We start from the raw sequence: 288,358 nt of genomic DNA, 5'->3' as shown, positions 1-288,358 counted from the left end.
TGCACACTCCAACCAAGGCAGGTGGTCCAGACTGCTGGTGGTAATAATCCCCAAAGGAGTGGTTGGCTCTAAGAAGGGGTCAGGAGGCAGGAGATATACATACAACTTGAGAAAATGCATAACATTTCTGTCTAATAGAGTTTCTGACTCTAAACTCCCCCCTCGAAGTTTACAGAGAGGGAAGGGGAACAGAAAGCTTCCACATAGAAGTTGCTTCAATCATGAACAAGCTGCTGTAAGTCATCATAGATATTTTTTAATTTAGATAAGTGACACATAATATTATATGTTTTCATTGTACAACATAATGATTTGATGTATGTATATACTGTGAAATAATCACTGCAGTAAGTCAATATCTATTACCACACATAATGACAAAAGTATTATTTTTGTCATGATAACTTTGAAGACCTCTCTTAGTAGCTTTTAAATATCCAGTTTATTAACCATAGGCACCATTTTCACATATATTTGACCTGGACAAAAGCATTGAGCGATAAAATGGTATTGATGAATCTACTTGCAGGGCAGGAATAGAGATGCAGATGTAGAGAACAGACTTGTGGACACAGGGCGGGGGGAGGAAAGGGTGGGACAAATTGGGAGAGTACTGTTGACATATATACACTTCAGTTCAGTTCAGTTCAGTTCAGTCGCTCAGTCGTGTCTGACTCTGTGACCCCATGAATCGCAGCACGCCAGGCCTCCATGTCCATCACTAACTCCTGGAATTTACTCAAACTCATGCCCATCGAGTCGGTGATGCCATCCAGCCATCTCATCCTCTGTCGTCCCCTTCTCTTATTGCCCCCAATCCCTCCCAGCATCAGGGTCTTTTCCAGTGAGTCAACTCTTCACATGAGGTGGCCAAAGTACTGCAGTTTCAGCTTCAGCATCAGTCCTTCCAATGAACACCCAGGACTGATCTCCTTTAGGATGGACTGGTTGGATCTTCTTGCAGTCCAAGGGACACTCAAGAGTCTTCTCTAACACCACAGTTCAAAAGCATCAATTTTTCGGCGCTCAGCTTTCCTCACAGTCCAACTCTAACATCCATACATACACTGGAAAAACCATAGCCTTGACCAGACGGACCTTTGTTGGCAAAGTAATGTCTCTGCTTTTTAATATGCTGTCTAGGTTGGTCATGACTTTCCTTCCAAGGAGTAAGCGTCTTTTAATTTCATGGCTGCAGTCACCATCTGCAGTGATTTGGAGCCCCCCAAAATGAAGTCTGACACTGTTTCCACTGTCTCCCCATCTATTTCCCATGAGGTGATACTACCATGTGTAAAATAGGTAGCTAGCAGAAAGCTGGCATATAGCACAGGGAACTCAGTTCTGTGCTCTGTGATGACTTTGCGGGTGGGATGGGGAGTGGGAAGGAGACCTGAGAGGCAGGGGATATGGGTAGACATAAGGTGGATTCATGTTGTACATCAGAAACAAACACAACCTTGTAAAGCAATCATGCTGCAATGAAAATAAATAAAGAGAAAGTGTCCTCACAATTTAAAAAAATCCTGATATTAGACCTGGAGAAGTCTGGGCTATCCTTTGGTGAGAGATGACTCTGTGAAACCCCTCTGTGACTCTTAATTTTCTGGTCTGCTTTCCCTTTTCTAATGTGTTTTAAGAGAATCCAGGTACCTTGTTACAGGCTTCTCCTATGACAAACACAGGAAACTGGAAAAGTTAGGGAAGCTAACTAAAGTTAGGGAACTACAGTTTTTACATGGAGGAACATTTTTTTCTGAGAACTTCTGACTCTGCTACTTACCTGAATTTGGAGCATTCTTTTCAGAGATATGTATGTCCTGACCTCAGCTGCATATCAGATACTCTGTTTTTCTCTGGTTGGAGAACAGAGTCCAGAGGATGTTTTGTTTTCATTGACTGTGTTTGGAATAACCACACTGTGCATAACTCTCCACATGGCCACATGCAGTCCACTGGTTCCTATGGTGCTTTCAGGAGCAAATGCTCAAAGCTTTGGCTAGAATCACCCGTCCAGCTTAGTTCTCTAATCTTGAACTTTGGACACTGACCCTAGGTGTGGCCAAGCCGAGTCAGGAGTTGGCATGGAATGCTTCTGCTGAGGTTATACTGGATGAACTTAGTATCATTTTGAGATTCTTTACACAATGCCCAGGTATCCTTTACCTCTTAAGTTGATTCATTCAATCCCTAACATGGCTTCCCTGTTGGCTCAGAGGTAAAGAATCTGCCTGCCAATGCAGGAGACGTGAGTTCAATTCCTGGGTCAGGAAGATCCCCTGGAGAAGGGAATGGCAACTCCCTCCAGTACTTTTGCCTGGAGAACCCTATGGGCAGAGGAGCCTGGCAGGCTGCAGACCATGGGGTTGTAAAGAGTCAGACAGGACTTGGTGACTAAACAACAACAATAACATTACGATAAGCCTCTTCCAACAGCTTACTATCTTTGGGTTTCCTCTCTGAATTGTACTTCTGTTCTTTGGCAGAAGTGGTATGTAGACTTCAGTCTACCACGAGGCTGGGGGCCCTTCTGTCTGCTGGGTGACTTACTCCCCTCACTGGCTCCCTTTATTAGTTCCTGCTATTGCTGCCTTTCAGCAACTGCCTTTTGAAACGTCCCACCTGAAATTCCAGGAGATCATTTGTGAACCAGAGCAATTGTTTGGAGTTGGTTGATGGACATCCTTTGGCATTCCAGACTACTTAGAAATAGCCAATAAACGAGAGTTCTTTTTACCTCCCTGCTTTATAAAAGCCTTCTCCAGTAAAGTGACAGAAATTAGTGAAACCTACTGCTAGAAATTCACATTTCACCCAACAATGAAGAGGCAAATATTAATAAATAAAAGTCCATTCAATTCTGCAAGTGCTTTGCAAGCTCTGTCTTGAAAGAAAAATAAAGATAGGATGGCTTTGATAATTTAAAGTTCATTAGGATGTTTCAGTACAGGTTAGTTCATGCTTTTATTATGGAGATTTCAGTTTTCTCTCTAGTGAATAGCTGACATTTTCTCATACCCTTAGCTTTTGTAAAAGACTAAGTGGTTTCACTTTATTGGACATTCCCCTAATATTAGTCTACCTTTTGGCAAATTCTTTGCAAAATACTGTGAGGGAAATGAAAATTTGCTATTTGCCTTATAGGAGTAATATTCCAGTGTGGGAGAGAAAAATGTGTATGATATAAAAATGACTTGTGCCATTATTTGATCAGGTTAGTTTGCCTTTTTAGGTTTCACATATAAGTGATATTATACAGTATTTGTATTTTTGGTCTCACTTTTTCACTTCACTAATGCCCTCAAGTTTCATCTATGCTGTTTCATCCATGTTGTTGCAAATAAGAAGATACCCTTTTTTACAATGGCTGAACAATATTTGTCTATCTATCTCTCTATCTATTGACCAATCTCACATCTTTATTCCTTCATCGTCTGGGCACCTGCCTTCTTTCTGGATCCTGACTATTGTGAACAATACTGCAATAAACTTGGGAGTGTAGATACCTATTTGAGATACCATTTTCAGTTCTTTTCGATATACAGGCAGAAATGGGATTGTTAGAACATGTATTGCCCTAAGTTTAGATATAAAAAGATTCTCCACTGATTGTCACTCACCTGGCTAATGTTATAGAGTAAAAGAGTAAAACAATTTCTTGATTGGAAGCTGAATACTTTCAGAACTATTTCATAAGATAGTCATGACTTGAAAAGTAGAAGTTATGATGAGTGAATGAATGGCAGTATGTAATTCGTAGTTTTCTATTGAAACTGAGTTCGAAAGCTTGTCTAGGTTCTTGGATGTTGTATGCCCCTTTTGAGTTCAGTTCCTTTTCCTAGTCTTGCAAAATGCACTCATGCCTTCACAAGCCAACTTCACTGTGTAGTTTCGTTATTCAGTTTTACTAGCTTTGTTTATCTCTATGACAAATAAACTGTTAGGGGGGATTATTCAGGATCTGCTTTCAGCACACAGTACTCAAGGCATAGTTTGGCTTTCATTGGGTGGTTTCCAGTTCACACTTATTGCATTTACTTTGTTTCTATTCTTGGCTCTATTGTCAGTTCCCCATATCTGTATTTCTTGCTTCATTTTTGGTTCTTGGATCCATGGTAGAGTGCCTTCTGTTCATCTCTAGGATTAATACAAAAACACATCTTGAGGTTTTCTCCTCCTACCCAAAGACTCTTTGCTACTGGATACTACAATGAAATTCATAAAGGGTAAAAATAACTAATTAAGTGAAAGCTTAAATCTTCCTAGAGATACAGAACCTGTAGCAGCACCTTGAGCTGGTTCAGGAGCAGGCAGTGCCCAGCAGGGAGCTGGTTAAATCCACTGACAACTCTACATACTATGAAGCCAGGCTCCCAAATGGGAGTCAGAACTGATTGGTATTTCCAGAAATCACATGAAATTATAGATTGAAAAGGAAATCAGAAAACAGTTTACAAATTTCTAGTGGGTAACACTGTTGCTGGCATTCACTGTATATATATGCTTAGGGGCCAGGTGAACTGATCAGATATTTTTTGTGTGAAAATAATTATTGGGCTGTTAACACATGTTTTGACTTTTGATGGTGGTGCCTCCGAGTGGCTAGGGTTATGGATAGCTTTTGTTTTCTTCTTATTAATCTGCATATTCTGTGATGAAAATGCATTGTTTTTATGACAAGGGAAAGTAACATTTTAAATGACAAAATAAAAGCAATTGGAAAGTTTAATTGAAAATATTATTTTGGGGGTACTTCCCTGGTGGCTCAGGGGGGAAGAATCCACCTGCCAGTGCAGAAGATGCGGGTTTGATCCCCGGTCTGGAAAGATCCCACGTGCTGCTGGGCAACTAAGCCTGTGTGCCACCACTCTTATGCCGGTGGTCTCGAGCCTGGGAGCATCAACTACTGAAGCTAGTGCACCCTAAAGACCCAGCTCCACACCAAGGGAAGTCACCGAAATGAGAAGCCCACACATTGCAATGAAGAGTAACACTCAAGCGCTGCAACCAGAAAAAAGCACGCACAGCAACAAAGACCCAACACAATCAAAAATAGGTAAATAAAAACTTAAGAAACTATGTGATAGATTTTTCAGTCAGTTATGCCTCTTATTTTCTACAAATTTTGTATTATTTTTTAGATTGCGTAAATTGGAGAAAAATTTCTTTTCCTAAAACATTTGTTTATGCTAATACAATTTGTCTTTTCACATGGCTTATTATAATGCTTAACAGTTAAGGTGTTTCTAACACAAGCTTCACAGAAAAGGAATAAAAAATGATTGGAGTAGGAAATAAGGTTCTACAAATGGCATGAAGCATTAGAGAACGTCCCTGTGAGGTCCTAAAAATGTACCTATGTATGTAAAATAAGTTGTTAGGGAATATTAATTTGCTACAAAGCCGTCATTTTGAACTATTCGCTTGACCTATTTAATATTGTCCAACTCTTTTTTTTTAAACGAAATTAAATGCCACAAATAGAGCTTGTGCTAATTTTTGTTGACTTCAGGTACTAGCAAGTCATCTTTAAATTTTTTATTAAAGGAAAAGCCAAGCTCTATTAACTGCTGGGAACCTCTTTTAATCAAGGGTCTGGTGGTTTTTGCAGCATCATTTTTCTGGTTACTTTATAAGGAAGTAATCTCTTTTCCAAGTTTTACTTTCTACTTTCTTCCTCCTCTTCCTCCCCTGCCATCTCCTCCCCTCCCGTTTTCTTTCCCCCCTCCAGGCTCTATGGCTCTATTTCCACCTTTTTCCTCTTCCTCCTTCCCTTCCCCTCATATCCTCTTTATTAAAAAAAAAAAACACACATTTATTTATTTATTCAAACAATTAATTTTGTTTTACTTTTTAGTTCCATTCTACAGCATGCAGGAATCTGTTTCCTGACCAGAGATCGAAAGTTTATTGGGAGCATGGAGCCTTAATCACTGGATCACCAAGAAAGCCCCTCATCTCTTCTCTTTACTTCTTGCTTCTCCTTTCCACCCTTCCTTTCTCTGCCCTCCTCCATTCTCTTAATCTTTATTCTCTTCTCCTTTCATTAAAAAAGATTAAAAACAAAACAAATGAAAAGAAAGAGATACTAATTAGAGATTTTTCCCTGTTCCCCACGAATTAGTGGAAAGATGGATTCAGTGACATCTTAGGGGATATTCTTAACCATTTAACTCTATCCTAAATTTCATCCCTGTGACAGAGACTGATGAGGAATAGGCTCATTGTTGTGTTTCCTCTTATTTAACCAGGTTAATTGAACCAGGTTTAATTGAACAATTATGTTAAGAAGTCAATACATGGCTCTAACTGCATTTAATCATGTGTTAAGGATGAATGAGCTTTGGTGTCCTGTAAGTTAAAAACTTCATGGCTTTATAGTTTACATAAAATAGTGAGATAAATGCCAGGGTGATAAGGTTAATACAGGTTAATTATTATAGGTCAGTCCAGCTCTGATTTATTTATTTAACCCAGAAACAATTGAATTTGCACTGTAATTCTTATTTTTTGGTATTATCAGATTTATTTAAGAGAGATAAAAGCCTTGCAAATACAGTTAAAGTCTCCTTTGTAACTTTCACAATCCTATCCCCTTGCTACCCCCAGATTGATTGTGCTAAAGATCTCTCTCATTTCTTTCTCTGATCAAAGACTACCTTCAATCATTCTAGGTTAACATGGGCCAGGGCCCGGGAACTAAGCACCCCGTAAGGGCTTAGGTAGAGGGGAAAATGGGGGAGACGATTCTGCTTCTGTTGATTTTCCCAGAACTACATGGAATGTATACAAACTACTAAGGAGAAAAATGTTCTTGTGTCTCACCCATTATGCCTCATAACCCCAAGCATTCTGTCACCACTGTAGGTTTACACCTATATCATCTGTCAGGGCCAGAATTCTTTCCCTTAACTGCTCTGCACACCCCTTGACCTGGTCCTGTCTCATGCCCCTCTCCCATTCCCAAACTCTCCCACTGTGATCTCTTGCACAGCCTCTTTCTGAAATGTTTCCTTCATCCTTTTTCTCCTGACTGGATGCTGGCTCTCCTCCAAGGATCCCCTCTGAAGAGAAGGCTGTATTTGCTCTGAGCATCCCAGGCACCTCCGGACCTGGTGGAGGGATCACTGTCTTCGCTTCCCATTGTGTGAAACACACAAATATTTTGACCCACCTGTATGTTTCTGTCTAGCTTTCAGAAGTTGGCTCATCAGAAAATGCCAGTGTTAATGAGGCAAATATTTCAAAGATTGGAAACATGTAAGCAAAGTCTAAAATATAAAAATCTTCCATAAAGTTTTTTTTTTTAACTAAGCATGGTACAATATGAGTGTGTCATGCTGAACATAAACGATGCTTTGGACTCATTTTTCAATATACCTAGGGAAATTATCTTTACAGCAGAATGCATAGTTTGGGATGATTTGGCATAAAAATGGAATGATGACATATGAATGGAATCTAACAAGCATCACCTCTGCTCTTTTTCTATACTTGGGTCATTAGAAAGCAGTGTAGTATTAATAATGCAAAACTCAATGGAAATGTAGATGACATTTTAGAATTTCATCAAATCTCATTACTGTGAATCTAATGTCTCAAAACATATCTACTATCACTTGATTTTTTTTTCTTTTTTTAAATTTCTGGGAAATCATGCCAAATGTCAAGTGAAAAAGATGAAGACACGGAATAAGTATCCTGAGTTGTGAATCTTAGTTCTGGATCTCTCATATGCTAGTTGGATTTGTCATTCACTTCCGCTGGAATACATGTTCTAAGGAATATTCTAGTCCTTATAATTCATGAAATGACACAACCAGATTTACTGAACCCCCGCGGGTGAGCCAACTGAATGTTTTATTCGATCAGGCTGTGCTTAGTGTATTCACTGCCAAGAATGTTGGTTGTCTTGATGTCTTTTGGTCATGAGAGGTTTGCCTTCAGATTATCAAACCCCTATGTGGACCCACAACTCATATTTCAGAAAATGTCAACCTTATTTTGGCCTTTGTATCTAAAACACCTTCAATATTTTCCCACCGCCCCCGAGGCTGTGCTGGGAAATTTTGTGAAAGTTATTGGTGGGGGGGGGGGGGCGTGGAGTCCTTGCGGCCCCGTCAATGGCAGTAGGTGTTTGTAGGATCAGAATGGTCCCAGAGAAAAGAGGACAAGCTTGGAGTCCCCAGGCATGTATTTCAACCCCAATTTCGGTCTTTTGGGCTTCCCTGGTAGCTCAGCTGGTAAGGAATCTGCCTGCAATGCAGGAGACCTGGGTTCGATCCCTGAGTTTGGAAGATCCCCTGGAGAAGGGAACAGCTACCCATTCCAGTATTCTGGCCTGGAGAATTCCATGGACTGTATAGTCCATAGGGTTGCAAAGAGTTGGACACGACTGAACGATTTTCACTTCACTTTCAATCTTTTGCCTGTGCCACAGGAGGTTCCTTGTAGCTATTAAGTGAGGGATCTTTAAAGATATTAGATAAAGAATTCCAAAGAAAATTTCCAGATGGAGAGGAAAGTGTTTAAATGTCTTGCATGGGTCTTTCTTGCAGAAGGAAATGGCAACCCACTCTGGTACTCTTGCCTGGGAAATCCCATGGTCAAAGGAGCCTGGCAGGCTACAGTCCGTGGGGTTGCAAAGAGTTGGAAATGACTGAGAGACTGAGCACATGGGAGTTTCCTGTGAGCCAAATGTGAAAGGACTGACCTGGAGTCATTTTATGTTTTTCCTGAGAAGACCTCCTTGAAGGGTGATGGGAATTCAGTGGAAGAAGTATTTCTACAGAGCAAATCAGCAGAAACCAACCTGGAGAGTCAAAAGACACCCAGAGGAAAACTGTATCTCCTGAGGCTTAGGTGTTGTCAGAGAGTCCACGAAGGTACCCACTAGAGATAGAGTCAGCTTTCTCACATACAGGGAATCAGCATAGACTGGATCGGCAGCTAGGGAGTCTCTGTGCCCTTCCTCCTTCTCCCTCCCTTTGTCTGATGGAGACAAAACCTAGAGGTGGACATGGTGGGGCTGGACAGGGCAGGGAGAAGGTGAAACAGTAACCAGGAAAGAAGACTGAGGTTTCCTTCTGCATTTCCTGCTTGGGGAAGTCATCAGATAAACTGAAAATATCATACTATGAAATGCATTTAATATATACACCGAATCTACCCAACACTAACTTAGCCCAGTCTCCTGGAAATGTGCTCAGAACACTTATATTAGTCTATGGTTGGGCAATATCACCTAACACGAAGCCAATTTTATATATATATATATATAGACAGATATATAAACATTTAAATGTTATATGTTTAAATATATGTTATATATATTTAAATGTTTTTAATTGTCATAAAATCATATAATATAGAGCACACTATTTTAACCATATTTAACTGTACAGTTCAGTGACACTAAGTACATTCACAATGTCTAGGGACTCTCACCATCATCCATCTCCTGAATTTTTCACCTTCCTAAACTGAGATCTGGGTGTGATCCCTGGGTTGGGAAGATCCCTTGGAGAAGGAATTGGCAACCCACTCCAGTATCCTCACCTGGGAAATCTCATGGACAGGGGAGCCTGGTGGGCTATGGTCCATGGGGTCACAAAAGAGTCAGACACAGCTTTGTGAGTACACAACAAAAACTCAAACTCCATCCCCATGAACCACTAACCCCCCATCTCCCCCACGCCCCATGATGCTGACATCTACCAATGTACTTCCTCACTATAAATTTGACTATTCTATGTATCTCATGCAGATGGAATTGAACAGCATTTGTCTACATCTAATATAAAGCTTATTTTAGAATAAAATGTTGAATATCTCATATAATTGATCAAATACTGTGTGTATAGGATGGTTATAAGTGTATCGGTTGCTTACCATTGTGATCACAGGCTGACTGGGAGCTGAAGCTTGCTGCAGCCACCCAGCACCATGAGACTGTCCTACTACACATTGCTAGTCTGAGAAAAGACCAGAATTCAAAATCTGAGGTACAGTTTCTACTGAATGTGTATGGCTTTCAAACCATGATGCAGTTAAGAATCTAAGTCAACCATCTTGAAGGCAAGGACCATTCTGTAAAGTTGCGTTTTGAATAGATCAAAGGTGAGATGGTTCCATGTCCCCATTACTCTTAGATAGCACCACGGAAAGCAATTCAGTCAGCCACCTGGTCCTATGTCCTTATCTGTAAGTTAGAGATAAAGGCAATGTCTTTGAGCAGGTTAAGAGTGATGATGACAAAGTGTTTTATTCTTGGTAGGAGCTTGAACAATGCCGTCTTCTTTTGAAACTTCCTACTTAATTTCAAACTACTTCATAAAATAATAGCCTTGATTAGATTACAGCCTTCTAGGAAGAGGAAGAAATTTAGAATAAAAAGCACATTGAGATGTTTCACTTTCATTCTGTTGAAATGGTTTCTTCCCCCATCTTCACAGCCGCCTTGCCTTTCAGTCTCCAACAATGGCAGGCAGCTTGTATACCTGTTTTTCCTTTTGTTCTGACAGCCAGCCAGGAGTGGGGGCTGCGGGGTTTTCAACTCTCTTGAAAAGAATGGGGGTGTGGAACACAGCTCATCTCCTATGAGAGCACTTGACAAAACAACGCCTATTTTTAAAATCCATGGATGCTGTACATTTGCTCATAGAATTCTTAAGAGCAAGGGAAAAAGAAACTCTGCTCTGGCAGAGTCTCAGAAGCTGTCACCTTCGCTTCCACTAGCTGTGGGGTGACAGAAAACAGTGATAGGAAACAGATGACTCAAGAGTAGACCTTCAACAAAAGCTAAGATTAGGTGCCAGAGACTCAAGTACCCATTCGTATACCTCCTGTCCAAACTTTCACGTGGTTCAGACCACGGTGGCTAGAATGAATAAAAGTGTTCCTTTGGAGCCTTGTTCATGTTGTTTTCATTCTTTTCATTCTTGCTGAGAGAAAGGGGTAGGTGTGTAGCTCTCTTTTGAGACTGCATCTGTGCTGGGTGCAGACATATGAGAAGTCCCTACATCAGGATTTTCAGAGGTTACGGAACCGTTGTTCATTCTCTTGGGCAGAGAGGACCTCCATGAGCCCTCAGTGGTTATGGAAGGGAATTCTGCACAAGGTGATTGAGGAAAAATTCAGCTGGTGTTTCTGCTATTGTCATGCTGTGTTGGGTAGAATCCTGTCACCTTGGGTCAAAATAAAGATGACAGGCAGGCCCATCTGTATCAGTCTCTGGAATAATAGGTGAATAAACAGAAAAGTCACCAATCAACTTGACTCACTCAGGTCCATTGAACTTCAAATAGGACTTTTAGTATCTCGGTATTACTTATAAACAGACAGCTCAGGACACCAAACAAGTGAGAAAATATGGCAACATTTCCAGTGGCAAGAAAACCTCTGCTTTACTTCCCAGCCGGCACTAATTTCAGCAGCACAGACGGTCAGGAACTAGGGCAGAGAAATCTGGTTAGCAAATGTCAATGGTTTCTGGATGGTTTCAGTCCAGTCCTGAAAACTTACTGGCATCAGAAATTTGGTAGAATTGTTAAAAAGCACAATTTGGGTGATAACACACTTGGCAAATTTGTCTGTCATTCTTGGCCTTTTTAATTTAAAAACTTTGTTGATGTAATATGGGTATAACGATGGATAAGTCAAGCAGTACTAGAGGAGATTTCATGACAAACAGCTGCCCTCTGTTCTACTCTTTCTCACCCCTGAGTTCCACTCCAGAGACTAAATTATCTGTAAGTCAATCCTGCTTTATTTCCCCTGATAACTTTTTATTTCATTGGAGTATAATTGCTTTACAATGTTGTATTAATTTCTACCGTATAATGAAGTAAATAAGCTATGAAGTGAAATGAAGTCGCTCAGCCATGTCTGACTCTTTGCGGTCACATGGACTGCAGCCTACCACACTCCTCCGTCCATGGGATTTTCCAGCCAAGAGTACAGAGTGGGCTGCCATTTCCTTCTCCAGAGGACCTTCCCGAACCAGGGATGAAACCCGGGTCTCCCGCACTGTAGGCAGACGCTCTACCGTCTGAGCCACCAGGAAGGTCAATACGCTATATGTATACTTCTTTCCCCTCTCTCTCAGACCCCCCTCCCACCTCCCCCAGTCTCACCCATCTAGGTCATCACAAAGCACTGAGCTGAGCTTCCTGTGCTATATAGCAGTTTCCCACTAGCTATTCTTTTTTTTTTACACAAGATCAATCATATCCCACAATTTGTCCTTCCTTCCCCTTCCCCACTGTGTCCACATGTCCATTCTCTATGTTTGTGTCTCTGCTCCTGTTTTGCAAACAGGTTCATTTGTACCATATTTCTAGGTTCTACATATATGCCTTAACATACGATATTTGTTTTTCTCTTTCTGACTTACTTCACTCTGTATGACAGACTCTAAGTTCACTCACATCTCGACAAATGAACCAGTTGTGCTCATTTTTATGGCTGAGTAATATTCCATTGTTCATGGGGTTCTTTGGCCACTTGACACAAATAGCCGACTCACTGGAAAAAATCCTGATGCTGGGAAAGATTGAAGGTGAAAGGAGAAGAGGGTGGCAGAGAATGAGGTGGTTGGATAGCATCACCAGTTCAATGGACATGAACTTGGGCATGCTCCAGGAGGTAGTGAGGAACAGGAGGCCTGGCATTCTGCAGTCCATGGGGTCGCAAAGAGTCAGACATGGCTTAGTGACTGAACAACAACAAAGATATTCCATTGTATATAGATACCATGACTTTTTTATCCATTCATCTGTTGATGGGCATCTAGGTTGTTTTCAAGTCCTGGCTATTGCAAATAGTGCTGCAGTGAACACATCAGCGTATATGTGTCTTTTTGAGTTATGGTTTTCTCAGGGTATATGCCCAGTTTATGTGTTTCTAAAGAAAGTATATATGCTTTCTGTTCTCTTGTTTATCCACTTTAGACAGCGTCTGCCATCTTCCTATCATAGAAGATAGAAATTTTGGATATCCTTTTTTTTTTTTTTTTGAGACTTTTCAGTGGACAGTCCTCAGCCGGCCACCATGTCTGGGAGCCAAGAAGGCAAAGGGCCCAGAGACCTCACTTTCTGCTACTCCCTTAACTTGTGCTTCAGTAAGGCTCTTCTTTCTCACTGTTTTCTCTTGATCTGAAGCCCATTCTGATTCAGTATCTTCGCATAATAATTTTGCATCTTCTGTCAGGCAGAGGGAAGGCAGTAATGGTGGGAGGGTGTGCTGAGAAGGTGGTGGGCAGTATTGAGTTCTCCTGACATAGACTCTCCACTAATTCATGTACTCTGAGCCTCTCGTTTTACCCTCACCCTCTATGTAGCTGATACCTCCAATGCCTGAGCCTGTCCTAGGTTCTGAGGCTCAAACTGATTTTCTTATCATTGGCTTCTTCCTCTGCAGTCTCTTAGAAATCAGCTTTTACACATCTACCAGGCCCAACATCACTTTGAGTCCCAAAATATGTTGACCTCTTTCTCTGTCTTTTCTCCTTTCATTTCTATTTATCTGTGTAGATTTTAAACCTTCTTTTTGTAATTTTTCTTTTTAATGTTAGGGGCTTGGGAAAGCAACAGTGATAAAAGGCATTTTTAATTGCCCACGTTTTGCCTCCTTCTTATCTAAGATTGCTTTTACCATGGAATCATGCTGGGATGAGATTCAGTTCTGCTCTGTAACTTTCTATCTGTTCTATCACTTCACATTTCCATCTTTCATATAGAGACAATAATGCCTGCTTCGTTGAATTTATGGAAGCCCCACTTGAAATCATATCTGGAACAATGCTTATCTGGAACATGATAGTACAGATAGGAAGAAGTTCTTTTGATTAGTTCTTCACTGTTTGTTCCTACCTGGAAGGCTCTCTCACAACCAGTTGAGGCCCAGGGACCACAACGACAGTCCCACCATATGGCTTTTGGCAAACAACTTTTACCCTGATTCAGACACTGTCCTTGCACTGGGATTTTAGAGGCGAACAAAAAAAAGCCCCTTGCTTCCACAGTTTATATTCTAAGAAAGGATGAAGATAAATGAATATGCAGGAAAACATGTCAGATGCTAACAAATGCTATGGACAAAAGTAAATTAAGGCCAGTGTGTAGAAGGAAGCTGTTATTTTAGAAAGGATGGCCAGGTAGGATCCCATTGAGAAGGTGACCTTGAAGCAGAAACTTGGATTGAAGGTGTAGGAAGTAAGCAGGCCATGCAGACCTCTGTGAGAACCTTCTAAGCAGAGCAAACAAGACATACAAAACTTAAGGTGGGAGCATGATTGGCAAGTTTAAAGACTAGCAAAGTGGCAATGTGGCCCAAGTTGAAGATGATGAGTTCATACCTGTGGGACCTTAAATGCCTTTGATAAGACTTTAGCTTTTGCCTGAGTAGACTCATGAGCCATTGGAGGGCTTTGAGCAGAGGAGTACCCTTATCCCTTATGGATGGAAGGACCTAATTTCACTGTAATGTGTTACCTCTGATAAGTAAATGATGGCATGATGTTGGCAGCGTCATATCTATTGGGTGTCCAGCTGCTCATGTCTGCATTAGCTGTGCCTCAGTTTTTCAAGTCCAGGCTTTGTACGCTGTTGATTTTTACAGCCTCGACTAGGACCAGCTTCTCGTTTTCTCTATGCCCAAGACTTCAGACATCATTAACAAATCCTACTTGATCAGTTTCAAGTCATCTTCCAATGTTTGCCTAAACTTCTAGCTCATGATTTGTTTGAGGGTATTAAGATGTTCCAGTCTAATTCTTCTCCTGTCTCTTGTTGGTTGTAACGTTTCTGCCCACAGATTCTCAAACTTAATGAAACCTCTTATTCGATCATGTTTTGTCTGGCAAGTCACATTAAACAAAGCACTAAGATGAGGTTGTGTATTGGAATGCAACCGAGTGATCTTGGCTCAAGCAGTCTCTCAAAACAGTGTGCTGTTACCTGAAATGGTTCTATTAATACAAAGACCATATGGGCCCTTGGAAACACCACTTGGCTGCTTACCATAGAAAAGCAGATGTGTTTGGTGAGATGCTGCCTATTCTATCTTGTGTTACACATCGTTAATCTTCTCAGTGTTAAAATCAGTATGGGCCACCAGGCATTTCTTGCAGCCAAAGCTTTTATAAACAGAGGAACTCCATGGAGGGGTAGAATGGCAGAGGTATTGTGACAATTTCCCGTTGGAAAAGCAATGTCATGCTTTACACAGGCACCATTCATGGGAGTGGGCTCTTGTTTACAGTTTGCAAACCATTCCATTTTCTTGGGTTCCTTATTGGTCATTCCTCTACTCCAAGTTTAATATTATGAATAATAATGTAATTTAATTATCCTTACTTTTTTTGCTGAAGTCAGTGCTCCTGATGGAGGAATTCGGGATCAGTCAGGATAGATATTTCAAGGTACAGGCAGGTAGTCATTTTTTACCCCCTAGTCTTAATCATAACCACAAAATCCTTGAAAAAGATTCATACACATTACCTATAGGGTAATAATTTAAGGTGTAGATAATCACTGGAATCTGGACTTTAGACACATGTTACAGTGTCTCCTTTGTGATTACACTAATATCTGGACACATAATGCTGAACAAGATATGGTACTCCTTCTCAGGAAGCTTTCACCCTGGAGGTAGGACCGAGCAGTAAACAGGTGGGAGGTGAGCCAAGGTCTTTATCAGAGACCTGTGTCCTCTCACATGGCTTCTTGGCTGGATGCTTCATTGCCCAGTGTACCTTGCATGGACCATATTGCTTGTTCTCATCAATGGAAGGTGATTGGATGGGGTGTTTGTTGCTTCTTGGCCCATGTGTTTTCTCTACTGTCTCTCCTCCATTGTTTCCTGTCTATTTCATAGTTCTAGAGTACCTCTGGAAACTGCATATTTACAATGGCAAAGTCTTCCTTTGTCTGAATCATAAAGGACTCTTTGGAGCATAGATCTCCCATTTCTCACTTAACAGGACACCAACACTGATATTTTAAAGTTTTCTTCTAATGGCAGGTAGAGTTATGCTAAACATTTCCATTGGCAATTTGGGACCACAGACATGACCAGGACATGACACCACAAGGGATGGACCTAGGCTTGGAAGACTTGGAAAGACTTCTAAGATGGCAATGATGTTGAGTGGTGTTGAGTCAGCAGTCTGATTTGAGGGTCTGGAACTGAGAATTACTCTAGGACAGAGGTGAAGGCTGGCGCGGGGGGGGGGGGGGGGTCTTCAGGGCCTTCAGCTTCTTGATTCCCGAGAGTGAAATTAGGGTTTTTCAGCAATATGCATATCATTTCATTGGTAGATATTTTGTTGCTAAATCGTGAGTCCTTGGAATTTAAGAGTCACTTGGCAGTTTAAAATTAAGCACAGTTAAAATTCTTTAGGGTGAAACATCAGATGCAATAAATTGTAGTTAATGTTCATTGTAATGAAAGTTTTAAGCCTATGTAGCTGACAGAATTTTTATTGCTTTAAATGCCATTTATATGCTGATGACTTGTACATTTATATTTCCAGCCCTGACCTCTCCATTGAATTCAGACTCCTCCATCCAGTTGTCTGCCTCTCTATCATTTCCATTTGAATGCCTATTAGGCATTTTGAATGTACAATGACCAGACAGAAGATTTTGCCACCCACCGAAATATTTATTCCCCATCTCAGGAAAATCACATGAACATCTATCTGGTTGCTCAATCACAAATCGTGGTCATTCTTTAATCCCTCTCCTTATTTTTCCTTACATTCAATCTCTCAACAAGAACTCTAGGCTGGATTTCCCAAGTAAATCCCGCTTCTGTCCATTACTTTCCTTTCCATTGTATGACCTTGCTCAGGCTACCATTGTCACTTTCCTGGACCATCACCAACTCTTACCAGCCTCTCTCTGAATCCTTTGTTCTCTCCAGCCCTTCATTTTCGCACTGCAGCAGCACAACCTTTTACAGATTAAGGTAGGTCACTTCACTTTGCCTTTGAATACCCTGGCCTACCCGTGTCTCTTATGTCTCCTGCATTGTGCTCTCTTTGTGACCCCATGGACTGTAGTCTGTCAGGCTCCTCTGTCCATGGGGATTCTCCAGGCAAGAATACTGGAGTGGCTTGCCATTTTCTACTCCAGAGGATCTTCCCAATCCAGAGATCCAACCATCTCCTGTTTATCCTACATTGGTAAGTGGATTTTCTACTACGGTGCCACCTGGCAAGCCCTGGTCTACAAGGCCCTGCATCTTTGGGCTCCATCACTTGCTTGTGTGTGCTAAATTGTTTCAGTTGTGTGTGACTCTTTGTGACCTCATGGACTGTAGCCTGCCAGGTTCCTCGGTGCATAGGATTCTCTAGGTAAGAATACTGGAGTGAGTTGCTATGCCCTCCTCCAGTGTCGAACCTGTGTTTCTTATGTCTCCTGCATTGCTTTCCCAGTGGTGCTAGTGGTAAAGAAACTGCCTGCCAGTGCAAGAGATGAAAGAAATGTGGGTTCAATCCTTGGGTTGGAAAGATCCCCTGGAGGAGGGCCTGCAACCTACTCCAGTATTCTTGTCTGGAGAATCCCATGGACAGAGGAGACTAGCGGGCTACAGTCCAAAGGGTCGCACAGAGTTGGACATGGCTGAAGCAACTTAGCATACCACCTGGGAAGCCATTTGCTCACTAGTATCCAGTTACACGTACCTGCTCAGTTTCTTAGTACACTAAGGCCCTCACCACCTTTTGCCTTTGTACTTCTCTCTGAAATGCTTCCTCTCCAGATCTTTCCACACTTGCTTCTCTGTTCAGATCTCAGCTCAGATGTCCTCTCTGCCACATTGGTGACACCTTCATTACCACCTGTTTAGAGGAGCCCTTCCATTTCAGACACCATCTGTGATCTGATACCTTGACAGCTTTTATGTCTATTTGAATGATCTTGTTTTGTTCTTTGATTTCCTTACTTGAGTTTGATTTGTCTCACTCAGGGCTTCTAAATCTCAGCAGTATTAACACGGTGGGGCAGATGATTCTTTGCTGGGGAGGGGCCTTCTCCTGTGCATTATAGGATGTTTAGTGGCATTCACCCCTTAGATGCCATTAGCAATCCTCCCATTCCCCACTCCAGTATGACAACCAAAAATAAAGTCTCCAATCATTGTCAAATATACTCTGGGAAAATTCCACTCTCCTTCTCTGTTGAAAACTTGTCCAACTGATGTTAAAACTAGCTTTACAGTGAAGCTGCTTTTTCTTGAGGCCCTGGGAGGGGTCCTACAGAGTGTCCACTTGTTATGTGTGTGACATTTCCAAAAGTAAGACACTGTCAGTTCAGTTCAGTTCAGTTCAGCCACTCAGTTGTGTCTGACTCTTTGAGATCCCATTAACTGCAGCACTCCAGGCCTCCCTGTCCATCACCAACTCCTGGAGTCCCTCCAAACCCATGTCCATCGAGTCGATCATGCCATCCAACTATCTCATCCTCTGTCTTCCCCCTCTCCTCCTGCCCTCAGTCTTTCCCATCATCAGGGTCTTTTCAGATGAGTCAACTCTTCACTTCAGGTGGCCAAAGTATTGGAGTTTCAGCTGTTAACATTGGTCCTTCCAATGAACACCCAGGACTGATCTCCTTTAGGATGGACTGATTGGATCTCCTTGAAGTCCAAGGGACTCTCAAGAGTCTTCTCTAACACCACAGTCCAAAAGCATCAATTCTTTGGCGCTCAGCTTTCTTTATAGTCCAACTCTCACATTAATACATGACTACTGGAAAAGCCATAGCCTTGACTAGACGGACCTTTGCTGGCAAAGTAATGTCTCTGCTTTTTACTATGCTGTCTAGGTTGGTCACAACTTTCTTTCCAAGGAGTAAGACACTTTAGCTGTCATTGGTTAAGACCAAAGTTCTCTTTGCACTGCTGTGTGTGTGCAGTCACTCATCTGCCTGTGGAATTTTTCAGGCAACAATACTGGAGTGGGTTGCCATTTCCTACTCCAGGGGATCTTCCTGGCCCAGGGATCAAACCTGCATTGCTTGCATGCCTCATGCTTTGGCAGGTTGTTTCTTTACCATTAATGCCACCAAACTTTTCTTCATTTCCCCACTGTGTGGGTTGTGTTAAAGTGACCATAGGTATGTTTGAGATTTAGGCAAACTGGTTTAGTTGAACTTAGAGGGATGTTTGAATGTGGTTCACAGCTACTTTCTTGAATAGCAAAGTTATTTCTAGTTGTCCTAGTAAGCAGAGGTTCTTTAACTGTAGTGGTTCCCCAGCCCTTTGCTCTGGTTCACCTGACACATGAAAGCCAAGGCCAGATGTCATGTCCCAATATGAACATGTTCTGTGGCACCTAGTATGTGGACTGACATGTGTGAAGAGAGAGGTCTGTGGAAAATTCTACTAGTTATTAAAAATAAAAAAATAACAAAGGAAGAGTTGCTTATGCTTTAAAATGAGAATTATCTCCTGTCAGGAAGAGGGCTAGTGCCATACCATATATTTTCTTCTTCCTTTTGATGGAAGTCACACAACATAGAAAATTTCAGACTTTTTTGCTATTCATAGGGCACACTCTGCAGCAGAATTATCTCTAGCAGCTCAAATATGAAAGAAATTCAATAAAGGTTTCCCCAAATTGACAAAAATACTAAAGATGTCACTCTCAATAACAAATACTGAAGCTGAACTAAACTTTGGTTAAAATATCAATAACAAAAACAATTTGCATCAACCACACTTGAGGAAAGACTAGATTATCTTCCTATTTTGTCTGGAAAGAAAGATATTCAAGAATCTTCATGTGAGAAGTGATCAAAGACCATGCAGTCAAAAAATGGAGGGAAAAATAGTATGGTTAATTATTAGGCAGGTAGCTAATTAAAACGTTACACTATTTTTCAAAACTTTTTATGTATTTTTGTATACTTGTGTTATTTGTGTGTGTGTGCTCGGTCGTGTCCAACTTTTTGCGACCCCATGGACTGTAGCCCACCAGGATCCTCTGCCCAGGGATTACCCAGGCAAGAACACTGGAGTGGGTTGCCATTTCCTCTTCCAGGAGATCTTCCCAACCCAAGCATTGAAATTGCGTCTCTTGTGTCTCTTTGTGTTATTTGCCAGGATTTAAAAGTTATTTGTTCATTTTTTTTTTTTTTTGCTTTAAATTGGTATTCACCTTTGTACCTAATTTTATTTTAATAATTTTTGATATCCTTATTTAATGAGGTCACCCCAAAATTGCATATGCTAGAGGCCCATGCAAACTGGAAGCCTCCAGGAAGCAGATTACTTGGGTATAGGTCATGTACATTACTTGGTCTTGTTTACTTAGATCTTCCTAGTGCTTGCTATATATACTGCTCACAGCACACTCTCAGAACACAGATGCATGATTGCTGTTAGACCTTTTGTGCTGGAAGCATTGAGCCTCTCCCAGAAACCTGGAAGTTTCCTGGAGGGCATGCAGACTAGATTGCCTACAACTTCAGTTGAAAGGGTGAAGGCCGGCAACTTTCAGGAGGTTGGTCATGTTGATGTAAATAATCAATAAAATGATCAATAATAGGACTGAAAAAGAGCTTTATTTGAGCCTAACTGAGTACTATAGCTTCAGAGATGCAGATTCAAGAAGCACCTGAATTGTGTTCCACTGGACTACAAAATGCGTGCATGCTCAGTTGTGTCCAATTCTTTGTGATCCCATGGATTGTAGCCCACCAGTCTCCTCTGTCCATGGGGTTTTCCAAGGAAGAATACTGGAGTGGGTTTCCTTTCTCTACTAAAGGGAGTCTTTCTGACTCAGGGATCGAACCCATGTCTCCTGTGTCTCCTGCATTGGCAGGAGGATTCTTTACCACTTTGTCAGCTAGGAAGCCCAGACTACAAGATGAGGGAGGCTAAAATAGGCAAAACCTGCCAGGTTGCATAAGTTGTTTGCAAGGATTAGGATTGAAGTTGACAAGAGATAAGGGTGCTTGTTAAGTAGGGTTGTTCGGGGTGCAAAACGGTTGCATGATTACAAGGGGAGACACCTTGAGACCATAAAGTTATAGCCAGCAGCTCCATAACAGATGTTGTTTTGAAAATGACTGGTGATGCCCTTGAGTTTGATACAGTTCGGAAAATTCAAGTTCTCAGTGATACAGGAAAAGGGCCTGAAACCACATCCACAAAACCCACCTGGCTCCATTTTAAATACCTGAACCGCAGTTACTCCATTTTGATTTTTAGATGCATTCTTTTCTTTAGTGAATGGCTAAAACAGATGTACAATGCATGCTTGACATAAGATAAACTGTTCAAGCTAGCATAACATTCAAGCCAAATCATATATAAGACAAAATGACTTTTCCATATCTCACTATGTGAAAATTTCTTTCATTTGTCAAAAGTATATCCTGGGAACCCCAGTTCTGCATTTGTCCTCCTCCTCATTTTCCTCCTCTTCATTCCCCCCCACTCAAATACAAAGCTTTCAAAACATAAGATTTGCCCATTTATATTTTTGTGAGCTTGTCAACTGTCTTATCATATTCAACTGAAATCTCACTCCCTCTGAAACAAACAAAAACCAACCTTGGGTGAGTTATACAGTACCCAGCCCCTCTAAGCCATGGTTTCCTCATTGGTAAAATATGGACTTAAAAGTATCTATCATATGGGATTCCTTGTGCTGGGTATTTCTTGTGGCAGACCGGTTTCTCCAGTGTGGCACGCTGGCTTAGTTGTCCCATGATATGTGGGATCTTAGTTCCCCAACCAGGTATTGAACCCATGTCCCCTGCATTGGAAGGTGGATTCTTAACCACTGGACCACCAGGGAAATCCCTGTATGGGATTCTTGAGGGAATTAAAAGGGATAAAGTATGTGAAATTCCTAGTACAGTGGCTGGTATATAGTAAGTGATAATGAAATCTTAGCTACTATTATTCTGACCTTATTCATGGAGCATTTGTGTCTGTAAAGTCATAGTTATTGACAGTATTGATGCAAAGTGGGTTTTTTACATTTTCACAGGCTCATCAAAGGCCTAATATAGAGTTAGTTATGGTGGTTAGGGGTTCGTGTCCAAGTTCCATAGACATGGAGGAACACAACCACATGTATCCATTGGAAGTCCTCAAGCTAGAAGAAGAGCCTTTCAGCATGATGTGTCTTCCGAAGCAGGCATCCTGACAGAAGAGTCTTCAGTATCTTCAAAAGTAATGCTTAAAACTCTGAAGTAGCCAGAATTTCATGGTATATATATTGAAATAAATTGTAGTGCTTGAAAATAGATTTAACATACTGTCTAGATTTCTTTTCACTTGGACTCCATTTCTGTAGAATATATTGCACTGGGCAACAACAGATGCAGAGACAATGAGATTCTTTCAAAAACAATTGCTTATTTAGTCCAAAACCACAGGGCACAATCCTCCTAAAATTCCTATAAGATAGAATGACAGAACCTATATGAGGATAGAAGCATTAAAATCAAACTTTGGTGTTTCCTGGTATTGAAAGCAAACTCTCCCCCAGTTTCCTTTCTGGTTGAAAGGCTTGAGAATTGACCTTTAAAATTACAGCCTACAATTTAAATTAGATCAACATGGCCATGGAGACAAAGTAATGGAAACTCAGTGATTTGTTAGAAATTAGGGAGCTAAATCTTTGAAGTTACAACTTTGATTTTTTTTTTTTTGAGCAAAGTATTGAACATCAAACAATGTATCATTCTAGAATGTCAGGTTTTTACCTTTTTCTTGGGGGAAATTTGAGTCTTCTGACTCTAACATGGAAAGATTATGTGGCAGAAAATGACCTTTCTGAATTTTGCTTTTGAGTTAAATTAAATAGAATTTCATCTTGCACTGCTGCTGAGGCCCTGAAGCAAGGAGATATTTTGCAATTTAATATGAAATTTATTGAATAACCCCACAAGCATTTATTGTACACCTAGCTAATGCCTGATATTGTGACAAGTAGTAGGCATTGAATTTTAAAAACCTGCTCATCCTTTAAGGAGCTTACAGTCTAGAAGAGACTGGAGTGCACGGGCCGGTGTCCGTGGTGCTGTAAGTTGGAACGACAGTATCACTGGGAATAAATGATGGAGTGGCTAGAAATGACATGGAAGGGAGATATTTAAGAAGATGCTTGGGACTTGCCTGTCAGTCCAGTGGTTAAGACTCCACGCTTTCAATGCAAAGGCATGGGTTTGATCCCTGCTTGAGTAACCAAGAACCTACATGCCACCTGATGCCATAAAAAAAGAACAAGCTGTTTGATAGAGGATTTGGTGTTTTTCAGGTGTCTGGGAATGAGATGGAGAAAGGGAGGGTCTCAGTGAAGCAAGAGTTAAGAGTTGAAGCAAGATTTTTGCAGTGCCTGTCTGTTATCCAGCCTAGTTCCATAAACAGAGAAGACCCTGGTAGGTTTTTCAAGTTCCAGAGACACACAATGATATTTGTAATAAAGAAACATATTGTGGCTGAGGGGTGAAAGCAAGAAAGTGTAGTAAACACAAACCAAGTTAGAATGTCTCAGCTTCAGCTATCTCATAGACTCAGTACTTGTCCAAACATTTATCATCTGAGAACAAGAATACACAAGCCAGGGGTGAAAAATAAACTTTTCCAAATTAAAACTGAGTGATTATTTATGTTTTAAAGGCACCACTCCCTTGATTTATTTAATTCAGGAATTACTTTCCAGTAGCTAAAAGAGAATGGATAGCTTCATGGACATTAAGACTTTTTATAGTTTTTATGTCAATTTTATTTTATTTTTAAAATTAATTTTATTGGAGTATAGTTGATGTACAATTGGTTTCTGCTGTATAGCAAAGTGAACAGTAACGCACACTCATATGTGTGTGTGTGTGTATATATATGTGTATATATACACATACACTTTTTTAAAGAGTCTATTTGCATACAGGTTATTATAAAGTATTGAGTAGAGTCCCCTGTGCTCTATGGTAGGTTCTTATTACTTACCTGTTTTACACATGGTTGTGTGTATATATCAATCCCAATCTTCCAATTAATCTCTCCCCCCTTTCTCCCTTGGGCTTCCCAGGTGGGTCTAGTGGTAAGAGTATCTGCCTGCCAATGCAGGAAATGCAAGAGAATGTGGGTTTGATCTCTGTTTGGGAAGATCCCCTGGAGTAGGAAATAGCAACCTGCCCTTGTATTCCTTCCCTGGAACATTCCATGGACAGTGGAGCCTGGTGGGCTATAGTCCATGGGGTCGCAAAAAGTGGACACCACTGAGCATGCACACACGTACACACATAATTTCCCCTTGGTAACTACAAGCTTGTTTTCTGTATCTGTGACCCTATTTCTGTTTTGTAAATAGGTTCATTTGTACCACTTTTTCAATTCCACACATAAGCTCTATCATATGACATTTGTCTATCATTCCCATTTAAAAAATACATTTCTGTTTTTCCCTCTCTCTTTCTAAAAGTTAGATACATCTAGGTTAATAAAGACTAATTTTGGGAGGAACCCTGAGAAATGACCTAGGAAGAGATCTATGGAATGACTACATTTAAATTATCAGTTATTCTACTTTAAGTAAATCATCCTTCAGGGAAATTGTTTACCTTATTAAGCAGTTAGAGACCTCAGAGACCTCCTCCTTTAGTTACATACTGCACTTTCCTTGGGTTTTTCTCAGGTTTTTCATTTCTTTTGTCTCTTGATCTCACTGACATAATCTCAATACAGTAAGTCTCCTAGATGTGAACCTTCAAGTTGAGAACTTTCAAAGATGCAAACATGCATTTGCTTGTTCAATCATGTAAGCTAATTCACATGTCTGGCATCCATTGTCATGGGCGTACATCCTCTAGAAATGGTTTTCTGTATTTTACTGTACAGATAACTGTGTCCTGGGTCTCCTGCATTGCAGGCGGATTCTTTACCATCTGAGCCACCAGAGAATCCCCACAGGTACTGATTACAGTTCTCTAATAAGTATCTTTTTAAATTAAATTTTTTAGTTTGTATTGATGTATAGGTGATTAATAATTTGTGATAGCTTCAGGTGAACAATGAAGGGATTCACTCATACATATACATGTAGCCATTCTCCCCCAAACTCCCCTCCCACCCAGGCGTCCACATAACATTGATCAGAGTTCCCTGTGCTGTAGGGTAGGCCCCTGTTGGTTATCCATTTTAAATATAGCAGTGTGTACATGTTCATCCTTAACTCCCTGACTATCCCTTCCCCCTATCCTTCCCCTGGCAACCATAAATTCATTCTCTAAGTCTATGAGTCCACTTCTGTTTTGTACGTAAGTTCATTTGTATCATGTCTTTTTAGATTCTGCGTATTAGGGATGTCATACAAATGCTTCTGATACTCTGTCTGACTTACTTCGTTCAGTACGACAATCTCTAGGTTCAGAATCTTTATTTCAGGCCCCGGGTGTCTGGAAGTAAGCACAAAAGCAGATAACACAGTAGAGCCAATTGTGTTAACTGGGTTGTTATTGTTCTGTCCCTCAGTCGTGTCTGACTCTTTGTGACCACGTGGACTGCAGCACCCCAGGCTTCCCTGTCCTTCACTATCTCCTGGAGTTTGCTCAAACTCATGTCCATTGAATCGGTGATGCCACCCAACCACCTTCTCTTCACCCCCTTCTCCTGCCTTCAATCTTTCCCAGCATCAGGATCTTTTCCCATGAATCAACTCTTCACAGCAGGTAGCCAAAGTATTGGAGCTTCAACTTTAGCATTAGTCCTTCCAGTGAATATTCATGGTTGATTTCCTTTAGGACTGACTGGTTTGATCCTGCATTCTAAGGGACTCTCAAGAGTCTTCTCCAGCACCACAGTTTGAAGTCATCACTTCTTTGGTGCTCAGCCTTTTTTGGGCTTTCCTGATGGTTCAGACAGTAAAGAAACCACCTGCAATGTGGGATACCTGGGTTCAATCCCTGGGTTGGGAAGATCCTCTGGAGAAGGGGAAGGCTACCCACTATTACTAATAATAGTACTATTACCAACATCCAGTATTCTTGCCTGGATAATTACATGTACAAAGGAGCCTGGCAGGCCACAGCCCATGGAGTCACAAAGAGTTGGACACCACTGAGTGACTTTCACTTCACTTCAGCAATTCTTATGGCCCAGGTCTCACATCCATACATGACTACTGGAAAAACGATGGCTTTGACTAGATGGACTTTTGTTGGTAAAGTAATGTCTCTGGTTTTAATATGTTGTCTAGGTTTGTCACAGCTTTTCTTCCAAGGAGCAAGTGTCTTTTAATTTCATGGATGCAGTCACCATCTGCAGTGATTTTGGAGCCCAAGAAAATAAAATCTGTCACTGTTTCCATTGTTTCCTCATCTATTTGCCCATGATGGGACCAGATGCCATGATCTTAGTTTTAGAATGTTGAATTTTCAGCCAGCTTTTACACTTTCCTCTCTCACCTTCATCAAGAGGCTGTTTAGTTCCTCTTCGCTTTCTGCCATAAGGTTGGTGTCATCTACACAACCTTATCAATTGGCAAGGTTATTGATATTCCTCCCAGCAATCTTGATTCCAGTTTGTGCTTCATCCAGCCTGGCATTTCACATGATGTACTCAGCAAATAGGTTAAATAAGCAGGGTGACATTATACAACTTTGATGCTCTCCTTTTCCTATTTGGAACCAGTCTGTTGTTCCATGTCCAGTTCTAACTGTTGCTTCCTGACCAGCATACAGGTTTCTCAGGAGGCAGATAAGGTGCTCTGGCATTCCCATCTGTTTAAGAATTTTCCACAGTTGGTTGTTAGTTGGGTACCTAGGCTAATTTGGCAGGACTTACAAACAAATTGGACTTAGGATTGCACTCTAGGAATGTAACTTGTTCATATGTAGGGGGGTTACTGCAAGGCAAAGACAAGAGGCAGGGAATTTGAAAGCCCCCAGAATGTTATCATTCGTCGGCATCAGGGATGTTTTCTCCCGCTGGTCCATGTCTCCTGGGACAGGAGACAGAGAAAGCTATCCAGGCTTATCGGAAGTACATAACAAGAGAAACACATGAATGAGGGACAAACATGAATGAAAAGCAAAGTGAACGACAAGAGAAACAAATCTACTCTCTGAGCAGTAAGTCCACCGCCTGGAGGGACCCATCCATCGAAAAAGAGTTTGTTAGAGAGGTGACGGCCACTAGGCATTCTCTGGGGGATGGTACTGGGAGTCTGGGGAGAAAGGCTTGGGGTGAAAGAGAAGTCAGAAGTACTGGGCTCGAGACTGAATTGACAAAGATGCTCCCTTCCGAGGCCGTGGCTCCCTGCCTGCTGCTCCTGGTAGCATCTGCACAGCCCGTTATTACATTCTATGATATAGACTTACCTGCTATGGTAATAATATAATGGCCACACATTCTCAGGCTGTCAGTGTTATTTTGTGCAACATGCTCTCCTTTGAGATCTCCATGGGCTGCTATCAGGAGAGGGAAGCAGGCAGGATTCACCCCTCTGTTTCCCTTTTCTTCTCTTGGATCTTCCAAGTTCACTCTCTCAGCACTGGGCTATCACTGTCTGCCTAAAGACCTGGCGTGTCCCTTTCTTGCCATGGGCATGCCTCTCTCTCCTCCTACCCCTGTGTCTTAAGTTAGGGTTCCTAGAGGCAGAGCAGGGATTTGGAGGCATGCAATGTCCTGGGGGAGGGTCTGGTGAGAAGGGCAGGGGGGTGAGGAAGCAGGTGGGGAAGGGAACCCGCTGATGGATAGGGTCTTGGCTTGGATGCTATGGAACATGACTTGACCACAGGGTCTCTTCACCTTGATATATAGGAGCCACCATTTCCACCACATTTTAGTGAGTGCTTGGCTGCCCCAGGTAGGGGGTGAAGGCTGCCTAGGCTCCCAGGCAAGGCTGCTTCCATTAGACTGAGGATGACCGTCTCCAGAAGGTGCATTGGCGAGCCATTAGCAGCCTACACTCGAAGTGCTGGAGAGTAGGTTAACCTGGAGGATAGATTAACCTGGGTGACTATCTTCAAGGGGCTTTGTGGGTGGCACTAGTGGTAAAGATCCACCTGCCAATGCAGGAGATAAAACAGACTCGGATTTAGTCCCTAGATTGGGAAGATCCCCCAAAGAAGGCAATCACAAATCACTCCAATATACTTTTTGGCCAGCTTATTTATTTTTTTAATTGAAGGATAGTTGCTTTACAGAATTTTGTGGCTTCCTATCAACCATCTTGTGGTTTCTTATCAAACATCAACAAAATTCTGTAAAACAACTATCCTTCAATTTGTCTGAAGAATTCCATGGTCAGAAGAGCCTGGCGGGCTAGGGGCTTTTTGCGGTCCATAGGGCTGCAAAGAGTGGGACACGACTGAAGCGACTGAGCACGCACGCATTGTTTGCAAAGGGGTCAGGGCGAGGAAGCAAATGCAGTTACTACACGTGCTGTTTGTTTTATGCCACAATTTCACACTAATCTTTAAGAAACGATAAATGTCTACCTTGTTTCCGGTTGCAGGGGTGTTTGCAATATATTCGAGACTGGAGGAAAGACCAGGATGGTGGAGCTACAGGCACTGTGCCAGACAGCTGTGGGGAATGCTTTTAGGCAGTGATTGGGACCATCCTGGCATCTCATTTGTCATAGTCACACAATATAACTGAAGTCCCGGCAGCAGGTCTGGTGGCTTGGTCAACTACAAATAGTTCTTGGTAAACATCAGCGCGGTTTCTTCAGGTGGCTCAGTGGTAAACAATCCACCTGCCAAGCAGGAGACTTGGGTTCAGTCCCTGGGTCTGAGCCAGGGAAGATCCCCTGGAGAAGGAAATGGCAAACCACTCCACTATTCTTTCTTGGAGAATCCCATGAACAGAGGAGCCTGGTGGGCTACAGTCCATGGGGTCACAAAGAGTCAGACATGACTTAGCAACTAAACAACAAGACATCAGGGCTGTGTGATCTGATTTGTGCTTTATATACAACTTTTAATTGGAAGGACTGATGCTGAAGCTGAAGCTCCAATACTTTGGCTACCCGGTGCGAAGAGCTGGCTCATTAGAAAAGACCCTGAGGCTGGGAAAGATTGAAGACAGGAGGAGAAGAGGATGACAGAGGATGAGATGGTTGGATGGCATCACCAATTCAATGGACATGAGTTTGAGCAAGCTCCAGGAGATAGTGAAGAACAGGGAAGCCTGGCGTGCTGCAGTCCGTGGGATCACAAAGAGTTGGACATGACTGAGTGACTAAACAACAACAACAACAATATATCTCGAGAGCTGCTTCTCCAACCCTTCACTATGCACATGTCCATTCCAGACACAAAACATGAGCCCCCTGCAGCTAGTCTCTAGGATCCTATAGTAGAGGTGGATCCAGATTTATGCAATTCCTTCCATAGTTCCTGGACATGCAGGTATGATTTTGTATTTTCATAATTGGAGCTAACAGTACCAAAGTGGCAGAACTTAAAAGTGAAGTCTTATACTGAGTTTTTGTTAAGCTCAAAAGTGTTGATGTGATGCAACTTGATATATGATCAAGACGTGGTCAGTTTTGTTAACGATGCTATAAAACAGCTCTGGTACTGCAAGGTAGCTCAATAAAATACAAAGGAGAGTGTTAATAACCTCTGATCTAAATGCTCCAGGAACAGGTGATTCATTTGTCTAGACATGATGCTTCAAGTTGAACATCTGTTATTCCATTATGGGTTTAGAACATTTGCAATTTCACTTCAAATCTTTAAGTGATTACACCATATGATGTAATTCCCATTTGCTGTGTCTCCATGAGGAGGTACTAAATGGAGTCTTAGAATGCTGATGTTACCTTTCCCCCAACACAGACAAGGATTCTTCATCATTTGGATTGACTTGGTTGACCTGGCTTGTTTACCAAGATAAAAGGGAAACATTTTAGTTACACATTTGAGAAAGTACATCAGAGCTTCATATTATCACTAAAACAATTACTATCCCCACCGTGCCTTCTGAAATCCAGTTAGTGGGGAGGAAATGGGCCTCTTGAATTAAAATCCATTCCAAACTCCCCGCTGAAGGTAACTGTTAGAGATGATACACAGATAGGAAATGGTGCTAACAACATTCAGCAAAGTCAGGGTCAAGTCAAATGTGTCAGGAAAGCAATTAATGATATTCTCCTTTCTTCAGGCAGTGGAATCAAGGTCAAGAGGAAAGCTCGATTCTTTCAAAATTCTTCCATCATTTCTGTACCTCAGACTTTGGACATTGGATGTTCACTTGCAGAGTTTTCTCCTTCAACAGCATAAAGGGACTAGATATTATGAAGTAATAGTACTTTAGGAAAGCAGAAACTAAAAATTATTTATCTTTTTTGGTTGGTTCAAAAATAGTAAAAGAAGTGTGTGCTTTCTTGTTGAAAATAATTCAAGCAACACAGAGATAATATGGTCAAAGTTAAATTTCTCTTTCATTCTCTAAATACCCTGTCATTTGCAAGGAGAATCACTAATAGCAGCGCAGTATATATCCTTCTAGGTATAGAATAGATAATGTACTATATGTATAAAGTATATAATATTTTCCATATAGTACCTTTATGATATCTAATTGTTTAGTGATGATGGCCTTAGCCTATCTATAGCCAGTGTTGTGGCTGGACCAGCCCTTGGGGTTCTTATTATAATCGCAGGACAGCCTTAGAAATAACTAGCAGGGAACTTTGAAAATAGAACAAGGTTTTATTACTCATAGATCTTGGAGGATACATAGATCTTAGGGCCACACAGCAAGGGAGAAATAGAGAGAAAGCGAGAGAGAGAGAGAGAGAGAGAGAGCGGATTCTTCACCAGCTGAGCTACTAGGGTAAGCCCTAAATGAACGTGCACCATACAGTCCGTGGCATTCTCCAGGCCAGAACACTGGAGTGGGTGGCCTTTCCTTTCTCCAGGGCATCTTCCAAAACCAGGGATCAAACCCAGGTCTCCTGCATTGCAGGTGGATTCTTTACTAGCTAAACCACAACGGAGGCCCAAGAATACCAGAGTGGGTAGCCTATCTCTTCTCCAGCGGATCTTCGTGACCCACAGTTGAACTGGTGTCTCCTGCATTGTAGGCAGATTCTTTACCAACCGAGCTCTCAGGGAAACCCAAGAGAGAGATAGAGAGAGAGAGAAAAAAAATTTGGGAAACCTAGGTTTCTGTCTTTATTAGGGTCAAAGGTGGGGGCATAGGGTTTGCTAAGCTGACTTTTTATTGGTGAATTTAAAATACAGGAGTAGAAGTTTAAAGTGTGGTAAGAGAAAGACAAGCAGCCCAAACGGTCAGTTATGGAAATCAACCAAGATCTTATAAGACAAAGGAGATTATGAGTATCTCGGGGTGGTGGGGGGTGAAGACACTCTGGTTCGTGACCTAGTGTGTAGCTGGCTTTCTGCCTACTGCATAGAGTCATCTTTGAAGTGCATGGCTTGGCAATCAAAGCTTAAGTAAAGCACTCACATTACAAAAACAAATAGAAACCCAGCCAACTGTCAGCACTTACACTACAATAAGGTGTGGTGTATAATGCACTATTTGTTGTGATTTTTAATCCCTGAGTTGTGTCCAACTTTTTATGACTCCATAGACTGTAACCTGCCAGGCTCCCCTGTTCATGGGATTTCACAGGCAGGAATACTGGAGGGAGGTTGCCATTTCTTCTCAGGGATCTTCCTGACACTGAGATCAAATTTACAACTCCTTCTTGACAGGTACATTCTTTACCACTGTGTCACCTGGAAAGCCCAGAATATATTATACACAATATATAAATAGAAAAACTATACAGCAGTAAAGAATCCACCTGCCAGTGAAGGAGAGGCAAGAGGCTTGGGTTCAATCTCTGGGTCCAGAAGATCTACTGGAGGAGGAAATGGCAACCCACTCTGGTATTCTTGCCTGGAGAATTCCATGGATAGAAGAGCCTGGCAAGCTATAGAATGTGGGGCTGCAAAGCATCAGACATGACTGAGTGACTGAGCAGAGACATAGTACTAAGCATGCAATTAATAAGAGAGCACTGATTCTCTGTGAATATCACCTTCCAGACAAAACTCAGAACTGTACCATTTGAACCAGATTCAAATTCAAAATTCATATCTATATGCATAAATTTTAAAAAGTAAAATAATATTATATTTTATGTACTATTGTACTATTTTCCTTTTAAGAATACCTTGAGCAAATGACAAGTGTGAAAAAAATGTTTAGGGTTTAGTCACAGGAAATGTGTTAATAGCCCTAATATATATTACCCTTCTGGAATTTGGGAAGAAGATGTACAACCACCATTTAGAAAAATGAGCAGGAAATTAAACAGACATTCTATAGGAAAAGAAATACAAATGTCCTCTAAACAGGAAAGTGAGCTCAATCTCACTTATTATAAATTGTATAGATACATAAGCCTGCCCTGGGACACTGTTTCTCACTTATCAGAAGACCAAATCCTACAAGTTTGATGCATCATCTGTTGGCAAGTCAAGACAGGTATGTTCACTCATTGCTGCTGGGAATAAGACAATAGACAATCTTATGAGAGCAATTTGATAAGCTCTAGTAAAAGTACACATGCATTTACCTTTTGATCCAGCAATTTCATATCCATGAAAAATTTTACCTCTGTCTTTGACCAAAAACAGGAAAATGCAAATTTACATCTGAACAAAGGTGTTTATTACAATAGTTTTCAAGAGCAAAAGACTGAAGACAACTCAGTTCTCTATCAACAAAGGGCTGCTGGAATAAACACACATTTCAACTGTAAAAACATGAGTGAAATCTTGTTGTATTGGTATGTTTGGCCTACAGGGTACATAGTGAAGTCGCTAAGTCATGTCCATCTTTTTGTGACCCCATGGACTGTAGCCTACCAGGCTCCTCAGCCCATGGGATTTTCTATGCAAGAGTACTGGAGTGAGTTGCTATTTCCTTCTCCAGGGGATCTTCCTGACCCAGGGATTGAACCCAGGTCTCCCGCATTGTAGGCAGATACTTTACCATCTAGCTACCAGAGTACATAGGTCACTGTAAAAATTATGGACATACCAAAGTGTACAGGATATATTGTTTATTTCAGGAAAAGTGATATACACACATAGACCAAAATCCATACCAATGGTGGCCACTTTGCCTTAGATTTTATTTTTTTTAATTGGAGTATAATTGTTTTACAGTATTGTATTAGTTTCTGCCCTGCAATAAAATGTATCAGCTGATACATTTTATATGCATATGTATATGTATTCTGTATCTGTATACATATGTCCCCTCCCTCATGGACCTCCCTCCCACCTCCCCCCATCCTCTCCAGGTCATCACAAAGCATGGAGTTGAGCCCTGCGCTATACAGCAGTTTCTCACTATATTATTTTACACATGCTAGTGTATATATGGGGCTTCCTTGGTGGCTCAGTGGTAAAGAATATGTCTGCAATGCAAGACATGTGGGTTTGACCCCCAGGTCAGGAAGATCCCCTGGAGTAGGGCATGGAAACCCACTCCAGTATTCTTGCCTGGAGAATCCAGTGGACAGAAGAGCCTGGTGGGCTGCACTCCATGGGGTTGCACAGAGTTGGACACGACTGAAGTGACTGAGCACATAGTTATATAGGTCGATCCTAAGCTTCTGATTCATCCCAGCCTCCCCTTTACACTACTGTGTCAACATGTCCATTCTCTGTGTCTCTGTCTCTATTCCTGCTCTGCAAATAGGTTCATCTGTACCAGTTTTTCAGATTACACATATATGCAATAATATATTTGTTTTTTCTTTCTGACTTACTTTAGACTTACTTCAGTCTGTCATGCACCAAATATATTTGTCCCCCCAAAATTCGTATGCTGAAATCTTAACCTGCCATGTGATGGTACTAGAAAGTGGAATTTTGGAGGTTGCTTAGGACATGAGGGTGAGGCCTTCTTGAGTGGAATTAGTGCCTTTATAATAGAGAGCTTCCCTATCCCTTTGCTCACATAGGGGGCACAGTGAGAAGATGGCCACCTATGAGCCAGGAAAAGAGCTTTCCCCAGACACCATTTCTGGTAGATCCATGATCTTGGACTTCCCAGCTTCCAGAAGTGTGAGAAGCAAATGTTTTTTGTTTAAGTCACCCAGTGTATGGTTCTTCCATTCTAACAGCCTGAATTTAAGGAGAAAAGAATAAAGAGGAGGGATGGAAGCTAGACTTTTCTGAAAGTAATTGTTAAAAGTAGTTTTGACTTTGGGAGCACAAAATGTTTCACATAACTGTAAACAAAAACTAAGAATTCAGAAGGCCATCCCTAAAATAAATAAGTGAATAAATAAAATTTTGTTCTTTTGAAATAAATAACAACAAAGCAAATATATCATTGTATTAGTGTCCTTGAAAAAGTGAAAGTGTCAGTCATTCAGTCTTGTCTGACTCTTTGTGACTCCATGGACTGTAGCCCGCCAGGCTCCTGTGTCCATGGGGATTCTCCAGGCAAGAATACTGGAGTGGGTTGCCATACCCTCCTCCAGGGGATCTTCCCAACCCAGGGATGGAACCTAGGTCTCCCACATTTCAGGCAGATGCTTTACTACTGAGCCACCAGAGAAGCCATGTCTTAGCAACCCAAAATTTCATCCTAAAAGTGTTGCAATCATAGAATTAAAAATATCATTATGAACTCATGGTTTATTTTTCTCCATCCATGAGTGTGTTTCCAGAGAAAAGTGACAGAAGTTGTGAACAAGCCAGTAGCAATGAGCATCCTCAGCACCTAAACTCCCTTTCTAAAAACCTCACCACACTAAGTTAACCGGAATCCTTGGGGTGGAAATGTATAACTGATGGTCTGGGGACAGGAGACGCACAAGGCATGTCCAGAAGATTTTTGACTTTACCTGCCATACTAGAGGGGAATAGAAGCCACGAGAGCTGCCTCCCACCCCCTTTATCTCTCCTGCCTGCATTTCCACTCAGACCCTAGGGGACAGAGCTCTGTGCGGCACTCTCCTCATTCGACAGGAAGCAGGAACCAGCAGGCTGTGTTCCTCACCCTGGGCGTGGTGGACCCTGCAGGATGGAGCCCAGGGGACTCTCTTAATCCTATACTAGCGACCCCCTCACTCCAGGCCACACAATCTGCTCAGTTCTGCTCAATCTCAATTAGATATTTAGTTTTATCCACGTGAAACATGAAAATGGCTCTAAAAGCAAGTGTAAGGCGAGTGCAGAGAAAAAGAGGGTGAGCTGGGCAGTCAGGCACGAAAAGGAAATTTATTAGAGAGAAAAGAGAAGGCAACGGGCTCTTAAGGAGAACCAGCATTCTCCCTTTCTGACGGAGTCCTTCTTATACCCCCTCTGAAGGAGTCTTTGGGCCTAGAAAAGAAAATGACAGTCTCAAAGGCCCTTGCTGAATCATCTAACTTCGGAGAAAACAAAACTGAACTTTAGGTCCTGCCCAGATGCCCCCGGCTGGTTGCATCTACCTGGGACTTATCACCCCCTGCCCAGAAACCTTCCACCCCCTACATCTGCCTGGGACTTATCACCCTCTGCCAAGAGGACTTATCACCCCCTTCCCAAAACCTCCCACTCCCTGTTCAACTACAAATGCCATCTCAACTAAAGAATATCCAAAACATCCCACCTGACTAATGTTTCCCTTAGTGCTTCCACAAACCTCCCTTTAAATATGAAGCCTTCTTGATCCCTCTCACGTTCAGCCTGGTCATTAGGCCGACTGTCGCCCCTCCTTGGCTGAATAAAGGTAACCTACCTCCATTGAGGTTGTCTCTCCTTCTTTTCTGCCTCGGCCTGAACTATATCTTACACCATCAATGAAAAATTCTCTGAAGGCATGGTCACGTCGTCGGAGGTCTGGAATCTGGTGGTCTCACAGCTTTGAGAAGATAGGCTCCAGTGAGATAACAGGATGCCATTTGGGCAATTTGGTATCACAGATCACTGTGATTTATTCTTTGTTTGCGAGGTCAACATAATGAACCATCTTATCAATGAGACCCAGTGTGGGCCCTATCAGTAAGAGGTACACGAAACTGTACCCTCAGAGAATGTGGCTCCATTCTTTCACCCTGTTTCCATTATCCCATTTTTTTCATATCTAGTATTTTGATCACCCTTTAGATAACTTTGCTGTAAGCAGTTTCCCACACATCTAATGGCCATTAGGCAGTTTTGTCATAAAAGAACAAAACTGGCTGTCAGTTTGGTTTGACAGTTTGGTTTCAACTGGTTGATAGTTTGGTTTAATTTCTCCATTGAGGCAATACTTTCTTTTTTGTATAAATCTTAGGCCTCATCATGGTCTGTACAGTGAAGAGAAAGCGTGATGGTCTTAAAATAGTGGATGCTAACAACTATGTATATCAACTTGATAGAAAATGCAGCGATAAGAAAACTTACTAGAAGTGTGAAATAAGAGAGTATAAAGGCAGATTGCATACTTTACTAGAAAATGGTAACATATTAGCTTTTGCAAATCCTTTTTGAGCAGTCATCTCTCCCAGTCATCAAAACCAAAAGTTTAGGGAGCTATGTCAAATGCAAAAGGTGGCTTGTCATTCACAGTTCTTGGAAATCATTCAAGATCGATCCTTTAACTAATTTGAATATAGCAGCCTATTCTGTCAAGGCATCTTTACCAAATTTATCACACAATGTTAGAAGTTGGAGGCAAAAGAAGAATCAAGCTCCTCTTATACCTCCCAAAGAAATGGTTTTGTGATTCCTGTTGAGTGTAAGTTTCTTGAAAATGGTCAGTATTTCTTGCTCTTAAATAGCAGAGAACATGAATGTAGACAGGTTTTTGGTATTTGGCACAGAATCTGGCTTACATGATGTGGTGAAATATAAGGACTGGACATGTGATGAAACATTTAAATGTAGTCTAGATATGTACTCTCAGTTATATATGTTGCATATATCAATATGAAATAACAGCATCCCTCATCAGTTCTTCTTACTTCCAGGGAAATTTGAAGAGATTTACAGAATTATTTTTAGTATTGCAAAGAGCTTACGTCCACTGTTAGATCCCAAATACTTACTAATTGACTTCGAGAGAGGAAATATCCTCCCGTTCTCGAAGACACAGTGATCCTCCATACCTCCAGATTCTGCGTCTGCAGAGTCAACCCATCATGGATGCAGGGCCTGCAAATATGGGACTGAATTAGGCTGTTTTATGTCGGACACTTGAGCACCCATGGATTTCAGTATCTGCAGGAGTATTCTGGAAACAATGCCCTGGGAACACAGACGAACAATTGTATTCCCAAATTCAAGTGTAACAATGAATCTAAGCACATTTTAAAAGTATTCAAGTATCTTTTTGTATTTTTAATTTTTACAATAAAATAAAAAAAAAATTTTTGTTATTAACATTTCATGTGTAATTTTGCCTTTGTTAATGTCCCTCTTTTATTTTCTTTTCAGTATTTTAGCTTTTATGGCAAAATTGTCTCATAGTCAACTACTTGTGTGATGAAACTGCTTACAGGGCAGAGCCATTTTTCTACCCTGTTTTCATCCACTCACCAATCACTTTAGTTTCTGGTTTATTCTTCCACTAATGAGCAGATACCTGCATATTTTCTTGTTTTTCCTTTGTTGTCTTATGTTTTCTGAAGTCTTTTCTGAATAAAATAGAAGCACACTAATCCATTGGGATTGGTACTAAGCAGCTGGTTAGACAACAAAACAAACAAACAAACAGAAAACCAAGTAAATAACAGATATGGTTTTTGATTGAATACATGTGAATTTTATTCTAACAATACACACACACACAGGAAATTACAATGTTGTAAGGAAAGGCCTTTCTTTGAGAACACATCAACTATTTTCTGTTCCAAATTACCTATTTGTTTTTATAAAATCATCATCCAGGGTTCGATCCCTGGGTTGGGAAGATCCCCTGGAGGAGGGCATGGCAATCCCCTCCAGTATTCTTGCCTGGAAAATCCCATGGACAGAGGAGCCTGGCGGGCTGCAGCCCATGGGGTCGCAAAGAGTGGGACACGACTGAGTGACCAAGCACACAGCATATGATTTATAAGATAAATGGAGAGAGCTGTGATTAATCCACTGTGTCAGGTAAGTGAAGGTCAGATAAGAGGTCTATTTTGGAAGTATTCATAAGCGCAAGTTCTTGTTCAATTTACCAAGCTCATGTTTCCCCTCTTTTCATTAATTCCTTTTCTCATTTTATTAATTCTTTGCTTATATTTTATCTTGGTCCAGTGTTGGGGGAGTACTTTTTCTAGGTTCCTGAATTGAAGGCTTATGTCTTAGGTTGGGCTGCCCAGAAGCAGACCCTGAGATGTGATTCTGGTGAAAGAGGTTTGTTATGGAGGTGCTCATGTGAACCTGTAAGGAGTGAGGTAGCAGAGAGGGAATGGGGCGGTCTCAGCTCAACCTGGTCCTGTGGGGAGCTCTGTAGCAGACTGAACCATAGCTTGTCCTAACTCAAGGCAAGGATGCGGGACGTCTGCATCCCAGCTTTAAGTCAGTGGTTGGCTCCAGCCATTGGAGGAGTGGGAGCCAGAACATAACTGGGCATTTTCAGGGCGGCAATCATCCAAGTGCAATCGCTGCAGAAGTGAGCAGGAGCAGGACCCCAGCAGGAGCACACTCCACAGGTAAGAGCTGATCCCTGGGGACCTGGGCTGGGAACCCACAGTTTCTATGGCAATTTAGTTTAAGCATTTTAGTCTCTTCTCTTAAGTAATAAGGCACTTAAAATTATGACTTTTTCCTGTTTATTTTTAGCTGCTTTCTTTAGGTTCTGATATCTGATATCCTTATTTTTGTTAGGTTCTGAATACTTGAGCACTTCTTTGAGCCAGACAGTCTGCTAAGCACCTTAAAGCCATTGTCACCTGTAATCACGTGTAATTCTCACATTAGTTCTCAAGGAAAATACAATTCTCATTCTCACACTTCAGTTGAGGACTATGAGGCAGCAGGCGGTGATGGCACCTGGACCACCTTGAACTCAGGTGCTCTGAATTCAGAGTCTTCCCCCCATTCTCTGCTCTGACCATGGGGATTATTCTCAGGTTCTCTTTGGACATGTCCTCTATCTTAGTTCAACCGTATGCCTGCATTTTGAATTCTCTGTGTTGAGTATTATTATTCGTTTAACTTCATCAGCTTTATATTTTTCATAAATATTTCTTTGTTTTGGCTTGATAAAGCCCTTCTCTGAAAGCGTTAGTTGCTCAGTTGGGTCTGGCTCTGTGACCCCATGGACTGTAGCCCACCAGGCTCCTCTTTCCATGGAATTCTCCAGGTAAGAATATTGGACTGAGTTGCCATTTCTTTGTCCAGGAGATCTTTCTGACCCAGGGATCAAACCCAGGTCTCCCGCATTGGCAGGCAGGTTCTTTACCATCTCAGCCAGCAGGGAAGCCCGAAGTCCTCTGGCTCACTTACAACTTACCTGCTGCTGTATTTTACTTCAGCTGCATCACTGGGATCCTGGTTTCAAAGAGAGGCAAAAGTATGTGGTCTATTTGGTCTCTTGAATTGAAAGTTTTCTTATCCCCCCCCCCACCAATCAAAAAATATTTGAGTAAATACTCCCATTAGTTTCTAGTGCTACCAGACACTGTGCAGAAGACTCTCTCATTGTGTGTTGCTCTGATGCCTACTTTCACCAAAATTTTTATTAGGTTCCATAAAAGCCTACATTTAATTTCTAATTTATTATTATCAGTTACAGATCCCCAAAGGTGGAAATGGTTGGTAATCTAGAAAACACTTTTTGCATGATAGAACTTGATAGAACTTTTTCTATGATAGAACACATCATAGAAAGCAGTAGCAAATCCTTTTGCATTGTCAAGAATAAACCCTTAAGTAAACTGTTTCATAGATCAATTGATAAGCTGGTATTACCCTTGTTTTTATTGTTTTAATTTTTTAAACAAGATACATCAGTTCCCTGGTGACTCAGATGGTAAAGAATCTGCCTGCAATGTGGGAGACCCGGGTTTGATCTCTGGGTCAGGAAGATTCCCTGGAGAAGAGCATGGTAACCCACTCCAGTCTTCTTGCCTGGAGAATTCCATGGACAGAGGAGCCTGGTGGGCTACAGTCCATGTGGTTGCAAGAGTCAAGCATAGCTGAGCAATTAACACATCACAACATGTTAGTTTGGTATTAAGAGAGTGATTCTTATGCACAAGATACAAGCCATATATAACTCAGAAAAGAACATCCTTCTTGTCTACATCTGTACTTATCTACTTAGTCAAGATTTCTACTGTTCAGATTTACTTGATCACTAACCACTTGCCCACTTTTTAAAATAATCTCCAACACTGTTAAGAATTTTTCATCACCATGCTTCCTCAAAAATATTGTTGCAAGTTTATATCCTTTTCCATAGGGCAGCTTCCATGTAAAAGAAGACAGCCTTGTTTCATTCTTTCTTCTTTGTAGAGGCAATACTCGAGTTTGTGAAATGCTCTATTACTTTAAGATAAGGAAATAAAAATATTTTGGTAAATTAAGAGAATTTCTCTTGAATGTATAAGCTCTTGAATGATTTAGAGATTTTTTTTGCTTCCATCTCCACCAAAAAATAAATTTATTCTTGCTGTAAAAACCTGGTGAATATGATCTAAACCAAGACTAATATTTAACCAAGACACTATCAGAGTATGGGTATATCACTATGGCTAGAGAATACTTAACTTTTTAATATTCTGACTTTAGTGTGTTTGACTGCAAATTTCTTCTCCTGTATGCTTCCCTTCTGCAATATTAATAGCTACAACAGATTGCAGTCTTCCCACTGCAGGGAGTTTGGCACCAAAACAGCTAGGATGGCAGATGTACTCTTACCTCTCCCACATGTAGTCATTCCACTTTTTTCATGAAAAAAGTTCTAGGATTCAAAATTAAAGAAGTAATGGGTTTTGAAGAAAAAAACCTCATACCAGATGCTTAGTAGCAACTTACCACTGTTGATAACACTAATGCAAAAGGATGAATGATCCAAGTACTATAGTGACTAATAAATAACCATGTTGCTTTCTTTTTGGATGGCATGTTTTAGAGAATGTTAACATGGGAAGAATGCCATTCCCATGGCATTCTTTGGTACTGGAGTCCTCTATAAAATTGTTGTCATCGGTACTTTTAAACCCTGTATATCCAATGGAATTGTCAACTAAGAAGAAAACTTAATGAGAAATTGTAGATTTGTGGCAAAGTAAAGAAAACCCAAAGAGGATATTGGGGGCACCTGGGGGCTAGCAGAGCAGGGAATGTGAAGGGAAAAGGGAAGAAAGGATGTTCCTGAAGCTCCATGGACTAGAGCCATGGAGAAGCCTCGGTGTTAAAAGGATGCAGCCGCCATCAGGACCATGACATCTAAGCAAGGACTGAGTGTACAGGAGACACGCACCAGCTCTTCTGTCCTCTGACTTCTCATCTAGCTGGCGTCTCTTCCTGGCAAAGAAGCAGACAGCAAAGGAGCGAGGGCCTTTCAGTCTTTCAGGATCAAACTTCGAGGACATAACGTAGGCAGCAAAGGGTAGAGAATGAATGGGGGCAGGGGAGAGGGAGGCAGGCAGAGAATAAGCAGCACAGAGGGTAACATGTGAAATGTTTTAAGTAAGTTCCCTGTGCCATCTATCCCCACAACAACTGGCAGGTTCTGTTGCCATTCATAAATGGAGAAAGGAGAGATCGGATACCTTAAATGTGTCCAAGAGCACACAGGTTAGCAAGTGTGGAGCTGGAATGCACACTTGGATCTGTATGTCCTCAGACATGGTGTCTTTATCCTCTCTATAACACTAAACTTAAGATATTTTAGCACAAGAATGTGCTATTTTTCTACTGCAAATTATTCCATAATTCTCTACTGACTTTGAGATAAAATCATAATCCTTACCTTGGCAAAAGGGCCTCTCAGTATCTGGCCCCTTTCTTCTTTCCCAAACTTATCTTTTCCCTCACCCCCACACATACCTCTAGTTCCTAATATCTGACTTCATAATTGCAGAATAAAGCTCAACTTTCAGAAAACGAAGATCATGGCATCCAGTTCCATCACTTCATGGCAAATAGATGGGGAAACAATGGAAACAATGACAGAGTTTATTTTGGGGGGCTCCAAAATCACTGCTGATGGTGACTGTAGCCATGAAATTAAAAACTGTTGCTCCCTGGAAGAAAAGCCATGACCAACCTAGATAGCATATTAAAAAGCAGAGACATTACTTTGTGAACAAAGGTCCGTCTGATCAAGGCTATGGTTTTTCCAGTGGTTATGTATGGATGTGAGAGTTGGACTATAAAGAAAGTTGAGCACTGAAGAATTGATGCTTTTGAACTGTGGTGTTGGAGAAGACTCATGAGAGTCCTTTGGACTGCAAGGAGATCCAACCAGTCCATCCTAAAGGAAATCAGTCCTGAATATTCATTGGAAGGACTGATGTTGAAGCTGAAATTCCAATCCTTTGGCCACCTGATGCAAAGAGCAGACTCATCTGAAAAGACCCTGATGCTGGGAAAGATTGAATGCAGGAGAAGGGGACAACAGAGGATTAGATGGTTGGATGGCATCACCGACTCAATGGACATGAATTTGAGTAAACGCCAAGAGTTCATGATGGACAGGGAGGCCTGGCATGCTGCAGTCCATGAGGTCGCAAAGAGTCAGACATCACTGAGTGACTGAACTGAACTGTAAATGTCACATTTTTTCCAGGCACATCCTCTTGCAATTCCATTTTCATGTCTGGTTGCTTCATTCTGATCTTTCAAAACTCACCCTAGACTGGGTGTCCCTTCCACCTAAAAATCTTGCAGGACTCCATCCAATCTCGGTGAAGTACCTTCCTTCCAACTGCCATGAGATGATATGATGGTCACAATCATGACACTGGTCACATGGTGCTATGTGCATCCCTCACTTGACTGTGATTAAGGACAGGAGCTACATTTTATTTATCTTTACATCCCCCATGCCTAGCTTTACAACTGGCATATCGAAGGGTGTATACAGAACTGTCTTTGTTGAACAATGAATGGATGTTTTGAATTATTAAGCCTTCATCATCTTTGCCAAGTGTCTCAGTGGGGAAAGAATCTGCCTGCAATGCAGGAAACAAAGGAGGATATGTCAGTCCCTGGGTGGGGAAGATCCCCTGGAAGAGTGCATAGCAACCCACTCCAGTATCCTTGCCTGTAGAATACCATAGACAGTGGGCTATAGTCCATAGGGTCACAAATAGTCAGACACGATGGAAGCAAATGAGCACAATTGTCTTTGCATACATAACCATTTTTTTTTTTGGAAGGGGATAAAGGATGTGAATCATTCAGTCTGCCCAAGTACCTATGTGACATTATTTTAGGGGAGATGCTGCAAGGTCAAAAGATTTCACTTATCATTCAACTTCCCAAGACAAAAATTACTCCTTTAATTTAGGACAAAAGCAAAAGAAAAGGATTAAAATGCATCTTACCTGGAAGTTGACAGATGGCTAGCCATCATCTGAAGCACACCTGGTTTACCAGAGCAGGTAAATCTGCTAGACAAGTGAAAGGTGACCCTTGGGTGATAGGAAGAGTTGTAAGTTCAGTAGAAAGAGAATAAGAGGGAAAAAAAAGCGAGACAAACCTGATATTTGTACAAAAAAGTCATGAAACTTCAGACAATAGCCCAAGGACACAACATTTTACTTTCTCTCCTTTAGTTCTTGCTTCTTTTGGGGGCAGCTTTGTTTCACAAGAGAGAACATGAGAGAGGAATTGAGTGAAAAGGTGGAAGATAAAATAGGGCAGTGGGTCAGGAAGATAGAAATGGACAAATGAGAAAATCAAAGCTGAGTGCCCCAAAGAGGAGAGATTGTCATCAAAGGTATTCAAAATGGCAGAAAGGCGTGGTCGAAGCCATGCTATTTTGGAAGATGGAATGGCAGAAAGAGGAAGGATTTTGAAGACTTTCCCTATTTCTGTATCTTCCCTTATTTAGCTTGGCCATGATTACTTTAGAGTTTTATTTGAGCATTAGAGGCTAAATGGATTGGAATATAAGCTATCGACTGTTATACAGATGATGCCAGCAGGCTAAAGGCCCAATGAGAAGGCAAAACATTTCTTGGAATACAAGTTGATGAAGCGATAAAACAAAAGGCTGAATGAAAATTGTCAATTTGGGTTATGATTAAAAAGCCTAATGGCACTTATGAAACTTTGCTACTTAAATCTGCTTTTGGTTTCCCTCTTTCCACAAGGAATTTAAAAATTAATTTTAGGAGCTTCAGGGTAAAAATTAATTTAAAAAATATGATAATTTGCAAGTGTGTTCAAGTGTTGGGAACATTTTGTTATTTAGAATTAGTGAAGAACTGTACTTGACTATAATGTGAGAACAGTAACTGTGTATTTAGCATATGTGGGTTTAAAAATATTATTCAAAGGTAGCATATGTCATGAGGGCCTTTGGAATATGAGATAAACAGATTTTTAAAAATTGTGGCAGAATTTGGAGGAATTAAGAATTTCATTTAAACATGTAAACACCCCCATTCTTTTCCCTAGTTAAATCATAAGGAGATTTTGTGTAATTATAGTCTGATGCTGCTGTGAAAAAAAGAAAACATTAACAGGCCACTTTTTTCCTATAAAGTGAAGGAAACATTCTAGGAAGCTTCTGAGCTACTTTATGTGCCAGACAGTAATAAGATGTGTAACTTTAAATAAAGTATTGAAAGCAACTTTTGCCCTCTGGTGATAGAGGATTTTGCCATGCATTTCAATAAGGTATTTAACTTTTCATTTGGCAGTGAATAGAAAATCTCTCTTTTCCAATGTGTATGAAGTGTTGACAATTGTTCTTCAGAAGCTGCATTGTAGATTAGGAATTAGAGTCTAGGGAGTCTGCGGAGTCCATATGCCAAGAACTTAAGCCCCCCAAACCAGGTTTTTGAATATGTTACCAGTAGATGTGGAGTTGGCACTTAAACTTGAAGAGTGGTAAAAAATTGCATCATAGGCCACCTGGAGTTTCCCAGGTGGCACTAGTGGTAAAGAACTTGGCTGCCAATGCATGAGACACAAGAGATGCTGGTTTGATCCCTGGGTTGGGAAGATCCCCTGGAGGAGGGCACGTCAACCCACTCCACTATACTTGTCTGGAGGATCTCTTGGACAGAGAGATCGGTCCATAGGGTTGCAAAGAGTCGGATACGGCTGAAGCAACTTAGCACACACCACCCTAGTCATGCCCTTATCTGTTAAAATAGATACTAGAAGATTGTCTCTGTTTTTTTCCTACTATGTGAAAAGAGAAAAAATAAGTGGCTTCAAAAGCTATATTCTTTTATTAATTGCATGATATTATGTTTTCCTACTTAATAAAATTCACCTGGGCTTCCCTGATGGCTCAGCTAGTAAAGAATCCTGCAGTGTGAGAGACCTGGGTATGATCCCTGGTTAGGTAGACCCCCTGGAGAAGGACATGGCTACCCACTCCAGTATTCTGGCCTGGAGAATTCCATGGACTGTATAGTCGGAGACGTTTGAGCAAATTTCATACTCACACACACCTCTATCCCAGGCAAATAATATGGAGAAGGAAGTGGAAACCCACTCCAGTATTCTTGCCTGGAATATCCCATGGACAGAGGAGCCCGGTGAGTACAGTTCATGGTGTTGCAGAGTCAGACATGACTTATGGACCAAACAACAACAACAAAAGGCTATTTATATTTTAATTATGGCACTTTGAAAAGACAGAAGAAAATGCTACCATAAACATATACATGTGAAATGCTACCATAAAAAAATACAAATGTGATATGTGTTCTGCATTTAGAAACAGTAAGTATGTAAATTTGTACTTATTCATTACTAGAATCAGTTCCTGCAGTTAGTAGCACATGCGGTTGCAGCAACTGCAGAAAACATAGAGAATTATTCTGTATCTTGGATGGAAAGACTAAATATAATAATGATCTCAATTTTAAAAAAATTAAAAAAACAATGATATGGAAATAAAGGCTAAAGAAATTTGTCTGGAATCTGGAAACAAAATTTAAAATTGCCAACAGTAGCCGAGAAAGTGTCAAAATTTTGGAAAAAATCCTGTGGTAGAGGGGAGGATTCCCTAATGGATTACAGTTAAATTTTAAAGGTAGATTTTCTTTTGGAAGGCAATGGATAGTCACATGGATCAATGAAACAAAACAAAGCACCAAAATGTGTGTGTGTGTGTGTATGTGTGTGTGTGTGTGTGTGTGTGTGTGTGTTTGAGTTCTTGTGTGTGTTTGGACTTTGAATAAGGGAATTTTGTATATGATAAAACTGATATTTCAAATTCAGCCAAGAAAATTCAGATTATTTACTAAGTGGCATTAGATAGCCATAAAGAAGGCTGAGCACCAAAGAATTGATGCTTTTGATCTGTGGTGCTGGAGAAGACTCTTGAGAGTCCCTTGGACTGCAAAGAGATCAAACCAGTCAATCCTAAATGAAATCAGTTCTGGGTATTCATTGGAAGGACTGATGTTGAAGCTGAAGCTACAATACTTGGGCCACCTGATGAGAAGAGCTGACTCATTAGAAAAGACCCTGATGCTGGGAAAGATTGAAGGCAGGAGGAGAAGCGGATGACTGAGGGTGACAAGGTTGGATGCATCACAGACTCAATGGACATGAGTTTGAGTGAGCTCTGGGAGATGGTGAAGGACAGGGCAGCATGGTGTGCTGCAGTCCATGGGGTCACAAAGAGGTGGATATGACTGACTGACTGAACAACAAAGTTAGATAGCTGGGCATTTAATAAGAAAAAAACCTATATCATGGTACTTTGCAACATTAATTGCATATGATTAAATGTATAAATGTAAACATTAAAACTATAAATATTCTAAAAGAAAATATCAGTTCAGTTCAGTTCAGTCGCTCAGTCGTGTCCGGCTCTTTGCAATCCCATGAATTGCAGCACATCAGGCCTCCCTGTCCATCACCAACTCCCAGAGTTTACACAAACTCATGCCCATCAAGTCGGTGATGCCATCCAGCCATCTCATCCTCTGTCGTCCCCTTCTCCTCCTGCCCCCAATCCCTCCCAGCATCAGGGTCTTTTCCAAAGAGTCAACTCTTTGCATGAGGTAGCCAAAGTACTGGAGTTTCGGCTTCAGTATCAGTCCTTCCAATGAACACCCAGGACTGATCTCCTTTAGGATGGACTGGTTGGATCTCCTTGCAGTTCAAGGGACTCTCAAGAGTCTTCTCCAACTCCATGGTTCAAAAGCATCAATTTTTTGCCCCTCAGCTTTATTCACAGTCCAACTCTCACATCCATACATGATCACTGGAAAACCCATAGCTTTGACCAGATGGACCTTTGTTGGCAAAGTAATGTCTCTGCTTTTTAATATGCTATCTAGTTTGGTCATAACTTTCCTTCCAAGGAGTAAGCGTCTTTTAATTTCAAGGCTGCAGTCACCATCCGCAGAGATTTTGGAGCCCCCCAAAATAAAGTCTGACACTGTTTCCACTGTCTCCCCATCTATTTCCCACGAGGTGGTGGGACCAGATGCCATGATCTTAGAAAATATAGAAAGACAAAATTTTTTTTTTTCATTTTATTTTATTTTATTTATTTTATTTTTTTAAACTATTTTTATTTTATTTATTTTTTCCATTTATTTTTATTAGTTGGAGGCTAATTACTTTACATCATTACAGTATTTTTTGTCATACATTGAAAGACAAATTTATAATCTTAGGATGTGGAAGTCCTTCCTAAACATGACTGTACACCGAAAAGATAAAATTAAAAGTGCTGATTAATTAATCATACAAAATTAAAAACTTGTTTATAGAAAAAGACAGTGTAAACAAAGTTAAAAGATTAAAAATAGAATGAAATAATATATATGTGATATATATCATGGATAAAGACTGGTATTCTTAATAAAAATAAAATGTTTCTATATATAGAAAAATAAGGATAGAAAGCAAACAATACACAGTAAAAGAATTACAAATGGCTAGAAAATAAATGAAAAGAATATTCAACTTAATCAGATATTAATAATTACAAATTAGATCTTCCCAGGTGGCTCAGTGGTAAAGAATCCATCTTGCAAGCAGGAGATTCAGGTTTGATCCTGAGGTTGAGAAAATCCCCTGAAGTAGGAAACGGCAACCCACTCCAGTATTCTTGTCTGGAAAATCCCATGGACAGGAGTCTGGTGGGCTACAGTCCATAGCATCCCAAAGAGTTGGACACAACTTAGCAACTGAGCACACACACACACACAAATTAATGCAATTAAATTCTGTCTTTATTTCCCTTTTTGGCTTATCAGTATGTAAAAGATCTAAAAAATCACTTATAGTTGACAAGGATGTGTATAAATGGGACATTATACTCCCTGTTGATGTTTATAAATCTTTTAGAAATATTTTTCACATAAACACTTACCATCTCACAGTTCTCTTGTGGAGTGTTGGAATCAACAATCTGCCCACGTCTGGTGAGGTATCTAGATGCCACGCATGTGCCCACAGAGCATGAAAACCTCATTTCTCATATGATAGCCTTTCTGGGGCCACCGGGCAGGGTTCCAGGCAAGTGTTAGATGAACTGAGAGAGCAAAGCAAACTGAATTTGAGTTTTTATTGTGGTTACTGGGTGAGACCAGGAAGAGGGTTTTTGAGGGTGAGTCAGGGGTTGCATGGTTTGACTTTCTCACTGGCCCCCAGGAAGGGAAAGCATGGGTTTTCCATCAGCTTCCCTACATGGGGACAAGAGAAGAGGCTGGCATAAGGCTTGAAAGCTGTGAGCAGTCATTCATCAAAAACTAAAGACAGGAGGGGGTGGGATGTATGGAGAGAGTAACATTACCATAGGTAAAATAAATAGCCAATGGGAATTTGCAGTATGACCTAGGGAACTCAAACCAGGGCTTTGTAACAACCTAGAGAGGAGGGATGGGGAGGGAGGTGGGATGGAGGTTCAGGAGGGAGGGGACAAATGTATACCCATGGAAGATTTATGTTGATGTTTGGCAGAAATCAACAGAATTTGGTAAAGCAATTTTCATTCAATTAAAAAAGAAATAAATTTAAAATTAGAAAAAAATGTAAAGACACACTCTTTAATATGGAAAAAATATGTATTTATATTTTCATTTTGCTGTACATCTGAAAATAACACAATATTGTAAACCAAATATACTTCAATAAAAAATAAAGTGGAACTTGTCATTCAGTTGCTAAGTTGTGTCCAACTCTTTGTGACCGCATGAACTGCAGCACACCAGGCTTCCCTGTCCTTCACTAGCTCCTGGAGCTTGCTCAAACTCATGTCCATTGTGTCCACTATGCTATCCAACTATCTCATCTTCTGTCATCCCTTTCTCCTCTTGCCCTCAATCTTTCCCAGCATCAGGGTCTTTTCCGATGAGTTGACTCTTCAAAGCAAAGTATTAGAGCTTCAGCTTCAGCATCAGTCCTTCCAATGACTATTCAAGATAAATTTCCTTTAGGATTGACTGATTTGATCTCCTTGCTATTCAGGGGACTCTCAGGAGTTTTCTCCAGCACCACATTATATTTATGTATAAACTCAGATACACATTCACTGGGACACATATTACGCTATTGTTTATACTAAGAGAAACACTACAATAATATAAACAAATCCTGGTCCACTCACAGTATGGACTGCTATGGCATAAAGAAAGGTATATAATGGGGTGAGTCTATGATTCTGATGTAGGAAGATATCTGTGATATGTTTTAAACGAATAAATAGATAGTATGATTCTTTTTATCCAAAATTACAAAAGCACCTTTTAAATGTGATTTTTCATTTGCTACTTATGTAAAATTAGGATTATCTGGAGGCCTGCTTAGGGTTGGTGTCATTTTAAGAAACAAAAAAATCCATCGTACAAAATAAATATATTCACCATTGCGGTTGGAAGAAGAAAGAGAAAGCACAAGAGTAAGTGGAGATGAGGTAATGGAGGATGCATTCATAGAATTTGTTAGGTAATAGAGCAGAATTTTGGAAATTTCTGTGATTCTTTACCTACCCAGTTCTCTCCTGACATTGCAGTAACTTTCTAATTGAGACTCCTCACTCCTTCTACTCCTCCAGGCTTCCCTCCAGCGCAATGTAATTAGCTGGAAAAAGTCATTTTTCTTTTTGGGACCTTCTCCTGTTCCTTCCTCCCATCAGAAGCGCACTTCTCTTTCCTGTCTGATGTCTCTGACATTGTCCTCTCTCTCCCTCACCCTGGACCCCCACCACCCAGACATGACTGCCATGGATTTTAATTTTTTTTAACAAGATATTTTTAAACAAGTTTATAAACACATAGAATATATACATATTTGTGAGTTTGAAATCTGTTTTACATTTTGTTTTCTGATTTAACATTATATTCCTTGTCTATATTATTAAATAGTTTGCTATACAGGAAAATATACTTTATGAGTATATTATTGTAACTTTATTGCAACTATCATCAGATGAAAAGCTTTAATCAATCAGAGCTTAAGAAACTTGCACAAAGTCAGGAGTTAGTGTGGAAGAGATATAACTGATCCCATGCAATCTGCCTTTAGGGCACGGTTAGAACCCCAGTGCTCTACCCCTCCCTGGGGGGAAGCTAATATTGAGAAAGCTCTCCTCCATGGCTTGGGAATTACTTTGGAGATGTTTAGAGGGAGCTAGGAGATGTTTCCAGGGCTTCCCTCATAGCTCAGTTGGTGAAGAATCTGCCTGCAATGCAGGAGGCCCTGGTTCAATTCCTGGGTCAGGAAGACCCTCTGGAGAAGGGAAAGGCTACCCACTCCAGTATTCTGGCCTGGAGAATTCCATGGACTGTACAGTCCATGGAGCCGCAAACAGCTGGACATGACTGAGCGACTTTCACTCACTCGCTCACTCAGGAGATGTTTCCAAGTTACTTGTAGTACTCCTCAGTTATGATTGCAACTTTCCTCTAGGTGCTGCTTGGGTGTGACCTGTAGCCAACCTCCTTTGGCTACTATAGTCTAACATAGTGGGGCACTGTCTAGCGTACTATGTGCAAGACTCTGAAATCAGTGTGAAAATTTCTTCTCAGGCTATAAACAAGAAATATAAATTTAGGTTGCCATTGATAAGTATAAGTACTAATCCCAGGTACGAATCTTTCTAAGGGAGATTTGTCTTAGTTGTTCTTATTATTTTGTTTTCATGTTTACATATAATGAACTGTCTTACAATTGTCTTATCCAACTCAACAGGCCATTATTTGGGAAACAACAATGCTTGCATTACTCTCTCCATTTCTCTTCTTTGGTATGTATTTAATGAATAATACTCATTGCCTAGTATTTACTTTTGCATTATATATGGCCATATGGGTGAACCAAAGAAGCTCTTTGTAAAGACTGATAGTTTGCACATATAGACATGCTTTTTGTTTCCCAAATTGACTGAAAAAATGCACACATAATTCTCATAATTGTTATATAGGATAACACATTCATTGCTAGCAACTTTAAACTCTCCATTATAGCATTGTTTTCCTAAGGGAATAACAGTTGTCAAATTTCCTTCCAAGAGTGAAATATAACATCATGTAAACTATTGTGCCCAGGAGTAAGTTTTGGGGAAAAAAAAACTCAGCTTGACCCTTTTTTTTAAGCTCAGTGGGGGAAAATAAATATGGAGGACTCTCTTTTTTTTTTTAACGGCTATTCCTTTGCAATGTTAAAGAATGGCTTTGCTCCATTGTTTGATTTATACATCCAGGTAGAGAACAAAAACAAGTTCTTTCTTAACAAATAACTTTGTCTTTTCTGAAATAAAATACTATGGAAGAAACTCACCCATAGTTGATAGCTAAAATCTTTTATTTGAATGCATCTAGAGACCACTGATTTCATTCTAGGATTAAACAATTACAGCAAGACATAGAGAATTCAAGGAAGAACTAATATTTATTTATTGAAGTGAAGTGTCAGTCACTTAGTCATGTCCTACTCTTTGTGACCCCATGGATGGAAGCCCACCAGGCTCCTTTGTCCATGGAATTCTCCAGGTGACAGTACTAGAGTGGGTAGCCGTTCTCTTCTCTTCCTGACCCAGGGATTGAACTTGGGTGTATGGCATTGCAAGCAGATTCTTTACCATCTGAGCCACTAGGGAACTTATTACCTGCCACTAATTATCATGTTAAACATTCACTGGAAGACTTCTGATATCTAGGACTGAATGTGGCTAAGAAAATAACAATTCATATCCAATACACTTTAGTTTATGCTAATTCACCAATTTGTTTTTATACTGTTAACTCCTGGCAGAAATTGCTTTAGTCAAACGGGCTCAAAGCTCCACTCTTTTCTCAAGGTTGACATAAATATCATTTAGGGACTGCTTAATGCCTTATGGGTTTCATTTAATTCTGTCCATCAAATACTACCCTTAAGCTGAATTAACCCAAAAATTCTTTGAAGACTAGAACTCATAAGCAGAAAATCTAAGCTATGAATATTCACTTCCTTCGCTTAATCAACCTCATGAAGCAGTAGCTGCTAAACGCAGTTGGTTCAGTATGAATGTGGTGAGATTTCCTTCTTATTTTATGCCATAAGAGCAAAGAAATATTATTGAAGAAACAAGGTAAGGAAAGAAGAAAGTGTCTTTTCCAGTCTAAACACTCTAAATTAAAAATTTCCGATTTATTTATCATTTACATCAGTGTACCACTTTGACCTAAGAGTCAGAACTCATGGGGAACAAAGAGAGGCAGGCTGAGAGGGGTAGGGTATTGAGGGGCAAGGGGACACATCTCCGCTTCTGGGGTGAGAGGTCTCCGTTAAAAGGCAATTGTACAATTTCCCTGCTTTGTGAATCAAAACCCGCAGAAGAAGGAGGTGAAAAAGATATGCAAATGGTAAAGCGGCAGGGACTCAAGGCAAACACAGGATCCTTCAGCCTTCCTTCACCCCACCCTCTTTCTCTTCCCTCCCTTTCTTGCTTTCTTTCATCCTTTTTTTCCCCAGAAGTAGTCCATATTTTACTGTTGGAAAAAGCTGGGGACATCTTTCAGACATTTATTGATAGAAGTGGAGGAGATCTGATTTTGCCCTGGGGTTCATTTTTATTATTTGTATCTCTGCTTAGGGGTTTCCCTGGTGAAGAATTTGCCTACCAATCCAGTAGACTCAAGAGTCGTGGGCTTGATCCCTGGGTCAGGAAGGTCCTCTGGAGAAGGAAATGGCGGCACACTTCAGTATCCTTGCCTGGGAAATCCCAAGGACAGAGGAGCCTGGTGGGAGTCCATGGTGTCACAAAAGAGTCAGAAGCTACTTAGTGACTAAGCAGCAACAACAACAATCTTCGCTTAGGCCTAAAAATAGTAAAATCCTATGAAGAGAGGAACCTGGTGGGCTACAGCCCATGGGGTCTCAAGGAGTCAGACATGACTGAGTGACTAAGCATAGCAAAAAATAGTGAGCTGATTTCTTAAGGCTTCTCTCTGTCTCTGAAGGTGCATTATATTAGTAGTAATTGTGATATTAAATGATATTTCTGTGTCTTCTAAAACTTCATTTTTTTTTTTTTGGAGAGGCATTAGTTTGAGAAGAGAGGAATATCTTTTAACAGTGTCTGTTGTTATTTATTTGTCTTTCACTCGGTCATTAATTCATTTATGAAGCAAACACTGAGGGCTTACTATTTATCAGTCATCACTGCTGTGGGTCCTGGAGAATCAGCAATTATACTGCATAAATAACAAGCTTATTGTCTCCTTGTTTCCAAGTGGAAAAGAGGGGCCTGCTTCTGTTGGGCGCATTTTGTGTCAAAGAATAGTCTTAGTCATTCCTGCTCAGTGAACTGGGGAGGACCAAGCTGTGCTTATGATGAGGACCCATTTGGCAGTAAGGGAATCTGGAATATTTCAGCTTCCAAGTATGGGAACTTTGAAAGTGAAAGTGTCAGTTGCTCAGTTGTGTCTGACTCTTTGCGACCCCATAGACTGTAGCTCACCAGGCTCCTCTGTCCATGGGATTCTCCATGGAACCTTGTGTGCCTGAGCCTGGTAGAGGCTGGAACTGCATCTGAGATTGTTGCAAGGGATTTGAACAGCCAGACGGATTGATCTCCATACATATGTTAATTATATCTCTACCACTAGATTATGATAGTGTGAGAATCATGTTCCTGGCACAAAATAGCATGAATGAATCATAGAATCAATGGCTGAACACAAAGAAGACTGACTCAGGTTTGTATCCCCAGAGATCTGGGAGCACCTGGAGGTAGAGACAGACAATTGAGTAGAAGATAAAGGGCTGAAGTCATCTCTTCTCATCCTCAGTTTCCCCAGAGTGCCCATAACATTTCTCACATTTCTTCTATGCTGTTTAAAAGTACCTCTCATGGCACAGATGCCAAAAATGGTTAGTCACTTCTAAGTCAGATTTCCTAAGAATGACTATAAAACCTAATATAGTCATTGTACTTACTCAAATGCCCTCCTAGAGACATGAAAAAATCCTTGTTTCACCTTGTCTGTTCTATAAAAATATTATCTATGAATATGCTTTTGCATAAGATCATTTCAATATACGTGGGAACAGTATCCTCTTGCTAAGCTGTGCTCAGTCAAGTAATAAAGCTAATGATTATTTTAAGTAAAAATTTTGTGGAAAATTTATATCTCATATAAATCCATTTTATTAGGTATTAAATGCCTAGTATATGCTGAGACCTGTGCTGGCAATTTGAAAAGCTGGTTGTCTTTTCTTGTTGAAAACAATTTAATCAAACAATTATGATATTGTTTAGGAGAATCTAGAATTAAAAATTGAAATGAGTATATACATAATATGTGGATTAAGTCACAGGGAAAAAAATCAATATAGATAGAAGTTATTACAGAAAAATTTAAAGACTGAAGCTTGGCTGTTCTTTAAAAGAAAGGAGAGAATAGAACAGGATGGGGTAACCCTCTTGAGGTCTAGGAAGGTCAGGTAAACCTACTCTGGGTTGAGCTCAGGATCTTCTTTGAAATATATATTCCTAATTCCAGCACCCTATTCCTAAAATGGCCTAAGGGACTCACTGTTTCATTTTACCTGGCTTATCAGATTGTCTAAATTCACAACTCTATTTTAATTTCCTTTTTGTTTTCTCCTCAGATACTAATAAAACCTTTGACACCCCAGTCTTATCTCAGCTAGAATCAAGGAAAGTGGGGGTTATGTCCACTTAGAATGATATAAAATAGGAAGAACACCACTTATAAGCTCAATACAATGATACAGCTGATTTGTGAGGTTCCCAAGGGGAATAAGATTCTTAACTTCCATCTAGGGATTCTCTGGCTGTGCTTCTTCATCTGGAGTGATGTGTTAAATTCCCAGTGGAGAAGTCAGTGATGTCTTATATACTCTGCCTAAAATCGGTTCTGCTTCTTTGCTTCCTCTTCTGGATATTTAATTCAACCAGTGTTCTTTTGTCTTTTTTCTTATTATATTAATATATTGTATTTCATATCATATTTCCATTTGGTTTCTACTTTCTTTCTATATGGCTTTTGGGTCACAACTCCATGTCTCTTCTGATTGGAGATATCAAGACCTGGTATTCTGTTCCAGGAAAGTTGGCTAACTGGTCCACCTGCTTATCTGTTGCCTTTGACTTTGAGGTCATGTAGATGGTGGAGAAGCTAGTCTCCACTGGGATAAACTTGGTGATGCTCTACTGAAAACTGGTTAGTAGGCCACCCATTTATAGGGAGAAGGTTGATATTTGTGAGATGGTTGCTTAAATCGGGTACCCAGTATTTTACTTGGTAGTTAATTGTATTTTTGTTTTATTGCCATTTGATATTACTTATATATTCCATAATTTGATGATATTCTGTGATACATCAGCTAAATTAATTTAACTTTGCTTAAAAAACTTGTGGCAACGGAGTATGTAAGAGGAATGTGTATAATTGGGCGTGTGTGTCTGTATGCACAACAAATATGCACATGTATAACTTTACCCATTCTTTGGATAAAATCCCAAGTATTTTGATACTATGATAATTAGTAAAAGAGTAACTTATATGATTTTACAAGAGCTTACTATTCTTGAATTCTTTAACAGCTAAATATTTTCTGATGTTTTCGTCCATAGACTTTGAAAATGATCTGGTTCCCTCGAACTTTCCCTGAACTAATTGGTTATCAGTTTGACATTAAGAAGATGGATTTCATTATAAATAAGTTGAAAAACTGTATGAACAATGGTAAGATGCAAGAAAGCACCACAATTCATTTTTGTTTCTCTTCAAGATGGAATTAAATCAATAAATTTTATGCTATTGATTTAACTGGAATGTTATTTTAAAGTTCCATGTGTATATGATGTGTGTAACCATGTATATGCATTTGCCATCAGATTATTGAACAACCAGAGTCACAGTTTAATGTTTATGCTCAAAAGACAGGAAGGTATTAAATATTGCTCTAATTCATGAAGAATAAAAGAAACTAATGCTTTTTTACTAAGTCAGTAAGGGAACATAGGGGCTTCCCAAGTGGTGCAGTAATAAAGAATCCACTTGTCAATGCAGGAGATGCAGGAGATGCGAGTTTGATCCCTGGGTCAGAAGATCCCCTGGAGTAGGAAATGACAACCCACTCCAGTATTCTTGCCTGGAAAATTCCATGGACAGAGGAGCCTGATGGGTTATGAAAAGTCACAAAAAGTTGGGGTCACAAAGGATAAGACATGATTGAGTGACAGAGCAAGAAAACATATACTATAATAAAGTACTTCTTTAAATGACTTAGAATATCTAGTTGACTAGTTAATCAAATCAATTTTTAAGACATAGTTTGTCTTCACATAATAATACACCAAATATTTGATTATTTGCAAGTTGATTATTGTTTTAACTAAATAGCTTCTTACACATCCTTTAATGATCAGTTTGAGTCAACCATTTGGTGGCTATTTTGCCAAGATAATGACCAAAGTACATGTCCAGAAAATGTTTAATCTATTGACAACAAGACTTAGTTTCATATGAAATTCCAGTTTCTTTTTGAGTATGCCCCTTCTTCATAAATCTTGGTGGCCTTCCTTACTGGAAAACCCTTTTTCCTTTGTAAATCACCTAGAGCCTGGTGTGTAAAATTATATTTGGTTTTCTCTGCAACATGGCAGAGCAAATATGTAGAGAAAACACATCCATCAAATTGCTGACTTAATACCTCAAAGACTAATATGAATGTTTTTGCTGAATTCTATTCATGACTCCAAATTTAGCAAAACCCATTTATTTCTGGACAAAGGCTAAATCTAAATTTACTCTGTCATTTGAGATTTTCTTTTTTGGCAGGTTTAGGCTCATTGGCTAAAACAAAATTCATGCAAGATGTTAACACAAGATTGGAGGCTTCTATTTGCCTTTGCCACTGCCAATAGGCAAAGACATTCTTTTATTTTATATTTTGCTATATTTCAAAGGCAACCAGACATGTTTTTGAAAATGCACTTTTTAAAAAAGCATGTGGAAAGAGGGTTTCCCTGATGGCTCCGTGGTAAAAAGTCTGCCTGCCAATGCAGGAGACATTGGTTTGATCCCTGGGCTGGGAAGATACATGCTGAAGAGCAGCTAAGCACGCCCACCGTAACTATTGAGTCTAAATACTGAGCCTGGGCTCCAGAGTCTGGGAACTGCAACTTCTGAGCCCACAAGTCACAACCACTGAAGTCCACACCCTGGAGCCAGTGCCCTGCCAGAAGAGAAACCACCTCAGTGAGCACGGCAGCTCGAGAGCCGCCCCTGCTCTCCACAGCTAGAGAAATCCATGGAGCAACAAAGACCCAGCACAGCCCCAAATAAGCAAATAAATAAAATCATAAAAACTATGTGGAAATGGAAATTTTATGAGCAGATTTTCATTGAGGAGCACTTTCCTATTAAAGCCATTGAATGATATAGTTGATTATTGACACAGATTACATTAAATTTTTATGAAATACTTTTTAGATGGAAGTGCTGAGATTTCATTAATGCTAATAGACAAAGCAGTCTTGGCACAAATCTGGCTTGAACCAACTCTTGTTTCCTGAGCTCTTTCCTTTTTTGGGCACATGGTCTGATAAGAACCAACACAACATGAGAGAGGAATGACACACCATCATTTTATTTTATTTTATTTATTTTTTAAAATACCCCTCCAGGAGCCCCACTGTGCTTCCCCAAACCCAGGGATAGCTTGAGGGTTTTACATCAGGATTTGTGTTGGTTTTTACTGATATAAGTCAATTCAAACCCAGAACAATTTTTTTCTTTTTTTCTTTGATCATTTTAATGACAAACATTGAACTGATCATCATATGCATTTTGTTTAAACTTTTCCATCAACATTTTGGAATTAGTTTTCAAAAACGTTGGCTCTCTGCCTCAGAATAAGCTTCTTTGTTACTTTCCTCCCCATCCCAGTTTAGTTCAGTTCAGTTCAGTTGCTCAGTCATGTCTGACTCTTTGTGACCCCATGGGCTGCAGCACACCAGGCCTCCCTGTCCATCACCAACTCCTGAAGTTTACTCAAATTCATCTCCATTGAGTCAGTGATGCCATCCAACCATTTCATCCTCTGTCATCCCCTTCTCCTCGTGCCTTCAATCTTTCCTAGCATCAGGGTCTTTTCAAATGAGTCAGTTCTTTGCATCAGATGGCCAAAGTATTGGAGTTTCAGCTTCAACATCAGTCCTTCCATTGAATATTCAAGACTGATTTCCTTTAGGACGGACTAGTTGGATCTCCTTGCAGTCTAAGGGACTCTCAAGAGTCTTCTCCAACACCACAGTTTAAAAGCATCAATTCTTTGGTGCTCAGCTTTCTTTATAGTCTAACTCTCACATCCATACATGACCACTGGAGAAACCATAGCCTTGACTAGGTGGATCTTTGTTGACAAAGTAATGTCCCTGCTTTTTAATACACTGTCTAGGTTGGTCATAACTTTTCTTCCAAGGAGTAAGTGTCTTTTAATTTAATGGCTGCAGCCACCATCTGCAGTGATTTTGGAGCCCCCCCAAATAAAGTCTGACACTGTTTCCATTGTTTCCCATCAATTTGCCATGAAGTGATGGGACCAGATGCCATGATTCCCATCCCCGGCTTTGGTAAAAAAGCTTATCCTTGGTGACAAGCAGTTTTCAGAGACTTGATTCAGTAGCTTAGATGGTTCTATTATTACATTGTCTCCATTCAGGTAACCTAGCACCTCTCCTGTTTCTATGAGCACATCCCCTGACATCTTATACACCCGTATTCATGAAAGTCTGCTTCAGAAATGTTCCATGACTGAGGCCCTACATCTACTTATCAGTATATAGCTCTTTATGTAGTCAGTGCCTAGACTGCTCACCACAGTGCTCTTGCAGTCAAGCATCATCTACTACTATTTTCTAGGACTTTCCTGACTTGTACTGCTTGCCCAAGGATCCCTTTACATTCTCAACAGTCTCTGCTAGGTTATACTGCATCAGCAAGTTGATTTCAACATCTTACTTGGCAATACATACATATTTTCCCTCACCTAAGCTACGTCAGTGAAATTTGTGGGTGGTGATCAGAGACTCAGACTCACAGAAGCACTGTTACTTTATGACACTGGCATCTCACAATGTAGATTACTCCAGCAGGGGCAAGAATGTGGAAAACCCATATACAATCTGTTGTTGTTCACTCACTAAGTTGTGTCTGACTTTATGTGATCCCAGGTGTGTGCAACACACCAGGCTTCCCTGTCCATTACCATCTCCAGAGTTTGCTCAAACTCATATCCATTGAATTGGTGATGCCATCCACCCATCTCATCCTCTGTCATCCCCTTCTCTTCTTGCCCTCAATCTTTCCCAGCATCAGTGTCTTTTCCAATGAATCAGCTGTTCATATCAGGTGACCTAAGTGTTGGAGCTTCAGCTTCAGCATCAGTCCTTCCAAAGAATATTCAGGGTTGATTTTTTTAGGATTGACTGGTTTGATCTCCTTGCTGTCTAAGAGACTCTCAAGAGTTTTCTCCAGCACCACAGTTTAAAAGATTGATACCCAGTCTTACACGCTTCAAACCAGCAGGGACACACTTCTTTCCTATACACACAGTGCATTGTCCAGAAGAGTCACACAGCTCCTGCCATCTGCAAGGGTCTGGGCACATCAGGAAGCATACTGGTGACCAGTACATGTCCCTGGAGACCACGCCTTATACGGTGGTTGACCTCACTCCATCAGTAGACTACCCACAGCAGCTGTTTCTACTGTAAAGTGTCAATTTTGCTTTAGGATGCAGGTCAACCTGGTTAGGTTAGGCCTGTGCTCTGTTCTATATATGTTTGTGTTAGTGTTTGTTTTATAAATACCAATTTCCATACACAGTTTAGATGTATGGATTTTATGCTTTGTGTCGGTATCCAATGTACAGATCCTGGTAACCCTAAAAACCATAATTAATTTTTTTTAAATAATTTTTTTTCTATTTTTATTTTTTTATTAGGATTTAACTGCCTTACAGTGTTGTGCTAGTTTTTGTTGTACAACACTGGGAACCAGCCATATGTATACTTACATCCCCTCTCTCTTGAATCTCCCTCCCTTCCTTATCTCACTCCTCTAAGTCACCTCAGAGCTCTGAGCTGAGCTCCCTATGCAGTACAGTGGCTTCCTTCTAGCTATATAATTAAAACATTTTTATGATTTTTTGTACAATTTTTAAAGATTGCTTTCCATTTGCAGTTATTAGAAAATATTGGCTATAATTCCCCACGTTGCACAATACCTCCTTTAGCCTATGTCACATCCAATAGTAAAAACTACAGTTTTAATAATCACCTCCACTTCCCTGCTGGCTCAGACAGTAAAGAATCTGCCTGCAATGCAGGAGACCTGGGTTTGATTTCTGGGTAGGAAAACCCCCTGGAAAAGGGAATGGCTACCTACTTCAGTATTCTTGCCTGGAGAATTCTATGGACAGAGCCTGGTGGGCTACAGTCCATGGGGTCACAAAGAGTTGGACACGACTGAGCAACTAATACTTTCCAGTTGTTAAAAGTATGGAAAAGCCAACATTTAATGCCTCATCCTCAGGGTTCTCATTGGTGAGGCAGATGTATTAGCTGACCTTGCAGCTTTAGCTAAGCAAGTTTTCATTATTACAAACTACAAGCTGGCAGTTCTTTACTGCATGCAGAGTTGAAGGGTAAATAGTTTCTAATGGGAGGTGCCAAGTCTTGATGTTTGTCAGTCTGGCATTGATGGATTCAAGACCTAGGAGACTCATTAAAATCGAGCTTTGCTCCTCAATCAGCTGTCAGTTCTCCAGCATGCTTGGCAAAACCCAAAATGTCTTCTGGGCTTGGCTGGGTTTCTGATGGATTGTGTTGCCCCAAAGTGGATCCAAGGTACATGGTTTTCACATGGCACCAGAAGCCATCGATCAATCCAAATGAATACTGTATAGAATAATCAACAACATTTGGGGTAGAACCATCCTAGGAAAGCTATGGCCAATGATGCTCATTGAGGGACATGATCTAATAATGACTGCAGTGACCACGAGGTTGAACGTTTTTGTTGTTATAGCCACAGATATTTTGAAATGAATGCCAAATTCATTGCACTTCAGATTAAATAATAAGCGCATTCAAGCATGCAGTAGTAGCAGCATTTATTAGATCTAAATTTTAAATACAGTTCATTCCATAAATGGAAAGCAATTGCCTAAATTTTCCCAAAGACTATTCGACTATTATTGTTATAGCAGCTGTTCTAGGAACATCTGTGTATCATCCATCTGCTTGGTATCTAAATCTCTTTTCTGTTTGTGTTATTTTATTTTATCTTTGCTTTAGCGCCTGAAGTTGTACCTATAATATTTGGTTTAAAGCACCCTGTCTCTTACTCTGGAGTTGTTAATGAAAGAAAGATAATATGTTTACACCATTTGATATGCAATTTTATTTTCTCCTATTTCTGTTTATTTCATTGTTTATTTTCCAGTTGCATATGCCAAGAGGAAAGATTACTAGGACGTATATATAGCTTTAATGCACAGATTTCAAAGTTGGTAGCTTACAGAAAATATAAAGCAAAATGTTTCCAATATTTATTGAGGACATTATTTCCTAAGGAAAAAAGAGAGAATGACACAAAATAGCAGTGAAGACATCAAATGAAATAATGTCTTCAGAAGGACTCTATGTTTCTATTAAATCTCAAGGTTAGCAATAGATTTATTTGTTTGCTATAGGTTATTAGGGAAAGACATATTCAGTTAACCAAAGTCTAAATTCTAACCTTTGCCCTGGCTCCCTTGTTTTATCTATATAAGTCAGTAAACTTAAACAATATAAAACATATTAAGTGGAAATTTATACATTTTATTTTACAATTCATGCCACAGTGATTCAACATGGCTAGAGAAAAAAATCTGTTTAAAATATTTTAAAAAGCAAAAGATTAATTTGTGAATGCTCATTGATATATGCTAAATATAATTGTTTTTATAATTGTTTATAATAATTTTGTTGTCCAAGTGCTCTTTAAGGTTCTTGAAATTTAGAGCTTAAATATAATTCAATATAATTTTAATGTCTAAATAAACTGTGTGTGTGTTTCCTTTATATATGAGGTGACCATTATTATTAATAGTAGTAGTATTGTTGAATTAACCATCTCACAAAACAAAAAATATTTAATATACAGCATACAGTGCAGTCATTTACTTTATATTTAAGTTTGTTCAGTGAGTTCATGAATCTCTCGGTGTTCCATTCAATGACATTTTATTCTTTGTCCTTGAGTGTGAAGACATAAGGGTAGGGAAGAGAATATTATTTCTCTGTATCAAAGAAATGTGTGAGATTTGTAATACTATATGTGAGAGAACACCCTTTTAATGAAATGGCCATGATCTGTTGTTATTTAGTATAATTTTTTACCTTTTAAGTGGAAAAAAATATCAGTGCACATTTCTCCCTCTTTGGAAGTGCATTAGTTACTATGGCAACTGTTTCAGTGGCAGACACAGAGATTTCAGAGTCACGCATATAATAAAAACTTAAGCGTTGGATTGCAATTTATACATTTGTAGTTAGAAATAAAGACAATCATGTAAACTTGTGTCCTTACGTGGAACTGGGCGAATGGCTAGTGTGACCTTTACAATTTATGAATTCATGCTTTCAGAGCAAAAACTTTTTAAATTATTACATCAAATTTAAATTTCTTGGGCCCACTCTATTGTTTTTAGCATTCAGACTTCAATATTTTATTTTGATCTTAAAAAATGTGACCAGTTTTAATTCTTTGCACATTTTGTTTTCTCCAGAACCAGTCTGGAAATACAATTTTCTTCCACTGGCAAACTTTCCTTAGTGAGTTAGAATCAGGTCCCACTACTCTTCAGGGCTAGATTAGACATTCTACATTGCCAGGAGTGGATAGTCATTCATTAGGGAACCAAGCAGTCATGGCTTCTGGACTCAGCTTGTGACACAAGAGCAGGCATGGAAAGAAAGAAAGAGGATTTTTAAGTGGCTTTGTTTTACAGACTCAGTTTATAACTGAAATATACCAGAAACATTCCAGACAAGAGGAGGTTTCAGTGAGCTGTTATGGTCTCTCAGAAGCTTCAGTAAAGATAATCTCTTCTTTCTCCTCCCTCACAAGTTGCCGATGGAGGGTAAAATGATTGATACCACCCAAGGTGAAGAATGTGGCTGAGTGAGACTCAAATGGATCAGAACCCCAGGATGGGTTACAATTACTTGCCCACTTGCAGAAGATGCTTGATGTCAGCTGTGCTCCGACCATGGAACAGCCGCAAAGAAGGTGATTTTCTAATGGGGTGCCAGCACCTAGAGGGAGGGGATAGAAGCTGATCTAAACATTTTCCATTTTTTCTTCCCAATTCAGCAATCAGGAAAGTGACACCACCTCTGGTTGGGAGAGGAGTGAATACATATGCAGGGAGACCACCTGGACAAAAACATTGGGAGTTGAGCAAAAGCTTCCTCTTAATAGGCTTCCCTGATGGCTCAAATGGTAAAGAATCTACCCAAAATGCAGGAGACTCAGGTTTGATCCTTGGGTCTGGAAGATTCCCGGGAGGAGGGCCTGGCAACCCACTCTCAGTATTCTTGCCTGGAGAATCCCCATGGACCGAGGAGCCTGGCAGGCTACAGTCCAAAGTGTCACAAAGAGTCAGGCATGACTTAAGTGACTTAGCATGTAGGCATGGGTTCCTCTTAAGAGCAGCTACAAATTCAGCTTTTTGGTCTTTGTCATTGTTCGATGACTCTCAGCTTGTTTTGCCTGTCTGTGTTCCACCAACATAAGGAGCCTTGACGCCTTCCTTCAGGACTCCTTTTTCCGGTTCTCATCTGTTACCTTTTCAGCATCCTTATGAACTTCACTTTTCCTTCTATCTCACGACTTCTTATTGTCTGCTTGCATGACCAGTGGACAGCACTTAAAGACCACCTGTCTGCACCCTGGCCTCTCTCCTCACCCTGACCTACATCCACAAGTACTTTGCCAAGTGCCTGTGCAGGGTAATGCTCTATCTGCTTTCTCTGTACTTTTTCTTTTTTTAATTGGAGTATAGTTGATTTAAAGTAATTGTGTTAGTTTGAGATATAGAGCAAAGTGATTCAGTTACATATATACATATATTTTCAGATTATTTTCAATTATAGACTACTAAAAGATATAAACTATAGTTCCCTGTGCTATACAGTAAATCCTGTTGCTTATTTCTTGAATTGGCAAGAACATCGGGAGAACATCACAATCCAGTGCCAGTTAGTTAACTTTGAAAAAAATGACATTAATAATGGAATGAGTGGTGGGAAAAAAGAGTTTGGTTTAACTTGAAACCTAAATTTAATCTCAAGATGGCAGAGTCAAAGGACGTGTGTTCATATTCTCCTGCGAGAACTCCAAAATTGCAAATCACTGCTGAACAACCACCCCAAGAATGTGGGATCCCACTGAAAAAAGATACCTATCATCCAAGGGCAAGGGAGAAGCCCCAACAAGACAGTCAGAGGAGTGAAATTGCATTTAAAATCAAACCCCATACCCACAAGAGATGCTTGGAGGGCTCAAACAAAACCCTGGGTGCACCAGAACCCAGAGACCCCGCAAAAAACTGAATGAGACCTGCCTTTGAGTGTCCAAGAGTCCCCGTGGAAGCACAGGTCAGCAGTGGCCTGCCGTGGGGACAGGGGCTCTGGCTGTAGCAGACATGGGCGGCATGGCGTGTGGCATAAATCCTCTTGGAGGAGTTCGCCATTAGCCCCACTGTAGAGCCACCAAGCAGATGACCCTCAAACTGGAGAACAATTATATCAAAGAAGTTCTCACACTGTTGCAAAAGTCCGAGGGCCCACAAAAATTCCCCAACCTGGGGGAATCTGACAAAAGCACCTGGGACCCCTAGGAAATTTGACTTTGAAGACCAGTGGGATTTGATTACAGAACTTATGCAGGACTAGGGAAACAGACACTTGCAAGGCACAAACAAAACCGTGTGTGCACCAGGACCCAGGAAAAAGGAACAGTGACCCCACAAGAGGCTGCCCCAGATTTGCCCAGGAGGGTCCAGGAATCTCCAGCAGAGGTGAGGTGTGAGTCGACAGTGGCCTGCTGGAGGTCAGGGGCACTGAATACAACAGTCTTGGAGCCTTGGGGTTTGCTGGAATAAGTCATTTTGAAGGAGCTTCCATAACTGCCATTACCCCTACCATTACCTGATGTTGAAGCTGAAATGCCAATACTTTGGTAACCTGATGAGAAGAGCTGACTCATTTGAAAAAACCGTGATGCTGGGAAAGATTGAAGGTGGGAGAAGAAGGGGACGACAGAGGATGAGATGGTTGGATGGCATCACTGACTCGATGGACATGAGTAAGCTCTGGGAGTTGGTGATGGACGAGAGGCCTGGCTGCAGTCTGTGAGGTCACAAAGAGTTGGACATGACTGAGCAACTGAACTGAACCCCTACCATAGTTTGGCCTCAGGCCAAACTACAGGGAGGGAACACAGCCCCACCCCACAACAGAAAATTGGATTAAAAATTTACTGAGAATGGCTCCACTCATCAGAGCAAGGCCCAAATTTCCCTACAGCCAGTCCCTCCCATCAGGAAGCTTCCACAAGCCTCTTATCCTTCTCCATCAGAGGGCAGACAGAATGAAAACCACAATCACAGAAGACTAACCAAACTTATCACATGGATCACAGCCTTGACTAACTCAATGAAACTATGAGCCATGCCCTTTAGTTTCACAAAAGAGGGACAAGTCATGGTGGAGAGTTCTGACAAAACGTGGTCCACTGGAGAAGGGAACAGTAAACCACTTCAGTATTCTTGCCTTGAGAACCCCATGAACAATATGAAAAGGCAAAAACACGTGACACTGAAAGATGAACTCCCCAGGTCGGTAGGCGCCCAATATACTACTGGAGAAGAGTAGAGAAATAGCTTCAGGAAGAATGAAGAGATGGAGCCAAAGTAAAAACAACACCCAGTTGTGGATGTGACTGGTGATGGAAGTAAAGTCCAATGCTGTAAAGAACAATATTGCACGCGAACCTGGAAGGTTAGGTCCAAGAATCATGGTAAATTAGAAGTGGTCAAACAGGAGATGGCTACAGTGAACATCATCAACATTTTAGGAATCAGTAAACTAAAATGGACTGGAATGGGTGAATTTAAATCAGATGACAATTATATCTACTACTGTGGGCAATGATCCCTTGGAAGAAATGGAGTATCCCACATAGTCAACAAAAGAGTTTGAAATGCAGTACTTGGATGCAATCTCAAAAATGACAGAAAGATCACTGTTTGTTTCCAAGGCAAAACATTCAATATCACAGCAATCCACGTCTATGCCCGAACCACTAATGCCAAAGAAGTTGAAGTAGTATGGTTCTATGAAGATCTACAAAGCCTTCTAGAACTAACATCAGAAAACGGATGCCGTTTTCATCACAGGGTACTGGAATGCAAAAGTAGGAAGTCAAGGGATACCTGGAGGAACAGGCAAGTATGGCCTTGGAGTACAAAATAAAGCAGGGCAAAGGCTAACAGAGCTTTGCCAAGAGAATGCACTGGTCACAGCAAAAACCCGTTTCCAACAACACAAGAGAAGACCCTACACAGGGACATCACCAGATGGTCAATACCGAAATCAGATTGATTATATTCTTTGCACTCGAAGATGGAGAAACTATATACAGTCAGCAAAAAACAAGACTGGGAGCTGACTGTGACTCAGATCATGAACTTCTTATTGCCAAATTCACACTTAAGTTGAACAAAGAAGGGAAAACAACTAGACAATTCAGTTCAGTTCAGTTCAGTCACTCAGTTGTGTCCGACTCTTTGTGACCTCATGGACTGCCACACGCAAGGCTTCCCTGTCCACCACCAACTCCTGGAGCTTACTCAAACTCATGTCCATTGAGTCGGTGATGCCATCCAACCATCTCATTCTCTGTCTTCCCCTTATCCTCCTGCATTCAGTCTTTCCCAGCATCAGGGTCTTTTCCAGTGAGTTAGTTCTTCACATCAGGTGGCCAAAGTTTTGACGTTTCCGCTTCAGTATCAGTCCTTCCGATGAATATTCAGGACTGATTTCCTTTAGGATTGACTGGTTTGATCTCCCTGCAGGCCAAGGGACCTTCAAGAGTCTTCTCCAACACCACAGTTCAAAAGCATCAATTCTTCAACACTCAGCTTTCTTAATAGTCAAACTCTCCCATCCATACGTGACTACTGGAAAAACCATAGCTTTGACTAGATGTACCTCTGTGGGCAAAGTAATGTCTCTGCTTTTTAATATGCTGTCTAGGTTAGTCATAGCTTTTCTTCCAAGGAGCAAGCATCTTTTAATTTCATGGCTGCAGTCACCATCTACAGTAATTTTGAAGTCCCTGAAAATGAAGTCTCACTGTTTCCATTTTTTCCCCATCTATTTGCCATGAAGTGATGTGACTGAATGCCATGATCTTAGTTTTCTGAATGTTGAGTTTTAAGCCAACTTTTTCACTCTCGTCTTTCACTTTCATTAAGAAGCTCTCTAGTTCTTCTTTGCTTTCTGCCATAAGTGTGTTGTCATCTGCGTATCTGAGGTTACTGATATTTCTCCCATTGAAGTATGACCTAAGTCAAATCCCCTATGATTATATAGTGGAAGTGGCAAATAGATTCAAGGGATTAGATCTGGTAAACAAAATGCCTGAAGAACTATGGACGGAGGTTCATAGAATTGTACAGGAGGCAGTGATCAAAACCATTTCCAAGAAATGCAAAAAGGCAGAATTGTCTGAGGAGGCCTTAAAAACAGGCAAGAAAAGAAGAGAAGCAAAAGGCAAAGGAGAAAAGGAAAGAGATTCCCGTTTGAATACAGAGTTCCAAAGAATAACAAGGAGAGATAAGAAAGCCTTCCTCAGTGATCAGTGCAGAGAGATAGAGGTAAACAATAGAATGGGAAAGACCAGAGATCTCTTCAAGAAAATTAGAGATATCATGGGAACATTTCATGCAAAGATGGGCACAATAAAGGACAGAAATGTTATGGACCTAACAGAAGCAGAAGATATTAAGAAACGGGAAGAATACATAGAAAAACTATATAAAAAAAGATATTAATGACCTAGATATCCATGATGGTATGATCACTCACCTAGAGCCAGACATCTTGGAGTGCAAAGTCAAGTGGGCCTTAGGAAACATCACGATGAACAAAGCTAGTGGAGGTGATGGAATTCCAGATGAGCTATTTCAAATCCTAAAAGATGATATTGCTAAAGTGCTGCACTCAATATGCCAGCAAACTTGGAAAACTCAGCAGTGGCCACAGGACTGGAAAAGGTCAGTTTTCATTCCAACCCCAAAAAAAGGCACTGCCAAGGAAAGCTCAAACTACTGCACAATGACACTCATCTAATCCTCTAGCAAAGCAATGTTCGAAATTCTCCAAGCAAGGCTTAAACAGTACATGAACTGAGAACTTCCAGATGTTCAAATTGGTTTTAGAAAAGGCAGAGCAACCAGAAATAAAATTGCCAACATCTGTTGGATCATAGAAAAAGCAAGAGAGTTACAGAAAAACATCTACCTCTGTTTCATGGACTGTGTTAAAGCCTTTGACTGCGTAGATCACAACAACTTTGGAAAATTCTTAAAGAGATAGGGATACCAGACCACCTTACCTGCCTCCTAAGAGACCTGTATGCAGGTAAAGAAGCAACAGTTAGAAAGGAGTGCATCAAGGCTGTATATTGTCACCCTGCTTATTTAAGTCATATGCAGAGTACACCATGAGAAATCCTGGGCTAGATTAAGCAGAAGCTGAAATCACAATTGCCAGGAAAATATCAATAACCTCAGATATGCAGATGACACCACCTTTATGGCAGAAAGTGAAGAGGAACTGAAGAACCTCTTGATGAAAGTGAAAGAGGAGAGTGCAAAAGTTGGCTTAAAACTCAACATTCAAAAATAAAGTTCATGGCATGCGATCCCATCACTTCACGGCAAGTAGATAGAAAAACAATGGAAACAGTGAGGGGCTTTGTTTTCTTGGTTTCTAAAATCACTGCAGATGGTGACTGCAGCCATGAAATCAAAGGACATTTTCTCCTTGGACAAAAAGCCATGACTAACCTGGACACCATGTTAAAAAGCAGAGACATTACTTTGCTGACAAAAGTCTGTCTAGTCAAAGCTATGGTTTTCTCAGTAGTCATGTATGGATGTGGGTGACGGACTATTAATAAAGCTGAACACGAAGAATTGATGCTTTTGAACTGTGGTGTTGGAGTAGACTCTTGAGGGTCCCTTGAACTGCAAGGAGATCAAACCAGTCAATCCTAAGGGAAATCAGATCTGAGTATTCATTGGAAGGACTGATGTTGAAGCTGCAACTCCATTCCTTTGGCCACCTGATGCAAAGAACTGTCTCATTGGAAAACACCCTGGTGCTGGGAAAGATTGATGGAGGAAAAGGGGAAGACAGAGGATGAGATGGTTGGATGGCATCACCAACTCGATGGACAAGAGTTTGAGCAAGCTCTGGGAGTTGGTGCTAGACAGGGAAACCTGGTGTGCTGTAGTCCATGGGGTCGCAAAGAGTTGAACACGACCTAGTGAGTGAACTGAGTGACTCAAATTTAGATCAGCAATCCTTTGTTAGTACTTGACTGATTCTCTGTTTTAAAAATTCTGCCTCAGGCTGTAATGGCTTCAAAGCTTTTGTTGTTTTCTGCAAGAAACTAACCCGTATCTGTCTCATGCCTTTAAAATGAGCTCACTTTCTATTTTATTAAAAACTTGAAACCATCTAGTTGGCTTTCTCTCAGCTTTCTTCTTTTGCTTTTGAATCTTTCCCCTTAGTCCTTTCCCTTTTCGTCAGTTTAGCACAAGTGCTTGTCTGTCATTCTAAGAGCCCACCACCAGGAATCTTATTTCCCTGTTTCCTCTCTACTTCATGATCCTCTGAATCAATTTCTGCTCATTGGCTTGTCCCACTGTTGACTTTAAAAAATTGCACAATATGAGACTTGTGAGTTTATTTGGGGCAAAATGAGCACTGCAGCCTGGGAGAGAGCAGCTCAGACAGCTCCGAGAAACTGCTCCAAAGAGGCAGCCAATATATATGATTGACTAAAACCAATATATCTGGTTTTGGTGAAGTGGGAGCTCACATAGCCAAGCACGTATTTTTTGCAGAAGTTTTTGCTAGTCACGAGGAGCAGTAGTTACCAGGAAGGAATTTAGTGCTTTTCTTGATATGAGGCGATATGAGAATTGGGCTCATAAAAATCAGCTCCTCAAAATATCTGAATATTAATGTCTAAAGACCTGTTCAGCCAGGTTTCCAGGGCAGAGGGCTCTCATGTCTGCTCTCCACCCTGATCTCTCTTTAGGGCAGGTTGAAGGTCAGCGGCTACAGCAGCACATGGTCTCATCCTTGGAGAGGTAGATGGCAAGTGGCAGTTTGTAGTTGACACCCCTCTGCCTATAAACATGTCCAAAATTTAAAATGTCTCCTAGATTTTCTGTCTTCTCAAAAGAGACTTTCATGTTCATTGACAAGTTCCCCAAGATAATTCTGTACTTGTTGCCTCCTTTTCTTAACTGTTCATTCAATGCTTGACCCTTGGAATTTGGGCTTGGTTTCAACGAGTTTATGGGAAAATATCTCTGGTGGTGGACATTTCCCTGAGGGTAATGTCCTGAGGAATATTCAGCAATTCCTTTTTGATCTTGCCTTAAGCTTTTGATTTTAATGACTACCCCTCATTAAAGCCGTGTCTTTTCCTGGGTTTTCACTTTTTGGAGTGTTTTTTACTCTCTCTAGGGGAAAATTATCCTCCTTTTCTACTACTTTTTAATGTCAATCTTTAAAAAGATATATATATATTTAGTTATTTTTGGCAGCGCTGGTTCTTTGCTGCTGCAGGTGGGTTGTCTCCGCGGTGAGTGGAGGCTATTCTCTAGTTGCGATGAGTAGGCTTCTAACTGCCGTGGCGTCTCTTGTTGCAGAGCATGGCTTTAGGCCACACAGTGGTTGTAGTGCACGGGCTTAGTTGCTCTGTGACATGTGCAATCTACCCAGACCAGGGACTGAACCTGTGTCCCCTGCATTGGCAAGCAGATTCTTAACCACTGGACCACGAGGGAAGTCCTCTGTGTATATATGTGTATGTGTCAGTCGCTCAGTCCTGTCTGACTCTTTGCAACCACATGGACTGTCCCCCACCAAGCTCCTTTGTCCGTGGGTTTCTCCAGGCAAGAATACTGGAAAGTCCTTTAATGTCAGTCTTATGACTACTATGAGTTCAATAATTCTCTCTGTGCAGATGAGGCTACATGTCAATTATGGATTAGGAGACCTGTTTTCTAATTTCCTGATAATTGTCTCTACCAATTGTTGCCTGGAGAGTTCCAGGCTTGAGTCTCCTGTTTTCCCTTCAAATATACTCCATCTGAATTCTGATTTTGGTTATGGACCAGAATTTTCTTCCAGTTCTTAAGCCTTTTTTCCTATTCACATTCATTCTGTTCCTATCAATCTACCTCCACCATGACTCTTGAGACGCTCTTTCTAATTTTACTCTCACTACAGTTGCCTTAGTTGGGACCTCGCTTATCCGTAGCTTAGATTATTTAGTAACGCTTCCTCAAGGCTCTCTCCTGCAGTGCCTTGAGACCAATCTCACCTGTATCCCTAGGTGAATTCCCCTAAACTGAGACTCTGCTTACGCTGTAACTTGATGTTAAAACTGAAGCCTCTGCAAAGTGGTAGATGACAAGCAGATTTTATCCCTTCCTGTGAAGGTACTCTCTAATTCCTCTGAGTTCACGCAGCATGTTGTCCTACACCTGTTTTACTCATCACTTCTTTACATTTATCTTTGATGTATTCATTAAATAATGGCATTCTACAATGTACTAGGATATAGAAATGGATGGGGTATTTTTTCTGTCTCCAAGAAGGGCTACCATGAGGCTCAACTCCAGGGGAACTGGACACATTTTGCACAGCATGGATTTAATTAGATGACAGAGCTGGCCTTTTCCCATTGTTTAGCAAGAATAGAAGATATGAAAACTAACAGTCATAATAGTACAGTGCGAAAAAGAGAAAACTAACTCTATCTGGTGAAACTGAGAATGATGTCCTGGAAGAAAGAACAGATGAACTGGTGTGGTAAAGTGAGAGGGGATTTTTTTTTTTTTTAAGTCAGTGAACGTGAACGTCTTGTCCGACTCTTTTTGACCCCATGGACTATACAATCCATGGAATTCAATAGGCCAGAATACTGAAGTAGGTAGAGTTTCCCTTCTCCAGGGGATCTTCCCAACCCAGGGATTGAACCCTGGTCTCCCACATTGCAGGCAGATTCTTTACCAGCTGAGCCACAGGGGAAGCCCAAGTCGGAGAAGGAAGCAAAGAACATCTTGAATCTCAGAGAGTAACCAGTCTGCATCTCCATTTTTTTCTCTGCCACACTATTTGACAGTGGCTGCCAAACTACTGTCCAGGGGCCAAATCTGACTTGATGCACTGGATGCCTCTATGTAAGTAAAGTTGTATGGGCACATTCCAACCCCGTTCGTTTACATACTTTCTATGGCTGCTTTCATGCTATGACAACAAAGTTGAGTAGGTGTAACAGGTTCTCTAAGGCTTACAAAGTCTGAAATATTTGTTCTTTGGCCCTTCACAGGAGTATACTGACACCTACTCTCTGCTACATGCAGGGGACAGAAGAACATTGCTTGGTATTTGCTGAACTAAATGACTGAATAATCACCAGCAGGCCGAAATTCCTCTGTCCATGACTAAGTAATGAATGAACCTGCATTCAATCAGTGGCTTAGATGGTTTCTTATCAGTAACTCTTGACAAATGCTTTAACTGATATGTGGTTGTCCATAATAATGAGAGAGACTTTTGAAGCAAGAAATAAACTGCAACTGTGCTATTCTCTAGATCTGAGAGAAAATGATGTCATTTTTCTAGTTTAGACTATGAAATTGAAATGTGCTTTTAATGAATCCCTTTCCTTTCAATAAATAGGCCAAGCGAATCAACGAAGGCACATGACAAACACGACAACAGGGCTCTTTCAAAGAACGGATAAGTCCAATAATATCATTAAAAAAAGACCCCAAAGTTTTTGTTTTTTTTTTAACAGAATTTTCTCTCCACTGAAGCCAAGAAACCTTTTTCATATAATTTATAATTAGATACAAGAAACTCAAATCGTCAGCCACAAACCTAGCATTGTGACTTACACAATTTTGCAACATTGCAAGCATTAACATTAATAAACATGAATAATACCACAGGCACATCAACTTTAATGAAATACAAGAAATTTCAGATATTAACATGAACTAGATATTGGAAGTCTATTGAAGCATTTCTTTTTAAAACCTTGAGTATCTAGTAAATAAACCACAGTGTCATAAATATTTGTGTTATATCAAAACTGATGATTAAAATTTTAGCTTTTTGTTCAGTCCTTTACAGTGAAATAGGGGTGCAAAAAAATGCACTGAATTGTTTCAGGAAACCAAGTTTCTATACTCCCTGTTGACTTGAATCATACTTCTGTGAGCTTCCCAGTGGCTCAGTAGAAAGAATCCCCCTGCCAACGCAGGAGACGCAGGAGATGCAGGTTCAAACCCTGTGTCAAGAAGATCCCCTTCTTGGAGTAAAGACTACCCACTCCAGTATTCTTGCCTGGGAAATTCCATGGACAGAGGAACCTGACGGGCTACAGTCCATAGGGTTGCAAACAGCTGGACTCGACTGAGGGAATGAGCACATGTGTACATATACTTCTGTATGTTTCATTTTAATTTGTAGTGTTCAGTGACCAGAAATTCTTGACGTAATGGTCCAGCTGACTGAGTTAAGGGTCCGACTGATTGAAAATGGAAATAGTTCATAGATGCTCCAGAAAAATGATTCTTTGCATGAATTAAAGACAAAACTAGATTCCACTGTAAAGATGAATGTTGGCATTTGATGACCCTGAGGGCAGGAGGATAAATAAAACTCTGGAGTTTGAACCAATTGAGAAATATTAGGATAGGGAGGAGAGTAAATTAGAATTTTATCAATTTTAGTGCTGCTATTAAAAAAATAAACCTTTTATTTTGGAACAGTTTTGACTTTACAGGAAAATGCAAAGAGATTATGGAGAGGTTCCATCTCCCAACACAGTTTATTTTATTAACATCTTACATTAGAATGATACATTTGTACCATTGTTAATGTTGGTACATTAACAAGTCAGTACTGATACAGTATTATCAACTGAAGTCTTTGTTTTATTTGTATTTCCTTAGCTTTTAGCATAATATCCATTTCCTACTCCAGTAAACACCACATTTACTTTTCATGTCTCTTTATGATTCTCTTCATTGTGATAGTTTCTCAAACTTTACTTGACCTTCAGGACCTTAATAACTTTTACAATTACTGATTAATTACTTTATTGGGGGTTGCCTGATTTTATTTAAATGATTAGACTGGGATTATGTATTTTCTTGGAGAAAATCACAGAAGTGAAGGATAATTTTCGTCACATTATGAGTAAGTACTCTCAACATCACTTGTCACTGTTGTTTACTTTGATCATCTTTCTGGCTTTTCCTGTGTATATTTACTTTTTCTCCCATTTCCATAATGTACTTTTTTGGAAGGAGGTCACCATGTAAAGGCTACACTTACAAAGTGGTGAGTTATTTTCTACTTTCTTGAGGGTGGAGCAACTTTATAAATTGTTTAAAACCTTTCTGTATGGGAATGTGTCTATGCTCTTCCTTCTGTCTATTTATTTATTTAATCATATATGTGAATCAGTATGCACTCATAGGTATTTATTTTATTTGGGAAGTTATAAATTTTTATTTATTTTTATCAAGATTTAATTGTCATATAACTTCTCTTCTTGGGGATGGCCGTTCTAACAGGTGTGAAGTGATAGGTCACTGTGGTTTTAATCTGCATTTCTCTGAGTATTAGTGATGCCAAGCATCTTTTTGTATGTCTGTTGGTTATTTGTCTGTCTTCTTTGGAAAAAATATCTTTTTATAATAGTTTCTCTGTTCACTCTTTTAAATCAAATTGTCTGCTTTTTTTGTTGTTGTTTTTATTGAGTTGTATGAGTTCTTTATATATTTTGGACATTAACCCATTATCCAATATATGGTTTGCAAATATTTTCTCTTATTCTCTAGATGGCTTGATTTAAGAATTTAACGTTTTTGTTTCTTAGCTGATCAAGTGATAACATATTATTATATTAAAGACCAAAATTCAGAGATAACATTTATTGAAGTATAGAAACTAAAGTAAAATTTGGTAAATCCCATTCCAATGTACAATAAGCTAATTGTGAGTCACTCTGTAGCACATTTGGTTCTCAAAAACTATCAAGCTTTTAGGTTGATAGAGGACTATGGAACTATAATGCATTTATTAATTTCCTTGGCTGTGTCAGACACACATTGTCACTCAGAAATGAATAAATCCAGGTTGTTCTGCATGGGGAACTCCTGCATGAGTGACAGAGTGGATATTAAGTGCCAAAGTGAAGGGTACAGGTGTTATGAAAACAAAGAGGAGAAACCCAGAATAGATATAAGGCCAGAACACATGCCTAAAAGCAGGTCATGCTGCAGATGGTTCTTCAGGAAAATTTGGGTGATGTAGGTAAAACCGTGATTCCTCAAAAATGTCCACATCCCTAGAAGCTGCTAATATGTTACTTTATATGGCAACATGGACTTTGTACGAATGAGTTAAATTAAGGATATTGAGGTGGAGAGATTATCTTGGATTTTCTGTGTGAGTCCAATGTGACTCAGAAACATTACAAGTGAAGGCAGGAGGCAGAAGACTTATACAAGGAGATGTGATGATGTGCTTCCCTGCTGGCTCAGATGCTAAAGAATCTGCCTGCAGTGCAGAGGACCTAGGTTCCATCCCTGGATTGGGAAGATCCCTGGAGAAGGGCATGGCAACCCACTCCAGTATGCTTGCTGGGGAATCCCATGGACAGAGGAGCCTGGTGGGTTACAGTCTGTGGGGTCACAGAGTTGGACGTGACTGAGCGACTAAGCCCAACACAGTGATGATGCAGGCAGAGGTCAAAGTGATGCTACTGTTGGCTTTGAAGGTGAAAGGAGGCCATGAGCCAAGGAATGTGGGCAGCTTTCAGAGTATGGAAAGGCAAGAGAGCACACACTCTCTCCGAGAGTTTCCAGAGAGAATGACACTCTGCTGACACCTAGGTTTGAGCTCAATAAGACCTGCTCTTAAATTCTGGCCTCCAAAACGTCAAGATAATACAGTTGTGTTGTGGTGAAGCCACTAAGTTTGTCGTAATTTCTTACAGGAGCAAGAGCAAGTGAATGCAGTGGAAATTAGATTGTTATCAATGGGTGGTGGGAAATAATGGTAAGGGTGGAGGTGTGAAGGAAAGATATTTTAGGGAAGAAAAAAGAAATTGGCATAGACAGAGGCATATAAGAGTATAAACTGGTGGTGTGTGTGTGTGTGTATTCAGTAGCTAAGTCCTGTTTAACTCTGCAATCCCGTGGACTGTAGCCACCCCCCCCCCCCCCGCTCCCCAGCTCCTCTCTCCATGGAATTTCCCAGGCAAGAATACTGGAGTGGGTTGCCATTTCCTCTTGCAGGGGATCTTCCTGACCCAGGGATCAAGCACATGTCTCCTGTGTCTCCTGCATTGGCAAGCAGGTTCTTTATTGTTGAGTCACCTGAGAAGCCCGTTATAGACGGTGAAGTGAAGTGAAAGTGAAAGTGCTAGTAGCTCAGTCGTGTCCAACTCTCTGTGACCCCGTGGACTGTAGCCCACCAGGCTTCTCTGTCTATGGAATTCCTCAGGCAAGAATACTGGAGTGGGTTGCCGTTTCATTCACCAGGGGAGCGTCTCAACCCAGGGACTGAACCCAGGTCTCCCGCATTGCAGGTGGATTCTTTACTGTCTGAGCCACTGTACAATTTGTCTATAAGAAGTTGTGACTATCAGAATATATTCCAAAGCTTGCTGCAAGGCTGGATGAGGTTACAGCTAAAGGGAAGAGCAGACGTGCTGTTCTTGTCTAGGAGGTGAGAGAATCCATTAAATTGCTGAAGTAGAAGAATCATATACACATTTTAGATAAATCAGTGGTGGCTCAATGAATGTTGTGGGTTTAAGCTGGAGCTCCAATACTTTGGCCACCTAATGTGAAAAGACAGCTCATTGGAAAAAACCCTGATGCTGGGAAAGACTGAGTGCAGGAGGAGAAGAGTATGACAGAGGATGAGATGGTCAGATGCATCATTGACTCAGAGGACATGAATTTGACCAAACTCTGGGAGACAGTGAAGGAACAGGGACGCCTGGCATGCTGCAGCCTGTGGAGTCACAAAGAGTTGGGCAAGACTTAGCAACTGAACAACAAGAACAGCAATAAGACTAGTGTTAGAAAGAGTCAGTCGTGAGGAACTGAGACAGCCAGGGGTGAGGGAGTAGCATTGGGAATGCAGGGAGAGAATGGCTTCGAATAAAATTGCAGAAATAGAATGACAAGGGTGTTCACTATTTGGCTACAATGGGAGGGAGGTATAGGATGACATCTCATGGGATGTCAAGTTTTGGAATTCAACGGGTGAGTGTCATTATCCAAAGGAAAGTGAGACAGTATGTGTTATTGCCTGGCCTTCACTTGCTTGATTTTGGCAGCAGCTCTGATTTTCATATGTAATTCTGTTTCTCCTTCCCTGACTCTCAGTCCATGGCCGGTCCCCACGAGCCCAATAAAGCATGAGACCAAGAGCCAAACAGAGCATCCTGGAGCATCTCTATGGCCAACATGATTTTTTTTTAGTTTGGGCATGTCCACTCTGTGTGCCAGTCTAATCTGAGTGCCTCTCAGAACTTCGGTGGGGACACTGGAAAAAGAATGAAAGTAGAAGCCACTCTTTTTTTTTCTGCCTGATTAGAACCTGGAAGCATGCAGACTGAGGCGATAGTGCTAGACATCTGGTGGTCACAAATAGCTATCAATCTGAAGGTGAAATTAAAAAAAATAAATGAAAAGAAGCTAGCAGAACAGAGATTGGGCATGATTGGACAGACTTGATATTAGTGCTAGAGCTTCTCTATTCATCCAATTCTATCCTGGAACCAATAAATTATTTATTTATTTATTTTTGTTATAAAAGAAATACTGAATATTTATATCTGTGAAAGTGTGGATCAAGAGTGCAATGAATAAAAACTATTGCAATTTATTTAGTCACCAGCATTTTAAGTCAAACTCATGTGTGCTAAAATGATAAAGTGTTGGGCACATAAGAAATCTATCATATCAATATGGTTGCTTTTTTATTTTCACCTGTTTAATGGAAACAATTTGGTAACTGCTTAATACAATCCACCTTTATATCTAAATATATTTCTCTTTTTTCTCAAATGGTTAAAAAAATTTATATTTATTTTCAATTGAAGGATAATTGCTTTTATAGAGTTGCATTGGCTTCTGCCAAACATCAACATTAATCAGCCATAGGTATACCTATGACCCCTCAATTTTGAATGTCCCTCCCACCTTCCTCTCCATCCCACCCCTTTAGGTTGTTACAGAGCCTCAGTTTGAATGTTAGTCATTCAGTTGTGTCCAGCTCTTTGCAACCCCTTGGACTCTAGCACACCATGGCTCCTCTGTCCATGGGATTCTCCAGGAAAGAACAGTGGAGTGGGTAGACATTTCCTTCTCCAGGGGATCTTTCCTTTTATAAAAATCAATTTATTTTAATTGGAGGATAATTGCTTTATCATATTGTGGTGGGTTTTCCCATACATGGATAAGAATCAGTTATGGGTGGGGTTCAGGATGGGAGGCCACGTCTGTACCAGGGGGTCTTTCTGACCTTGGGATCGAGCCCGGGTCTCTGTCATTGCAGGCAGATTCTCTACTGTCTGAGCAACTAGGGAAGCCCACAGGTTTTTAATTAGAGTGTAACTGTTTTGCAGTGTTGTGTTAGTTCCTGCTGTACAACGAGGTGAACCAGCTATATGTACACAACTTTCCCCTCCTTCTAGAGCCTCCCTCCCACCCACCCCATCCCACCCTTCTTGGTCATTATGGAGCACCAAGCTGATTTCCCTGTGTTGGACAGCAGTTTCCCACTTGCTATCTGAAAAATTTATTTTTAGTTTTGCTTTTATTTATGCAAGTTTGACTTTGGATTTCTTTTACTTGAAACTAAAATAATCTTAAGAGAGTAGAGAAGAAAGGGCAGGCTTAGATATTTAATTTTAAAGATGTTAGGGTGGAGTTATCTAGTAAGGAAATGGGACATGGATTTAATCACCAGAAAGTTGTATAAATAGAAGATCTTTGTTTGTAATTTATCAGCTTATAGATGGGATAAAACCAGGCATATTGATTATATTAAGCAGCAGGTGAGAGTAGAAGAGTGTTAAGGCCAGAAATTAAAGAATACCAAAATTTAATAGGCAGGCATAATGAGAAAAGATCTAAAGACAGTGAAAAACTGTTGCCAGAGAATAAACCTGAATTTGTTAATTTTGAAAAATGTTAAGATTAAAACAAGAAGAAAATACTTTAAAGGAATTAAATGTGAAACCAGTGCTGTGTGTCTTTGGGCACTGAAAATATGAATGGTTCCTTTCTCTTTCTCTTTCCCATTTTTCCATAGATATTGCTTCTGAAATTGAAAAATACATTTTACTTTAAAACAAATTAAGTTTAACAATATATTTTTCATGGATTTTTCTTCCCTAGAGAAGGATAACTGATCTAGACTTTCCAAAGTCACTGGGAGAAAGAACACAAATATGAAACCTGGAAATAGGGCACATTCTGAAAAACTTTAAGTCTCTAGACTCCAGAGAAGTAATCAGTTAAAGTTTCTTTAAAAAGTTTAGTGTTCAGATAGACTAATAGTCTGTTGCTTTAGTGTTGTGATTTTTGTTGTCTTCTCTTTTCTTCTTTTTTAAACAGTGGACTTAAAAAAACCAATGAAATGCTATTCATGTTCCTAATAGATGAATATGATAGGTTCACTGAGTAGGATTTTCAAGCAGTTCAAATAGTCATTGTTGGTGAAAAATGCTTTATTCTTTGGGGGGAATTCTTTAAGCTCTTCTGTAGAGCATCCGTTAGAAAAACATTGATCTCATGTTTCAAATGACTATTCAATTTTTTTTCTGGTTTCACTGTACTTTATAACTGTATACAGTCCTTCTGTGTATGGCAGAGGGAATTCTATGAAAATAACTGCATTAGAAAATAAATAAGCAATGATGTACAGAGATCAAAAGACAGCTTTGTCTAGGAGAAAATGTCGAGATAAATTGTTTTCTTAAAATGATAGAACTTGATTTAAATGTATCTCAGGAGATCAACTCCTCCATCTCTGTCTCTAGACTGGTGTATTTTTGTCATTTTTGACGTTAAACAAGTTGAATCCTTTTTTAAAAAAAGGGCAAGATAAGCTCCTTAAAAAAAAAAAGAAAAGATGGGCAGTAATTAGTATGTCGAAGCTTCCTAGGGAACCCTCCAGCTGCTCGATAATGAGGTCCTTGTAGCATTGCGGTAACTGAATTACCCGGGACAGAACTTAAGAAGTGTCCCTTGTCTTTCACATAGTGGAGGATTCATGATGAGTTTTGCAGAATTTTTCTCATGGCTGGGGTTTGATCCTTTCTAAGTAATTAGTTATAAACTGATCTACCAGTGAACTTTTATTTGCAAATATTTAGCCTTTGGAATTGCCAAGGTAGGCTTTGCCATAGTAGGCTCAAATAATGACCAAGTGACAGGCATGTGGGGCAGGTTTCTGGGACCTCAGGCAGGGGCACTGGACTTCACTTCCCAGGCTGCAAGTCACCAGGCTCTGTGCACTCACCACTGTTGTTATTGTTATTCAGGCCCTAAGTCATGTCTGACTCTTTGGGACCCCATGGACTACAGCACACCAGGCTTCCCTGTCCTTCACTATCTCCCGAAGTTTGCTCAAACTCATGTCCATTGAGTCAGTGATGCCATCCAACCATCTCATCCTCTGTCAACCCCTTCTCCTCCTGCACTCAATTTTTCCCAGCATCAGGGTCTTTTTCAATAGACAGCTTTTTGCATCAGGTGGTCAAAGTATTGGAGCTTCAGCTTCAGCATCAGACCTTCCAATGAATATTCAGGGTTGATTTCCATGGCCATGGCAGATCCCAGTCCCAGGAGTCAGCAGCAAGCCCAGCCCCACTGGTCAGGGTCCTGGTGCTGGCCCTGGTGCTGGCAGGCTCTGACCTTAATGCTGGCTAGAGAGCTGCATGTGGTCCTGACCAAGCAGTTGCTGCACCCTGCCCATGGCAGAGAGCACAAAGATAAGCCCATTTGCAGCATAGTAAAATGTGTGGTGCTTGCTGTTACTTCTAGAAAAGAGTTCCTTGAGTGGGAAAGACTCCACTAGAGGGGGTGGCTCAGGTGTCATTGGATCCTGTAGAACTCACCCAGGACACTACATGGGTATGTCTTGGGGGAGGAGCTGGAGTCCCCAGAATGATGTCCTCACCAAAGTGTACAAAGTCAAATATTCTGCTGTCAATTTTACTGCCCAAAGAATCCTTAACTAGGATACCAGCCTGAAGCTGGACTTGAAAGCCCAGAAAACAGCCCCACTTTGATATAAAAGGTGATGTTCTATATGCAGGAACAGGCAGGACAGGAAGAAGCCCAGATGCCTTAGACTCACCCATCTGAATAAAACAGAGAATTAACCTAGAAAAGACAAATGAAATGACAACAGAAACTCTTTTACAAGCCAACTTTTCAATCTCTTAATTTTAATCCCTTACATTGCCTAGAGCCAGACATTCTGGAGTGCAAAGTCAAATGGGCCTTAGGAAGCATCACTACAAAGCTAGTGGAGGTGGTGGAATTCCAGTTGAGCTATTTCAAATCCTAAAAGATGATGCTGTGAAAGTGCTGCACTCAATGTGCCAGCAAATTTGGAAAATTCAACAGTGGCCACTGGAAAAGGTCAGTTTTCATTCCAATCCCAAATATAGGCAATGTCAAAGAATGTTCAAACTACTGCCCAATTGCACTCATTTCCCACACTAGCAAAGCAATGCTCAAAATTCTGCAAGTTAGGCTTCAATAGTTTGTGAACTGAGAACTTCCAGATGTTCAAGCTGGGTTTCGAAAGGCAGAGGAGCCAGAGATCAAACTGCAAACATCTGTTGGATCATAGAAAAAGCAAGAGAATTCCAGAAAAACACCTACTTCTGCTTCAAGGACTACGCTAAAGCCTTTGGCCATGTGGATCACAAGAAACTGTAAAATTCTTAAAGAAAAGGGAATACCAAACCGCCTTACTTGCCTCCTGAGAAACCTGCAAGCAGGTCAAGAAGCAACAGTTAGAACTGGACATGGAACAATGGACTGGTTCCAATTGGGAAAGGAGTACATCAAGGCTGCATATTGTCAGCCTGCTTATTTAACTTATATGCAGAGTACATCATGCGAAATGCCAGGCTGGATGAAGCACAAGCTGGAATCAAGATCACTGGGAGAAATGTCAATAATCTCACATATGCAGACGAAACCACCATTATGGCAGAAAGTGAAGAGGAACTAAAGAACCTCTTGATGAAAGTGAAAGAGGAGAGTGAAAAAGCTGATTTAGAACTCAGCATTCAAAAAAGGAAGATCATGGCATCTGGTCCCATCACTTCTTGGCAAATAGGGAGACAATGGAAATGGTGATGGACTTTCTTTTCTTGGGCTCCAAAATCAGATGGTGAATGCAGTCATGAAACTAAAAGACACTTGCTCCTTGGAAGAAGAGCTATGACCAACCTAGAAAATATATTAAAGAGCAGAGACATTACTTTGCCAACAAAGGTCCCTATAGTCAAAGCTATGGTTTTTCCAGTAGTCATGTATTGGACCATAAAGAAGGCTGAGCACTGAAGAATTGATGCTTTTGAACTGTGGTGTTGGAGAAGACTCTTGAGAGTCCCTCAGACTGCAAAGAGATCAAACCAGTCAATCCTAAAAGAAATCAATTCTGAATATTCATTGGAAAGACTGATGCTGGAACTGAAGTTCCAATCCTTTGGCCACCTGATGCAAAGAGTTGACTCATTAGAAAAGTCCCTGATGCTGGGAAAGATTGAAGGCAGGAGGAGAAGGGGACAAGGCAGTTGGATGGCATAAAGGACTCAGTGGACATGAGTTTTAGCAAGCTCTGGGAAACCTGGTGTGCTGCAGCCCATGGGGTCGCAAAGAGTCGGACGTGACTAAGCAACTGGATAACAACATCAAACTCATTTTAACCTACTCACTATTGACTGTAGCGAAATGTTCAGAACTTAAGTTTGGAATACTAATATTTTGAAGCATATTTATACAGTTAGCTTTACATTTTATTAATGTTTTTGTATTACTCTCCCCTCCACCTCTCCTAATCTATCGACAATACCCAGTTTTCATAATAGGAGACTAATTATTTCAATATCTAGGACAATAGGAAGCAGAACACAAATATTGTGCAGAGCAAACAATAAACAATTTTTAATAATGATATCTTCTTGTTTATTTAATCTAAGCTCTAAAATAACTAATAGAGTGTTCCAACTTTTGATGGTTCTGTTAAGGTGATTTAGATTTCAAGTAATAGAAAACTGAACCAATGCTGGCTTAAAGCTAATAAGCCATGAGCAGTAACAAGTTCAGAAGGAGAGCATTCCATGGCTGGTTAGCTCGGCAGCTCTGGCTGTCTGGCTGTAAGATAAGCACCCACCTTCTAGCATCAGATAGAAGTTTTAAAATGTTCAGAAGCAGAAAGGGAGCAAATCAGCTAGTATAGCTCAGGTTTGTTTGTTTGTTTTTTTCCTTTATTTTTATTAGTTGGAGGCTAATTACTTTATAATATTGTAGTGGTTTTGGTCATATATTGACATGAATCAGCCATGGATTTACATGTATTCCCCATTCCGATCCCCCCTTCCACCTCCCTCTCTACCCGATCCCTCTGGGTCTTCCCAGTGCACAGGTTTTATATTTGTTTTTATTAAATGTTATTTTGTTTCATTTGTTTTTAAAAATTTGAATTACAAGGCTATTCATTTCAGGTGCACTTAAAAAAAAAATCCTGAAAATCTTTCCAAAGTCCTCAGCAGTTTTTCCCTCTCAGCTTATTGTTCGGAATGGTATCATTGGTTCCCATTTAAAGAAATCATTCATTAGGGAGAGAAATGATTGGCTTGGTTTTTACATTGGTATCACTTTGCCAGTGGGTTTCCCAGGCGGCTCATTGGTAAAGAATCTGCCTGGCAACGCAAGAGATGCAGGAGATTGGGGTTCGATTCTTGGGTCAGGAAGATTCCCTGGAGAGGTAAAGGGCAATCCACTTCAGGATTCTTGCTTGGAGAACCCCATGGACAGAGGATCTTTGCAGGCTACCATCCATGGGGTCTCAAAAGAGTCAGACACAGCTTAGCAACTAAAGAACAAGAACAACCCCTGGCCAGTAGCATTAGCATCATCAGAGTGCTTGTTAGCAATGCACATTCTTGGGCCCCATCCTAGACCTATTCTGAGGGTGGGCCCAGCAAACCATGCTAACAAGCCCTCCAGGGTAGGCTGATGAGAGATAAAAATTGAGGACCACTGGCTTAGACTGAATGCCAATTTACCCTCTAGGTTAGGGAGAAGTACAGTTTTCCTACAAATGCACAGTCACCAAACATTGGACAAAATCAGGATTTTGTTTACAGAAACAGAGTGGGCGATGGCTGATGGGTAAGCAACTCACATTGTATGTCTTAATATTTACTGTTTTATTTGGTGTGTTGCATAATGTGTTAAGTGACTTCGGTCATATCTGACTCTTTGCAACACCATGGACTGCAGTCCGCCAGGCTCCTCTGGCCATGGGATTCTCCAGGCAAGAAATACTGAAGTGGGTTGCTATATCCTCTTCTGGGGGATCTTCCTGACCCAGAGATCTAACCCTAGTCTCTTTGTCTCCTGTATTGGCAGGCGATTTCTTTACCATTAATGCCACCTGGGAAGCGCAGGTGGCATAATAGTGCCTGCATATAAGAAGGCACTTAGAGATTTTCCAGTTTTCTTATTCCTTTCCAATCTGATGGTTAGAGACATTGTAAGGGTCAAACCATTATTACACTGTGCTCAATCTGCTACCAAAATGACACCTCATTTCTTTGGGAGCTCCATTTAACTTTGTTACACCTTGAAATATGGCCAAACTATTAGTTTTGCTTAAAATAAGTCTTCTAATAAAATTTCTCATTTTGTAATAGAAGCAATTAGCTAAAGGCAAAAGATCTGAACAACTTACTTGATTCTGTATTGATATTTAACTAAGCAGAATTGAATGAGTTTCACTGGAATTTAATTTTAAGATAGTTTAATGAAGAATAATGTCTGTGATTATAATTAGCCCCTTGTAACATGGGCAGTTGTATTTCTCTTGTGGGAAATTTGGTTCCTTTGAACATGTAAAATCTACTCAGTCTTTTGAAGTTCTTATTGGGATGTTTTCAAGTGACAAGTGGAGTAATAGAAAGAGATTTATCACAGCCAGTGACTGGAACTCTCGCTGAGCCTAAGCACTGCACACTGCATGTCTTGTTTGACTATTTCTATGAATTAGAAGCAATCATTTGGCATCCTGTGATGTTGCCACAGCAACTTTCATCATTGAAAAAAATTCCACGGAGACAAAAGTACTGAGACATTAACACATTTTCAGACTCCAAGTATGTTCTTCCTGACCCACCTTGTATTTACTGCTGTTTTTTAGTCATTAAGTCATGTCCGACACTTTGCAACCCCATGGACTGCTGCATGCCAGGCTTCCCTGCCCTTCACTGTCTCCCAGAGTTTGCTTAAACTCATGTCCATTGAGTCAATGATGCCATCCAACCATCTCATCCTCTTCCTCTCACTTTTCCTTTTACATTTAATCTTTCCCAGCATCAGTTTTTCCAGTGAATCATTTCTTCACAAACGGTGGCCAAAGTATTAGAGCTTCAGCTTCAGCATCAGTCCTTTCAATGAATATTCAGGGTTGATTTCCTTTAGGATTGACTGCTTTGATCTCCTTGCAGTCCAAGGGGCTCTCAAGAGTTTTCTCCAGCACCACAATTCGAAAGCATCAATTCTTCAATGCTCAGCCTTCAAAGCAGAGTAGAACGTGAACTTCATCTGTTGATTAACATTTCCTCATTTCTTCCCTCCAGGACCTTTTCTTTTAGTATGTTCTTTATTGGTTGCCCAGCGATGCATTGAAAAAAGCATAATCTGAAGGGCTTCAAACAACATATATTTACTATCTCATAGTTTCCAGGGGTTGGGAGGTCAGGTGAAGATTGACTGAGTTTTCAGTTTAGGGTCTCCCAGACTTAAATCAAGTGTCAGTGGAGATTCAGTCTGACTTGAGACTCAAGATCCTTCTCCAAGCTCCTAGGTTGTTGACAGAATTAATTTCCTTGAGGTTGCAGGACTGAGTCCTCCCTATTCTTGGTGGCTCTGAGGTGAGATACATTCTCAGCACCTAGAGGGTGCCCACCACTCCCTCCTCTGTGATGTCCTCACAGGCCCTCTCTAACATGGCAGTTGCTCATTCAAGGCTGCTGAAGAATCTCTCTTATATTTCCAATATCAGACTCCAGGAAAGGCCCCGTCCCTTATAAGGGCTCACCTCATTAGGTCTGGGCTTCCCTTGTGGCTCAGCTGGTAAAGAATCTGCCTGCAATGCGGGAGACCTGGGTTTGATCCCTGGGTTGGGAAGATCCCCTGGAGAATGGAATGGCTATCCACTCCAGTATTCTGGTCTAGAAAATTCCATGGACTGTGTAGTCCATTCGATTGCAAAGAGTCCGACATGACTCAGCGACTTTCACTTTCACCTTCATTAGGTCTGGTCACTTAGGACTATCTCTCTTTTGAGCTCAGGGTCAACTGATTAGGGACCTTTACTACATCTGCTAGGGTTTTTTCACCTTTGCACTATGTGGTAATCTAATCATGGAGGAGATATCTCATCAAGGTCATGGGTTCTCTCTACCCTCAGGGAGAAGGGATTATAAGGGGTGTTCAGCCGTCCTGCCATTCTCAGAATTTTGCCTGCCATTCTTGCCCATCCCTTCCATCTCACCCTTTTCAGTTCTTCTTTGCAGTATTTGTGCACTTAAATATGTGCCTGTGCGTCTTTAATGACAGCGATAACACAGCACACACATACACACAAATAACAGAATTTCCAAACACATCCAGGAGAAATGATTCATGGTTATTTTCTTGACAATTTCCTTAGGGAAAAGGTGATTGCTAACTTCAGTTCTGAAAGATGCAAGTTTATTCACACAGATCCTTTAAGAAAATAACCTTTGTAATAGCATATCGTAAGTAGCAAACCTTGTCTAGGGTTTGATAGGCTTTAGTGACGCAAATTATGAGAACTGTGTTAAATTCTAGATTTTAAGCAGAGCATGTAACATAAACAGTCTATAATTTATTGCACACAGCTGAAATGTATTCTCAGGGTCCAGTAGAGCAAGGATCTCAGGATTCTGCCAGACTCTGGTATACCAGTTATGGGTCAAATTCTAATGGAAGCTGCAGCTTATCTGTAAACTAAGGAAATAATGATAGATGTTGTTTAAGGCTTGTTGAGCATCAATGAAACCAACTGTCCTATGTCAATATTGTGTATCCTTAAACCAAAGTCAAAATTAGAATAATGCTGTTTATCCAGATCTGTAAGTAGAAGTAAAACTGCTTGGCAATTCACTTCTTTGTGTTAGTGAAGTAATTGCTATGATAAAGATAGCAGATAGAACTTGAATTTTCAAAAGATACATGCCGACAATTTGTCCAAGAAAAAAAAAATTAAAAATCCATCTTGCTGTCTAAAAGAAGAAAACTTTTATGATAGGCTGTCCATGTGCTTTTCTGAATTACTAACTTGTCAACAAACCTGTCCTCTAGGCCATGTGTCTCCAAGTCCTGGGCTGTGGACTGTCACCAGTCCGTGGTCTGTTGGGAACTGGGCCACATGGCTGTGGATGAGCGGTGGGTGAGCGAAGCTTCCTTTGTATTTACAGCTGCTCTCCATTGCTCACATTAGCACCTGAGCTCCACCCCCTGTCAGATCAGCAGCAGCATAATAAATGTAACACACTTGAATCATCCTGAAACCTTCCCCCCATCCTGGTCCATGGAAAAATTGTCTTTCTTGACTCCTTTTGGGGCTTGTGGTTTGGGTTGTTATATAACCTGATACATAATCTATATTTACAGTGATATAATCCTTTAAAATGGGTATTGAGATACCATGGTTTTTCAATTCATTCCCCTTTTTTACTTTACTGATTTTCAAAGTTAGAATGGTCAAATCCCAGTACCTATGACTGTGACTTATGTGGAAATAGGGTCTTTGTAGATAGTCAAGTTAAAATGAAGTAATCAGAGTGGGCCTTACTTCAGTATGACTGTGTCCTTATAAAAAGAGGGGAGCGATTTGGACACAGAGACAGATACACACAGAGAGAACGTGATGTGAAGACTGGAAAATACCATCTATAAGCCAAGGAACATCATAAGTGAAAATGTTATTACTTCAGTCATGTCCAGCTCTTTGCAGTACCCATGGACTGTAACCCTAGAGACTCCTCTATCCATGGGATTCTCCAGGCAATAATACTGGAGTTGGTAGCCATTTTCTTCTCCAAGGGATCTTCCTTACCCAGGGATCAAACCTGGGTCTCCTGCATTGCAGGTGGATTCTTTAGTGTCTGAGCTACCAGGGAAACCCAAGGAATAACTTAGTCTACAGCAATTTTGGGGAAAGGCTTGGAAGAAATGTTTTTTCCCCAAAGCCATCAGAAGGAACTAACTATGGCAACATATTGATTTCATATTTCTAACCTCCAGAACTATGAAACTACATTTCTGTTGTCAATTCAAACTATGATACTTTATTTTGGCCCCCCCAGGGTGGGGGGGATACATGTGAATTCTTTAATTTTTAAATATTTTGGATCCAAATGATTATCCAAAATTATTTCAGGAATTTTATACAATGCAATCATGTAATATTTGGCTTTAATGATGCTTTCTTTTGCAGATTTTTAGTGGTTTTCAATCAGCTTCCCTAGTTTTAAATGGATTTCTATGTATTGGCAAAATTTCGTAGGTTTCTACTCAGAGTTCAGTTTCTTTGCTTTGACCATACAACCTACTATTATTTGAGATTTTTGCACAGAGAGAATTTTATCCTTTTCTGGACATTTATGATTGTGAGGGACATCATTTTCTTTTGCTTAACAGTGTAGAACCTGAAAACAAGCAGAATTGTTCTGGAAAGTCTCCTTTCATATACAATTATTTTGAGGATGTCTGGAGAGAGACTATAAACAGGTATTTTCTAGGTAAACCCATGGGGAATGGTATCTGGTAGTTTTCCATGGGGAGAAAGGGTTGAGAAATTGACCTCACCCAGCATGATGCCAAGTCAGAAGATACAGCACTTCTACTGTAGAGTTTTTCGAAAAAGGGAAAACCTTCAACAACACAGCATGAGTTCTGTAATACCTGTTCTGCTGATGGCACTCAGAGTGGCTCTGGAAAAGAAATTGCTTACTCTTAGAATAATTGTAAGCCATCTACTAAGGCGACCTTTGGAGAGCACCTAATTGTGACTTTAACGTATATATCACAGTGTAAAAGTTGCATATACTCTGTATTTACAAAGGTAGACATAGTGAGAAAAAATTCTAACAGGCTAGCAGTAGTAACATTGAAGTATGAAATTTTATTTTTCTTCTTTTTGTTTTCTAAATTGTTTAATATAGGCAAGTTGAAAATAGTGCATAATTAAAATACCTTACAAGCATCAGTGCTCTGCGTAATTTATATAGTGTCTCCCCTTTATAGCTTGACTGATCAGACGTGTTTGGGCCTTGATCAGTCACAGTTGCCAAACCCATGATGCCCATGGAGATGAGTCACCTTGGCAGGGGACGTTGACTTCCAGGCTTAGTGTAAGCTCGGGAAAGCACTGACAAGGCCATGACTGGTTTCACTGCTGGTCTATGGGCTTGATTGTCTGGGCTCATAATGGACTGACTAAAAGCAACTTAAAAGGTGAATTCTGTATACCATAATAGGGCTTCCCTGATAGTTCAGTTGGTAAAGAATCTGCCTGCAATGCAGGAGACCCTGGTTCGATTCCTGGGTCAGTAAGATCTGCTGGAGAAGGGTTAGTCTACCCACTGCAGTATTCTTGGGATTCCCTTGTGTCTCAGTGAGTAAAGAATCTGCTCGCAATGCGGGAGACCTGGGTCCAATCCCTGGTATGGGAAGATCCCCTGGAGAAGGGAAAGGCTACCCACTCCAGTATTCTGGCCTAGAGAATTCCGTGGACTGTATAGCCCATGGGGTTGCAAAGAGTCAGATGGTTATGTGTTGCAAAATACATTTTTTATTAGCATAAATTTAAAATTTAGCACTACTCTTCTTGGGCATGCATTCTCTCAAAATAGCTTCAGAATTTCTATTTCAACAGTTTTCTCACAAAACTAGTTATCTTGACTGAAGCTACTGAGACAGATGGATGCAGTTAGAGCAATCAAGACCAACAAGAAGGAAACGATCTTGGTAATTGTGTGATTCTATTTGTGTGTGTGCGTGCGCCTGTGTGTTAGTGTTAAGTCCTAGGCAGAAATACCTTGGGGTGACAACAGTGAGAGGTAAATAATAATAGTAGTTGTGTTGTTGTTGTTCAGTTGCTCAGTCGTGTCTGACTGTCTGAGTTTCTGTGGGCTATAGCATGCCAGCCTTCCCTATCCTCCACCATCTCCCAAACAGTGCTCAAACTTGTGTCCATTGAGTCAGTGATGCTGTCCAACCATCTCATCCTGTCATCCCCTTCTCCTCCTGCCTTCCTTCTTTCCCAGCATGAGGGTCTTTTCTAATGAGTCAGCTCTTCTCATCAGATGGATAAAGTGTCATCAGTCCTTCCAATGACTATTCAGGACTGATTTCCATTAGGATTGACTGGTTTGATCTCCTTGTAGTCCAGTGGACTCTCAAAAGAGTCTTCTCCAACACCGTAGTTCAAAAACATCAATTCTTCAGTGCTCAGCCTTCTTTATGGTCCAACTCTGACATCCATACATGACCACTGGGAAGACCATAAATGAGACTAGATGGACCTTTGTTGGCAAAGTAATGTCTCTGCTTTTTAATGTGTTGTCTAGGTTTGTCATAATTTTTCTTCCAAGGAGCAAGCGCCCTTTAATTTCATAGTTGCAGTCACCATGTGCAGTGATTTTGGAAACCAAGAAAATAAAGTCTATCACTGTTTCCGTTGTTTCCCCATCTCTTTGCCATTAAGAGATGGGACTGGATGCCATGATCTTCATTTTCTGAATGCTGAGTTTTAAGCCAGCTTTTTCACTCTTCTGTGTCACTCTCATCAAGAAGCTCTTTAGTTCCTCTTCACTTTCTGCCATTAGAGTGGTATCATCTACATATCTGAGGTTGTTGATATTCCTCCTGGCAATCTTGATTCTAGCTTGTGCTTCATCCAGCCTGGCATTTGGCATGATGTACTCTGCATAGAAGTGAAATAAGTAAGCCCTGTTGTACTCCCTTCCCAATTTGGAACCAGTCAGTTGTTCCATGTCCAGGTTTTCTGTTGCTTCTTGATCTCCACTAAGGTTTCTCAAGAGACAGGTAATGTGGTCTGGTATTCCCATCTCTTTAAGAACCTTTGGCAGTTGAAAACACCATTATAGGAAGAGATAGGTTTTATAGCTTGTGTTGTTTGTGTATATGTATATATGTGTATGATGAATGGGTTGTGGTCTGCTATATTAAAGTACGATTTTCCCCTAATATCTGAAAAGCAAGAGATTATAGCAACTAAACACTATTTTTTTCCACAAAATTAATTGTAATTATTTTTGAAGGATTTCAGTTAAACTAGGTGGGAAAAGGCGTGGTTTAAAATTAAGGACACAAGTGGCATTGTTACTGTTCTTAACTTAGCATCTAGAGTATGCCAGGCACTGGGCTGCCTACTTATATATATTATCTCGTTTTTTCTTTCAGCAATACTCCAAGGTGGATTTTATTGTCTGTATATCACTGCTAAGGGTATTGAGACAAGTCATTCATGTTCATTTTAAAAATCTATTAATTAAGTTGACACCAGCTGCTAGAACAAATAACCTCTAAGATTTTAGGGATAAAGTTAATTTCTCATTGTGTAATACTAATCAGTGTAGGTGCTCCTGGCCAGTTTGTCTACTTGAAGTGATTCAGTGACCCAGGTTTATTTCATCTGTGGTCCAGTCACCTCCTACAGCCTGGGAGTGCTGTGCATAGGAGAAAGAGGCAGAAGACAAAATCATCTGGCACAGAAGGAGACAGAAGAGGGAGAAGACAAAAATGCTCCTTAGATACTTTTGCCCGAGAGGGACACATAACACTTGGGTTCATATTCTTTAGATGGAACCTCTCCATGGAATATGCACCATGAACATGTCTACCTCGTGCAAGGTGGAGGCAAGGCAGCAGTTGTAAAATACAGTGCTTAGTGGGCAGGCACATTGCAATAGCAGCTTCAGGAATATGAGAGGAAGCTCTAAAGTTGATAGACAGTAAATTGTCTCTGTCTTACCTGCTAACTAATACTGAGTCATCCACATGCTAGTACCCATCTGTAGTTTTTATTTCAGTATAATTTTAACACTGTTACATGAAATTCCTACTAGATAAAAGGGTCAGATATCCATATGGTGATTCCATATTATGATAAAATAATGTTTTAAATTAATTATCTGATACTTTAATAATTAAAAGTGAGGTAAAAGTATAAATGAAAGACAAATGGTGAGCCAAAAGCTATTTCACAAAAGGAAGTAGCCACAATTGGGGAATACATTTGCCTAGAAAAACTGCGACTTTTACTGGATAGTTAGACTACTTCTTCTAGAGTTTCTCATGGTGTTGACACAATTTGCCTCTGCAAGGAGGAGTTTTAAGGACAACCAGAAATATATGCCAAAATTTTATTTTCTAGACAGTAATTAGGGCATTTGGACTTACCCAGTTTGCAATTTAAGATGGTGAGACTTTAAGATGGAGAGCCATTCCTCTCACAGGACTTTGAGTTTGAGGTATCTCACTAAATTTTGTGAGATCTGAATGTTTGGATTGAGGGTTATTTTCAGTGCTTTTGTTTTACTCAAATTTTAGCCAAAATCCAGGGGTATACCAACCACATTCTGATTTTGATGCAAATATGGCTGGAAATCGGGAAGTCAGGTTGTATGTTTATGTGTGCTAAGTTTTGTCTCATAGTACAGTCACTCTGTGAACAAAACTAGTGGAGGTGATGAAATTTCAGGTAAGCAATTTAAAATATTAAAAGAAGATGTTGTTAAAGTGCTTCACTCAATATGCCAGCAAATTCGGAAAACTAAGCAGTGGCCACAGGACAGGAAAAGGTCAGTTTTCATTCCAATCCCAAAGAAAGGCAATGCCAAAGAATGTTCAAACTACTGCACAACTGCACTCTTCTGATACACTAGCAAAGTAGTGCTCAAAATTCTCCAAGCCATGCTTCAATAGTACATGAATCATGAATTTCCAGATGTTCAAGCTGGATTTAGAAAAGGCAGAGGAACCAGAGATCAAATTTCCAACATCCACTGGATCATCGAAAAAGCAAGAGAGTTCCAGAAAAACATTTACTTATGCTTATTGATTATGTCAAATTCTTTGTGTGGATCACAACAAACTCTGGAAAATTCTTCAAGAGATGAATTTTTCAGACCATCTTACCTGCCTCCCGAAAAATCTGTATGCAGGTCAAAAAGCAACAGTTAATACTGGACATGGAACAACAGACTGGTTCCAAATTGGGACAGGAGTATGTCAAGTCTGTATATTGTCACCCTGCTTATTTAAATTATACGCAGAGTACATCATGCAAAATGCTAGACTGGATGAAACCCAAGCTGGAATCAAGATTGCCAGATATACAGATAACAAAACTTTATGGCATAAAGCTAAGAAAGAACTAAAGAGCCTCTTGATGAAAGTGAAAGAGGGAGTGAAAAAGCTGGCTTAAAACTCAGCATTCAGAAGACTAAGATCATGGCAGCCAGTCCCATCCCTTCATGGCAAATAGATGAGAAAACAGTGGAAATAGTGACGGACTATATTTTGGGGCTCAAAAATCACTGCAGATGGTGACTTCAGAAATGAAATTAAAAGACACTTGCTCCTTGGAAGAAAAGCTATGATCAATCTAGACAGTATATTAAATAGCAGAGGCATTACTTTGCCAACTAAGGTCTGTCTAGTCAAAGCTAAGGTTTTCCCAGTAGTCACGCATGGATAGGGGAGTTGGACTATAAAGAAAGCTGAGCACCAAAGAATTGATGCTTTTGATCTGTGGTGTTGGAAGACTCTTGAGAGTCCCTTGGATTACAAGGAGATCCAACCAGTCCATCCTAAAGGAAATCAGTCCTGAATCTTCATTGGAAGAACTGATGCTGAAGCTGAAATTCCAATACTTTGGCCACCTGATGGGAAGAACTGACTTATTTGAAAAGACCCTGATCCTGGGACAGATTAAAGGTAGGAGAAGGGGACAACAGAGAATGAGATGGTTGGATGGCATTACTGACTCAATGGACATGAGTTTGAGTAAATTCCAGGAGTTGGTGATGGACAGGGAGGCCTGGCGTCCTGCAGTCCATGGGGTCACAAAGAGTCGGACATGACTGAGTGACTGAACTGAACTGAATGGTGGTAAACAGTGTATTGGATTTAAAATTTGGCAAGAATTTCCTTGATGCTCATCCCACTGCAACATGGGTGTATGTCTCCTCCTCTTGAATTTGGAAGAGTCTTATGACTACCTTAACCAATAGAGAGGAAATGATGCTATGTTACTTCAGAGATTAGGTTACCTAGCTTTTGTCTTGTTTTCTGGGGTGTTGTCTCTATGATCCATGTGCCGCCATAGGAGAAACTAACTACTCTGAGGCTGCCACACTGTGACAGAAGCCTAAGCCTCATGGAGAGACTATGTATAGACAGTCCAGTTGCTACCAATCTTCACATCATTCTAACCCAGAACAAGATGAGTGTAGAGGCTTCCTGGTGATTCCAGGTCCGATCTGGTTGAGTTACTCCCTGTCATTTGATCCCAGCTGAGTCTCCAGACACAATGGAGTAGAGAAAAGTCACTGCCATCAAATGCTGTCTGGATTTCTGACCCATAGAAAGCACAAGATTAATAACAATGGTAATTTTTTAAATGACTAAATTTTAGGATGACACTTATATAGCAATAGATAACTGCAACAGACTACAAACTGAGCTGGCAATCAGTTGATTGGGGTAGATGAGACAAAAAAGAAATAATTCATCTAGTCAATTTAGAGACGTCTAATAATAGTTTTCTTTCTCACTCAAAAAAACCAACCAACTAATTTTTTAGACTTCCCTTATATTAGAAAAGAGCATATTAATCAGAAAAACAAATAGATTGCAAACAAATATCAGTAAAGAAAGGCTGACTTTCCATGGCAACTGAGACAAAACTCTTGTTTTTAAAGTTCACATTGAAAGCAAAAAATCCTTGCAGCCAATCTGGATAAACTTGAATTGATTTATACACTGCTTCTTGGCTTTTAATCAATCTTTCTCTTTTTCTATAAATACATTCCTTCTGAATTTAATGTTTAGGTTTCTTGATATCTTGAACTTTTCCCCAGAGAATCTGAATAATCATTGCAAAATTTCTGTAAAATATTTTATATGCAGATGCATTTTGGTTGATTCCAATGATTAAAAGATGTATATGGATCTATTTCCTATTATAATGTTTCAAAGTTTTCCTAGAGGCCTTATACCAGATTATCATTTAAGCAAACCTTTTAAATGCAATTCTACTATAATACTAGATTTAAACACCTAATGAGTGTTGGGTGCACTGAACACTGCACCTGAAATAGTAAATTAATAAAATATTTTGACATTGAACATCCAATATGAGCCATTAAAATGTAAAATTAAAAAATAAAAGCTATAATTTTTTTTTTGACAAGTGAAGGTACACACGTAAGTGTATTGTCAGCCTAAATGGTTAATAGCCTGAAATTCAACATTCAAAAAACTAAGATCATGACATCCATTCCCATCATTTCATGGCAAGTAAATGGGGAAAAAGTGGAAACAGTGGAAAATTTTATTTTCTTGGGCTTCAAAATCACTGTGGACAGTGACTGCAACCATGAAATTAAAAGATGCTTGCTCCCTTGGAAAGAAAGCTAAGACAAACCTAGACAGTGTATTAAAAAGCAGAGACATCAGTTTACTGACTAAGGTCCATATAGTAAAAGCGATGTTTTTTTTTCTAGGACTCATGTATGGATGTGAGAGTTGGACCATAAGAAGGCTGAGTGCTGAAGAATTGATGATTTTGAATTGTGGTGCTGGAGAGAACTCTTGAGAGTTCCTTGGACAGCAAGGAGATTAAACCAGTCAATTATAAAGGAAATCCATCCTGAATATTCATTGGGAAGACTGATGTTGAAGCTGAAGTTCCAATACTTCAACCACCTGATGGCAAAGAGACAACTCATTGGAAAAGACCCTGATGCTGGGAGAGATTGAGGGCAGGAAGAAAAGAGGGTGATAGAGGATGAGATGGTTGGATGGCATCATCAATTCAAGGGACATGAGTTTGAACAAATTCCCGGACATGGTGAAGGACAGGGAAGCCTAGAGTATGGCAGTCCATGGGGTTGCAAAGATTCAAACTCATAATTTAAAAAGTACTTACCCTTAATGTTCTCTGTTAAAAATATGCATTTTGTGGGGGAAGTAATGGATTCCTTTTATACAATATACAGGCATTCCCTATAACAGGATACTTTTCATGACTCCAAATAATTTTATTCTCTTAAAAAATTAGGATTAAATGAATTTACAAATATTTGAATATATTGACTATTACACTCTCAAATATTCACCCGTGCATATTTATAGCTAAATATTCTCAATGACTATAATCCTTGTGTGAAAAATGTTTTGTTGAGAAGGAAGTTTTTGGTTGACAGAAGAGTGATGTTTGCTATAGAAATGAAATTATTATTTGAGCTCTTATGTCCATGGAGCTCTTCTGCACTCTGATATTTTACCATTTTTTTAATTTATGGAATCATCCTAGTACTCAGCTACAAGTCTTGCACAGCAAAACCATTTCTAGTATGAAGATTACTTTTTGAGATTCAGAAATGAAATCTAAAACGTCAAAAGGCAAAAAGAATTGTACCCTGGTGCCTGTATACCTACATGTGTATTAAACTTCTGTTTTTCTCTTGGAATCCCGCCGTCCAAATTCTCCCTCCCACTGTGTACACACTCTTCACAATCTATAGGACTATGAATCAGATGTATTTTTCTCCTTTGCTTAGGTTGTTATGTGGCACAATTAATGATTATCTGGATGGGCTGGACTGGGTGTCACCTGTTGAGAAATGTTGTTGTTTAGTCACTAAGCTGTGTCTGACTCTTTGTGAGCTCATGGACTATGGTTCACCAGGCTCCTCTGTCCATGGAATTCTCCAGACAAGAATACTGGAGTGGGTATCTATTCCCGTCTCCAGGGGATTTTCTCCACCCAGGGAGCGAACCTGGGTTTCCTGCATTGGCAGGAGGATTCTCTACCACTGAGCCACCCGGGAAGTCCTCTGTTAAGGAATTCGCAGCCTAAATGAACTGAGAAGTGTGGTCCCAGCTAATAGTCCCTCAACGTGCAGTCTTTGATTTCTGACAAGAGTGAGCTTGGAAGATTTTTTCCCCAAACCTTCCAGATGAGAACTCACTCCCATCAATTTCAGCTTCAAGCAGAGGACCCGGTCATACCATGATGGATCTTTCTATGAATCTGCGAGCTAAAGAACAGGTATTGCTTTATACCTCTTTGTTTATGGTCACTAGAAAATGAAAACAGATATGCATTTATGAAGGATCACTTTCTATCTTCAGCTTTCAGCTCTCAAGTTGATCTGCCAATGCTGTTTTATTTTTGGGGTCCTCTGCTTATCTTTGAAGGGATGGGGATTTGGCACAGTGAGAAGCAGAATCTCAGTCGATCTCTCCCAGGCATGTCAGTATGTGGGAGGTTTTCTCAGCAGACTGCAGACTGCAGAAATTCATTAAATTCTTGCAAAACTGTTGTAACAAACACTTGCTTGCTGGCTTTATTGCCATCTAAGCGTTTAGGATAATTCGGTGGAAAGTTCCTCTGAGGTTCTGGAAACAGAATTTTGAGTAAAAGACCATCTGTGCTAAGGACTCACCTATGGTGAGAAACACTGTGAGAACAGCAAAGAAAGAAGTGGATCTAGGAGATGACACATTTCCAGTTCCAACTGTCCACAACTGGACTGTTGGTCCTGTTTCCTGATCATTTTATCTTCTGGATTGGTAAATATATATACATATACTGTATAAAAGTTAGTCACTCAGTCACATCTGACTCTTTGTGACCCCATGTACTGTAGCCCAACCAGGTTTTTCTGTCCATGGGAGTCTCCAGGCAAGAATACTGAAGTGGGTTGTCATTTCCTTCTCCAGGGGGATCTTCCTGACCCAGGGATCAAACTCTGGTCTCCTGCACTGCAGGCAGTTTTTTTACTGTCTGAAGTCATACTGTATAAAACTCTTAACTGAAACTGAGTATGCCCTATAGATTGGATTGTGGAAAGCTAAAACTTTGGTTTCCAGTAAGGGAATAAGACAAACATTTGATAAACAGACAAAACTGTATATCATATAAGATTAAAAACCTACTATTGAATTGTGGTCTAGAATCTTATATTTTTTATCAACTTGTCACTCGATAAGAAAGACCATCCAGCATCATTAAATATGATAAAACAAATGACCTTTCAGCAGAGTCTATCTACAATGCCAGCAGTGCTTTTCAGACCTCAATGCATGTGCAAAGGAAACTTTGTGTTTTGAAACCCATTTGATTGTGCAGTTGAGAAGCCTCCATCTAACTTTTAGTTGGAAATGATTAATGTGCAACATAAAGGTACGCTAAAAGGCAAATATCAAGAGAAGAGTATATAACAGAATTCTACAAATGCCTAATTCCAAGTGATAGAGATGTTCAAGTGAAATCATAGGCTCGTGGGTTTATATTGGTATTTGATAGTACCTATATGTTTGAAAAGACATTTTCAGAGATGAAACACATAAAATCTAACCAATTTTAATCATAGGAAATACTAACTTTGAAGCTGCAAACAAAAGTATATCCTCCCCCAAAAGAATTCCATTCTTCTGATTAGTAGATCTGTATTACAAATAGAAATTGTACTGTATTGTTATTTTATTTTGTCAATAAAAATGTGCGAGAATTTCTTCTCTATCTTGATGTAGACTGACTGCATATATCCTTGATTTTGCTGCTTGGTCTACAAAATCTAAAATACTAACCTTCTGGTCCTTTACAGAAAAGTGTGTGAACTCTGTGTAGAGGACTGTCTTTGATCTACAGTTGTCTTCAGTCTAGTCTAACACCATTGCCACCTTGCTCACTCCACTCCAGCCACACTGGTCTTCCTACAGTTGATCAAAGCTCTCCCGTGCTTCAGGGCCATGACAAATGTTCTGTCCTTGCTCGGCTAACATCTACGCACCCCACTGGGCTCAGTTTAAATGTCATTTCCTCAAAGAAGCCTGCTGTGATCTCCTCCCTCCCTGCCAGCCAAAGTTGGTTCACCTCTTCTAATTGCTTTGCAACCCTTCACTATCTTTTCTAGCATGTAAGAGAAAGTCAAGTAGGTATTTTTTTATACTAATGTTTGTTTGATTTCTGGGTTCCTTACTTGGCTGTCCACTTCATGACAGCATGGAGTATACCTACATTATTCTGAGATGTATCCCCGTTGGTGTATAATTAGCAATTCTATTTTTGTGCACAGCTTGGATATCATCATTATTGAAAAACCTATTGAATGAATGGTGTGAGAGTCTCTGGCAGAAAACTCAACAATGACTTTAGTCATAGCCAATGTCAGGAATACTTCACCAGAGCCACTTATAAGGGTAACCACTGGCAAAGTCTGAGTGTTTGTTTTATATATGCGTAATAATCACAGTGATTCATATCTAACTTTACCTGATGCCTAGTTGGGAAACAGAGTGAATAAAATTAATTTTAAAATAAGTATCTTCATAGTTACAGAAGTTCATGCAGCCCCTGGAAGGGGACTCCGAGCCTTTTGGACAGAGAATTTCAGAGTTCCAGGTAGTCTAGAGCAGGGGGCAAACATTTTCAATTAAGGGCCAGAGAGTAAATCGTTTAGTCTTTGTGAGGCATATAGTCTCCGTTGCAACTGTTCAGCTTTGCTGTTGTAGTATGAAAGTGGCTGTGGACAATGTATCAGTGAGTAGTCATGGTGTGTTCCAATAAAAATTTATTTAAAAACAAGTTAATCTGTAAACAGAAGGGGCTCCAGGAAGTCAGTTCTGTAGTCTCTTGAGTCTTGATGGTGACAGGGACATAGCATATATAAACCAAGTAGATCATGGAGTTCCCCTGGAAAATCTTAGTAATTAGAATCTCTACTTGGGGATGGGTCCACACACGTGTTCCAGTTTGCTGCCCTCTGCTTGAGATAAAGACTTGCAAGCTCCAAGGACAGGAAAACATGTCTGTATTGGTTTGTAACAGAAAACGAAAAATGAAGAGGTGAGCAAAAAAGGGGAACATGAGGTTTATTAACAATAAGCAACGGAGCAGCCTAACAGTGACTAAAGTAGAAAAATGGAATGTCTCAGCAAGAGGTGATTGACAGAGGCTTGGACCAGAGAATTAAAGGGGGTGGTAGTGAAATGATCCAAGTCTGGATATAATCTGCAGGTAATGCCAAAGAGGATTTGCTGATGGGGTGTGCGTGAGTGTTAGAGATGAACTAACAGTTGTCTGGGGATTCACACTGCTGGATCTACATTAGATCTGAGGGCTGCATAACAAAGTACCACAAACCGGGCAGCTTAAAGCAACAGAAATGTATTCTCTCCCAGTTCTGGAGGCTGGAAGTCTGAAATAAGGTGTCAGCTGTGCGCTCTTTTCTTTAGGGCCACACCCTCTCTGAATCTCTAGGAGAAGGTCCTTCCTTGCCTCCTCCAGCTTCTGGTTGTTGTTCAGTCGCTCAGTCGTGTCTGACTTTTTGCCGTCCCATGAACTGCAGCACGCCGGGCTGGAGGAGTACTCCAGAGTTCTTACCTGGGGTATTCGTGCCTGGAAAATCCCATGGACGCAGGAGCCTGGTGGGCCATACAGTCTATGCGGTTGCAAAGGGTTGGATAGACTGGGTGACTTCACTTTCACCTTTCTCCGAGGGGTTGGTATTCAGTTGTAACCCATGGTAACAAACAGAGTCACTGTACCAAGCTCGGAGCCGTGTCTGGTACATCTTAGTACTTCCCTGACGTACTTCATCTTGCTGACAAAGATAGTTTGGGAATATACATAGCATTGCTTTCAAGAGCAGCCTGGCCCGAGGGCCATACCAGAAGCGACCCTCCTGCTATTACGTGGCATTAGCACTTTTTTTCTGTTTTAGCTAAAGGGCTTTCTGGCCACGCTTCTGTGGTCTTACACGTCTTCAGTCACATTTTTATTCCATTTAGTTCTCTCCTGGGGCTTACTGATAAGCCTGGCGGTTGTGATGGTAACACGCCCCCTTCCTGCTTCCGTGTCTCTAAGCCCCCACGTGTTGGTTCTGCTTCTGGCACACTCGCAGAGCAGTCTGTGTCTCCAGTTCCTGAGAACAGGGCTGAAGCCCTCTCCTCTAGGAGAAGAAAGCAAAGCCTTCCTTGGTTTGTAACAGCAAGGAAGAAAATGAAGCGGAGGCCAAAAAAGGGGACTCAGACGTTTATTACAAATAAGTAATGACGCAGTCTGGCGCTGACTGAGATAGAGAAATGTTATTAGTCGGTGATTTTTCTTTCCTGATTGTGTAGTTGAAAATATGGCTCTCTCTCTCCCTCTCTCTCTCTCTTTTTTTTTTTTTTTGGTTTTCTTCCCAAATAAATCGTAGAAATTGGCTGAATATACCTAGGAGATGGCAGAGCTATAATTCACTTTTAAAAACCACTAGCAAAGCCTTGCAATTTTACTAATGTTCTTTTTTATTACAAAGGAAAAAGAGAAATGATTTTTCAAAAATAATGTGAATGCTCCAAAAACCCCAAGACACTATTGCTTTAATTTATTACAATTACTGGTCAAAAAACTAATTCTTAATTATATCGGTTCAGTGTAACTGTCCGAGGCTATCCTAATAACAGTCACATCTCCTCTTTTCTACTTGCTGATTACAATGCCTTTAACCTACTGAGAAAATTCCAAAACCATTGAGGGAGCTGTCTGTTGATTGGACCCCCTGCCACTAAAAACATATGTCTCTCTGCTCAGCCTTCTTCCCTGCTCTGAGATCTTGAAAAAGATGGAAGCTTTTTCCTATCCAAGGCTAATCCTCTGGTAACTGGACTCCCAGAGTCTCCTGGAGAACTTTTACAGTCAATCATTCCTACTCTGCTCTGTTCATCCCCTTTGCTCTAAAGAATCTTTCTCTTCATGGTGGAAATATATTTAAATCCTCCTTGTGTAACAGACATCCCTCTGTCTACCTCTAGCTCTGTCCTTATGCCTTTTCTTCATAGCTAAGTTTCCTAAAAACAAAACAAACAGTAAAAGAAGACCAAACACTTTGTACCCTGTGTTTACCGTGCACATAACATTCATTATACTTATAACATCATCCACTTACACCCCACACTATCCACTGCAGATCACTTAACATCTGAATTCATCAAGAGTCTTCGAGTAAGGTATGGTGCACATTTTTTTTTTTTAATTTACATTCCCATGAACAATGTAGGAGGATTCTCTACTCTCCACACCCTCTCCAGCATTTATTGTTTGTAGATTTGTTTTGATGATGGCCATTCTGACTTGTGTGAAGTGGTACCTCACTGTAGTTTTGATTTGCGTTTCTCTAATAATGAGCTATGTTGAGCATCTTTTCCTGTGTTTGTTAGCCATCCTTAAGTCTTCTTTGGAGAAATGTCTGTTAAGATCTTCTGCCCACTTTTTTGATTGGGTTGTTTTTCTGGTATTGAGCTGCATGAGTTGCTTATATATTTTGGAGGTTAATCCTTTGTCAGTTGTTTCATTTGCTATTATTTTCTCTCATCCTGAGGGTTTTCTTTTCACCTGGTTTATAGTTTGCTTTGTTGTGCAAAAACTTTTAAGTTTAATTAGGTACCATTTGTTTATTTTGTTTTTATTTCCATTACTCTAGGAGGTGAGTCATGGAGGACCTTGTTGTGAGTTATGTCAAAGAGTGTTCTGCTTATATTCCTCTAAGAGTTTTTATAGTTTCTGGCCTTACATTTAGGACTTTAAATCATTTTATTTAGTTAGTTTTATTTAACTTAAAAGAAGTTTTTACAGTGTTGTGAAGCTATGATTTTACTTGATTTTTCTGCCTGTTTGGACACTTTTAATCTACCTTATTTAAAATTTTTTTTTCTTTTATTTTGGAGTATAGTTAATTAACATTGTGTTAGTTTCAGGTGTACACAAAGTGGTTCAGTTAAACATATACATGTATCTATTTTTTTTTTTTTTCAAATTCTTTTCCCATTTAGGTTCTTACACAACCATCCCCAGTTTCCTTTGAAGACTAATGGATCCTTTGCCTTCAGCTTCCCAAGCACTGAAACAAGTAAAGAGAATGAGGTGGAACCTGGAAATGGCACATCACTCTGATCATGTTCTATTGGATAGAAGCAGTCAAATGTCTGCAACCTTACCAATAAAGCAGTTGGAAAATGTGGCAATTCAATGTGACTATGTGCAAAAAAGAGGAGCGATCAGTGCCTTGCCAGTTTCTACTGCAGAACTCTAAAAGCTCAGAGAAATCCTGCAATAAATTCTGTTGAGTTATGTTTGGCTTCACGTTTTCCTAACTTACTTGATTATGATTTTTAGTTTTTAGAATACATACTGCTAATATTGTTATGAGAAACATGATTTGGAAAAGTAGTTCTAGGCATCCTTCTTAACAACTTTTTGAGGTACATCACCTTTTTTAGAGGAGTGAAAGTGAAAGTGTTAGTCACTCAGTTGTGACCAACTCTTTGGGACCATGGACTGTAGCCCACCAGGCTCCTTTGCTCATGGAATTCTCCAGACAAGAATACTGGAGGGGCTTGCCATTCTCTTCTCCAGGGGATCTTCCCTACCCAGGGATCAAACCCAGGTCTTCTGCATTGCAGGCAGATTCTTTACAGTCTGATCCACCAGGCAGATAAAGTAAGGACCTACAGATCTTACACTTAAATGAAAAATGATTTATAAGATAGCATGATCTATATTTAGAGTATTATTCCTTTTTTATAGTATGATCTTATTACAGAGTTTTACAACCTCAGTAACCCAGTGACCTCAAACCTGGAAGTTTCTGAAAATAAATATGATGTGTATTGAGTATGAAAAGTGATCATTGCTTTATTCTTAATGGAGTTTATTGAACAAGGCAGAAGGTATTTTTCTTAATTTTTTAGGAAAAAGTTTTAAAGCACAAAATGAGAAAGAACTTAAAGAGCAAAAATCTGATCTGCTTATTTGAGAATAAACCCTCAAGCAAAATAATGTAATGTTTGTTTTTCTAGAGTGAAGAGAAGGTCACATCAGTTCTTTTGATATAAATGTATAATAATGTAACATTCAGAGACCATAAGAAAATGGAGAGGAATAGACTCAGAGGAGGTAAGACAAGGATGTAAGATGCTGTGTTGTGAGGATTCAAGCAGATGGCTGGTATCTTGCTGATTAGTGGGTGGTTGATTAAATAAACATAAAAATAACAAATAAAAAAATAAAAGGAAAATAACAGGACATTTTTGCTTACTTTTTGATTTTGCTTTCTCATGGTATACATATGTGTAAGGGTTTCTGATGTTTACAGACATGAAGAGAAGGAATATGTCATTATTTTTCAAGAGGAGTCTACCAACTGTGATGCTGTATGTGCTAAGTCGCTTCAGTTGTGTCTGACTCTTTGTGACCCTATAGACTGTGGCCCACCAGGCTCCTCTGTCCATGGGATTCTCCAGGCAAGAATACTGGAGTGGGTTGCCAAGCCCTCTTTCAGGAGATCTTCCTGACCCAGGGATCAAAACTACATCAAGTAGTTTTGATCAACTATACAAGTCTCCTTATGGTTTTTTTTTTTTTTGTTTTTTTTTTTTACCACTAGTGCACCTGGGAAGTCCACCAACTGTGATATGGTTTGATAATTTTCATTCAGAATCTCTCAACTTCCAACCTTAACAAAATTTTCCATATAAAAGGTTGTCACCTCAACGTGCATTTTCAACTGATAGATTTTTAGGCCATTTTGGAAAGGGAGTCCCTTGGAGATTCAATGAGTAGTTCTATTATGGGTCAGACTTTTCTGTTCTGACCCACACTTATAAGGAAACAAATTTAATATTTTGACTAGGGAATGCTAATATAGACCTTGTCACATCTTTATATAAGCAAGTGTCCTAGAATTTTGCCTTGAGGGTGGGCTTGTATGAGGTGTTTAATTCTTCCAAAGTTAAAAATTAACCTCTACTTATGGATAAGAGACATTTCTAGTTACTTTAAAAAGTACATATTTCTCATTGTTGTTTTAAATGATAACGTATTGAGATCAACCCACTAGGATAAAAGCAGACAATAAGGCACCACTGTTGTTTGGAAAATAAAATTTGGTTTAGTCTCCAGTTGAAGGGGGGGCGGTAATAAATGATTCATATTAACTGGAGACCCCTAGGGTAAGCTCCCAAGCAGCAGAGAGGACTTATGCCAATTAACTTACAGCCCAAGTTTAAGGATGAGGGCAGGGTGTGAGCATCCTGTATTCTTCAGGCTCATGGGTGTAGTCTTCTTAGCCCAGTTCCTAGTCCAGAGTATCTATTTGGCAAATAGATACATAGTTTTTTCTTGAATTATGGATTCCTTATCCTATCAGTGTTCATCACCACGATGAAATGAACTAATGCAGAGGTGATGATGCTCACTCTAGAGGGATTTAGTGGTTTAGGTATCAAGGAAACCACCTTATTTTTACCATGAAATCACCTCTAGAAATGACTGAGGGAGGCACTTGATTGGTGACAAGTACCTCTTGGTCTTTCCCAAATACAGCCCTTGTCACTTAAAATATGGTCACTGGACCAGCAGCTCCTTGAGAACTTATTAGAAATGCAGAATTTCAGGTCACATATTAGAGCTTTTAAATTAGAGTCTGAAATTTAACAAGATCTCCAGGTGGCAGGAAAGATGGAAAGTTTGAGAATTCACTACAGTGGGGCTTCCCTGGAGGCTCAGATGGTAAAGAATCTGCCTGCAATGCAGGAGAACTGTGTTCGATCCCCCTGGAGAAGGGAATGGCTACCCACTCCAGTATTCTTGGCTGGAGAATTCTGTGAACAGAGGAATAGCCTGGCAGGCTATGGTCCATGGGGTCCCAAAGAATCAGACATGACTGAACGACTCACATAGATACCTACATGCCCACGTGCATGCCTGTGTGCATCACCTGTGCACACATGTACACATAGTTTTGCAAGCTTGTTACTGAGTTACGCCAAAATCCACTGTAGTTTGGGTGGGAGAAACGGGAGAGCTAAGAGACTCATGTGTTTGTTCCATATCTTCTTGCAGATTTCATCTACCATCCACATTAAATACCAAGACATTAGGCAGTTCCCGAGAAGTTAGTATCTATGCCAGTGTGCCTTGCCCCACAGGTCACCAGGACCTTGGGGAAGAACTAAAGAGTGTCTAGTGCATGAGCTTCTTGAGAGCTGGGGAGTCAGCAGCAAGACTGAGGCCACCCTGGGTGTCAGCCAAGCTAATGTCTCATTGCTTTTCTCTTTACCTTTCCTCTGGATACAGAGGATTTTTGTCTCTTGGGCTGTCAGTCTCACTCCTTCAGCAAGCACCCCAAAAAAAAAAAAAAAAAATCCTCAACAAAGTAGGAAGGAAGAGGGCAGGAATGAAGTGGATCACAGTCAAAGCAAATATCAGACAAAGCAAACTGGGTGGTATATATCCTGCAATGAAAGGAAAGAACACTGGAGGGGAAAAATGATTTCACAGGTTAAAATGTTCAGTCACCGAGTGGTAGTGCTCGTGACCTGAACTGTCAAAAGAAAAATGCTATTTTTCAGCTGCGATTTCTGAGATTTAACACTTCCTTGCCAGACAGCTATTTAAATGGAAGATGATTCTTTTTATGCTAACACTTTCTTGCTTTCTGATATCAGGTTTTATGAACCAATTTATGTCAAGGGCAGTGGCAGAGGGATCTCTAAAACTTGTATGCCAATTGAATTGTGGTTTTAGAGGCACATTATATGATATAAAATAAACAACTGGCCCTTCACTTTCAGAAGAAATAGACTCTATCCAAAACCTCATTGATTTCTCAACCCTCACTCCACCCAGCTTCATTATGTACCTAATTTCACTTCACTACTTACATCCCTTCAACTGTTCACCAGATGTCACTGTGATTAGTTCTCTGGATATAGATTGAGGAATCACTATAATATTCTATTTCACTGTTTGGGTAGCAATGAACTCTTTAAAACATTGATCCTCTATAATGGCAAATCAAGATTTTATTTCAGATTTCTGGACTGTAAATAATCATTGGAAATAGCTATCTAAGCATTCTTCAACATGAGAACTCTTCAATCCATGATGTTTTAAGTTGTTCAATTCTTCAAAACATTAGTTCACCACTGATGAAAAGGAGTAAATGCTTTTATAAAAAAATTTTTAATTTTTTTCTAGTTTAACTGAGATGAAGTAATAATTGACATATAGCATTGTATTAAACTGTACAATATTATGACTTGATACATGTATACATTGCAAAATAATAACCATAATAAATTTAGTTAGTTAATTTCCATCAGAACTTTTAATATCTATTCTCTTAACTTTCAAATACAGAATACAAAATTGTTAGTTATAATCATCATGTCTTATGTTATATCTCCAAGGCTTATCTGCTTTGTAACTGTAAGTTCTGTGCCTTTTCATGACCATCACCCATTTCCCCCATGCCCCACCCCATCTCTGATAACCACCTACTTTTTCCTCTATTTTTATGAGTTTTTTTTTTAATTTCACATTATAAGTGAAATCATTTGGCTTTCTCTGTGTGACTTATTTCACTTAGCATAATGTATTCACTCTGAATTCCATTTGAATGCAGAGCTCCAAAGAATAGCAAGGAGAGATAAGAAAGTCTTCCTCAGTCATCAGTGCAAAGAAATAGAGGAAAACAATAGAATGGGAAAGACTAAGGTCTCTTCAAGAAAATTAGAGATACCAAGAGAACATTTTATGCAAAGATGTGCTCAATAAAGGACAGAAATAGTATGGACCTAACAGAAGCAGAAGATATTAAGAAGATGTGGCAACAATACACAAAAGAACTATACAAAAAAGATCTTCATAACTCAGATAACCACAATGGTGTGATCACTCACCTAGAGCCAGACATCCTGGAATGTGAGGTCAAGTGGGCCTTAGGAAGCATCACTCTTAACAAAGCTAGTGGAGGTGATGGAATTCCAGTTGAGCTATTTCAAATCCTAAAAGATGATGCTGTGAAAGTGCTGCACTCAATATGCCAACAAACTTGGAAAACTCAGCAGTGGTCACAGGACTGGAAAAGGTCAGTTTTCATTCCAATCCCAAAGAAAGGCAATGCCAAAGGATGTTCAAACTACTGAACAATTGCACTCATCTCACACACTAGCAAAGTAATGTTCAAACTTTTCCAAGCCAGGCTTCAACAGAACGTGAACCATGAACTTCCAGATGTTCAAGCTGGATTTAGAAAAGAAAAGGGAACCAGAGATCAAATTGCCAACATCTGTTGGATCATCGATAAAGCAAGAGAGTTTCAGAAAAACATCTACGTCTGTTTCATTGACTATGCCAAAGCCTTTGACTGGATCACAACAAACTGTGGAAAATTCTTCAAGATATGGGAATACCAGACCACCTGACCTGCCTCCTGAGAAACCTGTATGCAGGTCAAGAAGCAACAGTTAGAACTGGACATGGAACAGTAGACTGGTTCCAAATCAGGAAAGGAGTACTTCAAAGCTGTATATTATCACCCTGCTTATTTAACTTATATGCAGAGTACATCATGCAAAATGCCAAGCTGGATGAAGCACAAGCTGAAGTCAAGATTGCTGGGAGAAATATCAATAATCTCAGATATGCAAATGACACTACCCTTATGGCAGAAAGCCAAGAAGAACTAAAATGCCTCTTGATGAAAGTGAAAGAGGAGGAGGAAAAAGCTGGTTTCAAGCTCAGCATTCAGAAAACTAAGATCATGGTATCCAGTCCCATCACTTCATGGCAAACGGATGGGGAAACAACGGATACAGTGAGAGACTTTATTTTCCTTGGCTCCAAAATCACTGCAGGTGGTGACTGCAGCCATGAAATTAAAAGACGCTTACTCCTTGGAAGGAAAGTTATGACCAACCTAGAAAGCATATTAAAAAGCAGAAACATTACTTTGCCAGCAAAGATTCATCTAGTCAAAGCAATGGTTCTTCCAGTTGTCATTTATGGATGTGCGAGTTGGACTATAAAGAAAGCTGAACACTGAAGAATTTATGTTTTTGAACTGTGGTGTTGGAGAAGACTCTTGAGAGTCCCTTGGACTGCAAGGAGATCAGATCAGTCAATCCTAAAGGAAATCAGTCTTGAATATTCGTTGGAAGGGCTGATGCTGAAACTGAAGCTCCAACTTTGGCCACCATGTGAAGAACTGACTCATTGGAAAAGACCTTGATGCTGGGAAAGATTGAACGCAGGAGGAAAAAGGGACGACAGAGGATGAGATGGTTGTATGGGACCACTGACTCGATGGACATGAGTTTGAGCAAGCTCCGACAATTGGTGATGGACAGGGAAGACTGGTATGCTGCAGTCCATGGGGTTGCACAGAGTTGGACATGACTGAGTGACTGAACTGACTGAGTGTTTTCAAGTTTCATCCATGTTTTTGCAATGGTGGGATTTCCTTCTTTATATAGCTGAACATATTCAATTATATAAAAATGTGATCATTTTAGTGGCTCAGTTATGTCTGATACTTTGTCATCCCATGAACTATAGCCTACCAGGTTCCTCTGTATATGAAATTCTCTAGGCAAGAAAACTGAGTGCGTTGCATTTCCTTCTCCATGGGATCTTCTCAATCCAGGGATTGAACCTGGGTCTTCCACATTGCAGGCAGATTCTTTATTGTCTGAGCCGCCAGGGAAGCCATCAGTTCAGTTCAGTCGCTCAGTCGTGTCCGACTCTTTGTGATCCCGTGAATTGCAGCATGCCAGACCTCCCTGTCCATCACAAACTCCTGGAGTTTACTCAAACTCATGCCCATCAAGTCGGTGATGCCATCCAGCCATCTCATCCTCTGTCGTCCCCTTCTCCTTCTGCCCCCAATCCCTCCCAGCATCAGGGTCTTTTCCAATGAGTCAACTCTTTGCATGAGGTGGTCAAAGTATTGGAGTTTCAGCTTCAGCATCAGTCCTTCCAATGAACACCCAAGACTGATCTCCTTCAGGATGGACTGGTTGGATCTCTTTGCAGTCCAAGGGACTCTCAAGAGTCTTCTCCAGCACCACAGTTCAAAAGCATAAATTTTTCAGCCCTTAGCTTTCTTCACAGTCCAACTCTCACATCCATACATGACCACTGGAAAAACCACAGCCTTGACCAGATGGACATTTGTTGGCAAAGTAATGTCTCTGCTTTTTAATATGCTGTCTAGGTTGGTCATAACTTTCCTTCCAAGGAGTAAGTGTCTTTTAATTTTATGGCTGCAATCACCATCCGCAGTGATTTTGGAGCCTCCAAAAATAAAGTCTGACACTGTTTCCACTGTCTCCCCGTCTATTTCCCATGAGGTGATGGGAGCAGATGCCATGATCTTAGTTTTCTGAATGTTGAGCTTTAAGCCAACTTTTTCACTCTCCTCTTTCACTTTCATCAAGAGGCTTTTTAGTTCCTCTTCACTTTCTGCCATAAGAGTGGTGTCATCTGCATATCTGAGGTAAGGAGCAGTGGCTGTGCTTTGCTGGAGCGGCCGTGAAGAGATACCCCACGTCCAAGGTACGAGAAACCCAAGTTAGACGGTAGGTGTTGTGAGAGGGCATCAGAGGGCAGACACCCTGAAACCATAATCACAGAAACTAGCCAATCTGGTCACAGGACCACAGCCTTGTCTAACTCAGGGAAACTAAGCCATGCCGTGTGGGGCCACCCAAGACGGCCGGGTCATGGTGGAGAGGTCTGACAGAATGTGGTCCACTGGAGAAGGGAATGGCAAACCACTTCAGGATTCTTGCCTTGAGAACCCCATGAACAGTATGAAAGGGAAGCCATATATATATATATTCATCAATGGACACAGGTTTTTTCCACATCTTCGCTATTTTAAATAATATGACTATGAATAGGAAGATGCAGATATCTTTTCAAGATAGTGCTTTCATTTATTTTTTCAAACACACACACACATTTGTAGAATCATTGGATCATATGGTTGTACTGTTTTTCAGTCTGGGGCTGAAACTTCATACCGTTTTCCACAGTGGCTGAACCAATTTACACTTCTACCAACAGTGTAAAACAAACTCTTATACTCTTTTGTTTTAAACTTTTCTTGTAAAGACATGTTTTCCTAGAGGGAGTGGTAGATGATCATATTTTTACCTATGGAACGTATGCATTTCATTCAGGTGAATGGGGAAGATAAATGCCATTTTCGGCCATGGGACTGCCGAGATTTTAGTTTCATTGACTCTCCTTTTTGCTTTTGAGGCAAGATTATTTCCTCCATTCCCACTCTTTCCCTCTGCTCTTCTCTTTCAAAAAGACTCACTGGTGAGTTTGGAGGAATTTACCACCCAAAAAGACTGATGTTTCAAGGTTAGTGCAGTCAGTCCTAACATTCTTCTTGAAAAATTATCCATCTCTCTGCAAAAGAAGAGTTGGTACTGAGCAGACATCAAACATCCCTGTAGCCACGTAAACCTCACATTTTTCATTTCTTCTCTTTCTTCCACGTGAGGATAGGATTCTTTCTAGAGGCCATTTATCATTGTTGGCTCAAAAACACAATACGGAATATAAAAAGATACCATACCGTTGGAAATTTGCTTTCTTTTTTCACTTAAGACACGCAGAAACCACCCAAGCACACAGGCTCAGATCTAGAGAGAAGGCACATGCAAGGAATAGAGAAATAGGAGCTCACATGCTGATGAGAGAGATTGGGCATTTATAAAGCCAGATTTCTCAGATTTAATTGTACATAAAGTCATCTCTGGATCATGTTAAAATGCAGCTCCTGGTTCTGAAGTTCTGGAATGGGAAGGTCCTGAGAGTCTAAATTTCTACGTAGCTGCCGGTGACAATGTCCGTGCTGTTGCCGGTGACTCAGCTGTAGACCAAGAAGGAGGCTCTTTGCTCAGACAGCCATGGCTGCCTTGTGGCTCCAAGAATGATCTGAAGACCTGCAGCAATGTCCTGCAGAGCCATGTTAGAGCTTGAGGTCAAAGGGAAAATGTGCCCTTATATACACTTATCAAATATCCTATGCATTTCATGGATATTAAATGGAAAAATGTTAATAAAATCTCTACAATTAAAGAAAAAAATGCCATATATTAAGCCCCACCATGCCCAATCTGCTCCCACCCAATTGTTACCCTCCTAAGCTTGCATGGTAAGATCTGCAGGGTAGCGTGGGTTGGGAATAAGGGATTCAGCTATAAAATAGTGTAGGGCTGTAATGAAAAATACTGACTGTTTTTGTTAAAGTACTTGATATGTTTTGATCATGGATATTTTCACATTCATTTTGATAGTTTAAAATATTGCCTTAAAAACTTTTTAAAGATTTTGATTACGGAAGTTTGGGACAACTTAACTTTTTTTTCTGCTAGAGGCAAGTACCTCCCTTTTCTCACCCTAAATCCTGATCAAGAGCACTACCATCTCCTGGGAGCTTGTTAGACACACAGAACTTCAAGTCCCATCCCAGACTTACTGAATTGGAATCTGTATTTTAACAAGATCTCAGAGTGGTTTGTGTGACCATAAAGTTTGAGAAATGTCCTTAAGAGATCAGACTTTCAAACCAGGGTTATCTTAATCTTTGTGTTTGCCTGATCCTAGAAGAAGACTTTGTTTAAAGTAGAATTATCACGCTTGAGATTCTATGAGTTTCTAAAATGAAAGTGGTTCTAAATTTCCTCTAAATTTACAAAGCTTATGTGAAGTGCATTTATAGGGCAACTATATTTTAGAAAAGGTCATGAGGTCCTGTCTACGTGTTTCAGAAAACTTAAATGTGCAAAAGTTAGATTTCAACCAAGAAAGGTGGCTTTTATCACTAGGAAGCTAGTCCCAGAAGAAACGTTAGGTAACAAGAATAGATCTCATTTGGAGTCTCTTTCTATTTTTAATTTGTCTCATCATGAAGGATGAAGGGCAACAAAAAATGCCCCAGATTCTTTGACGCACTCTCTTTCTTTTGATTGTATCTTTGAGGAGAACTCTGAAAGGCATCAAATAAATCCATTGTCAGAACAATCTTGGAAGTGTAATGAGAATGAAAAATGACACAATTATCTTTTCCCGTATCAGTGATTCTGAGGAGAGTTTGGAAAGACATTAAATAAAGTCTATCCTCTGGGGAATTTGAACCTGTAGTCTACCAACTGTGCCACCATGCTATGGGAGGAAGTGAATACTTTAGTTTCAAAAGAATTTAGTAGAAGTTTGCAAAGGCTTTTCACCAGAAAAGTGGTGGGTCTAATTTTATGAATGTTTCATGAATGAAAATTTCTTTGAATCCACTGTCTTTTATGTTTCCTTACATAAAATAAACCATGTTTTTCATGATGAAATAAATGTACTTTTAGGGTGACTTTTATTTAAAGGTCTCCATTCCAATTAAATTTTACTAAATGTAACTCACAGCTGGTTGGATTGGTTATACTGTCTATGTTGCTTGTGAGGTGAAAACATGAAGACATATTTTCTTGTTAGTTAGTGGTCACATCCGCGGAACACAAACTGAATATAAATTCAGCAGTTTTGTGGTCTGTTTTATAAGCAGAAACTGCAGTGGTTCTCAGGCATATGACATGTATTTGGAAATGCCTAGGGACAGCTTTGTTTGTCAAAATGACTGGAGAGGGGGCATTGTGGCATTTTGTATGCAGGGGAGAGGGTTATTGTCCATTGCACGTGAAGGGGATGGTACCACCCCAGGAATAATTGTCCTACCCTGTGGCAAGGCAGACAGAGGCTAAGATGCCCCCATGACCCCTCTTGGGATTCATGCTATTATGAAATCCATACTCTTTGAGTGTGGGAGGGGTATGTGACATGCTTCTGGCTAGTGAAGTACAACAAAAAGTGACAGGACACATGTGACTAGGCACACGTGGTTATATTATAAAGGATTATAATATCTGTCTTGCTAAGAACTCTCCTTTTTTTCGAAAGTGCTAGCTGCCACTGTGTGGGCTGCCCTATGGAGAGGGCCATGCTTTGAAGGAACTGGCCTTGGTCAACCACCAGGAAGAAACTGAGACCCTCACACTGGAAGCCTGCAAGACACTGCATGCAGCTAATAATTGTCTTGACTCAGAGCAGGCCCCTCCCCCAGTCCTGCCTCAGAAGAGAATCCAGTCCTTGCTGATTCCTTGACTGTAGCTTCCTGGAGAACCAAGCTAAGTCGTGTCCAGACTGCTGATCCAGAGAAACTGTGAGAACTAAGTGTATTTGTTTAAAGTCATTAGCTTTGTGGTAGTTTGTTACTCAGAAATTAATAAAAAAAATAAAATCAGCTTGGTCTAAAAGAAGTCAGTCCAGCCTGCTGTAATCGATTAGCATAGACTGGGTGGCTAAACCACAGACATTTACTTCTTACAGCTCTGGAGTCTGGAAAGGCAAGATCAGAATGCCTGCGGAAACGGTGTCTGGTGAGAGACTACTGCCTAAGGTTTGCAAGCGTCCATCTTCTCTTTGTAATTTCATGTGGCAGATAGCAGAGAGGGAGCAAGCTTTCATGTCTCTTCTCATGAGGGCACTGATCCCATTCCTGACGGTACCAGTCTCATGACTTAATTATCTCTCTGAGTCTCCTCCTCCTAATACCATCACTTTGGGGGTGAGAATTTCAACATATGGATTTTGGGAAGACAAAAATATTAGCCCATTCCCAGGCGGCACAGTGGTAAAGAATCTGCCTGCCAATGCAGGAGAAACAAGAGATGCAGGTTTGATCCCTGGGTTGGGGAGATCCCTTGAGTAGGAAATGGCAACTGTTCCAGTATTCTTGCCTGGAAAATTCCATTGACAGAGGAGCCTGGTGGGCTATCGCCCATGGAGTCACAAAGAGTCAGGCACAACTAAGCATACACACACACACAGCACCCAAACGTCAATAGAACCTCCACTGGCATGAAACCCTCAGTATATGCTGCCCAGTTGACATACTGTTAGTGACTTTTGTCAGCAGACTTGATGAATTATTGCACACCTGTGTTTCCTATGGCATTATGAACACCTAATGTGGAGGTCTTATCACTACGGCCTTGTGCTTAGTTTCTCTGTCATGTCCGACTCTTTATGACCCCATGGACTGTAGCCCACCAGGCTCCTATGTCCATGGGGATTCTCCAGGCAAGAATATTGGAGTGGGTTGCCATGCCCTCCTCCAGGGTATCACTATGGCCTTGTTACAGAGGATGAGATGGTTGGATGGCATCACCGACTCGATGGACATGAGTTTGAACAAGCTCTGAAAGTTGGTGATGAACAGGGAAGCCTGGCATGTTGCAGTCCATGGGGTCACAAAGAGTCGGACATGACTGAGTGACTGAACTGAACTGAACATAGCTAAGAACCAGAATACTGTAGATATTTGGAAAGTTTTAAAAAATGAATGATACGTGAACTCAACCTATAAGTGACACCATAACTCTCCATGAGGACCCATCTTCAGGCTGTATAAAGAGAATCATGTGGGGAGAGGAAGTGGAAAATCACTGGCTTAAAAATGGTCCAGTGGTAGGTTTATCCAGTACTCAAATTTGGAAGAATATTGGTTTGTTTGTATTTCATTGTTCTCATCCGCTTATTTGTCATGACATGAGCACAACTTTATTTCCTTACCTCAGTGAATTTAAGTAAAAGCTTTCATTGTCTAAATGAACATTTCTTTGCTCCAAGTAACTTGATTATCCTACCCATGACACTTATTTCAGCCTGGACTTCTCACTCCTTGGATGGGGGAGGTTAAGACAGTGACAATGTGGTTTCTCCATCCAAAGGCAGACATGAACAGAATTTCCCTGGAATGCAGGTAAGGGGTAGGGAGGGAGAAAACTTGTCATTTTAGGGGATTTAAGGCTAAGGCAAAAAAGGGCAATATATATTCCTTTCTTCCCCCAACTAAGTAAATGCATGGAACACTGCCTCACTCTAGAGGCCCCTACATTTCTAACCTTCCTGTGCAGCAAAGCACTGCCATGTGACCCTGTTTGAGGGATGTCATATCACATTTTTATAAGGAAGATAGTTACTGTTATTCTCCCTAACTTCCTTTCTGCCATCTGGGAAATAGCAGAAGCTGGAGGTGCTTCTTGGAAGATAGTAAGAGATGGGAACAGTGAAATGATGGGGATGGCTGATAAGGTGCCCAAGAGCCAACTGTGCAGTCTCCTCCATACTCAGCATGTTTTAGTGTCTTGTTGGTATCTTGTATTGGTCATGCAGGAGTATTTACACCATGGAAACTGGTAAATGCTACAAACCAGGGATATTTTGTTTTCAGTTCAGTTCAGTCCGGTCACTCAGTTGTGTCTGACTCTTTGCGACCCCATGGACTGCAGCATGCTTGGCCTCCCTGTCCATCAACAACTCCCAGAGTTTACTCAACTTCATGTCCATTGAGTTGGTGATGCCATGCAACCATCTCATCCTCCATTGCCCCCTTCGCCTCCTGTCTTCAATCTTTCCCAGCGTCAGGGTCTTTTCCAATGAGTCAGCTCTTCACATCAGGTGGACAAAGTATTGGACTTTCAGCTTCAACATCAGCCCTTCCAATGAATAATAAAGACTGATTTCCTTTAGGATGAGACTGGTTGGATCTCCTTGCAGTGCAAGGGACTCTCAAGAGTCTTTACCAATACCACAGTTCAAAAGCATCAATTCTTCAGTGCTCAGCTTTCTTTATAGTCCAACTCTCACATCCATACATGACTACTGGAAAAACTATAGCCTTGACTAGACAGATCTTTGTGGACAAAGTATCCCTGCTGGAGACTTTGTGGCAAGGTGACAACCTTGATCTTCTCCGACTCGTAGGTCTTTAGTGTGAATTGCACACTGAAGAATCCTCTGGAAGCTTCTGATGGAGCTCTGGACCTGACATGGCCCCACGGTTGGATATGATCTTCAGTTTCCTGGAAACCTACAGGCCAGGGTTTGCTGTCCAGGAAAACTTCACTCTATTGTCTCTGTGTGTTAATAAAATTTCCAATGAGCAGGGCTCCCTCCTGATTTCCTGCCCTCTCAACTGTCAGGATAAATAAACAATTCACACACTTTAGACCTTTCCAAGCACTTTCCTCTCTGCTCTGTGCCTTGATCCTCAGAGGTATCAGGACTCTTGCTAATAAACCTCATTTCAGATGAATGTATTGAGGACCAGAGATGTTTAAGGCTTCTCCAAGTTCACACTGAGCAGGAAAGAACCTGCATCTCTGAATCCTAGAGCTGCACTACAGAAGTTACCATCTGTGCTTTGAAATCCCAGGTCTGGGATCAGAATTTTCACCTATATCATTTGCTTAAAGGATCTAAGCTTTAGTTTCTTTCTTTTTGTGTGTAAATTGGGACTAATAGCATTTACATCTCATGGCTTGTTATGATAATAAAATAACACCTAGCAGGGCATACTTCATAGAGGTAGCAGTCAATGGACGTTTGTCATTGTTCCACCAGGCACCTGGCACCTGCCCACGGCTATTCTTTTCCCAGACTTTGAATCTCTGTTGGAACCTAGCTGTACCTCTGGACCCACGTAACAGTCATTCTGTGTCAGATCACACTTTTGAAATGAGCTCTTTATAGCCAACAACATTTCTTACCATATGCTGCCACCCTCTCAGGTAACAGAGAGGCTGGAAAAGGGGCAAGATAGAGGGGAGGCTCCTTTTCATGTGCTTCTAAAGGACTGAATGGGCTTCCCAGGTGGCTCAGTGATAAAGAATCTGCCAGCCAATGCAGGAGATGCGGGTTCAATCCCAGGGTTGGGAAGATTCCCTGGAGAAGGAAGTGGCAATCTGCTCTAGTATTCCTGCCTGGAAAATCTCATGGACAGAGGAGGCTGGTGGGCTGCAGTCCATGGGGTTGCAAAAGAGCAGGACATGACTTAACGATTAAACAATGACAGCAAGGGACTGGATAAAGTTCTCAAAGGAGTTGCAATGGCCTTTAATGCAAAACTCAGCTCATCTCCTCAAAGTTACTTCAGCTTCTACAGCAGGATGCTAATCATTGCACCTATTGATTTTTCTCTGGTCGCTTTCCTGAGCATCACCATCCCACTGAGGGAAGAAGCCGTGGAATTATGCCCACCCCTTCTACCTGCACCTCCAGCCTGGCAGGTGCAGCTTTAAGGCTCTAGTTCCTTTGACTATCACAGTTCAAGGAGATGGTTTCCAGGTTCTTGAGAAAGACATTAGACTTAAAGCTAGAGGCCTATTTAGCTTTTAAAAAGATTTACAAACATTTCAAAGAAATAAAGAACTTATAATTTTTTATTGGAATGGAATTGCTTTATAATGTTGTGTTGATATTCCTCTGACCCCTCTGGGTCATCACAGAGCAACAAAGAACTTACAATTATAATTTTCCTAAAGTAGTTGCTCTAAGAAAAGAGAGGAGGGTGTAGTTTCTTCCCTTATTGCATTTGCCCTAAGGTCTGTTATGTTTCAGAGAGCAAAAAGAATCCTTACTCTTTGTAGAAGATGTTATATAAAGTTAACAACTGCTGAGGTGCTAGCTTGGTTACCTTGGCTGGGCTGGCCTGCTCTTGTGCTGGAAAACGCTTCTGGATGCCTGAGAAATCTGGAGATTGATGGGTGTGTAATGGGTGGATAAGGAGGTCGGGGCTTGTAAGAATTCACACTTGCATAGAGTGAAGGATTGCTTGAGAGAGATTTCCAGGCAGGGTTAAAAAAAAATTTAAAAGTAACTTTGCTGTTTGTTTTTGTTAATATTTTCTCTATTTTATAAGGTATGACAGACATGATATGATGTGTGAGTGCATGTGTGTGTGCTCAATCATGTCTGACTTTGTGACCCCATAGACTGTAGCCCACCAGGTTCCTTTGTCCATGGGATTTCCCAGGCAAGAATACTGGAGTGGGTTGCCATTTCCTCCTCCAGGGGATCTTCCTGACCCAGGAATTGAACCCACATCTCCTGTGTCTCCTGCATTGGCGGGTGGATTCTTTTCCACTGAGCCACCTGAGAAGCCCACATTATATGAAAAATCATGATAAAAGATGATAATTTAATTTCAATATGATAAACTTAAATATTGGTTTTTATGCTAACTTCCTGGATACCCTTGAGAGGTATCCAAGAGTCTGACTAGCTCTCAGCATCATGTAACTCCACAACACCCTCAAAATATAGCCAATGGGCATAACTGGGAGAGAATTATGCCCAAAAGTGTTCAAGAATTTAGCTGATTCCCCATGAGTCCTCCACTGGAAAATCTGCACTGCTCACAGTCCCTCCTCATGGAGAATGCCTTATCCTAGATAAGAAGAATTTTTCCCTGCAGTCTTGTATAATAATAATAACACCACATATTTTGAAATGAAATATTGGGGCATTGTTACTTGCCCTATTTGATACAGTCTTAATGACAAACCTTCATTACAGATGAAAATACCTAGGCTGAGAAAGTTGTGTACCTTGCTTCAGGTCTCACAGCTAATACAGAATCAGGATGAAATTGAGGGGAAGTGGACAAAGTTGTGGATGTGGCAAATGACTCTGACAATAAGTATCCCTTCCAACCCTGATTGAGAAGTTGGAGCCCTGGGCAGCATCTCAGATATCACCTAGATCCAAGACCTTTAGAACTGCAGTTCATGCTCTTTTACAGAGTGAAGTAAGTCAGAAACAGGAAAACAAATATCATACGTTAATGTAGATATGTGGTGTCAACTACAGATTGACGCTTGCCTGTCAACAAATGGGCACTTGCCAAGAGCATTGGCAGCAACTGAACAGCAAGGGCTTTTTCCATCTGCCTCTGTGCAGATTGGGCTTCCCTGGTGGCTCAGAGGGTAAAGCGTCTGACAGCAATGCAGGAGAATGGGTTCGATCCCTGGGTGGGGAAGATCCCCTGGAGAAGGAAATGGCAACCCGCTGAAGCCTGTAGGCTACAGTCTATGGTAGGCTACAGTCTATGGGGTAGCAAAGAGTCACACAGGACTGAGACATCACTTTCACCTTCTGTGCAGATTGAACCTTGTGCTGCTGCAGCTGTTGACCTTCAACACCCGGTGAGGGATTTCAGGGTGGAGTGAGGCCCTCTGTGCTCCAGGGAGTCTGATGGAACAGGTTTTTAGATAGTTGGATATTTTTGGGAACTGATTTCATAATCCCGGGCTTTGCATCTCTTTTTCTAGAGAAACAGGGAATCCCTTCATGATGACATCAGATCCTCCTGACTAGTAGAATACCTCTTGTAAAGTAAGTGCTTGATTGCATTGAACTCCCCCTTCCCCGAAATCTTATATATTGACCTTCCCCAGCTGCCTCTTTGGAGCAGTCTCTCGGAGCTATCTGAGATGCTGCCTCTGAGGCTGCAGTCAGTCCTCATTTTGCCACAAATAAAACTTAACTTGCAGCTCTCAAGTTGTGCATCTTTTTTGGTCTATGGTGGGACCTAGAAAAATGGTACTATTTGCAGGGGAGGAATGGAGATGCAGATTTAGAAAATGGACTTGTGCACACAGCATGGGGTGGAGAGGGTAGGAAGATTGATAGCATTGACATATATACAATGTCAATATACACTATCATGTATAAAATAGATAGCTAGGGGGAAGTTGCTATATAACAAAAGGAGCCCAGCCCAGAGTTCTGTGATAACCCAGAGGGGTGGGATGGGAGGAGGGGAGGAATGCTCCCGAGGGAGGGGATATATAAAATTGTGACTGATTCATGTTGTTGGACAGTAGAAATCAACACAACATTGTAAATAAATTTTCCTCCAATTAAAAGGGACTGCAGTTCATAATCCATTCAACTATGACTGTGATAATTTTCTGTCAAAATAGGGCATAGGACTGCCTCAGCTTGGAGAAGAGACACTGAATTGGAAGTATTCCTGAGTTCCAAGGGGTGGATTCAAACAATTGCTAATCAGAGAAGGGAAGAAATACAAAAACAGAGGGGAAACAATCAAATGGTGGTACAGCCTTGAGACGGGTCCCGGTTCCTACTCAAAGAAATATGCATAACAATGTCTTTTGAGTTCTTCTACAGAACTGGAGCCCCCACCCAGGTGGAAGATGGTAACTTCAGACTAAACACAAGATTCCTAGAACACAGCTCTGTTGCTTGACCACCAGTCAATCACCCCAAATATTGCCTCCTGTTTCTGGGGACCAGTGATGACCATCCTGTTAGGTCTCCTCTTTGGCCCCTGTCTACTTTGTCTCTGAGAGGCGCCAACAGTTTCAAACTAAGTTGCTATTATTACAAGAGTAAATGCTGGTTTCAGATATAAAACACCCCAACTTAGGTCAGGTATAGAGAGACTTCTGCTCTGCTAGGCAGGCCTACGCCCAGGCACAGCAGGAAGAAGTTACAGAAGAAAGAGACCTCCGCCCCAAATCCCAAAAAGCATCTTGAGTATGAAGTCTCTCAAGGGGGAGTTGTTAGGAAAAACACACTGCCTGTCCGTCCACCTAATGTTACTCAGATCTCAATATTCGACTGTCCCTACAGATGATATAAAGGACCCATGATTGGGCCTTCCATAGAAACAAAGACAGGGGGAAATGTGGGGCTGCCGGGGCTGGCAGGCGGCCCGGACCTGGGTTTCGGTTTCCCCTGAAATGGTGGTATTCACCGCCCCATCAGGTAACCTGGAGCCAGCCAATCAACACGCACCTAGCAAGAAAAAGGGAACATATCAGGGGAAAGCTGAAAAGCCCGCGAACGCCCAAGTTTGAAAAAAAAGCCCCGGAGGTTTGGGCCAATAAGATTACTTTGCAAACATGTAACCAATCGGCTTAAGCCAGCTACCAACTGCTTATGCACACCTTATAAATTGGGTAACAGCTTGAGCTCAGCGCTCTCTGACCCCGTACCACTGCGTTGGACGCGCGGCGGGAGCCCTGACTCGAGTCCGCAATAAACTTCCCTTTTTTTGCGGGGAAAAAAAAAAAAAAAAAAAAGGTATGGAATAGAATGTAAAATATTAAAGTAGCCACACCTGAAAAGGGCAAGTTAGTGAAGCTATTATTTCAATGACGTATGGATAAAATGAAACTGTTCTTGTAAAGGCTTTAATTTGCAAGTCTACACAGGGTTCAGGTCCATAACCTTTCCATTTTACAGATGGAGAGAATGAGGTCCAGAGGGAATGAAGTGGGTGGGGCGGGGGAGTCACAAAGCTAATTATAGGCAAAATTATAGGCCAGATAAAACCAGAGGCACTTTTGGTTTAGCCTCGTTTGTGCACTTTTTTCTTCTTCAGCCTCCTTTTCAATCCCTGTGTTATCCAGCACTGAGAATGCAAAATCTCATCTCTGATCAGTGTTGGACAGTGGCTTAATAGAACTTAGCTTTTCAGAACAGAAATGAGTGCTATTTGTTTTGAAAAGAAAGCTAAGCCTAACAGGCAACTGGATGTTGAATTAAAGGTCTTGTGGGATCAGGGCAAAAACAAGGAGCTTGTTTGTGAAGCTTTTCTGGGAAGCTGTGAATTGAGAACTCCAGGTGGTCCTGAGAAGTGGCAGAAATTTCCCTGCTCTGCTGGGCTTTATATGCAGAAGAAGGCAAAACATTGCCAGAGGAGCTGCAAAACACCAGGTGGCCTTTTGCTGGAGAGCTTGAGCCTTTGCAAAGGGCATGATCACCACCTCATTGATTGCAAAGTCCACCATAATTGGAGAAGGGAGGGGGGCAAAGGTGACCCAGCTCTCTGCAAGATGGCTGGGCGTGATGCCTTACAGATTTGATTTCCGTAGTATGGCATGCAAGGCCTTAAGGCATGCCATTTAGCTGTTCGGTGTCTTAGTTTCTCATCTGTAAAACAGAGATAAAAAGTCCTTCATTATCATGCTCTGCTGGATGTAGGGATTAGTTAGGTACAATATGAAGATGAGTAGGGATTATATATTTTTACAACTGTTAAAATAAGAAAAGGAGGAGGAAAGTATGAAAAAAAGAATAGAAATCCAAATATTTTTGTTTATTAAAATCAGATCTTAAGCATCTAAATTACATAACTTATGTCATTTTCTCAAATGGTAAAAACCAGCTTGCATCCATAAATGATATTTTTATTTTTATGAACAAAGACTTCTTCCAACTGAAAGAACTCCCAGAGGCCAAAGCTGGAACAATTCGAGCCAGAAAATAAATAAGAAAGCATTGAACTATAATTCAAAGTGTTAAATAAATATCTATGAGTTTATACTGACATAAATAAGTAAGTGAATTAATAAATCAATGGGAAAGAAGAGATAGATCTGTTCAGAATTCCAAATAATTCATATAGATATACTGCCCTCAGGTAAGTGGACCATAGCTCTCCCTCCTATGTGTGGGCTATTCATAGGGATATCTTTCCAAAGAATATATAATGGAAAGAGGAGGAAGGGAATAACTTTAGGGTGGAAAACTATGACAATATTTCCTAAAAACTGTCACAGTCATCAAAAACAATAAAAGTCTGAGAAAGTCTCACAACCAAGAAGAGCCTAAGAAGACATGGCAAAAGAATGTACTGTGGAATCGTGAATGGGATGAGATTAGGTGAAAACTAAAGAAATCAGAATAAAGTACAAACTTTAGTTAATTGCAATCAGTGTTGGTGCCTTAACTGTGATAAATGTACCATACTGATGCAAAGTGTTGATAATAGGGGAAGCTGTGAGGCATATGAAGACTCTCAGCATTACTCTTATACTTTTATATAAACCTCAAACTATTCTGAAATAAAAACTTCATTCAAAAAGTCTTTCTAATTTAAGAGTTATGTTAATTTCAGATCAATTTTAGCAAACATACATGGCATGCACACCAAACAATAGGTACCTGGACTGTATCTGCCATATCTTCAAAATATTGAGGAGGATACAGGTGTAAGCACACAATGGCATGTGGGAAAATTCATAATTGCATAAATGCCACAAATTGTAAATACTAAGACTGTTGAGAGAGGCTCATGGAATGGATTGCATTTGGCTAGTGCTGGGAAATTCCTGCGACAATTTCTTTGCAGTATCTACCTTTCCCAAGTAATGGTGCAGTGAGAAGAAGCCCATCTAGTGGTGTGTTTAGCTTTGAATATGTTGAATTTGAGCTGTGTGTGGTCTATCCAAGTGTATATATCCAGTAGGAAGTCCAGTGTATAGACCTGCCCACAGATGTGAACTTGAGAATCATCAGTCTTTAATGGTCACTGAAGCAAAAAATGATGTAGAAAGCCTGTGATAGTCCTTTTGCTAAGAGAATATTTTTTAATCAATGAGTTATAATATAGCCCAGACAAAGAACCAGAGCTCCATCTGTGCCGATTACTAACCAAAACTGAAGCAAGTTGTACTGACTTAGCTTTAATTTCCTACTCTATAACATGAAGAGAGCAATACCTCTGATTTTCTCTACCTTTTGGGTTGGGTAGGGAGGAGGAGTCAGAGGATGTCATACAAGTCCTTTGTAAAGAGCTAGAGAGATGTAAGACAGTCTCTGCTTAATGTCATTAAGCAAATACTCTTCAAAACTCTCTCTTAATTGCTTAGCTCTCAAAAGACCAGAGTTTAACTGGATGTCACTGTTGCTTTTTGAAAAAGCTAAGTTCTAAATATCATGGTGATTTGTACATTATTTGAGGATAACTTGCAAGTCAATTGGATTATGATCGGCTTTCCTTCTTAACGAGTGACAAGTTTACATTTCCTACTATTTATTAAGTATCATTTCAAGGGAAACTTAGAGGCCATTTTTGAACACTTTCCAGTAAAGCTATGTTTTTTTACAACAAGTAGGTTTTTGTTTGTAAAGCTTTCTAATAAGCCCTTGGGCAGAAGTTATTGTCTTCTTTATTAACATGACATGACAGAATATAAAAAGATGGAGAAACCAATTAATTTTTGTAGCAGAAATCATGCAATTTTTTCCAAAACAAGTGCTGAGAAGCCAACTAAGCCAAGAATATATTCAACTTGGGCAACTATCAAGAAAACGAAGAAGCATGAATCATGCCAGAGATTTGTTTCCTTACTTTCACACTGTAGGTTGGCAGACAGAGTTTTCTTCCCAGTTAACATAGGCACATGCACTCTCCAGGTGTGAACTTGACTTTACCCTGGGAATGGATGTTTCCTGCTATTAACCTTTTCAAACTTTGCAGCACTGGAATTAAATGCTCCTCTCTGAGATTTCATTATAAGGGGGTGTAGTTTTTGACCTATTCAAGGTAAGTATTCTCTTCCATTTGCCTGAAGCTTGTGCACTGCCCTGCCACCCAGCAAGTTCCAACAAAGGCCATGGAGACAACAGAGGGTAGAGCTCTAATGAGAAATGAGCCTTTTTCTTCCTTGTTTGGAGCACACAGACAATATTCTTCTCAATTAATAACCACCTATTGACTGGTTATCCTTTTGGGTGATTTTGGCAGCATCAAACTCTCTTTGAAGCACATTAGAGCAGCACCCCCATGTGAGAATGATAATTTGCCTTCTGAAAACTCCACTTGGTATGTCTTTTTAAAAATCTGAATAGGAGAATGAAAGTGAATTAAGTGGAATTAAGTTAGAAATTAGATCTTATGTGATAAAATGTAGGCTTGCTCAATGCAGGAAAATATTGATTATGATGTGTCTTGCATAGGGAAGAAAGATTTATCAATTCTACAGTCATGAGGGAGCTTAAATCCTGGAGGGATGATTTTTCAGTTCAGATAAAGGGAGTGTTATACACCAGGAAGAAATAATTTTGGTGAAAATTTTATCTGGTAAATAGTAGGGTAACACTCTACTGTTTTTTCATCCCCATCATGACCACCTTTTCCAATTCCAAATAATTTCAAGTGACAGATGATCTGAAGCCATGTTTTAGCAGCAAAATGGTCCCAACTTGCTTTTGAATCCATTCAGAAGCTTGTGATCTTTGAGGCTAACTGTCTGCATTGAGGGAGAACATAATTTACATCTCATAGAGTTGTTGAGAGACAAAAAGAGAAATTTCTGTAGGGAAGCTCCTTATAAAGCACTAATAAATATGTGCATTGTTGTTCTACTGCTCTCTCACTTTCAGATATGAGCAAAAGTTGCTTGCAAATGTTTAAAGAAAACATAATTTAAGCCAACAATAATTTAAGCCAAACCTAAGTCAATTTGTGATCCGAATGAACTGGGTGCAAAAGACTTGCCTTGCAGGGGAAGATGATCAGGTTAAAAGTTACAATGCAGATCCGGGGTAATGGTGAAATCAGAGAAGGTGAAGAGCACAGTGATTTGAAGAAGAGATTTTAAAAACTTGGGGGAACCTAATGCCAGGGAGAGTCTGAAAAAATAAGTGAAAAAAGAATCTTGGTAAAAAAGCTGGAGCTGGTTAAACATCAGGGAAGGCTTGCGGCAGACACCCCAAGATACATTCTCTGTGCTTCCAGCTAGTTGTGCGGTAGGAAATGGCAATCCACTCTAGTACTCTTTCCTGGGAAATTACATGGACTGAGGAGCCCCGCGGGCTGTATTCCATGGGTTCACAAAAATCAGACATGTCTGAGCGACTGAGCATCAGTTAATTGGTTTCAGGGCCTTCTCTTCTACCTGCTATTGGTTGAATTATGCCCCCTCCCCCAAGCACTTTTCACAAAGATACTGAAGTTCTAACTGCTAGTACTTCAAGAGAAACTTATTTGGAAATAGGATCTTTGCAGAAGATCAAGTAAAGGTGACATCACTTGAGTGGGCTCTAATCCAATATGACTGATGTCTTTATAGAAAGGAGAAATTTGGATACAGAGACACAGGTGTGGAGGAAATATGATAGGAAGACACAGGGATATGGACATCCACAAGCCAAGGGATACTTGAGGGCAACAGAAACTAGGGTGGGGACATGGAATAGATTCTCTTTCACAGCACTCAGAAGGAACTGACCCTGTTAAAACCTTGTGTGGACAAAATATGTTAACCGCCATTTCAGGAAACTAAGGATACTGCAGCCATAAAGTTCCCAGCCCCTGCAGTTGCCCCAGTGATGCACTTGGAGGTGACTCAGGATGGAGAAAAACAGGATACTGGCTCTAGATAGTTAGGCTGCATGTTTAAGGAATAACTTCAATGAGCCCAAAAGGTTGCTTCTTCCTGCACATAGAAAAGCACTAAAAACATTAAATTGAGATATATGGTTTTTTTTTTTTTTTTTTTTTTTTGGTGATGAGTAGGAATCTCTTGATGTTCAACTATATATATGTTTTTCCCTAGCAAAAACTCCTATGTATTCTGGCATTCCCCTTACCTCTTTGAAATAGTACCTCAGAGCTATATGTGCTACAGTCCTCAGTAAGTTCACTGAATAAAACATAATTCTCAACTTTTAGGTTGTGCTTTTTTTTTCTCTTCAGTTAACGATTTCAGATTTTTAGTCTTCAGAACCAGGGGACAATAAATATTTGTTGTTAAAGACACCTAGGGCTTCCCAGGTGGCTTAGTGGTAAAATAACCTGCCTGCCAACGAAGTATTTGCAGAGGATGCCGGTTCAGTTCCCAGGTCAGGAAGATCCCCTGGAGGAGAATAGGGCAATCCACGCCAGCATTCCTGCCTGGGAAATCCCATGGACAGAGGAAACTGTCAGACTATAGCCCACAGAGTCACAAAGATTCGGACATGGACACAACTAAGAGACTGAGCACAAAGCCACCCAGTTTTGTTGCTTTACTGTGGAAACCCCAAGAAGCTAATATACCAGAGTTTCCCCGAGAGGTAAATATTATTTAGCCATTTGTCTGCTACTTTCATTGACTGTCTGTTTCTACAGGGAGTAAGCTACACAGGGCTAAGGGCTTTGTCTCTATCACAGTACATTTTCATACTGTTCTTGGGGTTCTCAAGGCAAGAACACTGAAGTGGTTTGCCATTCCCATCTCCAGGGGTCCACGTTTTGTCAGAACTCTCCCCCATGAGCTGGCTGTCTTGGGTGGCCCTATAAGGCATGGCTCATAACTTCATTGAGTTAGACATGCCATGCAGGGCCACCCAAGACGGAGCCCCTGCCCCTCCTGCAGTCCACTGCTGACCTGCACCTCCTCAAGAGACATCCAAACACAGTTCGGTCTCGGTCTCTGTGGGGTCTCTGGCTCCTGGTGCGCACAAGGTTTGTTTGAGCCCGCTCGGGAGGGTATGGGGTTTGCTTCTAAATGCGATTTTGCCCCTCCTACGGTCTTGCTAGGGATTCTCCTTTGCCCTTGGACGTGGGGTACTTTTGAAATGTTGTGTTGGAGGAGAAGGGGATGACAGAGGATGAGATGGCTGGATGGCATCACCAACTCAATGGACATGAGTTTGAGTAAACTCCAGGAGATGGTGATGGACAGGGAGGCCTGGCATGCTGCAGTCCATGGGGTTGCAAAGAGTCAGATACAATTGAGAAACTGAACTGAACTAAATTGATCACAGTACCTAGAACCATACAATACAATCACATTTGTTGAGTGAACTTTTACTGCTTGGCTCAGCATGAGTAGTGAAATGGAAGGGAGAGTGACCTCTGGTTTGACTGAATCGAAAAACACACAGTTGATGTGTGATTTCCTTCATCTTAATGTTAAGCACAGCTTTGCTCTGGAAAATGATCTCCAATCAACAAATAAGTGCTCCATTGCTCAGTTATGTCTAACTCTTTGTGGCCTCATGGACCAGGCTCTTCTGTCCTTGAGATGCTCCAAGCAAGATTACCAGAGGGCATTGCCATGCCCACTTCCAGGGCATCTTACTGACCCAGGGATTGAATCTGGTTTTCTTATGTCTTATGTGTTTTGCAGGTGGATTTTTTACCACTGGCCCCAACTAGAAATCCCAATATATTGCTATGAAAATGAAAAGTGAAAGTGATGTCACTCAGTCGTGTCCAACTCTTTGCAATCCCATGGACTGTAGCCCACAAAGCTCCTCAATCCATGGAATTTTCTGGCAAGAGTACTGGAGTGGTTGCCATTTCCTTCTCCAGGGGATCTTCCTGACCCAGGGATCAAACCCAGGTCTCCAGCATTGCAGGCAGATGCTTTTACCATCTGAGCCACCAGGGAAGCCCAATATATTGCTATAGACAATGATATATATGTGTGATATATATATGTATATATATATATGTGATATATATATGTGTGTGTGTATATATATATATGGATATTTTACTTATGTGATATATTTATATCAGTTCAGTTCAATAGTTCAGTTGTGTCCGACTCTTTGTGACCCCCATGGACAGCAGCATGCCAGGCTTCCTTGTTCATTGCCAACTCCCAGAACTTGCTCAGACTCATGTCCATAGAGTCGGTGATGTCATCCAACCACCTCATCTTCTTCTGCCTTCAATCTTGTCCAGCATCAGGGTCTTTTCAAGTGAGTCAGTTCTTTGCATCAGAGGGCCAAAGTATTGGGGCTTCAGCATCAGTCCTTCTAATGAATATTCAGGACTGATTTCCTTTAGGATTGGCTGGTTTGATCTCCTTGCTGTCTAAGGGACTCTCAAAAGTCTTCTCCAACACCACAGTTCAAAAGCATCAACTCTTTGGCACTGAGCCTTCTTTATGGTCCAACTCTCACATCCATACCTGACTACTAGAAAAACCGTAGCTTTGACTAGCTGGACCATTTTCACCAAAGTAGTCTCTGCTTATTAATACACTATCTAGGTTTGTCATAGCTTTTCTTTCAAGAAGCAAGAGTCTTTCAATTTAATGGCAGCATTCACCATCCACAGTGTTGTTGGAGCCCAGGAAAATAAAGTCTGTCATTTTTTCCATTGCTTCCCCATCTATTTGCCATGAAGTGATGGGACCTGATGCCATGATCTTCATTTTTTGAATGCTGAGTTTTAAGCCAGGTTTTTCACTCTCCTCTTTCACCTTCATCAAGAGGCTCTTTACTTTCTCTGCATTTTCTGCCATAAAGGTGGTGTCATCTGCATATCTGAGGTTATTGATATTTCTCCCGGCAATCTTGATTCCAGCTTGTGCTTCATCTGGCTGGACATTTTGCATGATATACTCTGCTTATGAGTTAAATAATCAGGTGACAATATACAGTCTTGATGTACTACTCCTTTCCCAATCTTGAACCAGTCAGTTGTTTCATGTCCAGTTCTAACTGTTACTTCTTGACCTGCATACAGGTTTCACAGGAGGCAGGTGAGGTGGTCTGATATTCCCATCTCTTTAAGAATTTTCCAGTTTGTTGTAATATGCAAAGTCAAACGCTTTAGTATAGTCAATGAAGCAGAAGTAGTTGTTTTCCTGAAATTCTCTTGCTTTTTCTATTTTCCAACAGACGTTGACAATTTGACTTCTGGTTCCTCTGCCTTCTAAATCCAACTTGTACATCTGGAAGTTCTCAGTTCACATGCTGTTGAAGCCTAACTTGAAGGATTTTGAGCATGACCTTACTATCATGTGAAATGAATGCAGTTGTGTGGTGGTTTGAACATTCTTTCGCATTGTCCTTCCTTGGGATTGGAATGAAAACTGACCTTTTCCAGTCCTGTGGCCATTGTTGTTTTCCAAATTTTCCAGTATATTGAGTGGAGCACTTTAACAGTGTCATCTTTAGGATTTGAAATAGCCTATCACTCTACAAAGCACATCTTAGATTTCTGATATAGTCTTGTAGAATTATAATGCATTTAACATTAACTAACAGAATATAGAAAAAAGAAGAGTCACACTTCTTTTCTTTTAACCACTGGTGACCGGTAATTGATAAATACATGAGGCATAGTGAAGAAAATCTGTTATGTTAAGGGACAGACGTTCAGAATTATGTTTCTTGATGTTAAAGACCAAGTAGGCACATTTGAATAGTTTAGAAGTTGGAAGAACAAGAGGAAGTTTTTTTTTCCTATTTTTAAAAATTAATACACCAAGGGAATTTTATTTGCAAAATCTCACAGCTTCACACTTCACTACAGGATAAATTAAACAGTAAGAGGAGTTAAATGATGATTAAAAAATGGCATGGCAGGATTTAAACTCGCAGATTAAAGATGAAACATTTTGCCAAGGACTATCAGGTGAGACATCTGCTACTGTACACGAAAGAAGCTGTGGAGTGCAAGATCTTTTTTAGAAAGTGCTTGTTCTGGATAAGAATTTTGGTTTTGCTTAGTAAACAAAATAATTAGTAAAGATGACAGAAATGCACCCTGAAGTTTCTTGGTTGATAATATTTACTTGGCATGACTTTCAGTAGAAATAAAAGCTTATCAGCGTAGCCGTGCATGGTTTTTAAATCAGAGACTGTAATTTGATCTTACCCAACTCAACTTAGTGATGGCTTGTCTGTGTCTCAAAACCACTTAAGTTAATTACCATCAAATTTATTGGCACTGGATCTTATGACTTGGCATGGCTTCATAAGCACCCGGGCAAGAGTTAAAGTAATTAAGCAAGGAGCCCATTAGATGGGGGTGGCTCTAAAGTCTTGGTAGCTTACACTAGCAAACTAAAACCTAAGCCAGAGCCAGTGTAGTTGAATTTGAGAAAATCAAAGTTAAAACAACATCACAACCAACCAGGTTTTCCCAAATAAGGCCCCCACTTAACCTACAGCCAATGAAATAATATCCTTGTTTTGCTTTCATATCTCAATAAAATCCTCTTCCTTAACTCCTGTTGGTGGAGTGCTTTCAATCACCTCTGGTTTAGTGTTGCCTTATCTGAATCCATGCATGCTCAAAGAAACTTGAAAATGTTAATGTGCCTCAGTTTATCTTTTAAAACAAGTCAGAAGGAAATGGGATCTTTGTTTTGAGTGGGTTCTTAAACTGTTTAATTCCCTCCTAAGAAATCTTGTCTAGGTTCTTTTCAATTCATATATAGCTCAGTGGTGAGCTTTGTGGAAGCATGGGGTGAGGTAAAAAGAAAACAAAAACACAAATACAAAACTTTAAAGTAAAAGTCTAGCTCATTGCATTGCAAGTTGAATTTTAGCAAATAATTTTATCGTGCATGTCTGAACCCAAGTTGTCTTCTGTATATAAAGAAAATAACCCTCATTGTCTTCTGTATATAAAGAAAATAACCCTTCTTCCAAAGGCTATTGTAAGGATTTTCTGAGACAATTTAGCAAGGAAAGTGCTCAGTACAACCTGATGATTATTACTATTGACTTTGAATATATTTCCTTATCTCTTATATGAAGACTTGGTAGGATATTACACAGAGATAGCTTACAAAAATTGAAGGGATCCCCGGTCTTGGATTCCCTTTCCTATTTATCCTTATTCTCACAAAGCTTCACTTTTCAGAAGGACGGTCAGCTGAAGGCAAGGAGAGAGAGCACCTACTGTACAGAATATTTGGTGATAAGCCTGATCCTGGGAAGCAGAGTGCATAACTTCCCAGGGTGACAGATTTTCCCCTTAGATATCTAATGCAGATGAAAGATGTGAGAAATGCTTGTCCGGCTTAAATCTTTCAATATGAGAAGGCCTCAGAGTATGACTTATTTCCGTTGGGCAGCTGGAATAAATTACACTACACAAATTGGCTTTTGAAATGCCCATCTTCTCTGGTGATAGAATGTGAAGAGCAGAGTCAGTCTGAGCCCTTTCATTTTGGGCAATCTTTCCTCTCTTTGGGATCCTGCAATAAAAATATACAGAACCTATTTTTAGGATCAGGAGGGAAATACAGAAGATCAAAACTTGATGCTAGAGCCTGCTGTTTTTCTCTCACCCACATAGGAGCTGAAAAATATTAGTTTTCCTCTGAAAACTTTGTGGTAGCTTCACAATCTGTCAGCCTATAATCATACTAAAGTATTGGCAGACTGGAAGGAAAAACATTTACAATATTTAAAAAAAAATTCAATGACATATTGATCCATTAATTTGATGTCCATTAATATTCATTGACCATCTTCCCCAGGCAGGCTCTGTTCTAGATGTGAAAGGTACAAGTGTGAATAAAGAAGTAAGCTTCCATTTTCCTGTTCTCTTACCACTCCTTTTTCTGATTCTCTTTTCCTACATCCGTCTGCTCTCTCTGACTTAGATGTTGGAAGATCCCATAACTCAGTCCTCAGACCTCCTCTCTTCATCTCTACTCATCTTTAGGTCAGGCATCATTGGCAATTTTTCTTTTCTGTAAATGTCCAGACAGTGAATATTTTAGGCTTTTACAGGCCACACAGACTCTGTCACAACTACTCAATTCTGCTGTTGTAGCACAAGAGTGTCCACAGACAATACATGAAGGTCTGAATGGGCCTGTGTTCCAGCCAAGTGTTTTTACCAAAAAAAAAAAAAAATGCGTCTTAATTTGACCACAAACCAGAGCTTGTGGATCTTAATCTAGGTAACCTCAAACCAGTGACTTTTAATGCTCTCTAAATTCTCCTGATTCTTCCATGGATTTCCCCAGTCTGGTCATGTACATTCACCTGCCCATTTGATATCTCTTTTAATCTATTCCATGAATAGGATTCTCAAACCTAACATTTTCAGGACAGAACTTCTGATGCCCTCTTCTCTCTCCAAACCTGGGCTTCTCATCTCCCAGGTTCCTCATCTCAGTAAATGGGATCTTTGTCCATCTAGTTGCCCAAACCCCAAACCTTGGAGCCATTTTCAATTCTTACTTTTCCTTATATCCCTTTATCAATTTATCAGCAATGTAATTGGTTCTGCCTTTAAGTTCAGTTCAGTTCAGTTGCTCAGTCATGTCTGACTCTTTGCAACCCATGAACCACAGCACACCAGGCCTCTCTGTCCATCACCAACTCTTGGAATTTACCCAAACTCATGGCCATTGAGATGGTGATGCCATCCAATCATCTCATCTTCTGTTGTCCCCTTCTCCTCCTGCCCTCAATCTTTCCCAGCATCAGGGTCTTTTCAAATGAGTCAGCTCTGCACATCGGGTGGCCAAAGTACTGGAGTTTCAGTTTCAACATCAGTCCTTCCAATGAACACCCAGGACTAATCTCCATTAGTATGGACTGGCTGGATCTCCTTGCAGTCCAAGGGACTTTCAAGAGTCTTCTCCAACACCACAGTTCAAAAGCATCAATTCTTTGGTGCTCATCTTTCTTTATAGTCCAACTCTCACATCCATACATGGCTACTGTTTAAAACCATAGCTTTGACTAGATGGACCTTTGCTGACAAAGTAATGTCTCTGCTTTTTAATATGCTATCTAGGTTGGTCATAACTTTCCTTCCAAGGAGTAAGCGTCTTTTAATTTCATGGCTGCAGTCACCACCTGCAGTGATTTTGGAGCCCAGAAAAATAATGTCAGCCACTGTTTCCCCATTTATTTGCCATGAAATGATGGGACTGGATGCCATGATCTTAGTTTTCTGAATGTTGAGCTTGAAGCCAACTTTTTCACTCTCCTCTTTCACTTTCATCAAGAGGCTCCTTAGTTCTTCGCTTTCTGCCATAAGGGTGGTGTCATCTGCATATCTGAGGTTATTGATATTTCTCCCGGCAATCTTGATTCCAGCTTGTGCTTCTTCCAGCCCAGCATTTCTCATGATGTACTCTGCTTATAATTTAAATAAGCACGGTGACAACATACAGCCTTGATGTACTCCTTTTCCTATTTGGAACCAGTCTATTCTTCCATATCCAGTTCTAACTGTTGCCTCCTGACCTGCATACAGGTTTCTTAAGAGGTAGTTAAGGTGGTCTGGATTCCCATCTCTTTCAGAATTTTCCACAGTTTATTGTGATCCACACAGTCAAAGAATTTGGCATAGTGAATAAAGCAGAAATAGATGTTTTTCTGGAACTCTCTTGCTTTTCTCATGATCTAGCAGATGTTGGCAACTTGATCTCTGGTTCCTATACCTTTAAAATATATTTCAAATCTGACTGCTTCTCATGGGTCTTGCTCCTACCATTCTATTTCAGCCCATAATCCCATCTTGCTTGAACTTCTACAATAGTTTTGTGAGTGATCTCCTTTCTATACTCTTAACCTAATCCTCAGACAGTAAAAAATATACATTTTCTATGTATATAATAGAACTTCCTATTATCCCTGGAAGAAAGCCCAATATCTTTATCATGGTCTTCAAGGGATCATGTGGTTTGTTTCATGAGATTCTCTCACTCATACTATTCTTCTCCTTACTTCTTGCTCTCACCCCATGCTGGACTACTTCCTATGCCTTCAGCCGATGGAGTTTGCTCCTGTCTTAGCTTTCCATTTACAGAAAAATTCTGCCTCCAGCTAATTCACAGACATATATGTGAAATCTAGAAAAATGATGCAGATAAACCTATTTGCAAAGAAGCAAAAAGGGATACAGGCATAGAGAATATGCATATGAACACCAAGGGGGGAAAGAGAGGTGGTGGTGGGATGAATTGATAGGTTGGGACTGACATATATACACTACTATGTATAAAATAGACAGCTAATGAGAAGCTGTTGAGCAGCACAAGGAACTCTACTGATTGCTCTGTGGTCACTGAAATGCAAAGGGAATTAAAAAAAGAGTGGATATATGTATACATATAACTGATTCACTTTGTTTTACAGCAGAAACTAATACAGGGATTCCCAGGTGACACAGTGGTAAAAATCCACCTGTCAACACAGGAGACTCGGGTTTGATCCCTGGGTTGGGAAGATCTCCTGGAGGGCAAAACGGCAACCCACTCCAGTTTTCTTGACTGGAAAATCTTGTGAACAGGGGAGCCTGGAGGGCTACATTCCATGGGGTTGTGAAGAGTCAGACACAGCTGAGCAACTGAACACACACACAGAAAGTAACATAGGATTGAAAGCAACTCTACTCCAATAAAAATTTTTAAAAGAATGGAATAGGGGACTATAGGGCTCCATTTTTCTCCTAGACCATACTTGCTGAAACAATTTTTTTTCAGAGAAAGTGATATCTCCTTTGAGACCACAATGATGAAGAACTGTTAACCACCTCATTCAAGGCATGGACCTCTGGGTATGCTGGAGCTGAAAGAGGCCAGGAAAGCTGAGCCAACTACAAGACTGAATGTAAATTTTTTGTTGCTTCCCTCTTACCTGCATTAATACTTAGTATGTACATTTTTACTAATTTTAAGCTGAATAAGTTCTTTAACTGATTCATAAATTTGTAATCTGATCATTGGCTTGCAAATATCCCTGACAATACATTAGCTGTGGAATTGGTGACAATTATAGTTGTTTGAACTTCCTGTTGGTAACACAGTGGACAGTGGTAATGCCCTGGAGCTGTGATTCCAATGTGCCCACTACCTTCATGCTTTGCCTTCATCTTAACAAATTGTTCTGTCCTGAGGTTATGCAACTTTCTTGAATTGTCATAGCAACTTTGCAGTAATATAAAAGGAAACTACTCTTTTAAGAAAACCACAATTAATAAAATTAAGCCATTATTCTTTCTCCTGCTTTGCCCGAAATGCAATTTCATCACACTTTTCAGTTGCAAAATATATACACCAAGATTTACCTTCAACTTAGATGTGCCAATGCTTCCATGGGGTCTCAGAGTCGGACACGACTGAGCAACTGAACTGAACTGACCTGAACTGAAATGCTTTTACTGTGTCTACATTTTCATTTTAAGCCACACGAAACCAGCAGAGGTGGGATAAGTCAGTCATTTTCCTTCTTCCTGCTGGTTGTATCCTTTGGTACTTATTTGAGAATTCAGAAAGAATTAATTAGTGAGACACCTCACATTGACAAATACCACATAATGGCACCTGAAGCACAGCTGTAATTTTAATAATGCATTTACTACAATAGACAGGGGTACTTTCCAGTAATTTCAGAAACTGTTCAAGACAGGTATTCACAGCCAGGTTAGGCAAGTCCACGCTACTCATTTTGAACACACAATATGAGGATTGTAAATTACATGAAGCCATTCAATTTACTTCTGACCTGCTGAAAGGATATGGAAAATAATTCATGGTTGATCTTTGGAAAATTGTCATTCTTCTAGAAAAGTGATGTCAACTTCTGTGTTAGTGACATGGATCCCAAACTAATCTCTGAAGAAAGAAAACTATTTGGTATGGAATGGGCAAGAAGGTATAAGCTCTAAGATGCTGAAATTAGTAGAAACTAAACTGGGTTTTGAAAACAAGGATTTTCCAAATCATTCCATATCTATTAATTTAAAGATAGAATCCCTCAGATTTTAGATAACACTTCCACTCCTAAATTCATTTATAATCAATGTCATGAACTAAATTATCTCCTCAAAATTCACATATTGAAGCCTTAACTGCCAATGTAATTAGATTTGGTAGTGAGGTCTACAAGGAAGTAATTAAGGTTAAATGAGGGCTTCCCAGGTGGTGCTAGTGGTAAAGAACTTGCCTGCCAATGCAGGAAACTAAGAGACACAGGTTTGGTCCCTTGGTCTGGAAGATTCCCTGGAGGAGGGCATGGCAATCCTTTCCAGTATTTTTGCCTGGAAAATCCTATGGACAGAGGAGCCTGGCAGGCTACAGTATACAGGGTCGCAAAGAGTCAGACATGACAGCAGCTGAGATGAACTGAAAGAGGTCATAGAAGTGAGGCCCTGATCCAATAGAACTGGTGTCCTTATATGAAGAGAAAGAGAAACCAGAGATCTGTCTCTTCCCATGTGGGCATAGGGAAAAAGCTATATGAGACCCAGTGAGAAGATGCTATCTATCAGCTGAGAAGAGAGATATCATCTGAAACTAGTCCTGCCACACCTTGATTATGGACTTTCAAGTCCAAGAAATTAAAATGAGAGAAAATAAATATCTGTTGTTTAAGCTGCCCAGACTGTGGGGTTATGTTATGAAGTGGACTAAGATAGTCATGTTGGGGGTTCAGAACACATGTAGAATATGGGTTTTACCCTCAAAGATCCCACATCACAGATTTAATATGCTTACACTATTTCAGGAGTTGTTTTCTGTTGCTCAGTTGTGTCCAACACTTTGCGACCCCATGAACAGCAGCACATCAGGCCTCCCTGTCCTTCACGATCTCCTGGAGTTTGCTCAAACTCATGTCCATTGAGTTGGTGATACCACCCAACCATCTCATCCTCTGTCACCCCCTTCTCTTGCACTCAATCTTTCCCAGCATCAGGGACTTTTCCAGTGAGTCTGATTTTTGCACCAGGTGGCCAAAGCATTGGATGGAACTTCAACTTCAGCATCAGTCCTTCCAATGAATATTCAGGGTTGATTTCCTTTAGGGTTGACTGGTTTAATCTCCTTGCTGTCCAAGGGATGCTCAAGAGTCTTCTCCAGCACCACAGTTCAAAAGCATCAGTTCTTCGGTGCTCAGCCTTTTGGGGGGCTTCCCTGGTGGCTAAGACAGTAAAGAATCTGCCTACCATGTGAGACACCTGGATTTGATCCCTGGGTTGGAAAGATCCCCTGGAGGAGGGCATGGCAACCCAATCCAGTATTCTTGCCTGGAGAATCCCCATGGACAAAGGAGTCTGGCGGGTTACAGTCCATGGGGTCGCAAAGAGTTGGACAGGACTGAGTGACTAAGCACAAAGTGTGCCATTAACTGTATACACTAAACTTGTGCAGGTTTTAGTATATCAGTTATACTTCAATAAAACTGTTAAAAATATGGAGTGCCAGGTGTTTTCTGTATATCTTGTTTCTCTTATCCAAAGAATTATAATTGAAATCTCTTGTCTCTTCTGTACATTGCAAGGTACAATGAATTGATGATACTTGTGTGCCAATGTGTAGATGAACACACACCTCTATTCTAGCTGTCATTAGCCTATTGTAAATGAGTCTGGGGTGAGATGGGACTTCTGATGGGGATTTATCAGTCAGGGTCCTGTTAGGACTGAGTAATCACACCAGTAATTTTAACAGGATATTTTTATATATATGGAGAAAACCATATGAAAGGATATGAAAGATATAAAAAGATACATGTACTTCAATGTTAGTGGCAGTACTATATACAATGGCCAGCACATAGAAACAAGTGAAACATCCTTTGACAGAAGAATGGATAAAGAAGTGTGGTCTGTATATATATATATATATACACATATGTATGTATATATTGTATACATATGTAGATGCATATATATGTATGGATATGTATATATAATATATATATAATGTTACTAAATCATAATAAATAATGAAAATATGCCATTTTCTGTGACATGGATGGATGTAGAGTTTGTCATACTGAGTGAATTCAGACAGAGACAGACAAATATCATATGATATCCTTATATGTGGAATCTAAAAATATGAATGAACCTATTTACAAAACAGAAATAGAGTCACAAATGCAGAAAACAAAGATATGGTTATCAAGGATGAAATGGGGGAAGGGGCAAGTTTGGAGATTGGGATTGACATATAACCACTGCTATGTATTAAATATCTACTATGTACTAAATATATAGCTAATAATAACCTATTGTCTAACACAGGGAACTCTGCTTAATACTCTGTAGTGACCTGTGTGTGTATGCGCTCAGTCATGTCTGACCCTTTGTGACCCCGTGGACTATAACCTGCCAGGCTCCTCGTTCCATGGCGTTTTCCAGGCAAGGACACTGGAGTGAGTTGCCATTTCTTACTCCAGTAATGACCTATCTGGGAATAGAATCCAAAAAGGAGTGCATATATGTATACGTATAACTGATTCACCTTGTTGTACAACAGAAACTTACTCAACATTGTAAATCAACTCTACTCCAATACAGTTTTAAAACAATGTTAAATAGGTATAGGAATTGTTGGGGAAAATCCCACTAATGTATCAGGGTAGCAACCACAGGAAATGAGGACCACCCCTAGGGTTTAAGAACCAAAGGAAGAGACTGGACTTATTAAAACTTAGATCTTTAGAGGAGTGGTCCCTTTGGGTGGGGACCCAGACTCCTGATGGGGAAATTGATGGTTGGTGCTTACCATGTTCCTGAGGGCGATGAGCCTGGTTTTGCAGGTGTTGGGAAAACTGAAAACTGGAACCAACACGAGTCCCAGAGTGAGGTGCTACTGCCGTAGTGAAGAAGGTTGTTTGAGGATTGCTCATTGGAGCAGGAGTCACACAGGAGGGGACACTGCCCCTTTCTGTTCCTCAAGACTTGTGTCCCTTGGCAGAACCCATCAGGGAGCAACAAATGAAGTAGATGAGTGGTTTGGAGAGTCCTGGTTCTGCATTAAAAAATGGACTACAGAATAGCTGGTTTGTAGCTGACACACTGCCTTAGTAACCATCTGGTGAGGGGAACACATGAAAACCAGGAATGACGTTCAAAAGGCACTGGAAAGCACAGATATGACGCACATCCACGACAAAGGGATTAGCTGTCACAAAGCCCATGCCTCTGCTCCATGGGAAGAGGGCAGATGCTCTCGGCATCAGTCAGCAAATGCCATGTTGAGGGCAGATGCTGGCTGGAAGCTGAAGGACAGACAGTGATGGCAGAGACACCTGACAACAAAAGAGGAGGTGGGAATAAAAAATTTAGTCTTGCTGAGTATGCTATGTGTAGAGTCAGACAGTCTGTGTATTTTGATAACCACTGAAAGTACCAGAGAGGGGAGAAAGACGCTAGCGAAGTGCTCTATCTATTGCATCCTCTAAGTCATGTCATTTAATCATCAGGATGATGCTTCTATTTTGTAAAAGAGGAAAGAATGTCTTAAAGAACTGAATTAACATTTTTATTTTTTTTAAATTGGGCTTCCCTGCTAGCTCAGTTGGTAAAGAATCCACCTGCAATGCAGGAGACCCCAGTTCAATTCCTGAGTTGGGAAGATCCACTGGAGAAGGGATAGGCTACCCACTCCAGTATTCTGGCCTAGAGAATAAAAATTTAATTTTTATTGGAGTACAGTTGCTTTACAACGTTGTGTGTTTCTGCTGTATGGCAAAGTAAATCAGCCATATGTATACATCCCTCCCCCCTTTGGATTTCTTTCATTTTAGGTCACCACAGAGCATGGAGTAGAGTTCCTGAGTTATACAGTGGGTTCCCACTAGTGGTCTATTGTATACGTAATGTCCATAGTGTATAAGTTTCAATCCCAATCTCCCAATTTCTCTCATTCCCCATTCCCCCACCCACTTTCCCCTGTTGATATCCATACATTTGTTTCCTGTGTCCATGTCTCTGTTTTGCAAATGAGATCATCGGCACCATTTTTCTAGAGTCCTTATATATGTATTAATATATGATATTTGTTTTTCTCTTTCTGACTTCATTCTCTATGACAATCTCTGGGTCTATCCATGTCTCTACAAATGGCCCAGTTTCAGAACTGAATTAACTTGATCTGAATCTGGAGCAAGAATTTAATTCCACATTTGTCTGGTTTTAAATATTTGCCAAGTATTATCATGAGGCCTCACTGTATATGCTGCAAAGTGTAAATAACCTATTACAGTAACAGATGCTGAAAACAAGTCTTAAAACAACCTTCTCCTATTCCTCCTACTCTCACAGAGGGGAGGGGTCCTGGTAAGTAACAAGGGCAAAAATGGAGGCATCAGAGAAATAAAACTGAAGAGGAAAAATAAAAACTTCATCATCCAGGGAACAGAGGCATTTCCCCCATTTGATTTCTATGTCCACAGATATGAGCTTCTTGACTGGAGGAGTAAAATGATATAAATCTGTGTGCACGCTTAGTCGCTCAGTCATGTCTGACTCTTGTGATCCCATAGACTGTAGCCTGCTAGGCTTCTCTTTCCATGGAATTCTCCAGTCAAGAATACTAAAGTGAGTTGCCATTTCCTTCTCCGGGGAATCTTCCCCACCAAGGAATCTAACCCAGGTCTCCTGCGTTGCAGTCAGACTCTTTACCAACTCAGCTAAGAGGGAAGAAATCTAGGAGTCCTGTGGGAGACAACTTTATTGGGGACATTTTTGGGGGAGGGGGAGAGAAAGAATCTACTCTGTGTGTGTGTGTGTGTGTGTGTGTGTGTGTGTGTGTGCACTCTATCTCTCAGTAGTGTCTGACTCTTTACAACCCCTGGACTGTAGCCCACCAGGCTCCTATACCCATGGAACTGTCCAGGCAAGAATACTGGAGTGAATTGCCATTTCCTACTCCAGAGGATCTTCCTGACCCAGAGACAGAACCCACATCTTCTGCATTAGCAGGCAGATTCTTTACCACTGTGCCACCTGGGAACCCCTAAATAGCCAATATCTTCTCTTATTTTTTTCCTTTAATTGGTAATATTAGGAAGGGGACAATTTTGATGCTGGGTTTGTCTTCTGCCAAGAAGTAGAAGCTAGAAATCTGAGGTCATGCTAGATTGGACCCTAGGAAATAGACCCTAGACTACAGATAAAGACTACTTTGAAGTTTTAACATTGGCCAGACTGATCCATCATGACAGGTAAGCCTTCCTAGAGCCAGGTTCTCAGGACAGCCACTTGGCTGACAAACACAAAAACCTGAGTGTGATGGCAGGTGTCAAAGGGACTTTGGATTCAGAATAGAATTTACCATCACCCTTGCTAAAGTCTGTTTAAGAAAGCAGGAAAGGGAGAAGCACATTTGGAATAATCTCCCAATCATGTATTAAGTGAATAGGATTCAGCTAGATGGGAAATTCAAGGATGTGGAGTATTTTCATCATCAGTGGTGCCAGGCTGCTGAATCCTTATTAATCCTTGCTGTATTATTTCCTGTGTTCAGTTCAGTTCGATTGCTCAGTCATATCCAGCTCTTTGTGACCCCATGGACTGCAGCATGCCAGGCCTCCCTGTCCATCACCAACTCCCAGAGCTTGCTTAAACTCATGTCCATCGAGTTGGTGAAGCCATCCATCGTCTAATCCTCTGTCTTCCCCTTCTTCTTCTGCCTTCAATCTTTCCCAGCATCAGGATCTTTTCCAAGGAGTCAGTTCTTCAAATCAGGTGGCCCAAGTACTGGAGCTCCAGCTTCAGCATCAGTCATTGCAATGAATATTCAGGACTGATTTCCTTTAGGATTGACTGGTTGATATCTTTGCAGTCTAAGGGACTCTCAAGGATCTTCTCCAATACCACAGTTCAAAAGCATCAATTCTTCAGTGCTCAGCTTTTTTTTTTTTCTTGGTCCAACTCTAACATCTACACATGACTACTGGAAGAACCACAGCTTTGAATAGATGGACCTTTGTTGGCAAAGTAATGTCTCTGCTTTTTAATATGCTGTCTAGGTTGGTCATAGCTTTTTCCCCAAGGAACAAGCAACTTTTAATTTCTTGGCCACAATCACAACCTGCAGTGATTTTGGAGCCCAAGAAATTAGTCTGTCACTGTTTCCATTGTTTCCCCATTTATTTGCCATGAAGTGATGGACAGGATGCCATGATCTTACTTTTTCTGAATGTTGAGTTTTCACTCTCCTCTTTCATTTTCATCAAGAGACTCTTTCGTTCCCCTTCACTTTCTGCCATAAGGGTGGTGTCATCTGCGTATCTGAGGTGATTGATATTTCTCCCGGCAGTCTTGATTCCAGCTTGGGTTTCATCCAGCCCAGCATTTCTCATGATGTACTCTGGATATAAGTTAAATAAGCAGGGTGACAATATACAGCCTGGAAGTTCTCCTTTCCCAATTTGGAACCAGTCTGTTGTTCCATGTCTGGTTCTAGCTGTTGCTTCTTGACTTGCATGCAGGTTTCTCAGGAGGCAGGTAAGGTGTTCTGGTATTCCCTCCTCTGGAGGAATTTCCCACAGTTTATTGTGATCCACACCATCAAAGGTAATATTCATGTAGTACTTCTCCCCCTTCTCCCCCTCTCCATTTCTCCACCTCAGTGTACCTTAGTAGAAAGTTTAGTGTGAGGAGGTGGCTGCATGCATACTGACCTCTTCATCCCCCTTTTCTCTTGAGAGTTGGCCTTTCCATTGAGAGCCAATGTTCTCCTTTGTTGCTCCATGAGTTAGCTTAGTAGGGAAGCCCTACTGGATATGTGTATAGTGTGGATATGTATATATGTGGATATGTGTACATGATATCCCAGTGGCTCAGGCCTGGGGTCCTGGAGTCATGCAATGTCTTGGGTGTAAGTCAGCCCAGTTTGGGGATCCAGGATTAGAAATTTACTTGTATCAGACATAAGCCATTTAATCCAACATCAACTTTATCAGCAGTATCAGTAATATTTTGCTTATTTATCTGCCCTACTGCTCAGTCAGTTTTAAACTGGTTCCTAATTTGTCAAGGAAGAGGAGTAGAATTTGTCACATCTCCTTTAATTTGATATTAATAATCCAAAAAATATTCTTTTATTATCTACATTTTAGTTTGAGAGGATTTTCTGGAAGCTTATACTAGAGATATTTCTGGAGAAGGAAATGGCACCCCAACTTCTGTATTCTTGCCTGGAAAATCCCATGTACAAGGGAGCCTAGAAGACTACACTCCAAGGGGTCACAAAGAGTTGGACACAATTTAATGACTAAACAACAACAACAACATCAGATATTAAAGAAAGAGAAGAGAAAGAAATTTTTGTTGTTCTTTCTAGAAAATATGTATATATATATATTTTTAATTTTGGCCCACCCATATAGACTTTTATTTTTCATTCAATATTCAAAACTATTGTGTTGTTCCTAGATAATAAAAAGTATATATAGCCTATTTTATCAAATCATAGATCTTTAAAACCTTCTAAACAAACCAATATAATTTTTAATGAATACATTAAATATTCATGAATAGTTTAAAGGGTTTATGATCTGGGATAGTTGGGCAAATCTAGAATTTATTATTATTATTTAGTTCCGTAAACATTTCATATATTTGTGAAAATAATATTTTTAAAAAATTGCCCATCGTCTCATTGTCCAAATGGGATCAATGCTAACAGGTTAGTGTATATCCTCCAAGGCTCTAGAGATGTGATAAATGTACAGTGCACAGATGCGTGTGCACACACACACACACACACACACAATGCTATCTCTTATCTTTAAAAAATGTTTTATTTTGTAGTGAAGCTTAGCTGATTAACAGTGTTGTGATAGTTTTAGGTGAACGGCAAAAGAATTCAATCACACATGTATACGTATCCTTCTCCCCTAAGCTCCCCTCCCATCCAGGCTGCCACATAGCATTGAGCAGAGTCCCATGTGCTATACAGTAGGCTCTTGTTGGCTATCCATTTCAACACTATCTCTTATTTTTAAGAGAAAGAATTTGAATCCCAGAAAGAATCAGGTTAGATTAGATCAACTCTGTTTTTGTCAATGTGAGACAAAAATCAGAGCCTTTACATCAGCTTTAGAAATGGCTCAAGAAATCTTTCCCAGTAAAATACCTTTAAATATTGAAGGATCAGTGAATTGGCTTTAGCTATTTTATTTTTTTTTTCATTTATTTTTATTAGTTGGAGGCTAATTACTTTACAATATTGTAGTGGTTTTTGCCATACATTGACATGAATCAGACATAGATTTACATGTTTTCCACATCCCGATCACCCCTCCTGCCTCCCTCCCCATCCATTAGCTATTTTAAAAAGTGCTAACTGAGAGTCTGTTTTGACTAGCTGCTTTCCAAGACTCCTCATTAAAATGATAAACACCAGAGGTAGGATGGTGATTTAGTGAAGGCTCTGGGAGAGAAAGGTAAATCTCTCCAGGATTAACACATTTTAGGGAACCATGCACTGCTGCACTTTGGAAAAGAAGCAGCTCACCGTGAAAGACAAACTGCAAAGCTACTGCCATTTCTCGGAAGAACAAAGGATGAGACAAAACCTAGACTAAATCAGACCAACTGAGAAGTTATGTTTTCCATGACATCTGATGGAGAATTCTATGTGGAAATGTGCTACTGCCAGATGTAGAATTATTTTATAATATCTATTTTTTGGTTGGATCAGGATATAAAAAAATGCCAAATTTGAACCAAGCTGTATGCAGCTTGGGGCTTCCCAGGTGGTACAGCGGTAAAGAATGCACCTGCAATGTAGGAGACGTGGGTTTGATCCCTAGGTTGGGCAGATCTGGAGAAGGAAATGGAAACCCACTCCAGTATTCTTGCCTGGAGAATGCCATGGACAGAGGAGCCTGGTGGGCTATAGTCCATGGGGGTCACAAGGAGTCAGACATGACCAACACAGCAGCAGCAGTATGCAGCTTAGAGACACCAGGTGTACACAATTCCTGTCTTACAGTCAACTTCCTCCCCTTGTTGAGAGTTGAGTCCCTGAAACACTTTAAATCTTCCAATTCTAGGTGAGGAATTGTAGATAAAGAGGAAACACAAACATGTCATGATTTGATTACCTTGGACATTTTTATCCTATAGAATTCAAGGAACTTTCTAAATAATGCAATTTTTAAACTTACTTTGCCATCAATTAAAAGGTTTACAGTTATAACTTGATTTTAAACAGACATTGCTTCCAAAATACTTGAGATCTTTGTAACCATCAACCTTAATCAGGCCTTAATCTGGACATTGCGCAACCACATTTATTTTCTGGACACTAACTGCTCCAAACATTATTTCAAAAGTTATTTGCTGCTGTGAGCTCTCTTGATAGTGCTACTGATAAAGAATCTGACTACCAATGCAGGAGGCACAAGAGATGTGGGTTTGATCCCCGGGTCAGGAGATCCCCTGGAGAAGGAAATGGCAACCCATTCCAGTATTCTTGCCTGGAAAAATCCCATGGACAGATGGGTTTGGCAGGCTATAGCCCACGGGGCTACAGAGTTGGACTGACTGAGCACATCTGCTAGAAAGACTATGGACAGTGGGTAAACCATTTCCTGGGCTCATTAAGCAGAATTATTTCTTCCTCCAGGGCTGTAGCATCTTTGATTGGCATTTTTATATGAATGCAATAAAAAGTGAATTAAATAACCTGTTGCATAATACAATGAAGACAGACATTTTGATCAAGTAAAAACACATACATAATACTAAAAAATAACATTTTTCTGATAATATTTATAAAAGAAATACATATTCATTGTAGACTAGGAGAATACAGAAGAAAAGGCTCCCATGAGAAACTGCAGCCTTGAAAGGTCATACCTATCCTGTATCACCATGGGTTTATGTGCTAAGCTTTCTAGGGGAAACACACACACACACACACTCACTCACACAGATAGGTGCACAAACACATTCAAATAAACATATAAAAATTAATTTTATGGCCCTTATTGTTTATAACTTTTTGACTCATCCTTTATAATATTATTATTCATCCATGCCATCAAATATTCTTTAAAATGAAAATTATAATGAAAGGCATATATTCCTTGCCACGGACATTTCACCACATTTCTGTTTGACATTTAGGGTATCACATCTATAATGTTTTCATCTCTCTTTTCTTTATCCATAACTCTGAGTTTAGTATCTTTGTAAATAAATAATTGTTTATATCTTTGAATATTTTTTCACACACACAAAAATTCCTGGAGGTAGAACTAGGAATGTAAACACTGTATAGCTTTTTAAGTTCTTTGATGCATATAGGTGTATTTCCTATTAAAAAAATGTGGCAGGTAACAGTTCCTCTATTTGTGTATAAATATCCACTTTTTAATAACTTTGTTAGCACTGGATATTGTCATAAAAATAACTGCTAATATGATGGGTTAAAATGGCACTGGTTTCAATGTCCCTGTTTTTTATTTGCACAACATCCCTGGTGGTACAGTGTCAGACACAACCGAGTAGCTAAGCATACACCTGGTATCTCAGCTGGTAAAGAATCCGCCTGCAGTGCAGAAGCTCAATTCCTGGGTTGGGAAGATTCCCTGGAGAAGGAATAGGCTGCCCACTCCAGTATTCTTTGGTTTCCCTGGTGGCTCGGAGGGTAAAGAATCTACCTGCAATGTGGGAGACCTGGGTTCAGTCCCTGGGTTGGGAAGATCCCTTGGAGGAAGGCATGGCAACCCACTCCAGTATTCTTGCCTGGAAAATCCCATGGACAGAGGAGCCTGGTGGGATGCAGTACATGGGGCTGCAAATAGTCGGACATGGCTAAGCATGCACACACGCACACAAGTTGAACTCTAAGAAATAAGAAATATTTTCATTGTCCCTGTGTATTTTTTCTTTTGTGCATCAGATTTTCACAGTTTTTGCCAATTTTCTTACTAGCATATTCATCTCTTTCTCCTATAGAAGAGCATTCTTTTGTATTAGGAATAATGACCCATTGTCTGTTATTTATGGTGTACCAATTTTCTTCTATCTAGTTTTGTGCTGTTTGATTTTGCTTTTGGCATCTTTTGTTGCATAAACATTTTAAATTTTTATGTGCTCTAACATCAATCCTTTACTTTATGTTCTCTTTCTTTATTTCTAGGCTTGGAAATGGTTTCTCCACTCTGATACAGATATTTATCTGGAACAACACATAAAGCATAGTTTTACAACTGTTGCTATTTTTAGTGGTTCTCTTTGGGAAGGGCTGGCGAAATGAGCAAGGTGCCAAAAGAAATGGGGAATAGGCAGGACGGAGGGGGAGATGCTGATGAGACTTTCACTTCTGATTTGCTCTGAAGGCTCCTGTTCTTTTACTAAGCAGCAAAGATGGATGAGTGGAAGGAAGAAATCCGCCTGCTCTGAATGACTGCCCTTTGGGAGGACACAGGAAATTAACAGCCTCTGTCACGGTTGGGACCTCTCTCTGTCGAGCCTCTTGGGCGCCATCCCTCCCAGGGAGCTTGGGTTGAACTAGAAATGGAAGGGGTTCCCAAAGGCGAGAGAAGGGAACAGGCACACAAGAGAGCATCTTGAGTTGGCCTCTCTGTGAGAGGGTGAGCCATCCTTCTGTGTCCTTCACCCATCTCCACCTGCCCATCTTTCTCCGTTTCCTGAGTTGAAAAGCAAAACACATGCTCAGATGTTTAGTTCACAGTGAGTGATATGGCAGTAATGGGAACCTTCATGTGACTGAGGGACAAACATTCAAGACTGAAATGTAAGGGATCCACCACAAGGAGCTGAGATCTCCACAGACCCTGGAATTTTGACCCTGGAGGCAGCTACCATCTGTGTCTCCCCATGAGGCCAGTCTGGTCATCCTGACCAATCCCCACAAGCACCATCAATACCAATAATTCTTGACTTGGTTGTTATGATCAGAGCTCTTTGTGCTATGGGACTTATTCCTGGGATTATGCATATACTCAGTAGAGAAAATGAGAATTGGAGAATAGAACAATGTTAAAGACTAAATATGTCATCTTTAATTTCCCTTACATGGCCTCATGCATGCTAAGTTGCTTCAGTTGTGTCTGACTCTTTGAGACCTCATGGACTGTAGTCTGCCAGGCTCCTCTGTCCATAGAATTCTCAAGGAAAGAATACTGAAGTGGGTTGTCATTTCCTAATCCAGGGGATCTTCCCAACCCAGGAATCGGATCTGCAGCTGCATTGGCAGGTGGGTTCTTTAATATTAGTGCCATGACTTAGTAACTGAACAGCAACCACTATGGCTGAGGTTTTACCTGAATTCTGCTCTAAAGTAAAGAGCTTCCCAGGTGGAACTAGTGGTAAGCAATCTGCCTGCCAATGCAGGAGAAGACAGAGACAAGATTTCAATCCTTGAGTCAGGAAGATCCCCTGGAATAGGAAGTAGTAACCTCTTCCAGTGTTCTTGTCTGGAAAATTCCACAGAGAAGCCTGGCAGGCTGTGGTCCATGGGGTCATGAGTCGGACACAACTGAGTGCAGACACACACCCTAAAGTGAGAGCAAGTGAGCACCTTTGAAGAAGACTGTCCTGTTCTTGTTGTTTCACATAAGGATAAGATGGGTTTAAGACTGGGCCTTGCCTGAGGTCAGGGGCAGCAGCTGAGACAAGTTACCCCACGTCCAAGGAGCGGCGGCTGCACAGGCGCAGGAGGGCCAAGAGGAGCTACTCCACGTTCAAGGTCAGGAGGGTGGCCGTTAGGAGATATCCCTCCTCCAAGGTGAGGAGCAGTGGCTGCGCTTTGCTGTAGGGGCGTGAAGAGATACCTGACATACAATGTAAGAGAAACCTAAGTAAGATGGCAGGTATTGCAAGAGGGCATCTGAGGGCAGACAGACTGAAACCATAATCACAAAAAACAAGCCAATCTGATCACATGGACCACAGTCCTGTCTAACTCAATGAAACTAAGCCATGCCATGTGGGGCACCCAAGACAGACTGGTCATGGTGGGGAGATCGGACAGAATGTGGTCCACTGGAGAAGGGAATGGCAAACCACTTCAGGATTCTTGCCTTGATAACTTCATGAACAGTTTGAGAAGGCAAAATGATAGTATACTGCAAGAGGAACTCCCCAGGTTGGTAGGTGCCCAATATGATACTGGAGATCAGTGGAGAAATAACTCCAGAAAGAATGAAGCGATGGAGCCAAAGCAAAAACAATACCCAGTTGTGGACGGGACTGGTGATAGAAGCAAGGTCTGATGCTGTAAAGAGCAATATTGCATAGGAACCTGGAATGTTAGGTCCATGAATCAAGGCAAATTGGAAGTGGTCAAACAGGAGATGGCAAGAGTGAATGTCAACATTCTAGGAACCAGCGAACTAAAATGGACTGGAATGGGTGAATTTAACTCAGATGACCATTATATCTACTACTGTGGGCAGGAATCCCTTAGAAGAAATGGAATGGCCATCATGGTCAACAAAAGAGTCTGAAATGCAGTACTTGGATGCAATCTCAAAAATGACAGAATGATCTCTGTTCGTTCCCAAGGCAAATCATTCAATATCACGGTAATCCAAGCCTATGCCCCAACCAGTAATGCTGAAGAAGCTGAAATTGAACAATTCTATGAAGACCTACAAGACCTTTTAGAACTAACCCTCCAAAAAGATGTCCTTTTCATTATAGGGGACCGGAATGCAAAAGTAGGAAGTTAAGAAACACCTGGAGTAACAGGTAAATTTGGCCTTGGAATATGGAATAAAGCAGGGCAAAGGATAATAGAGTTTTGCCAAGAGAATGCACTGATCCTAACACCCTCTTCCAACAACACAAGAGAAGACTCTACACATGGACATCACCAGATGGTCAACACTGAAATCAGATTGATTATATTCTTTGCAGCCAAAGAAGGAGAAGCTCTATAGTCAGCAAAAACAAGACTGGGAGCTGACTGTGGCTCAGATCATGAACTCCATGTTGCCAAATTCAGACGGAAATTGAAGAAAGTAGGGATAACCACTAGACCATTCAGGTATGACCTAAATCAAATCCCTTATGACTATACAGTAGAAGTGAGAAATAGATTTAAGGAACTAGATCTGATGGACAGAGTGCCTGATGAACTATGGAAGAAGGTTTGTGACATTGTACAGGAGACAGGGATCAAGACCATTCCCATGGAAAAGAAATGCAAAGAGGCAAAATGGCTGTCTGAGGAGGCCTTACAAATAGTTGTGAAAAGAAGAGAAGTGAAAAACAAAGGAGAAAAGGAAAGATATTCTCATTTGAATGCAGAGTTCCAAAGAATATCAAGGAGAGATAAGAAAGCCTTCCTCAGTGATCAGTGCAAAGAAATAGAGGAAAACAACAGAATGGGAAAGACTAGAGAACTCTCCAAGAAAATTAGAGATAATAAGGGACCATTACATGCAAAGATGGGCTCAATAAAGGACAGAAATCGTATGGACCTAACAGAAGCAGAAGATATTAAGAAGAGGTGGCAAGAATACACAGAAGAACTGCACAAAAAAGATCTTCATGACCCAGATAACCACGATGGTGTGATCACTCACCTAGAACCAGACATCCTGGAATGTGAAGTTAAGTGGGCCTTAGAAAGCATCACTACAAACAAGGCTAGTGGAGGTGATGGAACTCCAGTTGAGCTATTTCAAATCCTGAAAGATGATGCTGTGAAAGCGTTGCACTCAATATGCCAGCAAATTTGGGAAACTCAGCAGTGGCCACAGGACTGGAAAAGGTCAATTTTCATTCCAATCCCAAAGAAAGGCAATGCCAAAGAATGCTCAAACTACTGCACAATTTCATTCATCTCACATCTAGAAAATAATGCTCAAAATTCTCCAAGCCAGGCTTCAGCAATACGTGAACCGTGAACTTCCAGATGTTCAAGCTGGTTTTAGAAAAGGCAGAGGAACCAGAGATCAAATTACCAACTTCCTCTGGATCATCAAAAAAGCAAGAGAGTTCCAGAAAAAACATCTATTCCTGCTTTATTTACTATGCCAAAGCCTTTGACTGTGTGGATCACAATAAACTGTGAAAAATTCTGAAAGCGATGGGAATACCAGACCACTTGATCTGTCTCTTGAGAAATCTATATGCAGGTCAGGAAGTAATAGTTAGAATTGGACATGGATCAACAGACTGCTTCCAAACAAGAAAAGGAGTATGTCAAGGCTGTATATTGTTACCCTGCTTATTTAACTTATATGCAGAGTACATCATGAGAAACATAGGGCTGGAAGAAGCACAAGTTGGAATCAAGATTGCCGGGAGAAATGTCAATAACCTCAGATATGCAGATGACACCACCCTTATGGCAGAAAGTGAAGAGGAACTAAAAGCCTCTTGATGAATGTGAAAGAGGAGAGTGAAAAAGTTGGCTTAAAGCTCAACTTTCAGAAAACTAAGATCATGGAATCCTGTTCCATCACTTCATGGAAAATAGATGGGGAAGCAGTGGAAACAGTGTCATACTTTATTTTTTTGGTCTCCAAAATCACTGCAGATGGTGACTGCAGCCATGAAATTAAAAGATGCTTACTCCTTGGAATGAATGTTATGACCAACCTAGATAGCACAGTAAAAAGCAGAGACATTACTTTGCCAACAAAGGTCTGTCTAGTCAAGGCTATGGTTTTTCCAGTGGTCATGTATGGATGAGAAAGTTGGACTGTGAAGAAAGCTGAGTGCTGAAGAATTGATGCTTTTGAACTGTGGTGTTGGAGAAGACTCTTGAGAGTCCCTTGGACTGCAAGGAGATCCACCAGTCCACCCTAGGGGAGATCAGTCCTGGGTGTTTATTGGAAGGACTGATTGTGAAGCTGAAATGCCAATATTTGGCCAACTCATGTGAAGAGTTGACTTATTGGAAAAGACCCTGATGCTGGGAGGGATTGTGGGCAGGAGAAGGGGATGACAGAGGAAGAAATGGCTGGATGGCATCATTGACTCAATGGACATGAGTTTGAGTAAACTCCGAGAGTTGATGATGATCAGGGAGGCCTAGCATCCTGCAATTCATGGGGTCGCAGAGAGTTGGACTGAAAGACTGAACTAAACTGACTGAGGGTCCTAGGAGGAGAAGACAAGGCAACCCACTCCAGTACTCTTACCTGGAGAATCTCATGGATGGAGGAGCCTGGTGGGCTGCAGTCCATAGGGTCACTAGGAGTCAGACATGACTGAGAGACTTCACTTTCACTTTTCACTTTCATACATTGGAGAAGGAAATGGCAACCCACTCCAGTGTTCTTGGCTGGAGAATCCCAGGGATGGGGAACCTGGTGGGCAGTCGTCTATGGGTCGTACAGAGTTGGACACGACTGAAGCCACTTAGCAGCAGCAGCAGCAGGGTCCTAGGAAAGCCACATGAAGGAGGTGGAGTGAATGCCACTGTCTGTATCTATCTGAATCTGATGTTAAACATAAAAGTGTTTTCCATGTATTTCTTTACATTAATTTATCCAATCCAGCTGATTGTTACTCCAACTGGAGTGTGTTTTGGGGAAGGTCTGATTCAAAATACAGGCTCCTTGCTGTTGTTTTTTAGTCACTAAGTCACCAGTCATTAAGTCCAACTCTTTGTGACCCCATGAACTGCAGCACTCCAAACTTCCCTGTCCTTCACTATCTCCTGGAGTTTGCTCAAACTTATGTCCATTGAGTTGATGATGCATCCAACCATCTCATCCTCCGTCATCTCCTCCTCCTGCCTTCAATCTTTCCCAGCATCAGTGCCTTTTCCAGTGAGTCAGCTCTTCTCATGAGGTAGCCAAAGTATTGGAGTTTCAGCTTCAGCATCAGTCCTTCCAATGAACAGGCTCCTTAGTGAGTGATAAACACGTTTTGGGATCCCTACATAGGTATGTCTAAGCAAAGATTTTTGACCTTCATAGACTCTACTGGTGGGGAAACTTCCTACAGTTCCTGGACTCCTTCATGAGTGGATACAGCTGTCCCAGGGTTCGTAGTGGAGGGGATTCATCTTTGTATTTCATGATAGTTCTCTTGACTTCGGATTCAGATCTGTACTTGGCTCAAGCCCAGGGCTCTGGAGGAGGGTAAAATTTGAGGCAGTAAGTCAAAAAGAAGATCTATGCAGGGCACCAGAGGGGAGGCAGATCCCTTTTGCTTTCCAAGAGTGATAACTGAAGAGGAGAAAGATGAGCATGTAAGTACATAATTTATTACGTATATTGATTTGACTTGAGGAAGTGGGAGAATCTATAGGTCAGCGGAACCCAGAAGCTCAACAGACTCCTGACCCCTTTCATGCATAATTTATCTCCTTCCCCTTTATATCTTCATTCCTCTATGTGGCTCAAAACCTCCACTGTCTTTCCTGACCTCTCTCCACAGAGGAGCTCACTAGACTATTAGAACTCTGCCTTTAATTGTAGGCATGTTCTTGTGCTTAGTTTCTCAGTCATATCTGACTCTTTGTGACCCCACAGACTGTAGCCCACCAGGCTCCTATGTCCATGGAATTCTCCAGTCAAGAATACTGGAGTGGGTTGCCGTTCACTTCTCCAGGGGGTCTTCCCAACCCAGGGAATGAACCCAGGTCTCCCTCATTGCAGGCGGATTCTTTACTATCTGAATCACCAGGGAAACCCTAATTACTATTTATTTAGTTTACATGTGGATTCCTTATCATAGGGCTGATCCTGGCTTGCCTCACTTGCTTCTGTGATCCCAAGAACACAGATGAGCTCCCAAGTCTGCACATCTTCACTCCTTGTTTTGTCTGTCTTGACGTAACTTGGCTCATCTGTACAATCTCCTTTGAAATTGTGAATTTAACTCTTCCATGCCTTCCACTCTGTACCATAGGGCAATAGAAAATATTTCTCAAACTTTGCTTTCCAATGAAATCATCTTGGTGGGTAAGACCAGGATTCAGTATTTTTTTGCCACTCTCCAACTGAAATCAGTGGTAGTCTATTTTCTTTTTTTTTTTTTTGAGAGGCTGTGGACCAGAGCCTTGGTATCTCAAAGTGTATGGGATGCCTCAGACTGGCAGGGTGGGCATCAGTGGAGGTCATTAGAGATACAGAATCTTAGGCATCACTTCTGGACTTCCCTGGTGACTCAGAGGGTTAAGCGTCTGCCTGCAATGAGAGAGACCAGGATTCGATCCCTAGGTCGGGAAGATCCCCTGGAGAAGGAAATGGCAACCCACTCCAATACTCTTGGCTAGAAAACCCCATGGACAGAGGACCCTGGTAGGCTATAGTTCATGGGGTCACAAAGAGTCAGATGCGATTGAGCGACTTCACTTTTCTATCCTGCTGAGTCCAAATCTGCAGTTAAATAAGACCCCCGGGTAATTCATATGCACACTGAAGTTTGAGAAGACTGAAGACTCTCCAATCAGTAAGTCCCAACCTACACTGTCTTCCTTCCCATCCCCTTCAGTCAGTAGGGATACACTGATTCCAACAAGGTTAGGTTTATTTAGCTTGTTACTATATGGGAAAGTGCACATCCCAGAAACCATGGGGCATGAAGGACAAAGGGAAGTGGAAGGGAAAGAGTCTTATTATAGGGTTTAGTTTTGTGCTGTATGATTTTAAGAGCAGTGGGTTGACCGTCACATTAATCCTCTCCACTCTCAGGTGAAAATGACCAGGATCCAATCACTGAACACAGAATTGCTTCTCCTTACCTTCCTTTTGACTTCCCTCTTAGCTCAGTTGGTAAAGAATCCACCTGCCATACAGGAAACTCTGGTTCAATTCCTGGGTCAGGAAGATCCCCTGAAGAAGGGATAAGCTACCCATTCTGGTTTTCTTGGCCTTCCCTTGTGGCTTAGCTGGCAAATAATCTGCCTGCAATGTGGGAGACCTGGGTTCGGAAGATCTCCTGGAGAAGGGAACGGCCACCCACTCCAGTATATTGGACTGGAAAATTCCAGGGACTGTATAGTCCATGGGGTTGCAAAGAGTCAGACATGACTGAGTGGCTTTCACTCACCTTCCTTTTTTTTTTTTTTTTGGCTGTGCTGTGAACCATGCAGGATCTTAGTTCCCTAACCATGGATTGAACCCAGGTTCAAGACAGTGGAAGTACAGAGTCTTAATTACTGCCCCTGCCCCCCCACCCCCACACCTTGCTTTTCTGTTAGCACCACCCAGTCTAGAATGAGACTCCACTTTCTTGAATTCTTCTTCATGAGAAAGGCATTTTGGCATCCACAACACAGTACTGTCTGTGGGTCAGGTGGTGAAAGAGCCTTGATGATCATAAGCAGTTCAGTATTTTTATAGCACAAAACTAGAAACAGTCATATCATGCTGCTGACTTACATTAAGTTGTATAACAGCATGCTATAAAAGGTTTTTTGGCAACAGTAACTTAAGACACGAAACACTGCTCCTGGCTATTGTGCTGACAGAGGATGAGAAGGTTGGATGGCATCACCAACTCGATGGACATGAGCTTGAGTAGACTCTGGGAGTTGGTGATAGACAGGGAGGCCTCGAGTGCTGCAGTTCATGGGGTCACAGAGTTGGACAAGACTGAGTGACTGAACCAACTGACTGACTTGGATGTTTAGGCTCCAAGGAGACTTTGCTGAGCTGAGCCAACACTGCTGGATCTTCCTCAGCTCCAAGGAGGGCAGAATGCTGGATGCTGGGGGCTGAGAGGAGGCGGGTGAGCACTCGTTAATCAGTGGGTGTTACGTTTCACTTTTACAAGATGAATAAATTCTCAAAACCTGCTGCTCAACCATATTGTATTGTCCTCTTTAAAAATCTAAGAGGGCAGATCTCACATTCACTGTTCTTATCACAATAAAATAAAAACAAAACTAACAAAAGATTTGGAAAGAAGAAGAGAGGGCTTCGGGGAGAGAATGCTATGGAGGGTGTTCTGAGACTGTTTGAGTGTGGGAGTCATCTTTTTCCTCCTCTACTGCGAAAAGAGCCACGAGGACACCTTTTCCCTAAGGACTGTCCTGGTTCTGAATGGAGGGTCTGAGCTCTGGTTTTACCTAGTGGCTGTTCATTGGCAGAACCTGTAGACAAGCTCCAGGGGCACTGAGGAGGTCCTTTGTCTAGACGATGGTAAAGGGGCTGAGCTGGTGAGGAAAGGATCACAGCCATCACCAGAAACCCAGCTTCGACCTATTTTCTGTGGGCACCAGACTGATAAGATAGGGAATCCTAGGTTTCCCATGGCAACCAAATTACTAGGGCAGACCAGGATCTTAAGGCAGGTCTCACTTAAGCTCTTGCAAAAGATTCCCATACAAAGGGTTTACGGTGGACCAACTATTAAGAGCATCCTTGATAATCTTAGCCTCTGCAGTTGGACATCATCCGAGAAGAAATGTGCCCCAGATATCAAAGTTCACATCTTCCATGAAGTCTGACTCCCTTCCCTTTCTAAAAGAGCCCAAGAGAAGACGGAGAAGAGGAAACAATTAGAGTAAGCAGCTATTAACGATAAAGCTGCTGCATTCACATCAGGTATAGGCAACACTTGCTCCTTAGAAGAAAAGTTATGACCAACGTAGACAAAACTGTGGTGTTGGAGAAGACTCTTGAAAGTCCCTTGGACTGCAAGGAGATCCAGCCAGTCCATCCTAAAGGAAATCAGTCCTGAATATTCATTGGAAGAACTGATGCTGAAGCTGAAACTCCAATACTTTGGCCACTTGATGTGAAGAACTGACTCATTGGAAAAGACCTTGATGCTGGGAAAGATTGAAGGCAGGGGGAGAAGGGGAAGACAGAGGATGAGATGGTTGGATGGCATCACTAACTTGATGGACATGAGTTTGAGCAAGCTTCAGGAGTTGTTGATGGACAGGGAAGCCTGGTGTGCTGCAGTCCTTGGGGTTGCAAAGAGTCAGACATGACTGAGCGATTGAACTGAACTGAGCTGAACTGATAGGCAATCCCATGGCAGCCTTGCAGAGCCTGGTTTACCACATGGGTACCATTGAGAGTCAGTGTTAGCTTGTCAACATAGACAGTCCATAGTGCTATATACCACAATTAATCAGCTATCAGGCTAACTGTCTAATAATCAAGCACATATCTCTTTATATTGCCCACAAAACTATGCTTTTTTTTTCTTGTCAAAAGTCTTGCTGAAATCAAGACCTGGTATCTCAAGAAAGCTTTAAGGCTGGCATACTTATGATTAACCCTCTGGCTCCCAGACATTGCCCCTTCCTTTGCCAAATGGTTACAAAAGGCTATCTTATCGGGATTTACAAAGTGATGATTAGAGCAAAGATGGCTCTTTTGAAGTACTCTGGCCACTTACCTATTATCTGATTTTATTCACCGTCAGACCTCTAGGTGGGGACAGAGTCCCAGAAACTCTTAGCAGATATTTAGCTAGGCTTGGAGACTCGGAACCAGGATCTCCGCAATAGGACCTGGTGGAAGCTTCGGCCTCAGGGAAAGTGTTCCACTTGTGATGTGATTTCCATCCTGCTGCACATTCCTGGGCTCACTAGAGACTCTCTGGGCTTCTCCCTCCTCTCTGGTCTCCTTCACTACCTTTTTGGTTTCTTTTTCTCTAGGGTGCTTGTGATGATGTAAATGTGAACACATTTTCAAATATTGCCCATACTCTTTCAGCTGTCTTGCTTTTTAAGGCTCTGCAATGGACCAATTTGCTCTACTTGAATCATTTGAAATCTATTTTTAGTAAAGTTTCCAGAACACTGATGATTTTCAGTGTTCCCTTTCTTTATCTCTCTTTTCCTCTTCCTTCTCTTAAATTTTTCTAATACAAAACTATACTTTGGTCTTGGAGTATAGTCGATTTACAATATTGTGTTAGTTTCAGGTGTATAGCAAGTTGATTCAGTTATATGTATACATGCATCTATTCATTTCCCTAAGTGACACGAGGAACTCTCCTCTTTCTTCTTTAAATTAAAAATTCTTTGTTTCTAATCTGTTGGAGTGGTTTTAACATCCCCCCAAATCACATGGAGTCACAGCATCACAGATGTATAGAGTATTTTAGTTTTATTATTATATGCTCTCAATTTTTATACTTTCTAAGAGAGAGTTTTCTCCCATCAAATAATATTCCCGTGAAGCCCCAGAGTTTAGAATGTGGAATTTCAGAGTGTGGACTCTGGGACCCAGCTGCTTGGTTTCAATGATCAGCATCACTTTGTGTCTGCTGCACATCTTTTGTGGAATAAGTTTATCTCTCTGTGCCCAATTTCAGCATCTATAAAATGGAAGCAAAACAGCATCAACTTCAACCATCAGCATGACTAATATTATTCTGTGCAAAGCAGTAGAAAGCCATGACTGGCAAAATTCAGCACACAGTTGATGAAATCAATAAACGTGTGTTGAATGCCTGCTAGGTCTCAGACACTGTTCTAGGCACTAAAAAATATAAACCAATAAATACTTAGGTATCTTAACTAGTGCTGACAATTGTTATGAAGAATGAGGAAGTAGAGAAAGGGAGTGGGAAAGGAAATGTACACACACACACACATATATTCATATGAGATTTATCTTAGGAAATTGGCTCACATAATTGTGGAATTGTGGGCATTGACTGAGTTTCCAACTCCGAACTCTGTGGCATGCTCAAAACTTAGACAGGAGTTGCTGTCACAGTCTTAAGTCCAAAATTTGTATGGGAAATTGGTGGACAAGAAACCTAGGCAGGGTTTCTATGTTATAGTTTTGAGGCAGAATTCCTTTTTCTTTGGTAAACTTGAGTTTTAAACCTTTATGACCTTCAACTGATTGGATGAGGCTCACCCACAGTATCAGGGGTAATGTTTGCTTGAAGTGAACTGATTGTAGATGTCAATCACATCTACAAGACACCTTCACAGCAACATATAGACTGGTGTTTGATCAAAAAATTAGGTGCCATAGCCGAGCCAGGTTGACCCATAAAATTAGCCATCACAGGAGAGGAACACACTCTACTGTTAGAGCTGGTGAGTTCTCTGAGGAGGTGGCATGTGAGCTGAGATCTAATTAAAATTAAAGATGGAGCATACAGATACTGAAGACAGATAGCAGACAGAGGGGCAGTCTGAACCATGACCTTGAGATGGGATTATCTGACACACCCTGGCTACCATTTGCAAGGATCTTCTTATGCTTTAACAATAATTTTATGCTTTTCTGTGAGTCTCTCTATTTCCATTGTTTCTCTTAAAATCTTTAGATTTAGTCTTTAAACCATTTGGTTGCTTAAAATGCCTTGTTGGTCCTTTAATGGACCAGAACCTGGTGGTCTAGAGTCGACGATAAGAAAGTGAGAGAGAGAAGGCTGATATCCCCTGCTTTACGCGGAAAGCCAGTAGAGTCCTATTCTTAGGGCTCGCGCCGCTGCATGTAGGCACCAGTGCGCCTTCTCGAGGGGGTCTTAGAGGCCTGGGCAAGAAAGTGAGCTCAGCGGGCCTCCGCGCTCCAAGGAATTAGCCTGAAAGAGAGAGAGAGAGAAGGAAATAAAGAAAGAATAGAAAGAAAGACACGGGGACCCAAGCTCTGATGATACAAAGGTGTTTTAATCAACAAGATGTGGGCATATATGAGGTAGTTATTTTCAGCAAAGATAAAGATTAAAATTCCAGATTTAGAAAACATAACATGATCCCTGTCAAAGAGAGAGTTGCAACCAATCACCTTTTACCATATGGTTCATAAAAAGGAAGAGGGTACTTATCACCGTAATGAGAAATGCCTGGATTCCTCAGCCCCGGGAGTGCCTCTCCTCTTAATTCCTGAATATTCAGGAATCAGTAAGGGCCAGAGGGTTCCTGACAGATCCAAAACAGCACACAGGAAGCCTCTTGTTAAATGCTTCCTGACAGTGCCTCACTGAAAGTACCATATAAAACAAGAAAATGATGGCACAATTATTTATAAAGTCCAGCATCTCAGCACAACAATAATGTTTCCAGCATTGCTCATTCACTTTGGTTCTGCCACAGGAAGTTTTATTTTGCCCTGGAATGCTGGGGCAGTTTATCTATTTGTTTAAAATGATAAACAAGAAGTCATGCTTGTGTGACATTTTAGAGTTAAAATTTGCCAGGGGTCCTAGTAAATGCACAGCACACACCTGAGTGTGCATGCAATCACACACGCACATACATGCATACTTCCTCTTCCTTTCTGAGATGGCCTTCTATGGCCTCATGGGTTCTGAAAGAGAGCTCTTGCTGATCCTCTATTGTTTGCCTCAGAATATATTGCGGGCTTCCCAGGCGACGCAGTGGTAAAAACTCCATCTGCCAATTCAGAGATGCAAGAGGTGAGGGTTCGCTCCTTGAGTCGGGAAGATTCCCTGGAGTAGGAAATAGCACCCCACTCCAGTACTCTTGCCTGGAATAATCCTGTGGACAGAGGAGCCTGGGGGGCTACAGTCCATGGAGTCTCAAAGAGTTGCATATGACTCAGAGACAGCACGCACGCAGAATATACTGCAGATTTAGACGTGTGTTCCCAGGAATAATGCCGAGGGCTGCGCAAGTTTTTTGTTGTTGTTTAAATTGAGGGAATGTTTCACCTCTGTAGGATTTCTGAGACTGAAGCATTGTGCTTTCTGCCCATTAAACTTTTCTTTTACGTTGTTTAGTTTGGTTTCCCTGTGAGTGGACAGCTATGCAAACTGGAAAATTCCAAGAGTGATACCTGATAGTCGGGCCTTATCATCTTCTGTATGGTGTGTAACCTTTCGCATTATTCTAATGAAAATGGCATTTATGATGGCCATCTTCTGTGAACTTTCAAAAGGCAGCTACAATAAAATTGCTGCCTGGAAGTCAGATAGCCACTTTAACTTTGAATTGTGTAACAATATAGAAGGGCCAGAGAGAGACCAAAGCAAAATTTTCTCTCCCCTCTAAGAACTCAACTTTGATATTGATGTTTCATGTCCACACTGTTCTGTACAGTGCTAGGAAACAGAGAAATTTTTGAAAGAAATGGAAGATAGGTCATCTCCTGGGAATTCTGTGGGTGAGGTTTGCAGCCTAACCACTTCTCCAAAGGATGAAGATAATGCTCATTGGAATTTACCTGTGCAAATGCTCTGAACCTTTTGAAATTCCCATTTTGGTTTGAAACTATCCCTCTAAAGGGTCAGAATTTTCTGCCTCAGTTACCTGGAAGCTGACATTCCCCTGAGGCAACCAAGTGTGTGGAGGTGTTTAAAGCAAGGTCCTCTGATATGATCGAATTGGAGTGACCATGCACATAGCTTTTGCATTTGCTAGCTTTTCATGACACATCTCAGGAGCATCTAAACATCATGCTGGAAATGCTTGTTGACGTTGAACATCATTCAGTTAGTTTTCAGAATATCTTTGGGACAGAATCAAGCTCACCTTTGTCTTCCCCATTTTGTCAGTTTGATATTGACTGTCAGAGATGCCTTGAATCTTTCAACGAGCACCATTGATCTGCCTCCAAGACTTGCTTTGCATTTGAACCCATCAATTACACCTAGCTGCTTTGTGATTGGTCAATCATGACCTATGGAGGTTCCTTCCCTGAGCTTGCATAGTCCCCCTAGAAAGGCCAGGCTCACAATGAATAATTCCCAAAGCCTTGGGCCCTTGTCATTCTGTGAAATAAAATGTACTTTTGTGCCATGTCTTGTTTGATTCTCACAAGAACTCTGGAAAGATTTCCCCTGAATATTTTTCGTAAATATTGATATCGTGTTTTTTTCTTTTTTTTTTCTTCCAAGTCCTGCTTTTAAGAGAAAGCTGAGTAAGGAGAGCAAGACCTGGAAGCCTGAATCATGCCTCTAATTTAATATTTCCAGGGAAACTGCCACCTCTTCATTTAAACTAGAGCCACAAATCCATATTTCTTCTCTCTCTTTTCTCCTAAGTCTGACAAGAATGGCTCTCTCTGAACTCAGCCAGCAGTAAGCCAAACCTCCTAAAGGAAATTATAGTGAGAACAGGAGGGGAAGTGTGACAGTTATCAGCTCACAATGTGACAGATGCATCCATCATGCCTGCTTTTAGGTCCAGGGTGTAGGGAGAGGAAAAAGGCAATAAAGCAGATAAAAGTGCAGAGGGCTTGACTGACAGGACAGTAAGACAGTGGTTGTTAACCTCTGACTGGACCCTGTCCTCTTTGTCCTTCTCACGCCTGAGTCTGTCATCCGGTACCTTCCTGAACCCAAGGGAGGTGCAAACCTCTGCTCCGTCAACAGCTTTCTTGGGTTCTCTTTCATTATTATTATTTTAAAGCATTATTTATTTATTTACTTGGCTATGATGGGTCTTAGTTGCAGCACTCGGGATCGTCATTGCCACATGGCATGTGAGATCTTAGTTCCAGGGATCGTCCCCTGCTTTGGAAGGCAGATTCTTTACCACCAGACTGCCAGGGAAGTCCCTCTTTTATTATTTTTTACTTTTTAGTATTCTATTTGGCATGATGTTTAATTATCAAAAAGTTATTCAATGATATGTTGCTGTGATAAAGTTTTATTTCCATTGGAATCTTTAAGAAATTTTAATTGTGGTAAAAAAAAAATCTCACAGCATAAAGGTCACTCTCTTAACCATTTTAAAGTGTACAGTTCAGTAGTGTTAGGTATATTCACACTGTTGGGCCACAGATCTGCATATTTTTGTCTCGTGAAACAGAAACTTCATACCTGCTGAACTTCGGCCCCCCATTTCCTCTTCCCTCCAGCCCCTAGCAACCACCATTCTACTCTCCATTTCTAGAAGTTTGACTACTTTAGAAGCCTCTTATCAGTGGAATCATATAGTGTTTATCCTTTTGTGAATGACTTACTTCACTTAGCATAGTGCCCTCAAGGTACGTCCATGTAGTAGCATGTGATAGAATTTCCTCCTTTTTTAAGGCTGAGTAATATTCCATTGCATGTATATGCTACATTTCCTTTTTTCTGTCATCCTTTGATGGACACTTGGATGCCTACCATGCCTTGGCTATTGTGATAATGCTGTGATGAACATGAGGGTGTCCTTTGGGTTCTTTTTTGCACAAATATGTTTAAAATGTGGGGACAAATTGCAGTTAGAGATCCTTTAGGAGTCCTCTTAAGAAGAGTTGCTAACCTATAATATAATATATAGAAATGCATGCAAAATAAATGACATTAAAAATGCTCCACAAGTGAAGAGAATTAGGGAGATAAGATCAAAAGTATAGCTTCAAGGTGTCCTTTGCTTGAAGAAAAACAAAAAGAGAGCTGTGGAGAAATGAAATGCATGTGTGGGCTGCATGTTGGGGAAGTTTCTACTGCTCCCACAAGGATAAAGAGAATAGAGTGAAGTGTGTAGATGGGAGTGGAACATCAAGTTTCAGGTGAAGATCTCTCATTTGAGAATCCCCATTCCTTGTTCAACTGATCATCCTGTTTTCTATTGAATCACACATCACATTAATCAGCATTCCTGAAACACAAACATTTGGTGGCCCTTAGCTTATGGAGTAAAACTCTCTATCTTCACCTAGCAATGGAAGATCTTTATTATGTGGCCCTGAATTTATTATTTTATTCCTCACTCATTTTATGGAAGCTGTGTGGGGGGAAGATTTAGCTAATTGACCTAGGTTTTTATCTCACACCTGTTAACCTTCTAATTGTGTGATCTTCAACTACTTATTTAGCCTCTTGGAATCCCAGTTTCCTCATCTTTAGAAGAGAGATGACACTACCTACCCTGGTGGTGAAGATTAAATAAAATAATACTTGTTTAAAAATGTATATATTTAGCAAATTGAAAAAAAAAACACAACTTTCCTACCTGAATCTTATTTCCTATTAATTATACCTTGTGGGTGTCCTTGGTGGCTCAGATGGTAAAGAATCTGTTTGTAATGCAGGAGACCTGGGTTTGATCCCGGGGTCGGGAAGATCCCTTGGAAAAGGGAATAGGGACCCACTCCAGTATTCCTGCCTGGAGAATTTCATGGTCAGAGGACCCTGGTGGGCTATGGTCCATGGGGTCACAAAGAGTTAGACACAACTGAGCGACTAACAGACACACACACATCCCTATCCAATTGTCCAATGACTGATTACTTCTCTGACTCTAAATTTGCTTATGTCCTACTCTTTACATATAAAACATTCTTCTTTTCTACACAATTTGAATCTTAAACATTTCCCAATGGCTAAATCAAGTGCCAGTTCCTACATGGAAGCTTTCTTGGTGAATCTTAGTGACAGGCAACTTGGCAATGGTATGACATTGTGATACATGTAAAAGTAAAACTGTCATCCAAATCCCAGTTTCTCTTCTTGTATGTCATACAATCAAGTTAATCCAATAGAGTTTAGGTTTCATTCAACTAGTGGAATAGAATGACTTAAAGTCCAGCTTCTGACATTCAAGTCAGGCTATCTAGATCTCACTGCATGCATATGTGCTAAGTCAATTCAGATCTGTCTGACTCTTTGCTACCCCATGGAATATAGCCCACCTTGGTTCTTCTATCCATGGGGTTATCCTAGCAAGAATCCTAAAGTGGGCTACCGTTCTCTTCTCCAGGGGATCCTCCTGACCTAGGGATCAAACCCACATCTCCTGTGGCTCCTGCATTGCTGCGTGGATTCTTCACCACTGCACCACCTGGGAAGCCCTTAAGTTTCATGATTAAATATTTAAACTTTGTTTGTAAAGGAAGGAGGGATATTTTGGGATGTGGTAGATAGAGAAGGAAAAGATATGAGTTGCCCATCTCTGTGTCTCATACTCCTGGGCCAAGGTAATCTACTTGAATGGCTTAGGAGTCCTCTCTGAGAATACATGTGTCTAGAGATGGATGAAAGATCAATGGACTCACATCAAGCTCAGCTGTAGTCATTCTCTATCACTGTTCTTTGAATTCTTCACGCAGGAAAGTCTTTAGGTTTAAATTGGTACCCGGAGCATCTTTGAAAGAAGCAAACGGAGTATCCAGCTGGACACTTTCCTTCCCCACTCTATTGTCACCTTACCCTTCTCCCATCTCCACCCCGACCATCCCCCACGTATATCCCTTGGAACCAAGCTTGGTCCTTATTGGTCTCCCAAGGCTATCACATCAGAGACAATGACTATTCCTCACTGAAATTTCCTGTTAAGGCTGGATCAGAGGACCAGGATCTGATTATTACTTATTCAGTTGCTGCTGCTGCTGCTGCTAAGTCACTTCAGTCGTGTCTGACTCTGTGTGACCCCATAGACGGCAGCCCACCAGGCTCCCTCGTCCCTGGGGTTCTCCAGGCAAGAACACTGGAGTGGGTTGCCATTTCCTTCTCTAGTGCAGGAAAGGGAAAAGTGAAAGTGAAGGCGCTCAGTCGCGTCCAACTCCTAGCAACCCCATGGACTGCAGCCTACCAGGCTCCTCCATCCACGGGGTTTTCCAGGCAAGAGTACTGGAGCGGGTTGCCATTGCCTTCTCCGACTGATTCAGTTACTTCATCTTAATTGGGAGAAATCACAACCTTCATATGGCTAGGTTCTACTGACAAACATCTGTTGTTGTTCAGTTACTCAGTCATGTCGGACTCTTTGCAACCCCATGGACTGCAGCATGCCAGGCTTCCCTGTCCTTCACTATCTCCCAGAGATTGCTCAAACTCATGAAGCTTGTCATCTCCCGAAATCTGTGTCCAGTAGCCCTCAAAAATATCTGTGTGTTGTTTTTCCCTCAGTGCAGTTAGCTGAATAAATGCTTCAGGCTCTTTTATGGAAAGAGTAGGGCAGTCAACACAGTTTATACATACTATGATGCAGCAAGGACTTTCTTCTGGAGACTTGGCCATCCTTTTAGGTAATGGGTTCTGGGCCTAAATTGACTCAGTTCCCTAAAGTGCACAAGAGACTGTTTATCTGGGAATATCTTTATTTGTCCTTCAGGATATAGAATTCTTGTCTGACAATCTTTCCCCCACCCCAGCACTTTGCCTATGTCATTCCACTGTATTCTCTTCTTCACTCTTTCTGATGAGAAATCGGATGTTAATCTTATGGAGAATCCCTTTCATGTGATGAATTGCTTCTCTCTTGCTATTTTCAGGATTGTCTTTGTCTTTTGATATTTTGACTAATAATAACTTACCCTATCACCAGGTCCCTGTTGCCACCGTGTGGGGACCTTGAAACCCAGCAGTTCCATAGTTGCAGTGAAGACCAGAAAACTAGCAACCATGAAGGAAGCAGAATAGAGAATGCTTGGCTCTCCTCTTACGTTTCCGTTCCAGAGAATTATTTGACCATCCTGATAGTTTCCTGAGAAACTCCACTTTCAGGGCTTGTGTTTATTTGGCCTGATTCAGACATTGCTCAATGCAAATAGCCTTTTTTCCTAAGAAGTGTTTGCCAAATATAGAGTGCAATTTGTTAATATCACAGCTGCCTGTGGCACTGATAACTAGCGGGGCAAACAACAATCACACACACAAAGGAAAAAAATAAAGGAAAATTTCGACAATTAGTTGCTTTGAAAAGCTCCAACATGTTCTAGGAAAATCTGGAAGGCCATGACCACGTACAGGGCTACATGCGTGCTCAGAACACACCTCTGGCAGACCTTGAGGCTCTTTGCAAGCAGGAAGTGAAAGGTAAGCTAGAGTTGTGAACTGCCTGCCCAAGGCATGTCCCAACACATACACAGAACTCTTTGGCAAAGACTGGGAAACTTACTGGTTCCAGGAATTTGAGGAAACCTCTGCTCAGTCATTAGCTAGCCACTACGCTAAGCAGAGACTTCCGTGGCTACACGTGACTCAGAAGCAGCCTTCACATAATTCAGGAAAGTCGGTAAACAGAGACCAGCAGAACAGTGACAACAACAAGTACAAAGAGCAGCTGTTTGTGGAACATTTTGGAAAAGCAAATGTTTAAATAAATATATAAATATATCTTTAGATCAAAAGTGGTGTTTAACCTCAACTTGGCTTCTTATATGCAATTATCGGTATTTTTCTTTAGCTATACAGTCAAGACATGGTCAAACTTTTGCCAAAGCCTCTTTAACCTTTGAAGGTGTAATGCTTATTCTCTTTACCACTGTAGCAGATCTTCGTATTGCCCCCAATTCTTCACTGTCTCTTTATAAATTATATATCCAATGCCCTTGCACCGTGGGCAACCTTTATTTTCTTATCCTATTGATACTGATGTTGGCCGTATGACTTGTAAGCTGAGAGCCTAAATGTGCTGATATTATTTAGCCTTGCTTTCTTATGCTCTGACAATTATTATGAGAAGAATATGCCCTGGGTTGCCACTGGCCCAAGGACAAGGAAGAGATGAATGACACAGATCCGCATTCAACCTGCAGGCTGGAGCAAAGTTCAGCTCACTGACAGCCTAAATTGAGCCATCCTAACCAACCAGAAGAAATACAAGGAAGAAAAATAAATGCTGCTATATCTCACTGATTTTGAGAAGGCTTTGTTACACAAGGTTATTGCAGCAGTGGCTAATACAGTCACTAATTGTGTAAACAATGTGATTTTATGACATTTTAATTTTGACAAGTTAGACTTCTGTACTAATTTTAGTTTTTCTTGAGTTGATCTAGATTGTAACTCTTTGGAAATCAGAAAATATATTTGAAGAATGGGGTTTAAATAAATACAGGACATCAAATTAATGCCCAATAAAAATTTACTGATGGTGAAGTATAAAACTGTCCTACTTTCTTTTCTTTTATGACAATTCTGCTTCCCAGGTCATTTTTGCTAATAATTATCGGTAACTTCTCAATGTCCTCTGCAGATGCAATCTCAGTTACTGCTGTAACTGAGAAAGTTATAACTCTATTTTGAAATGAAATCTCAAAGGACTTTTCAGTTCTGATAAGGTCTCACCTTCTAATTAATTAGGATCCCTGTGAAACACCAGTTCTAGAATATAGAACAGCATTGGACGCTTGTTTTCTGTTTATGCTTGTTATTCAGAAAATGGATAAGTTCTCAGGTCTGACTTACAATTATTTACTAAAACCTACCTGACAAATGGACTTCTTTCTTAATTGAACCAGTAGGTAAAAACGGAGTACTAGAAAATCAAAATTGTAAAACTTCAACTGTGCTAAGGGGAAAAAACAAACAGTGTAGAAAGGTCTATCTACTTTAAGAAAAGAGAGTTTTGTCATCAAATTAGTTTTTACTTCTTTTTAAATATTGCTTTATTCTGCTTTCACCAGCTTTTTAAACAAAAAAGCATTTATTAAATTAAAATCAATATGGATATGCAGAAAGAAAGTTTGATATGATACAAAGGGACTAAAAATAGCAATTACCTTGTTATGAAAGGGCTTCTCAGGTGGCACAGTGGTAAAGAATCTGCCTGCCAATGCAAGAGATAAGATGCAGGAGACTGGGGTTCGATCACTGGGTCAGGAAGATCCCCAGGAGAAGGGAATGGCCACCCACTCCAGTATTCTTGCCTAGAGAGCCCCATGGAGAGAGGAGCCTGGCCGGCTCCAGTCCAGGAGGCACAAAGAATTGGACACGACTGAACATGCACACACAATCATTTTTAGGCGAGGTGGAACCTTGACCCTCAAAGCCATACCTTATGTGTACCTGTTCTAACTTTGCTGCTCACAGGTACTGCTTCATTTAAAGTGATGGTGTAATTGATGTTTAAATGTTATGTTGTTATTTTGGGGGAAGATAACTAACAGGAAGACAGAAAACTTAAGTAGTTTATTGCATTGTTGAACAGCTAGTTTATTATTATTTTCAAAAAGAGGAGGAATGCAGACAGAAAGCCTACTGGAAGTCTACACTCAGCAAAATTCTTCACATCATTGTTAAGCAACTTATTGCCTGGTGCCTTCGGGTCATCACAGTTGCTGTCACTTTTTACCATTTTGAAAGAGCAAGCTTTGGGAAAGTTCATTCAATGCAGTCACAAAGACTCGGACATGACTGACTGAACTGAACTGACTGAATTCCAAGAGACATCCTAAAATAAATCTGAATTTCCAATGAACAGGTGGAAACATAAGTATCTAATTTAGTTTCCAGTTCTTACCATTTTAAGAGTACATTTGCAAAACCCAGCTTTGTCTCCTCATGGGCAGGTACAAGATGGGGGAGGGGGGGGCTGGTTATCTCAGAACAGGATGCAGTGAGAACTAGTTAGCTAATGGGTGACAAGGGCTTTAACTGCCACTGATTATGCACGGTGGTTATAAGAAAAGATACCTGTGTGTATATATATATACACACACACACGCACATATATATATACATACACATACATATATATATACATATATATATATATACATACATATATACTATCTCTAGTATATGGCCTTTCATTTCTTTCTCATGATCTTGAGAACCAGTCTCCCCCATTTTTATCCAGCTAATTTGGTCATTACATTGAAGATCCACTTGCATGAGATTTATTTTTTTAATTACTTAGAAGATTAATTTGGAAGGACAGAGTATATTACTTCTCCTGTTGAGTAGGTAGAAAATTAGATCAGCAATCGGAATCACAGCTGGCTTCCTTCTGTGCTCTGTGAACTCGAGAGGCTCAACCTGAGGGTGTCGCAGTCTTGTCAGCTTCACCTGAGAAGCAAAGAAGGCGTGCATCACCGGTATCCCTGTTCTAGACCATTGGCTCAGCTGAAATGAGAGACCAGCTTGAAGCTCTGCATTCTCCTCCCATTGCAGGCATTGTTCTTTCCTCAGGCACTCAATTACTTGAATTACAGAATTGGCAGTGACTTTTCAATTTTAGAATGCTAATTGAATGTAGTCGTGTGAGATGAGAGACCTGTGATGCTCCAGGGAGAGCCCTCTAAATTTCATTGAGGTTTTTAGAATCAACAGGCTCAGACACAGGTGTGGTGCAGTAGAAGGGAGGGGATTCAGTGGAAAGTTTGTTGCTGTCCTTGAAGTTCCTGCTTTGGATCATTACTGAATGAGGCCTATTGTCCGCTTCTTTTTTTTATTATTGTTGTTGTTTTTCAGTCTCTAACTGGACAACAGTTTAGACCGTTGTTCAGTCTCATGTCCACTCTTTGCTGCCCCATGGACTGCAGCATGCCAGGCTTCCCTGTCCTTTAGTATCTCCTGGAGTCTGCTCAAACTCCTGTCCATTGAGTCGGTGACGTCATCCAATCATCTCATGCTCTGTCACATTATTTATTTACTTACTTACTGATTTTCGGCTGTGCTGGATCTTCGTTGCTACGTTGGCTTTTCTCTAGCTGTGCTGAGTGCGGGCTCTTCTCTAGTTGCGGTGCACAGGCTTCCCATTGCTGCGACTTCTTTCGTTGCAAAGCACAGGCTCTAGGGCGTGTGGGCTTCAGTGGTTGTGGCTCCCAGGCTCTGGAGCACATGCTCAGTAGTTGTGGCACATGGGCTTTAGTTGCTCTGGGGCATGTGTGACCTTCCTGGATCAGGGATTGAACCCGTGTCCCCTGCATCGGCAGGTGGAAACACTGAGCCACTAGAGAAACCCTGCAAGTCCACTTTTGAAGCTCACTTATTGATATTTGATATTGATTATTGATAGTGATAATATTGACGGTAATATTGATGATAATGTTGACGAGATGAGTGTAAAGCAGGCAACGTTGGAGTGAGTATCAGTGTCTTCATTAGCCTGGGATGCTGTAAGAAAATATCATAGATTGGGTGCTTTGAAAAACAATCATTTATTTCTCAAAGTTCTGAAGGCTGGAAGTGCCAGATCAGGGTGCCTGCATGATTGGGCTCTGATGAGGGCCCACTTCCCATAGGAGACTGCCTTGTATCCTCACACGGCCAAAAGAGAACACACCTAGCCCTCTGGCCTCTTCTTACAAGGTCAGGAATCCTATAATGTACTCTACGCTCATGAGCTAACTCAAAGGCCCCATCTTCAAATACCATCACACCAGTGTTGGGGTTCAACATACAAATTTTGTGGGGACATAAATGTTCAGTTCCTTGCTAGGAGTAAAAACAACAATTCTTTCAAAATCCCAAGTGGTACTTTATAAAGACACACACACACACCACCAGTACATGTCACGGTGAATGATTCTATGGAAATGAGAACAGGAGTTCAATAATGGGATCTTCTAGTTGGCGATTCTACTGACTGAAATGTCTGCTTCTGTAGTTGGTCTAGTGAAACAACCTGGACCAGGGCAGACTTAATGTTTTTCTCTGCTTGGCTACACTTCAGGCAGATTCTTTCCTGCCTAGAGGCCCCGGATGTCCCTTTTCTTAGAGTATGTACTTTATAAGACTAGTGGTTGTAAATTCTTTGCTCCTTGAAATGTAAGTAAATCTTCATCCAGCTTCTCACCAGTTTTACAATCCAAGAAATGACTTTCTCAAGGACTTGAGGAGTCATCTCTCTGAAACTTAAACATCAAGTAAGAAACACCTCCACACAAACCATCTCCTGGCTCTGTGGGAGGAGGGGGCTAACTTGGATGGATATCAACTAGAAACCTGATGGCATAATTACAGAGAAAACTGTTCACAAATATGGCAGGAGGAGAAGGTGGGTGGGTGACAGAGGATGAGGCCGTTGGAAGGAATGTACTGATACAATGGACATGGGTTTGAGCAAACTCTGGGAAATAGTGAAGGACAGGGAAGCCTGGCATACTGCAGTCCACAGGGTCACAAACAGTCAGACACAACTTAGTGACTAAACAACAATAACAACCATGTGGGCAATGCATCTCCTTCAATGCACCTACCCTCATGCTTAAACCCCTCCCCACCTTTGGTTTCAAGTGGAATTCTTTCCTTTAGGTTCTATCTCCCATTGCAATAGACTGAAAAAAATCTTCCTTACCTGGTTACTTTTATCAAACCCTGAGATTTTTGCTCTGACATCCTACATGTTTGAGAATTGAAGTTATAAAATCCATAGAGACAAGAAGATACAGGATCGATAAAGAAGACTGAGGAAGCTTTAGGGAGATTGTAGATGGGAAGTGAGGATTATTATATCCTCTTAACACTGAGAGTTAGTCGGCAATCTACATTTCAAATTAATTCTGGTCAGAAAATAAGTTCAAATCCAATACTCAAAATATAAGAGATTATAGAAAATATATACTTGCTGTTTGCATTTGTGGGTAATATGTTCCCCCACTTCCTCAAAGTTCCTCAGAAAATACTACATATTTTGGTGGTGGTTCCAAAGGAGAATTGCTGAAGACTTAAAACTATAGGAAAGAAACACAGTGTCCCTTGTTTGTGATAGAGTTCTTGTTTTGTTTGCCAAAAGAACCACTGTCATATGTGGCTATTGTAAAAAAAAAAAGTCACATTTGTAACAGTGGAAATCAGGTACTGTAGAATATGGAGTTAAAAAACTTGAATATCTATAGTGAATTTTGTACAGTAAGATGATGGAGTGAGTGAGTGAAAGTCATTCAGTCATGTCCAACTATTTGCCACACCATGGACAGTAGCTCACTAGCCTCCTCGGTCCATGGATTTCCCCAGGAAAGAGTACTGGAGTGGGTTGCCGTTCCCTTCTCCAGGGTTAAGATGATTAATCTCTTGAAATTACACCAAGACATTGTTTAAAACAGATTTCTAAGTACCATTTTTAACTTATAGCTATTTAATTTGTTATGCTTATTGTGGCATAAAATAGCTAATAATGTTTTACTTTTTATTTTCATCAAACTATTATTTGCCAAATGCTATAATTCAGGCATAGAACTAGGTTTTCTGGAAAACAGAAAAAGTTGCAGTTCTTCTCCTTAGGACACACATGGCTTAATGGTGGAAAGAAATGTATAAACCAGTAGCTTAATGCCATATGGTAAATGGCCTAAGGACTTCCCTTGTGGTACGGTAGTTGAGAATCTGTCTTGCAGGGTAGGGGACATGGGTTTGATCCTTGGTCAGGGAACTAGGATCCAACATCCCACGGAGCAACTAAGCTTGTACACCACAACTGGAGCTCTCACCTGCACAACTAAGGTTTGACCCAGCCAAATAAATAAATATATATTTTAAAAAATGATCTAGGAGCCTATAGATGTAAACTTAAATTCCACCAGTCCACTATGCTCTCATTGCTGTCCTTTAAAATAACCCAAATAACCTGCAAAGATGTTCATAAATCTGTTGCAAGTAGCTTCATACAATCATTCATTTAGGAGATATTTGTTGAGCACCTACTATGCACAAGCATTGTTTGAAGTATAAGAAACATAGTAGGATAAAAGAAGACCAAGTCCCTGCTTCCCTGGTAGCTCAGCTGGTAAAGAACCTTCCTGTAATGCAGAGACCCTGGTTCAATTCCTGGGTCGGGACGATCCCCTGGAGAAGGGATACGCTACCCACTCCAGTTTTCATGGACCCTGCTGGTGGCTCAGATGGTAAAGAATCCACCTGCAATGTGGATTCATAAACCTGGGTTCATTTCCTGGGTTGGGAAGATCCCCTGGAGGAGGGCATGACAACCCATTTCAGTACTCTTGCCTGGAGAATCCCCATGGACAGAGGAGCCTGGTGGGCTACAGTCCATGGAGCCACAAACAGTCAGACACAACTGAGTGACTAAGAACAGCAAGTCCCTGTTGTCCAGTGTGAAGGAGAAATAATAAACAGAAGAGAGATTTCTAATATATATGGTTGTGATATGTTCTATAAAGAAAGACACAGTTACACGAGCATGATCAGTGAAGAGGGGAGAGTCCAATTTAGATAGGGTGGCCCAGGAAAGCCTCTCCAATGAGGGGTCACCTGAAGACAGAGCTGAAGCAAAGGAAGGGAGGTGGAAAGTCAGAGCAGAAGTCAAGGGCCAACACATAGAGACCTTGGAGGTGAGGCAAGAGTTTCAAATTTGATTTGACATTGTGATGAGGAGCCTTGAAGAGTTGAGAGTGATATGCTCTGGATCAATGAACATTTTGTAAGGATGACTCTGGGCAATGTAGGAAGCAGGCAGAGACCTACTCAGGAGGAAGGTACTGACATCATCCAGGTGATAGCTGATGGTACTTGAGATGAGTGTTTCCCAACCTTGGCACTATCAACAATTGAAGGGAGAGAATTCTGTATTGTAGAGAGCTATCCTTTGCATTGTAGGATGTTTAGTAGCATAACATGCCCACAGTGATGGCAACAAAAATGTGTCCAGACATCATCAAATATCTTTCAGAAGGCAAAAGTCATTCTCACTTGAGAACCACTTACTTAGACTAAGTAGGCACTGGCGGAAGTGATGAGAAAGGCTGGATTCTGGGTGTGTCTTACAGGCAGCATGGCAATTTGTCTTGAATGTGGAGTCTAATGGACAGAGAGGAGGTAAACATAAAGGAGGTAGGAGATATGAGGGCTGTAGGAGGAAGAGAGGTGATTCAGTGATGCTGGAGGTCACCTCATTTGATTAACTGGATTAATGCTGACACCATTACCCAGAAGACACTTGAACAGACTAATGTGTTGGATCACGGTTATGCAACTGAAATTGTTTTGTATAGAATATTTTGATTTTGTGCATCTAAGTAGCATAGCTTTAAAGGTACATTTAACATTTCAATCTTAAAAGGAATAAAGTTTGAAACTTTTTAGGGAACAATATCTCTTCAATATAGAGTCTGATTTCAGTGCCAATGACATTTTTCAAGAAGTTATGTTTCTGACCTATGCTCATCCAAACTCAAATTATTCCATAATGGTTTCATGTTCTTGCTAAGGTGTCCATATTTCTCCCCAAAGCACTAGATAGTTATGCTCTTTCCTGATTGATGTCTTGCCTTTTATCAACCAGACTAAGTGGGAGACAAGATGGATTAGAGCAGAGTTCGTTTTCTAACTAGCTGAGGTTCTGTTAGATATAAAGTTTCAGTGCTAAACATTGTCCCAAATTCTGCAAGTTTGCTCAGTCTGCAGAAATACATTACTGACACTTACATAGAATGTCTTTGAACATGCATCAAAACATTTTAATAATTTAAAAATAAAATTCAACACCTATATATTCAAAACTCTTAATATAAGAGTTTTGAAATGAAGCTAAATATGCAAAGCAGTTTTCCTAAACTCGAGCTTTTCTCCAGTCATGCACTTTCTAGTCTCTGTGCTTATAAGCTCCTCACTGCAAGTCCACCCTCTTCACCACACACACAGAGACACACACACACAGGCATCCTTGTGGGGTCTTGGAATCAACTCCCCATGGATAATAAGAGGCAACTGTAAATGAGTATATATGTGCAAGTACATATGTACGCATATACATTAAGTGTGTATAAATGGGAATACAATAAAATATTTAAGTATTTAAGTTCATTTCTCTACACCAACCTAATTCTTAGACAACATCTGCAGATTTTCTTGAGTATATAAAGCACAATCACATAGGTCAGCCACTATCCTTACATAGGAAAGTAACTTGGGAAATGTGCTGTTAATTGTTTTCTGTAAAATCCTTGTCTCAGAAAGTGAATTTTAGGGTTACCTGAGTCACTTTAATGTGGCATTCTTTTTGTTTAAAATGACATCTTTGAGGTGTAGTAATAGAAGTGGTTTTTTATTCAAAACAAAATGGCACAGTTCTGTAATGTTCTCTGGTGAACTAATTATTCTCCAATATTATCAAGACCATCTTCTGGAACATTTTCCTCTCTCCTGTCCTCTCTCGCATTGCAGTTCTCTCCATTTATGACTGGCAATGCTCTGTACACACCTCTTCTGTAATATTCTGTACTACATGTACCTGATTATTCTTTTTTTAGCCTTTTTAAAAATTTCCCTTGTGCTATACAGTAGATTCTTCTTGTTGTTCAGTTGTTAAGTTGTGTCTGATTCTTTGAGACCCCATGGACTGCAGCATGCCGAGCTTCTTTGTCATATTATATCCCAGCATTTGCTCAAATTTATGTCCACTGAGTCAGTGATGCTATCTAGCCATCTCATCCTCTGTCATCCCCTTCTCTTTTTGCCTTCAATCTTTCCCAGCATCAGGGTCTTTTCCAATGAGTTGGCTTTTCGCATTAGGTAGCCAGTATTTTGGAGCTTCAGCTTCAATATAGAAAACTGCTGCAGAACACTAGCCAGGTAGGGAACAGCTGAATTTACTCCTTCTTGCTATGAAGGAGATGGAGAGATGTAAGAACTCCACAAGCCCAAGGCCCTGAGACTCTCTGACCTTCCACCTTAAAGTCGGCGATCACACTTTCAGAAGGGTCAGTTTTCAGCAGCATGAATTTTCGTTCTCTTTTACTTATCAGGCTTGAAGACATATCTGGGCTTCCTACAATACATATGAGTTATTTCTACAATAATTTTCAAAGTTTTCAATTAATATTGATAGGAGAATAAAGCAAAATGAATGTTTAAGTGTTTCCCTGCACTGACTTGTCCTCTGTCCTGGGAGTCCAACCACGGGACATCAAAACCATTTCACCACACCCTTCATAGCATGCAACCCAGGACATCTTCCTGTAGAGTTGCAGTCCCAGGCTTCACTGTTGTAAGGCTCACCAATGCTTCTGTCTCTCTTCTTCTGTTGATTACCCAGTGATGGCTGTGTATCTAGATCCAAATGCTCATCTCATAACATTCCCCCTCAATGTCTGTTACCCTCTTTCTGTGTTTGTTCGTAGGTCTGCCATCGTGAAGACTATCTTGATCGCACAATAATATTGATGTTTGCAACCATCCCTCACCCTCTCATTCCACTTCCCCAACTCCATTTTCATAGCAATTATCACCTTCTAATTCAAGTATCATGGAGAAGGAAATGACAACTCACTCCAGTATTCTTGCCTAGAGAATCCTGTGAACAGAGGAGCCTGGTGGGCTGCCATCCATAGGGTCGCATGGCGTCGGACAGGACTGAAGCTAGTTAGCATGCATGCATGCATTGGAGAAGGAAATGGCAACCTACGCCAATATTCTTGCCTGGAGAATCTCAGGGACAGAGGAGCCTGGTGGGCTGCCGTTGATGGGGTCGCATAGAGTCGGACATGACTGAAGCATTTTAGCAGCAGCAGCAGCAGTAATTCACTATATAATTAAACAATTGATTGTGCTTATATTTCATTTCCTGTGTCCTCTCACTAGACTCGATTTATATAAAATTTTGCATTTGGGTTATTAAGGTATCCCATTTGGAATATAGTAAATATGTGAAAACTGAAGGATGAGTGAACACTTGGCCTTTTAGCCATTTCCCACTAGTGCTGACCTACACTGCACTCCCCTGGACATCCACTTCTGGCAGTCAGTTGAGGACTCATCAGTGTGAGTGTCTTTCCATGATGCCTGGCCTGGAGCCCACCGCACACTGACCGAAGGTCTCTATCTAGGCTCCTGTGTTTTAGTTCATTGTGAATTAACCTAGATTATCTTTTGGTGGCAAAAACTGTGTTTTCTGAATGATAGTTTTTATTGAACCAGAAACTGGTAGATTAGAAGAACGTTTATGGCACATTCAGGTTGACTTTTCACACAGCTCTCTAAGACTTTGTTACCCTTGAAAAAGAATATAATTCTTTCTTCCTTGACAGGGTCAACTTTCTAAATTTTTGAACTTATCTCATTAAAAGGTTTTCTATATTTGAAACTGTGAAGTCCTAAAATGAAACTTAAGATGTAAAGACTGCAGGAGAATGGAACAAATTATTTGTTCTACCACATTCCAGGTTACTGTTCTGAATATAAATTTGTTGTTGTTCAGTTTGCTTAGTCATATCTGACTCTTTGCAGCCCCATGAACTGCATTACGCCAGGCTTTCCTGTCCTTCACCATCTCCCGGAACTTGCTCAAACTCATGCCTACTGAGTCAGTGATGCCATCCAACCATCTCATCCTCTATTTTCCCCTTCCCTTTCTGCCTTCAATCTTTCTAGCATCAGGATCTTTTCTAATAAATTGGATGTTGCATCTGGTAGCCAAAGTATTGGAGCTTCAGCTTTAGCATCAATCCTTCTAATGAATATTGTGTGAGATGAGTGCAATTGTGCAGTAGTTCAAGCATTCTTTGGCATTGACTTTCTTTGGGATTGGAATGAAAACTGATCTTTTCCATTCCTGTGGCCACTGCTGAGTTTTCCAAATTTGCTGGCATATTGAGTGCAACACTTTCACAGCATCATCTTTTAGGATTTGAAATAGCTCAACTGGAATTCCATCACCTCTACTAGCTTTGTTTGTAGTGATGCTTTCTAAGGTCCACTTAACTTCACATTCCAGGATGTCTGGCCCTAGGTGAGTGATCACACCATAGTGATTATCTGGGTCACGAAGATCTTTTTTGTACAGTTCTTCTGTGTATTCTTGCCACCTCTTCTTAATATCTTCTGCTTCTGTTAGGTCCATATGATTTCTGTCCTTTATTGAACCCGTCTTTGCATGAAATGTTCCCTTGTTATCTCTAGTTTTCTTGAAGAGATCTCTAGTCTTTCCCATTCTGTTGTTATCCTCTATTTCTTTGCACTGATTGCTGAGGAAGGCTTTCTTATCTCTCCTTGATATTCTTTAGAACTCTGCATTCAAATGGGAATATCTTTCTTTTCTCCTTTGTTTTTTGCTTCTCTTCTTTTCACAGCTATTTGTAAGGCCTCCTCAGACAGCCATCTTGCTTTTTTGCATTTCTTTTCCATGGGAATGGTCTTGATTCCTATCTCCCATACAATGTCATGAACCTCTATCCATAGTTTATCAGGCACTCTGTCTATCAGATCTAGTTCCTTAAATCTATTTCTCACTTTCACTGTATAGTCATAAGGGATTTGATTTAGGTCATACCTGAATGATCTAGTGGTTTTCCCTACTTTCTTCAATTTCAGTCTGTATTTGGCAATAAGGAGTTCATGATCTGAGCCACAGTCAGCTCCCATTCTTGTTTTTGCTGACTGTATAGAACTTCTCCATCTTTGGCTACAAAGAATATAATCAATCTGATTTCAGTGTTGACCATCTGGTGATGTCCATGTGTAGTCTTCTCTTGTGTTGTTGGAAAAGAGTGTTTGCTATGACCAGTGCATTCTCTTGACAAACTCTTAGCCTTTGCCCTGCTTCTTTCCATACTCCAAGGCCAAATTTGCCTGTTACTCCAGGTGTTTCTTAACTTCCTACTTTTGCATTCCAGTCCCCTATAATGAAAAGGACATCTTTTTGGGGTGTTAGTCCTAAAAGGTCTTGTAGGTCTTCATAGAACCATTCAACTTCAGCTTCTTCAGCATTATTGGTTGGGGCATAGGCTTGGATTACTGTGATATTGAATGGTTTGCCTTGGAAACGAACAGAGATCAAGCTGTCAATTTTGAGATTGCATCCAAGTACTGCATTTCAGACTCTTTCATTGACCATGATGGCCACTCCATTTCTTCTAAGGGAATCCTGGCCACAGTAGTAGATATAGTGGTCATCTGAGTTAATTTCACCCATTCCAGTCCATTTTAATTTGCTGATTCCTAGAATGTTGACATTCACTCTTGCCATCTCCTGTTTGACCACTTCCAATTTGCCTTGATTCATGGACCTAACATTCCAGGCTCCTATTTGAATATTGCTTTTTATAACATCGGACCTTGCTTCTATCACCAGTCACATCCACAACTGGCTATTGTTTTTGCTTTGGTTCCTTCCCTTCATTCTTTCTGGAGTTATTTCTCCACTGATCTCCAGTAGCATATTGGGCACCTACCGACCTGGGGAGTTCCTCTTTCAGTGTCCTATCATTTTGCCTTCTCATACTGTTCATGGGGTTCTCAAGGCAAGAATACTGAAGTGGTTTGCCATTCCCTTCTCCAGGGGACCACATTCTGTCAGACCTCTCCACCATGACCCGACCGTCTTGGGTGGCCCCACATGGCATGGCTTAGTTTCACTGAGTTAGACAAGGCTGTGGTCCTGTGATCAGATTGGCTAGTTTTCTGTGATTATGGTTTCAGAGTGTCTGCCCTCTGATGCCCTCTCACAACACCTACCATCTTACTTGGGTTTCTCTTACCTCGGACGTGGGGTATCTCTTCACGGCTGCTCCAGCAAAGCACAGCCGCTGCTCCTTACCTTTCAAGAGGGGTATCTTCTCACAGCTGCCCCTCCTGACCTTGAATGTGGAGTAGTTCCTCTCGGCCCTCTGCGCAGCCACCGCTCCTTGGACGTGGGGGGTCTTAGGTATAAATATACATGTACATATCTGTACCTATATATATATAGGTATACCTATATATATATATCTGATCCTGGAACAATGTGGGCTTTCATCTGTGTGGGTCCATTTATCTGTGAATTTTTTTTCATTTTTTATGTGTGTGTGTATATATATATACATACTATGGTACTAAATGAACTGTGATTGGTTTAATCCATGGTTACCTGGGTATAGAGGGCACGCTCTTTGACTTATTTCTGGATTTTGGCATTTTTGGTGGGTCCTGGAGTCGTGTGAATAACCAGGAGTGACTGTATATGGGGAGATATATCTATATATCTATATAAAACTATGTATATATATAAATATATGTGTAAATGTAATATAATAAAATACTTAAGCTTCTGTCTCTACTCAAACATTATTCCAGGGCAACACTTCAGGTTTTTTTGTTATAAAACAATCACTTAGGTCAGCCACTTTGCTCACTGATGAAAGCAACTTGGGAAATTTGCTTGTTTTGGGTAAAATTCTTGTTTCAGGAAATGAATTTTAGGGTTACCTGAGTTGCTTCAATATAGTCTTTTTTTTTTTTTTTGCTTAAAATGACATCTTTGAGGTTTAGTAACAGAAGTGTTTTCTTTTTATTCAAAACAAGATGACACTTTTTTTTTTTTTTTTTAACCACGCCACTCACAGCGAATGCCATCAGTGAGCTGGGTTCCTGCGTTCCTGTGTGTGAAATGCTCTATTTCACAAGGGTTGTGTTGATTCCTAATAAATTGCTTCTGTGCTGTTGGTGAAGTCTGCTTAGCTCTTCTCCACTCTCAGCCATGCAATTTTGTATAATTATAAGCACTGCCTAAACCTCCATTACTATGACATGAAATTTCCAGCTTGAAGACAAGATGCATTTATATCAGCATGTTAACATTATTATCAAAAGCAAAAGCAGGTCTAATGTTATTCTTCTTACAGACAAGGAAATAACTCTTCCTTTTATCCTACTTCATATTCTGTACTAGCATTATCCAGGTTATTATTATTATTTTTTTTGTCTTCCAGAAATTCTGCATAATTCTCTGAGTGTTTAGCCATTTTGATAGAAATAAACATGGAAAACTTGGTGAAAGTCCTCTCCTCTTTTGAAAGGTTTATTTTCCACACTCTCTGCTCAGGTGACTGCTTTAAAAGGCACATCCTCTTTATCCAGCTCTGCATCTCTCAGGACATTTCTACACAGAGTTGGACAGAAGAGAGAAGGGCTTCTCAAGCTTCAGTCACCCTCTGCTGTCCCTGGTCAGTCTTGAGACGTGAGGTTCCTTTGGGTCTGGGGAAAAGACATTGCCTGGAGCGTCACCAGCCAGCCTAGCTCATCTGTGCCCTTCAGCAGAGAGAGCCTCTGTGTCATGACCTTTGTGACCCTGTGACCTAAGGCTGCTTCTTCAGAGGCAACACAGAGAGGCCTGGGCCTTTGGTGCTTAGGATACAGAGTCAGGACCTGAGGACTGGGGTCCTAGGGCAGATACTTTTAAAATTTTATTGTTTAGAATCCAGAATTTCCTCAAATTATTTGATGTCAAGTGTTTTTCACAGAGCAGCTAATGGCTCCATTGTTTCATAATCTGCAGTTTGGGAAAAGGCTCATCTAACTTGCAGATGCGCTGTCTTGCAGAATTGTATACAATATCCTGTGATAAATTACAGTGAAACAGGATATGAAAAGGAATATACACACACACACAACTGAGTGAGTCATGCCACTGCACAGGAGAAACAACCTAACATTGTAAATCAATCACAGGTCAATAAAATAAAAAAAGATATTTAAGGAAATCAAGTCAAACTCTGTAATTTTATAATGAAAACTCTGAGACTGTGAGGGCTTCAGTAGTGCAAGTCACACTCTTACCTCTGGGTGTCTTGGGCTTTGAATCGGGTCTTCTGTGGTTCCACAGTGGAATGATTAGCACTCTGGACTGTGAATCAACTCCTCTGATTTTAGGCCAGGTGCTTTATTTTATTTTTAAAAGAATTCTTTTAAAAAAGAAAAGTTTGTTTATTTGGCTGCATTGGGTATTATTTATGGCACACAGGATCTTCATGGCCTACTTTTGGAGTTTTTGTGGCTCACGATCTCTCTTGCTGTGGTGTATAGACTCAGTAGCTCTGTGGCAAGTGGGATCTTAGTTCCCCAACCAGGGATCAAACCCATGTCTTCTTCATTGCAAGGCAGATTCTTATCTGCTGGATCACCAGGGAAGTCTCTAGGTCAGATACTTTAAAAGTACACAACCCTCAACACAACTGTATGCAGTAGATACATTTATCTACATGTGGTATTGATGTTTATATTCACCACATGTAGCAAGAGGGATCAGCTGTTCATAAAAATTTAAAAAAGAAATAGGAAAAAGAAAATTTGCCCCAAACTTGATGAGTGTTAAATCGCAGATTCAAGATCCAATCAACCTGGTCCCAGGTTTCTAAGCTCTTTTCTAATTTTCTGTGGCCTTCCTCAGTCTCACATTTTCTAGAACATGCTGATCTCTTTGGGTATTTCCAGATAGCCTGCCCTGCTATTTGATCACAGTTAACCTTTTTCTGAACAAATAAAATATATTCTTATCAGTTAATTAGTTACTGCAAGGGAGACAGAGATAGAGAATACTTCCTTTGCCCTCAAGGAGCAATTAGAGATGAATGGATAAAAACAAGAATACCTGGATAAGTTGCCACACAGGGAACTGTGAAGCATTTCTGAGAGGAGCAAAGAAATCTTTAAGAAAGAAGTGATGCTGAATATAGATCATGAAAATATAGAAAAGATTTTGATAGGAAGAAATGAGGGTCTTAAGATTCCTGGAAGAAGTGGAATCCTGAACCAAGACACATAGTTAGACTTCTGGACGTTGTCTAGGGATGGTGATTGGTTTATTTTGGATGGGAGATAGGGTAAGCAAGAAGCAAGACTGGAGATGGTTACCTTAGGAGCCTTGTGGTTTATTCTATAGGCAAAGGGGACCTATGCACAGGCATAAGCCAGGAGAGTAATGCACTGATAATGATGCTTTCTGAAAATAACATGAACCATTCTAGGAGAGCAAATATAAGAAAGTGTGCTACTGAACCTGCCACTGCTTGTGGATGAACAGTCGTTTGCTGTCCCAGCACCTTTTCAGAGGGCGTGTGAAGTGACTGTCTCTGAGAAGCGTGTTAGGGAGAGAGAAGGGAGAGGGAGGTAGCCCATGGCTTCAGGTTGTGTCTGCAGCATACTGACCAGCTCCTGTACTGTCCCTGGCTTTAGTGGCTGCATAGAAGTTGCAAGGCTGGAAGTGAGAAGCATATGAAGAAGGGAAAAGGCAAGATGATGAGCAGTATCCATGAGCAACAGGAGGCACTGGGAGTTACTGCTTCAGTGGGTTTCTTGGTCTATAGCACAGGAGCAGCTTGATCTATGACTATGGAAATAGCATCACCATTGCTAAAGTTGCTACAGGTGAAAGCCAGGCAAGTGACCTAATCTGGGCTGGCGCATAACACAAACATGGGACAGAATTGGGATTTATATAGAATGGCCATAAAAGACACCCCTGAAAGATGACTTTGAATAAAGAAGTGAATAAAGGAAAATAAAACCAAACTCCCTTTTGGCTTTCAGGGAGAGGTTTTTAAATACAGCATGAGGGAGAGCATTGTAGGATAAGTGATCAGCTTGTGGACCATCTTCTAATTGGTTGGTGGTGAACCAAAGAGGCAGGATTATCAAACTTCTGGTTCCAACTGGTCTGGGGATTTACATGCTTGCGGGCAGTATGCAGTTATCTTCTACTTGGTGGGAGTTTTAGTATCTGCCAAACAGCTCAAGGGACATGGTTCAGAATATTTTCTATAACCTTAAAGGAGGAACTAAAAGTCTTTGACTTTGTTTAATGACTAAACTGTTATTATTTTGTTTTGTTTGACTGTTTCCTTTAGTTTCTGAAATTTCTCATTTCTCTGCTTAAATGTATTCTTTGCTACTTGGAGAATGCCTTGGAGGTTAAAGTTTTTCCACAAACAAGAGGCAGGTGCAGGACATGGAGGTGAAGGATTCTGTCTTGGGAAGGCCACATAGAGTCTTAGTTGGTTACAATATCATCACATTGCAGGTTCAGTTCAGTTCAGCTGCTCCATCGTGTCTGACTCTTGGTGACCCCACTGACTGCAGTACGCCAGGCCTCCCTGTCCATCGCCAACTCCCAGAGTTTACTCAAACTCATGTCCATTGAGCAGGTGATGCCATCCAACCATCTCATCCTCTGTTGTCGCCTTCTCCTCCTGCCTTCAATCTTTGCCAGCATCACGGTCTTTTCAAATGAGTCAGTTCTTTGCATCAAGTGGCTAAAGTACTGAGAGTTTCAGCTTCAGTATCAGTCCTTCTAATGAATGTTTGGGACTGATTTCCTTTAGGATGGACTGGTTAGGGCAGGTTAGGGCAGGTTAGGGCTTCAATACGAATTAGCAGGTGAGCAGGGGAGAGGAGAGTGGTGGTGTTGATGCCAAACATTTAGTCCCTAACATTTGTTGTTTGTAGTTCAGTCGCTAACTCATGTCTGACTGTTTGCCACCCCATGAACTGTAGCATGCTGGCATTAAACTTCAGTTACTACCAAGTGTGGGCTAAAAGCTAAGAGGTAGTGACTGAGGACTATCGAAATTGATAACGCTAAGATATGACTGCGGAAATAAATTGACAAGGTGGGGTTAAAGAGATCTTTAGATGAGGAGAATTCAAGCAATTGAGAGGCTGGGTTTCTGGAAGGTTGATCAATGTGGGTTTTAATTATAATGGAAAGTATTGGAAAGAATGACAGTAGCCACATTGGAGGTGATTGTAACAGGGAGTCTGATGAGATGACTCAGTCCCGGGAGTTTCAATAGATGGGAAAGAGGAAGTTCTGGAAATGATGAGGAACAAAAGGGACACTTACTTTGGCTTCAGAGGCCATAGCACACAGACAGGGGAAGACAAATAACCACTGCTCCAATGCAAAGGGCAGACTCATTGGAAGAGACCCTGATACTGGGAAAGATTAAAGGCAAAAAGAAGAAGGAGGCATCAGAGGATGAAATGTTTAAATAGCATCATCGACTCAACAGACATGAATTTGAGCAAATTCCAGAAGATAGTGAAGGACAGGGGAGTCTGGTGTGCTGTAGTCCATGGGTTTGCAAAGAGTCAGACACAACTTAGTCACTGAACAATAACAGAAGGCTGGAAGGAAATCAGTGCCTTTAGGGGCAGCCAGGGTTCAGTCATTTTAAGAATGTGATGGGGACTTTGGGGGAAGATGTTGGGGTTAAGGGAAAGGACTGGCTTAGAGTTTCAGGGGTGCAGTAAATGAAGGGTTTCAGGAGATGGAAGGTGGGTGATAGAATCAGAAAAGGCAGCAGCTATGGAATCAGGTGTGGATTAACCTTCAGGGGATGAAGAATGACCTTGGAGTCCTAGGTCTTTTGTGGTGGCTGAGATGAACAGGAATAAAGCACACAGTTAAATTTGTTCGGCTGGTCAAAAGTCCAGACTGATGGATATGGGGTGAGGGTGAAGGGAACGAGAGATGCAGAGGCAACTTGACAGAGCAGGAAGAGTTCTGGTCTCCCACTGGAGTTCGGCACAGGCATACCCTTCTTGCTCCTGGATTTAGTTCAGTGGTGATCTGAGGGTTGGCCTTCCTCTAAGTGCAGGCACTCCCCTGACTCCTTCATAGTATTTCCTCATCCTAAATGCTTAACAAATGTTGAGTGGTCTAAAAGGGCCAAGAGTGAGGATGGTATGGGCAACATCCAAAGCAATTCTAGGACTTAATTCCAAAGGATGGAGTTCAGTTCCAACGGGATCTTAATCCATATTCTGATTTTTCACAAAGGAAATGGGAAAAGGGCAGTTATAAAATTTATGTTTCAAAGCATAAAAGGAGAAGCCAAATGAATTTTTATGCAAAAAATGTATAGAACAGAAGCTAGAGATTTTTATAACCAAGTTATAGTTTGTGAGATACACTATTTTTTCCTGGAGAAATTTTTCTTTTTTTTCTTTTTTCTTTTTCTTTTTTTTTTTTTTACCAAAGCAAGATGAAAAACAACTGTCCTAAAAGAGAGAACTTCTATCCCCATTAGCACAAGCTCTGGAAAAAGGGAGAAATATGGAGAAAGAATAAATTTTGGCAATGCATATATCTCTATACCTATTAACACCTCAAGACAACTCATTAAAATGAATGTCTCTTGGTGTTTGGAATATTTCCAGTCAAATGAGGAGTTTCTTTTGGCTTCATGTGTCTTCTTAGAAACTAGCAGTTTTCCTACATTTTTTTCTTCTTCCAGGGCTTTAGCTATCTTTGCAATGAATTGATAACAGCAGAGCATCTGTTAGGGGAAAGTTTCTCATGATGTTTCCAAGAATCAGAGAGCAAATGATGCTCTGAAGACTTTAGTTATGTCCTCAGTTAAGAACACTGAATGTTGAAGAGTTTGAGGAAAGTTTGTGGATTAATTAAGGCTTTTCCAGGTGGCATTGATAGTAAAGAACCTGCCAATACAGGAGACATAAGAGACATGGGTTCAATCCCTGGGTCAGGAATATCCCCTGGAGAAGGAAATGGCAACCCACTCCAGTGTTCTTGCCTGGAGAATCACATGGACAGAGGAGCCTGGCGGGACGCAGTCTGTAGGGTCACCGAGAGTTGGACATTACTGAAGCAACTTAGCACATATGCATGCCTGGGGATTAAATAACCCAGTCTGCCCTTTACTTCTCTGCCCCAAACTCCTCCAGAACTTTTTCAAAGTGATCCAGAGAAGTTAACTAGCTTGTTATGGTCTCAGTCAATTGCAGCTTACACCAATGTCAGGAATGCAGTAAGCCTGGAGGCTTGGTCATTATGTACATACATGAACCCGAGGCCCTTCAAGACAGGGTGGTGGTGTGGACAGTTAGAAGTCACTGAGCTGCAGAGGAGAGTTAGATTTCTCCTTATACTCATGTCAGCTACTCCTGGGAGAGAAAAAGTGGGGAAGTTGGGATTGTGACGTGCCAACGGAAATTATAATGTATGGTTGATTTATGGTTCACATACTTTGTGGCTTTTTTTCTATTTAAAGAAGCATACTTGAAAGATGATTTTAAATATATCAAATAACAATCACCTCTATATAAAATAAACTTTGTTGTATCCGTAAGTTTTAAAGTTTACTCTAAATTTGATTGATTGTGAAATAAAAAGAAACATTTTTGAAAAACAGTTAATAAATGTAACATCATGAGAAACGCTGGGATGGAAGAAGCACAAGCTGGAATCAAGATTGCCGGGAGAAATATCATTAACCTCGGATATGCAGATGACACCACTCTTATGGTAGAAAGTGAAGAGGAACTAAAAAGCCTCTTGATGAAAGTGAAAGAGGAGAGTGAAAAGTTGGCTTAAAGCTTAACATTCAGAAACTTAAGATCATGGCATCTGGTCCCATCACCTCATGGGAAATAGATGGGAAGACAGTGGAAACAGTGTCAGGTTTTATTTTTTGGTCTCCAAGATCACTGTAGATGGTGACTGCAGACATGAAATTATTAAAAGACACTTACTCCTTGGAAGGAAACTTATGACCAACTTAGACAGCACATTATAAAGCAGAGACATTACTTTGCCAACAAAGGCCCACCTGGTCAAAGCTATGGTTTTTCCAGTGGCCATGCGTGGATGTGAGAGTTGGAATGTGAAGAAAGCTGAGCGCTGAAAAATTGATGCATTTGAACTGTGGTGTTGGAGAAGACTCTTGAGAGTCCCTTGGACTGCAAGGAGGTCCAAACAGTCCATCCTAAAGGAGATCAGTCTTGGGTGTTCATTGGAAGGACTGATAATGAGCTGAAACTCCAGTACTTTGGCCACCTCATGTGGAGAGTTGACTCATTGGAAAAGACCCTGATGCTGGGAGGGATTGGGGGCAGGAAGAGAAGGGGACGACAGAGGATGAGATGGCTGGATGGCATCACTGACTCAATGGGCATGAGTTTGAGTAAACTTTGGGAGTTTGTGATGGGCAGGGAGGCCTGGCATGCTGTGATTCATGGGGTCGCAAAAGCAACTGGATTGAATGACTGATTGAATAAATTTAAAATACATTTTTGCTTTTGTGTTTTAGTATGAAAAAATTCTGTATGTTATTTGTTAATTTTTTTTCTATTTTAAACTCATTTTTGTAACAAATGTGCAAAAACCAGACCAGTGGAGTATATTTGCTATGAAATAACTAATTGGAATAGGAGCATTTACTTAAACACTAGTGAATACTGATGCCATAGGATTTAGATTGACTACTATTTTACTGTATCTTTTTATTATATTTACTATGAAAACTCATAACTGACTCCCTTTGAATCACATATTTAGCATGTGTGTACATATATGTATGTATGTACTTGTGTGTATTTGTATTTAGATGTGTGTTTATATGTATATCAGAGAAGGCAATGGCACCCCACTCCAGTACTCTAGCCTGGAAAATCCCATGGATGGAGAAGCCTGGTAGGTTCTGGTCCATGGGGTCGCTAAGAGTCAGACACAACTGAGCGACTTCACTTTCATTTTTCTCTTTCATGCATTGGAAAAGGAAATGGCAACCCACTCCAGTGTTCTTGCCTGGAGAATCCCAGGGATGGGAGAGCCTGGTGGGCTGACATCTATGGGGTCTCACAGAGTCAGACATGACTGAAATGACTTAGCTTAGCTTATATATGTATATATGTGTCTATTTGTGTGTATGTATACATATATTCAAAATTTTAAGGATAATTTTAAATCTTGCAAGGTTTCTAGTACTAATGTCATCCAAACTAATACTAAAATTGATGAAGAATTTGATCTAGAAAGCTGAAACCATGTAGGCTCTAGTCTCAACTTTTCCATGACCTTGAGGAAGGAGAGCAATGATGTATGCCTCAGATTCATTTTTTTCAGAATATATTGCCATTAATACTATTTTTTTTTCAGAATGGTACTAATATCAGCTTCTTTGAGGATAATTGAGAAATATAATTTGCTAACTTAAACAATATTAACAACCTAAAAGCTGAGAGCTACTTTTTATTGAGCAGGAATTTTTAGGACTTCAAGCCCAGGAAGCATCATCTCAAGTATCACTGAGAGAACAGTTCTGGGGAGGTAAGGGGATATAGAATTTTACAATGAAGGGCAGGTAGTCTGAATGTCAAAAGCTTATTCTTAGTTATAGGAAAACCAAATATCTCAAGGAATTTAGTGCTTTTCTATATATGAGAAGACACAATAGTCTAGGCTCACTGAAAACATTCCTTTGATGTACACCTTAGCTATCTGGGGCTAGAGTCCTGTTTTGTTTTTTCTTTTTTACATTCTGAGTTTCCTCAAGGCTCACTGTAGGGAGTGGCTGCAAACTGATGGCTACTAGAGCACAGGTTTTCTTCTCCTTTCTGAGTATCCTCAGAGCTCACCAGCTCACCATCTTTGGCGGTTTCAACCACTGATGACTGATATCTTTTGTTGACTGATATGGCAGGGGATATTCCATTTCTCAGATTAATAAGAAAAAGAGAGGTTTCTGAGCAAAAAGGCTGTCATTTTGTATTCCCAGAAACCTCTTGTATCAGAGCTGAGGTTGTGCTGGGCACATTATGTGATACTTGAAAATTGATCTGGGGCTACCCTTCTATCACCCTTCTTAATCTCTTGGAGGCTTTTAAAAAAAATCTTGGAGATTTTGAAACACCTGATTTCTGTTGACTATTCCTCTGGGAACTGACAGTGTTAGCCTAGACTGCTGAGTACTTCAACTCTCCAAATGCTCCCTTCCAAATTTCTCTTAAAATTCTTTCCCATGTGAATAGCCCTGTAATTCGTTTGAGTCACTTCCCAGGAGTCCCTGGGAGGGATACAGAAGAAAGTAAGCTGTACATACGGGTGATCAGGAGACTCTGATTTGAGATGCTATCTTCTGTTTGAACTTGCCGATTATTATTGGGATGTCATTGTGCCTCCATTATACCCAGCAGCACCAGCATCCTGTGAAACATTAAAGAGTTTGAAGACATGGAGTGTTAAACATAAACTTTCCATCTATCTGTAGTAGTAAGGTTAGTCAACAAGGTGTAATGACATTAATTGTTAACTACAGATGTCTTGACTAAAAAAATATAGTCACAACCTAAAAGTTGAGAGTTATGTTTTATTCAGTGGGAAGTTTTAGGACTTCAAGACTGGGAGTCAGCATCTCAAGTAGCCTTGATAGAACTGCTCTGAGGAGGTGGGGAGAGGAGTCAGGTTATACAGAAGTTTGCAACAAAGGGCAGGTGGTCTGAACATCAAAATTATTTTTGGGAATTAAAACAAACCAGATATCTCAAGTTAAGGAGTTTAGCACTTTTCTTTATATGGAAAGATGCAAGAGTCTGGGCTTATTGAAATCATTCCCTTTTATATACATCTCAGCTCTCTGGGGCCAGTATCCTGCAATTTTCACATCCTGAGTTCTTCAGGTCTCCCTGTAGGGAGTGGCTCTAGCCTGATGGCTGCTGGATCGCATAGGTACTCTTCTACTTCATGAGTGTCCTGGAGGGCTGGGATCGCTGATGACTGTGACATCCTTGTTTACTGATATGGCAGGAAATATTCCATTTCTCAGATACATTTATAAAAAGGATATGACAGTCACTATGTTAGACTCGTTCATATACACTTGTTCATATATCATCCATCATTGAATGCTGTCAGGGAGCGAACATCTTACAAGTGTTGAATCTGAACTTTAGAGATATTAAGTAACTTACTTAGTGTCACTCACATAGAAAATAGAAAAAGAAGTATAGTACAACCACTCTGTATGACTAGACTCCTTTTCTTTTCACTGATAAGAAATTTACTGGCAAAATTTCTGGAGCAAACAATATTTCCTTTTGTAGGGGAGAAAAATTTGCCACACTAAAATATTTCTTGAGTGTGCAGATAATTTCAAGCTGAAAACAACCAAGGCCAAAAAGACTCAGGAAGAAACTTTGGACTTCTCTTTAACTTCCTAAAACAATTTAAATAGAGGGTCTAGTCCCAGTCTAGAGTCATCAACAGAGATAGCTGCAAAGAATAGAGGCTGAGTGTGATGGGGAAACTCAGCAGGGCCTAGAGATCAGAGCCCACTCTGTGTCCCACTATCTCTGAAGGTCCAAACAAATACTTGCATTTCCATCTCCATGCAAATTACCATCCTTTCCTTTAATATCCCAAATCAGGACTCCCAACATTCTCTTTTATCTTTAGCTGAAGATGGTGCAGTAAGTGTTTCAGCCATTTTGACAAGTTACTGTTTCCTTGGTCGCTCCCATGTATACACGTTATTAAACTTTGATTTTCTCCTGTTAGTCTATTTCTTGTCAGTTAAAATCTCAGACCAATCCGAAGAACCTAGAGGGGCAGAGGGAAATTTCTTCCTCCCTGAAAGTTTTCTTGGAAATACTAATGAATTCTCAAGGATGATACTAACTTAAGAATCCCAAGTGGAAGCATGCTTCCATCCAAGGTAACTTAATTTTCAGAATAATGGGAAAAATTATACAATCTTATGAGTCTCCCATAGCAGTAGCTAGTTCCTCTGTTTTTTAGATTACTACACCAGAAACTAGTCTCAGCTGAGACTAAACATTCCAAAGCATCTGAATGCCTCAGAACGGAAAGTTGTAAGAACAGCAGCAGACAGCTATGTAAGTCTTCCATAGAATCATATTCTCCATTAGTAAACATAACCTTTCTGTGTGTGAATGCATGCTTAGTCATGTCTAACTCTCTGTGACCTGATTATTTTTTTTAAAGTGTGAGGCACATAAATGCAAAAATCCTCAACAAAATTCTAGCAAAATGAATTCAACAGCACATTAAAAAGCTCATATGCCATGATCAAGTTAGGTTTCTTCCAGGGATGCAAGGATTCTTCAATATACACAAATCAATCAATGTGATACATCATATTAACAAATTGAAAGATAAAAACCATATGATCATCTCAATAGATGCAGAAAAAGCTTTTGACAAAATTCAGCACCCATTTATGATAAAAATAATGCTTAAAAAATGGGCATAGAAGGAACCTACTTCAACATAGTAAAAGCAATATATGAAAAGCCCACAGCAAATATTATTCTCAATGGTGAAAAACTAAAAGCATTCCCTCTAAGATCAGGGACAAGACAAAGGTGTCTACTCTCACCACTATTATTCAATATAGTTTTGGAAGTCCTAGCTACAACAATTAGAGAAGAAAAAGAAATAAAAGGAATCCAGATAGGAAAAGAAGAAGTAAAACTCTCACTGTTTGCATATGACATGATACTATACATAGAAAACCCAAAAGAAACTATCAGTAAATGACTAAAGCTAATCAGTGAATTCAGCAAAGTTGCAGGATACAAGGTCAATACACAGAAACAACTTGCATTCCTATATACTAACAATGAAATATCAGAAAGAGAAATTAAGGAACCAATCCCACTCACCATTGTAAAAAAAAAAAAAAAGAAGAATAAAGTATCTAGGAATAAACCTACCTAAGGAGACAAAAGAACTATATATGGAAAATTATAAGACACTGATGAAAGAATCAAAGATGATGTAAACAGATGGAGAGATATTCCCTGTGTCTGGGTAGGAAGAATCAATATTATGAAAATGACTATACTACCAAATGCAATCTACAGATTCAATGCAATCCCTATCAAATTACCAATGGTGTTTTTCACAGAAGTAGAACAAAATATTTCAAAATTAATATGGGAGCACAAAAGATCCCGAATAGCTAAAGCTGTCTTGAGAAAGAAGAATGGAGCTGGAGGAATCAGCCTTCCTGACTTAAGAAGATACTACATACAGAGTGAAGTAAGCCAGAAAGATAAAGACCAACACAGTATACTAACACATATATATGGAATTTAGAAAGATGGTAATGATAACCCTATATGCAAAACAGGAAAAGAGACACAGATGGACAGCACAGACTTTTGGACTCTGTGGGAGAAGGCAAGGGTGGGGTGTTTCGAGAGATCAGCATCGAAACATGTATATTATCTAGGGTGAAACAGATTGCCAGTCCAGGTTGGATGCATGAGACAAGTGCTTGGGCCTGGTGCACTGGGAAGACCCAGAAGGATCGGGTAGAGAGGGAGGTGGGAGGGGGGATCAGGATGGAGAATACATGTAAATCCATGGCTGACTCATGTCAATGTATGACAAAAACCACGACAATATTGTAAAGTAATTAGCCTCCAACTAATAAAAATAAATGAAAAAAAAAAGAAAAAGAAGATACTACAAAGCTGTAGTCATCAAGACAGTATGGTGCTGGCACAAAAACAGAAATATAGACCAATGGAACAAGATAGAGAACCCCAGAGATAAACCCATGCACCCATGGGTATCTTGTTTTTGACAAAGGAGACAAGAATATACAATGGGACAAATATAGCCTCTTCAATAATTGGTGCTGGGAAAACTGGACAGCTGTGTACAAAAGAATGAAATTAGAACACTTCCTAATGCCAAACACAAAGATAAACTCAAAATAGATTAAAGACCTAAATGTAAGACCAGAAACTATAAAACTCTTAGAGGAAAACATAGGCAGAACACTTGATGATATAAAACAAAGTAAGATCTTCTATGACACACCTCCTAGAGTAATGGAAATAAAAACAAAAATAAACAAGTGGAACCTAATTAAGCTTAAAAGCTTTTGCACAGCAAAGGAAACTACAAATAGGGTGAAAAGACAATCCTCAGAATGGGAGGAAATAATAGCAAAGGAAATAATAATAGCAAAGGAAACAACTGACAAAGAATTAATTTTCAAAATATACAAGCAGCTCATACAACTCAATATCAGAAAAACAAACAACCCAATCAAAAAGTGGGGAAAAGACCTAAAAAGACATTTCTCCAAAGAAGACATACAGATGGCTAACAAACACATGAAAAGATGCTCAATATCACTCATTATTAGAGAAATGCAAATCAAAACTACAATGAGATATCACCTCACAGTGGTCAAAATGGCCATTATCAAAAGTCTACAAACAATAAATTCTGGAGAGGGTGCGGAGAAAAGGGAACACTCTTCCATTGCTGGTGGGAATGTAAATTGATACAGCCACTATGGAAGACAGTATGCAGATTCCTTAAAATATAGGGATAGGGATAAAACCATCATATGACACAACAATCCTACTCCTAGGTATATACCCTGAGGGAACCAAAATTGAAAAAGACGCATGTACCCCAAAGTTCACTGTAGCACTATTTACAATAGCTAGAACATGGAAGCAACCTAGACGTCCATTAACAGATGAATGGATAAAGAAGCTGTGGTACATAAATACAATGGAATACTACTCAGCCATAAAAAGGAGCGCATTTGACTCAGTTCTGAGGTGGACAGACCTAGAGCCTATTATACAGAGTGAAGTAAGGCAGAAAGAAATATAAATATTGCATACTGATGCATACATATGGGAATCTAATAAGATGGCACTGATGAATTTCTTTTCAGGGCAGTATTGGAGAAACAGACGTGTGGACATGGTGGGAGGGGAGGAAGGAAAAGTGAGATGTATGGAGAGTAACATGGAAATTTACAATACCATATGCAAAGTAGATAGCCAATGGAAATTTGCCGTGTGACTCAGGGAACTCAAACAGGGCCTCTGTGACAGGCTGAAGGGTGGGATGGGGAGGGAGGCAGATGGGTGGGAGGTTTGGGAGGGAGGGGTCATGTGTGTACCTGTGGCTGATTCTTTTTGATGTATTGACAGAAAACCACAAAATTCTGTAAAGCAATTATTCTTCAATTAAAAATTAAAAGAAATCAAATACAATAAAACATGCCTAAATACATTAAAATGCAGACTATAGAGAAATCATTGTTTTATAATTGCTTAATAACTAGTATTTTTAAGGACCTGTCATGAATGCAGTGGATTATTCCAAAGGGAAAGAGGGATCCTAAAAAATGAGAAATAAAGTTATTGTATTTCTAGCCTTACAAAAAGAAACACAAAACTTTATTGAGTTATAATTGATATACAAAAAGCTACAGGGATTTAATGTAAAAAATTTAATGAGCAAAGGCATATGCATATACCCATGGTATCACTATTATCAAGGTAATAAACGTACCTCTAAGAAAAAAGTGTGAGGCACAAAGCAATGTTTCAATAATCAGAAGGATCTTAGGATCTTTATTCTTTACAAATGATTTTGACAATTATAAATAAGGTGTGTTGTGAGGTTCCAGTAGTGATTTTACTTTTACCCATGAGCTGTCCCTCAAAACTAGTATATTTCATAGTGCCATGTCATATTTAAGACATAGAGCATTTGCCCATGGTTAAATCTACTACCTTTATCTAGAAAATGTCTTCTGTTTTACTAGTACATGACTTGTGTCACTCACATCTACTAAAGAAAATGGTATATTTTCTTAGGAGAAAATATTTACTGCAAGTAATTGGAAGTTCATTGAACATTTAACAGGTGTTTTTTTTTTTCCATTTATTTTTATTAGTTGGAGTCTAATTACTTTACAATATTGTAGTGGTTTTTGCCATACATTGACATGAATCAGCCATGGATTTACATGTATTCCTCATCCCGATCCCCCCTACCACCTTCCTCGCCACCCGATCCCTCTGGGTCTTCCCAGTGCACCAGCCCCGAGCACTTGTCTTATGCATCCAACCTGGGCTGGTGATCTGTTTCACCCTTGATAATATACATGTTTCGATGATGTTCTTTCACAACATCCCACCCTCGCCTTCTCCCACAGAGTCCAAAAGTCTGTGCTGTACATCTGTGTCTCTTTTTCTGTTTTGCATATAGGGTTATCATTACCATCTTTCTAAATTCCATATATATGTGTTAGTATACTGTGTTGGTCTTTATCTTTCTGGCTTACTTCACTCTGTATAATGGGCTCCAGTTTCATCCATCTCATTAGAACTGATTCAAATGTATCCTTTTTAATGGCTGAGTAATATTCCATGGTGTATATGTACCACAGCTTCCTCATCCATTCGTCTGCTGATGGGCATCTGGGTTGCTTCCATGTCCTGGCTATTATAAACAGTGCTGCGATGAACATTGGGGTGCACGTGTCTCTTTCAGATCTGGTTTCTTCAGTGTGTATGCCCAGAAGTGGGATTGCTGGGTCATATGGCAGTTCTATTTCCAGTTTTTTAAGAAATATCCACACTGTTCTCCATAGCGGCTGTAGTAGTTTGCATTCCCACCAACAGTGTAAGAGGGTTCCCTTTTCTCCACACCCTCTCCAGCATTTATTGCTTGTAGACTTTTGGATAGCAGCCATCCTGACTGGCGTGTAATGGTACCTCATTGTGGTTTTGATCTGCACTTCTCTGATAATGAGTGATGTTGAGCATCTTTTCATGTGTTTGTTAGCCATCTGTATGTCTTCTTTGGAGAAATGTCTGTTTAGTTCTTTGGCCCATTTTTTTGATTGGGTCATTTATTTTTCTTGAATTGAGCTGCAGGAGTTGCTAGTATATTTTTGAGATTAATCCTTTGTCTGTTGCTTCGTTTGCTATTATTTTCTCCCAATCTGAGGGCTGTCTTTTCACCTTGCTTATAGTTTCCTTTGTTGTGCAAAAGCTTTTAAGATTCATTAGGTCCCATTTGTCTATTTTTGCTTTTATTTCCAATATTCTGGGAGGTGGGTCATAGAGGATCCTGCTGTGATTTATGTCGGAGAGTGTTTAGCCTATGTTCTCCTCTAGGAGTTTTATAGTTTCTGGTCTTACATTTAGATCTTTAATCCATTTTGAGTTTATTTTTGTGTATGGTGTTAGAAAGTGTTCTAGTTTCATTCTTTTACAAGTGGTTGACCAGTTTTCCCAGCACCACTTGTTAAAGAGGTTGTCTTTCTTCCATTGTATATTCTTGCCTCCTTTGTCGAAGATAAGGTGTCCATAGGTTCGTGGATTTATCTCTGGGCTTTCTATTCTGTTCCATTGATCTACATCTATCTTTGTGCCAGTACCATACTGTCTTGATGACTGTGGCTTATACTTAGAAATACAGCTTTCATAACTTGACGTTGACACTTTAACTCTGACAGGTTAAAGGCTCCAGGAGTAGTAATATGATATAATTGGAGGTCAGGAATGCCTGATACTTCTTCTGCTTTTAGGTATTGCACACCAATTTTTCTATATCACATACATTTTCAGCTTTAGAATGCAACTTGATCTGTGTAATATTTGTTTTTACTCCCTAGTGTTGAATTTGAATAATTTGTACCCCTGAGGCAGTTTATGCAACTCTGATTATTCCATAATTAGGGTTTATTGTCAGAGTTGGACAGCACATTATTTGCCATAACATCCTAATATAGAAACTATACTCCCATAGTAACTAACTGAAACAATAATTAACTGTTTAATTATTGTTTGGAAAAAATATCATAATTCTTTAGTCAAGAAATGAGCTAGTATTAAAATACTGCAGTTTTAAGAAAAATGACTCAGTTACAGAAAATTATATAGAAAGGCAAAGGTTTAAAAGGCACTACTATTGTAAATTGTATTTTAATTGATTGCTGATTTATATAATTTAATTTTTTTCATTTTCCTCCTCAGGTTGAAGGTATAAGCTCACCTGACTTTTTGTATTTCTGATCAAATCCGTCTGCATGTCTGAATAATATTTCAGTGTACCAAATCTCTTCACTCGTGGAGAAAAAATGTCAATTTCCTGATTCCACGTTATTCTTAGCAAGGTTTCTCTTTTTTTTTTTCCTTCAAGTTCCTTGCTCGCAACTCCTTTTATTTTTGCCAAGTCACACAGGAAAAAGAGAAAGATAATTCTACCACTTAAGGCCAATTATTTTACTATATGAACGACCTAATGCTGGCTTTCTTTTCCATTACTATTGTCTTGTTTTCCTTTTTGTTTTCTTTTCTCTAATCTATTCTTTCTTCTCAGATAGAAATTACTTGTCCCTCACACAGATGAAATTTTAACATATTTATTGTTTTTAATTATAATATATTTGACATATAACATTATGCAAATTTAAAGAGCACAACATTTTATTGGATACATTTGTGTGTTGTAAGATGACTGCCATTGTAATAATAATTAGCAAATAAGCTCTAGAGATCTAGCACATCAGAATCTTGACTCATTTGAGTCCCATCAGAACCTAAAGTCATTCAAACAGACCCAAATATCCCTGTTCTAACTGGACTGAATGTTATTCTTTCTTCCCCCTAATCTAATTTGATTATTATGGGACTTCATTTGAATAGAGTGTATCCAAAATAATAATCCTCAAGTCATACGAAATTTTTCCCTTCACAAGAAAACCCAAATTATGACTGTGAAATTGAAAGTCGCTCAGTTGCGTCCAACACTTTGCAACCTCATGGACTGTAGCCAGTCAAGCTCTTCTATCCACGGAATTCTCCAAGTAAGAATACTGGAGTGGGTAGCCATGCCCTTCTCCAGGGATTGAATCCTGGTATCCTCATTGCAGGCAGATTCTTTACGGACAATATTTATCTCAAGTGAAGAATTCGAATGAAGTCCATCTCTGACTTGGAGAACATTTTATGGATCAGGCAGAAGACACATCACCCTGAAAATGTAGGGTTTGCCTTTCATCACCCAAAAATGAAGGGAAAAAGGGAGAGTACTAATGTTAATGCAAGTTCATGTGCCCAATACACAGTGAGGTCAAACAAACTGAAAGTCAGAGTTTGGAGCAAAGAAATATTTATTTCAGGGCCATGCAAGGAGATGAGATGGCTCATGCCCTAAAAAGCCTTGGGCTCCATGAAGGGTTTTGGCAAATCATTTTAAAAGCCACTTGAGGGAGGGGGCATCACAAGGCACTTGATCAGAACATTTACAACTCTCTGATTGGCAGATGGTGAGGGAACAGGGTGGTGGCGCAGGGGTTAGCACTAAGTCCTGAGGCTACAGGAGGCCTCTGTGCTCACTGTCCTCAAGTATCTTACATTTGTTGGAGAGTTTTCGCATCTGCAAAACAACTCAGGAAATGTGCATCAAAGACTATTATCTAGGTTGGTGGGGGGGACCCCCATAGGGCCCTTGTTAGTTACACTAAGTGGAAATTATTTCTTGCTTGAAATGTCTCAGAGCAGACCTAGGTAATGTGAAACTCGTTTGCAATGTCTTTTCATAAGTAAAAGTCTGAAGAATAAAAGTTTAGCAAACGTATTAGTATTTACTGAAATCCAATAGGATGAGCTAGATGAAGTGGATAGGAAATGTGAAGGGAATTAAGGGAGAAGCAGCAACAGATCATGCCTAATGTCAGTCTTGAATGGAGAATGTGATACAATCCTCAGATGAGACACTGTCAGAAGCTGCAACTTGTAAGTCATAACTGTCATGGCTACAAATTGTTGAATATTATTGTGATTTTTTTTTTTAGTGTAGATTATTCTTCATACTCTAAAGTCATACGGTCTCGTTGGAAAAGTCTCTAATATACAGAAAGTAATTAGAGGCACCCTTCATTAAAATATTTCATCTTCTGACCATAAGCTTTCCTGCTTATAAAATAGGGTTGAAGATAGATGGCTAACTGTGCTTTAAGGGGCAATGCTCATAATGACTTTCTATGGCCCTGAACTCTTCTATATTGTACTTTATTTGATAGTGAGTAGCTGATGTTAGGTGATCCTGTAAAATGCAATATTAATCATGAATATCACAGTTCTGTGCCTACACATAATAGGTACTCAGAAATATTTATCAATTGAAAAAAGCAAAATTTTGATATAAAACATCTAATAGTGTTTAGATATTTTCAACTATGCTCAGTAGTATTGTCTTTGCACACTAGTATTTTCTACTATGCTCATTAGTATTGCCTTTACTTATGAACAACAATGAGATAATTTAATCATTGTGTTAACTGAATATAAATGTTTGTAAGTAAGTACAACTTTGTACTTTTTTTTTAATACATATATGTTTATCTAGTACAACTTTAATTTTTATTTTTACTAAATGTCACAAAAGTAGTCTCAGTTTACCAAAGAAGAGGACATTTCCATAGGCATACAAAGGATCTGGTTTCCCCTAGCAACTAAAAACTCTCCCAATTGCAGCATTCCTTTAATTCAGCTCACACATTTGCACAGTTTTCTTTTATCTTTTAAGTGAAAATGCAGTTTTAAAATAATGGGTGCCAAATATGGATAATAGCACACATCAGAAAACCATTTACATAGATAGTTGGAGTGTTATTACATTTTTATTCCATGTTCTCAAACAGATGATTTGACTACTTAATGGTTAAATAGCAATGATCTCTAATCATTTGTAGTAGCATTATAAATTTTAAAAAATTCCCCATGATTCTAGAATTCAGTTAATTAGTAAGACAGCCTTATTCTTCTGATCAATAACTACTGTTACTGTTTAAAATGCATAATTAACTGTGGGCATATACATGTGTGTATAGTATTTACATTGCACTCAAAATAGTTAGTAATGTTAGAATTTCAAGATTTCCTGTCTTTGGAAAAAGCAATTAGAAACTAGCTAGGTGATGGTGGGGCTTTCTGCCAACATAAAAAATAATTCGAATGCTTCTGTTTATGTTAGGCATTATGGTTTACATCCAAAGTTAAAGAAAATCAGTCTGTGCTTACTGAATATAATATATATTAAAGCCTTAGTGCTGACATAGACCCTTCCCTTTGGACAAGACATTTAAATACTGATGTTGTGGTATGACCTATCTGGTGACGTGTTTAATGAGGCACATAGAAAATGCTGGAATCTTAAAGGTGGTTTTCAGCAACTGTCATCCTTTGCTCCTCATTGCTACAACTCTATCTTTTTCTTTGCTTCTCTAACCCTGTTGCCAGGTCTAGGAACCTGAGACCCAGTGCTCTGGGTGAGAGAAAGAGCCCCACAGTATCATGCCATCACAGGTATTAGTTTGCTGAGTTTATAAATGAAAGCAAGTTATCCTGAAGAAATCAGCTGATAACTACCTAATCATCAAGTCTACATTTTAAACAAGTTCATTTGCAATATCTAACACTTCAGTGAAAGGTTTTGAAGCAACAAGTTTCAGATCCTCTCACCAGAATTTACATGGCTCGGGACCAGGAAAACAGAAGACGGCCAGCATGAAAACATTTTCCTTGGCCACAGTCCTTTTTTAAAAGGGACCCGGAGACTGATGTCAGCATCTATGGTATATCCTTACTGGTTTGTTGTACTTGAGTCTTTGTGGACACAGTGGTCTCAGTTATTCTCAACTGATTATCTGTCACCTCTCAGAGTTCTGGTGAGAGGATCTTGCTAGTTATTATTGAGTGCACACAGGATAGGCACATAATTAGGGATTGCACATCTCAGAATAGACTAATTATTAGGCAGTTCCTCATCTAGAATTAGTAACCAGGGCTTTTTATTTGTTTGTTTGTTTTGGGGGTGCTGCAAACAAATACTGTGGTTTTTGAGAGATTAAGCTAGAATGTGTGAGTTAATGAGCTAAGTTAAGTCAGGAATCAGATGTAAATCACCTATCAACATGAGGCTTAATCTTTTCCAGTCCTATGAATTCAATTTAAGCTACATCAGTAGCATTCCAAGGACTGTGTGATTGACCTTGGCCAGAGAAATAAACTGAATGGTTATAGATTAACTCAAAAAGATGAGCATGTCCTTAGTTGATGATTTTACAAAATTTACACAGTCACATAAAATGGTTATGTCCACCATTCCTACTAAAAGAATTATCTTTCTGGTTAATGAGGCAGTCAAATCTTGAGTTTTCTAAGATGAATGAGAGAGAAAAATGTCACAAAAATTCCTCAACTGCATTTAACATGATGAGAGTCCTTGATAGGTAAGTCCATTGTCTACATAAAGCCACCTCCTTATACATGTATGACTGTGTTGCTTGTATCCCAATTCTGATTTAGTTTCATCTTTATTCCAAACTCCTGGGGGATCAGGAATCCCTGATGGGAAATTTTGAATACTGTTTTAAGACTCCAAGATTGGAGCAGTAGCTTAGTACAAATATCCATGAAGATCCAACATGAAAGTAGAAGATTAGGCATAATAGATGGTTCCCTTCATTTTCTGCAATGTATTATAGTGCTTGGAGGTTGCATTTTTTAATGACCTTTGTACTAATTCATTGCTTGTGCCTGGGGATATCTTAAGCCTTGACTAAATCTCTCTGAAATGTCTGTGCCAGGCTGCCGTCATATCCTCTGCCATAGTCTTCATAATTCCTTTCTTTTTAGTGAGTTCTTGTTCATGTTTCAAGTCACAGATCAAAGGACACATGTCTTCTTTCCCTGGTGGCCCAGTCAGTAAAGAATCTTCCCAACCCAGGGATCGAGCCCAGGTCTCCTGTATTCCAGCCAGATTCTTTACCACCTGAGCCACTAGGGAAGCCCCTTGGAAACATACATGTATATAATATTGTTCTTAATAGTTAACAAACTTGTAAAGAAAAACTGGAGTCTCAGCCTGTGAATCCTTTGCCAGATTTTTCCTCCTGCCTGTCTTGGAGTGCTCAAGGACACTGCTGCTTTCAAGAGCTGTGTTACAGTGCATTTCCAACTGTCTCCCTGCTATTAAATGTACAGCACACCACAAGCACACATTGCATTTCTGCAATGTGTTCTCCAAAAAGTAGCTTTGAACATGGCACATCAAAAGCAAAATGAGTTTGGCAATCTTAACACAACATCTGCTCAGGGATTTCCCCCATTGCCATGAGGGGGAAAAAAGAAAAATAAATGTATACTACATGACATATCAAAAAAAAAATCAAAGAAAGTTGTTGTGTGGGAAAAAAAGGAATAAAAGGAAACCCGAGGCCTAAAATATACGTGAAATTATACACTGGCCCAAAGACAAATTCCCATTCTAGTATATTCTGATGGAGAAGCTATCCGGGTGGCAACGGAAATATGGAGTCACAGCACTTTCCTTGTGCTTCCCTGTCCTCAGTAAGCCTTCAGTTACATAGCGCAAGCGACTTACTCCAAACACATCTGAGTAGTCATATACTTTCATTATTCTGCACTTTGTTTCAAGGACCCAAGTGTAGCTAAAGCACCTCTTGTGCCTGCTGTGACATTCATTGTGGCAACCGCACCTGTTAGGAGAACATTTCTGCGTATTACATTCTGCTCAATGTGGAGCCCATTGAGAAGGTGCCCGCAGAAGGCAACTGGCTTCAAGTTAATATTGGATCATTTGTCTTCAAACACTCTTGTCTTCAGTTTCTCATAGTCTAGATACACACACACACACGTGCACACACACACACACACACACATAAAGTGAAAGGGAAATGTGTTTTTCAAGCAAAACAAGCCCATGAGGAGGATTTTGCTTACCTTCTCCTCCTTCCCCGGGTATGCTATTGGTAGGTTGTCCTTAGTTATCTATTTTGTATGTAGTGCTGTGTATATACCATTCCCAATCTCCCAATTTATCCCCTGCTCTTTCCCCCCTTGGTGTCCATACATTTTTCTCTATGTCTGTGTCTCTATTCCTGCTTTGCAAATATGTTCATCTGTACTATTTTTTCCTAGATTCCACACATACTTGTTACTGTGACGGGAATGTAACTTGATACAGCCACTATGGAGAACAGTATGGAGGTTCCTTAAAAAAACTCATGCTAACTTATTCCTGAAATTTCCTGAAACAGTGTGATCGAGTTTGCCTTGAAAGTGAAATTGAAGTGAAAGTCGCTCAGTCATGTCTGACTCTTTGAGACCCCATGGACTGTAGCCTATCCCTTCTTCAGAAGATCTTCCTGACCCAGGAATTGAACCAGGGTCTCCTGAACTGCAGGCAGATTCTTTACCAACTAAGCTACCATGGAACTCCGGGGAGTTTGCTTTAGTGCTTTGTAGATTCTGTTTTCCTAGCCCTCCCCTTTTCACCATGGTGCCCCCAATTACTCTTCAGTTGTGGGAGAAGGTGAAAAGAGAAGGGAGCGAAAAATGACACTAACGTTTCCTTTTTAGAACCATTCATAGCATAACAGAAGAAAATTGATGTGGAGAGGAAATGATTAGGTAGGCTCTGGGTCTATCACCTCAATACCTACTTAACATAGCTTTGGCTCTCTAATTTCTATCCTTCCACCCCAGTATCTTTTCACCGTATGCATGGATCAAGTACTTGGCCAATTGCAATATCTCCAAACTCCTTGCTATCTCTTGTCTCTCTTCCTCCAATTTATCCACACTTTTATGAAAATTGTCTTCCTGAAACAGAGGGCTCTTCACATACTGTGTGTATGGTATCTTCCTTTGCTTTTGCATTGCCTCCATGGGTTCTGGGGCAGAGAAATACATGTGGGAATGAAACATGTTGCTTGCATTGCAGTGCCATGACTAATAAATCCCTTGTCTCTGACCCAGGAGTCTGGGTTCTTAAGAATCAAGAAAACTGGTAACCATGCAACCTGTTAGCTGCTGGTGGTGGTTTAGTTGCTAAGTCATCTCCGACTCTTGCAACCCCATGGACTGTAGCCCACCAGGTTCCTCGGTCCATGGGATTTCCCAGGCAAGAATACTGGAGTGGGTTGCCATTTCCTTTTCCACTTGTTAACTGGCAAGTAGAGTAAATGTCAGATTCTACACAGTTCTTGATAGGTTTTGACAAACAATTAAAAAAAAAATTACAGAAACATTATTTGCTTAACCGAAATATTCACTTCAGGGTTCTTTCCAAAAAAGTTATTTAAATTAGTTACAATATTACTGTAATTTGAAATGGTCCACATGGGAAGCACCAAGGTTGGTCAGGGGGCAGAAAGAGTGTGGGGGAGGCATAGAGGAGAGTCTTTAGTGTGGTTTTCCTAGGAAGGAATGTTGGATGCAGGGTAAGCAGTGCACATGTGCTCATTCATCCTGTCGTGTCCAACTCTTTGCAATTCCATGGACTGTAGCCCACCAGGCTCATCTCTCCACGGGATTATCCAGGCAAGAATGCTGGGGTGGGTTGATATTTCCTCCTCCAGGGGATCTTCTAGGGATCAAACCAATGCCTCCTGCATCTCCTGCATTGGCAGGTGGATATATATATATATATATATTTTTTTTTTTACCACTGAGCCCCAGAAATTTGCAATAACTCCCCAATATTCTCCTTCCTCCTTCTTCCAAACCTTATATGTCTTCTTTCCAGGAATGTATGTCAACCTGTATATTCATATGTTTAAGAAAATATGTCAAGGGAGGTAGTAACCTACTTTGCAAAAGTTGCTGCAGTCTACAACTGTCAACAAAGTGACAGGTTTTTCATATATTTTTCTGTTGGCTTTGCACAGGTATCTGCAGAAGTCTCTGTACCATGCCTCATTATATTTAATATAATACCAAAATAATGCACTCTATATTTAATGGTATCTAAGTAGGTCATTTTCAGATATACATAACAGTATATGCAGTTGATATATTTCTGCATTCAAAATTAATTGTCTTGAAAACATAATTGGCTATTATGTATATTTTTAAAGTGCATTTTAAAATGATAATGTGATACTTGAAATTTTGTCTTTCATAGGCAAATAAATTATGGTTTTCATTTCAGGGATTCAAAGAGAACTTTTAAATATAACCATAGCTAAATAGGCAGCCTGGGACAACTGAACCTGTATAAACATGGCTCTTATTACTAACTATTCCTCTGGAATGATTTGTATACAAATAGTTTAACCTAAATCTCCAGTCTTTTTTTTTTTCAGTTTAATGATAAAAGTTGAATTCAGAATTTATAGAAGAGCAGAGTTTTTTTTTGTTTTGTTTTTTAATTCTCTCAAGTCTAGCTCAAAAGATACTTTCTTCTTAAAACTCCCAATAAGAATACATTACTGTTTTTTCACTCCTCCAGTATCCTAGTTTTGTCTTTATTTAATAAAGTGTACAAACAAATATATATAAGATAAAGTGGCCTAAGAATGATAGAATTTTCTTTTTTTCCCAACTGATACTGTGGTGCCTTTGGAATCACCAGTTTCAAGCTGTTTACCTTTTATTCTCCTCAGCATGTGGCTTCCCTCCTCACATTTACCTCCTGGTTCAAGAAGCTTCTGGAACTCTAGTCATTACGTTCCCATTTTAAGGATTCAGTGGGAGGGAAGAAGTCAGCTCTTTTTAAAGAGACTTTCTTGGAGTTCTCACAGAATCCTTGGTTACATCCTATCCCCCAGAGATTGGTCACATGATGTGCTAGCTTAGCGGCAATAACAATGATATCATGACCTTAAACAAGAGACATTTATTTCTCTCAGTTCTGAAGGCTGAGAATATCAAGATCAAGTTTCTGGAAGGTTCAGTGTCTGGTGAGGACTTTCTGGTTCATAGACAACCATCTTTTCACTGTGTCCTCATGGGGTATAAGGAGGGAAGGAATTCTCTGGGATCTCTTCTGTAGGATCACTAATGAGGGCTTGACTCTCATGACCTAAGGCCCCACTTCCTGATGCCATTATACTGGGGGTTAACATTCAAAGTATGAATTTAACACGGACACAGACATTCAGTCCATATCATATGACTACTACAGCAGACTACCCACTTTCTGGAGGGTTATATATCCAGCTGAAGTTTGGTTCTATTACTCAAAGAGAGAAAAATAGTAGCTGAGTATGGAATTATCAATCTCAACCACATATTTCTACTTAGTTCTTGTGTTATTTTGCCTGATGATTAGCTTTCACCAGCTACCATCACTAGAAAAACCATAAGTCTTGTGGAGGGAGAAATTGTGTATTACTTATCTTATTCTGAGTGCCTAGCAGCATCTTGTTATGTAATTTATCTTTTATCAGTGTATGCTGTCTTTAAACAGTATGTATTGAATAACAGAGGCTACTCGATACCAATTTTTAGGGAAAGGACTTTAAATCCCCATTAAAAAATTCTATAATTTCCATGATAAAAGCCTATGAGGATACTTTTTATGTTTGTAACTTTATTTAAAACATGTCTCAGTCAATCTCAGATAAATCATTCACTAAACACCTGAATTGAATTTTGAATGTGAGCACAGAATTTATATTCACCAGTTCCTTAATTAGTTGGCTCCCTCAGCCATAAAATATTTATTGAGCATTTTTCTTTGCAAGGCATTGTGGCAGGTGTTTGGCATTTAAAGTTGAATAAGACATAATCCCTGCTTTCAAAGAGCTCAGAATCTAGTGGACATCTGTTGTGTGTATGAGTGTCATTGCCTGCTGTTTACTTTACATATGGCTCAGGTTTTTAATATCTTTACATTCTGATCTGAATCATTCTCTTTTGTAATATTTTCCTTTGATTGCCACCATAGACCAGTAGCAACAAAAAAATGTAGCTTACCCCACTCTTCTTTCTTTTATAATTTTCTGGTGGGGAATGTGGTGCACTCCCCAGGTACCCCTCAGAACTAACACACTCACTTTTCAAGTCGTGGAGAGTGATGCTTCCTAAGATTCAGATTTAAGTCCCTCTTGAGGACTTGTCCTCAGTTGAAGGAGCTGCTTCCCATGCCCAAGGAAGCTTATATCCAGTGATGATGAGAAGAAAAAAATTCCAGCTCCTTTTGTCAGTGGGAAACATCTCTAAGGACAATCCCAATCCCATAGTTCCTCCCAAGTTCAGATGAGTTCTTTGTTGTGGTTTAATCTCAGTTCAATTTCTCTCCCTGCCTACCTGATTTCCTTCACTCCCTCACTCACATGTTGTTCCCAAGAACACTCCTTAATAAAATTCCTCCATGCAAATCTCCACTGCAGATTTTACTCCTGAGGAATTCCAATGACAGCACTTTGTTCCCTCTGATATTTTTAAAGTTTTTCTCTAACAACCCACCATTGTTTCTACTCAATCATAGCTAATGTGTATTAGTCACTCAGTCGTGTGCAACTGCTCACGACCCCATGGACGGTAGCCCACTGGCTACTCTCTCCATGGGATTTCCCAGGCAAGAATACTGGAGTCAGTTGCATTTCCTTCTCCAGGGGATCTTCCTGACCCAGGGATTGAACCCAGGTCACCCTCGTTGCAAGTGGACTCTTCACCACCTGAGGCACCAGGGAAGCTAATCATAGCTAGCAGTAGTTCATTATTCTACTTTACAGTATATATCCATGCTGCAAATTAAGCAAGGAAAATACATGTTCTTCTATAATTTGCATCTTTTGCTCCATTGTATATTCTTGATTGGATATTTCCTCTTAGTTCACTGACTAATCCTATAGGAAACACTTTATCTGATTTGTACTTTTCTGAAGAACCCCAATTTATTATAGTAGTGTTATGTTATCTATTAAGATTATCTATCATTTTCTAATAAATGTGGAGTTCAAGTTTCTTTCATTTTATCCTATGAAACAGACTTTTCAAATTCATGCAGAGACATTACTCTTCTGCTTCAGTGCGAGTTTCATTAAATGCATAAATCAAAAATGTCTTTTTGCAGGATAGAGCAAATCAGTATTCAAGTAAGTAACTAAAATATTGCTTTTGGGAAGGCTGACTAGTTTCCTATCCATTGTCTTGATCAATTTCAACATACCTCATCCAATTTCCAATCTTACACACTACATTTTTTTATGTGTCTTTATATCTATGCAATGGGGCTTCCTGGGTGGCTTAGAGGGTAAAGCATCTGCCCACAATGCGGGAGACTGGGGTTCGATCCCTGGGTCAGGAAGATCCCCTGGAGAAGGAAATGGAAACCCACTCCAGTGTTCTTGCCTGGAAAATCCCATGGACAGAGGAGCCTGGTCAGCTACAGTCCATGAGGTCACAAAGAGTCGGACATGACTGAGCAATGACACATTTGACACATATCTATGCAATAAGATCTTTTGAACATCTATCTTGTTGCACAAGATTCATAATTACCCATGCCCCTCAAACATATGATGCTGGTAACAGAAAAGTTTATTATCTATGTTAACTTACAAGGGAGGTTTCCCAGGTGACACAGTGTAAAGAATCTGCCTGCCAATGCAGAGAATACTGGAGATGCAAGTTCCATCCCTGGGTTGGGAAGATCCCTTGGAGGAGGAAATGACAGCTCACTCCAGTATTTATTCTTGCCTGGGAAATCCATGGACAGAGGAGCTGGTGGCTATAGTTCTTGGGGGTGCAAAGAGTTGGACATGACTGGGAGACTGTGCACACACACATGCAACTTACAAGGACAGAAGAAAGTATAGGATTTCTTCCAGAGGCTCCCCAGGGACATGTCTGTGCCAGCAACCTCAAGAAAGCATCCTAAGAGAGAAAATATCACTCCCAATCTGAGCTCCACCTTTGTGTGTGGACCAGAAAGGGGTGTATTAGTTTTCTGGGGCTATCATAATGTGTAACTTTACAAAATGTGTAGCTTAATCATGCTCAAACAACAGAAATGTATTTTCTCACAATTCTGGAAGTCTAAGAGTATGATGTCTTTAGGGTGGGTTTCTTCTGAGGCCTTCCTCCTTGGTTTTTAGATGGCAATCTTCTTTTGGTGCCTTCACATGGTTTTCCCTCTGTTCATGCCTCTGTTCCAGCCTCCTTAGGGTGACACCAGTCAACACAATATTGATGGAGAACAACAAAATTTGAGGACTGGTGTTATACAAAGTCAAGACGTAACATAAAACTACTGTAACCAAGACAGCGTGGTATTGTAAAAAAGATAGAAAATCAGATTAATAAAACAGAACAGAAAAGCCAGAATAGTCCTTTGTAAGTATAGTCAACTGATCTTTGACAAAGAAGCAAATGGAAAACATTAAAGGAAAAAGAAAAGTAGATTTTTCAACAAGCTATGTCAGAACAATGGCAAAAAGAAACTCGAGGCAGAGGTCTTCACCATCACAAAAATTATACTAAAACAAATCATACATTTAAATATAAAATGTGTGTGCTCAGTTGTGTCCAACTCTTTGTGATCCTATGGGCTGTAGCCCTCCAGGCTCCTCTGTCCATGGAATTCTCTTGGCAAGTATACTGGAGTGAGTTGCCATTTTCTTCTCCAGGGGATCTTCCTGATCCAGGGATCAAACCCATGTCTCTTGCGTCTCCCACATTGGCAGGCAGATTCTTTACAGCTGTGCCACTTGTGAAGCCCAAATATAAAATGAAAAACTACAAAAATCCTAGAAGATTAATAGGAGAAAGCCTAGATGACCTTGAGTATAAGAATAACTTTTTAGATTTAATACCAAAGACATTATCCTTAAAAGAAATAATTAATAAGTTGGCTTCATTAAAATAAAAATCTTCTGCTCTGCTAAAAGATATTATCAAGAGAATAAGATAAGCTATGGACAGAAAGTGTTTCCAAAAGACTCATGATAAAGGGCTGAAATTTAAAATATACAAGGAACACTTGAAATTCAACAATAAGAAAACACTTGACCTTGTTGAAACATGGGCCATAGACCTTAATGAACACAGATAAGCATATGAAAAGATGCTCAATATCATAGGAACATCAGGGGAATGCAAATTAAAATAGCAATGAGATACCACTATGTATCTATTAGAATGACCAAAATCCAGAACCTTGAAAACACCAAATACTGACAAGGATATGGAGCAATAGGAACTCTCATTCATTGCTGGTGAGAATGAAAAATAATACAACAATGCTGGAAGACAGTTTTGCAGCCTCCTGTAAAATTAAATATACTCTTACTCTATAATTCAGCAATCATATTCCTTGATATTTACCCTGAAGAAAATTAAAATGTTGCTGTTCAGAGACTGTCATGTCGGATTCTTTGCAGTCCAATGAACTGTAGCATGCTAGGCTCCTCTGTCCTCTGATATCTCTGAGAGTTTGCTCAAATTCAAGTCTATTGAGTCAGTGATGCCATCCAACCATCTCATCCTCTGTCACCTCCTTCTCCTCCTGCCCTCAATCTTTCCCAGAATCAGGGTCTTTTCCAATGAGTCAGCTCTTCTCGTCAGGTGGTCAAAGTATTGGAGTTTCAACTTCATCATCAGTCCTTCCAATGAATATTCAGGGTTGTTTTCCTTTAGGATTGACTTGTTTGATCTCCTTGCAGTCCAATGGACTCTCAAGAGTCTTCTCCAGCACCACAGTTCAAAAGCATCAATTCTTCAGTGTTCAGCCTTCTTTATGGTACAATTATCTCATCCACCATGACTACTGGAAAAAAAAAAAACATGGTTTTTTGACTATGTGGACTTTTGTCAGCAAAGTGATGTCTCTGCTTTTGAAAACATGGTCTGGTTTCATCAATTTCCTTCATTTGCCCACATAAAAACTTCACAAAAATAATGAAAGCATTTATTCATGGCTGCCTAATCTTGGGAGCAATGAAGATTTCTTTCAGTGGGTGAATGAATAAACTGTGGTATATTTTGACAATGGAATATCATTCAGTGCTAAAAGGAAATGAGCCTTGAAGTGACTTGGAGGAAAGTGTGTGTATATTACTAAGTGAAAAAGCCAATCCAAAATGACTACATACTATACAACATTATGGAAAAGGCAAAACTATGGAGGCAATATACGTATTAGTGGTCACCAGTGGTTGAGGGAAAGGAAGACATGAATAGATGGAGGGCAAAAGAATCATAGGGCAGTGACAATACTTTCAGTGATACCATAATAATAGATACATGTTACCACGTGCTGTAGTGTCCTTAGTTGATCAGTTGTGTCTGACTCTGCAAACCCATGGGCTGTAACCTGCCTGGCTTCTCTGTCCATGGGGATTCTCCAGGCAAGAATACTGGAGTGGGTTGCCATGCCCTCCTCCAGAACACGTCATCACACACTGGCCCAAACCAATAGATGCACCACACCAACAGTGAATTCTAACATAAACTCTGGACTTTGGATGATTAAGATTTGTCAATGTAGATTTATTAATTGTAACAAAGGTACCACTGTGAGGACAGATGTTGACAATGGGGAGGTTATCCATGTGTAGGGACAAGGGGTAAATGAGATATCTTTGTATCTTGCTCTCAGTCTTGCTGTGAATCTAAAACTGCTCTGAAAAAAATTAAGTTCTCAAGCATAAGCCCTCCCTTACCCTCAAATTAAAATAAAGGTAGGAAAAAATAAGCTAAATACCATAAAAAATATGTGTATTTCTTAGAGGTGTGTTGAATATTTACTCTTAGCTTCATAACACCCAATGGAAACAGGACTGGGTCATCTATTATATGATACATAATAATCTCAAGACAGAAGTAAACCAGTTATAATTATGCTTTGATATTCCTAGTAAACATATGAGTGTAATTATTCTGCACTGAAAATTGAGGAACAAAAGAAGTAAAATGTAACTCTTTAAATTTTAATCATCATTTTTTTTTCTATAGAAATTTTGCTTACTCTTTGGGAAAAAACTTCTTTACATTCTAACCTTTTATTTTTTTTCATCTTCTTTGCTCCACATTACTTTTTTTTCCTTTCCTTATTTTCCTCCATTTCTACTTACTAGCAAAGGGCCAAAAAGATTAAAGAGGTGAGATCAACACTGGAAAATATGTCAGGATTAACTGGGGAGAATAATCTTAATTACAATACTTGTCTTCTTCAAAATATATTTTGGATGCACATTTCATATCATTCATCAACTAAAATGCCTCAGTAGTTAATGAACTTCACTATTTCACAAACTTATCAGATAGCATTTTAATTCACTTATTCATTAGTGCATGCAAACATCAAGAGAAGTTTTTGTATCATAAACAGTAAGCATTTACCAGGAAATTTATAAATCTATAATTAGAATATTTAAAAAAACTTGAATATGTGTTAACATGCATCACTTTGCTTTATTGGCTTCCCAAAGTCTAAGCTCCAAGCTTTACCTTCAAAAACTTACTAAATTTTAGTTTCAATAGTCAGCTCTTTATTGCAAACCATTTATTTAAAAAAAAATAGTGTGTTTACCAAATGCCAATACCAGACAACCAGACAGGATAAAGGTGGCCAAAGCAGTAGTTGCTAGAACATGAAGACAAATTAGCTGTTATGGTGCCAATAATACAAATTGCTCTTGGCCTTATTGTTGTCCCTCTCTTAGTCTATCTGTGTTTGGGGCAGTGAGGTGTTAATGACACCCTGAGGAGATGGGAGCAGGCAGCTGGTCACAAACTTTGGACATGTACTAATTTGATATAAATTTTAGTGACTTGGAAGAATCTCAAAGATCCACTGTGGAGTGATGAGTTGAATAGGAAATTGGATAGTAAAGCACACAAATTAAATAGTACAAAAATGTCTCTTCTCTTTCTGAGACATATATTAAAGCTGGCAATTATTTTTAATGGTCTGTGAAAACAGAGAAAAAAGTCTTTGGTTGAGCAGCTGAAAGGAGTTGTTGCACTCATTAACCCTTTCTAGCTCTGTGGATGGCATGCTCTCTATTTCTATCCTTTCCCTTTCTCTTTCCCTAGGATTGCAGTTTTAGGGTCAGCACCCAGGGGGACATGCTATGTTACACAGTTGTTGATAAAGAGACTCAGAAAGGGTTTCCTCTATGTGCTCATGCCATCTAGGATGCAGGAGAGTGTTGAAATGTCAGAGTGAAAAGCTGGTGGTTTGAAGAGAGTTACCGTAAAAGAATGGACCGTGGCCAAACCTCCATGCACAGTCAGTAGCAGGTGTGGATCAGTGAGTTGACTTCTGAATTCCTGAAGTGTTACTGGAACAAATGGGTTCACTGGCCTGATGTGCAGAAAAGCCAATCCACTGACACCAGGTTGATACCAGGGGAAGTGCAGCCGTTTTGGCAGTGCCAAGTGGAGAGAATGGGCAGCTAATCTCCAAAGGACCCAGACTCCAGGACGCCTTGCAGGAAAGGGCTGTTAAAGGCAAAATGAGGGAGAGGGCTGCAAGCTGCATGATCAGCTGTGGACTTCCTTCTGATTGGCTGGTGGTGAGGTAACAGAGTGGTGTCTCAGTGATCAATCTCTGATTCCAACCATTTTGGGGTCTATCTGCTGGTGGTCACATGCAGCTAACTTCTTTCATCTGATGGGGATTTTAAGTATCTGTAAAACAACTCAAGGATACGGTTCAGGATATTATCTATAGACCTTGAGGTTGAACAAAATGTTCCTTGGCTTTGTTTCATGGTTAAATTATTACTATTTTGTCCTGCTTGACTGTTTTGAATTTTTTTTTTTTTGCTTATTTCCGTTTTTTCTCTTTTTCTTTTAACTTCTATGATTAAATTTGCTCTTTGGAAGTTGGATAAAACCTAGGAGGCTAATGCTTTTTTACAAACAAATGGCAGGGACAACAATTTGTTTACTCCCAAGAAGGCCCTGCAGATGCTGCTTGGTTTTAGATGAAAGAAAAAAAAAGAAACAAGGAAAAGAGAGCAAGAGAAGGGGAAGGGAAAGAAGAATGGTGAGTAGGCTCCGAGCGGGGCCCTAGTGATCCCTGATTCTTGATATTTATGACCTTAAGTAATTCCCCTTCTCTTGAGGGTGGTCTGTATTTATAGTCATGATTCTAATGAAGAAACTGCAGCAAAAGTGATGAAAAGTAGTTTTCAGGGTTAGGTTTCAAAAGAATGTCTCTGCTTTGGCTGTTTTTTCTCCCTCTTTTTCTCTCCCACTGCCCTCAGTCTGGAAGAAGCTAGCTGCCGTGTTGTAAGTAATTCTGCGGAGATTACCATATGGTAAGAAACTGATGTCTTTTACCAGTAGCAAGCGAGGACCTAAGCCCTGCCAACAGCCATGTGAGCGTGCTCAGAAAAGAATCCTCCCAGCTGAGCCTGGAGATGACTCTTGAGTGTAGCCTTGTGGGAGACCTTGAACCAGAAGCTCGAATCTATACATACATACACACATTCAGATTTACTGTAGGAATAGACTCTATGGCTATAAAGGCCGAGAAGCCCCAGGATTTGCAGTCTGAAAGCTGGAGAATTAAAGTGAACTAATAGCCAAATTCAATAATTAAGTCCAAGTCTGAAGACTTGATAACCATGGGGGCTGATTGTTAAGTCCCACCTGAGTCTGAAAAACTTGAAAACAAGGTGCCCCAGTATCCAAGGAGGGGAGAAAATAGATGTGTAAGCTGAGGCAGAGAGAGCAAATTTGCCCTTCCTCTGTCCTTCTGTCTTTTTGTTTTATGTACAAAACTATGTATTATAATTTTGGTTTTTAAAAACTACCACCTTTGTAGTTCAAGGCTTGTTTGCATGCTGCTTGTTTGAAGTCCAGACCTTCCAGCCATACTAAATGCTCCCTACATCTTTGTCATACATCGCTCATCAATCTCCACTATCATTCAGTGTTTTAAGGGCACTTGATCTGGACTTGGGAAATTTATAGTTAATTTCATTGTCACAGTCCTTAAGCTTGTCTGTGTGAATGTGCCTGTGTGTGGGTTTATTTTTTATTTTAAACTTTTTATTTTTTATTGGGGTGCTGATGGTGGTTGCAGCCATGAGATTAAAAGATGCTTGTTCATGGGAAGGAAAGCTATGACAAACTTGAAAGTGAAAGTGTTAGTCCCTCAACTGTGTCCAACTCTTGGCAACCCCATGGACTGTAGCCCGTGAAGCTCCTTTGTCCATGAAATTCTCCAGGTAAGAATACTGGAGTGGGTCGCTATTCCCTTCTCCAAGGGATCTTTCTGACCCAGAGATCAAACCCCAGGTCTCCTGCATTGCAGGCAAATTTATTACCATCTGAACCACGAGGAAAGCTCCTTGACAAACCGAGACGGCAAATTAAAAAGATCACTTTGCTAACAAAGGACCGTATAGTCAAAGCTATGTTTTTCTCTAATTGTCATGTGTAGATGTGAGTGTTGGACGATAAAGAAAGCTGAGCACTGAAGAACTGATGCTTTTGAACTGTGGTGCTGGAGAAGACCCTGAGTGTCCCTTGGACTGAAAGGAGGTCAAACAAGTCAATCCTAAAGGAAATCAGTCTTGACTATTCATTGGAAGGACTGTTGCTGAAGATGAAGTTCCAATGCTTTGGTTACCTGATGTGAAGAACTGACTAATTAGAAGAGACCCTGATGCTGGGAAAGAGTATAGCAAGAGGATAAAAGGACAGAAGAGAGTGAGATGGTTGGGTGGTATCACCGACTAGATGGACATGAGTTTGAGCAGGCTATCGGAGTTGGGGATGGACAGGAAAGTCTGGTGTGTTGCAGTCCATAGGGTCACAAAGAATTGGACATGACTCAGTGACCGAACTGAACTGAATAGACCAACAGCAACAAATGTGTGTGTGTGTCTCTTTGTGTTAGTAGCCCTCCAGGCTCCACTGGCCATGGAATTCTCTAGGCAAGAATACTGGAGTGGGTTGCCATTCCCTTTTCCAGGGGATCTTCCTGACCCAGGGATTGAACATGGGTCTCCTGCATTTCAGGCAGACTCTTTACCATTTGAGTTACCAGGGAAGACACCTGGCAGCAACCGAGGATGTAGTTTATCCCACTCTTCTTTCTCTTGTAATTTTCTCTAGGAAAAGACCCCAGCCTTCCAGACTGCCCCATGACATTGAGCAGAGATCCATGTGCTATACAGTAGCCACTTGTTGGTATCCAGGTTAAATATAGCAGTGTGTCCCTGTCCATCACAAGCTCCCTAACTACACTCTCATACATTGACCACTGGCTCACTCAGTATTCATTAAAGTTTTTCTCCTTTCTATAAGAAATATATTAAATTAATAACGCACTAGTTTTGCTCTGTCCCCTTTCTCTCCAGTTGGCCACATTCTTGTTTCCTGATGCCCTTTGCCTCCTTCTGGGTGCTTGGGCTGCGTGTGTGACGTTCCCTTCATGGGAAGCCGAGCCACGTATTGAGGGTCCTCCACGTGCTGGGGGCGGCTCAGAAAGCCCGTCACACGGCCCCTGTGCTCTGAACCATAGCGGCAGGGAGGCAGTTCCTCCATCCAGGGTGGGAAGACTAGATGGCCCTCCTGCAATGGAATTCTGCATCTTTAAAAATGCAATGTTAAGTTCTCAGCATTTATTGGTAATACAAGGATTTTACTTTATTTTTTTGAGGAATATAGTGAGCATATATCTGTAAATTTTTAGAATTAGTATTAGAAGTTGAGGGGCTTCCCAGGTGGCACCATGATAAAAAAAAAAATCTGCCTGCTAATGCAGGAGACACAGGTTCAACATCTGGGTCAGGAAGATTCCCTGGAGTTGTTGTTTAGTCACTAAGTCATGTCCGACTCATTGCGACTCCCTGAACTGCAGCACACCAGGCTTCCCTCTCCTTCACGATCTCCTGGAGTTTGCTCAAACTCACAACCACTGAGTTGATGATGCCATCCAACCATCTCATCCTCTGTGTACCCCTTCCCCTCTTGCCCTCAGTCTTTCCCAGCATCAGGGTCTTTTCCAGTGAGTTGGAATCTTCACATCAGGTGGACAAAGTAGAAAACGGCAGCCCACTCCAGTATTCTTGCCTGGAAAGTCCCATGGACAGAGTAGTCTGGTTGGCTCTAGCCAATGGGGCCACAAAGAATCGGACATCACTGAGCAACTGAGCGCACAGATAATTTATAGGATATAACTCCGTTTTAGTTTTTATTATTCTTCTTTCTCTCAAAATTGACATTACAGTCATCCCTTGGTATCTGCAGATTGGGGGGTGTTTGCAATTACACTTTTAGGAGGTGACTCCAAGACTCTCTTAAATCACATCTTCCTTTCTTCCTTCCTTGTTTCATTGAGAAGAAATCTGCATTGTTTTACGTTTCTCTGTCAATTTAAAATCTAGCCATATATGGTAGGAAGGTTTTCAGCTTTAGAAAGAAACAAGGACTCTGTATGCTTCTGAGATTTTTTGGACAAAATGTTTCATCATTGTGCCTCAAAAGCCTGGGATAGACTCCTTTCAGTGTGTTGGACCATGAAAAGAGTAAATAAGAATAGATCTTTACATATTTTAAATGAAATAATAGCCAAATAACTATAAGATTCACTGCTTCGGCTATTTTTGCAGATAAAAGCAGGCTTTTTATGACAAACCAGTTTCTCTATTCTGTTTTTCATGGTGAGGTCACTGCTTCTGTAGGAGGAATGATTTCTTAAAAATATTAAAAGTTATGGCATGTTCTGGATCTAGAGTCCTCTCAATCTTTTTGGTGTACCTGCAGCTTAAAAATCCACATAATTCTGAAATATTTCAAGTAGAGATCTGGTAAATAATCAACTGAAAGGTAATTTCAATTCTGACTATCAGTCTAATCCTTATACATGGCATTTAACTGTGACTGTAAATTCCACAGTACTGAGTTTGGGTTTCCCAGGTAACAGAGTGGTAAAGAATTCACCTGCAATGCAGGAGATCTGAGTTCAATCCCTGGGTTGGGAAGATACTTTGTAGAAGAAAATGGCAACCCATTCCAATATTCTTTCCTGAGAAATCCCATGGGCAGAGGGGTCTGGCATGCTGCAGTCCATGGGGCTGCAAAGAGTCAGACATGACTAAGCAACTAAACAACAAGAACACCACCTCCTCTTGTGATTGCATTTGCTTTCATGCGGTTTTAGAGTTTGTATGATACTAATTTCATAAGGTAAATTATGTCAATTAAAGGAAACCAATTGACTGCTGTTGTTGTGTGTGTGTGTTTCCTGAAACAAAGTTTTTTGATAGCATTAAATGTAACATCTTCCAACATCTTCAGGAAAGCATCTGGACTATGGTTATAGATGAACATTTCTCATTTCATTGTCTGAGTACAAAGCCATTTATAGGGCAACTTATCACATAAACACCCCTTGGCATCTTATAATAGAAATCAATAACAGCAAAAAAGAATACAGGCACAATTTAACCATATGCTACTCCAAAAAGAAAAAAATAAACTATATCCTGTGAATGTCTTTAAAATCTTTCAGGATGCTATAATCACCTTGCACTGATGCCTGATATATACATTTAATTTTTATTAGTCTTTGGCAAAAAGAGAGTGATATGTTTGCTCTAATAGTAAGGTGAGAAAAATTGTCATTTTTAGATTCATGAAACATTTTCAGATTTTTTACTGTTTTTAAGTGCACTGTCACTCATAGATGTGTGAAGAAATGCTTTTCAGATATGAAAGAAAGTGGAAAGGGGGACGTTTATCAAGAAGTAGAAATCTAGGAAAAAGCAGGAAATTATTGTATCTTCTCAAGCGTGGATAAAGAAGGGTGATGTGTGAATGGGAAGGACAAGCTGATTGTTCTAAGAAGATGTGGGGAGATGATGAGGAACTAGGGATATCAATGTAGCTGATACTCTGGACAAGAGTCAGACCCTCAGACTGAAAAGAGAGTGTCCCTGCCCCAGTCACTCAGAGCAGTGCTGCATGCCTGCTCAGAGTGACTCAGCCTGATCCTGGGTGAGGCAATGATGGCAGCTATGACCCCGGAACATCAACAGTGACCCCAAGAGGCAGCCATCATCTATTAAAAGAAAAAAGTGTCTGAAAGGCAAGGAAAGTAACATGCTTGGTGTTGATGGAAGCAGGCAGATTTGGAGAAGACACAGAGAGATCTCATGTGACCGTGTTCCGGGGAAGTCAGGGCTAGGGAGGCAGAGGAGGGAGCTGGAGTCCCCAGGATTGATTTATGGTAGTGGGACCACCACAGAGACTGGTGGTTTTCTGCTAATTGTCCCTCAGGGAGACTGAAGGTTTATATTTTGTCTGGGTACTGGGAGGGCAAGGTGTTGCTGTCTAGTAACCATGCTAAGCCCTCCAAATCTGCTGCTTTTGCAGAAGTCCTCAGTTTGAAGAAGATAAACTACTAATTTGTGTTTTACTATTAAGACAAAGCCCAGTCAAACATCCCATCATCTCTTGCAATAATAATTGATGGATGTTCTCATTTAGGTTTTGCAACACTTTTTTTTTTTACAATATATGTCCATTACCTCAATTCCTTCTGTTGTTTAGTATCAGATTTTCACATTCACAGGCAATAGAGTTGTTTTTGTTTGCTTTCTTTTAGTACATTTTAGTATATCTAGTACATTTAGTATTTCATATTACTTTTGTGATTTTGTTAGAACAAAAAGAAGAAAACTTTTAACATTACATTTATAAAGTAAAAAGTCATAATCTCATTAAAAATGATGATGAAGTCTCTCAGTTGTGTCCGACTCTTTGGGACCACATGGACTGTAGCCTACCAGGTTCCTCTGTCCACGGGATTTCCCAGGCAAGAGTTCCGGAGTGGGTTGCCATTTCCTTCTCCAGGGGGTCTTCCCAACCCAGGGATCGAACCCAGGTCTCCTGCATTGCGGGCAGACGCTTTACAATCTGAGCCACCAGGGAAGTCCAATTTTGCATTTCACTTCCAAATATTAAAGTGGGCAATTTTCCATGGCTGATTCATGTCAATGTATGACAAAAACCACTACAATATTGTAAAGTAATTAGCCTCCAACTAATAAAAATAAATGAAAAAAAATCTGTGGCTTCATTGAGATATAATTCATAAACCTAAAGTTCACCATTTTAAAATGCACATATTATTTTAGTGGTTTTAGTATATCACAAAGTTGTGCAACTATTACCACCTTCTAATTTGAGAACATTTTATTTTAAGATTTTAAAACTTTTTTTTTATGTGGACCATTTTTAAAGTCCTTATTGAATTTGTTACAGTATTGCTTCTATTTTATATTTTGGTCTTTTGGCCCCGAGGCACGGGGGATCCTAGTTCCATAACCAGGGACTGAACTTGTACCCCTACCATTGGAAGGTGTAGTCTTAACCACTGGGCCACCAGGGAAGTCCCTAGAACATTTTAATCACCTTCCAAAATAAACCTCATACCCATTAGCAGTTGCTCTCCATTCTTCTCTTCCCCAGCCCTGCACAACTACTAATCCACTTCCTGTTCCTCTAGACTGCCTATTCTGGAGACTTCATATAAATGGGATCATATAGTATGTCATCTTCTGTTTGATATCTGGCTTTTTTTCACTTAACACAATTTCCCCATGTTTCAGCATATATCAGTACCTCCTTCACTTTTCTATATAAATAATATTCATTGGGTTGATATACAAAAGTGTTTATCCATTCATCAGTTAATAAAATAATATTTGGGTTATCTCTGCCTTTTGTCTGTTATGAATTATGCTGCTTTGAACATTCATGAACACATTTTTGTGTGGACATGTGTTTTCCTCTATCTCGGATATATACTGTTAGTTTTCTAGGGCTGCCCTAACAAAATATCATAGACTCGATGGCTTAAACACTGAAAAAATATTTTTTCACAGTTCTGAAGGCTAGAAGTTCAAGATCAAGTTCATTTTCTTCCGAGGCCTTTCTCCTTGGCTTACAGATGGTTACCTGCTTACTGTGTGCTTACATGGTCATCCTTCCAGTCTGTATTTTCTGTCTCCTAATCTCCTCCTCTTATAAGGACACCAGTCATGTTAGATTAGAGCTTGCCATTAAGACCCTATTTTGACTAAACTATTTCACTATAGACCTTATCTCCAAATGCAATTCCATCCTGAGGTACTGGGAGTAAGTACACCAACATATGTATTTTGTGAGAATGCAATTCAGCCCAAAGCCTATACTTACAAAGAAAATTGTTGGGTTGCATGGTGACTCTCTGTTTATCTTTCTGAAAGTGAAAGTCACTCAGTTGTGTCCAACTCTTTGCAACCCCATGGACTATACAGTCCATGGAATTTTCCTAGAATATTGAAATGGGTAGCCTTTCCCTTCTCCAGGGGATCTTCCCAACCCAGGGATCGAACCCAGGTCTCCTGCATTGCACGCGGATTCTTTATGAGCTGAGACACAAGGGAAGCCCTTAACTTTATGAGGACCTTGCAAATGGATTTCAATGCAGCTGCCCACTTTACATGCCCACCTTCCCTCCTGGAAGGGTTCCAGCTTCTCCACATCCTCACCAACAATTACTGTCTTTTTGCTTATAGCCATTCATAGGAAGTAAAGTTTTGAAGTATATCTTTTTTACAAATTTTCCATTTTCTCATGTTTATTTCTCCTTTCACATTGTCTTTCTTGGCTGTGGTGCTAATATCACTTCTGGGTGTACATTAGTTATATTCTAAAAACTTGATAATAAGACCAGTAATATTAATCATTAATCAAAATAGGTAGGGGTGCTGTAACATCTGATGAATTGTGTAGTTTATTATCAATAAGACAGACTGCACAGATACCATAAAAACATAATATTACTGAGAAGACCATGATATGATTGGACGTGAGTTTGAGAAAGCTCTGGGAGATGGTGAAGGACAAGGAAGCCAGGTGTGCTCTGTCCATGGGGTCATAAAGATCTGGACACGATCGAGTGACTGAACAATAACAACTGAGAAAGCAGATAATTTGAATGAGGGATTTGAATATATATTGTTCAGCAAAAATTTGAAAACAGCCCAAAATATTGACATAAAAATGTATATGTATACACACACCAATATATAGGCATAGATTTAGATATAGATATGTAAAACCAATAAAGCACTTACTACTACATCCTTTCAGTAGCACCTCTTTGCTTATTGGAAGATGTTGCAAATACCATGAAGATACTGCATCAGTTGAAATGCATTTGGGGAAGTGTATGGTCCATTGTAGGCTTCCCTTGTGGCTCAGTGGTAAAGAATCTGCCTGCAATTCAGGAGCCTCAGGAGATGTGGGTTCGATTCCTGGGTCAGGAAGTTCCCCCGGAGGAGGAAATGTCAACCCCTCCAGTATTCTTGCTTGGGAAATCCCATAGACAGAGGAGACTGGTGAGGGCTACAGTCCATAGTGTTGCCAAGAGTCAGACACAATTGAAGAGACTTGGCACACACATGCTCCATTTTAATCATCTCTCTTCCAGAAAGGAATTTATTACAGAACAAACTGCCTACATGCATTGGAAGTCCATTATGTACATCTAGTTGCATTTCAATGAAGAATTTTTGAATTTAGCTTTTACATTAATTTATAGTTTTTCTGAAAGACCATATTATCGTCACATAATCACATTCAAGAATATTCATTTTTTTTGCAAGAGTTAACATAGAAAGCATTAAAATTCAAACAGAAGTATTCTACAAAGAGCTATAAGTGGGAATGATCTTTCTTTTTTCCAGGTGTCTGGGAAAGGAGTTTACATTTTGCCTGAGGACAATACTTTCTGAATGTCTTCTTAATATCTTTGAAACTGACATCAGTGCAAAAACAAACTGATAATATTCTAAACACAGAGGTCTCATTTACCCAATTAAACTTTTTGGGTTTTAATGGTAGATGCATTCAGTTTGAACTTCTTCCTTGGGTACATTTTGTGAAGTTAGTCATGTCCAGAAATTTAGCCCCAATGTCATTTCCTCTTTGAAGCTTTTGTGAATGCTCTGGGCAGAATTCCTTCTTGCTCCTGTGTTCTGCTTTCTACTCTATTGTAGCACCATCAGTATCAGTTACAATATTTCTGCATGTACCATCTCTTAATTTGAGTCAGATCTCAAATGTGACAAAACATCTGTATCACCTGAAGAGACTTTCAACTATCTGTTTCATTATGGGATACTGACCCAGGAAGAACTAAGTTGTGTCCCAAACTGAACAGACACCTTCCATTTCCTAGATGTTGAATCCTGGGGTGAAAGTGAAAGTGTTAGTCTGCTCAGTCGTGTCTGACTTTTTGTGACCCCATGGGCTGTAGCCCTCCTGGCTCCTCTATCCATGGAATTCTCCAGGTAAGAATACTGGAGTGGGTTGCCATTCCCTTCTCCAGAGGGTTTTCCCAATCCAGGGACTGAACCTGGGTCTTATGCATTGCAGGCAGATTCCTTACTGCCTGAGCCACCAGGAAAGCTAGGATCCTGACATAGAAGAGCTATACTTCAAAAACTGAACAGACTCCTTCCATTTTCTAGATGCTGAGTCCTGGGATAGTTTATGAGAATCTGGAAAGGGGCAGAAAGCCATTCTCCACTAGGACTTTGAGACGGACCAAACGATTTTCCCTCTTACCCTCTCCTTTGCTTCTGTTGTGGTCTGATCCAGTCAATGGAGTTAGTGGATGTCTGTAGAAAAAGAACGTAACGATTATGCAGTTCATAGGCACACCTAGGGGCTTTCCTGGTGGCTCAGTCCATGGGATCGTAAAGAGTGGGACACTACTGAGTGACTAACACTTTCACTTTTCACTTAGACACATCTAAGGCGGTGGCTTTAGGATGTGTTTTTCAAGAAGTCTTAGCTGAAAAGACATCCTACAAGAAAAATTGAACAAAGAATCCAGGCATTTTAACAATAGTTTTTTTTTTTTATTGAACATGTGTATTATGTGTTCAGTACTTTACAATAATTTAATTCTCCCCGCAACTCCATGAAACATATAGAGCATCCTGTCTTGAAAGATGAAGAAATATCCTCAGAGAAATTAGATAGGTTGCTTGGGCTCATACCCTGGTAAAATAGTAGGGCTGAAATGAGGCAAAAGTCTTTTGCCTCCCACATAGTCTTTTGCTCAGGTGATTTCTTATTTAATCATTTTTACATTGGAAAATAATTTTATTATAGTGTTGTGTTAGGTTCTGCTGTACAACGTGAATCAACTATTTGCATCATTATATTCCATCCCTCTTGAGCCTCATTCCCCCCTCCCCCTGCCCCCCATTCCCACCCCCTAGGTCATCACGGAGCACCAAACTGAGTTCCCTGAGCCACACAGCAGCTTCCCACTAGCTATGTATTTGATGCATGGCCCTGTGTGTATGTCAATTCTATCCTCCCAGTTTGCCCCACGTTCCCCTCCACCCTGGGCTTCCCAGGTGGCTCAGTGGTAAAGAACCCACCTGCCGATGCAGGAGCCACCGGAGGCTTGGGTTCAGACCCTGGGTCAGGAAGATCCCCTGGAGGAGGAAATGGCAACCCACTCTAGTATTCTTGCCTGGACTACTCCACGGACGGAGGAGCCTGGTGGGTTACAGTGCATAGGGTCGCAGAGAGTCAGACATGATTAAGAACACACACACGCATGTCTCCATGCCCCACTGTGTCCCCAAGTCCGTTCTCATCTTCTGCATCTCTACTCCTGGCCCACGACCAGGATATTTTTTAAAGTTTATATTTGATGTTATTATGTCGATACTCAAGTGATTATGGTATTGTTGTTATTTATCATTTATGCTAATATCAGCACATATGAATATAAATATGTTGTTGGTATCACCAAATATTATAGCTGCAAAAGTATTTGAGGATTGTTATCTGTGTCTGTATAGAACCACAATCAGTATTTGTAGTAACTGGAGGGAATAAGAAGAATGATGGGTCGCTTCTGAGGAGAAAAACCATGGCTAGTGACAAGGAACAGATGAAATGGTGCTGCTCAGGCAGAAAACTGGGGGAAATAAATGTTTAAGAAGGATTTTATAAAGTTTGGTTCTTTTCTCCATTTTCCTACAATATCATCTTGTTTTTCTTTAAGGTTTCTTGGAGTTTGATTTATTCTTAGAATTCTTCAAGTGTCTATTTCTGAAGGGACTTTTTTCAAACTAGGGGATGAAAGGTGTTGGTAGAGAGCAAACACTATTCAAATAGTGTGTGTGTGTGTGTGCGCATGTGTGTGTGTGCTCAGTTGTGTGAGACTCTGTGCAATCCCATGGACTTTAGCCCACCAGTCACTTCTGTCAAATAAAGGGATAAAGTAAATGTGTATTTACTTGATCTGAGCATTTAATTTCATCAGCATAAAAATCAGTATAAGATATCTGTGTTTCATCATTTGGGTGACTGCATTCTTCGACTGTAATTCAAAATAAAATCTCTTTTTTTTAGTGTTCTGATGTTTAGATCACTGTGAGGAAAGGGCTTCTATTGCCCTTCTCCCTCTGATATTTTTCTGTTTGTGGAATGTGCTGGAAAGACCATTGCACTTCTACTTTGCAGCATTTTGTGTCAGAAGTAAATGTCTGTGAGATGATTAAATTGAGTGGCTCGAAAGGGGGGTATGTTTTGGTGCAGAAAATATTCAGGCTGAGGTCACCGGTTTAGTTATTAAGGTAAACATTTGATCTCCAGTGCAATGCCATGATAGTTCCAAAGCCTGTTTTACAGCCAATAATTTGATTTGATTTTCTAAGCAAATTCTCTCCCTTAATCCTCAAGCAGGATGCACATAGAATATGTAAGATTTTTCACCTCTCACCCCTCCCAGCCCAGTCATTTTAACATCTGTGTGTACTTTGTAAGACCAGCCTGAAAACAAGATTAGGAAACATTGGAAATGGCAACCCTGCTCTTTGCAGGAGATAGGAACATTTCTTGGCCATCAGTGCTCACAAATTGCGACTCTTTTTTTGATGCTGTGAAACTGCATGAGAGATGAAAATTCTCATGCTCTTTAACTTTCAATTAATTAGTCATGGATTCTAGGGACAGAGGAAATGAAAGAGGAACTATAAAACTCTATAAATGTGGTGAATTTTCAAAATTTAGATCAGCAGTTGAGAATTATTGAGAATTAATCTTTTTTGGATAAAAGTATCATGCAGTTACTTAAAAATATTCATTCCAGTACTTCCCTGGTGGTCCTGTGGTTAGCATTCTGCCTGGCAATGCTGGGGACATGGGTTTAATCTCTGGTCTGGGAAGATCCCACATCTGCAAAGCAGCTGAGCCCATGTATCTGTCACGACTACTGAACTCGTGCTCTAGAGCCTGTGCTTTGAAACAAGGGAAGCTGCCGCAGTGAGAACCCCGAGCACCATGACCAGAGGAAGCCCATGAAACAACAAAGAAGCAGGGTAGCCAAAAATAACAATAAGATTTAAAAAAAATTATTCCTTCCATTTTTATTTAAAGCACCCAGAGAATCATGAGCCTTGAACAGACATGGCAGTTTTACATTGCAAGTCAATATTTGGTAGACTTGGCAAAACTAAGTGAAGCCTGTGACCTGGAAGGCAGGATGAGCAGATTATTGAGTGCCCCTGGCAACCCACTCCAGTAGTCTTGCCTGGAGAATCCCATGGACAAAGGAGCCTACAGTCCATGGGGTCCCAAAGAGTCAGACACGACTGAGCGACTAACACACAACACACGAAGGTCCGTCTAGTCAAGGATATGGTTTTTCCAGTGGTCATGTATGGATGTGAGAGTTGGACCATAAAGAAAGCTGAGTGCAGAAAAGTGCAGAGTAATAGGAAAAGGCACCTCCATCTATGTTATCTACTATGAATGAAAATTTGTGAGTATCCTTTTAGGTGTATTGATTAACATGCCTGTCATTTTAGGGGGTCTAAATACAAGGTGCAAATTTTCTATGCAGCAAGCGTGGTTCATGTATAAATTATACATTTATCCAACTGATTTGTTGAAATAATTCCAATGACTTGGAACTATTAGGACTAACGATGTTCAAAACTTATGGTTTGAGTCCAAACTAGATTTCTTCTACTATGTACATCTCATCAATCTTGTTCCTCAGTGCTTATGTGGGTATGTTCCTAAAACTGCACAAATGCTGTATTTTTATTCTTTGGTAATATGATATTACACAAATTGCTTTTCTTCTGGTATTGTTCAGCTCAGTCATCTTCATATATGCTTAATCCTTTCTAGTCATTTGTGTTATTTCATTTTATGCCTTTTTTTTTCTATTTCCTTTGGTATATCAATACTTTCGTTACTGGTTTCTTAGAACTCATTTATGACTAAGGATGTTAGCTGTTTGTCATGCAAAGCAAGTGAAATACCATATTTTATTGCCATCAGTTTACAGTGGCATTTTGCATTTTGGTTGTATATTAAAACATAATTATGTTGTATTTAAAAAAAAAGAAAAAGGGCTGTTAGTATTCACATAGCTCTTTGGTTGTTTGTTGTCACTTTATTTTATTCAGTCTGAGCCACTGGGAATTATTAGAGTGAGTTTGTTTTATTTTCCCAAAGAAATGAAAAAAAAATTCCAATTAAACTATGACACAATCATACCTTTTTATTAAGACTTCTATTTTATGCTTTTTGCATTTTTAAATAATTAATTAACTGTTAACTGGTTACACAAGCATCTCATTAGTTTGAATTATCTTTGAGTCCTTTCTAGGGGTGTAACCTGTCATTTACCTTGCCTTCAGTTTCACTGCTTGGAGTGTGTTTGACAGTTCTCATGTACACAAGCAAAGCTCTTTCTTCCTGTGAATTCCAAATTCCCTTAGATTTAATTAAAAAATTTTTTGAGGGGAAGAGAATGTGTATGTGCAAAAAATCACTATCTTGGAAAGATATTTTACACCATCTTCATTGCAACATTATTTACAATAACCATTACATGGAAACAGCCTAAGTATTCCATGATGGATGAATAGATAAAGAAGTTATGATATATACAGATATATATGATGCTGCACTATTCAGCAATATAAACTAAGGAAATCTTACCAATTGTGACAATGTGGATGGATCTTGAGGTCATTATGCTAAGTGGAATAAGTCAGACAAAGAGAAATACTGCATGAATATGCGGGATCTGAAAAACCAGATTCCTAGAAACAGAGATGAGATTTGTGGTTACCAGAGAGAAGGGATGAAGGGAGTGGGTGAAACAGGTGAAGGTGGTCAAAACGTACAAATTTCATAAGAAGAATAATTTCTGGGGATGTAATGCATAACATGGTGATAATAATAATGATGTTTAATATATTGGAAAGTTACCAAGAGAGTAAATCTTTAAAATTCTCCTCATAAAGAAAAAAAAAAAGTATGGGAATTTATTGATGTTAAGCAAACTTACTGCAATAATTTTGTAGTATGTACATATACAAAATCATTATGGTACAGTTTAAGTTTCTGAAGTTTTATATTTAATTATACCTCAATAAGGGAGAAGGTGATGGCACCCCACTCCAGTACTCTTGCCTGGAAAATCCCAAGGATGGAGGAGACTGGTAGGCTGCAGTCCATGGGGTCGCTAAGAGTCAGACTTAACTGAACGACTTCACTTTCACTTTTCCCTTTAATGCACTGGAGAAGAAAATGACAACCCGCTCCAGTGTTCTTGCCTGGAGAATCCCATGGAGGAGGGAGCCTGGTGGGCTGACGTCTATGGGGTCCCATAGAGTCTTCGGACATGACTGAAACGACTTAGCAGCAGCAGCAGCAGCATACCTCAATAAAACTGGAAAAATGCAATTAAAAAAGAAAATATGGAATTGTGATCATTCTTTGAGGATCAGTTTCATTTTCGCCAAATGTACACCCTACTATTTTGTTCCTCTAGCCTTTCAGCTTAAATAGTAAACTCATGATTCAATGCTGAATCACAATGTAATATTTTAAACAGATGTAAAAGTCATATAGGCATTACCAAAAACTCACACTACTCAATTAAACTAACAATTGAACCACTCTGACCATGTTCAGGCATTTACAAGCAATGCCAACTTGTTGCATGAATAACAGCAACTATTCCCAGGTGGTGCTAGTGGTAAAGAACATACCTACCAATGCAGGAGAATTGGAGACTTGGGTTCGATCCCTGGATGAGGAAGGTCCCCTGGAGGAGGGCATGGCAACGCACTCCAGTATTCTCTCCTGGAGAATTCCATGGCTAGAGGAGCCTGGGGGGGCTACAGTTCATAGGGTCACAAAGAGTTGTACAGGACTGAAGTGGCTTAGCACACACTCACACATGATCAGAGGAAACTCTCCATAAGACACATTCAGCTGTCAAAGAAGCTAGAATATTTTTTTAAAAACATATTTTACAATTGATTAAAATAATTGAACAAAGTCAGTGGGACTCTAATATATCTATTGTGGATACCTAAAATAGGCAAAACTAGCTCTACTATATTTTAAGGAACTATTCAAATATACACTATGTAACTTAAAGATGTGAGAGTCAAACAATGTGAGTTCTGGTGAGAACTGCATCAAGAGGATGGCCAACATGTTCACTGTGCTGTATCCTCTAAGATTTTTCAGTTCCTTATGAAAAATAAGCTTTATTGCAAAAGGGCATTTTTGTTTTGCTTCTGTTTACTTGTATGTGATCTTAAAACAGAACAATTTGTAGATTACTGAATTTTTATAATAAGAAAATATATATTTCCACAAAGTTTGCAACTTTAGGAAAGTACCAAAAAATGAAATAAAACTAAAAATTATTTTTTAAAACCTTACTGTTTTATTTTATCTTGTATTTTTGGGGGGGGTGCAACTTGGCTTGAGAGATCTTAATCCCCCAACCAGGGATCAAGCCCCTGTCCCCTGAAGTGGAAGTTCAGGGTTCCTAACCACTGGACCACCAGGGAATTCCCATAAAAATTAGTTTTAGTATTGTTATCCAATGATAAAATTAGCCTTTACTAACGATTAAGGAGAATTTAACACATAATTTGCATAAGACACTTGTTTTCTATTCCATGACATTTTATTCTGTCCCAGTGCTAGTAATTTTGTGCGTGCTCAGTTGCTTCAGTCATGTCCGACTTTACTACCCTAGGAACTGTAGCTCTGGGGGAAAACCTTCCAGGCTCACTCTTGTCTGCAGAAATCAAGGACTGCATGTTGAGGGACTCAGGTCCTCACTTCATTGCAGGCTGTTAAGTTGGGGCTACACTTCTCAGTTCATTTGTAAGTGTTAGTCCCTCAGGCTGCTCTGTCCATGGAATTCTCCAGGCGAGAATACTGGAGTGGGTTGCCATTTCCTTCTCCAGGAGATCTTCCCAATCTGGGGATCAAACCTGGGCCTCCTACTTGGTAGGCAGATTCTTTACCATCTGAGCCCCCAGGGAAGTAGTTTCGTGAAGATAAAATTAATCAAATAACTATAATATAACTTGTGCTGAGTGTTATGAGAGAGTCACTGAGTACCAAAGACTTTGGAGAATGGATGCGACATAAAATTGGAGGGAGTTCAATGAAAAATTCTGTGTGGGAGGTAATACTTGATTTCAACCTTCATGAGTAGGTTTTGAGTTTGTATGGAGAAAGCAGGCATTTCAAAGGAAGGAAATTAATCAACAACCAAGCAAGAAAATCAATTAGACTGATGGAAAAGTCACTAATTCTGCACCAGTTTTTCCTGCACATGTAGGATTCTACACCCTCTAGAATTTGGTCATGTGATGGACAAGAGAAACTTTGAGGGCAATTGCATTATTCTCCACTTTCTTTCCTAATAATGTTTGCAATGGTGACTGCTCTGTTGGCCTGGATTCCTGATTGATTATGGTTAGCAGACTTTCTTGAAAAGTTAACAGTGGACATGAAGAGAGAAAAAGAAATAAAGTTTATTTGATTTACTCCATTATGCCTTTGGGAGGAGGGGACATGATTGTTACTGCCACATAACCTAATATAGCCCACCCATTACAGCTGGAGATAGAATTGAATAGAGCTGGAGATAGATGTGAAGACAAAGAAAAAGAGAAGGTCAAAGTTAGTTAACACTGAATCACTCAATTTAATATCATAAAGGAATGTGGACATCTATGCTACATTATAAGCAATATAAAGCTATGAGTATTTTCATTGTTTTGCTTTTTAAGGAAAATGGCATTATCAAGTTTAAATATTGAAGGATTTGTGTTGCAGTGTTCTATAGAATGAGTTGGAGGAAATACAATGGTCAAGGAAAGACATGAAATAAGAGACTACTATAGTAACCACGGGCTTCCCAGGTGGTATACTGGTGAAGAATCCGCCTGCCAATGCAGCAGATGCAAGAGACATGGGTTCCAGCCCTGGGTTGGGAAGATGCCCTGGAGGAGGGCATGGCAACCCACTCCAGTGTTCTTGCCTGGGGAACTCTGTGGACAGTGGAACCTGGTGTACAGTCCACGGTGTAGCAGAGAGTAGGTCACGACTGAGTGACTGAGCATACATGCACAGCAACCAATGTGAGAGCTTGAGTTTTTGCTGAGATTGCGACAGTGGGAAGAGAGAATAGGAGGTGATACAATACTCTCATTGTGCAGAAATAATGCAGAGGTCAAGTTGAAGAGCTTTGCAGACAAGGTGCTTATCACATGGAAATGTATGCGTTGAATTGTGTAGTTCCAAAATAGATTCCTTGAGTCCTAACCCTCAATACCTCTGACTGTGACCTTATTTGGGAAGAGAGTCTTTACCAAGGAACTCAAATTAAAATGATGTCAGGAGGTTGGATCTTCATCTTATATGTTTGGTGTCCTTATAAAAAGGGGAAATTTGACACTGAGACAGACATGCACAAAGGGAAGATGAGGAGTCACAGTTTGAAAATGGCCATCTAGAAGCCAAAGAGAGAAGAGTTGACAGATACCTGCCTCACAGTGCTCACAGAGAACCAACCCTAGGTCACCTTCCAGCATTCAGAAACACAAGGCAATACATTTCTATTTAAGTCATCTGATTGGTGTTCTCTTATGGCAGCGCTAGTGAACTATTATAATAGAACTATTGAAGTATTTTTAAATGTTAGATTCTTCAATCTGAAAAATTCGAGACCATCCCCTTTCTTTGCTCCCATTTTTTTAATCTAAGTTAAATCAGAAACACAGGGATAACTTTCTGCTTCTCTGTATATAGACTGAACCTTCTGACCTTTGTTCAAATTTGTATTTTATCCTTTACCTATTGTCTCTTCTTATATTAGAAAGGTAGTAAACTTAACAAGTTTGCAAACACAAGCCTTACCTTGAAAGATGGAACAAGGTTACATTTTTAAAGGTCCAGAGCATCTCGAATTCTGCTTAATTGAAAAAAGCTGTTCGGTGTGATGAATGCAGTCATTAATTTATTATCTAGCTCCATTGAAATCTCTTATAATCAGCTTTTGCGTTAAAGGCATCGGGGTGAAATCCTGCCAAGCCTTCAAAGATTTCCATCTAATAGGAATGGGGTGCACTCTGAAGAATTTTACTTGTTCTCTAATTTCTGCAGAATGTGTAAGATGATGGCAGAAATTCATTATAGGAATAGAGGGCTTCAGGACAGGGATGTTTATAAACTTTTATACATCGAAGTTTAGTGCCCAACAGTTGATATATTATTGCTTTGTAAAATAATTCTTATTTAACCACATTTTGAGAGCTTTATATTAGTAACATATAAGTAATTTTCTTTATAATCTTATTTTGGCCCTGAGAAGTCCAATCTCTTTTATTTTGCTCTATGACTAGTGAATCAAACTGAGATGGAAAAGTTGGCCCTGTAAATTCTTCAATTAATATTTTACCCAAGCTGGGATTTCTAGTCCAGGTTCAATTCCTGGTTGGGGAACTAAGATCCCACACTTAGGGATGTGGCAAAAAAAAAAAAAAAGTTAAAAAAATAAAAAAGATTTTACTAAGACTTGCATCTCAAACTCATTTTTTTTCTCTCATTCATGATCTGGATACAAAACCTCATTTTTCAAATGACTATCTAGATTTCCAAGATAAAAATTTTTGGATAGGTACTAGCTCCATGTTAAAAATGAACTGAAAGACAGTCCTGAGAAAATTCAACTTCACATAATAAACTATATTTTAATTTCTCAACCGATGCTACCAGCAATGTTTAAAAATGAATCCCAAATTAAAGTAACCCTGAAAATTAGTTATACTGAAATCCTGTTCTAACACTCCAGGACATATGAATTAACAAAGATAAGATGTTTTCAAAATCACATTCACAAAATATTTAATATATTTAATATTTATGTGGTTAAATATTCAGTCTTATTTTGAAGGTGTTTCACATATAAGATGGACTTTAGGACTGAATAATTCATTAAAACATTTAATGGAGACTTATAGATAAGGTACATTTTAATTGCTTGGAATTCAAAGATGAACAAGGCAATGCTGCTAAAACATTGTTGGAGGGGGCTTATGTGTAAATAAATAACAGGGATATAATGTAATATACTCTGAAGATGCTTGAGAGTCCCTTGGACAGCAAGGGGATCAAACCAGTAAATCCTAAAGGCAATCAACCCTGAATATTCACTGGAAGGACTGATGCTGGAGCTGAAGTTCCAATATTTTGGCCACCTGATGCAAAGAGCCAACTAATTGGTAAAGAACCTGATGCTGGGAAAGATTGAAGCCAGGTGGAGAAGGGGATGACAAAGGACGAGATGATTGGACGACAGCATCAATTCAATGGACATGAGTTTGAGCAAACTTCTGGAGATGGTGAAGGACAGAAAAGTCTAGTGTGCTGCAGTCCATGGGGTCTCAAAGAGTTGGACATGACTGAGTAAATGAACAACAAGAACAATGTAATACACATATTTAGTAAACCATTGTTATGTCTGGGTCTGATGTGTTGGAATAGATTAAGGTTCCCTGATAGCTCAGTTGGTAAAGAATCTGCCTGCAATGCAGGAGACCCCAATGTAATTCCTGTGTCGGGAAGATCCCCTGGAGAAGGGATAGGCTACCCACTCTAGTATTCTTGGGTTTCCTTTGTGGCTCAGCTGGTAAAGAATCTGCCTGCAATGTGGGAGACCTGGGTTTGATCCCTGGGCTGGGAAGATCCCCTGGAGAAGGGAAAGGTTACCCACTCCAGTATTCTGACCTGGAGAATTCCATGGACTGTACAGTCCATGGGGTCACAAAGAGTTAGACCCTGCTGAATGACTTTCACTTCACTTCAGAAGAACTAGTAGATCATTTCCATTAGAAAATTTGGAAGAATATTCCAGAGAATGGAAACAGCGAGAGCCAAGATTTGCAAGCATCCATGTGTATGGATAATTTGTGGTCCACAAACCAAACCTGGTTAGATAAAGAACTAGTTGCGTAAGAGGCAAATGGTGTAGCTAAAAGTAAGGTGAGCAGAATGTTCATCTAAGTACTAGGGAATTCTGGAGTTATAGAGCTGAGGAAAATAGAAATAGAATCCAGTGTAACTGAAAAGGACCCTATGGGGCCGTCCCAGGATAAGTAAAATAAAGTGTTAGTCAGTTATGTCCAACTCTTTGGGATCCCATGGACTATCCATGGAATTCTCAGGCCAGAATACTGGAGTTGGTTACCATTCCCCTCTCCAGGGGATCTTCCCAAACCAGGCTTCAAACCCAGGTCTCCTACATTGTAGGCAGATTCTTTATCATCTGAGCTACCGGGGAAGCCTGTCCCAGCACAGGCCTTCCCCCATATCCACAAGCCTTCCTCCATATCCACAAGCCTTCCCGCATATCCATTGCTTTAGCTCCTTTCTGTGGTACCTAGAGAAAGGTATCTGATGAACATTTTCTGAATTGTTTTGCAGATGTGAAAACCCCCACCAAATGGCAGGTGTTAACTGATGATCATGGGCACACAGCCCCAGGCCTCCTGGAGCCTCAAGACTGATAATATTAACCCCCGTGACACTGCCCTATTCCCTCATCATCAGCCAATCAGAGAACTGTGCACAAGCTAATCTTGTCCCTGCAACACTCTCTCCTCCCTGGCTTTTGAAAATGCTTTGCTGAAACCCTTGCACTGATGCCTGATATATACATTTAATTTTCATTAGTCTTTGGCAAAAGGAGAGCGGTATATTTGTCTTAATAGTAAGGTTAGAAAAACTGTCATTTTTAGATGACAAACACACACACAAACACACACACACACACACACAACACCCCTTCTGGAGCTTTTAGGACATGAGCCTCCCATTCTTGCATGGCAGTGCAATAAACCTTTCTCTGCTCCAGACTCTGATATTTTGGTTTGTTTGGCCTCACTATGCGTCAGACACATGAACTTCGGCCAACACTAGTAGTCAGAGTGATTCAGTCAGCGCTTGGGAAAAGCAAATGTGAAGGTCAAGTTGAGCATGCATAATTGCATCATTCCAGTTTGAGCTTTACAACTGATTATTTGGGTCATCTTTGTAATTTATTCAGTTCTCCACACATGTATCCAATGAAGTAACTGATTCAAAGAGTCTCTAAACCTAGTTACAGTTTTAAAAGACAAGCTGGAGTTCTGAGAAAAACATTTTGGTTGTTACTGGATATTTGAAGAGTTGCACATATTGTCAAGTATAGGTATAGGGCATCATCAGGGAAACCAAGTAGAAATCAATGATATAAACAGACATTTGATGCCCAATTTAATATCTGTCAAGAATTTAGAGAGTCTTGAGGTGTTTATTTAAAACTCACTTACTTGAGTGGATATTTAGCATGCATTTAAAAATATATAGCATTACTTCCCTGGTGGCTCAGATGGGGAAGAATCTGCTTGCAATTCCGGAGACCCTGGTTCAATCCCTGGGTCTGGAAGATTGCCTGGCAAAGGGAATAGCAACCCACTCCTGTTTTCTTGCCTGGAGAATTCCATGGGCTGAGGAGCCTGGTGGATTACAGTCCACGGGGTTGCAAAGAGTCACACACAACTGAGCGACTAACATTTCACTTTTAGCACTAATTAAATGTCTCTCCTGCATAAGAATTTCCCAATTTATGAGTTCCAGGTCCTCAAGATAGGAGTTAAGAACTCACTTTCCCATTTCCTGTGCAGCTGGGGCTTAACACATGACATCAACTCCATCATTTAGAGGCATCTGATGATAATTTCATTCAATATTTAAGCAGAAAATGCACTGAAGAAGGAGGAACCCATGTGGGTGGAGGGGTCTCTATTTTTTCAAGGCAGCAATTGAGGTCCTGCTAGGTGAATCCCCTGCTCAGTATTAATGATGTTAGTTCAAGTGCCCATGACACTGATGGCAGCAACCAGTTTGCTTGTGTAACTCGGGAACTTAAGTCAGCTATATTAGCCTCTGGGTGTGGTTCTTCACCTTCCTGAAAAGTCAACATGCTACCTATATTTTTAGTAAATTTCTTTCTGCTTAAACTAACAAGAAGGGGATTCTAGACTTAACATCTTAGAATCCTTTCTGTTCCAGTCACCTGACCTCCTTCTCCTTTGACCTCTCCTTTTTGGAGAAGGGAACAGTTACCTACTCCAGTATTCTGCCCTAGAGAATTCCATGAACTGTATAGTCCATGGGGTTGCAAAGTTGGACATGACTGAGCAACTTTCACTTTTTTTTTAAAAACCTAACTCTGTGTCAGATAGATGGGTAGAGATATTCATCATGAATCAGTGCCAGAATACTATTCTTCTTGGAATAAATTAAAATGTAAATTTTTTTGGTGATCTTTCAATGCTTCCCTTGTGGCTCAGATGATAAAGCGTCTGCTTGCAATGCAGGAGACCCGGGTTCGATCCCTGGGTTGGGAAGATCCCCGGGAGAAGGAAATGGGAACCCACTCCAGTACTCTTGCCTGGAAAATTCCATGGACAGAGGAGCCTTGTAGGCTACAGTCCATGGTGTTGCAAAGAGTCAGACACAACTGAATGACTTCACTCACTCACTTCAATGATGACAAAAGTGCCCACTGTCCAAAATAAAGCATCACAGGACTGAGCAGGGAGTCAATCTGGTATTATGAGGGGTTTTCTTCTCTCTGTCATCTCACTCCAACATTAAATATAGAAAATTGGTCTAAGTAAATAACTGGCAGAACTTACGAAATCTTGAGAGAGAGACTGACTGATGGAAATGATAAGGAATAGAGGAATCAGAAAGAGTAGAGATAAAGTGGATCTATGATGAGAACAAAAAATAAAAACAATTGAAATAGAAGATGACAGAAAGTATATTGGGGTTTGGTAATTGTCTGCCTGGAACTTTGGAATGGAAAGGCTTATTCTATGTTTAAATATGTGCTCCTGTACCTTCAATTGTAACATTCACTTACAATTTATTTTGATTAATTACTGTTCTCTCCCATTGTCTCCTTTACAATGGATCTGTCAAGCATGGGAAACCCACCAAGACATTAACCTCATTGCCTGGTTTGCAGCCCCCTCCCGTAGTCTTCACCTTTTAAATCGTGCTCTACTTGCTTTCCCAGCCCTGTCCCTCTCCTTTTCCTGAAAAATCTCCCTCCCTTTCGTCTCCTATCCCACTTACACAGGCTTTCACAAAGGTATTATATTTCTAAAGGTTCACATTCTCCATGTATCCTTAGCAGGATTTTGCTTTCTCAAGGGTGTAAAACCCCTGGATGGGGCAGACTTTTGATCTTCTCTTTCCCTGTCTTCTGATTCTGCCTCACCTCTACAATTCCAAGCAGAGACATCTTCAGTTTTCCTTGAACCTACGATCTTACAGTACACGGCTTGATAGCATACCATGGGGCCTTAACAGAGCCTTATACCGGTAGGCTCATGTGCTGTTCGTTGTTCATTCATTTCAGGCTCTTTACCCTGACTTTGGCTCACCTTAAGACCCCTGCTTTTACTCTACACGTCTCTGTTCTTAGATACCTTAATTCTGTCTTTTCATGGCCCGTCTTCATACCCCAAACTGAATATAAAGTGAATTTTGGTGGATTATTGGGAGATGTGTATGATTCAGTTCAGTTCAGTTGTTCAGTCATGTCCAACTCTTTGCAACCCCACGGACTGCAGCATGCCAGGCTTCCCTGTCCATCACCAACTCCCAGAGCTTGCTCAAATTCATGTCCATCAAATCAGTGATGCCATCCAACCATCTCATCCTCTGCTGTCCCCTTCTCTTCCTGTGTATGATTATCTGGATGCAATGTATGTTTGTACAGAGGCTGACATGGCCAGTAAGGTGTGTAGAGATCTACATGACTGTATTCTATGGGGTTAAACATCAGAAAAAATCACGTCTCTGGGGACCCCAGCCAGGACATGCATCCTCCAAAATAGCATTTCTCACTATTTTTGTCCACCGAGTGCCCATGAGAGATGTGCTTCCAAGGAAGAGCCACCTACTGGCAATTTCAGTACTTCCATTTTTTCTTCAGGAGAGTGATGCCAAATGCACTTCCTATCAAAGAGATTAGAGGGAATCAGAGGCATCTGCTTTAAATGTAAATATGCCAATCCTTCAAAAAGTCACTTGCATTGATAACATGCTTCTGAAATACTGTTTAGAACACACTGGAAGGAAATGGGACCTTTGCTAAGATTCTGTGACTGGATTTCTTGTCTACCTCTCACCTCTTTCCCTCCTTTGTCTTCTTACCCTCTTGTAATTGCTTCCTCTTTTGGCATATATGTCACAATAGTGTAAAAGATACTGTTAGTAATGATGTCTTTTTAAAATTACATGACACACTCAGCTCTTCTGAGCTAGGAAGAAAGGCGATATCCAAAGTTTGTCCATCTATCCTTACCTGGACTCACTCACCCGCCCAGGACTTACCCTGATAGGTCTTCTGGAAACAGATAAATAAGACACTGACCAAAATCTTGACCTGACTCTTCATTTCAGGGAACCTGGCCTTACACTTTTGATCAAATACTGACCTTTAGCAGGTAGCTAGCATCTTCACTTTGTGAAGGTCAAAACTGCATGTGTGTTCAGTTGCTCAGTCATATCTGACTTTGTGTGACCCCATGTGTAGCCCACCAGGCTCCTCTGTCCATAGAACTTTCCAGGCAAGAATACTGGAGTGGGTTGCCATTTCCTACTCCAGGGGATATTACTGACCCAGGGATCAAACCGGAGTCTCTTGCATGAGCTACTAGGGAAGTCCAAAGATCAAAAGAGGACTCTGCTAAATGTAGCTCATGAGCTAGAATGCTCATAATGACAATCAGTGTAATTATGTCTTCCTCCTCTTGTTCTGTGATCTCCTTATTTGCACATCTTGAGGGCTGCTGCTAATGACTATTACAGATACACGGAATGCAGGGTTCTCCCTTGTCTCGTCAGCAAATCAGTGAAAATCAGATGTATTCACGAGCAAGACATTCATGCTTCGTATCTTCAAAAAGACAGAGCCACCCTGCATTTCAGTTTTTATGTAAAACTTACATGTGATGAGATGCACACATTTGCACACCTAGGAGTAGGGGAACTGGGGGGACTTATAGGGTTTATGTAACATTATGTTTTGACATGGTAATTTTTTGTAAATTACAGAAAGTGTATTATTTTAACTGAAAACATAGTTCAACCTAAATGGAGTCTTCTAGAATCTTCTCAACATAATACAAAGTTTTACACAGTGCCTATATATAATTTTCACTTTATAATTGTGCTGCAGTCCATGGGGCCGCAAAGAGTCAGATATGACTGAGCGACTGAACTGAACTGAATATATGTATTAATATGTGTATATATATATATGTATATATATGTATAGGATTCCCTGGTGGCTCAGTGGTAAAGAATCTGCCTGCCAATGCATGAGACTCGGGTTTGACCCCTGATCTGAAAAGATCTCACATTCTGCAGAGCAACGAAGTCCATGTTTCACAACTATTGAGCCCATGCCCTAGAGTCTGGAAGCCTTAACTATTGAGCCCATGTGCTGCGACTCCTGAAGTCTGCAGGCCTCAGAGCCTGTGCTCTGCAATAAGAGAAGCCACTGCAATGAGCAGCTTGTGTACCATAGCTAGAGTGTATCCCCCACTTGCTACAACTAGAGAAAAGCCAGAACAGCAACAAAGACCCAGCACAGTCAAAATCAATCAATAAATAAAACTATTAAAAATATATATGTATATAAAATTACCTCCCTAGTATTTTAACTTTTAATAAGCTAAATTTTAATGAGAAGCTAAAATAAATATACTTGCTTTAACTGGCAATTGCATTACATATTTTTAGAGCATATGTAAAGATATTAACTTTCTCATCCATTTAAAATACATTTTCAGTGGCAGTGGTTTCAAATGAAATTTATCTGCTTGTTTCTATAACTCTGATATTGTGCAGTTTTTCTTTCTGAAGTTGTCATAAATAAGAATGGGCTTTGGTTTTAGCTGGTGTCATTTTATATGACTAAAAGTGGTTAGTTATTGCAGAGTATAAGTGGAAACATGTTGGTAAATTGACACTCATCAGAAAGGCCCATTTATTATTTCTGTGTCTAATTAAATATAATAAATCCACTTCAAGAGACTTTACTCATGTGATGTATAATGCTGTCTTCACTCCGTAATTGAACAGCGTGCCCTTTATCATCATGCTTATGTAGAATTGAATAAAAAGCTGTGTAGTCTGATGACTACACATGGACCAGGTTCTTCCTTCTGGGGATAACAATGGATGAGAAGCTTTTCCAGGTAGTCTGAAATATTCCTGTATTATGATATGTAGTCTGTACTAAGGTGCAGGTATCTTGATTTGGGTCTTTTTTTTTTTTTTTTTTTTACAGAGTATTAATTTTGGGCTTGAATTTGAGTGGAGTAAATTTTGACTTTTGTGAGCCTTTAACAACTGGTTTCCATGCAAGTCTTTGGCTCCCTTCCATGGCTGAGACTGTGGGTTGCTGGCCCTAACCCAATCAAAGGTGGCTCTTTCTGCATCTTCTTTGATGAGACCAGCCCTCTAATGTACATGTTCATGCTGTTCTTGTTCAGTCACTCAGTTGTGTCTGGCTCTTTGCGCCCCATGGGCTGCAGCACACCCGCTTCCCTGTCCTTCACTATCTCCCGGAGTTTGCTCAAATTCATGTCCATTGAGTCAATGATGCCATCCAACCATCTCATCCTCTGTCGCCCCCTTCTCCTCCTGCCCTCAATCTTTCCCAGCATCAGGGTCTTTTCCAATTAGTCAGCTCTTTGCATCAGCTGGCCAAAGTATTGGAGCTTCAGCTTCAGCATCAATTCTTCCAATGAATATTCAGGACTGATCTCCTTTAGGATTGACTGGTTTGACCTCCTTGCAGTCCAAGGGACTCTCAAGAGTCTCTCCAGCACCACAATTCAAAAGCATCAATACTTTGGCATTCAGCCTTCTTTATGGTCTATCTCTCACATCTGTACATGACTACTGTAAAAGAACATAGCTTTGACTATATGGAATTTTGTTGGCAAAGTGATGTCTTTGCTTTTTAATATGATGCCTAGGTTTGTTATAGCTTTTCTTCCAAGGAGCAAGTGTCTTTTAATTTCATGGCTACAGTCCCTGTCCACAGAATTTATGCTGAAGATATCATAGTTTGTACTGTTCCCAAGGTGACATCATTACCATCAACAAGGTGATACCTATCTAGAAGCCACCATTAATGATTTTTTGCTCAATATGTATCAGTAACATACACACGCACTCTTATATATACAAAAGTATATACCCTTATCTGTACACATGCATATATAACACATTGCACAATACATAGCACAAATAATTTCATTTTCTACAATTAGTGACATTTCAAGTGTGTACATGTAAAAAGTTATTAATAAGAAATCAATATTTTCACATAATATTATCCTGAAGGCAGTGTCTTTATAGTTGTAAGGAAAAAAGACAAGCAACTAACCAAAAAACAATTCAAAAAATACATGCTTGTGTGTGTGTGTGTTTGGAGGAGGTCACGGAGAGTTTTACAGTTTTATCTCTTAAGGTCTTTTGATTCATTTCAGCTAATTTTTTGTATATGTATAAAATAAAGTTTATTAAAATATTGTGTTAATATAATGTGATTATAACCTGGAGGAGGGCATGGCAACCCACTCCAGTACTCTTGCCTGGAGAATCCCACGGACAGAGGAACCTGGCAGACTATAGTCCATGGTTGTAGAGTTGGACCCGACTGAGCTGACTGAGCAGAGCAATGTGATCACAAATGTCCCTAAAAGGGGAATAAAGAAAAAACGAATTAGAGACATAGAGACTTAGGAGGATTTCAACCCAATATTACTGGCTTTGAAAATGGAGAGGGGTCATGACCCAGGGAATATGGGCAGCGTTTACTAGATAGAAAAGGCAAGAAAACACATTCCTCCAGAGCTTCTAAAGGATACACCCTGTCAACACCTTCACTTTAGCCCAGTGAGACCCATTTCAAATAACTGACTTGCAGAACTGTAAATGAAATAAAATAAAATTATGTTGTTTTAAACTACAAAGTTAGTGAAAATTTGGGCAGTAATGGAAATCTATTACAAGAGATAAAATTAGTGTGGTAATAGTTGGACTTTTATATACTGTCTTGAGCAGAAAATAAAAGAACTATAGAACACCATTCCAACTGGCTTCTGGCTATCTTAGTCTAAAGTTTTCACTTTTGTGTGTGACCTAATCTGGAGATATTGACAGTGTGTCTAAGTTTGTGTTTTTTCTTTTTTCTTTTTTTTTGCGACCCCATAGGTCTGTAGTCTACAGGGACTATAGCCTGCCAGGCTCCTCTGTCCATGGAATTTTCCAGGCAAGAGCACTGGAGTGGGTTGCCATTCCCTTCTCCAGGGGATCTTCCCAACTAAGGGCTTGAACCCGGGTCTCCCAACTTGCAGGCAGATTCTTTACCACCTGAACCACCATAGAAGCCATACAGCTCAGTATAAATGAGTGGGTGCTTTGCAGTGGATTCAATGAGTATATTGAAGGAAAGTAATGGGTGTAATTTACTGTAAATCAAGCAAAGTTGCAGACTATTTCAGGTCACTGTGTTCAGGTTGGGTTAGGCTGTAGGGACAGTTAAGGATAATCACTGTTTTAGTTTTGCCATGGCAGAACAGCTCATCTCATCCATCACTTGCTTAATTCTTTGAAGGCACCAAATGGAAAGCAGTACCTTGGATCTTACCATTAAACTTTGAAGCAAAATTTTTATTTAAAGAAAAACACATGTCAACAAAAGATTGACACTAAGAGATATGTTATAATTGATGGGTAATTGGCCACAGAAAAGCCACAGAGTAAAATTCTTGCTTTGACAGCCAGAAGATAATCTTTAAAACAAGTTGCTGCAGCTAGTGAAAGAGGTTGACTCTGAAAGACATGAAATGCCATGAAGCAAAAGTTACATGAGGAATGTGCTAATATTTCCTGGGCTTTATCCTTTTTCCTGCCTAAACCTGACAAGAATAACCTAGTAGATTTTTTTTTTCCTAATTGTTTTTATGGTAGGCTTTGTTCACCACAAGTCCACAGCACACTGATGGAGAGTGACACAACCCACTCCTCAAGTCAGTGCTTCCCCGACACACGAAAGAGAAAACAGAGAACTATCTCGAGTCAGGGAAGTGACTCTGAAGACGTGTGTGCAGAATCAGCTCAGGGGACCCTGGATTCTCATTTTTGAAGTGACTAATTCTGTGCTAAATAAGGTGACTCATATAGATGTTTTAAAGTTGGCTGCAGTAGTGACTCAGAGGACAGTGCAGAAACCAACTTCAGAAGGACAGAGCCTCTACTCTCTCTGTTCATGATCAAGGAGTGTCTAATAAGGTAATTGAGAGAAATTGCTGATCAGTTTCAGAACCACTCTGTACCATCATGTGCTCAATAGCTATAGCTCCTGTGACTGTGTGTTGTATGCCTGCCTACTTACATCTCTCTGTTTAAATTAATTGCATTAGATGGTTAGACCATATATATAATGAATTCTATAGCATACATTTATTTTCAATTAATACCAGTCTTTGTAACACCTACAATAGAATAACTGCTCTGTGTCTTATTTATGAGACTATCTGAACTGGATGAAATAATTGTCTTTTGAACCAGTAAGATGAAACAAAAGGTAAACAAAATTCTTTATAAAATGGTGCCTAACAGGAAGCCTGACATGCTATGGTCCATGGGGTTGCAAACAGTCAGACATGACTGAGGGACTGAACTGATACTGATACTGATAACATAACCTAATTCTATTTGAGTGCCATCCCTCACATTAAGAAGGGGGCATAACAAAAGTAATGATACAATAATGATAATGTTTAATATTATCATGCACAAGATATTTACAAGGACTCCAGTGGATTATCTGAGCTTCCCTGATGGCTCAGATGGTAAAGAGTCTGCCTGCAATGCAGGGGACCTGGGTTCGATCCTTGTGCTGGGAAAATCCCCTGGAGGAGGAAGTGGAAACTCACTCCGGTATTGTCTGGAAAATTCCATGGACAGAGAAGCCTGGCAGGCTACAGTTCATGGGGTCACAAAGAGTCTGACATGACTGAGTGACTAATACTTAAGTGGATTATCTAATTGAGTATTCAAAAAATATTATGTGGAGTGGACTATTCTTGTCTCCATTATGAGGAAATCCCAGCTGAGAGATACTGGTAACTTGCTCAAAATCAGTTAGTAACAGAATAATAACATCATGATTTGAACACAGTTTGGCCTGATCATAAAGGGACAGGTTTACAAAGTATGCTATCATAGGAGATCCAGGTATTGAGCCATAACCAGAACAGTATCTGCATTTTTTATATTTTGATCCCCTCCCATTCTCTGAACATTGAAATCCTCCAATATTTGACCAGACGGGACCTCAGTCCAACACGTCTACCTGGTAGACCCAAAATTTGGTAGACATAAAACACGAGGCACAGAAAAGCAAAGATACGTGTGTACATTGTGATGAACATCCTTGTATTCTTGTCTCAGCCTTTTCCTCAGTCTCCTAACTTCCTAATTTTCCTCGTGTGCCTCAGTGTTGTTGAGAGGCTTAAATGAGGCATTCACCTCATGTCTGACATGTTTCTTCTCGGTCCTAATCTTGAGCATACCAATAAACACTGACTCATAAACCAAAGAACCTGAGTGAGTTGGACAAAAAGTTGTGCATTTCCAGTTAACTGAGAAATTTGATGGGACTTCCCTAGTGGTCCACTGGTTAAGAATCCACCTGCCAATGCAGGGGACACGGGTTCGCTCCCTGGTCCAGGAAGATCTCATGTGCTGAGGAGAAACTAGGCCCACTGATTGCAACTTCCGAAGCCCGTGGTGCCTCGAGTCCATACTCTGCAACAAGAGACGCCTCTGCAGTGCAAAGTTTGAGCACTGCAACTAGAGAATGTTCACGCAGACCCAGTGCAGGCAAAAATAAATAAACAAAAAAGAAGATGCAAACTCTTCTAAAAATAAATGAAATTTGATGAAATAAGGAAAACCTGGCAAATGCCTGGGTCTCCACATAATGTTTTATTTAGTGGCATTCAGAGTAGAGTATTTGTATTGTCACTGTTTCAAAGTGATGGCAAGACCAAAGCACAAGGTAGACAGGCCAAAAGGATTGATGATTTCTTAGTGAGCCAGCAGATGGCAAATGCAGTTCAGCAAAGGAACATGAAAGGAACTGATCACAAATGTTATATGCTAATCATATGATGCTTGGATGGGAAAACAGATTTTTTATGGCTATTATGTGAAAATAATGAAAACCATTAGCTTAGTGCATAAATAGTAAGCTCCATTTTTAATATTCACTGTACTATATGCATGCATATGTTTCAATGAATAAGACATTGTTTAGTATATTTGATGTAGTCTGAAAGCTCTTATGCTAGGCCATATACAGAAGGGGTTATTATATGGCTCTTTGGACTGTGAAGAAGTTGAGCACCGAAAAATTCATTCTTTTGAACTGTGGTGTTGGAGAAGACTCTTGAAAATCCCTTGGACTGCAAGGAGATCCAACCAGTCCATCCTAAAGGAGATCAGTCCTGGGTGTTCATTGGAAGGACTGATGTTGAAGCTGAAACTCCAATACTTTGGCCACCTCATGCGAAGAGTTGACTCATTGGAAAAGACTCTGATGCTGGGAGGAATTGGGGGCAGGAGGAGAAGGGGATGACAGAGGATGAGATGGCTGGATGGCATCACCGACTCAATGGACATGAGTTTGAGTAAACTCCGGGAGTTGGTGATGGACAGGGAGGCCTGGTGTGCTGCGATTCATGGGGTTGCAAAGAATCGGACATGACTGAGCGACTGAACTGAACTGAACTGAAACACAAGAGATTAGAAATTTATTTGAGAGAGTTTTGCCATTCAGGCATATTCAAGCTGAAATAAAAGAGACTTCATCATAGGAAGGATCAACAAGGCATTACCATTAGAATAGAAAGCTCTTTCTCTCTCTCTCTCTCTCTATACACACACACACACACACACACACACACACATATATATATATTTAGGTGAAAAGTTGCCAAAATGAGACTAATATCCACCTAAATTGAATCTGTAGAGTTTGTTTAGAGCTGCTTAAACAGGGTATCATGGACTAGGTGGCTTAAACAGGTCATTGGAATAACAGAAATTTGTTTCTTCACAGTTCTAGAGGCTAGAAGTCTGAAATTGAGGTGTCAGCTGATTTCTTCTAAGGCCTCTTTCCTTTGCTTGTAGACAGCCAGCTTCTCCTTCTGTGGTCTTCATTCTGAGTGTGTATGTATCCTAACCTCCTCCCCCTCTTTCCAGGAAACCAGCCATATTGGATTATTACCTTGGTAATGACCCCTCTTTTTTTAACTCAATGTCCTCTTAGAAATTTGGCCTCCAAATATAGTTACATTTTGAGGTCCTGATGGTTAGGATTTTAAATAACATGAAATTTGAGGGGGATGAAATATAACCCATAACACTGTCTTATAATACAATCAAGGAAATAATTTCTTCTGTTGTAATCTAGTATTATTCTTATTGAATAAATATTAGTTGAAATGTATTGTGTTATATTGTAGATATAGTTATGTTGAAGTTTACAATTATAATAGTCCAGAGTTTGTAGTCTAGCTACATCATCAAATATTCTCATTTCTCACTAACATGGGCTAGATTCTAGATGCTTCATCCCTCTTCCTCCCCAGAGGTAGAAATTATGTTTCTTGAAGACTCAGACCCACTTTGTGGTTCCCACATGCATTAACTCATTCATTTATTCATCAAACATTTATTGGATATTCTGGAGTTTACCATTGCTTCTTTATCTGCTTCAACACTGATGATTGGATTAGATTATAAACTATAAATGATGTGATTAAAAATAATGAAAATAAGTGGGTGTTTACTATGGGCTCAGGATATCTCAAGGTTGAAATCAAGGTGTCATCTTGGCTGAATTTTCATCCTAATGATCTGGTGAAAAATTTGCTTTCAGATTGTTGGCAGAATCCAGTTCCTTGTGATTCCAAAACTGAAGTCCCTGCTTCTTTGTTGGCTGTCAGCCAGGGGACCACTTCCAGCTCCTAGAGACTACCTGCATTTCTTACCACCTGGCTTTCTCCCTCTTCAAACCAGCAACAGCCCATCAGATCCTTGTCATGTTTCATATCTCTGGCTTCTGCCATTCTCTTACTTCTAGATCCAGATTTAAAGGATTAGCTTAATCCCAATTCATATGATTCATATGATTACATTAATCCTACCCACATAAGCTCTCTTTCTTAAAGATAACTTAATATATCATATAATATAATATAACTGTAGAAAGAAAATTCATCTTGTTCTCTCTCCAACTAGCTGGGTATGATGATGGCCAATTTAAGAGGACATAAAGAAAGATGCAAGGTGCTTACACTCTAGCCTCAGAACTGACATTTCCGGTAAAAGTATCTCTTCGTTTCACAGGCAAAAGGAAGTCACATGGCCAAAACCACGGGGCAAGGAAATAGTCTCTTTACATACAGTGGTAAGAATTGCAAAGTCAAAAAGCAAAGAGCATAGATACAAGGAGGAGTAATTGTTTTACTTTTGGTTGGCCAACATTTTCTGTAAAGAGCTGAATAATAAATATTTTAGATTTTGTAGATTGTCTACTCTATCACACTAACACTATGCTGCCACTGAGTCATCAAAGTGATTACAGACAATACACAAATAAAACTATTTACAAAACTGGCCTCAGGTTGGATTTGACTTGCCAGCTGTAGTTTGCTGGTTTGGTCTATATTTCATCAACTATGCTTTGACTATACCTGGTATTTTGGTCAAATGCTGTCAGAACAACATTAAATAACACATTATGCAAACACTCAGTGGTTTCCCCAAACAAACATTTATTATTGTGCTGACAGATCTGCAGAGGAACTGCAGCTTGGCTGATCTATGGTGGGTGGCTCAGTTTCAAGATGTGGGTTGGCTGGGCTTGGATCCAAGCGGCAGGTGGAGTCAGGCCTGCTAGCCAGGTGTTTGTTCCGCACCCAGGTTGAAGGGGCAGTGATCATCTGGTGCAAGCTCTGCTTACGGGATTCAGAGGAATGGAAGATGCAACCAGAGCTCCATAAGGCCTCTGCTCATGCCGTGCCTGGTGATATTCCATTGGCCAAAATAGTCATAGGATCAGACTGAACATAAATGATATGATAAAGTATACTTGACCCATGATGAGAAAAGGAGAGAAGTGAATATTGAGAGCAAAAATCCCAATCATCATACCTGATCGCCTTACAGGCTAAGACAATTTTCCCTAACTGTTGTCTATTTTTTTGAGGGGGAGGGAACCTAGAAACACTCCACACAAGAGAGCTTATTTATCATATCGATGTGACTTACAAATGGTAGGATAATTCTAAACAAACAGGAAGCACTCCACTCTGTGTACTTAGAGAAATGCTTACCTTATCATTTATAGACTTTTTCCCCTATTAATTCACTTGGATTGCCATCAACTACAAAACAATGGGAAGAAAATTAACTGGAAGGGACCAATCACTGGCCACGGAAATTATGCCCAGCACCAATCAAATTCTTAGCAGGTAAACATGCAGAAGCCCTGCAAGGAATAGTGTAGAATCTACTCTACTGCTAATCAGTTCAATTTCTCTCACTTCAAGGTGCATGTAGACAGATTGCGCCAGGTAAACCACAAAGAAAGCCTAGATATAAATCTGATTCCAAGAACAGAGAGATATGAGTGTCAGCTTATGTAAGGAAGGAATCTGCCAGGAAATAGGTCACCTTAACAGCATCTTAAAAATTCTTGCCAATTTTCTAGATTTCAGATGAATCTAGGAATAGAGAACAGTGTTGCAGATACAGAGAATAGGCATGTAGACACAGTGGGAATAAGGGGGTTGGGATGCATTGGGAGACTGGGATTGACATATGGACATTACCATGGGTAAAATAGATAGCCGGTGGGAACCTGCTATAAAGCACAGGGTCTCAGCTCAGCACTCTTTGATGACCTAGAGGGGTGGGATGGGGGTGGAGGGGAAAGGAGGTCCAAGAAAGAGGGGATATGTGTTTGCATATGGCTGACTCCCTTTGACCAGCAGAAGCCAACACAACATTGTAAAGCAATGAAAAAGTTCTCTGATAAAAATTCTGGGAAGAGAGTTACAGTGGTAGCATCATTTCTCAATCTTTCCAAATCTCCACATAAAACTAATAAAATGAGCTGAAGAAATTCAGTAGCAAATCCAGAAACCTATAGCCAATAAATACAGCAAAACTAGATGACAAAGTGTTTCAGTCATCTGTTGCTGCATAAAAAAATTTGGGCTTCCCAGGTAGCTCAGTGGGTAAAGAAAGTACCTGCAGTGTCAGAGACACAGGAGATGCAGGTTCAGTTCCTGGGTCAGGAAGATCCCCTGGAGGAGGGCATGACAACCTACTCCAATATTCTTGCCTGGAGAATCCCAGGGACAGAGGAGCCTGGTGGGCTACAGTCCATAGGATCACAGAGAGTTGGATATGACTGGTCACACATGCTTGCATGCAGGATATCTATAGACCAGATATTTGGAAACATCTCAGGTGGATAGTTCTGGCTCTAGGCCTCTCAGAAGGCTGCAGTCAGGTAGTGCCTGGGACTAGAACAGTGAGATAGAAGCTAAAACAGCTGAGGATGGGCCATGCAACTTGCTCTCTTTGTGTGGCATCACGGTGTTTTTGTGTAGTCTCTCCAAGTAAGTTTGGATTTCCTCAGAGCATGATATCCTCCGGGAAGTAAGACTATGTACTTACATTATGGCTACAGGCTTCAAGACTATTCCATCCAGCAAGGTGAATATGATACAGTTCTTTATGACGGAGTTCCAGAAGATAGCAACATTTCCGCCATATTCTACTTAAAAATTCAGTGAAAAAAGCCAGTCCACTTTCAAGGAGCGAGGATACAGTCTTGACTTTTTGGAGGAGATGCTGTCAAATCCGTATTGTAATGTGTGTGTGTGTTTGTTGCTCAGCCATGTCCAACATTTTGCAACCCTGCGGACTGTTGTAGCCCGCCAGGTCCTCTGTCCATGGAATTCCCCAGGCAAGAATACTGGAGTGGGTTGCCACTTCCTTCTCCAATATTGCAATGTGAGGATGTATTGAATGATAGATGTTGTTGCAGCCATCTTTGAAAAGTATTGTCTTCTATACACTATGAACCTTAAAGATACAAATGAATGGGAGCAAATTACCCTCAGTCCCAAGACTTGTATGGTGTTGCCTTTGTGTGTGAGGAAGAAGCAGCTGGGGGTGGGGCATGGATGAACCTAGAAACAGAAAAATCACAAAACAACCAAGAGGTGTGCATGGAACCTATAGTAGGTGGACTGCATAGCAGCAGCTGAAATTGGGAGGAGGAGATTTGCTTTTTCCTATAGCTGGGGAATGTAAAATTTCAGTGGTAAGGAGCTGAAGTAGCTGTTTTGTACTCTTGAAACTTCCCTGCCAGAGTTTCCTTATAAATCAGGGCTTACAAGGGGAAGAAATTTCTGGAAACGGAATCAAAATTGAGAAGGATAGAACATTAAAGATAAGGGGAAAGATATTCAGGTAATAGTGAGGAGGAGAGCACGCAGACGTATCAAAAAGGAAGTTGCCATATTTTGGTGCTTCCATGCATGCTAAGTTGCTTAGATCGTTTTCTACTCTTTGTGACCCCATGCACTGTAGTCCACCAGGCTCCTCTGTCAATGGGATTCTCCAGGCAAGAATGCTGGAGCGGGTTACTGTGCCCTCCTCCAGGGGATCTTCTTGACCCAGGGATCGAACCCATCTCTCTTATATCTCCTGCACTGTCAGGTGGATTCTTTATCACTAGCACCACCTTGGAAGCCCATTTTGGCACTGCAGAAATACAGGAAGAAATTGACTGCTGAGGACACAGACTAAGGCTAAACATGGTGGATTTAAAACTTAGCAGCTTGTGCCAGGACTCTGGCTGACAAAGCCTAAAAGAGAACCTAAAACCAGAGGCTGAAAAAAAGCGCATTTTCCCAAAAAGAGACTCATGACGAATAACCCCAAAGTCAGTAGAGGATAACCTAGTGTTGCTTGCATTTTTTCCAGTTTTGTGTTTATATGACAGGACCAGGTAAAATAAAGTGCTGACTGGGAATAGCCATCATGTTTTTAGCCAGTTGGAGTTGCATTCATTCTTTTCCTCATTCATCAAATATTTATTGGGTCCTCAGGATTCACCAGGAAATGTGACAAAAGCTGTGAACAGAGCATCTTGTAGTCTTGGCTCACCTCTACCCTTCTCATTTGATTCCAAATCTAGTCTTCTTTGCACGCTTGTTGTTGTTTGGTTGCTAAGTCCTGTCCAGTGCTTTTGCCACCAGGCTCCTCTGTCCATGGAAATTTCTAGGCAAGAACACTGGAACAGCTTGCCATTCCCTTCAAGGGATCTTCCTGATCCAGGGATCGAACCTGGGTCTCCTGCACTTCAGGCAGATTCGTTACCATTTGAGTCACCAGCGAAGCCTACTATATATCTTAGTATGTCTCAAAAAATGTTATGTTCTACACTGAGGCAACTTACATTTGATTTTTCATGGGCACTTGAACTGTTAGTACTCTGATTTTCATTAAAGAAAGAAATCACCATATGGCTTATTTATCAGATGTGTGAGTTACAGAATTGGTCATGGATTTTGAATATTAAGGAAGTTAATTAATATTTTTGCCTGAAAGTAACATCATTTTACTTTTATAGGGAGATGGGCTCATGAATTACCAGTGAATAGAACCTATATTTCTTTTAATCAAAAAAGTGATTTTACGGGTGGAGAGGGAGGTGGGAGAGGGGATCAGGATGGGGAATACATGTAACTCCATGGCTGATTCATGTCAATGTATGACAAAACCCACTACAATATTGTAAAGTAATTAGCCTCCAACTAATAAAAATAAATGAAAGAAAAGTGATTTTCATCTGTTTTAAAGCATGGCATGTGTACATGTTTCAGAGTCACATTGCATTTGAAACATTGATTTGGCATAAAAAATTACAAAAACATATTAGCAAACATGAGCCTCCATGCTGATAAATCTTAAGATGTCCCTCAAAGAAACACTAATTTGGAGTGGACTTAGTTCAGATCTCCTGATGTGCTACGAGTTAACCACAATAAATTGACTCACTGCAGAACTGTTTAACACTTCCCCTTTAAAATTTGAAGAATGAAAACATAGTTTAAGTAATGGATGCTAAGTTGTTCTTTCTGACAACAGTTAGCAAAGAAGCTAATTGTTTCTTTAAGGTAACACCTTTCAATGGTACTTTCGGTAGGGACACTGCTTGTCTCCTTATAAGTAAGGACAATCAATCACCCATTCAGCTCCTGGAGTGTACTGCCTTTTATTTAAATACACATGTGAGAGAAGGGGAGGCAGCTATAATTCAGCCCTGTTTTATAGCACTTTGAATGGGGATTCTATTTGTCAAAACATTGATCTTACTCATCTTGAGTCTGGCTGAAAAATGATGTCACTGCACTGGATTTGGAGGGTCATGAATAGCTTGGAATCTATACTAAAACCATAAAACTTTTCAAAGACACAGTTTTTCATCAGTGCAAAACAGTTCATCTTTTCTTCAGCGAGATGGAGACTAGAGCTTTGCATACCACTAGTAGTGTGCTAAGTCACTTCAGTAGAGTCTGACTCTTTGCGACCCCATGGACTGTAGCCCACCAGGCTCCTCTGTTCGTGGATTCTCCAGGCAAGAATACTGGAGTGGGTTGCTATGCTGTCTTCCAGGGGATCTTCCTGACCAGGGATTGAACCTGTGTCTCTTACCTCAATCACAGTGGTGGGTGCTTTACCACTAGTGCCACCTGGAAAGCCCAATAGTGTCCTTTGCAAAGTCCTTTGGGTATGGCATCTGCTGAATCCTTATAGCAATATTACAAGGTACTTCTTTTTCATTTATAAAATAAAGATGAGACTTGCAATCTGCAATTTATCCAAGGCATTGAACAGAACTAGAAAACCAAAGCTTCAAAATTCAACCCAAATAATCTTTCTATTAAAGAGTGCTATCTTAGTGTTTGATGGTCAAATGCTTAAATCTGATCTGGTGAACTGGTTTTTACGTAAGAGAGTTACTGCTAACCTAATGACAGTAAGGACTGAGGACTGAGCGGAACCTTCTTTCTTGAGAATTGACCATTGAGACTCTGGCTGATGAGAAAAGAAAAATGCCAACAATCCCACGTACTGAGTTCTGAGCACTGCAAGTGATTGTGTCAACTTCTTATCCGAGAAGCTTACAAACATGACAGTTGAGAGCCAGCTGTTCCACCATCAGCCAGTCTTTAAACTTTTCCCTTCTCACTTTGTGGAGAAGGGCAGTGCCTGTGAATAATTATAGCTTACATTCATTGAGCACCTACTATGTCCCAAGCACAGCTCTGATTACTTGAGAAGAGAACTCTCTTCTTCCACTCTTCAAAGGAAGTATGGCACTGAGAGAATGATTTGTAATATTTTCTAGCAATTATGAAAATAAGAAAGAAGCATGCTATTCCCAGACCTGGTTTTTGATATCAATGACTGATTGATTCAGCATCCTTTACAAGAGATGTCATGCCAGGGAGGTTTCAGAAAAAAAATGTGTGGTGGAGCATGGTGCAACACTACCAGACAGAGATGGGAAGTATCATCCTTCTGCTCTTGAATTTCTAGTTCCTAAGAGGAAAATGTATATATAAATACACACACACACACACACACACACACACACACAAACATTTCCCACTTAGAAACTGGAAATTCAAGAGTAGAAGGGTGTGTGTGTGAATATACATATACATGCTTTCCTGGTGGCTCAGTGGTAAAGAATTGGCCTTCCAATGCAGGAGATGTGGGTTCAATCTGATCCCTGGGTCAGGAAGATCCCTTGGAGAAGGAAATGGCAATCCACTCACATATTCTTGCCTGGGAAATCCTATGGACAGAGGAGCCTGGTGGGCTATAGTCTACAGTCCAAGGAGTACCAAAAGAGTCAGATATGGCTTAGCAACTAAAAAGGAGCAATAACAATGTACATATACACACAAATACATATTGCATACAAATGCATATATATTCATGAGTAAGATGTATAAATATATATACACACATATAAATATTATATATACTTATAAATGTACCTGCATATCTGTATGTGCTTGATTGCTCAGTCATGTCCAACTCTTTAGAAACATATACATACATATATATATATATATATATATATATATATTTATGTATATATACACACCCAAGTGGCACAATAGTAAAAGAGTCTGCTGGCCAATGCAGGAGAAACAAGAGACAAAGTTTTGATCCCTGGGTCAGGAAGATCTCCTGAAAGAGGGCATGGCAACCCACTCCAGTATTCTTGCCTGGAAAGATGACCTTGTGAGTTACAGTCCATGGGGTTGCAAAAGAGTTGGACATGACTTAGTGACTGAACAACACACACTGAAAGAAACAGAATGAAAGAGAGTTCAAGAAATTAGCTCACTTGAGTGTAGAGGCTGACAAATATGAAATTTGTATGGCAGGCCAGCAGGCTGGAGACTCAGGTAAGTGTTGATGTTTCAGTTTTTAAGAACTTCAACTGATTGGATATGAACCACCTTAATTATGGAGAGTAATCTGCTTTGCTCAAAGTCTACTAATTTAGATATTTATCATACCTAAAAAGTAACATTATCAGCTAGTGTCTGACAAAACAATTAGGGGTCATAGTCTGACCAAATTGACAAGAAATTTATCTTCACATGTTGGATTAGGATTTTATTTTAACAGCAGCAGCACAACTTGGGGCAAAGTGGAACATGCATCAGAGAAATGTAAAGTGGTGCATCCAGCAGGGAAAACAGGCTAGAAAGTATCAGCAAATCTTATATGGGTTGAAACACACCTAGATGATCAGTTTGGATGAGTCTATCATCAGCAGAATCAATAGGAGCCAGTGGAACAGATCTGCCATGTTGAATTCCTCCCTGACAACTAGTTGTGCCGGCAGGTATGACAAAATGGATTCACCATAGGCAACAAGTTCTCTTCTGCTTTGGGGTCAAAAACCATCCCCAGAGGCTTGGGGTGCATATGAGAGAAGTAGACTACTTCTCTGAGCCATTAGAATCTCAGACATATGGGGATAGATGGTTGGGAGGGTGGGGATATGATGAAAAGAAAGGAATTTGGTATCACTGAAGACCCTGATGGGACTACTATTTTAACAGCAAAAGTTATTGAGAACATTTGTAAAAAATAACTTGAAATTACAATAATATAGCTTGGTTTTTACAAAGGCAGGAAAGGAGAAGGTAATAGAATACAGCTGGGAGGAAATATAAAATCAATGCCTACTTATACCACAACTGATAGGATTTCCCACCAAACGTACGTTAGAGATCCTGTAAGATACGGGTGCTTGGTTGCTCAGTCATGTTCGACTCTTGGCAGCCCCATGGACTGTAGCCCACCAGGCTCCTCTGCCCATGGGATTTTCCAGGCAAGAACACTGGAGTGGGTTGCCATTTCCTTCTCCAGCAGATCTTCCCGACCCGGGGATTGAAGCTGCGGCTCCTGAGTTTCCTGAAATGGAGGCAGATTCTTTTAGCCGCTGAGCCTGTAAGATATTAATTCATTAAATAATCATGACAAATGTATAATACATCCAGTGTATAGATAAGGAACCTGAGTTAGAGAAATTATGTTACAAAACCAAGATCACACAGCTACTCTGATGCAGACTTGGGCCTCTTTACCCTAAAAATTTGGATTTGAAATCCACTCTTTTTTCCTTCCTGTTCTGCGTCACATGCTGCAGTTCCCTAAGACCTATTTCAATATAAGCTTGTCTGATTGATAGCTTTCGTATAAATGCAGTTTGAGCTGAGTGAGTCTACATGATATTGGAATTTAGTTACTTTTATCCAAACAGTTTATCCATAGTGATTTAGTTGCTAAGTCGTGTCCAACTCTTGTGACTCCATAGACTGCAGCCTGCCAGGCTCCTTTGTACATGGCATTTCCCAGCAAGAATACTGGAGTGGGTAGCCTTTCCTTCTCCAGGGGATCTTCCCGACCCAGGGATAGAACCCGAGTCTGCCTCATTACAGGCTGATTCTTTACTGTCTGAGCCACTAGAGATGCTAATTTATCCATGTGCTGTGTTGCACCTGCCCACAGTAGTAGATATAATGGTCATCTGAGTTAAATTCACCCATTCCAGTCCATTTTAGTTTGCAGATTCCTAAAATGTTGACATTCACTCTTGCCATCTCCTCTTTGACCACTTCCAATTTGCCTTGATTCATGGACCTAACATTCCAGGTTCCTATGCAATATTGCTCTTTACAGCATCGGACCTTGGTTCTATCACCTGTCTCATCCACAGCTGGGTGTTGTTTTTGCTTTGGCTCCATCTCTTCATTCTCTCTGGAGTTATTTCTCCACTGATCTCCAGTAGCATATTGAGCACCTACTGACCTGGGGAGTTCATCTCTCAGTGCCCTATCTTTTTGCCTTTTAATACTGTTCATGGTGTTCTCAAGGCAAGAATACAGAAGTGGTTTGCCATTCCCTTCTCCAGTGGATCATGTTTTGTCAGAAATCCCCACCATGACCTGTCTATCTTGGGTGGCCCTATATGGCATGGCTTATAGTTTCACTGAATTAGTCAAGGCTGTGATCCATGTGATCAGATTGGTTAGCTTCCTGTGATTGTGGTTTTCAGTCTGTCTGCCCTCTGATGGAGAAGAACAAGAGGCTTATGGAAGCTTCCTGATGGGAGAGACTGAGGGGGAAACTCGATCTTGTTCTGATGGGCAGGGCCATGCTCAGTAAATCTTTAACTCAAATTTTGATGGGTGGAGCTGTGTTCCCTCCCTGCTATTTACCTGAGTCCAGACTATGGTGGAGGTAATGAAGATAATGGCAATGGCAACCTCATTCAAAAGGTCTCCACACATTTTCACTCAAAAAACAGCCTTTATTTGCAAAAGCAAAGTCATGATTTGCAGTCCTTCTTTGAGACCCAGGCCTGAGATCCTTGCTTGGATGGTTTTGTGAGCTCATTGTGAGCAGCAGCTTCTCCTTCAAAAGATTCAAAATGGCTCAAAACTTCCACGTAAACGAGAGGCTTCAACTGTACATGAATGGAGAACTTCCAGATGTTCAAGCTGGTTTTAGAAAAGGCAGAGGAGACAGAGATCAAATTGCCAACATCTGTTGGATCATCAAAAAAAGCAAGAGAGTTCCATAAAAACGTCTACTTCTGTTTTATTCACTATGGCAAAGCCTTTGACTGTGTGGATCACCAGACTGTGGAAAATTCTTAAAGAGGTGGGAATATCAGACCACCTGACCTGCCTCCTGAGAAATATGTGTGCAGATCAGGTAGCAACAGTTAGAACCGGGCATGGAACAACAGACTGGTTCCAAATAGGAAAAGGAGCACGTCAAGGCTGTATATTGTCACCCTGCTTATTTAACTTATATGCAGAGTACATCATGAGAAACGTTGGGCTGGATGAAGCACAAGCTGGGATCAAGACTGCTGGGAGAAATATCAGTAACCTCAGATATGCAGATGACACCACCCTTATGGCAGAAAGCAAAGAAGAACTAAAGAGCCTCTTGATGAAAGTGAAAGAGGAGAGTGAAAAAGTTGGTTTAAGACTCAACATTCAGAAAACTAAGATTATGGCATCTGGTCCCATCACTTCAAGGCAAGTAGATGGGGAAAAAGTGGAAACAGTGACAGACTTTATTTTTGGGGGCTCCAAAATCACTGCAGATGGTGACTGCCGTCATGAAATTAAAAGATGTTTACTCCTTGGAAGAAAAGCTATGACGGGCCTAGACAGCATATTAAAAAACAGAGGCATTACTTTGCCAACAAAAGGTCCATCTAGTCAAAGCTATGGTTTTTCCAGTAGTCATATGTGGTTGTGAGAGTTGGACTATAAAGAAAGCTGAGCACTGAAGAATTGATGCATTTGAACTGTGGTGTTGGAGAAGACTCTTGAGAGTCCCTTGGACTGCAGGGAGATCCAACCAGTCCATCCTAAAGAAATCAGTCTTGAATATTCATTGGAAGGACCAATGCTGAAGCTCCAATACTTTGGCTACCTGATGTGAAGAACTGACTCAATTTGAAACAATCCTGATCCTTGGAAAGGTTGTAGACAGGAGGAGAAGGGAACAACAGAGGATGAGATGGTTTGATGGCACCGCTGGCTCAATGGACACGAGTTTGAGTAAATTCCAGGTGATGGTCATGGGCAGGGAGGCCAAGGTGCTGCAGCCCGTGGGGTTGCAGAGTCAGACACAACTGAGTGGCTGAACTGAACTGTGCTAAGATTAGTCAGTCAGGCAAGACTTGACGAACTATTTCTTTGCATATTAAGGAACAATTGGATCTGACCACTATTCAGTTGGAAAGGTAAATTTCTCTTCTTGTGAGCAAGTGTTATGAGTCATATTTTGACTCTGAAAAGAGTTGATAGTATTTGTGCATTTGAGAGCATACCAAGAAATCTCTTTTAATCTTTTGAGGAGAACCCTTCATGGGAAAGATTTTCTTGCTAGAATGTTATAAATTCTTCCAGTTCTTTTGCTAAAGAGTCTCTTTCCCCTTACCTTGTTAAAGGCTTTTTCTTCTCCTTTTTTTTTTTTAAGTCAGATTATCCTTGATTAACACTGTTCCTCAGTGTTCCTTCTCTTTTGTTACATGGAAAGAATTTATCACATTCACCTTAGTTTCCCAGCTAAGGAAATCTGTAATCCACCTATGTAATTGCTGTGTCCTGCAGCTAACAGTAAGCCCTATGGGAAACAGTGGGGTTCTTTATTTTCTATGGCAAGTCCTGAATGTTTTTGCTCAGTTGTCAGGTAGACTTTTATTGTAAACAAGCTTACTAAATGACATTTTTCATTCAACTGACTTATTCCTTAACATAATTATAGGTTTATAAAGTACACATATTTGTTATTTAACACACTTTGCTGTGTACCCTAAGCTTCAATGTTTTTAATTTCCTTGAAACACACTGAATATACTTATTAATATTTTTAATTTAGTGAGTATCCCATATATATTAAATTACAGTGGTTTAGTCACTATGTCCAACTCTTGTGACCCCATGAACTGTAGCCTGCCAGCCTCCTCTGTCCATGGGGATCCCCAGGTGTGGATTGCCATTTCCTTCTCCAGGGGATCTTCCCAACCCAGAGATCGAACCCACATCTCTTGCATTGCAAGTGGCCTCCTGCATTGCAGGCTGATACTTGACCTCTGAGCCACCAGGGAAGCCCATACTAAAAACTATATATGGACATAAATGAACATATGTGTGTGTATAACTAGTGTTTTTATATTTTCCTTTAAAAGCAAATATATCATCTTGTTTGGATAGTCTTGATTAGTAGAATTATGTCTTCTTGGGGAATTGTAATAGTCCATTTTTTATGGTAGGGTGTAAGAATGTTTTGATACTGTTTAACAAGGGAAGACTTAACAGCTTTGCTCACCTGAAAGCTGTAAAGATTTAAAATGCAAACCCACAATCCAGCCATGTGAGAATGTGTTTGAGTGTTGGGATTAGTTGTCTTCCCCAAAACCAGTCCCTCTTGACCAATCTCAAGAGCTCATGTCCATTGGGCAGATTGGCTCTGAAGGGTCCCACCTGCAGACCCAGTTCTGGGAAGACACACTCACTGAGCCCATGGTCTTGGCCTCAGTGATTAGTTCAGAAGTTGGCTTGAGATGAATTTTTTTTTTCTAGGAATATTGGCACTCAGATACACATTTAATCATCTCTGACCACTGATTAAATTCCTTTTTGGCTCTCTATAACTTTTTGGAGGAACTTCAAACCCATTCCTTCAGTATGCAAGGCTTTTTGGTAGCCAGTTCTGACAATTCTCTAAATTTATTTATTGCGTCCTCCTCTCCAACCCTGTCACACCACACATACACACACTCTCTCACTCTAAATATGTTTTGGTGATTTAGTCAGTAAGTCATGTCTGACTCTTGTGACCTCATGAACTGTAGTCTGCCAGGCTCCTCTGTCCATGGGATTGTCCAGCCAAGAATACTGGAGTGAGTTGCCATTTCCTTCAAAATTTGTTTTAGAAGCTCTTTTTACTCAGATGTTCCCAAATGAAACTTTTTTTTGCCCTTGTTGGCTTCGCACATTGACATTCATTGTCTGTAACTCATGTGTTCTGCTTTCCTCTCTCCTCACCTGCTCCATAACTAGGTTTCTTTGGTCAAGTATCATCTCCACCGCCTCTGAGACTGCTTCCTGAGAAACAGAGTTAGAGGTTGGTGTGATCATCTTTACTCCCACAACTTAAGTTACAGAGTCTACCCTAGCATTCATCACACTGCACTGTAATTTTTGGTTTTACTATCTGCCCTTAGAAAACACTATAATCTTGTAGAGAGCATGGACCATATCTTAGATGCCAGAATAAAATAATAGAAAGAGTATGAACTTTGCAATCTGATGGGCCTTTAATGCCTCCTCAGATATTCCCCAGATGTAGAGCTATAAGCAAGTTCATTTACTTCTCTGAGCCTAACCTCTATTGTTGTTGTTGTTTAGTAGTTGTGGTGTCTGACACTTTTGTGACCCCATGGACAGTAGTCAACCAGGTTCCTTTGTCCACGGAATTCTCCAGGCAAGAATACCAGAGTGGGTTGCCATTTCTTCTCGGGGGACCTTCCCAACCCAAGGATTGAACATATGTCTCCTGCATTGCTGACAGGTTCTTTACCACTGAGCCACCAGGGAAGCTGTCTATTTCTATTACCTTTATTTTAAATAGGGCTATTAATGTCTACTCCTCAAGGAGTTTGTCTATATAGGAAATACCACATGAAAACCTCTAACTATGGTGCCTGGCATGTGTTTCATGGCTTCTTTGCCTAAGATTAATTCCACCATTTTATTCCATTAGGTTCTTGCTGTATATAGGTTCTGTGGTTCATTATATCTTTTTATGAAGTTTTGAATCACCAGTGAATTTGAACAGTATGCCATCTTTATCACTTTTCATCCAAGTTGGTACAATTACTTTTAATACACTATATTTCTCAAACATTTATGATCCACTCTATCAGACAAAAACCATATCCATGAATGTGCAGTATCAGTCCTTCTTGGTCTTGAGTTCTCAGTGAAGCTGCAGTAGAACAATGAACTTACAAGAGTTTTGGAAGCAGCATTGCCAATTCCAGCAGGACTAAGAGACATTTCTTTGGGGTTATTAGATTTGTTGTTGTTATTTTACTGAGGTGATATGTGAGGCATTGCTTTACAGTTTCCAGAGATCTTAACAAAGTATCTTAAGGCACACCCCTGATTCCCTAAAGCCAGTGGTCCTCAGTTAAGGAGAAGAGAAGGACATTTGGCAATGTCTGGAGAAGTTTTTTGTTTTCACAAACTGGGAGATGCTACTGACACCTAATAAAGAGGAATGAAAGATTCTGCTTAACACTGCACAATAATTTATCCAGCACCAAATGTCAGTAGAACTGAGGTTGAAAAAAACACTAATCTAAAGTCATTTATATCTGTGAGAACATTTTAATGGAATGAAAGATTGTCCTAGAGCTTTTTCATTCACCCAAATTGAAAAGTTTGCTTTTGCTTTATTAATGTTACTAAGACTACCCCTTCCGGATACAAACACACTTTTCAAATATCTATTCCTATTCAACAACCCAGACCAAAATATAGTGGCAAAAAATAACTATGTATTCACAAGATACATCTAGGAATTTATTATATAGTTCCAGATTGTTCAACACTGAGAATTATTGAACATTATAGATTAAAACATGTTTTTTAGGACTTTCGGCCACAACAAAATCAAGTAAGTTATAAATAAAATATCAAAAGCAAAATGTTCTGCTAGTACCTAATGGAGTAACATTTCTGGAAGATATGCAAAGAAGAAAATGTGAACCAAAGAGTTTATAACTAGCCACAGTTTTAACTTTGAGTAGAAAGATCACAGGAAAACATGCAATTCAGAATTCAGGGAGATTCACATGAGACCATCCCAAGGTTTCTATTAGGAATGAGTTTCAATCAATTACTAAATATTTGCAGAAACATTAGCATAAATTCTGAAGGTAATCACTGAATGTATCTAATTGCAGAACTAAAAGATGGGGTAAGCATGTCATATTGACATAGGAGTTACAGAAAAAATAGAACAACAAAAAAATTGAAAGACAAGGAAATTATCTGTTAGAAATTTGGCAATTACAGTTATTGAGAGAAAGACTTAAGCATTTGCACAGACTTTTCTATTAAAATTGTATTAATATGTCAGTCAGTCAGTCAGTCAGTTCAGTTGCTCAGTCTTGTCCGACTCTTTGTGACCCCATTAATCTCAGCATGCCAGGCCTCCGTGTCCATCACTAACTCCCGGAGCTTACTCAAACTGATGCCCATTGAGTCGGTGATGCCATCCAGCCATCTCACCCTCTGTCGTCCGCTTCTCTTCCTGCCCCCAATCCCTCTCAGCATCAGGGTCTTTTCCAATGAGTCAACTCTTTGCATGAGGTGGCCAAAGTACTGGAGTTTCAGCTTCAGCATCAGTCCTTCCAATGAACACCCAGGACTGATCTCCTTTAGGATGGACTGGTTGAATCTCCTTGCAGTCCAAGGGACTCTCAAGAGTCTTCACCAACACCACAGTTCAAAAGCATCAATTCTTTGGTGCTTAGCTTTTTCACAGTCCAACTCTCACATCCATACATGACCACTGGAAAAACCATAGCCTTGACTAGATGGACTTTCGTTGGCAAAGTAATGTCTCTGCTTTTTAATATGCTATCTAGGTTGGTCATTACTTTCCTTCCAAGGCGTAAGCGTCTTTTAATTTCATGGCTGCAATCACCATCTGCAGTGATTTTGGAGCCCAAAACAGTAAAGTCTGACACTGCTTCCACTGTTTCCCCATCTATTTTCCATAAAGTGATGGGACGGATGCCATGATCTTAGTTTTCTGAATGTTGAGCTTTAAGCCAACTTTTTCACTCTCCTCTTTCTCTTTCATCAAGAGGCTTTTTAGTTCCTCTTCACTTTCTGCCATAAGGATGGTGTCATCTGCATATCTGAGGTTACTGATATTTCTCCCACAAATCTTGATTACAGCTTGTGCTTCATCCAGCCCAGCATTTCTCATGATGTACTCTGCATATAAGTTAAATAAGCAGGGTGACAATGTACAGCCTTGATGTACTCATTTTCCTATTTGGAACCAGTCTGTTGTTCCATGTCCAGTTCTAACTGTTGCTTCCTGACGTTCATATAGGTTTCTCAAGAGGCGGGTCAGGTGGTCTGGTATTCCCACCTCTTTGCAGAATTTTTCACAGCTTACTGTGATCCACACAGTCCAAGGCTTTGGCATAGTCATTTTTCTGGAAATCTCTTGCTTTTTAGATGATCCAGCAGATGTTGGCAATTTGATCTCTGGTTCCTCTGCCTTTCCTAAAACCAGCTTGAACATCTGGAAGTTCATGGTTCACGTACTGCTGAAGCCTGGCTTGGAGAATTTTGAGCATTATTTTGCTAGCGTGTGAGATGAGTGCAGTTTTGTGGTAATTTGAGCATTCTTTGGCATTGCCTGTCTTTGGGATTGGAATGAAACCTGATCTTTTCCAGTCCTGTGGCCACTGCTGAGCTTTCCAAATTTGCTGGCATATTGAATGCAGCACTTTCACAGCGTCATCTTTCAGGATTTGAAATAGCTCAACTGGAATTCCATCACCTCCACAAGCTTTGTTTGTAGTGATGCTTTCTAAGACCCACCTGACTTCACATTCCAGGATATCTGGCTCTAGGTGAGTGATCACACCATCGTGATTATCTGGGTTGTGAAGTTCTTTTTTGTACAGTTCTTCTGTGTATTCTTGCCACCTCTTCTTAATATCTTCTGCTTCTGTTAGGTCCATACCATTTCTGTCCTTTATCGAACCCATCTTTGCATGAAATGCATTCATATGTAAAAGTGGCTAAATAGTCTAACTGATTAGGAAAAGTACTTCTTTACAGAACAATTTCATCTAGTAAATGTTAAAGGAAGGCTTAACTTAAAAAATCATAATTTTGGCTTTAGCCTTGATTGTGGATGGAAACACCACTTCTGAAATATTATGGGAAATTTTATAATGAGGGAGTCAGACTTTGCCCACATGAAAGTATTGATTTATCTTAATTTTAGTAGGATAACTAGACATGTTCCTCTTGATATGATGCAATATGAAGTATATAGCAACTCTTATGCTAAAATTTGGTAGTATTAGAATCTAATTCAGATCTTGTTTCTCATTTATAGAAAACATTAAAACTAAGGAACAAGTAAAAAAATATATATACCATAAGGAAATAGACAAATTCACGCTATGAAATTCTCTAAGAACAAATGACCTTATTCCTTTAACAAGTCAGTGGAGTGCATTAAAAGGTTGGGAGGGGACAATAATTTGTCTTAATATTGTGGATCCAAAAAAATTCTATATGCTGAGTATGTTTGCTGTGTTATTTTTTCAAGTACATATTACTAGTTTCTCATATACTTATCATTCACATTTACTTATTTTTAACATTTTTAAATGGACATATACTCTATTTACAATAGTGTATTAGTTTCAGATATACAGCAAAGTGATTTAGATATATATGTGTGTGTGTGTATGCAGATTTTTTTTCTTGCTATTTATAACGTTGTTGGTAGAAGTTTCAGGGGCTTTCCATGCAGCTCAGCAGTAAAGAATCCTTCTGCCAATGCAAGAGATGCTGGTTTTATCCCTGGGTCAGGAAGATTCCCTGGAGAAAGAAATGGCAACCCACTCCAGTAGTCTTGCTTGGAAAATCCCATGCACAGAGGAGTCTGGTGGGCTATAGTTCATGGGGGTCATAAGGAGTCGGACACATCTGAATGACTAAACAACATGATACAAGTTCCATTGTGTATTTAGTGAAAAATTCCTCTTCCTAGATTCACTGGTTATGGTCTCATTCTTTAGACAATCACTGAAGAACTATAGTGCAGGCACCGTGCTGGATACTGGAAAAATCTTGCAAATATAATGAGGGGTCGTGTTTAAATAATTGAGCGAGAATTCTCTGCTTTCTGTCTGCTCTTCTGCTGGGCATTCTGCATTTCCTGTGCAAATGTGTAGTCATTTAACATTCATCAAGAAAGAAGGCAGGATGTGGTGGGGAGGGTGAGAGAGAAGGGGTTGAGGAGAGTTGTATTCAGAGTTTTGACCTCAGCTCCTCTGAGGTTTTCTGGCTTATAACATATATTCCTTTAACATTCTATTCATTTGCTCTGATACTCTGAGCTTTATCATCTACCACTTCAAAGTATGACTGCAGTTTTCTGCTGTCACGGCTGGTGAAATAGTGCTTTCAGGCTAAAAAGCCATAAATCTACAATTCTTAGTGAAATAGGTGTCTTTCAGCTATATACTCTTTTCAGGTTTCTTCTTACTTTGTTAATTTTCTATTGCTTTCAAATTATCTCTTTGAATATTATTCAAGTGTTATAATTATTATCTGATGATTGAACTTCCAGGCCTATTTTTGTCATCATTACTGTAGACCCTGCCTATTTTTATCTGAGCCACTTCTTTTAAAGGAAAGATAATCAAGTATTTTATGAAATCTTGGATTTTCATTTGAAGAATGGCTGGGTTGCTACAAGATTTTCCTAATTTATTAATGCTTTGTACACATTTATTCAGAAATGCAATGAAAATGCTCTTCTAATAGAGGAAACATATTGTAATTATTTTTTCTTTGTCCATTGTATATTAATGACAAAAATAATGCCAATGACTAGATTTGCATATATCCTGAAGAATTATTTTAATAACACTTACATTAAAAAATTTTACCTATATTACATAAGGAGCTTCCCAGGTAGCACATTAGTAAAGAATCTTCCTGCCAATGCAGGAGAGATAAGAGATGAAGGTTTGAACCTTGGGTTGGGAAGATCCCCTGGATTGGGAAACTGCAACCTGCTTCAGTATTCTTGCCTGGCAAATCCCATTGACAGAGGAGCCTGGTGGGCTACAGTATAGAGGTCTCAAAGAGTCGACACAACTAAGCACAGAACACACACATCATATTACATAAGACTCTCTACAAATAGCTAGGATTAGCATTTATACCCATAAGAAAAAATGTAAAAGGACTCAGGTATAATACTATTCAATTATGTAAAATTATATTTCTGATCATACATCACTCCATGGTCTCTTATCTGAAATCACTGGGGCTAGTTGTGTTTAAAAATTCTGTAGGTTTTAGATTTTAGAAATGTAATATCATGTTACCTTAATCAAATACATTAAAATTTTTTTCTGTGAAATATATAAATATTATATTAATGGAAAGAATGATGAGCCTACACTAGTTACATCAGGATTTAGCAGGATTTGTCACAAATGGTTTATATAATTTTTTTTTTTAATTTCAGAATAGCAGATTATTGACTTGTATATGAAGGACATATTTATTATAAGATTATCATTAGAACCACAGGGATATATAGTTTCAAATGAGTTTTTTACCTTTCTTGTTTATGTTTTTAATTCTTTTAAATGTTTATGCAATTATATGTATTATTTAGGTGATAGAAAAAGCATATTTGTTAAGGGTCATACAAAAATTTTTACATTGCTATTAAGATCTCTACTAAAAAGAATTTATATTTAGGTTACATCATTTTAAAATTTAATTACGTACTATATAGATAAGGGGTCAGGATTATATGGCAACAAACTGTTGCCTTGTTGAGGACTTGCTTTAATGAATAAAGGATGGTGGTTGATTCATGATTTACACATCAAAGCAGCAGATAAGCATGGCTGGTCATTGGTATGATGCTTTAGTTACTGGTACAGAACATTTATTGTAGGAAAAGTTTAATGTTATTGATGTGCTTGAAAGAGATTTTTTCCTTGAATATCTTCCAGTCTTGTTCATTCTATCCTTTTGCTAGTTTAGTTGATTTTCCCAAGCACAATGCAAAGGTAAACTTTCCTTTAGTCTTTACTAGACTATAAAGAGCAAATTAATTGAGATTTCACACTGCCTACTAACACACACTTCCTCATTTTCCTAAATTTTGCTAAGAAATGATAAGTTTTAGCTCTCTTCCTTGTTTGATTTGCTATTCCAGTAACTACTTCAGTGTCCTTGGACTTGATTTTCATTCTTCTCTGTTTCTCTGAATGATTCATCTAAATTCTTTTGAAGTTGGTAGAGGCCTTATGCATAAAAGAAATAGGCAGCATTAGAAGAGGGACAGAAGAATCACAGCTCAGATTTTTATGCCAAGAGTTTCCAGCATAGGCAAGAAAGGGTGTGGATTTCTTCACATGGGTTGTCTTCAAATGATATTCTATCTAGACATGTAATAAAAATAAATCTGTATATAAGCTTGGTATTTTAAGTATAACTGAATCACTTTGCTGTATACTTGAAACGAACACAACATTGTTAATCAACCATATCCAACATAAAATAAAAACTCTTATTTTTGTCTTTTCTTGCCTTGAAAAAACCCAAGAATTTATAGTAATGGGCTTTCCTGATAGCTCAGTTGGTAAAGAATCCACCTGCAATTTAGGGGGACCCTGGTTGGATCCCTGGGTAGGGAAGATCCCCCAGAGAAGGGATAGGTTACCCGCTCCAGTATTTTTGGGCTTCCCTTGTGGCTCAGCTGGTAAAGAATCCACCTGCAATGTGGGAGACCTGGGTTCAATCCCTGGATTGGGAAGATCCCCTGGAGAAGGGAAAGGGCTGCTCCAGTATCCTGGCCTGGAGAATTCCATGAACTGTTTTGAACTGTAGTGCTGGAGAAGACTCTTGAGAGTCCCTTGGACTGCAAGGAGATCCAACCAGTCCATCCTAAAAGAAATCAGTTCTGAATGTTCATTGGAAGGACTGATGTTGAAGCTGAAACTCCAATACATTGGCCTCTGATGCGAAGAGCTGACTCATTTGAAAAGACCCTAATGCTGGGAAAGATTGAAGGTGAGAGAATAAGAGGATGACAGAGGATGAGATGGTTGATGGCATCACTGACTCAATGGACATGAGTTTGAGTAAGCTCCGGGAGTTGGTGATGGACAGAGAGGCCTGGTGTGCTGCAGTCCATGGGGTCGCAAAGAGTCAGACATGACTGAGCGACTGAACCGACTGAACTGAAAGCCTTGACTTAACCATTTATTACATCAAATAGACTCAGTAATTCTCCAATATTTTATGCCTTATAAAATTTAAATTAAATGTGTATATCTACTTGTTGCTATTCTTGTCATCATAATTTTGAGTTCTTTTCCTTAGACTGTTTACCAAGCAAGACAAGGAAGTTCTTCATAGGAGCAAAAGATCTGTTTTAATGGTTAAAAGATTATTATTATTATTAAATTAATAAAGATTATTAACTGTAAGTCAAAATAATTTCACTATCTAAAAAAATTCTAAATTTTAAAAAAGTTTATTGGAGCCAAGAACATAGAATAGAAATAATTGGTGTTAGGATCACTGGACAGCCACATGCAAAAGAATGAAATTAGATTCTTATCACAGCTGGAATCAAGATTTCCAGGAGAAATATCAACCACCACAGATATGGAGGTCATACCACCATAATAGCAGAAGTGAAGAGGAACTTAAAAGTTTTTGATGAAGGTGAAAGAGAAGAGTGAAAAAAAAAAAGCTGTCTTAAAACTCAACATGAAAAAAACTAAGGTCATGGCATCTGGTCCTATCATTTCATGGCAAATAGAAGGGGAAAAAGTGGAAGCAGTTACAGACTTTATTTTCTTGGGATCCAAAATGACTGAAGATGGTGACTTCAACCATGAAATTTAAAGACACTTACTCCTTGGAAGAAAAACTGTGACAAGCCTAGAAAGCATATTAAAAAGCAGAGCATCACTTTGCTGACAAAGGTCCATACAGTCAAAGCTATGGTTTTTTCAGTAGTCATTTACAGATGTGAGAATTGGACTGTAATGAAGGCTGAGCACCAAAGAATTGATGTTTTCAAATGGTGGTGGTGGAAAAGACTCTTGAGAGTCTCTTGGACTGCAAGAGGTAAAACCAGTCAATCCTAAAAGAAATCAATCCTTAGTATTCATTGGAAGGGCTGAAGCTCTAATACTTTGGCTACCTGATGGGAAGAACTGACTCATTGGAAAAGTCCCTGATGCTGGGAAAGATTGAAGGCAAAAGAAGAGGTTGGCAGAGGATGAGATGGTTAGGTAGCATTCATGACTCAATGTACATTAGTTTGAGCAAACTCCAGGAAATGGTGAAGGGCAGGGAAGCCTGATGTCCTGCAATCCATGGGATTGCCAAGAATCAGACATGACTTAGGGACCAAACAACAGCACAGATCCCTATCTTGCACCATATACAAAAATCAACTTAAAATTAATTTAGACTTAAACAGAAGACCTGAAACCATGAAACTCTGAGAAGAAAATATAGAGAGTAAGCTCCTTGACATAGATCTTGGCAAAGACTTTTGGAATTTGACAAGAAAAGCTAAGGCAACAAAAGCAAAAATAAACAGTGGGGCTATATAAAACTGAAAATCTTTTGCACAGCAAAGTAAACCATCAACAAAATGTAAAGGCAACCTACAGAAGGGAGGAGAAACATTTGCAAATCATATATGTGATAAGGGATTACTATCTCAAATACGTGAACAACTCATATATCTCAAAAGCAAAGAAACCCAAACAATCTGATTGAAAAATGGGCAGAGGATCTGACAGTTCCAATTTCATTCTTTTATATGTAGCTGTCCAGTTTTTCCAGCTCCACTTAGTGAAGAGACTGCCTTTTCCCTGATGCAAATTTCTGTCTCTTGTTTTGTAGATTAATTGACCATATGGGTGTGAGGTTCCTGGCTCTCTATTCTGATATTTTCAAACATAAGGCTATTAAGGGGTTAATATCCAAAATATTTAAAGGTTTTATAAAACTCATTGCCAAAAAACCCCAACCAACCAAACAAACAAACAAAAAAAACCAAAGCAAAACCAAACATCAAAAAAAAAAAAAAAAAAAAAAAAAGATTGAAAAGTGGGCAGACAACCTGAATAGACATTTTTCCAAAGAAGACATACAAATGAAAAAGAAGTATGTGGAAAGGTACATCAACATCAGAAAAGCATAAATGAAAACTACAATGAGATACCTCACACATGTTAGAATGACTGTCATTAAAAAGAAAACAAATAACAAATGTTGGTGAGGATATGAAGAAGAGTCTCGTGCACTATTGGTAGAAATGTAAATTGGTATAATCTCTATGGAAAGCAATATGTTGAGTCTTCAGCTATAATATCAATAAGATCCAGGACCTAATGTAAAACATAGTGACTATTGTTTATAACATTGTATAATCAAATTTTATTAAGAGAGTAGAACTTAAAATTGGCTCAGATGGTAAAGAATATGCCTGCAATGTGGGAGACCTAGGTTTGATCCCTGCATTGGGAACATCCCCTGGAGAAGAGAATGGCTACCCACTCCACTGTTCTGGCCTGGAGTATTCCATGAACAGAGGAGCCTGGCAGGTTACAGTCCATGGGGTCGCAAAGAGTCGGATGTGACTGAATGACTTTAACTTTCACACACAAAAAGAAAAATATGTGAGGTTATTGTTGCTCAATCACTGTCATGTCCAACTCTTTGCAACATGTGAGGCTATGGATATGTTAATTAACTAGATGGCAGCAATCTTTTTGAAAGTGGAAGTCATTCAGTTGTGTGGGACTCTTTGAGACCCCATGGACTGTATAGTCCATGGAATTCTCCAGGCCAGAATACTGGAGAGGTTACAGTTTCCCTTCTCTAGGGGATCTTCCCAACTGAGGGACTGAATTCAGGTCTCCCACACTGAAGGTGGATTCCTTACCAGCTGAGCCACAGGCAAAACCTAAGAATGCTGGAGTGGGTAGCCTATCCCTTCCGCAGGGGATCTTCCCGACCCAGGATTCTAACTGGGATCTCCTGCACTGCAGGTGGACTCTTTACCAACTGAGCTATCAGGGAAGCTTCCAAATATGCCAGGAAAGATTGAAGACAGGAGGAGAAGGGGATGACAGAGGATAAGACGGTTGGATGGCATCACTGACTCTATGGACATGAGTTTGAGCAAGCTTTGGGAGTTGGCGCTGCAGTCCATGGGGTTGCAAAGAACAGGACATGACTGAGATACTCAACTGAATTGAGGAATCTTTTCACAATGTAGACATATGCTAAATCATTGTGATATACACTTGATGGCAATGTGTCTGTTAAAACTGTAATAAACATCAAGAATAAATGATTTAGGGTACTTAGGATGGATGATCTAAGTATATGTGTGAAGGACTGAGTGGTGAGGACAGAGAATCAAGGAGAAGAATCAGTCATAGGGGCTTTCACTTCAATCGCAAGGACCTTTGAACTCTCAAATTCTGCATTTTCCCAAAATAGACTTATGCATGATTATGATGTGGTACCAACTATTCAAAGAATTCACATGGCATTCGAGGCAGAAAAGTTTTGCTTGAGTATGCAGCACACCCAAGATCATACAGCCAACAGCTGGTGGAGCTGGCTTTATTTTTCCAGGGCTTTAGCTCTCTTATAGGTCTAGATTTAGTCATTTACTGAGAGATATTGTTCATCAACTAAAGTTGATTTAATACTTTAGTTCCTTGTTGATTGTTAGTCTTTCCATTGGCCTAGCTCTCAATACACCCTTGATTTGGAGTAGGTAAGTAGAAATATTACTATCACTTATTAAGGTAACTTGCTTCTGACCACACTTAATGCTCAAAATTCACATGCAGAATTTTGTCTGTAGAAAATAGAACTAATATGGATCTTTTAGGAAAAGTTCAACCCATTTATATATAGTATCAGACTTTCAACAGCTCCTCCACACTCAATTGAAACTGTAGTTGTCGTTTGGTAATTAGGACTCTATTTAAAAAAGCTATTGACAAGCAACAAGATGAATGATACAGAAACACCATGATAAAAGAGCACTAGTAGGTGACAAATCCCTTATTCTGAGTTACTAAGGCAAAGGCTCATATTTCAAACATGACAGGCTCTCATAAATAGCTTGCATTTCTCTCTGGCATATTTGGGACATTGTACTATGGGAGAAACCAATGAAAAAGCCATTTCCTTTTTTGAGTTCTCTCTGGGATAAGGAAAGATGCTTTCTAATTGGGTGGATGGAGGAATTTGTCATTCATTAAAGAAATGAAATCAGTACAATACTACAGTACAAGAACACTTTTCTAGAGGCAAAAGACAACAACTCTAGGAAAGATGTTATCAAAGAAATCCATGACAAAGGTAAGCCTAAAAATAAGAAGACATGTAAATCTCTCTTTATTTGAGCCAGATCACTGTAAAACTAAGCATATTTCAAATGAACAAAAGAAATGTTTTGTTCTAAATAAAACTTATATGAAATTCTTGCATTTTTTGGGAAAATTCCAATAATAATGCTACTATTTTGTACATTGAATTTTTCATGAGTTAATCATATTCTCTAACCTCTATAGTTTAGAGTCTGTACAACTGTTAAATAGGACTGCAGTTATTTTGTGTACTTCTTATCCAATTGAATAAACTGAGGAAGTTACAATACTAACCCATGCTGCTTTGACTGTAATGTCTTTTATTTGACAATAATTCCCTGAGAGAGGCAATTTGAAAAACACTAACTGAAGAATCTTACATACTCACACATCTGGATTACTGATTCCTGAAATGTAAAGTTATTCCCAAATTGTGTGGAGTTGAATAAAGCCCCAAGTTCAATATTAGGCAGATAGGAGTGATAATACTTTGTTCAACAATCTTATAGTCACTGATTATTGCTTTTGCTTTTTACCCATCGATTGTTTCTTTATAATTTTGCACCCCAGAGAACATTTTTCCTCATCTAACATTTTTTTTTGAACTGGAAAAATTTCTCATAGAAAAAACACATGAAAAATAAAAAAGCAATACATTATTTTATGCCCATCCTCTTGTATGAAATTAATGGTTTAGTGAAATGGTGGCTGCTGAATAAGATAGAGCCGTAACAATTAGTTTAAAATCATTGTAGGCACATGGGGAGCAGAAAGTCATGGAAAGTCCCAATTTCAAATCCACTTCATTTTATACGGACTTAAGATATCTCAACCACCCTGCAATCACACCTAGGATTTATTTTAGAATGAAATTGATAATGGAATGATTATTTAGCAGCCTCAGGGCAGGGAGCATATAAAGGCTTATTATTAATAGCAATCAGGTGTGAAGGACCATAATTAAGTTTTTATAAATATAGAATGAGGTATAAACTTCATCTTAAACCTCAAAATCTCCTTCTAGGGAAAAGCAGGTTGGAGTGGAAGAAAAGATGAGAAATATGGTGCAGAAAGATGGAATGGGAGTGGGTGATTTTCCAATTTGTAGTTGCCTGAACTTCTGAAACTTTCACTGATGTTTCAAGTGAAGTGAAGTGAAGTGAAGTGAAGTCGCTCAGTCGTATCTGACTCTTTGTGACCCCATGGACTGTAGCTCACCAGAATCCTCCATCCCTGGAAATTTCTAGGCAAGAGCACTGGAGTGGGTTGCCATTTCCTTACTCCCAACTGCATTTAATGAGAAAACCAAACATTTCATTTCAACATGTACCAGGGGTCAGGGGAGAGGGAGAAACGGGAAGATTAGGATTGACACACAGATGCTACTATATATAAAATAGATAACTAATATGGACATACCATATAGCACAACCCAAGCTTCAATGGTACATGAACTGAGAAATTTCAGTTGTTCAAGCTGGATTTAAAAAAAGGTAGAGGATCAAGAGATCAAATTGCCAACATCCGTTGGATCAAAGAAAAAACAAGTTACAGAAAAACATCTACTTCTGCTTTATTGACTATGCCAAAGCCTGTGACTGTGTGGATCACAACAAAATGTGGAAAATTCTTCAAGAGATGGGAATACCAGACCCTCTTATCTGCCTCCTGAGAAATCTGTATGCAGGTCAAGAAGCAACAGTTAGAACTGGACATGGAAAAATGGACTGGTTCCAAATCCAGAAGGGAGTACACCAAAGATATATATTTCACCCTGCATATTGAACTTATATGCAGAGTATATCATGAGAAATGCTGGGCTGGATGAAGTACAGTCTGGAATTAAGATTGCTGGGAGAAATATTAATAAACTCAGATACTCAGATGACACCACCCTTATGGCAGAAAGTGAAGAAGAACTAAAGAGCCTCTTGATGGAAATGAAAGAGGAGAGTGAAAAAGTTGGCTTAAAACTCAACATTCAGAAAACTAAGACCATGGCATCTAGTCTCATCGCTTCAGGCAAATAGATGGGGAGACAATGGAAACAGTTCAATTCAGTTCAGTTGCTTAGTCGTGTCCGACTCTTTGCAACCCCATGAACTGCAGCACGCCAGGCCTCCCTGTCCATCACCAACTCCTGGAGTCCACCCAAACCCATGTCCATTGAGTTGGTGATGCCATCCAACCATCTCATCCTCTGTCATCTCCTTCTCCTCATGCCCTCAATCCCTCCCAGCATTAGGGCCTTCTCGAATGAATCAGCTCTTCACATCAGGTGGCCAAAGTGTTGGAGTTTCAGCTTCAACATCAGTCCTTCCAATGAACAACCAGGACTGATCTCCTTTAGGATGGACTGGTGGATCTCCTTGCAGTCCAAGGGACTTTCAAGAGTCTTCTCCAACACCATAGTTCAAAAGCATCAATTCTTCAGTGCTCAGTTTTCTTTATGGTCCAACTCTCACATCCATACATGACCACTGGAAAAACCATAGCCTTGACTAGATGGACCTTTGTTGGCAAAGTAATGTCTGCTTTTTAATATGCTATCTAGATTGGTCATAACTTTCCTTCCAAGAAGTGTCTTTTAATTTCATGGCTGCAATCACCATCTTCAGTGATTTTGGAGCCCAGAAATATAAAGTCAGCCACTGTTTCCACTGTTTCCCCATCTATTTGCCATGAAGTGTTGGGACCAGATGCCATGATCTTAGTTTTCTGAATGTTGAGCTTTAAGCCAATTTTTTCACTCTCCTCTTTCACTTTCATCAAAAGGCTCTTTAGTTCTTCTTCACTTTCTGCCATAAAGGTGGTGTCATCTGCATATCTGAGGTTATTTCTCCCAGAAATCTTGATTCCAGCTTGTGTTTCATCCAGCCCAGCATTTCTCATGATGTACTCTGCATGTAAGTTAAATAAGCAGGGTGACAATATACAGCCTTGACATACTCTTTCCTGATTTGGAACCAGTCTGTTGTTCCATGTCCAGTTCTAACTGTTGCTTCCTGACCTGCATACAGGTTTCTCAAGAGGCAAGTCAGGTGGTCTGATATTCCAGTCTCTTTCAGAATTCTCCACAGTGTATTGTGATCCACACAGTCAAAGGCTTTGGCATAGTCAATAAAGCAGAAATAGTTGTTTTTCTGGAACTCTTTTGCTTTTTTGATGATCCAGCAGATGTTGGCAATTTGATCTCTGGTTCCTCTGCCTTTTCTAAAACCAGCTTGAACATATGGAAGTTCATGGTTTACATATTGCTGAAGCCTGGCTTGGAAAATTTTGAGCATTATTTTACTAGCGTGTGAGATGAGTGCAATTGTGCAGTGGTTTGAATATTCTTTGGCATTGCCTTTCTTTGGGATTGGAATAAAAACTGACCTTTTCCAGTGAAAACAGGGACAGACTGTTTTCTTGGGCTCCAAAATCACAGCAGATGGTGGCTGCAGCCATGAAATTAAAAGACACTTGCTCCTTGGAAGAAAAGCTATGACCAACCCAGACATCATATTAAAAAGCAGAGACATTACTTTGCTGACAAAGATCCATCTAAGTTAAAGCTATGGCTTTTCCAGTAGTCGTGTATGGATGTGAGAGAAGGACTATGAAGATAGCTGAGCGCCAAAGAATTGATGCTTTTGAACTGTGGTGTTGGAGAAGACTCCTGAGAGTCCCTTCGTCTGCAAGGAGATTCAACAGTCCATCCTAAAGGAGATCAGTCCTGAATATTCATCGGAAGGACTGATGCTGAGCCTGAAACTCCAATACTTTGGCCACCTTATGGGAAGGACTGACTCATTAGAAAAGACCTTGATGCTGGGAAAGATCGAACGCAGGCGGAGAAGGGGCTGACAGAGGATGAGATGGTTTGATGACATCACCGACTAAATGGATATGAGTTTAAGGAAGTTCTGGGAGTTGGTGATGGACAGGGAAGCCTGGCGTGCTGCAGTCTATGGGGTCACAAAGAGTCAGACACGACTGAGCGACTGAACTGAACTGAACTGATATAGCACAAGGAAATCTATTCAATGCTATGTAATGACCTATATAGGAAAAAAAATCTTAGAAAGAGTAGATATAGGTATGACTCATTCACTTTGCTGTGTACCTGAAATTAACACATTGTAAATCAGCTATATGCCAATAAAGATTTTTAAATATGGTCTGGAGAACCTTCAAAACACTGATATAACTCAATATGAGACTCAGATGAGGTCCTGTCTGTTTTTTTCTCAGAAGTTATTTTGATGGAGATTGAGATCCTGACAGTGTGTGGCTAGTCCCATCAAAAGGAAGATCTAATAATATACAGAGTTGACTTAGGTATAACACAGTTTCTACCAGCTCCACAGTATTCCCTACCTCAGATTATTACTTTCTTTAGTTTATTACTTACCTCTATTACCTGTCTGATTCTACCATGGCCTAGACTGATATATGGGGTGTATTTGTGAGACTAAAGTTCTTTCAGAGAATTTGCTAAAGGAAAAGAAGCATAAGAGATATCCATTGTTATAAAGTGCTGGTATTATGATTTGAAAGTCAAACCTCTCTAGCACAGACAGCTAAATGATATTATTTGTCAAATACCAAAAATTCATTGAAAATGCATTTTTACGGCTATTGAAATGATAGAACTTCTTTACATTAGCTAACATCCAGCCATGGACTATTGCATTTAAATTCTAGGACTTGTGGATGGCATTCTGAGATTTTATGACTGCCTTGGAATCTTCAACACTCTCTCCTTGAAAAAGCCAGTTTCAAATTACCTACTCTGGCTGGTGGCCAAGGTTTTTTTTTTCCCATCTAAAATTATCATTTTTTTATTCAAATGGTGAGTCAAAGTTTAATTTTTGAAAGTTAAAAAGTGAACATCACTCTCATAGAAGTGAAAAATGAGTATGTGTCCAAAATCATTTTATTCATAAATTAGGTAACTAGCAGGATTGTTCAAAGCTGGTTTGAAGAATATCTGAGGAGCTGGGTATTGGATGAGTTTTTTTTAAAAAAGAAAAGGAGTGTTAATATTGTTATTCTACTCTATAGGACATCATAATTCCTATAATTTGTAGGTTAATATCCTAAAAGACAATAAAAACATAACTGTAGGAGTTTTCATTTTTGTTCATTTGGCAGAGAGCCTGTCAATTCATTCAATATATTTTATTCATCCATTCAGCAAATATTTAATTCATATTATGTGCAGGATACTTGTTATGCAGAAAAACAAAAACAAATTTATTCTTATAACAAACATTGAGTTCTTATTGTGTGCCAAACCCTCTTCTAGAAATCAGGAAGCATGATAAATCAAAGAGAAACATATCCTTGCTTATAAATCAAACTTCTATCTAGAATGCAATAAAATAAAATGTGTAAAGTTAATGGCATATTAAATGATAATGACAGAAGGACAAAGTAAAGCAGGTAAAAGTATAAAATAAAACACCTGGATCCATTTTTCATGTTTGACTGCTAACAGCCTTCAAACCCATCATAAAACGCTTATCTTAAGTCCCACATCTGAGTCAGTAAGAAAACCTGGGTGGCCTCACTTTTCCTTGGCAGGAAGTTAATCTTGAACAGCCCAATCCATGCCTGCATGCAGGAGTGTTCGCTGGAGCCTCACCTCCTGTTGGGGAAGTTAATAGAAATTGTCTTGTTCAGGCTTCAGAGGCCACAATAGGCCTTTGACTGAACAGAGACCCTGAAGGGAATTACAAGTCAAACTGCCAGCAGAAAGGATGTAAGTAAGTCTTGAGAACCAACAGGTTAGGAAGGGAGTGAGTCATGAAGCTTCCTGGACCCTGGGAATCTGGGCAGTTCTCTGGGATCAGCCAGCATTCTGAAACTTACAACCAGAAATACAAGCATTTAACATGAGAGCCAGAGTCATGTATTTGATCGCAAAGTGATAATTATCAGCCTGCAGGCTGGAGGTCCTCACTGAGCTGGACCTTCCCAACTCAGTCCCACAGTTTCAGGGACTTCCCAGCACTGCTTGGATCTGGATGTAGGTGCTTCCCCAGTGGTGATGTATAAACATTTATTTTTTACTGTATTGCTTGTCATCATACTGCAATTACTATTAATACAATAAATTTCCTTATTTATTGCTTTTTTAAGTGTAGAGTGGTTATTTTGCCAGTGAATCCTCTGAACCTAAAACAGAAAGTAAATCTTTCAGCAGAACATAAATCTTTGGGCAGAACACCCCCTAACTACCATAATGAAATCCAACCCTTCTCCCTTCCCTGCTCTCTCCTGCCATTTTTGACCTGCTTAGCAAACTGGATCGGTTATTCCCAGAGCTTCATTATGTAGTAAACTCTTTCTACCCTCTTGCCGTGTGTATGGCATCATCAGTTTGTGCATCTGAACACATTTTGTGTGTGTGTTGGGGGTGGGGATGAGTTCCAACTCAGAGTTCTAACTCTGTGAAACATGGCTACAAGGGAACAGGATAGTATTGTTTTGGGGAGAAAGGTTACAAAGGACAGGCGGAGTCATAGCTCAGTTGGTAAAGAATCTGCTTGCAATGCAGGAGACCCTGGTTTGATTCCTGGATCAGGAAGATCCCCTGGAGAAGGGATAGGCTACCCACTCTGGTATTCTTGGGCTTCGTTTGTGGCTCAGTTGGTAAAGAATCTGCCTGCCATGTGGTAGACCTGGGTTCAGTTCCTGGCTTGGGAAGATCCCCTGGAGAAAGGAAAGGCTACCCACTTCAATATTCTGGCTGGAGAATTTCAAGGACTGTATGGTCCATGGGGTCACGAACAGTAGGACACGACTGAGGGACTTTCAAAGGAAGAAGGGGTGTGAGTCATGTGCGTATCTTGGAGCAGAATATTCCAGGAAGAGAGAATAGATTGCTCAAATGCCTGGAGGCAAGGACATGCTGTGAACTCAATATAGAGCAAGAAGACCCATGAGGCTGGAGTTGAGAGACCAAGTGGGAAACTAGGGGTGAAAATGACTAGGGAAGTAATGGTTGGAGGAGCAGATCAAGTAAGATCTAATGGGCCACCATTAGGATATTTTGGCTTTTTCACTGGATGAGATGCAAAGGTCCTAGAGAAATTTGGAGCAAACATATGCTTACATAGATTGAGAATATTTGAACTTGCAATGTAATAGAATCACTCTGTTGCTATTTTAAGAAAATACAAAGGCTGAGGTTATACCTATTATGAAACACTTGGAAGGCAAGAAATGAGGACAAGGCTAGACCTGGCTGGTAGCAGTGAAAGTGAGACAAGGTGGTCAGCTTCTCTTCTGAAGATCAAGCAGCAGAAAGTTCTCAGTTTGTGTGTAGAACACAAATGAGAGGAGTCAAGAATGACTGCAAAGTCTGTGGCCTATGCAAATGAAGAACAGGTTGGGCATCCTATATATTATCACAGGGAAGGCTGAAAGTGTTAGTTGCTCAGTTGTGTCTGCCTCTTTGCGACCCCATGGACTGTAGCCCACAAGGCCCCTCTGTCCATGGAATTCTCTAGGCAAGAATACTGGGGTGGGTTGCCATTCCCCTCTCCAGGGGGGGGCTTCCTGGCCCAGGAATCAAACCTGGGTCTCCTGTATTGCAGACAGATTCTTTACTGCTTGAGCCACCAAGGAAGGTCTCATAGGAAAGGGTAGTGAGATCACATACAATAATAAAAAGCGAAACTTGCTATGTTATGATGGTGGACTTTAGAGAGAGTGGTCAATGTGACTGAGTAATGAGGAGTGATATTGTAATGTGAGCACGAAGGAAAGAAAATATTCCAGACTTGATCTTTCCAAATAATTTTTATTTATTTGTTTATTTTTGGCTGCCCTGGGTCTCTGTCCTGTGTGTGGGCTTTCTCTAGCTGTGGTGAGCTGGGACCGCTCCTCACTGAGTCTCATAGGCTTCTCATTGCGGTGGCTTCTTTTTTTGCAGAGCTCAGGCTCTAGGACATGTGGGCTCAGTACTTGCAGCACTTAGGCTTAGTTGTCCCACAGCACGTGGACTCTTCCTGAACTAGGGGTCAAACCTGTGTCCCCCGTACTGGCAGGTCAATTCTTAACCACTAGGCCACCAGGGCAGCCCCCAGTGTAGATTTCTGAAGAAGAGAGAGGCAAAGTCCTTAAAGTTCAGAGAGGTCAACCCTTTTCAGTTTTGACGGGTAATTCCCTATAACCTGAGCTGCTCTGCCAACTTTCAGCAACTCTCATTTCACCCACTTCTGGCCTTAAAAGAAGTTTCCACCCACTGGTTCCTTTCCTTCTTTTAAGACCACCATAACTTAGGAGTAGAAATTTAGGGTGACTAGTTAATCTGTAGTAGGGCTTCCCAGGGAGCACCAGTGGTAAAAAACCTGCCTGCCAATGTAGGAGATGCAAGAGAGACATGGATTCGATCCCTGGGTCAGCAAAATCCCCTGGAGAAGGAAATGGCACTTCACGCCAGTATTCTTGGCTGGAGAATCCCATGGCCAGAAGAGTCTGGCAGGCTACAGTCCATGGGGCCACAAAGAGTCAGACATGACTGAGTGAGCACAAAATGCCTAGTAAATGCTGTTTTCAAGTGAGTTGCTGATCTGAGTCCATATATACTTGAGACATCAGGGATATATACTCATCACAATATAATGCAAAACAAACCCCAATTCATGAAAAAAGTGTCTCTCTAGATATGAACTTTTAACTTTTCTACTGGGTGTTCTGGTATCTTTTAGACACAGATTGAGTTCAACAGCTAGCAAATCAGAGTCCACAGGATTTGTCACCATAACCTCTACACTTTGGACCAGGGGGCTATGAATGTGATTTTTGTTATTTGAAATCTTCATGTCTGATCTAATCATTATAGCAAATGATATTAAATATCAAGAAGCTACAATTCCCTGGTACCTCAGCTGGTAAAGAATCCGCCTGCAATTCAGGAACCCCAGTTCAATTCCTGGGTTGGGAAGATCTGCTGGAGAAGGGACAAATTATCCACTCCAGTATTCTTGGTCTTCCCTGGTGGCTCAGATGGTAAAGAATCTTCTGCAATGTGGGAGACCTGGGTTTGACCCCTGGATTGGGAAAATCCCCTGGAGAAAGGAACAGCTACCCTCTCCAGTATTCTTGCCTGGAGAATTCTGTGGACAGAGGAGCCTGGTGGGCTACAGTCATGGGGTACCAAAGAGTCCTACATGACTGAGCAACTTTCACGTTCACAATTCACTAGAATATATTGGTACTCAGGAGATTTTTAATCATTTCCTGATATAGACAGCAGAACCTTCTGCTTGTTGCATTCAGTTAATCACTGGATTTATTTCAGTTCAGTCACTCAGTCATGTCTGACTCTTTGTAATACCTCAACGCTCAGCTTTCTTTTATGGTCCAACTCCATACATGACTACTGGAAAAACCATAGCTTTGTCTAGACCGATCTTTGTTGGCCAAGTAATGTCTCTGCTTTTTAATATGCTGTCTAGGTTGGTCATAGTTTTTATTCCAAGCAGCAAGCGTCTTTTAATTTCACGGTTGCAGTCACCATCTGCAGCCCATGATTTTGGAGCCCAAGAAAATAAAGTCTGTCACTGTTGCCCCATCTATTTGCCATGAAGCGATGGGACCAGATGCCATGATCTTTGTTTTTTGAATGTTAAGTTTTAAGCCAGCTTTTTCACTATCCTCTTTCACTTTCCTCAAGTGTCTCTTTTTAGATTCTATTGGTTGATTTTTTGGTTAATGTTCCCATCAATTTCTTAATCAATTCACTTACCTGTGGTGATGAAAATGTTCTGGAATTAAATAGTGGTGATGTCACAATACTTGGTGACTATACTAAAAATTGAATTGTAAAGTCTAAAAGGATAAATTTTATGATATATGAATTATAGTTCAAAAATGTTATATCTATCTATCTATATCTATATCTGTATCTATCTATATGTATATACACTCCTACAAATCCTGATATCTTGATAATATTCTCTCAAGGAAACATACCAGATATTGGAGGGTATATCAAAGCATCATCAAATGCTGTGAGCCATGGAGATTACCAGGATGATGCTGAATGATGACTCTCATCATCTCAGAATTAATGTCAGCTGTTGAGTTTCTTCTGTACCCTTCGGGTCATAAATAGCCAACAGGCATTCATCTTAATAGTAGAGTAGTAGTGTGATTTACTAGTTTTGATCTCATTGTAGAATAAGAAGCACCTAAGTTAAGGAGCTATCCAAAAATGATGTGTCTATGCTGTAATGTCCTCATGAATTCAGTGAAACTACTTTGCCCTTAGGCTGAAAATAGAATAAAGAAGATTTTAGTTATTTATTTATAGTCACCTAACAACTTGATAGCGGATGCCCCATGGAACTTTTTATTATCTTTTTATGTACAACGGTAACCTGTTGCTTGCCCATTTTATTAAAAAATAATTTAATTTGCAGGATATTTCAGTGCAGATATTGGTATACTAGAGCTTTGAAAACGGATGTTCCATAGGTCAAATATATGTTTGGTTGTTTTCATTTGTGTCTTATAAGACAGTAAACATAGGCAGGCATTTGTTTCTCCAGTCAAGCTGCTTAGCACCACTGCAATGACTATTAATTTGCCATCTTTCCATCAGCTTCATGGCTTCAGTTTGAGACCCCAGCCTTGGCAATCTTCAAGAAGATTTATCTCCTAGGTGTTTTTATGGCACCAATTAAAATGAGAAACCCATGGGGTCACAAAGAGTTGGACATGACTTAGCGACTGAACAACAATGACAACAAAATGATAAATACAGCTCATTCAACAATTTGCCTGCCACACTCCTCTTTCTTAAAATAGCTAGACTGAATGATTACTAATTCGAGGCTCATAAGGGTAGATTTGCTTTATTCTAACTTTGGTGAGGTTTTGGAGAAGTCAACATTGTTTACTAAATAGTCTGCTTCTCTCCCTGTAGTTCCTCCCTATTGTGGGAGGACTTCAACTGCACTCTTGACTCAAGAGCAGACTGAACTTGCTTTGACCAAAGACATTTGAACTATAGTGATCTATAGGCAGAAATTTCACTATCTTGAGCAAAACCTGCTATTCCTCTCTTGTCCCTCCTACAACCACAGGTCATTTCCAAGACCGAATGTTTCCTTTCAGCTTTGAACCTCTGCCCCTTCTCTCCTACAATCAAGCCTCTAGTCTGGCCTATTTAATTTCTTCTACATAACAGGTTATCTCTGAGTTACTTAGCTGCCAGCTTATAGTTATTCTTTGCATTTTCTCAGTAGAAAGGAGAGAGGGTTTAAACGATCCTTTGGTTGAAAAGGAGAAGACATGTCTGAGAGGTAGAAGGTCAACAATGTCAACTGGCTAACTAAAATATTGCTGAAGTTGGCATGTGAGTATCATTCCTGAAGCATCTTAAAATCTGCCACATCAGCCTTGTCCCTCCTGACCTCTTCTTTTTAAGGGTTCCTACAGGCTCATATTTGTTGTTCCAATTCAAGCAGCCACTGTGCCAAGCTCGAGGTATTTGTGGTGGATACACTTCTTCCAGACTGTCCAGCTTCTTGCCCTACCCTATCCAGAATACAGTGTCATACTTTCCCCTTCCTTTCCTTTTACTGCTCACTTTTGAAACTCCTGGAGTTAAACTGCTCTCCCATGTGTTAGTTAAGACACATTCTTTTAATTTTTGTTCTCATCTGATGTTTCTTTTCATTCAGCCTCTTATTGGTGAGTTCACTTCTCCCTGTCTCTGCAGCATGATAAGAATCATGAGAGCTATTAGGCTGTCTCTGCCAGGCCATTGCCTTTGATACTGCAGGTTGAGATCCAGTGGGCAGGAAATCAGGAAGGGAAGATGGAGGTAAGGTGGGATGGAGAAAGACCCAGCTGCTAGCCACAGGTAAAAGATGGGACCTACCAGAGGAGACTGAAATCTGTGTCAGTTCTCTTTGCCTCTGACCCAGGTGGAATGGGTCTCCTGTAGAAGCTGGGACTTTTTGTCATAAATCTGACCATGCATATGTGGCCTAGGAGTCAGAGAGGCCAAAGCACGATCCAGGGGCAGACGGAGCAGTTACAGCCCCAGTTGTGCCACCAATGGTATGAATCATCAGGTCAGAGACAGTGTATAGAGGATAAACAACTGCTTCTTTAACTCCATCCTCCATGTACAAGAATCTCTCTTATGGCTCGTTCTAGTCAAAACATAAAGGATCAATCAGAGGTCAAGCTGTACATGTATGTGTGTGTGCTATCACTTCAGTCGTGTCTTTCTCTTTGTGACCCCATAGGCTGTCGTCTGCCAGCTTCCTCTGTCCATGGAATTTTTCAAGCAAGAATACTGCAGTGGGTTCTCACTTCCTCCTCCAGGTTATCTTCCCAACCCTGGGATGGAACCCACA

Source organism: Odocoileus virginianus, chromosome 14 (assembly GCF_023699985.2).
Source record: "Odocoileus virginianus isolate 20LAN1187 ecotype Illinois chromosome 14, Ovbor_1.2, whole genome shotgun sequence".
NCBI classification, from domain to species: domain Eukaryota; kingdom Metazoa; phylum Chordata; class Mammalia; order Artiodactyla; family Cervidae; genus Odocoileus; species Odocoileus virginianus.
This window is presented reverse-complemented; position numbering follows the sequence as displayed.